At 44.3% G+C, this 288,358-nt stretch overlaps 2 protein-coding genes and 1 long non-coding RNA gene across 6 annotated transcripts; 2 read left to right on the top strand and 1 right to left on the bottom strand.

The window, feature by feature from the left end:
• Nucleotides 1-63,796: 63,796 nt before the first annotated feature.
• Nucleotides 63,797-183,441, bottom strand: SEL1L3 (SEL1L family member 3). 2 transcript variants are annotated; one of them, XM_064366169.1, is made up of 24 exons: nt 183,128-183,441; nt 169,091-169,661; nt 155,747-155,873; nt 154,000-154,121; nt 153,543-153,658; nt 150,695-150,753; nt 142,119-142,251; nt 139,942-140,074; nt 138,267-138,407; nt 124,564-124,775; nt 122,608-122,787; nt 107,022-107,141; nt 104,961-105,101; nt 100,656-100,718; nt 98,019-98,195; nt 94,775-94,902; nt 92,004-92,087; nt 83,665-83,755; nt 83,450-83,534; nt 81,212-81,321; nt 76,307-76,434; nt 74,734-74,836; nt 74,579-74,651; nt 63,797-64,945 (listed from the first exon to the last, which is right to left on the bottom strand). In XM_064366169.1, exons 1-24 carry the CDS (start codon nt 183,290-183,292, stop codon nt 64,806-64,808), a joined length of 3,402 nt encoding a protein of 1,133 aa, XP_064222239.1. In that variant the 5' UTR covers nt 183,293-183,441; the 3' UTR covers nt 63,797-64,805. The 2 variants fall into 2 exon arrangements, with proteins under 2 accessions (XP_064222239.1, XP_064222243.1); XM_064366173.1 differs by lacking the exon at nt 183,128-183,441 and adding an exon at nt 180,946-181,033.
• Nucleotides 182,248-212,504, top strand: LOC105730913 (uncharacterized). 3 transcript variants are annotated; one of them, XR_010338720.1, is made up of 3 exons: nt 182,248-182,613; nt 207,212-207,305; nt 211,668-212,504. It is a non-coding gene; the product is annotated as an uncharacterized LOC105730913 (long non-coding RNA). The 3 variants fall into 3 exon arrangements; XR_001110598.2 differs by lacking the exon at nt 182,248-182,613 and adding an exon at nt 203,037-203,396; XR_010338719.1 differs by lacking the exons at nt 182,248-182,613; nt 211,668-212,504 and adding exons at nt 203,037-203,396; nt 210,130-210,226.
• A 23,129-nt stretch (nt 212,505-235,633) lies between these two features.
• On the top strand, nt 235,634-250,998 carry SMIM20 (small integral membrane protein 20). Its single transcript, XM_064366180.1, has 3 exons — nt 235,634-235,836; nt 249,514-249,570; nt 250,324-250,998. The coding sequence occupies exons 1-3, from the start codon at nt 235,728-235,730 to the stop codon at nt 250,359-250,361; spliced, it is 204 nt and encodes a 67-aa protein (XP_064222250.1). The 5' UTR covers nt 235,634-235,727; the 3' UTR covers nt 250,362-250,998.
• Nucleotides 250,999-288,358: the final 37,360 nt, after the last annotated feature.

Genomic DNA, 288,358 nt, shown 5'->3' on the forward strand with positions numbered 1-288,358 from the left:
CTCCAGTAGCTGATGAGGACATTTGTTGGCTTGCTTGCTATTTTTCTCAGTTATGTTAACTTTATTTAATAGGCTGGAACAGTCTCAAAAATCTTTCTCTTCATCATCAGATGCTTGCAAAAGTTATGGCCTTTGAGCAAAACTTATGGCCTTCCTGCCACGGTGCATTCTGAAGTTCTTCTGAAGAAAACTGAACCCAATCCAAACCTCTGTGAAAGCCAGTCTCCTTGAGACGCTGGGGTCCAAGGAATTTTTCCCACAAAAATATTTCTAGGCAGCGCATGGCACCTATCCCTGCTAAGGCTGCCATCTTTAGACTTTTTTTTTGAGACAGAGTCTTGCTCTGTCTCCCAGGCTGGAGTGCAGTGGCATGATTTCAGCTCACTGAGACCTCTGCCTCCCAGGTTCAAGTGATTCTCCTGCTTCAGCCTCCCGAGTAGCTGGGATTACAGGTGCCTGCCACCATGCCCAGCCAGCTAAATTTTTTTCTATTTTTGAACTCCTGGCCTCATATGATCCCCGCCTCCCCTGCCTTGGCCTCCCAATGTGCTGGAATTACAGGGGTTAGCCCCCAGGCCTGGCCACCAATGGAGAAATTTGGTTAGAAAATTGTGCCCACTTCTGGCCCTGTTTCTGCCCCTGGCCCCACCATTCTGTCTGAAAAGGATAAGAAAATCTTGTTCCTTCTGTTAAAATAATTAAATGAGAGTCCGTTAGCCTGAAGTGACGCTAACATCCTGGAATCCTACATAAGCAAACAGAAACGTAACTTAGAATTTAAAAGAAAAGGAATCTTAAGCTCAGCCCAGCACTGGAGTCTACATGGGCATTAGTTGTCTTCTCATTAACCTCCCACTGGGATAGGCCAAGTAAAGCAACGGCTCAAACTTCAACCAGTCACAGACTTTCTTTGCTCTGTTTCTTCATTCACCCTATAAAAACCTTGCCTTCCTGCCCCTGCCTGATTCATGAATTGTTGGCTGCTCAAATAAACTCTTTACTTTCCCATTTAGAGAACAAAAAGTGCAGCCCGCTGGCAGTGCTCATTTAATTTTACATAAACACACTTGTGGAGGCTGAAGCAAATCTGACTGATTTTCAATCTAATAATAAAATATAAAAACTGTTCCTGGAGTTCTTTCTAAATAGAGCTAGATCAGAATTGTCTGAATCATCAGAATCGTCTTTTTTGGAAAAATTGGATTCATCAAATGAATCCTTGGCCAACAAGCGTTCAAGAACAATGTTAAGATTATGCGTAGGAATGCTTTGTTTTCTAGGATTTGACACTTCCAGTGATGGAGAATGACTATATTTTGTCAATGGAAATACCATTACTAAAAACAGAATGCTGTGAGTAGAATGATGTCTTTTGTTTCCAAAGTCGATATACTAGAGCAATGTAAAAATAATAATAAAAGCTAGATCTTGGCCAGGTGCAGTGGCTGACGCCTGTAATCCTAGCTCTTTGGGAGGCTGAGGCAGGTGGATCACCTGAGGTCAGGAGGTGGAGACCAGCCTGGCCAACATGGTGAAACCCCATCTCTACTAAAAACCCAAAATTAGCCACGCGTGGTGGTGCAGGTCTCTAATCCCAGCTACTCAGGAGGCTGAGGCAGGAGAATTGCCTGAACCTGGGAGGTATAGGTTGCAGTGAGTGGAAATCATGCCATTTCACTCCAGCCTGGGCATTAAAACTCTGTCTAAAAAAAAAAGTGAGATCTTTTGTGGCAAAATTATATCAGGGTAAACCCTGTGGCTGCAAGTGCCACTGGCGAGTGTTTGGGGGGACAAACAGGAAACAGGTTAAAATTTTAACATGCCCAAGCTTACCTTATAACACTTCTTTGATCTTCCTATCACTCTCACTCTTACGCCCCAAGGAGAAAAGAAACCGAAATATTAAGAATCTGTATGTGGTGGATGGAAGACATTATCAAGAGATATTTTTAGATAGAGCAAGAAGTGTAGGCAGAAGCAGGCCTGGCTAAGATGAGAAGTGTTGGCTGTGATCACTAACCTCCTGCTCCCCAGCCCTCCATACGTTTTCATCTGAGGGCCAGTCCAAGATGGGTCCTATGACTGGAATATTTGCCCCTCCAATCTAATCCCCAGTGTGACAGTATTGGGAGGTGGGGCCTTTAGGAGGTGATTGGGGTCGGGGCAGTGGCTCACACCTGTAATCCCAGCACTTTGGGAGCCTGAGGCAGGTGGATCACAAGGTCAGGAGTTCAAGACCAGCCTTGCCAACATGGTAAAACCCCATCTCTACTAAAAATATAAAAATTAGCCAGCCATGGTGGCAGGTGCCTGTACTCCCAGCTACTCAGGAGACTGAGGCAGGAGAATTGCTTGAACCCCAGAGGTGGAGGTTGCAGTGAGCGAAGATTGCGCCACTGCATTCCAGCCTGGGCGACAGAGCAAGACTTCAACTCAAAAAAAAAAAAAAAAAAAAAAGAGGTGATTGGGGCATGAAGACTCTGAGCTCACAAATGGATTAATCCATACATGAATGAATGGATTAATGGGTTATCATGTGTGTAGAATTGGTGGCTTCATAAGAGCATAAGGAGACCTGAGCTATCATGCTCACCCCCCTTACCTTGTGATGACCTGTACCACCTTGGGACTCTACAGAGTCCTCAACAGCAAGAAGACCCTCACCAGACACACCCCCTCAACGTGGGACTTCCCAGCCTCCATGATTGTAAGAAATAAATTTATTTTGGTCTGGCGTGGTGGCTCATGCCTGTAATCACAACACTTTGGGAGGCCGAGGCAGGCGGATCACCTGAGGTCAGGAGTTTGAAACCAGCCTGGCCAACATGGCAAAACCCCGTCTCTACTAAAAATGCAAAAATTAGCTGGGCGTGGTGGCGGGCACCTGTAATTCCAGCTCCTCAGGAAGCTGAGGCAGGAGAATGGCCTGAACCTGGGAGGCCATTTTATACCTTGCTTTTTATTCGTGATTCTTTTTTATACCTTGCTTAAGAAAGGGGAGTGGGAGCCTAGCTGAAGCAGAATTTACAGAAGCAGAACAAGCAAGTCAGATAAGGAGGCAGGTAACCAGGAAGCAGGAGGTTCCCATGATTGTTGATTACTAAGGAGGGTATACACCAGCGGTTCCCGTGATTGCTGGTTACCAAGCGGGGTATTCGATACTTGTCATACAATCAGTCAAGGGGGTGTTCACAATAGCAAGTGGGCTTGCCAAGCAGGATATGTTTACAATGATTATATGCCTCTATAGTTCTAAGCACAGCATGACCCCGCACAGTAGCATGACCCAGGTATGCACTTAAGGGAGAAATGGCAGGAGGGGTGAGGCTGAGGTTAAGATGGAGTCTGTCTGGCTCTCAGCAAGGTGGGATCTGTCAGGCTAACACAGGGTAGGTTAGCACAAAGTAATCTTATATACAAGCTTTGATTAAAACTTGAAGTGAAAAAAATAAATTTATTTTCTTATATGTTACCCAGTTTCAGGTATTCTATTAAAACGCGACAGAAAATGAATTAAGACAATGGGCATGCTTCCCCGCCCTGAAAGCCTAGTGAGATGGCTTTAGTGGAACTCTTAGAGAGCTAGGTAGGAGTTCTCTGCAACTAGGAGCATGAAGGACTGCTAACTGACTTATGTCCAAGAAGAAAAGGTTGTATTTAAGAAATAACCAGGCTGAGCGCAGTGGCTGACACCTGTAATCCCAGCACTTTGGGAGGCTGACGTGGGTGGATCACCTGAGGTCAGAAATTCGAGACCAGCTTGACCAACTAGGAGAAACCCAGTCTCTGCTGAAAATACAAAAAAAATGAGCTGGGTGTGGTGGCACATGCCTGTAATCCTAGCTGCTTGAGAGGCTGAGGCAGGAAATCACTTGAACCCAGGAGGCAAAGGTTGTAGTGAGCCAAGATCATGCCACTGCACTCCAGCCTGGTGACAGAGAGAGACTCCATCCTCAAAAAAAAAAAAAAAAAAAATTAAATCAATATCTGTTCCCTTGAAAGATTTTGTCATTTGATGAGTTTAAATATCCATTCCTAATTTGATATTTTAAAAGCATTTAAAAGATTTTATTCTTTTTTTTTCTTTGTTTAGTCAGAGATGGCTATGAAAAAAGATTTTATTCTTTAGAGCAGTTTTACATTCACAGCAAAATTGAGTGGAAGGCACCAATTGCCCATATGCCCCCTGCCCCCACAGGCACAGCACCCCCGTCCTCCATTATCCTCATCACCGTCCAGAGGGGTACACGTGTTGCTATCCACGAGCCTACCTGACACATCATTATCACCCAAAGACCACAGTTGACATCAGGTTCACTCTTGGTGTTGTACATTCTATGGATTTGAACTTATAATGATGTGAACCCACCATTATATACCGTGCAAAGTATTTTCACTGCCATGAAAATCCTCTGTGCTCCACCCATTTATCTCTCCCTCCCTTCAACATCTGGCAATCACTTATCTTTCTTCTTTTTTTTTTTTTGAGGCAGAGTCTTGCTCTGTCACCCAGGCTAGAGTGCAGTGGCATAGTCTTTGCTCACTGCAACCTCCGCCTCCCAGGTTCAAACTATTCTCATGCCCCAGCCTCCCGAGTAGCTGGGATTACAGGTGTGTGCCACCACACCCAGTGGATTTTTGTATTTTCAGTAGAGATGGGGGTTTTACCATGTTGGCCAGGCTGGTCTCAAACTCCTGGCTTCAAGCAATTCACCCACCTCAGCCTCCCAAAGTGCTGGGACTACAGGCGTGAGCCACCGTGCCCGGCATCTATTTTTTTTTTTTTAGGACTGAGTCTCGCTCTGTCTCCCAGTTTGGAATGCAGTGGTGCAATCACGGCTCACTGTAGTCTCAACCTCCTCTGCTCAAGCGATCTTTCTTCCTCAGCCTCCCAAGTAGCTGGGACTGTGCACACCACACCTGGCTAATTTTTGTATTTTTTGCAGAGACAGGATCTCACCATGTTGCTCAGGGTGGTCTCAAACTCCTAGGCTCAAGCAATCCTCTTGCCTTGGCCTCCCAAAGTGATGGGATTACAGGCATGAGACACCAGCTCTGGCCTAAACTTTCAATGTAGCATGAGCATAAATTTTGTGATCAGATAAAGATAAAGAGCAGCAAGGGGAAAATACATCCTTAGGAGTCAGAGTAGAAAATATGAGTTTTCATGTGAGGAGAGAGAAGGAAGTTGGCAAAGAAATTCCCTTGGAACTGTGGTACACATCCCTTTTCTCTTAAGAAGTCCCAGTGACTTCTTAGCAGATCCTGATTTCTGAAAATTCATCCAGAGTTGAATATGATCATCTCTTCTCAGAGCATTGGAGTTCTTTTCCTCAGTAAGTCAAGCTGAAGCTTTCTGGGAACTGGATGGCTGAGAAAGACCCTGAAGGGCAAGCATGCTATGTCTCAAGTTTTTCCACTGGTTAAAGTCCTCAATCCCGGCTAGTATGCCCAATGCGGTTCTGGAGGACTAGACTTCCTCATGGCCCAACTCTCCCCTGTGAGCGCATGATCCATACAATCCTGGCTCCAGGCAAGAATGAGTCTTTTCTGGCCAACTTTAGTTTTTATTTTCACTTTTCCAGGTACAACCCATGTTCTAAAAATTCAGAAAACCTGGAGGGAGGAAGAGAGAGCCAACGGTGTGTGTAGTCGTATAAAGGTGTGTGATTGTGTATTGTGTGTATGGCTGGGTGTATGAGTGTGTGACTGTGTATATGTCTGTGGGGCTATGCATATGTGTGTGGCTGTATATGTATGTGTGACTGGCTGTATAAGTGTGTGTGTGACTGTGCATATGTGTGTGTGGCTGTGTATATAAGTGTGTGTGTGACTGTGTATATGTGTGTGTAGCTGTTTATGTGTGTGCAACTGTGTGTGTGGCTGTGTATATGCATGTGTGTATATGTGTGTGGTTGTGTGTGTATGTATGTGACTGCATATGTGTGTGATTGTGTATAAGTGTGTGTGACTGTGTATGTGTGTGTGGCTGTGTATATGTATGTGTAACTGTGTATGTGTGGTTGTGTATATGTGTGTGATTGTGTATGTGTGTGTGACTGTGTATGTATGTGAGACTGTGTATGTGTGTGTGCCTGTGTATATGTATGTGTGTGACTGTGTATATGGCTGTGTATACATGTGTGATTGTGTATATGTGTGTGTGACTGTATATGTCTGCGTGTGACTGTGTGTATGTGTGTGTGGTCATGTATATGTCCGCGTGTGGCTGTGTATGTGTGTGTGGTTGTGTATATGTGTGTGTGACTGTGTGTATATGTGTGTGTGACTGTGTATATGTGTATGGTTGTGTATAAGTGTGTGTGACTGTGTATGTGTGTGTGGCTGTGTATATGTGTTTGACTGTGTATATATGTGTGTGACTGTGTACATGTCTGCGTGTGACTGTGTATATATGTGTGTGTCTGTGTATATGTATGTGACTGTGTATATGTGTGTGTGACTGTGTATATGTCTGCGTGTGACTTTGTGTGTATGTAGTTGTGTGTATATGTGTGTCACTGTATATGTGGCTGTATATACGTGTGTGGCTGTGTGTATGTGTGTGTGACTGTGTATATGTGTGTAACTGTGTATATGTGTGTTTGGCTGTGTACACATATGTATGGCCGTGTATATAAGTGTGTGTATATCCAAGGGTGCCTGTATTTTCCAGTCGTTTTCTTTGAAACTCGCCCTCTGTTTTGGGTAACAGAATTCTGGCTCTCTCCTGTTACCTTCTGAGGATTTCTAGAAGTGCTTGTGACTTGGTCAGTTGTGGCTCCCAATCGGGGTTTCTGCCTCCTGCCCGCAGCTCCTGGCCATCCCATTACCACTTACATATTTGGTGCCACTTTACTCCTTCCTTCAAGCCCTTAAAGCACCAAGACTGAGCTAATTAAAGTCACAACCTTTCCTATACACTTGGAAATATCATAGGGCAGACAGCACAAGAAGAAGAGCTTAAATCTCAGCTCTGTGGCTGGCCGCGTGGGTCACCTGGGGTCGCTTCCTGGCCAGCACGTCCTTGGCCTGCCTCCGCGCTCGGCAGGCGCCTTCCTCTCAGGACTCAGCCTTGTTCCAATCTTGCCTCCCCAAAGGCCCAGGGACCTCCAAACTCCTCGCATCCTGGAAGTCCATAAAAAAGTCCCAAATCAGTTAACACTGTCGATGGTCAAGCAGGCATGCTTCCCCTGAGCAGAGTGGCTGAGTTCTGTTCTCAGAACTGAAGTTGTGCTTGCCAGGCATGGGTAAAAGCATTGAAGTTGCTTTTTCCCCCCATCCACAAAAAGCCGTCCTCCACCCTCAGGATGATTTCTGTGGGCCATGTGATCCAGTAATATTCTCAGCTTTGAGGAACCTCAGGCCCCATCCCAGACGCTGTAATTCAGTAGCTTGAGGGCCGGGAATCTGCATTTTTAGAAAATGTCCCAGGTTTCTCAGGTTCTCAGGATTTGGAAAATAAAAATAAAAGTAAATTAAGGCTGGGTGCAGTGGCTCACACCTGTAATCCTAGCACTTTGGGAGGCTGAGGCGGGTGGATCACCTGAGGTCAAGAGTTCAGGACCAGCCTGGCCAACATTGTGAAACTAAAAATACTAAAAAATACCGTCTCTACTAAAAATGCAAAAAACATTAGCCAGGAGAGGCAGAAGAATCGCTTGAACCCAGGGAACAGAGATTGCAGTGAGCCGAGATCACGCCACTTCACTCCAGCCTGGGCAAAAGAGTGAAACTCCATCTCAAAAAAAAAAAAATTAAAATTAAAAAAAAAGAAAAAAGAAAATGCCCCCACGTAATTCTAATGCAGGTGATTCTCTAACCATACTTTCAAAAACTCTGACTACAACAAAGGGCAAAAACCAAGACCATTTTAAAAACACAATTTACCAGGACTTCTCTTTCTCCTTTCTTACTGTTCCCTTTTTTCCTCCCTCCCTGTCTACCTCATCTTTCTCTTCTTTTTCTCCTTCTACTTTTTATTTCCTCTTTCTCCTCTTCTTCTCCCCTCTCTTCCTCTCTTCCTCCTTCTCTTCTACTTTTTTTTTTTTTTTTGAGACTGAGTCTCGCTCTGTTGCCCAGGCTGGAGTGCAGTGGCCTGATCTTAGCTCACTGCAACCTCTGCTTCCCAAGTTCAAGAGAGTCTGCCTCCCAAGTTCAAGTGATTCTCTTGTCTCAGCCTCCCGAGTAGCTAGGACTACAGGTACACACTACCATACCCAGCTAATTTTTGTATTTTTAGTAGAGATGGGGTTTCGCCATGTTGGCCAGCCTGGTCTGGAACTCCTGACCTCAGGTGATCCACCTGCCTCGGCCTCTCAAAGTGCTGGGTTTACAGGCATGAGCCCTGTGCCCAGCTTGTTATAGGTCATTTTAATTTTTGTATTTAATTTTTCTGCCCTCCTCTAATTTTTTTTTCACCATGAACTTATATTATTTTGTCATTATCATGACAACATAATGAAGCATAAAAAACTTAAATGGATACTGGATTAGGTAGGCACTAAATTTTTTTTTAAAAGATGAAAAAGAGAAGAAAAAGAAAACCTTAACTGGACTTGGTGGCTTGTGCCTGTAATCCCAGCACTTTGGGATGCCAAGGCAGGCAGATCACCTGAGGTCAGGAGTTCGAGACCAGCTTGGCTAACATGGTGAAACCCCATCTCTACTAAAAATACAAAAATTAGCCAGGCGTGGTGGCACACAACTGTAATCCCAGCTACTCAGGAGACTGAGACACAAAAATTGTTTCAACCTGGGAGCCAGAGGTTACAGTGAGCTAGGATTGTGCCACTGCACTCCAGCCAGGGCAACAGAGCAAGACTCTTGTCTAAAAAAAAAAAAAAAAGCCAGATGTGGTGGCTGGTGCCTGTAATTCCAGCTACTCAGGAGGCTGAAGAACAAGAACTGCTTGAACCCTGGAGGTGGAGGTTGCAGTGAGCCAAGACTGTGCCACTGCACTCCAGCCTGGACAACAGAAGGAGACCGTTTCAAGAAAAAAAGGCTGGGTGTGTTGGCTCATGCCTGTAATCCAAGCACTTTGGAGGCCAAGGCGGGCGGATCCTGAGGTCGGGAGTTCAAGACCAGCCTGACCAACATGGTGAAACCACGTCTTAAAAAAAAAAAAGAAGAAAGAGAAAGAGAGAAAGAAAAAGAAAGCCTACATGACTTCCAGGAAGCATGTCAACTGGGAAGCTGGATTTTGTTCAGGAGTCTCCTCTGTTCAGGGGAAATACATCATCTCCTTATGTCTTACCTCAGTAATCAGGGGCTTGTTTCTAGGAATCCAAAGAAATATCCCAAGTGACAGTGTGTACTCAAGACAGAAAGTTTCTGTGGTTTGGGGCGGCGGAGGTCAGAGCCTAGAAAGGGAAAGGGTGCTGGAGGTTAAAGACGATCCGCCTCCCAGGCCTGCAGAGCAGATCATTTTCTTATCATTCTGTCCTTCCCTCCCTCCAACACATCTCTGGGGCTTTTCTGGCCTCCTGGCAGTTTGATCCTACACCACTTTTCTCTTAGCATGAAGGTAAGACTCATATCAGTGCTCTCTCCTGTGAAATGGAGAGGAGACATAATTGTATCTTCTACAGAAGGGTGTTGGAAGAATTAAATAGAAATGGGAGTGGCGGCTTACGCCTGTAAGCCCAGCACTTTGGGAGGCCAAAGTGGGAGGATTGCTTGAGCTCAGGAGTTCGAGACTAGCCTGGATAACACAAGGAGACACTGTCTCTACAAAAAATTAAAAAAAAAATCAACTGGGTGTGTGGCACATACTTGCAGTCCTAGCTACTGGGGAGCTCAGGCGGGAAGATCACTTGAGCCCGGGTGGTCTAAGGCTACAGTGAGCTGTGTTCGCACTACTGCACTCCAACCAGGGTGACAGAGCAAAACCCTGACTTAAAGGGAAAAAAAAAGAAAGAAAGAAAAGGCCGGGCATGGGGCATGGTGACTCATGCCTGTAATCCTAGCCCTTTGGGAGGCTGAGACGGGCGGATCACCTGAGGTAGGAGTTTGAGACCAGCCTGGGCAACATGGTAAAACCCCATATCCACTAAAAATACAAAAATTAATCAGGCCTGATGCCGCAATCCTGTAGTCCCAGCTACTCAGGGAGGCTAAGGCAGGAAAATCACTTGAACCTGGGAGGCCGAGGTTGCAGTGAGCTGAGATCGCGCCACTGCACTCCAGCCTGGGCAAGAGAGCAAGACTCTGCTTCAAAAAAAAAAAAAAAAAAAAAAAAGAAAGAAAAGAAATGCTTGTGGAAGTGTTTTATAAATTGTGTATAGACAAGCCACTGGTGCATCTACCTTGTCATTCATTCTTTCCACAGAACCCTAGTAAGTGTGACTGTGTGTGCCAGCAAGGACTCTAAGCACTCAGAATCCCATGAGGCATGAGATATACTGACAATTAAGGCACATGAGGAAGACAGAGAGGTAGACAGCGCCCAGGGCGTGAGTTTTGCTAAGAGGGTGGGCAGAAGTCAGCCCAACTGCAGATTTTTTCTTTATTTATTTATTTACTTTTTTTTTTTTTTTTTTGAGACAGAACTTCACTCTTGTTACCCAGGCTGGAGTGCAATGGCTTCTATTTACACCCACCACTTAATGGTTCTGCACGTTTTGGCAAGTGATTTCACTTTTCTGACCCTTGGGTTTCTAGCTTAATCATGTGAGTGAGATCTCTATTTCACAAGGTGTTGTAAGGATTAAAGGAGATTTCCCCAAATCTGAGGGATTAGCATCTCTCCCTTAGAATGCTTGCCCTATCTCCCTGGGGCCTCTGCAATTTATTAACATTGCCACACCCGCTTTTGCTTCATCCTAAGCAATCATCTTTGTGAATCATGGAGTTAGTGTTCAAGTCCCTTTGTTTTTCTAACAAACAGGAAAGCAAATGCTTAGCTGTTAGCATTGTAACAGTTCGGTAGGGTCCCACCTAGAAATAGCTCATGTGCCCCAAGGGTGTAAGTACTGAGATCCATAATTAAAGCAAGATCCCTTTGTACTGCTTAGTGTTGGTTAGGCTTAAATACACACAATTTTATTGATTCTAAGAAGTAAGAATGGAGGAGGTGAGAGGACCCAACGCATGGAAGGAGGGATGAGGGAAGGGAAGAAAGAAAGACTTCCGTCGGGGGTCAGGGCGGGGAGTGGCATCCAAGCACAGCCCTGGAGCCTGCACTGCAGATCACCTGGCAGGTAGAAAAAGGTTGAGGACAGAAATGGGGGAAAGGGAAGTGCTTTTTAAGAAAAGAACAAAGATCAACGGGCACTGTGGCTCACACCTGTAATCCCCGCACGTTAGGAGGCTGAGGCGGGTAGATCACCTGAGGTCAGGAGTTTGAGACCAGCCTGGCCAACATGATGAAACTCCCATCTTTACTAAATATACAAAAATTAGCTAGTCGTGGTGGCGGCTGCCTGTAATCCCAGCTACTCAGGAGGCTGAGGCATGAGAATCGCTTGAACCCGGGAGGCAGAGGTTGAAGTAAGCCGAGATTGCGCCGTTGTACTCCAGGCTGGGTGACAGAGTGAGGCTGTGTCTCAAAAAAAAGATAAGAAAAGAAAAGAAAAGAACAAAGATCAGAAGATGAAGAAGAGCAGGACCTCAGATCATTCAAGGAATTGCCTCCTGGGCCGCTCTAGGAGGGGAAGTGGGTGAAGGATGAGCCTGGGCTGTATATTTATAGGAGAAGCTGAGTTCAGATAAAGAAGGGCTTGCATGCCATCTGGGGAGTTTGGACTTGATCCTGATGGATATGGTGAAATTCAGGTGTCTGAGGCCTGGATACCACGTGTTCCAATTACAGCCTAAGAAGATCTCAGGAAAATTATTTAGAGTGGCTCAGAACAACAGGTACATTCACAAGGATGGGTACCAAGATTTCGAGCCTGATACATTTGTAAAAACAGCTCTCATGCTTCTGGTTCTCACTTTTTTTCTGTTTTCCCTCCTTGTTCTTTAACAGGGGCTTCCAAATAAATCAGTCCATACGGAAGTATATGTTTATTTCACAGAAATGAGCGCCGTATTTCTGATATAGGCTCCTACTGTCTCACACAGCCACAGCTCTTTGAGAAATCAGGGGCTAACGAAAGTCAGAAACCCGGGATCTGACTTCAGTTCCTTCCGATGCCCCACCTTCCTGGGGAAGACCAGCATCAGCAGGTCTATCAACTGCCCCTCTCTTTTTTTCTTTTTTGAGACAGAGTCTCACTCTGTCAACCAGCTGGAGTGCCGCGGTGCCAACTTGGTTCACTGCAATCTCTGCGTCCCGAGTTTAAGCGATTCTCCTGCCTCAGCCCCCTGAGTAGATGAGATTAGAGGCGCACACTGCCACACGGGGGTTTCACCATGTTGGCCGGGCTGGTCTCAAACTCCTGACCTCAAATGATCCTCCGGCCTCAGCCTCCCAAAGTGCTGAGATTACAGGCGTGAGCCACCATGCCTGGCTAAGCTCTGATTTTTTTATCTTGCCCATATTCCTACCTAAGGGGTCTAGGAAGTCATGCCTTACAAACCATAAGTTCTCATCAGAGGGGTTATTTGACTGTATATATTATGACTTAGTTTTCAATCTGACTCTGGCATAACATTATGAGACAAGGAAAAAATATTTAGCCCCAAAATACATTTCCTTGCCATATCTTGAAATTGCCCTGCAAAGCCTCTTATGGGAAAAATTCACATGCTATAGAGAATCACCTTTCCTCTTTGTTTTCCTTCCTTTCTTTCCAGATCCAGGAGATAACTAACTAAGCCAGGCACTCTTTTAGGCTCCATAAGAGGTATTTTACAGCTGGATGCAGTGGCTCAGGCCTGTAATCCCAGCACTTTGGGAGACTGAGGCGGGTGAATCACAAAGTCAGGAGTTTAAGACTAGGCTGGCCAACATGGTGAAACCCTGTCTCTACTAAAAACACAGAAATTAGCCAGGCATGGTGGTGTATGCCTATAATCCCAGCTACTAGGGAGGCTGAGGCACGAGAATCACTTGAACCCGGGAGGCGGAGGTTACAGTGAACCGAGATCGCGCCACTGCACTCCAGTCTGGTGACAGAGCAAGACTTCGTCTTTGGAGAAAAAAAAAAAGCGAAGAAAAGAAACATTTTACAACCCACTTTCTCTCTGAAGTCTGCTATCTGAGAGATTCCTCTGCACAATAATACTTGGTCTCCACAATCCTTTATCTTAACCTAAACATTCCTTTCCATTGATCCCAGGTCTTCAGATAAACTCAACCAATTGTCAACCAGAAAATGTTTAAATTTACCTATAGCCCGGAAGCTCCCGCGTTGAGTTGTCCCACCTTTCTGAACCAACCAGAGTATTTCTTAAATGTATTTGATTGATATCTCACACCTTCCTAAAATATATAAAACCAAGCTGTACCCCGACCACCGTGCGCACATATTCTCAGGCTGGAGTGTAGTGATGTGGTCTCGGCTCACTGCAACCTCCATCTCCCGGGTTCACGAGATTCTTGTGCCTCAGCTGGGACTATAGGCTACGTCCAGCTAATTTTTGTATATTCAGTAGAGACAGGGTTTCACCGTGTTGGCCAGGCTGGTCATGAACTCCTGACTTCAGGTGGTCTGCCCACCTCAGCCTCCCAAAGTGTTGGGATTATAGGTGTGAGCCACCATGCCCGGTTTTCTCTTTTCATTCCCAAAGTGGTAGGATTGCTTGAGCCCAAAAGTTCGAGATCAGCCTAGGCAACATAGTGAGACCTTGCCTCCTCAAAAAAAAAAAAGTATAAATGAATAAAACAATAAAAAAAAAAAACAGATTTCTTTCTTTTTTTTTTTTTTTTTTTTTTAGAGAAAGAGAGAGAGAGAATAGGGAGGAGAAAAAAGGAAGAGAAAGAGAGAGAGAGAATGGGGAGGAGGGAGAAGGAAAAGAAAGAGGGAGAGAGAATGGGAGTATTGCTTTCTTGCCCAGGCTAGAATGCAATTTAGTAATGGGTATTGAAAACCTCTTTTATACTGATAATTATACTTAATGATGTAGTCAGGAAGGAATAAGGGAAGAAGATAACAAACAAACAGCCAACCAATATTTAATTTAAACCTATGAAATGCTATGCGATTACTGAGGAGTGATTTACTTCCAATTATATAGTCACCTTTGGAATAGGTGTGAGGTGGTAATGTATGTTTTGTGTATTTGAAGTGGAGAGTTCTATAAATGTTTATTAAGTTTACTTGTTCCGGGTCTGAGTTCAAGTTCTGAATATCCTTGTTAATTTTCTATCTCGTTGATCTATAGAATCGTTAGCTCTTCTTGTTGCATTGATCCTTTTGCCATTATGTAATGTCATTCCTCGCCTCTTTTGATCTTTGTTGCTTTAAAGTCTACTTTATCAGAGGTGAGAATTGCATCTCCTGCTTTTTGTTTATTAGTTTATTTTTACTCTCTGTTCAATTGGTAAATCTTCCTCCTTCTCTCTGAGTCTTTGTGTATTGTTTCATGTAAGATGGGCCCGGATGCAGCATACCGATGGGTTTTGGCTTTTTATCCAATTAAAATATATGTAAGTTTAATACCAGCATTTGATGCTAGCTGGCTGTTTTGCCCATTAGTTGATGTGAATTTTTTATTGTGTTAAAGTTCTTTGCTTTTTGATATATTTTTGGAAAGGCTGATATTGGTTGTTCCTTTATATGTATAGTGCTTCTTTCAGAAGCTCTTGTAAAGCAGGCCTGGTGGTGGTGAACTCTCTAAGTACTTGTTTGTTCGCAAAAGATTTAATTTTTCCTTCGCACATAAAGCTTAGTTTGGCTGGATAGGAAATTCTGGGTTGAAAGTTCTTTTCTTTAAGGATGTTAAATATTGGTCCCCACTCTTTTCTGGCTTGTAGGGTTTCTGCTGAGAGATCTGCTGTAAGTCTGATAGGTTTCCCTTTATGGGTAACCTGAACTTTCTCTCTAGCTGCCCTTAGTATTTTCTCCTTCATTTCAACCCTAATAAATCTGGCAATTATGTGCCTTGGGGTTGGTCTTCTTGAAGAATATCTTTGTGGTGTTCTCTGTATTACCTGGAGTTGAATATTACCCTGCCTTGCCAGGTTGGGAAAATTTTCCTGAATGATATCCAGAAGAGTATTTTCCAACTTGGATTCATTCTCTTCATCACATTCAGGTACACCTATCAAACGTAAATTAGGTCTTTTCACATAGTCCCATATTTCCTGGAGACTTTGCTCATTCCTTTTCATCCTTTTTTCTGCATTCTTGTCTTCTCGTTTCATTTCACTGAGCTGGTCCTCGACTTCTGATATCCTTCCTTCCGCTTGATCAATTCGACTGTTTAAACTTGTGCATGCTTCGCGAAGTTCTCGTGTTGTGTTTTTCAGCTCCATCAATTCACTTATATTCTTCTCTAAATTGTCCATTCTCATTAACATTTCGTCAAACCTTTTTTTAAGGTTCTTAGTTTCTTTGCATTGGGTTAGAATAAGTTCTTTTAATTCACAGAAGTTTCTTATCACCCACGTTTGGAAACCTGCTTCTGTTATTGGAACACCCGTGTAATCTATTAAGCCTTGTTCCGTTACTGATGAGGAATTGCAATCCCCTGTAGAGGGAGAGGCACTCTGATTTTGAGTATTCTCTACCTTTTTACGCTGGTTTCTTCCCTTCATTATATATTTGTCCGTCTGTCGTCTTTATAATTACCGACTTTCTAACTGGGTCTCTGACGTCCAACTTGTTGATTCCCTGCGCCGAAATCTGAGCAATCCACTGAGCCGGCCAAAACAGCGGTGTTAAGATTGATGGTGCTTTTCTGCCCGGGAATCTCCGGACTCTGCACCAAGAACTGGCGTGCTAAGGCACCAGCAAAACCGCCACGCCGGCCGCAAGAGTCGCCCTGGCGACCCGTGGAGCTCCTCCACTGGGAATCTCCTGGTCCGTGAGCAACTAATATTCGTCTGAAAGTGTGGCGTCCTCTCGTTCTTTGCGCTTTCACTGGGAGGTACGTGCCCGAGCTGCTAATCATCAGCCATCTTGGATCTCTCTCTCTTTCTTTTTTTTTGAGATGGAGTTTTGCTCTTGTTGCCGAGGCTGGGGTGCAATGGTGCGATCTCAGCTCACTGTAACCTCTGTTTCCCAAGTTCAAGGGATTCTCCTGCCTCAGCCTCCCAAGTAGCTGGGATTAAAGGCATGCACCACCATGCCCAGCTAATTTTGTATTTTTAGTAGGGACTGGGTTTCTCCATGTTGATCAGGCTAGTCTCGAACTACCGACCTCAGGTGATCTGCCTGCCTCGGCCTCCCAGAGTGCTGGGATTACAGGTGTGAGCCACTGTACTTGGCCCAAACTTTTTCTTTTCATAAGGACACCAGTCATATTGAATTAGAGCCCAGCCTAATGACCTCATTTCAACTTGATTGCTTTTATAAGGACATTATTATTTCCAAATGATGTTACATTCTAAGATACTGGGGGTTTGAAGTTCAACATACCTATTTTTTTGGTCGGGGGGTGAGGGGGTGAGGTGGATAAAGTTCAACCCATGACAGCTACGCTCAGTTGTGCGATTCTCACTCAGCATCACTGTCAGATGCTGGCTTCAGCTGGCATCATCTCCAAGGCTTGCTTGCGCACATGGTTAGTGACTGGTTCTGGCTGTTGGCTGGGATCTTAGCTGGGCTTTCAACCGGAATTCTTACATGTGATCTCTCCACACGGTCTGGGCTTTTTCAGAGCAAGGCAGCCAGTGGCAAAAAAAAAAAAAAAAAAAAAAAAAAAATCAGACTCTGCCCCTTGAGGGGAGAAGTGTCAATAAATTTGCAGACAGATTTTAAAATCACCACATCCTCCATCCTCTAATCCTTTCACAATGCTGCTGACAGCAAGAGCGGGATTTTCTGAAATGCAAATCTGACCACACTATTTTCTTGCTTATAACTCTTTAATAGTGCCTCCTTCCTTTCTCTCTTTCTTTCCCTCTTTCTTCTTTCTCTCTCTCTTTCTCTCTCCTTCCTTTCTTTCTCTTTCTTTCTTTTCTTTTTCTTTCTTTCTTTCTTTCTTTTCTTTTCTTTCTTTCCTTTCTTCCTTTCTTTTTTTTTGAGATAGAATCTCACTCTGTCGCCGAGGTTGGAGTGCAGTGGCAAATCTTGGCTCACTTCAACCTCCGCCTCCCGGGTTCAAGTGATTCTCATGCCTCAGCCTCCCGAGTAGCTGGGATTACAGGCATGCACCACCATGCCCAGCTAATTTTTGTATTTCTATAAGAGACAAGGTTTCACCATGTTGGCCAGGCTGGTCTCCATCTCCTGGCCTTAAGTGATCTGCCTGCCTTGGCCTCCCAAAGTGATTGGATTACAGGCATGAACCACCGCACCCAGCCTTATTTCTAATGAGATAGAGGCCAAATCCCTCAGCATGACCTTTAGGGCCAAAATTTCTGACGTCCTCTCTACCAAGAACCACATCGATACCTGGGAGCCTGTCAATATGAGGCCTCCTCTCAGTGCATTGGAAGTCATGGAATATGATTGCTATTCAAGAAAGGTAAATTTGCAGATAAATACAAAATGAAATTGAAGCAGAGATACGCAGTCACTCAAAAGAGACGGAATGGCTTTCAGGCCACAATACTTTGCTGTAAAACCAACTGAAAGGGTTGCCGTGTCCAAATTGGGATAGTGCTTATCAGAAGTGGAGCTGGGCAGCCACAGAGCCTGGCACCATCCACTCCAGCTTTGTCAGAGGACAGGGAGCCCTGGCCCAAGGGCCTGGCCTGATGATTCTGAAATGTCTACTGTAGAAATAAACTATTTGAATACCCTAACTCACTGGGACTAACGTCTTTGTTCCAAAGATACATCTAGCTACTCTGATTATGATCTGGCTTCCCATACAGCTTATTATGGGAGAGAATTAGACTGCTATGATGGCTCACATGCCTCTATAAATGAATAAACTAGCCTTCTGGGGTTAGTCATCAGCTTCCCAGATTGCATTAATGGGAGTCTGTCAAATCTGCTCTGTGTGCTCAACTGATTTCTGAGCTTATGTGGCTAAGGATGAACAAGGTGAAAGTAGAGTGGGGTGAAAGAGGCACCTTGGACACAAAATTTCAGGAGGTACTCACTCTCAGGGACTGGCAAGTGTGTCTCACTCTGTTTTCTGTTGCTGTAACAGAATACCTGAAACTGGATAATTTATAAAGAAAAGAGTTTTTTGTTTTGTTTTGGTTTTTTTTTTTTTTTGAGATGGAGTCTCACTCTGTCGCCCAGGCTGGAGTGCAGTGGTGGGATCTCGGTTCACAGCAACTTCTACCTCCCGGGTTCAAGCAATTCTCTTGCCTCAGCCTCCCAAGTAGCTGGGATTATAGGTGCCTGCCACCACATCTGGCTAATTTTTATTTTTGGTAGAGACAGGGTTTCACCATGTCAGCCAGGCTGGTCTTGATCTCTTTACTTCAAGTGATCCTCCGGCCTCAGCTTCCCAGTGTGCTGGGATTACAGGCGTGAGCCACTGCCCTTGGCCAAGAAAGAGATTTTTTCATCTCATGGTTCTGGAGGCTGGGAAGTCCAAGATCAGGCATCCACATCTGGTGAGGGCCTCATGTGGCTTCATAGCATGGTAAAAAGCAGAAGGGGAGAGAGGGAACGTGCAAGGGAAAACAGGGCTGAACTCCCTGTAACTAAACCCATTTCCTTGAGAAAGGCATTAATTCCTCTTAATTGCCTAATTACCGCTTAAAGACCCCACCTTCCAGCACCGCCACAGTGGCAATCAAATTTTTACATGAGTTTCAGAGGTGACAAACCATATTTAAACCACAGCAAATTGCTTCCTTTTTTTTTCTTTTTCCAAGACAGCGTCTTGCTCTGTCACCCAGGCTGGAGTGCAGTGGCCTGATCTCGGCTCAGTGCAACCTCTGCCTCCCAGGTTCAGTAATTCTCTTGCCTCAGCCTCCCGAGTAGCTAGAATTACAGGTGTGTGCCACTACACCCAGCTATTTTTTTTTCTATTTTTGGTAGAGATGGGGTTTCATCATGTCGGTCAGGCTGGTCTCAAACTTCTGACCTCGTGATCTGCCTGCCTCAGGCTCCCAAAGTGCTGGGATTACAGGGCAAATTGCTTTCTTAAACTTTATGCCCTAGGTGCCTCTCTTGCCTCACCCTAGTCTCAGCCTGATACATTCAGCAAAGCAGGTGCCATGTTAGGGAATCACCTTTATCTGATTAGAACCTAAGCTCCTAGTTCCAAAGGTGAGATTCTAATCTGCTAGCTTTTCCTCTAGGTGGGTGATCTTTTCTTTTCTTTTCTTTCTTTCTTTTTTTTTTTTTTTGAGACAGAGTCTCTCTGTGACCCAAGCTGGAGTGCACTGGCACAGTGTCGACTCACTGTAACCTCCACCTCCTGGATTCAAGTGATTCCCATGCCTCAGCCTCCCAAGTAGCTGGGATTACAGATGCACACCACCACGCCCAACTAATTTTTATATTTTTAATAGAGAGGGGGTTTCACCATGTTGGCCAGGCTGGTCTCGAACTCCTGACTTTAAGTCAGGCATAAGCCACTGCGCCCAGCTAGGTGGTTCTTTCAATAGAGAACCAGACTTTCCAGCTGTGAATAAAAAGCGAGCAAGGGATTGGAGGAAGAGGCATAAGCGTAGGCGAGGTTTAGGGTAAGAGTAACACTACTTTAGGGGGAGTAGGGTTTATGCTGATTGGGGAAGAGATTAGTATCAATGTCCTGGGCATCCTAGGACAGTGTCCCTGTGGACACTGTCCAAGGATATGGATTTGCCCTCAATCCCATAGACACAGGCTGGCTAATATACTGGTAACTTTCAGTATCAAAATATGTATCAGACACTCTTTTTTTTTTTTTTTTTGAGACTGAGTGTCGCTCTGTTGGCCAGGCTGGAGTGCAGTGGCACAATCTCAGCTCACAGCAATTTCCGCCTCCTGGGTTCAAGCAATTCTGCCTCAGCCTCCCAAGTAGCTGGGATTACAGGCATGCAACCACAACGCCTGGCTAATTTTTTTTTTTTTTTTTTTGTATTTTTAGTAGAGATGAGGTTTCACCATGTTGGTCAGGCTGGTCTCGAACTCCTGACCTCATGATCCACCCACCTCGGCCTTCCAAAGTGCTGGGATTACAGGCTTCAGCCACCGCACCTGGCTCCCTAAATATGTATTATACTTTCTTCCATCTCCAGCTCAACCTTCTATTAATAGCAAAGAAGTAACATCTCCCTCTCACTCCTTGGTTAGCTTTGGCCCTAAGCAACTAAAGCATATGCTGATTAGCTAAGGTCATTTCTTCTGTCCCGCGGCCAGCTTTATGTTGCTGATTACACGGGTAACTCCAGATCCCACTGGGTGAGACATTGGGATTTGCGGGGGTGGCAGAGAGCAGAGACAAGGCATCATCCTATCAGGGTTACAACAGCCACCTCTATCTTGAACCGCTCACACCCAGCATATGTAGCATCCTGTCTTGCAGCGCTGGAGATATCCCGAGCATGTGTTAGGAGTGAGATGAAAGTAAAGGACAGAAAGATGTCTCAGATTTCCCGGGCATCTGTGCTGGCCAATATTTTAGAACTCCTTTCAAATCAGTGGGTTAATGTAGCGAGGCGAGACCACATCAGGCTGGTCCCAGTCTGGTACTTGGGATTAATGGATCATGAAAGGAATAAGGAATGTGGCTGTGCGCAATTAGAAAGCCAGTAGCATTGGGAACACTAGCCGGCAGAGTTCGCACTCCCAGGGAGCCGGGCAGTTTTTCTTTCTGTCTGCACCTTTTACCCTTGGCTCCCTCCGATGGGCTTGGCCTAAAAAGTTCCTTTGTGCAGAGAAAGCAATGCAGTGGAGAGAGAAGCTCTTCCATTTTGGCAAAAGCCAGACCTAGCTTTGAATTCTCAATCTGCCACTGACCATCTGTGAGGTATTGATCAAGTTAGTTAACCTCTTCGAGCCTCAGTTTCCCCAGCTGCAAAATGAGGACTGTATACCTACCCATAAGTGTGGTAGTGTTTGCAAAGTACCTGACAGGTAGTAGCGTCCAGGGATACTAGTTATACTCAGGTTAGTTTGCTCCCATCTTTTTTTCCAAATGAAAAAATCATTTGAAAAAAAGATTTGATGTTTTTGATTGATTTTTACAATCTTAATAGGATTGAAGGAGAAAGTGATTGCATTAGAATTTTTTGAGAAAGCTTTTAGTGGGTTCTTTGGGCGAGAATTAATAACAATGATGATAGGTGATATATATGGAGTATTCCCCACATATATGGCCCTCTTCTAAGTACATTGAATGGGCCTGGCGCAGTGGTTCACACCTGTAATCCCAGTGCTTTGGGAGGCCAAGGCGAGCTGATCACTGGAGGTCAGGAGTTTGAGACCAGCCTGGCCAACATAGTGAAACCCCATTTCTATTAAAAATACAAAAATTAGCCGGGTATGATGGCAGGAGTCTGTAATCCCAGCTACTCAGGAGCCTGAAGCAGGAGAATCACTTGAACCTGGGAGGCGGAGGTTGCAGTGAGCCGAGATTGTACCACTGCACTCCAGCCTGGGTGACAGAGTGAGACTCTGTCTCAAAAAATAATAATAATGATAATGTAATAAAAATAAACTAAGTACCTTGCATGAACTAAGTCATTTATTACTCTACCAGATCTGTGAAGCGACACTACAGTCATCTCTACTTTACAGATAAAAGGAAATACCAATTTCTCCTAGACAGCGTGTTTACCTCTTTACTTTTCTGTATTGTTTGTTTGCTAAAGAATAGCATATTCTGCTGCCTCAAGCAGCTGGCATTACAGGCGTGTGCCACCACGCCTGGCTAATTTTTGTATTTTTTGTAAATATGGGGTTTCACCATGTTGACCAGGCTGGTCTCAAACTCCTGATCTCAAGTAATCTGCCTGCCTCTGCCTCCCAAAGTGCTGGGATTACAGGTGTGAGCCACTGTGCCTGGCCATCTCATATATATATATATGAGATATCTATATATATACATACATATATATATATACACACATGCACATCCCAAATATATATATGTGTGTGTGTGTATATATATCCCAAATATATATATAAAAACAAATATATATATGTGTGTATATATATATGTGTCTGTGTGTGTATATATATACATATACACACACATATATACACATATTTGTTTGTTTGTTTGTTTTGAGATGGAGTCTCACTCTGTCTCCCAAGCTGAAGTGCAGCGGCGTGATCTCAGCTCACTGCAACCTCTGCCTCCTGGGTTCAAGCAATTCTCCTGCCTCAGCCTCCCCAGTAGCTGGGATTGCAGGCACCCACCAGCACACCCAGCTAATTTTTTTGTGTTTTTAGTAGACATAGGGTTTCACCATGTTGACCAGGCTGGTCTCGAACTCCTCACCCCAGGTGATCAGCCCGCCTCAGCCTCCCAAAGTGCTGGGGTAACAGGCATGAGCCACCGCTCCCAGCCAACATATATATTTTTAAATCGGGAAAGGGACAAAGCTATATTGCATGTAAATGAGTCAAATAGTATATGACTTTTTGTGTCTGTCTTTTTTCACTTAGTATGATGTGTTTGTGTTTTCTTGTTTTTTGGGTTTTTTTTAAACGGAGTCTCATTCTCTCGCCCAGGATGGAGTGCAGTGGTACGACCTTGGCTCACTGCAAACTCTGCCTCCTGGTTCAAGTAATTCTCCTGCCTCAGCCTCTGAAGTACCTGGGATTATAGGCACCTGTCACTACACCCAACTAACTTAGTGCAATGTTTTTATCCACATTTGGATAAAAATATTATCTTAAGTGAAAAAAGTTTAATGTTCACTGAGTATAATGTGTTTCTCCTCATTGCAGCGTGTGTCAGTACCTTTTTCTGGCTGAACCATGTCCCATTGTATGCATATACCAAAATTTGTTGAGCCATTCATGGGTTGAGGAACATTTGGGCTCTTCACACCTTTGGATTATTGTGAGTCATGCTGCTGTGAATATCATGTGCATGTACTCGTTTGAGTTCCTGTTTTCAATTATTTGGGATATAGATCTAAAAGTGGAATGTGAGGGTCAGGCATGGTAGCTCATGCTTATAATTCCAGCACTTTGGGAGGCCAAGGCAGGCAGATCACCTGAGGTCAGGAGTCTGAGACCAGCCCGGCCAACAAGGTGAAATCCGTGTCTCTACTAAAAAAATAAAATAAAATAAAATACAAAAATTAGCCAGGCATAGTGGCAGGCACCTGTAATCCCAGCTACTTGGGAGGCTGAGGCAGGAGAACCACTTGAACCTGGGAGGCAGTGTTTACAGTGAGTCAAGATCGTCCCACTGTACTCCAGCCTGGGCGATAGAGTGTGAGACTCTGTCTCAAATAAATAAATAAATAAATAAATAAATGTGGAATCGTGGTGTCCTGTGAATTCTATGTCTAAATTTTTGAGGAACCACCAAACTGATTTCCATGGTGGCTGAGCCACTTTACATTCTCACAGCATTGTATGGGGGTTCCAGTTTCTCCTCAACACTTGGGATTCTCCTGTCGTCTTTGACATCATCCTAGTGGTGTGAAGCGGTAACTCTTTGTGGTTTCTATTTGCACTTTTCTTATAATGAATGATGTTGAGCTTCTTTTCATGTGCTTCTTGGCCGTTTGCATATATTCTTCAGGGAAGTTATCTATTCAAGTTCTTTGCCTAGTTTTAAAGTTGGATTGTTTGTCTTTTCAAGTTGTAAGAGTTCTTTATATAGTCTGGATGCTAAACTCTTATCACATATACAATTTGCAAATATTTTATCCCACTCATAGATTATCTTTTCACTTTCTTGATAATGTCCTTTACTTTTTTTTTTTTTTTTTGAGACAGGGTCTTGCTCTGTCTCCCAGGTTGGAATGCAGTGGGACAATCTCAACTCACTGCAGCCTCAGCCTTCCAGGTTCAACTGATTCTCCTGCCTCAGCCTCCCAACTAGCTGGGATTACAGACACAGGTCACCACATCTGGCCGGTTTTTGTATTTTTAGTAGAGATGAGGTTTCACCATCTCAAACTCCTGGCCTCAAGTGATCCAACTGCCTTGGCCTCCCAAATTACTAGGATTACAGGCATGAGCCACTGTGCCCAGCCATTTTTTTTTTTTTTAATTTTAAAAATTTTGTTTCTTTTTTGAGGCAAGGTCTCACTCCATCACTCAGGTTAGAGTGCAGTGACATGATCCCGGTTCACTCACTGCAGCCTCAACTTCCAGGGCTCAGGTGATCCTCCCACTTCAGCCTCTGGGGTAGCTGGGACCACAGGCATGCACCACCATCCTCAGCTACATTTTTGTATTCTTTAAGAGACAGGGTCTTGCCACATTGCCCAGGCCGGTCTCAAACTCCCTGGCTCAAGTCATTGCCCACTTCGGCCTCCCAAAGTGTGGGGATTACAAGCATGAGCCACCACACCTGGCAATTTTTATTATTTGTAGTGATGAGGTACAGCTATGTTCCCCAGACTGTTCTTAAACTCTTGAGTTCAAGCCATCCTCCTAACTTGGCCTGCCAAAGTGTTGGTGAGGCTGGAGAATAGAGTCTGGAGGCAGGGAACTTCAGGCCAATTTGTGCTGACTTCCTAAAGCTGAATCAAGGGAAAACACCGAGGTCTGGGGGCAAAGAATCTAAGGCCAATTCATGAAGATTTCCTAAGGTTAAATCAGAGGGAAAACACCTGGGTCTGGGAGCAGGCACCCTAAGGCCAATTGGCGGGAACTTCCTAAAGTTAAACCAAAAGGAAAAGCTCAATCTCCCCACGCCCAAGTAACAAAGGGTCAAAGGCTACTTACTCTCCCTTCAGCCTTCCCCCTTCCCCAGGATAGAGAGGGAGGGTGCTCTGGAGTGGCCGAGGGCTGAGCAAGGGCTGCCTCTGCATCTGCAGAGGGCGTCAATCTGCTTCAGCCTTGGGTTAGCCACCGGCCAGTTCACCTCAGCCTTTAATTAGCCATGAGCCAAATCTTTCCTCCAGATAAGAGGTAGCTGATAGGGACCTCAAAAGGACTACTTAAACCCTGAAAAACTTTGTAAACGGGCCTTTGAGCCTCCTGCTTCATTGCACTCCCACCCTATGGAATGCTTTCTTGCTTTAATAATCCCTGCTTTTGTTGGGTGCGGTGGCTCATGCCTGTAATCCCAGCACTTTGGGACGCTGAGGCAAGTGGATCACTTGAGGTCAGGAGTTCGAGACCAGCCTGGCCAATATGGTGAAACCCCGTGTCTACTAAAAATACAAAAATTAGCTGGGTGTGGCAGTGCATGCCTGTAGTCCCAGGTACTCTGGAGGCTGAAGCAGGAGACACCACTGCACTACAGCCTGGGTGACAGAGCGAGACTCCATCTCAAAATCAATCAATCAATCAATCAATCCCTGCTTTCTCTGTTTCACTCATTTGTTACTTTGTGCACTTTGTTCAACATGCCAATAACCTGGACATCTCACACTGAAGGGCTGCCTTCCGGTAACACTGGGATACATACGTGGACCACCATGACCAGCTGATAATATTGTTTGATACACAAAAGGATTTTAACTTACATGAAATCCAGTTAATCAACTTTTTCTTTTGTTGCCCATGCTTTGGTGTCCTATCTAAAAATCCTTTGCCAGTTGGGTTTGCGGTGGCACACACCTATGGTCCTAGCTAACCAGGAGGCTGAGGTGGGAGGATGGCTTGGCCCGGCTGCAGTGAGTCATGATCACCCATGGTACTCCAGCCTGGGCAACAGAGGGAGATACTGTCTCCAACAAAACAAAATAAAACCATTGCCAAATCCAAAGTCAGGAAGATTTACTCCAGTTTTCTGCTAAGAGGACTATGGCTGCTATATTTAGGTTTTGAACCATTCTGAGATAATTTTTTTTTTTTGGATACAAAATCTTGCTCTATCACCCAGGCTGGAGTGCAGTGGTGTGATCTCGGCTCACTGCAATGTCTGCCTCCTGGGTTCGAGAGATTCTTTTGCCTCAGCCTCACGAGTAGAGTAGCTGGGATGACAGGTGCATGACACCACGCCTGGCTAATTTTTGTATTTTTAGTAGAGATGGGGTTTCACCATGTTGGCCAGTCTGGTCTCAAACTCCTGAACTCAAGTGATCTGCCCACCTCGGCCTCCCAAAGTGCTGGGATTACAGGTGTGAGCCACCGCGCCCGGGCCTGAGATAATTTTTGTATGTGATGTGAGGAAGGGGCTGAACGTATTACTTTTGCACGTGGGAATTTAGTTGTCCCAGAATCAGTTGTGGAAGAGTCTATTCTTTCCCTCCTGGTGGAGAGAGATCCTTACATGATTTTGATCTCTGTGGAATATGCATGGAGGCAGGTAAAGAACAAGGCAGGTTCTAGAAACAGCAGGGAAGCCAAGTCAAGTTGATTAGCATTTCCAACAAGGGGCAAGGAGGACGAAAATTTCTAGTCACAGCCCTGTGTGTAAGTGGGGATGTGTTCTCTGTTCATGATTTTATCCAACATAAGATGAGTGGCACTTTCAAACTGATTTAATTTCTAAAATGCAATCGATAGAATGAATGTTGCAAACCATTGTGGTAACATTCAAATCCCACAGCTGGAGCTCAGTGCATGCGACATACCCGCACACAAGGCTAACCTTTGTACAGGGGAGCTGAAAATATTTCTATCGTTTAGGTAATTTACTTCCTCTGATTGCTTTCTTTCTTTCTTTCTTTTCTTTTTCTTTTTTTTTTTTTTGAGACAGTCTCATTCTGTCACCTGGTCTGGACTGCAGTGGTGTGAGCTCAGTTCACTGCAACCTCCGCCTCCTGGGTTCAAGTCATTCTTGTGCTTCAGCTTCCCGAGTAGCTGGAATTACATGTTACCATGCCTGGCCAATTTTTGTATTTTTAGTAGAGACAGGGTTTTGCCATGTTGGCCAGGCTGGTCTCCAACTCCTAACCTCAAGTGATACGACCTCTTTGGCCTCCCAAACCGCTGGGATTACAGGCATGAGCCACTGGACAAGGCAATTTAGTAGGGTTTTTTTTTGTTGTTTTTTTTTTTTTTTTTAATAATTTTGAGCTTTAGGATGTGGACTTAGTAGGGTTTTTATAGAGATAAATCAATTAAAATATATGAAGTCCTTAGAATAGTGCTTGGCGATATCAGTGGTAGCTATTTGCCATGATGCTGATGATGACAATGATGAATGATGATGAGGATGATTATTATTATTTGATGATCTTCATCATTATGTCTTCTCACTCTTTAAGCAAGGGAGAAGAAAGCATAGTTTAAAATATCCACAAAACAGCAATATATCAAAGAACATATATTTTTTGGGGGGGGCGGGAGATGAAGTCTTGCTCTGGTCCCCAGGCTAGAGTGCAGTGGCTTGATCTCAGCTCACTGCAACTTCCGCCTCCCAGGTTCAAGCAATTCTCCTGCTTCAGCCTCCGAGTAGCTGTGACTACAGGAACCTGTCACCACACTCAGCTAATTTTTTGTATTTTAGTAGAGATGGGATTTCACCATGTTGCCCCAGGCTGGTCTTAAACTCCTGACCTCAGGTTATCCACCTGCCTCGGCCTCCCAAAGTGTTAGTATTAGAGGCGGGAGCCACTGAACACAGCCAAAGAATAGATTCAACAAAGTATTTGTTAAACCTTTAGGATAAAAATTATAAAATTTCATTAAGAGCCTTAGAAGATGATGATGTAATTTATCTATTCATTTATTTTCCCTTCACCCCAGCCACCCATGATGATGCAATTTAAATGATTTGCCTGATAAGGCGAGTCACTCCTCTTTGTCTTTTTCCAAAGTTGTCTTAAGTGCTTTTTGTCCCTTTGCTCTTCCAAAAAACTTTTAAAATCAGGTGAATTCACAGATGAATTTTGGGGGGCTTGAAATCTTTATGAGGTTGAGTTCTTGCTCCTGGATGAGAAGACTCGGTGTCATAAAGTGAGGGGCCTTGGAGTAACTGAAGTCCCATGGGACCATCAGCCTTTTCCATATACTCCAAAGAATCTTCCAAAGATGATCATTTTCTATGTGAATATGACATACAAAGGTTACTAACTTAAGCACTGGAATAGACCAGAGGGCTAGAACAGGGAACTCAGAAATAGAGCCTCATATACGTGGAAATTTCATCATCTCCAAAAGTGCCATTACCAATCTGTTGGGATGAAAAGGATTATTCAATAAATGGTACAGCTACTAATGTATATGGACAATAAAATTTCTTCCTTTCTTTCTTTCCCCTCCCCTCCCCTCCCCTCCCCTTCCCTTCCCTTCCCTTCCATTCCTTCCTTTTTTTTTTTGACAGAGTCTCTCACTCTGTCACCCAGGCTGGAGTGCAGTGGCTCAGTCTTGGCTCACTGAAACCTCTGTCTTCTGGGTTCAAGCAACTCTCTGCCTCAACCTCCCGAGTAGCTGGGACTACAGGCATGCACCACCATGCCTGGCTAATTTTTGTATTTTTTAGTAGAGACGGGGTTTCTCCATTTTGCCCAGGCTGGTCTCGAACTCCTGACCTTAAGTGATCTGCCTGCCTCGGCCTCCCAAATTGCGAAGATTATAGGTGTGAGCCACTGCATCTGGCCAAGAATGCCAAATATTACAAACTTTTTTGTAATGTAGGAGAATATTTTGATGACATCAGATCAGGAAAAAACCTAACAAAAGTAGAGAAAGTGCAAATCATAGAACAAAAACAAGTAAGTTGAACCAGATGCATGGGAAAAACCATTACGCCTTATATCACAGACAAAGAGCTAATTTCTACAAGAAAGAACTTTTTCAAATTGATAAAGTAGCAATAATTTGATATCAACAGATGGATCACAGAAAAGTATACATAAGTGGTCTTAAGAATCTAAAAATACTGAATTTTTGCACTCTAAGTTCATCTTCATTAATAATAATAGACATGCAAATCAGTGGCCAGGCGTGGTGGCTCATACCTGCAATCTCAGCACTGTGGGAGGTCAGGCGGGACCATCACTTGGGCCCAGGAGTTCGAGACCAGCGTGGGCAATATAGCAACACACCTCTCAATTGTTAAAAATTAATTATTTTTTCAAAAAAGAAAGAAGGACAAATAAAAGCGACATTGAGATCCCATTTTTTCACCTATCAGGTTGGCAAAAATCCAGAAGTGTGACTTATGGTCTTGTCCATGGTAGAGGAAATAGACCCTTTTACAATCCTGTGGGGAGCAAATTTTTACAACTCCTATGGTGGAAATTTGGGAATATCTATTAAAATCACAGTTGTACCTACTCTTTGGCCATTTCTGTGTCTAGGAATATTTTCCTTAGACTTCTACACACGTGTGCCATGATAAAAGAACAAGGCCACTCATTGCACAGCTGTTTGTAACAACAAAATATAGGGGCAAAAAAGCCACTAAATATTAATCTGGTTAAATACAAATTATAGTACATTCACATTATGGAATATTATAGAGCTATAAAACAACAAATTCTTTTTTTGTTTTATTTATTTATTTATTTATTTATTTATTTATTTATTTATGTTTGGAGATTCGGTCTCACTCTGTCATCCAGGCTGGAGTGCAGTGGCACCATCTTGGCTCAGTGCAACTTCCACCTCCCAGGTTCAAGTGATTCTCCTGCCTCAGTCTCATGAGTAGCTGAGATTACAGGTGCACACCACCTCGCCCAGCTAAGAAACTCTTTTAAATATATTACTCATGTGGAATAATCTCCAGAATATATAGTAAAGGAAGAAAAAAAAAACCCAAGATGCATAACAGTGTACATTAATATTTGGATTTAAAAAGTGAAAATATGGCCGGAAGTGGTGGCTCACGCCTGTAATCCCAGAACTTTGGGAGGTCGAGGTGGGCAGATCACCATGTCAAGAGATGGAGACCATCCTGGCCAACATGGTGAAACCTCATCTCTACTAAAAACACAAAAGTTAGCCGGACACAGTGGCATGTGCCTGTAGTCCCACCTACTCCAGAGGCTGAGGCAGGAGAATTGCTTGAACCCGGGAGGGGGATGCTGCAGTGAGCTGAGATCACACCATTGCAGTGCAGCCTGGGCAACAAGAGCAAAACTCCATCTCAAAAAAAAAAAAAAAAAAAAAAAAAAAAGGAAAAGGTAGCAGCTGATTCGTGGGTACACTAGTATTATTTTCTACCTTTTTTTTTTTTTTTTTTTGAGATGGAGTCTCACTCTGTCGCCCAGACTGGAGTACAGTGAAGCCATCTTGGCTCACTGCAACCTCTGTCTCCTGGGTTCAAGCTATTCTCTTGCCTCAGCCTCCCAAGTAGCTGGGATTACAGACATGCACCACTACACCTGGCTAATTTTGTTGTATTTTCAGTAGAGACAGGGTTTTACCATGTTGGCCAGGCTGGTCTCAAACTCCCAGCTTCAGGTGATCCTCCTGCCTCGGCCTCCCAAAGTTCTGGTATTATAGGCATGAGCTACTGCACCCGGCCTTTTGCCATACTTTTTGATGTTTGAAATAGTTCACTAAAATGAACAGAGGAGGAATTAAGCATAGAATACTAAAGAGCACAGATGTTTTTGCCAGGGTTTATTTTCACTTCTACCATTTGTGGGCATTGTGACCCTGGGCAAGTCACATAATCTCATTAAGCCTCATTTTCCTCAGCTGCAAGATGGGGATAATTAAAGTCACTAGATGATTAAGTAAAATAAAGGTTTAACAATTTTATAAATGCATGATCCTTGAAGATAGTAAATGAGAAGTGTTCATTAGCGTTAGTATAATCTCCATTTGACCAGGGAAATAACATTTTTGAATCACTTTGACTCTCTTCTATTGAATGTCTTTAGTAGGTGAGATTTTGGTCTCAGATTTCATGAGAAGCAACTGAAAATAAGGACATAAGATTGGAACTTTTTTTTAATGTCTGGTATTAAGCTGAGTTCTGATAAGGAGCTGCTAATTAGGTCTGCAAGGATATGGTGCTGATTAATCCAGCTGTACCTGCTGGTAGAAAGCCTCTGAAATAATGAAGAGCTGTCAAATTCTTCTAGCAATGTGGGGGCCACAGGTACAAGCTCAGCTCTTTTGCACTTATTTTCGTGTAATCTGCCAGGATACCCACAGCGGCACTTACCGCAGGCTGCTCGGTAGAAAGAAAAAAATACACCTGACCAGTCCTTCCACAATGACTTACTGTGTACTTTCTCTGTGCCAGCATTGCATGAATGCTGGGGGTGTCTCAGACGTGCCCTTGCCTTAATAACGCAAAAATAAATTCTATTGGGGAGACAAAGCAAATACCAAAGAACTAAGACTTGGACAAGATGACAAAAGTAATAACTGTTTCATGGAGTAGTCAAGTCAGTGAGCCAGGGAAATTTACAGGAGGAAGTCTTCAGTGAAGGCTGCAGGATGGCAGCTCCAGCTTTGGTGTGCACAAATGGAGGCTGAAAACAAACCGCCTCCCACTTCCATGAGAGGCCTACGCTTCTCTGCCCCTTGACTTCGACTTAGCCGTGTGACTTGCTTTAGCCAATGGGACATCAATGGAAGTGACGTGACTGAAGTCTTCAAATGTGTTTGCACAGTTGTGCTTTCGAGTCTTTTTGCCATGAGATTGCCGGAGAGGACACACTTTTACTCTACCTTGTTATATCTTGTTCCTGGGGTTCTGCAAATTAAAATAACAAAGGACAGGCTAATGGGAGAAAAGGCATACACTTTTTATTAATGTTTATACGCATATGAGTTTACAGAAAAAAAGTAAAACTCAAGTGGTTAGATTCGGGGCCTTATATACCATTTTAACAAAGGAAAGGGGCTTTGGGCTTTGAGGAATGATGAATCATGGGGAAAAGAGTGAAGGAAATATACGGGAAAGTAATGGAAGATGAGTTATTTTAGCAAAGTTTGTTTATGCAGACTCATTTAGGTGCTATTTCTGATGGTAAGAATCTCTCTCTTCCTCTTAGGTACAAAAGAGGAGGTCAGTTTCATAAGAGAAATTTATATCCTGCTTTTAGGCAGAAAAGGGGAGAGTAAGAATTCTTTAGCAACTACTGACTCTTAATCATCCTTATGCCCAGCTGGGCACAGTGGCTCATGCCTGTAAGCCCAGCACTTTGGGAGGCCAAGGCAGGCAGATCACGTGAGGTCAGGAGTTCGAGACCAGCCTGACCAACATGGTGAAACTCTGTCTCTACTAAAAATACAAATTTAGCTTGGGCGTGATGGCGCGTGCCTATAATCCCAGTTACTCAGGAGGCTGAGGCAGGATAATTGCTTGAACCCAGGAGGTGGAGGTCACAGTGAGCCGAGATCACACCATTGCACCCCAGCCTGGGCAACAAGAGTGAAACTGCATCTCGAACAACAACAACGACAAAAATCATCCTATGCCAAGGTGCATTTTTTTGGTGTGGCGTATTCTGATCCCACTTAAGATGAACATGCCTCAATTGCCCACTGATTCCAGAAGAATAAAATACATGGAGCAAGTGTGAATGTTGTGAGTTGTGCAATGTCAGACACAACCAGGTCCACATACGTCTGTAACCTTCCACAAGGTAAGACTTTTACTGATGCCATTTTGATCATAAAACATAAAAGCCACAAGATATATGCAGTTCCAAAGGAGACTTTTTTTTTCTTTTTCTTTTTCTTTTTTTTTTTTTAGAGATAGGAGCTATGTTACTCAGGCTGGTCTCCAACTCCTGGACACAAGCAATCCTCCTGCCTCAGCGTCCCAAAATGCTGAGACTGCAGACATGAGCCACCATGCCTGGCCAGCAATTCTGTTTAGTATTATCTGTTTACTGAGTAGTCAGAGCCATGAGCACACAGGTTCAAGCTACTCCACAAGTCAGTCAATATTGCAAACCATAAATAATAATAAATAAGAGTATGCTTAATCAATATATAAACATTATAGATTAATATTTCACACCAAGCATAGTAACATTTAACATGAAGAGAAAAAGAAACAGGAGAAGGGGTTACTGAGCCAGTCCAAGGAGAGTTACGTGGACAAGGAGAATGTCCTGGCCTGATCCCGACAGTTGTCAATGTCTTGCAAAGAACAGTCCTCACTTTGGGCAGAGCCTTCAGCAGCAGATGCCAGGTGCTGATAATGAGTGACAGCAAGACAGAATTCGTCAAGACGGGTGTTCCTAGCTGGTGATGTTCTGCTAATGTTATAGCTCTGGAGTCCTCTGCTGAGGATTGATAGTAAAGGGTTACGCTCTTATCTTGTTGGGTGTTATCTCTGTTGATTCGGAGAACATCTGAGCCCAGCTGGCTTGAAGACTTTTGAAATGTAAGTTGAAGTATTTTTCTAACACGGAGTTACTTATGTCAAGGGTGCTGTATACACTGGACCTGCTGCAGAGCCTGGAACCCAGCCTAGCTGAATCCAGCTTAGATTAGCTAAATCACGGCCAATCTACAGGTGCCTGAGTGAAAGATAAATGTCTGTGACTCAGATTTTGTGGTTGCTTGTTCCACAGTATTATTGTAACAGTAGTTTATTCATCCATAAAAAGGGGAAGTGTGTACCTCCACTTGCAGTGGTATTATAAGAATTAAGGGAAATAGAAGCTTAAGTCCTCAGATTTCAATACCCTGAGAATACAATTGTGGTCATGTTAATATTGCTACCTGATTTGCAATGGTTCCTGTGTTCATGAGGAAATTCTCTTCCCAGAAGAGGGTTTATAAATCATCCTGATGTTGGCCTGGCGCGGTGGCTCACACCTGTAATCTTAGCACTTTGTGAGGCCAAGGCAGGTGGGTTACCTGAGGTCCAAAGTTCAAGATCAGCCTGGCCAACATGATAAAACCCTGTACCTACTAAAAATACAAAAAAATTAGGTGGGCATTGTGGTGCGTGCCTGTAATCCCAGCTACCCAGGAGGCTGAGGCAGGATAATCACTTGAACCCAGGAGGCTAAGGTTGCGGTGAGCCAAGATCACGCCACTGCACTCCAGCCTGGGAAACAAGAGCAAAACTCCATCTCAAAAGAAAAATATATCCTGATGTTGCTGTGTTATGGCACGCTCCTCATCACACCACCAGCTGCTGGTCCTCAAAGCTCTGCCAGGGCATCACTTTAAGTTCAGGCTCAGCACCTACTGATGGACTCAGGCTGGTCATCTGGGGAACAGCAGAGGAGATTCACCAATAAATAGCAGTGGTCTTGAACTTCATGATGTGGGACAGCTTGACTCATTTATTTACATAGCAAGTATTTATCATGTTCCTATTACTCGCCTAGCAGTGTATTTAGTGTACTAAGCCAGGTTCGAGACTTATAGCAGTTGCTTTGAGAAGGGGAATGAGGATAGAAAACATTCTCTCCTTCATTTACACTCAATTACTGAACTCCACAGTCCGGTAGGGCCCCAGAGAGTCATAATTTAGTGAAACAGTTCTTTCAATTTTGAAATGTTTCTAGAATGGCAGGCTCAAGAAAAGATCTTCTGGACTGGGCGCAGTGGCTCACACCTCTTATCCCAGCACTTTGGGAGGCCAGGGAGGGTGGATCACTTGAGGTCAGGAGTTCAAGACCAGCCTGGGCAACATGGTGAGACCCCCCCATCTCTACAAAAAATACAGAAATTAGCCAGGCATGGTGGAGCACGCCTGTAGTCCCAGTTAATTGGGAGGCTGAGGTGGGAGGATCGCTTGAGCCTGGGAGGTTGAGGCTGCAGTGAGCTGTGACTGTGTCACTGCACTCCAGCCTGGGTGACAGAGTGAGACCTTGTTGAAAAAAAAGAAAAGAAGGGAAAGGAAAGGAAAGGAAAGGAAAGGGAAAGGAAAGGAAAGGAAAGGGAAAGGAAAGGGAAAGGAAAGGAAAGGAAAGGAAAAGAAAGAAAAGAAAGAAAAAAGAAAAGAAAAAAAGATCCTCTGATAGTTACAACAGTAAACCCAACAAGTTCTCCCCTGCAGCCCTCAGGCCTGGTGGTTCAGCCAGGGTCACAGCTTCTTAGGGTCAATATCCTCCCCAGCCCCTGTAAATACTTTCCCACTAGTGGCCCTCAAATCTGTCAGGCGTGTCTGTGTGAGTCCCACTGCATAGCAGTCAAGATATCTTCCCAAAGGACATTCTAGCCTCTGTGCACGTTAGTCTGCAACTGGCTTCCTAGGAAGTGGAGTATTCTCCCACTATTCCCAGTGCGTAGATGGGGCTTGCTAGGATCCCTGCTTACAGAAATAACAAGGAAAGTTACCAGAAAGGAGTCCCAATCCAGAACCCAAGACAGGATTCTTGGATCTCGCACAAGAAAGAATGCAGAGCGAGTCCACAGATTAAAGTGAAAGAAGTTTGTTAAGAAAGTAAAGAAATAAAAGAATGGCTACTCCGTAGGCAGAGCAGCCCCAAGGACTGCTGGTTGACTATTTTTTTTTTTTTGAGACAAAGTCTCATTCTGTTGCCCAGGCTGGAGTGCAGTGGCGCAATCTCAGCTTACTGCAATCTCGTCCTCCCCGGGTGAAATGATTCTCCTGCCTTAGTTTCCCAAGTATTTGGGATTACAAGCTTGCTCCGGCCTGCCGGGCTAATTTTTGTATTTTTAGTAGAGATGAGGTTTCACTATATTGGCCAGGCTGTTCTTGAACTCCCGGCCTCAAATGATCCACCAGCCTTGGCCTCACAAAGTGTGGGATTACAGGCGTAAGCCACTGCGCCTGGCCCAGGTTGGCTATTTTTATGGTTATTTCTTGATTATATGCTAAATAAGGAGTGGATTATTCATGAGTTTTTTGTGAAAGGGGCTGGGAATTCCTGAAACTGAGGATATCTCTTCCTTTTAGACTCTCTTAGGTCTCTCTTCCTTTTGGATCCATGTAGGGTAACTTGGGGAGTTTCCATGGCATTTGTAAATTGTCATGGCACTGGTGGGAGTGTCTTTTAGCATGCTAATGTATTATAATGAGCATATAATGCTCTGTGAAGACCACCAGAGGTCACTTTCGTTGCTGTCTTAGATTTGGCAGATTCTGACCTGCTTTTTTACTACATCCTGTTTTATCAGCGGGGTCTTTGTGACCTGTACCTGGTGATCTCCTATCTCATCCTGTGACTAAGAATGCCTCATCTCCTAGGGATGCAGCCCGACAGGTCTCAGCCTCATTTTACCCAGCAATTCAAGATGGAGTCCCTCTGGCTTGAATGCCTCTAATAAAAGTCCCAGGTTGGAGAGCATCAGTTCTCTTCCACTTCCTGAAGGAGAGGAAACCTGAGCTGCATTTTGGAGCATTTGGAATGAAAAGGGAAGGAGCAGAACTCTCTGTGCCCGCCTTGGATTTTAAAAAAAATGTTGTACTTTAGACTCTGAAGACAGCTCTGAGATGAGAGTTAGGCCAGTGAAGTGAGTCTAGCTTTTGAGAGTTACACAAGGCGCGGAACGGGCCAGGTTTCCCTGCTCTGGGGACTTTCAAACTTGGAAGTCCCAGATACCCTTTAGAGGGTGAAATTATTACAACAAGCCTTCACGGAAGTCCTATACACATTTCCTAAGTCCTAATAAATACTATCTTTCCCCCTACATTGTGACTCTGTTATTCATTTGTTATGCTTGCTGTAACAAAACACCATAAACTGGGTGGCTTTACCATGACAACGGAAATTGATTTCCTCACTGTTCAGGCGGCTGGAATCCAAGCTCACGGTGTTGGCCCGTTTGGTTTCTTCTGCAGCCTCTCTCCTTGGCTTGCAGATAGATTTTTTCCTCTGTGTTTTCATGTGGTCGATCCCTGTGCCCTGAGTATCTCTCTGTGTGTGTCCACATTTCCTCTTCTTATAGGGCCAAACTGTTGGAACAGGACTCACCCTAAAAGCCTCATTTTATAATAACTTAAACACATCTTCGAAGGCGTAGTCTTCAATGTCGCCCATCATACTCGTCAAATGTTAATTGATATTATTCATCTAAAATGGTTACTGATCTCTTACTAGCTTTTTGTCATTGCCTTTTTATTTGGGGGTGAAGGCAGGACCCTCATATATAACCAGTGTGGGAACCCCCTTGCGGCTCCTGGGCTTGTCCCAGCTGCCTGTGTCTGTGATTCTGCCCAAACTCTCCTCTTCCTGCTCTTGAAAGCTGCGAGTCTTGCATCCACAATCTCTGTGCAATGTGGGGGAAGAATTGGACAGGGGCTTCACAAACCAGCATTCCGCTGAGGCACGCCGGCACTGCAGGTGCAGACAGGACCCCTGGGGTGCATCTCAGGATGGGAGGCCAGAGTCAGAGGGGAGAGATTGGGTGCCTGTCATGGCTAATTAATTAAAAACAGCATTGAGTGGGGGAAGCAGGCTGTGCCACGCATCAGAGCCCACTAATTAATACACTTCCTGATTCTGTGGCCTCTTGGCAAGATGTTCTGCCTGGATGAGCAGCTTGGCCACAGGAAGTGACATGAGACATGACTCAGGCCAGTTCTCAGAGCTCAAGCCAGTACGTAGTCTTCATGGAAGGAACAGATGCTAGAAAGTAAGAGCTCTCCTTACAGGGTGCTAGCCAGCTTTTGTTTGAAGTCCCCAGTTTTCTTATCTTGACCACAACAGGAATGGCCATTAGTGTTTCTAAGGCCCCAGGCTTACCTCCTAAAGGATAATCTGGGTTTCCCTAAGTGACACTAGAGCTGTTTACTGCTCTGCAGCTATCAGATGGCCACTTTCAGTTTCTTGACCCATGGAGAGACCAACTGACTTTCGTCTGAGGTCACATTCTCTGGCTTTCTGTTTGCAGAGTTTTCAGAAGGCAAGTCCAGGCCTGTAGAGAGGCTGCCTTTTCTAAGCTCATTCACAGATGAGTTCCCGGGTCATGCTAACCTCTGGTGCAGCGCGGGCCGTTCTCGTCCACAGCTGCCCTCTGCTCCTTGCTGTCTCCCACCGTTCCCTGAAACACCAAAGGCACATCCTTATCCCCATCCCCTTGCTCAGGCAGTTCTCCCAACCTGACATGGCCTTTCCTACCTACCTGTCCAAAATCCCACCCATCCGTCAAGGCTCAGCCCCCACACCTGTGGTTATCTTGCACTTAATACTACTAGTCATCGCCATTGTGAAATAAAAGTAAGATCCGGCCAGGCACCGTGGCTCGTGCCTGTAATCCCTGCACTTTGGGAGGCTGAGGTGGGAGAATCACTTGAGGTTAGGAGTTCGAGACCACCCTGGGCAATATGGCGAAACCCTGTGTCTATTTGGAAGGCTGGGGCAAAAGAATTGCTTAAGCCCAGCAGGCAGAGGCTGCAGTGAACGCGCCACTGCTTTCCAGTCTAGGAGACAGAGACTTGTCTCAAAGAAAAAAAAAAAAAAGAAAAAAAAGTAAAATCCTAAGCCCCCTGATCAACTGAACAGATTCTTCTTGGACAAGGACTTTTGAAAAACTTTTTACAAAATCTAAGTTTCCAGCCATGAAAGATGGAAGGTCAGTCACACCTCAGTGCGCCCCCTTCCTCACTGTCACCAGACATTTTTTTTCCCCAAGCGTGAAACAGAAACAAGCCTTGGAAATCAAAAGAATAAAAGATTCCTCCACCGACTTCAATCAACCTCTTGATGACAAGGCTGGACCCCCCTCCCGTATTGAGATTTTGACATGGCAGCTGACTGGTTTACAAAGCATTCTTTCCGGATAAATCACCACCAACCATGCACTGGATCTGGCGGGTCTATGGAGCCTGAGCACAGCGCGTCTTTGTTTCACCTTTTGACATATAGACCTAATTTTACTGCATTCTAATGCTAAGTCTCCACCCCAAAGTGAACATGAGATGTATATTGTAAGGTTTGTTCTCGCCGAGTTTAAAGCGAAGAAACTGAGGCCAGTACGAAAAGATCCAATACGAAGGAATTTATTCAGGCTCCCAGGTGAGGTTCTGCGGTCCGACAGGAGTGGCTGGAGAAGTCGCACAGACTCCTCTTTGACATGGGTTTTTATAGGGAGTGAAACAGCTCGATTGGTTGTGGGAGAGCATGACTGCTATTGGGTAAGTTACAAGCCTTTACCTAGGACTTGGCTTGTTGTTGGTTGGAATTACTCGGCTGCTATTGGTTGTTAAGACTCGGCTGCTATTGGTTGTTAAGGCTTGACTGCTATTGGTTGTTAAGAGGCTAAGGTTACAAGACCTCATTTGCATACTGGGCTCTTTAAGGGAAGGCCAGGCTGTGTGAGCATGGGAGAAGGGAACATGCCTGAGCATGTCTGAGCTTGCCTGAGCTCATCCAGGCTTGTCCAGGCTTGTCCGGGCTTTTGAAAAAGAATGGGGAGGGGTGTGCGTCCAAGCTCCCGATGAGGCAACTGGCCTTACATATATAGCACGTTTGCTTATCGCACATGCTCATGATCCCCCTTCATGAGTATTTTGTAGCTTCTCCTATAACCTGTTAAATATGTATATTTAGGCTGGGCACAGGGGCTCACGCCTGTAATCTCAGCAGTTTGGGAGGCTGAGGCAAGTGGATCACCTGAGGTCAAGAGTTCAAGACCAGCCTGGCCAATATGATGGAGCCCCTTCTCTACTAAAAATACAAAAATTAGCCCAGCGTGGTGGCACATGCCTGTAATTCCAGCTACCCGGGAAGCTGAGGCAGGAGAATTGCTGGAACCTGGGAGGTGGAGGCTGCTGTGAGCTGAGATTGTGCCATTGTACATCAGCCTGGGCAATAGAGCAAGACTCTGTCTCAACAACAGCAAAAAAAAACAAGATTCCTCTAGCTGCAGGCCCTGTTAAAATCTTGACAGCCAGCACCCTCAGCGACTTTCCACATCTTTCCTTCGGGACACATGCAAAATGTCTGGAAAACTTCAAACCATGCAGAAAGCCAAGAAGAACCAGAGAAGCCAAACTGAGGCCCTTTCTTTCAGCTACAGCAGAGGCACCTGTTTGTGGTTGAGGGAGGGAGTCAGCAAGGCTGCAGGACAGGTGTCTCCCTGTGTTTACACTCGGGTCAGTCTTCCTGGGGACTGCGAGTAGGAGAAGTTGAGAGGATGTACAAAAGGAGAAACTTTGCACCTGCTTTCCTCCTCCACACTGCTTTTCTCTTTCTCTCCCCACCATCCTTCAGGCTGGAAAAAGTGGGTTTTTCCCTTACTTACCAGGTTATTTTCTTTCTCTCTTTCTCTCCCTCTCTCTCTTCCCTTCTTTCCTTCCTTCCTTCCTTCCTTCCTTCCTTCCTTCTTCTTGTTCTTTCTTTCTTTCTCTCTCTCTCTTTCTCTCTTTCTTTTGATGGAGTTTGGTTCTTGTTGCCCAGGCTGGAGTGCAACGGCACGATCTTGACTCACTGCAACCTCTGCCTCCCAGGTTCAAGCGATTCTCCTGCCTCAGCTTCCCAAGTAGCTGGGATTACAGGCATGCGCCACCACGCCCAGCTAATTTTGTATTTTTAGTAGAGACAGGGTTTCACCATATTGTCCAGGCTGGTCTCAAACTCCTGACCTCGGGTGATCCACCTGCCTCGGCCTCGAAAAGTGCTGGGATTACAGGTGTGAGCCACCACACCCGGCTTCCTGGTTATTTCTTTTAACTGTAGGACCAGTTGCCACAAGTAGAAGGGGGTGCTGTCTTTACACCATTGGTAGAAAAATCTATGCCCTGATCCTCCAGATCTATCCTTCGATATTCTAAAGAAATGTAGAAAATTCACTCTCTCTCCACCAGGATTAGTTTGTAAACTAATCATTCTGTAAATACAGTCAAATAAGGCCAAGCACAGTGGCTTATGCCTATAATCCCAGCACTTTGGGAGGCCCAGGAGAATCACCTGAGGTGAGGAGTTTGAGACCAGCCTGGCCAATATGGCAAAACCCCATCTCTCCTAAAAATACAGAAATTAGCTGGGGGTGGTGGTGGATGCCTGTAATCTCAGCTATTCAAGAGACTGAGGCAGGAGAATAGCTTGAACCCAGGAGGCTGAAGTTGCAGTGAGGAAAGATCACTCCACTGTACTCTAGCCTGGACAACAGACCGAGATTCTGTCTTCGAAAATAAAATAAAATAAAATAAAAGTCAGATAACAGCTCTTTTCAGCTCTCTGGTTATAAGCGTTAGGGCTCTCTCCACGAAAGCTGCAAAGGAGCATGAGTTCAAAGGGAAATCGAAACACACCGCTCTAATATTTACAAATGTTATCTCCCATTTCCTCTTGTTTAACACTCGTGCTTTTGTTTAGGTTTTGTGTTTGTTGGTCCTATCTCTCTAAGTGAGTAAAATATTTGTTTTGTTGGCCATGGAGCTTCACAAACTGTTGTATACAGAGTAAACTCGTACAAGAACATTACAAACAAAATCGCACAGCTACATTAAGGTATAATTGACCCATCATAAACTGCACCTATTTGAAAAATATGATTGGATGAGTTTTGGCATAGGTCTACACCTGGAAAATCATCACCGCAATCATGATAATAAGTATATAAATCACGCTTAGAAGCTGAAAAAGCATCCTTTCCTCCCTGCCTTCTACCCCACACTTGGCCCAGGCAATCCTTGGTCAGCTTTCTGTCACTATAGATCAATTTGCATTTTCTAGAATTTTATTTATTTATTTTACTATTATTATTATTATTATTTTGAGATTGAGTCTTGCTCTGTCGCCAGGCTGGAGTGCAGTGGCTCGATCTTGGCTCACTGAAACCTCTGTCTCCCAGGTTCGAGCGATTCTCCTGCCCCAGTCTCTCAAGTTGGAATTACAGGCACCCACCACCATGCCCAGCTAATTTTTGTATTTTTAGTAGAGACAGGGTTTCACCATGTTGGCCAGGATGGTCTTGATCTCTTGATCTTGTGATCTGCCCGCCTCGGACTCCTAAAGTGCTGGGATTACAGGCGTGAGCCACCGCGCCCGGACTAGAATTATATTTAAATGGAATCATTTGATAACTACTCTTTTTGGTTTGGCTTCTTTCACTCAGCATAATTATTCATCCATGTTTTGTGTGTATTAATATTTCATTTCTTATTGCTGAGTAGTATGCCATTGTATGGATATACCTTAATTTGTTTATCCAGACTTCTTGTTCTTGGGCATTTGGGTTGTTTCCAGTTTGGGACCTATTACACAGAGAGCTGCTATGGGCTGAGTGCAGTGACTCACGTGTGTAATCTCAGCACTTTGGGAGACTGAGACGGGTGGATCACCTGAGGTCAGGGGTTCGAGGCCAGCCTGCCCAACATGGTGAAACGCATCTCTACTAAAAATGCAAAAAGTTAGCCGGGCATCGTGGTGCGCACGTGTAATCCCAGCTACTTGGGAGGCTGAGGCATGAGAATCACTTGAACTTGGGAAGATGGAGTGAGAGTCCATCAGAAAGAAAGAAAAAGAAAGAAAGAGAAAGAGAAAGAAAGGAAGAAAGCGAGCAAAAGAGAAAGAAAAGAAAGAAAGAAAAGCAAGCGAGCTGCGGTGAACATTGGTGGACACGTGGAGATACTCTTCTCTTGGGTAATTACATGGAGGTGAAATAGCTGGGGTGTATGGGAAGTAGATTTGCCAGATTTAGTAAATAAAAATATAAGGCATCCATTTAAACTGGAATTTCAGATAAATAAGAAGTAATGTTTTAGGATACATATATCCCATGCAATATTTAGAGCCTATACTGAAAAATTATTCACTATTTGTCTAAAATGTAAATTTCACTGGGTGTCCATTATCTGACAGTACTAACTTGAGAAGTGTATACTTTTTAAGAAACTGCCAAACTGTTTTCCAAAGTAGTTGTGCCATTTTACATTTCCACCAACAGTAAATGAGAGTTCCAGTTGTTTTAAGTCGCTGCCAATGCTAGTCTCTTCAACTTTAGCTATGATAATGGATATGCAGTGGTATCTCAATGTGGTTTTAATTTTCACTGAATAATGGTCAGCATACTTTCAATGTACTGTTTTTGCCATCCTTATAACTAGTTTGGTAAGAGGCTGTTCAGTTTATTTGCATGCCCCAACCCCCCACTTTTTTTTTGTATTGGATTGAGTTTTTGGACTTCTATTATTGAGCTTTAAGTGCTTTTTTTTGTTTGTTTGTTTTTCTGGGGAAAGAGAGTCTTGCTCTGTTGCCCAGGCTGGAGTGCAGTGGCACCACCTTGGCTCACAGCAGTAGCGCCATCTTGGCTCACTGGGAGACTCACCTCTGCCTCCCAGGTTCAAGAAATTATCAGCTTCCAGAGTAGCTGGGATTACAGGCAGGTACCACTATGCCCAGCTAATTTTTTTTCTTTTTCTTTTTTTTTTTTTTGCATTTTTAGTAGAGACCAGGTTTCATTGTATTAGCCAGGCTGGTCTCGAACTCCTGACCTCAGGTGATCTGCCTGCCTCAGCCTCCCAAAGTACTGGGATTACAGCCGTGAGCCACCGTGCCCAGCCTGCTGTGTGTTTTTAACATAAAGGAACATTGGATTTTTTGGAGGGGGAGAAATTCAAGCAAAAAAAAAAAAAAAAAAAAAAGAAAAAAAAGGAACATTGGATTTTGTCAAATGCTTTATCTGCATCTATTGACATGAGGTTTTATCCTTTTTCAGTCTGTTAATACAATTAATTACAAAGATTGGTTATAAATGTTAAATGACCTTTATTCCTGAGATAAACTACACTAGATTACAATGTATTCTCCTTTTTATTAATTGCTTGTTTCAATTTGCTAATATGCGGTTAAGAATTTTTGTTATCTTTTTTTTTTTTTTTGAGACAGAGTTTTGCTCTGTCTCCCAGGCCGGAATGGAGTGGCCCCATCTCAGCTCATTGACAGCAACCTCCGCCTCCTGGGTTCAAGTGATTCTCCTGCCTCAACCTCCCCAGTAGCTTGGATTACAGGTGCCTGCCACCTTGCCTGGCTAATTTTTGTGTTTTTAGTAGAGATGGGGTTTCTCCATGCTGGCCAGGCTGGTCTTGAACTCCTGACCTCAGGTGATCCACCCACGTAGGCCTCCCAAAGTGCTGGGATTACAAGCGTGAGCCACCATGCCCAGCCTTTTGTAACTATGTTTATGAGAAATATTGATCTGAGTTTTGTTTACTACTTTTGTAATATTTCATCTGACTTTGACATTAAGGTAGCATTGGCCTATAAAATAAGTACAGAAGTATTTTTCTCTATTTTTCTGAAAGAGTTTGTATACAGTTGGTATATTTTCCTGACATATTTGATAATTCAGTTTGTGTACAATTAGTACTATATTTTCCTGAAATGTTTGATAGATTCACTGCCATAGCCATCTGGGCTTAGAATTCTCTTTTTAGGAAAAGATTTTCATAGGTGTTAACTACGAATTCAATTTCCTTAAGAAGCATAGGCTAGTCAAGCTATCTATTCTTTTTCCCCCACCTGTGGAAACAGGGTCTCCCTATGTTGTCCAGGCTATCCCTGGACTCCTGGGTTCAAGCAATGTTCCCGCCCCAGCCTGCCAAAGTGCTGGGATTAAAGGTGTGAGCCACCACACCTGGCCAAAGCCGTCTATTCTTAACTATGTATTTCAATAAATTTTCCATTTTACCTAAATTGTCAAAATTATTGGCATAACGTTTTCATAATTTTTTTTTTCTTTTCTTTCTTGTTTTTTTTTTTTTTTTTTTTTTTTTTTCTGTTTCCAGTCTTTCTAAGGTTCAATTCAGGTATATATATATATATATATATATATATATATTTTTTTTTTTTTTTTTTTTTTTTTTTTTAAACAGAGTCTTGGTCTGTTGCCAGACTGGAGTGCAGTGGCATGACTTCAGCTCACTGCAACCTCTGCATCACAGGTTGAAGCAATTCTCCTGCCTCAGCCTCCGGAGTAACTGGGACTACAGGCGAGTGGCACCACGCCCAGCTAATTTTTGTATTTTTAGTAGAGACGGGGTTTCACCATATTGTCCAGGATGGTCTGGATCTCTTTACCTCATAATCCACCCACCTTGGCCTTCCAAAATGCTGGGATTACAGGTGTGAGCCACCGTGCCCGGCCCTCTTATTACTCTTTTAATGTCTGTGGGATCTGAAGTGATGGCTCTTTTTTTATTCTTGATATTGGGAATTTTGTGTCTTTTCTCTAGAGCTTTTAAAATCAATATTATTAATTTTTTTCACAAATAACCAGTTCTTGATTTTCTTTATTTTTTCTTGTTCCAATTTCACAAACTTCTTCTCTTTTCTTTATTATATTTTCCTTCTGCTTTCTTCAAGTTTAGCTTAATTTTTTTTATGGTGGACGTTATATCATTGATTTGAGATCGAACTTATTTTCTTATAAACATTTAATGTTACAAAATCTTACAAATAATAGGTTGTTTTTATTATCTTTCAGTTCAAAATATTTTTTTCGTTTTATTATTTTTCTTTTTAAACCCAGAGACAGTTCAAAATATTTTTTTTTTTTTTTTTTATTGCATTTTAGGTTTTGGGGTACATGTGAAAAACATGCAAGGTTGTTGCTTAGGTGCATACGTGGCAGTGTGATTTGCTGCCTTCCTCCCCTTCACCCATATCTGGCATTTCTCCCCATGCTATCCCTCCCCAATTCCCCACCCCCCCGCTGTCCCCCCCACTCCCCCACAACAGACCCCCATGTATAGTGCTCCCCTCCCTGTGTCCATGTGTTCTCCTTGTTCAACACCCGCCTATGAGTGAGAACATGTGGTGTTTGATTTTGTGTTCTTGTGTCAGTTTGCTGAGAATGATGGTTTCCAGGTTCATCCATGTCCCTACAAAGGACGCGAACTCCTCGTTTTTAATGGCTGCATAATATTCCATGGTGTATATGTGCCACATTTTTCCTGTCCAGTCTATCATCGATGGGCATTTGGGTTGGTTCCAGGTCTTTGCTATTGTAAACTGTGCTGCTATGAACATTCGTGTGCATGTGTCCTTATAGTAGAACAATTTATAATCCTTTGGATATATGCCCAGTAATGGGATTGCTGGGTCAAATGGAATTTCTATTTCTAGGTCCTTGAGGAATCGCCACACTGTTTTCCACAATGGTTGAACTAATTTACACTCCCACCAACAGTGTAAAAGTGTTCCTATTTCTCCACATCCTCTCCAGCATCTGTTGTCTCCAGATTTTTTAATGATTGCCATTCTAACTGGTGTGAGATGGTATCTCAATGTAGTTTTGATTTGCATTTCTCTAATGGCCAGTGATGATGAGCATTTTTTCATATGCTTGTTGGCCTCATGTATGTCTTCTTTTGTAAAGTATCTGTTCATGTCCTTCGCCCACTTTTGAATGGGCTTGTTTGTTTTTTTCTTGTAAATCTTTTTTAGCTCGTTGTAAATTCTGGATATCAGTCCTTTGTCAGATGGGTAGGCTGCAAACATTTTTTCCCATTCTGTTGGTTGCCGATTCACTCTATTGACTGTTTCTTTTGCTGTGCAGAAGCTGTGGAGTTTGATTAGGTCCCATTTGTCTATTTTGGCTTTTGTTGCCAATGCTTTTGGTGTTTTGGTCATGAAGTCCTTGCCTACGCCTATGTCCTGAATGGTTTTGCCTAGGTTTCCTTCTAGTGTTTTTATGGTGTTAGGTCTTATGTTTAAGTCTTTAATCCATCTGGAGTCAATTTTAGTGTAAGGTGTCAGGAAGGGGTCCAGTTTCTGCTTTCTGCATATGGTTAGCCAGTTTTCCCAACACCACTTATTGAACAGGGAATCCTTTCCCCATTGCTTGTTTTTATCAGGTTTGTCAAAGATCAGGTGGTTGTAGATATGTTGTGTTGCCTCCGACGCCTCTGTTCTGTTCCATTGGTCTATATCTCTGTTTTGGTACCAGTACCATGCTGTTTTGATTACTGTAGCCTTGTAGTAGAGTTTGATGTCTGGTAGTGTGATGCCTCCCGCTTTGTTCTTTTTGCTTAGAATTGACTTGGTTATGCGGGCTCTCTTTTGGTTCCATATGAAGTTTAAGGTGGTTTTTTCCAGTTCTGTGAAGAAGGTCATTGGTAGCTTGATGGGGATAGCATTGAATCTGTATATTACTTTGGGCAGTATGGCCATTTTCACGATATTAATTCTTCCTAACCATGAACATGGAATGTTTCTCCATCTGTTTGTGTCCTCTCTTATTTCGTTGAGCAGTGATTTGTAGTTCTCCTTGAAGAGGTCCTTTACATTCCTTGTTAGTTGTATTCCTAGGTATTTTATTCTCTTTGTAGCAATTGTGAATGGCAGTTTGTTCTTGATTTGGCTCTCTTTAAGTCTGTTATTGGTGTATAGGAACGCTTGTGATTTTTGCACATTGATTTTGTATCCTGAGACTTTGCTGAAGTTGCTTATCAGTTTCAGGAGCTTTTGGGCTGAGATGAGGGGGTCTTCTAGATATACAATCATGTCGTCTGCAAATAGAGACAATTTGACTTCCTCCTTTCCTAATTGAATACCCTTTATTTCTTTTTCTTGCCTGATTGCTCTGGCTAGAACTTCCAGTACTATATTGAATAGGAGTGGTGAGAGAGGGCATCCTTGTCTAGTGCCAGATTTCAAAGGGAATGCTTCCAGTTTTTGCCCGTTCAGTATGATATTGGCTGTCGGTTTGTCGTAAATAGCTTTTATTATTTTGAGATACGTTCCATCGATACCTAGTTTATTGAGGGTTTTTAGCATAAAGGGCTGTTGAATTTTGTCGAAGGCCTTCTCTGCATCAATTGAGATAATCATGTGGTTTTTGTCTTTGGTTCTGTTTATGTGGTGAATTACATTTATAGACTTGCGTATATTGAACCAGCCTTGCATCCCCGGGATGAATCCTACTTGATCATGGTGGATAAGCTTTTTGATGTGCTGTTGTAATCGGCTTGCCATTATTTTATTGAAGATTTTTGCATCTATGTTCATCATGGATATTGGCCTGTAGTTTTCTTTTCTTGTTGAGTCTCTGCCAGGTTTTGGTATTAGGATGATGTTGGTCTCATAAAATGATTTGGGAAGGATTCCCTCTTTTTGGATTATTTGGAATAGTTTCAGTATGAATGGTATCAGTTCCTCTTTGTATGTCTGGTAGAATTCGGCTGTGAACCCATCTGGACCTGGGCTTTTTTTGGGTGGTAGGCTCTTAATTGCTGCCTCGACTTCAGACCTTGTTATTGGTCTATTCAGGGTTTCGACTTCTTCCTGGTTTAGGCTTGGCAGGAGGCAGCTGTCCAGGAATTTATCCATTTCCTCCAGGTTTTCTAATTTATGTGCATAGAGTTGTTTGTAATAATCTCTGATGATGGTTTGAATTTCTGTGGAATCTGTGGTGATATCCCCTTTGTCATTTTTTATTGCATCTATTTGATTATTCTCTCTTTTCTTTTTTATTAGTCTGGCTAGTGGTCTGTCTATTTTGTTGATCTTTTCAAAAAACCAGCTCCTGGATTTATTGATTTTTTGAAGGGTTTTTCGTGTCTCTATCTCCTTCAATTCTGCTCTGATCTTAGTTATTTCTTGTCTTCTGCTAGGTTTTGAGTTTTTTTGATCTTGCTCCTCTAGCTCTTTCAATTTTGACGATAGGGTGTCAATTTTAGATCTCTCCTTTCTTCTCATGTGGGCACTTATTGCTATATATTTTCCTCTAGAGACTGCTTTAAATGTGTCCCAGAGATTCTGGTATGTGGTGTCTTCATTCTCGTTGGTTTCGAAGAACGTCTTTATTTCTGCCTTCATTTCATTGTTTATCCAGTCAACATTCAGGAGAAAGTTGTTCATTTTCCATGAGGCTGTGCGGTTCTGGGTTGGTTTCTGAATTCTGAGTTCTAACTTGATTGCACTGTGGTCTGAGAGACTGTTTGTTATGGTTTCCGTTCTTTTGCATTTGCTGAGGAGTGATTTACTTCCAATTATGTGGTCAATTTTAGAGTAGGTGTGATGTGGTGCTGAGAAGAATGTATATTCTGTGGATTTGGGGTGGAGAGTTCTGTAAATGTCTATTAGGTTTGCTTGTTCCAGGTCTGAGTTCAAGTCCTGGATATCCTTGTTAATTTTCTGTCTCGTTGATCTGTCTAATATTGACAATGGTGTGTTGAAGTCTCCCACTATTATTGTGTGGGAGTCTAAGTCTCTTTGTAAGTCTTTAAGAACTTGCCTTATGTATCTGGGTGCTCCTGTATTAGGTGCATATATATTTAGGATCGTTAGCTCTTCTTGCTGCATTGATCCTTTTACCATTATGTAATGTCCTTCTTTGTCTCTTTTGATCTTTGTTGCTTTAAAGTCTATTTTATCAGAGATGAGAATTGCAACTCCTGCTTTTTTTTGCTCTCCATTTGCTTGGTAAATCTTCCTCCATCCCTTTATTTTGAGCCTTTGTGTATCCTTGCATGCGAGATGGGTTTCCTGGATACAGCACACTGATGGGTTTTGGCTTTTTATCCAATTTGCCAGTCTGTGTCTTTTGATTGGGGCATTTAGTCCGTTTACATTTAGGGTTAATATTGTTATGTGTGAATTCAATCCTGTCATTTTGGTGCTAGGTGGCTGTTTTGCCCTTTGGTTGATGCAGATTCTTCATTGTGTTGATGCTCTTTACCTTTTCGTGTGTTTTTGGAGTGGCTGGTACTGGTTGTTCTTTTCTATGTGTAGTGCCTCCTTCAGGAGCTCTTGTAGAGCTGGTCTGGTGGTGATGAACTCTCTGAGTTCTTGCTTGTTCACAAAGGATTTTATTTTTCCTTCACTTATGAAGCTTAGTTTGGCTGGATACGAAATTCTGGGTTGAAAGTTCTTTTCCTTAAGGATGTTGAATATCGGCCCCCACTCTCTTCTGGCCTGTAGGGTTTCTGCTGAGAGATCTGCAGTGAGTCTGATGGGCTTCCCTTTGTAGGTAACCCGACCTTTCTCTCTGGCTGCCCTTAGTATTTTCTCCTTCATTTCAACCCTGGTGAATCTGATGATTATGTGTCTTGGGGTTGCTCTTCTAGAGGAGTATCTTTGTGGTGTTCTCTGTATTTCCTGGACTTGAATCTCAGCCTGCCTTGTTAGGTTGGGGAAGTTTTCCTGGATAATATCCTGAAGAGTATTTTCCAGCTTGGATGCATTCTCTTCGTCACATTCAGGTACACCTATCAAACGTAGATTAGGTCTTTTCACATAGTCCCATATTTCTTGTTGACTTTGTTCATTCCTTTTTACCCTGTTTTCTCTAATCTTGCCTTCTCGTTTTATTTCATTGAGTTGATCTTCGACCTCTGATATCCTTTCTTCTGCTTGGTCAATTCGGCTGTTGAAACTTGTGCATGCTTCACGAAGTTCTCGTGTTGTGTTTTTCAGCTCCATCAATTCGCTCATATTCCTCTCTAAGTTGTCCATTCTTGTTAGCATTTCGTCAAGTCTTTTTTCAAGGTTCTTAGTTTCTTTGCATTGGGTTAGAACATGTTCTTTTAGCTCACGGAAGTTTCTTATTATCCACTTTCTGAAAGCTGATTCTGTCATTTCATCACACTCATTCTCCATCCAGTCTTGTTCCCTTGCTGGTGAGGAGTTGTGATCCCTTGTAGGAGGAGAAGTGTTCTGGTTTTGGGTGTTTTCATCCTTTTTGCGCTGGTTTCTTCCCATCTTTGTGGATTTATCCACTTGTTGACTTTGTAGTTGTTGTCTTTCTGATTTTGGTAATTTTAAGTCTGCTGTGGCAGAACTCATAAACCCCCTGCTCTTCCCCCCAGGTGTTCTGTCCCAGGGAGTTACGGTTTTATGATGTTCCCCTGTGCGGTTGCTGTTTTCCCTGCCCACAAGGTGGCAGCCTAGTCACACTCAGGTTGCAGAGGCTTCGCTAAGCTGCTGTGGGCTCCACCCAGCTTCCGCGTGAACTTCTGGGTGTAGTTAGAACTGCTTCCGATATGTTGGCCCGCCCCTGTAGTGACGGAGTCTCTGTAGTGGCGGATTGCCTTGGTAGAGAACAGCAGGGTGCCTATGGAGAACGCCCCTCCTCCACAGAGCTGGACCGTCCTGGTTTCAGTTGTGTTTCAGGTCTTCTTGCTGGGTAAGAGGGGACACCGTCTCATCTGATCTGCCTCCGGAGCCGCTGCGTTGGCTAAAGCCGCGGCTCTGAGATTCGTGGCGCTGGCCTGGCTCCCCGTTTCAGCTCCCCTTGCTGGCTTATAGGGGACTCAGACTCTCTCACTTTGTACAGTGAGCCGTTGCCTCAGGGTGCCGGCCCAGCGGCTGCGCCGTTCAAGCCAGCGGCGCCAGCGGCGCTGGCGACCCGTGTGGCTTCTCAGCGTGTGAATCTCCTGGTCTGTGGGCAGTAAAAATCAGTCTGGAAATACGGCGTCCACTCACCCTCTGTGCTTTCTCTCGGAGCTGCATTCCCGAGTTCCTCCTAAGCGGCCATCTTGGATCTCCAACCTCAAAATATTTTCTAATTTCCTTTGTGATTTATAATTTTGACCAGTGCATTGTTTAGCAGCAAGTTATTTTTTAAGTATTCTGGCTGTTTTATTTTTGTTGAATTTCAGTTTATTTCCATTGTGGTCAGATAATATATGCTGTAAGAGTTCGTGTGTGTGTGTGTGTGTGTGTGTGTGTGTGTGTGTTTGTGTGTGTCCGACATTTGCTCTTGTTGCCCAGGCTAGAGTGCAGTGGCGAGATCTCAGCTCACTGCAACCTCCGCCTCCCAGGTTCAAACGATTCTCCTGCCTCAGCCTCCCGAGTAGTTGGGCTTATAGGTGTGTACCTCCATGCCTGGCTAATTTTTGTATTTTTAGTAGAGATAGGACTTCATCATGTTGGTCAGGCTGATCTTGAGCTCCTGACCTCAGGTTATCACCCGTCTCAGCCTCCCAAAGTGCTGGGATTACAGGCGTGATCCACTGCACCCGGCCAGATTTCTATATTTTGAAATTGAATGAAACTTGTTTTATGGTTCAAGATATTGTCCATCTTGGCGAGCATTCTATGTGACCTTGAAAAGAAGAAAGTATATTTTGCAATTGTTGAGCATGATATTTTATAAGTGTTAATTAGGTTAAGGACGTTGGTAGCATCTTTCAGATTTTCTGTAAACTTACCAATTTTTATTTTTTATTTTTTTTTGAGATGGAGTCTCACTCTGTCACCCAGGCTGGAGTGCAGTGGCACAATCTCGGCTCACTGCAACCTCTGGCTCCCAAGTTCAAGCGATTTTCCTGCCTTGGCCTCCTGAGTAGCTGGGATTACAGGCATATGCCAACATACCTGGCGAATTTTTTGTATTTTTAGTAGAGATAAGGTTTCACTGTTAGCCAGGATGGTCTCGAACTCCTGACCTAGTGATCTGCCCACCTTGGCCTCCCAAAGAGCTGAGATTACAGGCGTGAGCCACCATGCCTGGCCAATAATATGCTACAATTGTATTCATTGGCTTAGACTACCACAACAAAATATTGCAGACTAGGTTTAAACAACAGGACTTTATTTGTTACACTTCTAGAGAATGAGAAGTCCAAAATCAAAGTGCTAGCACGGTAAATTTTATCCTGAAGCGTTTTTTCTTGGTTTCTAGGTGGCTGCCATCTTGTGTGCTTGCATGGCTTCTTCTTTATGTATATGTGGGAGACAGAGCAAGCTCTCCAGCATCTCTCTTTTTTTTTTTTTTTTTTTTTTTGAGATAGAGTTTCATTCTTGTTGCCCAGTCTGGAGTGCAATACCACCATCTTGGCTCATTGTAGCCTCCACCTCCCAGGTTCAAGTGATTCTCCTGCCTCAGCCTCCTGAATAGCTGGGATTATAGGCACATGCCACCACACCTGGCTAATTTTGTATTTTTAGTAGAGACAGAGTTTCACCATGTTGGCCAGGTTGGTCTTGAATTCCGGATCTCAAGGAATCCACCCACTTCAGCCTCCCAAACTGCTGAGATTACAGATATGAGCCACTGCACCTGGTTTGCAATTTTTAAAAATAATATTTCTGACCCAAGGCTGGTTGAGTCCACAGATGAGGAACCCATGGATGTGGAAGGGATGACTGTACCGTTTATTTTCAAAGGCTTCTTTCTGGCTGTTTCTAATTGCAAAATCCAGGTAAGTCCATCGGGGCTGATCTTGTTTTCCAGCCGTTTGCTGTCTGCTTTGTTCAACACTGCGGTATAGGTGTTGTCTGTCTGTTGGTTAATCCAACACAGTCTTTCTGACACTAGAGCTTTTGCACCCTTCAGAAATTGCTTTAGTTTCATTGAAGAAACACCAAGGCTTCTTCACTCTGTCTAAAGTCACAATGAAAACCAAAGTGCAAAAGATTATATTGTGCACTAAATTTCTTTGCCTTTAAAGATACTCAGGTTGTGGCTGACTGAATACCAATAAACATACACCAATTCATAGGACTAGGGCCAATTTTAGTTTTTTTGTTTTTTTTTTTATTTCTTGTATTTAGACCTCAGCTACCCATATCGGAGGAGAATGAGGAGCTCATTCTCCTCAGTTCATGGCACATCATAACCATTGTGTGCAAGATTCTGCTCTTGTTTTATGTTAGTATTTTTCCTTCCTCACACAGTACGTCTCACAACCCCTGCCTCTGAGAACCTAAGTGGTCACGCTAATGCGTTTGACATATGGTTTAGATGAGTGGTGCTTAACCAGGGCAGTTTGGCTCCCAGGAGACATTTGACAATGTCTGCAGCCACTTTTGGTTGTCACAACTGAGTGGGTGCTACTGGCATCAGGTAGAGAGAGGCCATAGATGTTGCTAAACATCCTGCAATGTACACACAGCTTCTCACAAAAAAGAACTATCTGGTCCAAAATGTGAATAGCACCAAAATGGAGAAATGATTATTTGAAACCATGTGTGTATTCTGGTCCAGCTTAGTGGCTCACGTCTGTAATCCCAGCACTTTGGGGGGCCAAAGCAGGCTGATCACGAGGTCAAGAGATCGAGACCATCCTGACCAACATGGTGAAACCCTGTCTCTACTAAAAATACAAAAATTAACTGGGTGTGGTGGCACATGCCTGTAGTCCCAGCTACTTGGGAGGCTGAGGCAGGAGAATCGATTGAACCTGGGAGGTGGAGGTTGCAGTGAGCCAAGAGCTTGCCACTGAACTCCAGCCTGATGACAGCGAGACTCCGTCTCAAAAACAAACAAACAAACAAACAAAGTGTATATTCTGAAAGAAAAAAGAATGTCTTTGTGTGTGTATATACACACAAATCTGTATATATACATATATGTGTACATTCACACATGTACATATATAGTATTAGGGTCTTTTTTTTTTTTTTGAGATGGAGTTTCACTCTGACACCCAGGCTGGAGTGCAATGGCACGTCACCATGCCCAGCTAAGTTTTTGTATTTTTAGGAGAGATGGGGTTTCACCATGTTGGCCAGGCTGGTCTTGAACTCCTGACCTCAGGAGATCCACTCGCCTCGACCTCCCAAAATACTGGGATTACAGGCCTGAGTCACCGTGCCTAGCCAAGGAGGTTGGTTTTTAACTTATATAACTAGTATTGAGGTATAGCTCCCATTCAGTTTCTTATTTTTTCCATTCATCAATATATTTTTAACCTATTTATTTATTTCATAGAGACGAGGTCTCACTATGTTGTACAGGCTGGTCTCAAACTCCTGAGCTCAAGTGTTCCTCCCACCTCAGCCTCCCACTAAGTGCTAGAATTACAGGCATGAGCCAACAAGTCTGGCTATTTCTAACCTTTTCAACATATCTGTTGCTGTGCATAAATCTAGTTCCTACTGGCCAGGCGCAGTGGCTCACGCTTGTAACCTCCACACTTTGGGAGGCTGAGGTGGGCAGATTACCTTCAGGAGCTCAAGACCAGCCTGGCCAACATGATGAAACCCCATCTTTACTAAAAATAAAAAAATTAGCCGGGTGTGGTGGTGCACACCTGTAATCTCAGCTACTTGGGAGGCTGAGACAGGAGAATAGCTTGAACCCAGGAGGTGGAGGTTGCAGTGAGCTGAGATGGTGCCATTGCACTCCAGCCTGGGCAACAGAGGGAGACTTCATCTCAAAAAAAAAAAAAAAAAAAAATCTAGTCCCTAGCTTTCTGACTGGTGCATGGTTTTCTATGACATCCATCAAGCACATCTGTCCTCTGACTGACGGACACATCCAGGATCCAGGCTGCTCCAGCTTGCTTTCTCAAACAGTGCTGTGAGCATCACCCTCCTTTATACATAGCCCCTATTGGACCTGCGCAGAGCTCGGGAAGCTCATACCTGGGATGGGCTTGCTGAGCCCTAAATGCTTAATCTCACTAAGTACTTTACTGTCATATTATTCACCGGTTTTCTCTGCCACCTGTGTGCAGTGAGACTAGAGAATTTGTTTCCCCACATACTCAGAGTATTATCTGCATTTCTTTTCTTTTCTTTTTTTCTCCTGAGACAGTCTTGTTCTGTTGCCAAGGCTGGAGTGCAGTGGTGTAATCTCAGCTTTCTGTAACCTCTGCCTCCTGGTTTCAAGTGATTCTCTTGCCTCAGCCTCCCAAGTAGCTGAATTACAGTTGTGCTCCACCACTCCCGGTTAATTTTTGTATTATTAGTGGAGCCAGGGTTTCACCATGTTGGCCGGGCTGGTCTCAAATTCCTGATCTCAAGTGATCCGCCCACCTCAGTCTTCCAAAGTACTGGGACTACAGGTGTGAGCACTGCACCTGGCCTGGTATTACATATATATATATGTATAATGTAATACAATATATATAATATATGTAATATAATATATATTACATATAATATATATTTTTGTTTTTATAATATATTATGTAATATAATATATATAATATATATTATTTGTATATTATATATTATATATTATTTATATAATATATAATATAACCTTTTCAACATATCTGTTGCCGTGCATAAATCTAGTTCTTAGTGGCTGGGCGCAGTGGCTCACACTTGTAATTAATATATATAATAATTATATATGTATTATATATTATATCTATTATATAATAGATATAATAGATAATATATGATATATATTATATATAACAGATATACATTATATAATATATATTATATAACAGATATGCATTATATAATATATATTATATATAACAGATATGTGTATTTTTTTTTATGGAGTTTCACTCTTGTCACCCAGGGTGGCATGCAATGGCACGATCTCAGCCCACTGCAACCTCTGCCTCTCGGGTTCAAGCGATTCTTCTGTCTCAGCCTCCTGAGTACCTGGGATTACAGGCACCTGTCACCACACCCAGCTAATTTTTGTATTTTTAGTAGAGACAGGGTTTCAGAACCACGTTGGCCAGGCTTGTCTTGAACTCCTGACCTCCAGTGATCTGCCCACTTCAGCCTCCCAAAGTGCCGGGATTATAGACATGAGCCACCTCGCTTGGCCATATTAACTATATTTCTAACATTTAGGATGGGTGCGAAGTGGTATCTTTGTATTTTAATTTGTATTCCTTGGACTTCGAGTCAGGCTGAGCAGCTCTTCATCTACTTTAAGTCATTAGGGTTTCTCCTTCCATGAATTGCCTGTTCTGTGCTTTGAAGATTTTTTCTAGGAGGTTCTGCCCGTTGTCGTGGTTGATTGACATACATTCTTTGCACATTCTAGACATTGATGCTTTAGGTGTGGGACGTTGCAAATCTCACACTAAATGCACCAGCTTTGTCTGTGGTGTTCTTTCTTGAACAGAAATCTGTCATTTTTGAAGAAGAGAAATTTCTATTTTCGTATACTTTTAAGAAACCTTTTGTTATTCAAAATGTGTAAACTCTTCTTATGTTTTCTATTACCAGCTTTGTAGTTCTGCCTTTCACAGGTAGGTCCAATTCACTTGACATTATTATTTATTTATTTGTTTACTTATTTATTTATTTATTTATTTATTTTGAGACAGTGTCTTGCTCTGTCACTCAGGCTGGAGATTAGTGGCAGATCTTGGCTCGTTGCAGCCTCAATCTCCTGGGCTCAAGCGATCCTTCCACCTCAGCCTCCCGAGTAGCTAGGACCACAGAAGCGCACCACCACACCCGGCTAATTTTTATATTTTTTGTAAAGATGGGATTTCACCATGTTGCCCGGGTTGGGCTCCCCCTCCTGCACTTAAGCCATCTGCCCTCCTTGACCTCCCAAAGTGCTAGGATTGCAGGCATGAGTCACTGCCTGGCCTAAATCCTGCATTCTTCAGCTCAACTGGTTTGTTGTGCTTCTTTATCAGAGATTAAGTTTCCATACAGACCTGGTTTGCTCCTGGCTTTCTCAACTTTTGCGTTAAACTCTGTGTCTATTCCTGCGTTACCACCTGACTGTTTGTTTCTGGCTTTGTAGTATAACAACATTTGGTAGGTCAATTCTCCTTTTTCTTCTTTTCTCAAACTTTCCTTAGCTGTGCATGGACTTCTATTCTTCCACAGAACATTAAACTCAGTGTGTCAGTTCCTCACAGACTCACAAAATTACCACTTTGATTGTAATACCATTGAATTTATGTATTAATTCTGAGGAAAATTAATAGTTTGTATATTATTATTCTATCGAAGAACATGGCTAACTGCTTTATTTATGTCTTCTTTTAGTACTTTAGCATAATTTTTATTATTTTATTTCTTTAAGGATCTTAACTTCAAGAAGTAAACTTTTTTTTTTTTTTTTTTTTTAGACGAAATCTTCCTTTATCGCCCAGGCTGGAATGCAGTGGTGCAATCTTGGCTCACTTCAACCTCCATCTCCGGGATTCAAACAATTCTTCTGCCTCAGCCTCCCAAGGAGCTGGGACTACCGGCGTGTGCCACCACTCCTGGATAATTTTTGTATTTTTAGTAGAGATGGGGTTTCACCATGTTGGACAGGCTGGTCTCAAACTCCTGACCTCATGATCCGCCTGCCTCAGCCTCCCAAAGTGCTGGGATTATAGGCGTGAGCCACTGCACCTGGACAAGAAGTAGACTTTTAAAATTTCTTTAAAAACATCTAATGAGTTCATAGTTTGGTTAATTTCTAGACACTTTACAACTGTGCTGTTATTGTAAATGAAATCTTATTTACATTTAATATTACTATTTAATTTTCTAGTTAGTTATTGCTGGTGTAGGAAAATACTAATAATTTTTTTAATTGGCATTTTGTCTTGTGGCTTTGTTGGACACTTCATTGGGACTCCATATGATCTACAGCTTGACATCTCCCTCTACCAGGGAGCAGAAAGAAGGAAAGAAAGAAAGCCTACCAGAGTACCAGTTCCCCAGATCCCAGAAGCTTGGAAATGATTAAGCAGTAAATGAATTTGGGGATCTCTCTCAGACTTGTCACAGTGAAGTCATTAAGAATGAGGAGAAGGAGGTTCAAACCATGAGTTATGAACCTGAATGCCTGCACAGAGGAATAACTGGACTAGGTGTAAATCAGCAGGGGGTGGGGACTGTGGCAAATTGGAAAGGACTGACTCTAACTAAAAGGGGCAGACCTAGTCAGCCTCAGCTAATTCTTGCCGTGCAGCAATGAAAGCCCAATTTTTTCACATCATTAGAGGTTTTAGGAGATGCCCCAAATCCTTGATTTTACAGTGTTAGCAATTAATTGAATTTTTTTTTTTCTTGAGATGGAGTCTTGCTCTGTCACCCACGCTGGAGTTCAGTGGCATGATCTTAGCTCACTGCAACCTCCGCCTACTGGGTTCAAGTGATTCTTTTGCCTCAGCCTCCTGAGTAGATGGGATTACAGGTACCTGTCACCATGCTCCGCTTTTTTTTTTTTTTTTTTTTTATTAGAGATGGGGTTTTGCCATGTTAACCAGGCTGTTCTCGAACTCCTGACCTCAGGTGATCTGTCCACCTTGGCCTCCCAAAGTGCTAAGATTACAGGCATGAGCCACTGTGCCCAGCCAAAAAATTTAAAAATATTGAATGGGCCTAAAAAATTATATCTTTGGGTTGGATTTGTTTCAACCTACTGGTCTGCAACCTATGGTCTAAGAATGTCCCAAGTGGAGGGGACAATAGGGAAGTAACTGAATATCACCTCTGTACCTACACTCTGTTAACCCAAAATATCTGAGGCAGGTCTCCATCCATTTAGGAAGTTTATTTTGCCAAAGTCAAGGAGGCGCGCCCATGACCCAGTCTCAGAAGGTCATGATAACATGCGCCCAATCATTTTAGGGCGACATGAGACATCAATCCATATATGTAAGACGAACACTGGTTCAGTCGGAAAGGCAGGACAACTCGAAGCAGGAGGGGTCTTCCAGGTCATAGACAGGCGAAAGACAAACTGTTGCATGGTTTCGTTTTTCTGGTTTTTTTTTTTTTTTTTTTTTTTTTTTGAGATGGAGTCTCACACTGTTGCCCGGGCTGAGGTGCGATCTCTGCTCACTGCAACCACCACCTCCCAGGTTAGCGCGATTGTCCTGCCGCAGCCTCCTGAGTAGCTGGGATTACAGGTGGACACCACCACGCCCAGCTAATTTTTTTGTATTTTTAGTAGAGACAGGGTTTCACTGTGTTGGCCAGACTGGTCTCGAACTCCTGACCTCCTGATTCACCCGCCGCAGCCTCCCAAAGTGCTGGGATTACAGACATGAGCCACCGCGCCGGGCCAACTGTTGTGTTCTTTTGAGTTTCTGATTAGCTTTTCCAAAAGAGGAGATCAGATATGCATTTATCTCAGTGAGCAGAGGGGTGACTTTGAATAAAAAGGGAGGCAGGTTTGCTCAAAGCAGTTCCCAGCTTGACTTTTCCTTTTAGCTTAGTGATTTTGGGGGTCCCAAGATTTACTTTTGTTTCATAGCTCCTATTTCCTTTTTCCCTCCCTCCTTCCCCATGTTGCCTTTATTTTGCAGGGTTCTATTCCAGCCAGCTTGGACACTAGGCTTATGGAAATTGTATATAAAATTTAAGGAAAGAAGAGGAAGTTTGGGGTTTGAGAAGGTGTGTGCTGGACCCAGATCATACATTCTTGAGAAATCCCCAGAGAACAGAAGTGTAAGGTGGGACGTGAATTGACAATGAGCTTACCAGCTTCACCTGAACCCAGGTTTGATCCCAGAACTGTGCCAGCATTTCCCAGCCTCACTTGGAGCTGAGCAGACCAAGATGGCTCCCATGAATGAGTCCATATTCTGGAAGGGAAGCAGCCTCCCATGGTGTGAGGTCTGTTGGTGGTAGGGGCTGACTTGTGTCCTGCCACTAAATTCACATGTTAAAGTTCCAACCCCGAGCACCTCAGAATGTGGCAGTATTTGAAGACAGGGCCTTTTTAGAGTTGAGTCAATTGGCCGGGCATAGTGGCTCACACCTGTAATCCCAGCACTTTGGAAGGTAGAGGTGGGTGGATCACCTGAGGTCAGGAGTTCAAGACCAGCCTGGCTAACATGACAAAACTCCGTCTCTACTAAAAATACAAAAATTAGCTGGGTGTGGTGGTGCGTGCCTATAATCCTAGCTACTTGGGAGGCTGAGGTAGGAGAACAGCTTGAACCCAGGAGTGGGAGACTGCAGTGAACTGAGATCTTGCCACCACACTCCAGCCTGGGAGACAGTGTAAGACTCCATCTAAAAAAAAGAAAAAAGTTAATTAAGATAAAATTTGCTCATATGTGTGGGTCTTTTTTTTTTTTTTTTTTTTTTGAGATAGTCTCGCTCTGTCACCCAGGCTGGAGTGCAGTGGTGCGATCTCAGCTCACTGCAACCTCCACCTCCCAGGTTCAAGCGATTCTTGTGCCTCAGCCTCCCAAGTTGCTGGGATTACTCGCATGTGTCACCACACCTGGCTAATTTTTGTATTTTTAGTAGAGACAGTGTTTCACCATGTTGGCCAGGCTAGTCTTGAACTCCTGACCTCAAGTGATCCACCTGTGTCGGCCTCCCAGAGTGCTGGGATTACAGGCATTAGCCACTGTGCCGGGCTTATATGTGTGGGTCTTAATCCAGTATGGCTGCTGTCCTTATGAGAAGGGATTAGGACACAGACACACACACAGGAGAGACCACGTGAAGACACCGAAAGATGACAGCCATCTAAAAGCCAAGGAGAGAGGACTTAGAGGAATCAATCCTGCTGAAGCCTTGATCTTGGACAAACTGTGAGAACATAAATTTCTGTTGTTTAAGCTACCCAGTATGTGGTACTTGGTTATGGCAGCCCCAGCAAACTAATACCTTAGGGATTTTTTTAGAAATTGAGGCACAGAGTTGGATGTGAAGATTTCTGGGGATCAGTGCTGGAAAATCCTATAAGAACATGAGGAAAGGCCAGGCACAATGGCTCATGCCTGTAATCCCAGCATTTTGGGAGGCCGGGGCTGGTAGATCACTTGAGGTCAGGAGTTTAAGACCAGCTTAGCCAACATGGCAAAAAACCCACCTCTACAAAAAACACAAAAATTAACTGGGCATAGTGGGACATGCCTGTAATGCCCGCTATTGGGGAGGCTGGGGCAGGAAAATCTGTTGAGCCCAGGAGGCAGAGGTTGTAGTGAGCCAGGATCAAGATCATGCCACTGTCCTCCAGCTTGGGTGACAGAGCAAGACTCGTTTTCAAAAAAAAAAAAAAAAAAAAAAGGAACATGAGGAAGGCAGAATTGGGAACTGGGCAGGGAACTGGGCAGAGTGGGAGGTTGCAACCAAGGTGGAGTTTTGGAGCTGGGATGCCCTGGCCTTCAGCACTGTTCCAAACAGAGGCAAGGACCTTTGTTTTCCTACATTAGTCATTCTCCAGGAAAGAGATGGTGAATTTGCTCCCAAGGATGTGTTTGGCAATGTCTGGAGGCATTTTTGGCTGTCACACTGGGAGGCAGGGGTGGCGAGTGCCCTCTGCAAGCATTCATCCATTCGAGGCCAGGGGTGCTGTTTAACATTCTGTAGTGCACAAGACAACCCTGTCCCGCAGTGAAGAACTGTCCTGCTCAAATGTCAACAGTGGTGAGATTGAGAAACTGCCTACATCAAGGAACAACTGGCCATAGGCTGCTCTTGCAAGGGTTTGCCCTTGGCCAGATCCCTACAGCTTAGGGTGATTCCCAGTGTGGTGTGTAGCTGTGAGCAGTCAGCAACTCATGCTCCCAGCAGACTGGAAATGGGTATGTCTGCCGTAAAGAGAGGATCTCGGCAGAGCAGAGTCACTCTCTGGCCCCTCAGCCTGCTCTTTCTTTCTTTCTTTCTTTTTTTTGAAGCAGAGGCCCCCTCTGTTGCCCAGGCTGAAGTGCAGTGGCATGATTTTGGCTCACCACAACCTCCGCCTCTGGGCTTCAAGCGATTTTCCTGCCTCAGCCTCTGGAGTAGCTGGGATTACAGGTGCCTGCTACAACACCTGGCTAAATTTTTATATTTTTAGTAGAGACGGGGTTTTACCATGTTGGCCAGGCTGGTCTCAAATTCCCACCCTCAAGTTATCTGCCTGTCTCGGTCTCTTAGGGTGCTGGTATTATAGGTGTGAGCCACTGTGCCCAGCGAAGATTGCTCTTTCTTATGTTATAAAAATAATAACTGACCATATTTAGGACCTGATATAGTTTGGATATTTGCTCTGCTCAAATCTCAGTGTTGAGCTGATTGGATAATGGTGTTGAGGTGATTGGATAATGGGGATGGATTTCTCACGAATGGTTTAGCATCATCCCCTTGATGCTGTCCTCATGATAGTGAGTTCTTGTGACAGCAGGTTGTTTAAAATCATGTGGCAAAAAATTTAAAATATATATATATATGTATATACATACACATATGTAATAGGCCGGGTGCAGTGGCTCATGCCTGTAATCCCAACATTTAGGGAGGCTGAGGCAGGTGGATTGCCTGAGCTCAGGAGTTCGAGACCAGCCTGGGCAACATGGCAAAACCCTGTTTCTACTAAAAATACAAAAAATTCACTGGGCGTGGTGGCACATGCTTGCAGTCCCAGCTACTTGGAGGCTGAGGCACCAGATCCTAGGAGGTGGAGGTTGCAGTGAACTGAGATTGTGCCACTGCACTCCAGCCTGAGACAGAGCAAGACTGTCTCAATATATATATGTGTGTGTGTGTGTGTATTTCATATATATTAAAAATATGTCTTTATATACTATATATTTCTCTCATATATCATATATATGACATATATATATATATATATATATATAGAGAGAGAGAGAGAGAGAGAGAGAGAGAGAGAGAGAGAGAGAAATAAAATCAATAACCGTCTGTGGCACCTGCCCGGCTCTCTCTTGCTCCTGCTCTGGCCATGTGAGACAGGCCTGCTCCCACTTCCCCTTCTGTCATGAAGCTTCCTGAGGCCTCCCTGGAAGTCAAATGGCTGTCAGCACTATGTTTCCTGTAAGGTCTGCAGGACTCTGAGCCAACTAAACCTCTTTTCTTTATAAACTACCCTGTCTCTAGTATTTCGTTACAGCAATGCAAGAACGGCCTAATACAAGACCCTATCTTGTAGGCTTTACATGTATTATCTCACTTAAGCCTCATGAAAAGCCCAAGAGGTGGTTTTTATCACCCCATTTTATAGCACAGGAAATCTGAGACTCCGAGAAGGTTAATCACTCACCTAAGGTTACTGAGCTTGTCAGTTACAGGACCAGAATTTGAATCCAGGACTGTCAGCCCCCAACGTCTGGCTTTTGTGCAAATGGGGGGCCAACATTTGCTAAAACAAGAGCAGCACTCATAGGAGGAGGAGGACGAACTGCAAGCTCAGTCTGAAATTAACATAAAGCCCAGCCTCAGAGCAGCACGAAGCCCTGAAACAATGTCTGATACCCTGCAAACATTCCGGGGCCAGCCTGAGCGCAGGATTCCTGGAGAGAAGCCTCCTGCCACCCTTCTATATGCAAATGTTAATGGGTTATGAAAAATAAGCCCTCTAATCAGGAGGACTTTTCTTTTTTGCCTCCTCAAGAAGAATGCGTGGACCTGTAGACTTTGTATGGTAAGAGTAATTATAAAAAAGAAAAACAAAACACTTTCTGGTAGTCAATTGTATAAAAATAATTTTATTTACTACTGTAAATAAAGTAGTGCAAAGAGTAGTGTGGACCCACAATATTGCATTACTGATTTATTTACTACCTTAGCAGCATGTAGTATATGGGCATTCTGCTCTTCCTCTTCCTCTCCCTAACACACACACACACACACACACACACACACAAACACACACCCCTGTGCAGACTCAGGCAGGCGTAAGGGGTAGGAATGAAACTATAAGCTAAAGGCTTCCTTTCTGCATATTCCGTTGCTGCCAGTCTATTCTAATGGGTAATTCATGGAGAAGACTACACTTAAATACTAATAATCTTCTAAATGTAATTTCATGGATTGCAATTGAAATGTAAAAGATATCCAACAATGTCATTAAATGATTCGGAAGCGCTACGACCCTAGAAAAATTCAAGGAGAAAAATGTAAACCAATTTACAAAGCCATTACCCTCCCTGCATTTCCAGGCATAAACAATTTATTTCAAGGTGCCTTATAACTGCTGGATCTTGGAAGTCAAAGAGAAATCTATCAATTCGGCTTTGAGGAACAGGGCTGTGGCAAACAAACACAGGCACCAAAATCTTATCTACCCTGTAGAGAAGTCATAATCTTCTGTTCTTCGATAAAGGAATGAACCACCCACTGTGATTCTTAAGACACCTCTTAGTGTCTAAGAATCCAGATCGGCCACAGGGCAAGCTATGACTCCTAATACATTCAATCACTAGGAACAAAAGTCTGTGATGACCCAGTAAACCTCCACATATGCCCTGTGATCAAGATGTTCCCTGCATGTGTTTGATGACCTTTGGTATTACCACTGCCTGATCTGGGTACTTCCTTGTAATTTGACTTAAAAAAAGAATGACACCAAGTGCAAGATTTGCATCCAGTTGACAAGACATTTAAGGTGTTTATCAGGATCACGCCCTGGCCCCAGCTTCCCAATACCAGCTGTTGAAAGGCTTCTGTCTCATCTGGAGACAACTGAGCACACAGTTCACCCACGTGGCTCCAGGTTATTAGTGACTGTGGGCTGCTCCTGGTCAGAGGCATCTGCAGCCGGAGTCACAGCTGGACTTGAAGTGGATGTGGCAGTGTCTGGGGAGGCCCGGGATGGTCTTGGAGGGGGATCGCTCGCTGCAGAGACACATGCACAACAGGTACTGAAAACTCAAAACAGTGCATTCAGGACATACAACCACACCTAGACTCTGGCAAGCCAGGAGAGATGCATCCAGTCTAATGACCCTGACACTAACCAGCCAGGCAACTTTGACTCCTTATCTAAGTTTAGCAAGATGCCACCACATGCTGACAATCTGATATCTAGATAAAAACCCTTCAAGTGTTTCACCTCCAAGTGCCAATGGTCTTCCCCAAGGGGACATTCTAGGAAGTTCAAGAATGGGTCCCCAAATTTCTGGCTTTTCTGGATATATGCAGAAATTCTCCTCCGGGCCCCTTCCAGTACCTACAGAAGAGGTCGTGGATTCCAAGACTATTCTGAAAGAATAGGAAAGTGGTGGGAAGGGGCAGGATGCTGTAGAATGATGTGCCCTTTCTAAGGTCACTAAAGCCATCACTCAGCCAGGTGCGCTGGCACGGCGGCCCACGCCTGCAATCCCAGCACTTTGGGAGGTTGAGGCAGCCAGATCATCTGAGGTCAAGAGTTTGAGACCAGCCTGGCCAGCATGGTGAAACCCTGTCTCTAATAAAAATACAAAAAAATTAGCCAGGTGTGGTGGTGGGTGCCCGTCATCTCAGCTACTGGGGAGGCTGAGGCTGAAGAATAGCTTGAACCTGAGAGGAGGAAGTTGCAGTGAGCCAAGAACGCGCCATTGCACTCTCTCCCGGGCAGCAAGAGTGGAACTCCATCTCAAAATAAATAAATAAATAAATAAATAAATAGAATCATTACTCTGGCAGGTGATCTAGTGATCAAAGCCCCAGTGATGAGGCACAAAGACCATTTTGCTACAGTCGGGAGAACTGGTTTGGGCAAGTCTCATTTATCTGCTGCTAACAAGTGACCTTGGGATGGATACAGAACGGCAGACATCTTGGTGGTAAAATGTTTAAATCTCTCGGGCCTCGGTTTCCTCACTTGTGAATTGAGAGTCTTGGAGTAGATGACGTTGAAACCCACTCTGATCCTAAGATTTACCTTCCTGATGATCTCTGAGGAAGTTTATGAAGTACGAAGGCATGTATTTTCCAGCTCAGGGAAATGTTTAAATCACCATGGTAACAAGATAAATTAGCAATCAGTTTTCTGATTTAAAAAAGAAAGTGCCAATGTGTAAATGTAGAAAGAATGCATAATTAGCATTGCTACCATTTAAATCTTTGGTAAGAGCGTATTAAAATGCTTGCTGTTTCTACAGGAAGTTAGTCATTATCTGTGGGAGGACCCCCCTCTTCCACTGGGGGTTTGCAATCACTGCACAAGCCCCCCACAGCCTGGCCTAGCTTTAAAGCGGCCTCTTTGTCTCTGCTCCCCTGGAATGTGTGCTAATTTTATTACTGGACTAGAAAGAATCAAGGTAACCAGGATAATAAGCATGCTGTTTAAAAAATTACAGATTAGAAGTGATTTGTGAATTATTTGCTGCCTGGGGGACCATTTTCTGTCCATTAGTGAGAATGATCAAGAACTGGCCCAAACTTCGGCCCATGGGCCAAATGTAGCCACCGCTTGTTTTTGTATGGCTCATGGTCTAAAAACAGTTTTTACATTTTCACACAGTTGAACGGAAGAGTAATATTTTTTGACATGTGAAAAACATATGAAATTCAAATTTTGCAGCCATAGTAAAGGTTTATTAGAAACCCAGCCACAGGCCAAGTGGCATGGCTCATGCCTCTAACCCCAGCACTGTGGGAGGTCCAGGTGGGTGGATCACCTGAGGTCAGGAGTTCGAGACCATCCTGGCCAACATGGTGAAACCCTGTCTCTACTAAAAATACAAAAATTAGCTGGGCGTGATGGCGCGTGCCTGTAATCCCAGCTACTCGGGAGGCTGAAACGTGAGCATCGCTTGAACCTGGGAGGCTGGAGGTTTCAGTGTGCTGAGATCACGCCACCACATTCCAGCCTGGTTGACAGACCAAGACTCTGTCTCAAAAAAAAGAAAGAAATTAAAAAAAGAAACCCACAATGGCTGCTTTTCAGCTAAGACAGCAGAGTGGAGTAGTTGTGACCAAGACAGCCCTGAGGGCCCAAAATGTTTATTATCTGGTCCTTTACAGAAAAGGTTTGCTGATCTCTGCTGTTGTTAGGAAGAACATCTGCTTGCCAACTGACCAGATGGAAGCAAAAAGAAAGAAGAATACGTGGGACTATATTGGATTCATCCTGAAATGAGAGAATGTTTGCAAAAATGAGGTATAAAGGGAAAGCCTTAGAAATTGTGTGCTACGAGTAAGATCTTGCCTACTTTATCTGGGCCTCTGAGCCTAGCAGGGCCCAGTGCAGGTGTAAGATTCATGTCACTGAGACACTTTTCAGGAGTGGAGGTCCTGGTAAGACGTCAAGCTAATGAGATAGGATGGGAGGACAACTTCCCCATGAAATCTCTCTGACTATAAGGCTACTGCTCCCTTCATGAGCACTACTTTGTGACATTTTACTATAATTTTAGTAGAAACCTCATTAGCTGGAAATGTAGATGACAGGAAACAGTAGGAAAAGGTTTAATTCCTCTTGTACATATCACCTTACTCTTTTAAAAGGCACATTAGCCTAACCACTTAGCCGGAAGGGATGAGTAGTTTTAAATTATAAATGTACTGATGTTGGTTTGAAAGGTTACCTAGTTGTACCGAGGAGCTAGTAGTTCTACAAATCTTGCTCTATAGGGTGTATTCTACTGAGACATAAGTTGACACGGTATTAGTCAGGCAGGGCCCTTTCTTTGAAATGGCGACTTCTACTTTCTCCTTCTGTTCTTCCCTTTAGCTTCCTTCAGGCAGCTGGCCAGGCTCCATGATTTTTTGGTCCTAGGAGGTTTGTGGCAGGGCAGAAGTGGAGATGGCTCCAGATGTACTTTACCTTGGGATTTTTTGTTTTTCAAAAGCCTGATCCATTAAGGCAATTATGCTTGGTGTACTCTCCCTGAGAGGGGACAAGGAGAGTGCTTTTGAGATGCAACAGGTGAGGAAAGGAGCTTTTTGGAGTCCTTGGGTTGTACCCACAGCAAGGCCTCTACTTGCCCCCATCAGCAATCAGAAATGAAGACTTGAGAGAAGCTTGACTTTGGCAAAGATGATGGAGCGCCCAGGAGACCCAGAAACTGCAAAGCCAGTGGACCTGGGGGGACATTGCAGGCCCAGGATGATGTGTGTTCTGCTATCAGACTGGTGACTATCTGAGTGACTGTAGGGCCACCCAAACCCAGGGACCTTTCCACCACCATGGGAGGCATAAGCCGCAAGAAAGACTGAGCTGCCTGGTGGGATGTGAGCCAGGAGTCAAACACAAGTTCCCTTGAAGGAAAGAATATAAATATATGTTCTTTATATATATATGTATATATTATTTATATGAATATATATTCTTTATATATGAACATATTTTTTATATATGAATATGTATACTGTCTACAAAAGTATATATTCTTTTTATATATATTCTTTATAAATATATTCTTTATATATAAATATATATATTCTTTATATATCAATATAAATATATGTTCTTTATATACATGTATATATTCTTTATATGAATATATATTCTTTATACATGAACATATATATATGAATATATACTGTCTAAAAAAGTATATATTCTTTATATACAAATATATATATTCTTTATATATATTTAAATATATGATGAAGATCAAGACGTTGACTAATATATCAAAAGTACCAATTGCACTGTCTTGGGTACTTTTGGTAGATTAATCAATGTCTTTGTTGAAATGCTCTAAAAAATAGTTGAATGGGCTGGGTGTGGTGGCTCATGCCTGTAATCCCAGTACTTTGGGAGGCTAAGTTGGGCAGATCACTTGAGATCAGGAGTTTAAGACCAGCCCAGCCAACATGGTGAAACCTCATCTCAACTAAAAATACAAAAATTGGCCAGGTATGGTGGTGTACACCTGTAATCCCAGCTGCTCAGGAGGCTGAGGCAGGAGAATTGCTTGAACTAGGGAGGTGGAGGTTGCAATGAGCTGAGATCGCATCACTGCACTCCAGCCTGGGCAACAGAGTGAGATTCTATCCCCCCCACAAAAAAGTTAATGTTTTAGAAAGAGTCTACCAACAAAGAAAAGCATACTAGGCTTTGGTCATTATGTCTGTTACTGAGGTAAATCAAGCTATTTATGTGCAGGCGCTACCTAGTGTCAGCATGCTTTAATTGCAGGTAAAGTGCCCCAGAGGACATACTCCTTGAGAGCTACCAGCTAAAATTTGTGGGTTTTTGTTTTGTTTTGTTTTGTTTTTGAGATGGAGTTTTGCTCTTGTTGCCCAAGCTGGAGTGCAATGGCATGATCTTGGCTCACTTCAGCCTCCACCTCCCAGCTTCAGGTGATTCTCCTGCCTCAGCCTCCCAAGGAGCTGGAATTACAGGCATGTGCCACCATGCCCGGCTAATTTTTGTATTTTTAGTAGAGACGGGGTTTCACCATGTTGGTAAGGTTGATCTCAAACTCCTGACCTCAGGTGATCTACCTGCCTTAGCCTCCCAAAGTGCTAAGATTACTGGTGTGAGCCACTGCGCCCAGCCCATTTGTGGAGTTTTAAACACTTTACATTGTATTACCTCATTTGGTTCTCTCAACTACAACAAGCAGTGGATGTACTACTATTTCTATTTGCAGAAGAGGGAAGTGAGGCACAGATAGGCTCCTTCCTTTGCCCATGGTTACATAGATAGCTAGTGGCCTGAGCAGCATCTTAGCAGCACGACTCCCACGCCGATGCTGTTAACTACCATCCTGCATGGCTAGCCCTCTGGATGTGGGACAATTTAGTGTGGCAAATGCCATGACGGGTCCACTATATATCACAGAGCATAGAAACTCAGGAGAAATATGAAGGTAGTTGGAGCTGAACATAAAATGGATGAACTGCTCAACTGCAAGTCTTGACTATAAATCATTACTTTTTAAAAACAACTACCTAGAAAAAAGTGCAAATCACAAAATGACAAAGCTCCCTAACTTATAGCAACAGTCCTCACCCAAAGCTGCTGACGGGAGGCTCCTAACTCTTGAATCTGTTTTCTCTTTTTCACACTGTCAGTCAGCACCCAGAGTTCATTATTAAGTTTGTTTCACAACACCACACTGCTACAGGCACCCATCCCTGTCTTCCCCCAGCTGTGGGGCAGGTCTCAGGACCTTGTGCACCAGCTTACTGGGGAGACATCAAGGGGCAGGAACCTGGTCTCTGAGCAGCATCTCCTTTGCGGCAGTCTCTCCTCACCTCTTCCATGCCTTGATGACCCTGCTCCATCATCCCATCAGCTCCATTGTGCTGCTGGAGTACCTTCTTACTTAAAAGTATTGACAGGCTAGGCATGGTGGATCTCAGCACTTTGGGAGTCCTAGGTGGGCAGATCACTTGAAGTCAGGCGTTCGAGACCAGCCTGGCCAACCCCGTCTCTACTAACAACCCAAAAATTAGCTGGGGGTGGTGGCACATGCCTGTAATTTCAGCTACTCAGGAGGCTGAGGCAGGAGAATCACTTGAATACAGGAGGTGGAGGTTCAGTGAGCCGAGATCATACCACTGTACTCCAGCCTGGGCAACAGAGTGAGACTCCATCTCAACATAAATAAATAAAAAAAAATTGACAAATTTGCACTTTGATGAGGACTTTTTAAAAATGCAAAAATAATTTGCTACATATTTCAACTCCTCTCTTTTTTTTATTTTGAGACAGGTTCTTGCTCTGTGGCCCAGGCTAGAGTGCAGTGGCACATTCTCGGCTCACTACAACCTCCGTCTCCGGAGTTCAAGTGATTCTCATGCCTTGACTTTCCAAGTGGCTGTGATTACAGGCACTTGCCATGATGCCCAGAGGATTTTTGCATTTTTAGCAGAGATGGGGTTTTTGCCATGTTAGCCAGGCTCATCTCGAACTCTTGACCTCAGGTGATCCACCCACCTCAGACTCTCAAAGTGCTGGGATGACAGGCGTGAGCCCCCGTGCCCGGCCCATATTTCAACCGTTAACATCAGTTCTAATAGGACTGGCAGGTACCACTGTGGGGGCACATTTTGGAAATGTGTGTTTGTTTTTTTTTTTTCTTCACTTCTAGGCCCTTACTACTCAAACCATGATCTTACTAAACAGCAGTGTGGGCATATCTAGGAGTTTGCTAGAAATGCCAAGTCTCAGGGCCTAGCTACTGAACCAAAATCCACTGAGCCAGACCTCCTGAACCAGATTCTGCATTTAATAAGAACGCTGGATGATTCATATGAACATTAAAATTAAGAAGCACTGGGCAAGAATTTACTTATTGAACTTAAAGTTATTTTATCATAATTACTTTCTTTTTATTTTATTTCTTTATATTGCTGTTGGGGCCCTATATTGACTTTTTAAATTGTGCATAGATCAGTTAATTATCATGAATTTCATTTCAAAGTACTAAAAAATATGCTACAAAATATTTCCTATGTGAGGGGCAGTGGGTTTGAGACAGGTGACAATCACTGCTTTAAAGTATTGTGATTCTGGGCTGAGCGTGGTGGCTCACACCTGTAATCCCAGCACTTTGGGAGGCTGAGGTGGGCGGATCACCTGTGGTCAGGAGTTCGAGACCAGCCTGCCCAACATGGAGAAACTCTGCCTCTACTAAAAATACAAAAATTAGCTGGGTGTGGTGGTTCGTACCTGTAATCCCAGCTACTCTGGAGGCTGAGGCAAGAGAATCTCTTGAGCCCAGAGGGGTGGAGGTTGCAGTGAGCCAAGATTATACCACTGCACTCCAGTCTGGGTGACAGAGTGAGACTCTGTCTCAAAGAAAAAAAAAGTGTTGTGATTCTGAAAAATAAGTTTGAAATTCTGCTGCCCTACATCCATTTTTAATCTTTTTTTTTCCTTCTACTTTTTTAGAGACTGGGTCTCATTCTGTTGCCCAGGCTGGAGTGCCATGGTATGATCATAGCTCACTGCAGCCTTGAACTCCTGGGTGCAAAGGACTCTCCTGCCTCAGCTTCCCCACCAGCTGGGACTCCAGGTATGTGCAACCACACCAGGGGTAATTTTATTTTATTTTATTTTAGAGATGTGGGTCTCGCTATGCTGCCCAGGCAGGTCTCAAACTCCTGAGCTCAAATGATCCTCCCTCCTGGGTCTGTCAAGAGTGTTGGGATTATAGGAGTGAGCCACTGCACCTGGTTTCCTGGTCTTTTTTGGGCAAGCTACTTTGCCTCTCTGCCTCAGTTTTCTCATCTGTAAAATAAAGGGCATAGAATTAAATAATTTTTTTTTTTTTGAGACGGAGTCTCACTCTGTCCTCTGTTGCCAGGCTGGAGTGCAGTGTGGCACGATCTTGGCTCACTGCAACCTCTGCCTCCTGAGTTCAAGCAATACTCCTGCCTCAGCCTCCTGAGTAGCTGGAATTACAGGCACACACCACCTCGCCCGGCAAGTTTTTTGTATTTTAGTAGAGATGGGGTTTCACCATATTGGCCAGGATGGTCTCAATCTCCTAACCTTGTGATCCACCCGCCTTGGTCTCCCAAAGTGCTGGGATTACAAGCATGAGCCACCATGCCTGGCTAATTAAATGATTTTTATGATCCTATCCAGACAAAGCCTTCTTTAGGCTGATCAAGAAGGAAGTAGGTATGTGCTGGAGAAAGCAATGGAAAAAGTTTGAGAGACACGAAGAAAATGTATGAAAGAATGGTGGGGATACAGGAAGAGCAAAACATCACAGGACAGGAGAGACATGGAGACAAGAATGTGGAGAGACTGATAATGAAGGCATGGAGACAGAGACGAGAGATGTCTTCTGATCAAAGCAATTCCACCCGCCCATGAATTTTCATGGCTACCAGCTGGCATAAAATCATAAAGACAAATGTCAGCTCCTCTAACAGAATTGCATTTGTAATAATCATCACAATATTTCTACAGAGTAAAAATGACAAAGATAATTTGAAATGGAAAATACTGACAAGATGCAAAATAAATGACGATACCTGGCCACAAATTTAGGGACGGGACAGAATTTGCATGAGTGAAGTTTATTAACCGGCAGGCTACGGGGCATCAAGCCTGAAAGGTTTTGATGGTTCCCTGTGAACCTCCTCAGGTAAATCAGAGAGAAATGATTCTGCATTAGCTTCTCGCGACAGTGACTTCCTTCTCACCATGCAAGAGAAGGTGACGTGCACCTGTCACTTTTCATTATCTGCTACACAAATAACAGCTATGGAAGTGCTCCAATGCCATGTCTGGTCCTAATCTATCCGTTTGTAAATGTCTCTATTTGCCTTCACGAGTTATTATATCCTTTTGTAGCCGTCCGAGATGGTGAAAAATCAGTTTTCTTGTCTCTCGAGAGACCAGAGACATTTGTGGGCGTGAGTACCTACTATGCATGAGTTATCACAAATGACGTGACTGGGGCGTTCCTCTTACTCAGCTTATGGTCTAATAGAGGAGATAAACGTAAGAGCTAACATTCACTGGGAAGGTTTCATATGCCAAATAAATATAATAGTTAACGTTTAACTACAGTCGTCATTTTCATAAGTGTCTTATGTGCATTTTTTTCATTTAATATTTTTTTCATTTCATGTTCCTAAGAAGTAGCTACTCTCATAAGCTCATTGTACTGATGAGAAATTCGGGGATCAGGAAGGTTAAGTAACTTGCCATAAGTCGTAAGCTAATGAGTAACCAAGCCTGGACTCTAAGCCCAAATAGAAGCAACTAGGACTCCCTGGTCCTTAACTACTATTCTATACTAGCTCAGAAAAATAACAGTGATCAGTGGAAACCATGCGAAGCTAAATGTCCACTTTAAAATTCCTGCTCCATCCCTCCCTCTGAGTCCGTGTGGCTGAGGATTCTTATTCATTACGAGTGTTTGTTTATCCTCTTCCACATTTGATTGTTTGACTGAAATGAACGGGAAGACTTCATGCTGCCAGGGGCTTTGGAGCTGTGTTTTCAGACACTCAGAGCTAGAATTCTAATAGATATATTTTCAATGGGAGAAGTTGTATTTGTTCAGTTTCTTAAGCTTTTTAAAGAAAATCCTTATTTTGAGGCTGGGTGGCTCAGGCCTGTAATCCCGGCACTTTGGGAGGTCAAGGCGGGTGGATCACCTGAGGTCAGGAATTCGAGACCAGCCTGGCCAACATGGTGAAACCCCATCTCTACTAAAAAAAAAACAAAAATTAACCAGGTGTGGTGGCATGCACCTGTAGTCCCAGCTACTCAGGAGGCTGAGGCAGGAGAACTGCTTAAACCCGGGAGGCGGAGGTTGCAGTGAGCTGAGATTGCACCACTGCACTCCAGCCTGGGTGACAGAGTAAGACTCCATCTCAAAAAGAAAGGAAGAAAGAAAAAATCCTTATTTTGAAAAAATACAATAGTAACTTTGTGGCCTCCCGCCAGCCAGGAGTTTCATACACCTCTAGAAGGACTCCCACCCCATGAAGACCACCCTAGGGATAGGAGATAGCATGACCAATAGCATCGGGAGGGAAAACACAATTTTCCTGGTAGACAGAAAAAAAAAAAAAATTCCCTGCTTTTTTATACTGCTTTGGCTTTTTATAAATCGTTACCTGAGACAGACTGGAAATACTGCACAGTCCAGGCGATCAATACGGACAGGAGAAAGGTTCCCAGAAAATAGATCTGCAAACGTCAGAAGCTCGAATTAGTGACTGACAATGAGCAGGGACCATAAGGGCGGGGCCGGCTGGGAGATGAAACCTACCAGGGCTGAGTGCAGGATGGCGCCCCAGAGAAGCCTCAAGTGCAGGTAAAGCCAGGCCAAGGAACAGGGGCTGAAGGACTCCTCGTTACTGTGGCTCCAGCACCTGCAGACAAAGCCCAGGGCATCTTGACATGTCCGCCAACTTTAGTGGCACAACTCACGACTGGCATTTTCAGATCCACAAACCTACATTCTTCTGCTTTTGGACAAATGTGTGCACACTCAACTGACAAAGATGAGAGACAAAGAAATAAAGCCAGTGACCAAATAAGTGGTTTGGCCTGATCTGAAATTCTAGAATTCCAGTAGAAATCTTAGAAGAAGGTCAGTTTTGTCCTTAATTAAGAGTCAAGTCTGTTCTGCTGTGGTGACAACAAAATTTTAAAAATAAATAAAATAAAAGTTAAGCAGGATGCTGAAGCACAGGACCTGCCTGAACAGTATTTCTGTTTAAAGTGGAGATGTAGGAATGCCTCCTTATCTTTCAAAAAGGCATCGGCTAATTAGGCTGGGCGTGGTGGCTCACACCTGTAATCCCAGCACTTTGGGAGGCCGAGGCAGGTGGATCACTTAAGGCCAGGAGTTCGAGACCAGCCTGGCCAACATGGCAAAACCCTGTCTCTAAAACACAAAAATTAGCCTGGTGTGATGGTGCATGCCTGTAATCCCAGCTACTCAGGTGGCTGAGGCATGAGAATCACTTGAACCCAAGAAGTAGAGGTTGCAGTAAACCAAGATCACACCACTGCACTCCAGCCTGGATGACAGAGCAAGGTCCTGTCTCAAAACAAACAACAGAAAAGCATGGGCTAATCAGATGCGTTATTCTTTCCATTCTCGTGGAAAGTTTTGGTCAGTCCCTGACCTTCAGATCAAGTATATTGTATATCTTAAACTTCAGGTACTAGAGAAGAGAAATACAAGATCTGGCTGAATGTTTTCCAATACAGGCAAATCCTGGGCTCACCCTTCCCTCCCTCCCTCTCTCCCTCTCTCTTCTCGCTCTCTCTTTTACTTTCTTTCTTCTTTTAGTAGAGCTGAGATTCCGCCATGTTGGCCAGGCTGGTCTCGAACTCTTGACCTCAAGTGATTTGCTCACCTTGGCCTACCAAAGTGCTGGTATTACAGGAATGAGCCACGGTGCCCTGCCTTTTTTTTTCTTCTTCAATGGAGTTTTGCTCTTGTTGCCCAGGCTGGGGTGCAGTAGTGTGATCTCAGCTCACCACAACCTCCACCTCCCAGGTTCAAACGATTCTCCTGCCTCAGCCACCTGAGTAGCTGGGATTACAGGTGCCTGCCACCACACTCAGCTAATTTTTTGCATTTTTAGTAGAGATGCGGTTTCTCCATATTGGTCAGGCTGGCCTTGAACTCCCAACCTCAGGTGATCCATCCACCTTGGCCTCCCAAAGTGCTGGGATTGCAGGTGTGAGCCACCATGCCTGGCCTTGCTTTTTTCCTTTTAAATAACAGTTTACATTACAAAATAAGGGTAAAACTAACTTTAACCAAGAAGCAAACATCATCTACTTGGGTTCCCCAGATTCCACAGTTCTAGAGGCTCTGAGCTCACCTTTCGTACAGTTCCTGGAGAATAGAGATGTTATTAGAATGGAGAGTTGAGTCAATTTCCAAGAAATCCAAGATATGGTGTGGGATTATAGTACCTTCCTCAATTAGCAGGGCCAGGTTAAAAAATCCCTAAAAACAAGCCATAAACCAAACTCATCAACTCCTTGAAATAAAACCTAGACACACACTCTTCATCAGAATGTAAACGTTTACAACCTCTAAAAATTTTTTTCAGTCTCTACAGCCAGATGGTTTTGTCATCTTCATTGATGAATTGTTTCCCTAAATATATGCATCTGAGAAATTTATTTGCAGGAGAACCAGGAGGCTTTCAGAAGCTGCTGCGTCCCATCTGCTCCGAAGCCAGTCAACCGGGAGATCTGTCCTTTCTAGCTTACTCTCTCAAAACAGAACTTACTGGAAAAGGCGCCCTTGTATCATAAACAAAACCAGAGTCAAACAGAGTTGAACGCCATGTCCATCACTTACAGACTATGCCCCAGGTTGCCACAGCCCTGCTGGAAATCTGACAAAATATTTCTGTGGCTAGGGCTGCTTCCCATGACTGACATCCCAACATGGCTCCCTTAAGGACACTATCTCAGCTTTCCTAGGTTGGTGCAGAAACCTCTTCTCATGACTCCTCTGGGCACAGATCTCCACTGTGGCATATTTTCCCACCTCTCCCTCTGACACTGTCCTTGATCCTTAGAGGCAGGACCTGCCTTATTGGGCTGTTCGGATCCAATAAAATAAACACAGTTACAGGGCCTGACTGTAGACATGCTTCATAAAGGATGTGTACTATGACATGGCCTGGAGAATGTGCACCCTCCGTCATGAGCCTAGCATGTGGCTAGATCAAGAAACAAGCAGAAAGCAATGGGGTACTTACCATTAGGGTTTGACCAATTAAACTGGATTGTTGCCCTTGAAAGAACTCAGGATCACATTTTTTGTGTTTCATTTTTAACTTCTATTTTAACTTTAGGGGTACATGTACAGTTTCATCATATATTTTGTTACGTGTTATGGGGGTTTGTTGTACGTATTATTTTGTCACCCAGGTACTAAACCTAGTACCTGTTTGTTATTTTTCCTGATCCTCTACCTCTTTCCAACCGCCACCCTTAGTGTCTGTTATTCCCCTCTCTGTGCCTATGTGTGCTCATCAGTTAGCTCCCACTAAGTGAAAACATGTGGTATTTAGTTTTTTGTTCCTGCGTAGTTTGCTAAGGATAATGGCCTCCAGCTCCATCCATGTTCCTGCAAGGGACAGGATCTCATTCTTTTTTATGGCTGCATAGCATTCCACAGTGTAATCTACTACATCTTCTTTATCCAGTCTACTGTGGATGGGCATTTAGGTTGATTCTATGTCTTTGCTACTGTGAATAGTGCTGCAATGAACATACATGTGCATGTGTCTTCATAACGGGACGGTTTATATATCCATTATGGGATATTATCCCATAATGGGATTGCTGAGCCAAATGGGAGTTCTGTTTTTAGGTCTTTGAGGAATTGCTACACTACTTTCCACAATGGTGGAAGTCATTTACACACGCACCAACAGTGCATAAGTGTTTTTCTCTTTGCAACCTCACCGGCACCCATTATTTTCTGACTTTGTAATAATAAGGATTCTGACTGGTGTGAGATGGTGTCTCATTGTAGTTTTGACTTGTGCTTCTCTAACAACAAGATCACATCTAATGGCTTTTATCTTCCCTCTGACCTTGCTTCTTAGTTGCCTCTGACAACAGTCTAAATGAAAATCATCACTACCAGGTTGCATAATCCATGACTTTCACAACCATCATATGTAGCAATCATGATAAAAAATACCAGCAGCTCACATTTTGAATGCTTGCCATAAGCGAGGCGTTGTTTTTTTTATATTTATTCATTTAACCCTTATAACAACACATTGATATAGGTAGTATTATCCTCTCTATTTTATAGATGAGGAAACCGAGGCACAGAGTGGTTAAACAACTTGCCCAAAGTAACACAGTTGGAAAGTGGCAGAGCTGGGGAGTCAAACACAAGCAGAAAGAGTGCAGAGTCTCAAATCTTAGACTCCATCAGGTGCCAAGAATAACCTCTAAATAGATGAAGCATTAAGTATTATTAAGATACACTCACACAGACACTCACACTCACACTCACACACACACACAACAGAAGAATATAGACTACTTCACTCTTTGAAAGGAAGGCACTCCTAAAACTTGAGGTATTACAAGAAAAGAAAAAGATGGCTTTATAAAATTTTAAAGTCTCTAATCAATGGAATAATGGGGAAATAGAGTAGGAGAATAGTGCATGCAATGTAAAAGCTTAAAGTTCTTCATCTATTAGATAAATATATAAATAACTAATTATGGTTTAAATTTTTAAAAGTGCTAAAATTCCAATAGATAAACAGGCAAAGAATAAGAATAGAGAATTTACAGAAAAGAAAATGTGAAAAGTAAATTATCATAAACAAGTATATATAAAAGTGCCCATTGTCACTAGTAATTAAATAAATGCAAGTTAAAAACAGTAAGAAAGTTATCAACACATCATTATTCAATTAGCAAAATTAAATCATGAAAGCATCCAGTTGATGGTAAGATTTCAGTCATCCTTCTTTACTTAACCACTGATCAGTGAGGTATTAAATGAAAAGCCCTTTCAGAGAGCAAAATGGCAGTGTGTTATCATGTAGTCATAAAACCATTTATTTATTTATTTATTTATTTATTTATTTATTTATTTTTATTTTTTGAGATGGAGTTGCACTGTGTTGCCCAGGCTGGAGTGCAGTGGTGCAATCTCAGTTCACTGCAACCTCCGCCTCCCAGGTTCAAGAGATTCTCCTGCCTCAGCTTCCCAAGTGGCTGGGACTACTGGCGTGTACCACCACGCCTGGCTAATTTTTGTATTTTTAGTAGAGATGGGGTTTCGCCATGTTGGCCAGGCTGGTCTTGAACTCCTGACCTCAGGTGATCCACCCACCTCAGCTTCCCAAAGTGCTGGGATTATGGGTGTGAGCCACCGTGCCCAGCCTCATAAAACCATTTAGACTGTCTGACTCAATAATGCTATTTCTCAGATTATAAGGGAATCTTTTCTTTTACTCAAACTAAAAGAAAAGACGGAAATATGAAAATATTCATTGTAGCACTAGCTATAATTCCAATACAAGAGGAAACCACCTCCAAGTCTTCCTAGGTAGACTATCAATCCCATGTAGGTAAGAGTATAATCTATCTTTCTATCGTATGTCCCCACCACTAATCATGGTCTAAGCCGTGGTAGGACTAGAGCTTTACACCAAATCTCATTTAATCCTCACAATCTAGGAGGCAGATGCTCTTACTGTCCCCATTTACACATGAGCAGATAGAGATTCAGAGATTCAGGGACTTGCTGGAGTGAGAGAGATGTGGGATTTTAACCCAGGTACACAACCACTATGATGTTGTACCACCATTAAAAAAAAAAAAAAAAGATTGGCCAGGCATAGTGGCTCATGCCTATAATCCCAGCACCTTGGGAGGCCAAGGCAGGCAGATCACTTGAGCCCAGGAGTTCAAGCCCAGCCTGGACAACATGGCTACTAAACATCTCTACTAAAAATACAAAAATTAGCTGGGTGTGGTGGTGGGCACCTTTAGTTCCATCTCCTTGGGAGGCTGAGGCAGGAGAATCGCTTGAACCCAGGAGGTGGAGGTTGCAGTGAGCCAAGATCGTGCCACTGCACTCCAACTTGGGCAACAGAGGGAGACTCCATCTCAAAAAAAAAGTTTCCACAAAAATCATTGAAAGAAAAACTGTCACTGAAGCATGACCCAACAGTACAAGCAAACCACTTCCTATTTCAGGGCACTTCTAATTTCTCGAGTTTCTACCTGGTGAGTTTGATGCAACTTGGCAGAAACACCCTTCTGTTTGGAGCTAAAGACCCAGGTTTAGTCTCTGGCCACTTTGCTTACCATCTGATTATTTGGCCTTGAATAATTCATTACCTTTGACTATGAATCAGGTATAACAATCCCCACCCCCACAGGATTGTGTGGGAATGGTGTAGGGGACATAGCAGGTGTTTAATAAAGGCTCACCTTTATAGCTAGTGTTCTCATAGAGTTGTCGTGAGGGGCATGTGAAAAATGGATGAACAACGCCTTTGTAAACTGTGCAGTGTATAGAGACAGAAAGGACTGTTAGGAAGAATTCTGATTTTGCAAGTTCACAAATGGATGTCACCAAGAGCTGTTTTTTTTGTTGTTGTTGTTTGTTTGTTTGTTTGTTTTTAAGATGGAGTCTCACACTATCATCCAGGCTGGAGTGCAGTGGCTCAATCTCGGCTCACTGCAATCTCCGTCTCCTGGGTTCAAGCAATTCTCCTGCCTCAGCCTCCCGAGTAGCTGGGACTACAGGCGCACACCACCAAGCCCGGCTAATTTTTTTTTGTACTTTTAGTAGAGACGGGGTTTCACCATGTTGGCTAGGATGGTCTCGATATCCTGACCTCGTGATCTGCCCACATTGGCCTCCCAAAGTGTTGGGATTACAGGCGTGAGCCACCACACCCGGCAGAGCTGGGGTTTTTTATGAGACAGGGTCTTGCTCCGTCACCCAGGCTGCAATGGTGCGATCACGGCTTGCTGCAGCCTCCACTTGACAGCCTCAAGCAATCCTCTGGTCTCAGCCTCCCACGTAGCTGGCACTACAGGCAAGCACCACCACACCCAGCTAATTTTTGTAGAGATGGGGTTTCACCATGTTGCTCAGGCTGGTCTCGAATTCCTGGCCTCAAGCAATCCACCCACCTCGGCCTCCCAAAGTGCTGGGATTACAGGTATAAGCCACCGTGTCCGACCAAGAGCTGGTTCTTGTTGTGTTTGCTGTTTACCTGGGAGTCTCCATCCAGGGCAGCTTGGGCGTACATCTGCACAGACAACTCCAGGTCTTGTGACTGGTTTTGGTGGCCATAGTAGTAAAGGTCCCCCATCTTCAAATATGCTGCAGGACATAAAGCACAGATCCATTTGTCGAGTAGTTTTTTTCACACCAACATTTTAAATTATTGGCCCAGTCACATGAATGAGTTTTTTGTGCTAGTATCTGAATAGGGCACATTTTTATGTTTCCCTGATGTGTCAAGAGAGAAACAAGAAAAGGGCTTTTTACCCAGAGAATCCCTATTTCTAGACATATTTTCTAATTTTTTCTTTCTTTCTTTTCTTTTTTCTTTTTTTCTTTTTCTTTTTGCAACACTGTCTCTGTTGCCCAGACTGGAGTATAGTGGTGAGATCAGGGCTCACTGCAGCCTCGACCTCCTGGGCTCAAGTGATCCTTCCACCTCAGCTTCCCAAGTAGCTGGGATTACAGGTGTGTCCTATTATGTCTGGCTAATCTTTGTATTTTTTGTAGAGACGGCATTTCGCCATGTTGTCCAGGCTGGTCTCAAACTCCTGGGCTCAAGCAGTTCTCCTATCTCAGCCTCCCAAGGTGCTGGGATTACAGGTGTGAGCCACTGCGTCTGGCTGCTAGACACAGTTTCTTATTTGGCCAGGTAGCTCTCCTGAATAGCTCTGTTTGTGCAAATCTGTCTACAACCTTGCAGTCCAATCGGCCAAAGTTGTTTTGGGTGCTTTACTTCACTTCTGAAATTTTGCTGTTCATCTTTGATGTCTGTTGTTGGTAACTCTTTGCTTTAGCCATGTATTTCATTTTTCCTCTGGGGAAAACTTGTGTTTAAGCATGTATGTATCAGCCAGGCATGGTAGCTCATGCTTGTAATATCACCACTTTTGGAGGCTGAGGCAGGTGGATCACTGGCAGTCAGGAGTTCGAGACCAGACTGGCCAACATGAGGAAACCCCATCTATATTTAAAAAAAATACAAAAATTAGCCAGGTGTGGTGGTGCGTGCCTATAATCCCAGCTACTCTGGAGGCTGAGGCAGGAGAATTACTTGAACCTGAGAGGTGGAGGTTGCAGTGAGCTGAGATCGTGCCTTTGCACTTCGGCCTGGTCAACAGAGCAAGACTCCATCTCAAAAAAAAAAAAAAAGTGCATGTATTAGTCAATGTCCAGTCAGGAAAACAGAATCCATTTCAGGTAGTTCAAAAGAGGAATTTCATCATGGGAAAGTAGTTACTAGGTTGTTGGGAGAGCTGAAAAGGCAAATGGAAAATAATGGGCAGCCCAGAGATGAGCAGTGAGAAGGCTACTATCATCCCCAGGACTTGAGGCCACAAGGCACCTGCAATGTTATTAGAGACTCTGAGCCTGGTGACAGCGGAGACCAAAGAGGGTGGAGCTGCCAGGCAGGGGCTGGAACCATGGAAATGCAGCCACTGCCAGAGACACAGTCCAAAGCAGAGAAAGAAGGGGAGAAGTACTTGGGCTTCTCCCATCCTGTAATCTTCTGCCAGTGCCTCCTATTGCCTGAAAGGAATCAGAAGCCCCGTAGGTAGATGAATCTGGGAATTGTAGTTCCAGGAGGCCAGCCACCTACCATGCAGAGCAGGGCAGTGGAATCTGGACAAATGACTGGCCCAGAGAATTACTCCATAATAGCATTCTCTTTTACATTTTCATTGACTCAGAAGAAATGCTGGGGCCCAGGTGCGACGATTCACGCCTATAATCCCAGCACTTTGGGAGGCTGAGGTGGGCAGATCACCTGAGGTCAGGAGTTTGAGACCAGCCTGGTCAATATGGTGAAACCCTATCTCTATTAAAAATATAAAAACTAGCTGGGCGTGGTGGTAGGTGCCTGAAATCCCAGCTACTCGGGAGGCTGAGACAGGAGAATCACTTGAACCTGGGAGGCGGAGATTGCAGTGAGCCGAGATCACGTCACTGTACTCCTGCATGGGCAACAGAGTGAGACTGTCTCAAAAACATAAAAATAAAAAATAAGAAATGTTGGGTCCAAGCACTCCATGGAACAATGGGCAAGGAGCAGTGCATCACGTGAGGCTGAGAGCAGAGTTTAGCAACCTTAATGGCAGAGATTTTTCACTTTCTTTTCTAATCATTTAGAAATACCTCACTTCACACAAAGCCGTTAGATATTCCCTGTTCCTAAAGATTAAAAACCTCTAATGGTTCAATTTTGCACCTGTTTTTCTATACATACCAAAGGAAGGAGCATCGATTTGAAAAACAGAGAAATTATAGTATCTCCAAACACAATTAACACCCAAGTATCTCCTGGCCAGGTCCTAAGGGGTAAAGGAAAGAAGAAGTTAATTCATTAATATTTCGGCCAAGTGACCAGCATTGCCTCCTTAAAACCCAATTCATTATCCTTAACCTCAGAGCTTCCACTCCGAGAAGAATACATTTACTTACTGGCCTCTCCTCACAGATGTGTGCTAAATTTGTCTGTGACACTTCAATTCCAGTTTCTGCTGCTAAAACATAATACAGCAAAGCTTCATGCCTAAAAATAGATGATTAATAATAAATTTCATACAGTGGCTCTTACTAATATTCACAGAGAGCTTTATATTCAAACGTAAGAGGGCACAAAATAAGCAGTTTTTTTAAAAAACCACAAAATCATGAGTTTTTTTTTTAAGAAATAAATATTGTTAAAAATACTGCATGCACTGATTTATTTTCTGTCTTAAAGGCTGAACTCACAGATAAGGCTGGAGAGCTAGTTGATGCAACAGCTACCTCTACTGGCTGAAGGGTATGTCGGATATTGGCTGGGGAGCTGTCTACTAGCCTTCAGTCCTTGAATCCTTCCATCCTCGCTTAGAGGGGATAAGTGGTATTAAGAAAAAACCCTGTGCTTTGGAGTCTTCTGTTTCGTGAAGGCTTTATAGGACTTAGGATTCTGAACGAGCTTAATTAAAGCTGAGCTTTTGTTGTGCATTAGAAGTTTGGCAAAGGAGAGGCAGTTTGCAAGGGACTTGATATCAATGGCCAAAACATGTACGAGAAAAACGTTCGATGCCACTAGGAATCGAATAATAAAAGAACGAGTGACCCCTTTTCATCTGTTGAAAAATTGGTACAAGATTCATAAACAGAATAATGGCAAGGGCTTGGGGAAATGGACATACTCTACAACTACTGCCAGCTTGAGGGCCAATTAATTCCACAGTTCTGGAAGGACAGGCAGGAGGAGACTTAAGAACATGTGTACCATTTGGCCCTACAGTTCTCCCTCGTGGGGGTTTATTCTAAAGAAACAATCAGAGATATGTACAAAGATTCTGTTGCCACGGAGTTCATAGTAGAGCTATTTATATGAGCAACAACAAAAAAACTGAAAACGATTTAAACGTTTGAAAATCAGAGACTAGTGAAGTTAACCCACAGTGCAGCCACTTTCAGACGTGGCCAGTAAAATGATGTGTGGAAGGGTATTGAAAAACATAGCAAAATATTCATGCAAAATTTTCCATTCAGTGAAAAAAAAAGCAGGGTATAAAAACAATGCATCCTATTTTTGCAAAACAAAAATAAAACTGAACACACACATGCACACACATACACATGCAGCTACAAACAGGCAGAGGAAAAAACCCTAAAAATTAACACCAAAATACTAACAATACTTATTTCTGGATGGTGAGAATGAAGGTAATTTTTATTCTATTCTTTTTACTTATCTGATTCCCTCAATTTTTTTTTTTATACATTACCCAGCTTAAGAGTAAAACTCTATTTTAACTATAAGTAGTTTCTTAAAGCTTATTTTTCATTTTAAGGAGTTGATATTAATAACCCTTTCGTAATTTTAGCTCCACCTAGGAACTGGTTTAGGAAACAGTGGGGAAAGGCTGGGTGAGGGGGAGTAAGGGAAGCAGATTCTGAAATCATCTTTTCGAAACTGCCGAAAGCAGCTTCCAGCAGGCAATCCCTTGGAGGCCGAGAGGTGCTGGGGATCAAATTAGGATCGTTAGACCTTCAGTCGGACATGGTGCAGGCCACAGGTCACAGGCCACGTGGCTGCTGAGTGAGCCAATTCGCAGCCTCTGAGATACCTAAGGCAGCTGACCAATTAGCCATGACTCAGGCTAAAGAGGGACAAGGTCAGCTAAGCAGTGTCCCTTGCAGAGGCAAGCCAGATAACAAGCCCCAAGGTGCAGCTGCTACAACATCCCAAAGAAATCTTGGGGATTTGCTAACATAGCCTGCAAAATCTGTTTGGCTACAAGAACCCTCAGAGCAGACGTAAGACCCCAGAGAGAAGGCAGGCAAGGGAGGCCCAGCAGAAAGTCCCCCTCATTCTGACACGAGGTCCTGTTCCTAAGGTCTTAGAATTCTCAAGTTTCTTCAGAGACACTCCGGCCTGCACTAGTATCTCAGTTTCCACCAGGGATTGATGAGGAAAGGAGATGGCATAGACCTGCATGCCAAGGTCACACATTGGGCCCATGCCCTCTGTGACCATAACTAGCTGGCATGTGGCTCGTGTTTAAAATGTAACAAAATGAGTTGTTTTTCTGGCCAGGCACACGGTGGCTCACAACTGTAATCCCAGAACTTTTGGAGGCCGAGGCGGGAGGATCGCTTGAGCTTTGGAGTTCAAGACTAGTCTGGGTAACACGGTGAAACCTCGTCTTTACTAAAATACAAAAAAATTGGCTGGGCATGGTGGCATGTAATCCCAGCTACTCGAGAGGCTGAAGCAAGAGAATCACTCAAACTCGAAAGGGGGAGGTTGCAGTGAGCCGAGATCTTGCCACTGCACTGCAGCCTGGGCGATACAGCCAGACTGCCTCCAAAAAAAAAAAAAAAAGAATTTTTTCTCAACAGCAAAAACCAGTAGGCTGGTTGTCAGAATGGGTGGGGGAAATGGCGGTTGACACCCCTGCAAGAACATTTACAATGATAAGCTTCATAAAGATAATATCTTGTGTCTAAAGTGATCTTCATGGTGGAGAAGGAAGGGAGGAACAAGTTTTATTGAAGACTTCTATCATCCAATCATTGTGTAAACCAGGAGGAAATGGCATAGAATTCTCAAGCATTTCCATTGAGGAAGCACTGAAATCCACCAGAGAGAGATGCCTAAAAAGTTACGTGATATCCACAGAAGCACTGAACAGAAATCCACCTCTGGGCTGGGCACGGTGGCTCATGCCTTTAATCCCAGCACTCTGGGAGGCCAAGGCAGGCAGATGACCTGAGGCCAGGAATTTGATACCAGCCTGGCCAACATGGTGAAACCCCATCTCTACTAAAAATACAAAAATTAGCCAGGCGTGGTGGTGGGTGCCTGGAATCCCAGCTACTTGGGAGGCTGAGGCAGCAGAATCACTTGAACACAGGAGGCAGAGGTTGCAGTGAGCCAAGATCGCTCCACTGTATTCCAGCCTGGGCGACTGAGTGAGACTCTTGTCTCAAGAAAAAAAAAAAAAAGAAAGAAAAAAAAGAAATCCACTTCTGTCTTTCATCTTGGACAATCAATCACCTGCTGCCTGTACCACCACCATCCATTTTCACATTTACTGCGCAGTGAGCTCTAGGTGGGGGCTGACCACTCAAGACCAGATTTCCTCAGCTTATTGAAACTTCTGAGACAATGTCTCTGCAGAAACCCTGTTATCCACATTCAGCCTTCTAGCACTTGGCTCTTACTTGTGTTTCAATAGACATTATCTGAAAATATTAATTACAGATATTCCTACGCTTATATTCATTGAACAAACATTTACTTGGCACTTTTTAGTTGCAGGAAACCCAAAGACAAGCTACAAAACTGTTGTCCTTCCTTGAATTTCTTCAAGCTTTAGGAAGTCAATCAGAGCTGCAAGCTTTATTTCCAATGCACTAAAGTAAAACTGTCCCCTAGACAGTCATTTTGACAGGGAGAGGGGAATGGGTGCAGAGAGGAAGGGACTGAGAGAAAGAATTTAAGACACATTCGCTATCCTCCTTTCAGACCCAGCGCATGCATTTCTGGAATTTTTATAATGATACATCTTAATAATCAATCCTTTGGCTGCTTGCTGTGAATTAAAATTTGAGTACCCCTGAGCAGTTTCTCCACAATTATATTATTTTCCGTGTGTTCTTTTCTGCCCGTGCCTGAAGCAGCTCAGACTATAAGGATGAAAAAAAAAATCCTGGGGTCTCAGTGGAATTCAGGACCTCAGCTCTACTGCAAAAAGGTGAATTCCTTTCACCTGGACCTAACGTATCTTACTTGCCTTGCCTCAAGCCCTCTATAATCTGGCTAACCTCCTGGGTTAAGTATTTTTGGTATATTTAAGACAAAGGACAATAAAACATGTAGCTTGCAGATAAAACACATGTAGGGGTAAGGCAGAGAGAAATGAAACATGACAGCTGGTCTTTCCTTGGCTAACTCCTTCTAGTGTCCGAGGACAGCCTCAGGCGTGACAACATTATCTTCTGTATAATGCTGATACAGCAAAAAGCCCTTTTCTTAATCATGCTCCTCTTTTAAACTGTCCCATAGAAATCTTGGAACAACACAGAAAAGCACAAGCTCATCAAACTGACACATGTAATTTGAAAATAACTTATAGAAGAAATTCACTCACACAAAAATAAAAAAAGGGGATGGACTGGGGACATTGATGGATGATTTAGTTCTATTACAGCAGAATAGATGGTACCAAAGAAATACCATGTTGGGCTGTGAAGAGGCCAACTCACATCTATCCCCTATTTAACCCCTGGGGAGGGCTTGAAGGCTTGGAGAGCAGGAATGGACAGAAGCACTTTGCCCCAAATATATTTTGACAAAGATCTCCCCGTTGAAATAGATACAAAATGTTTCTTCCTGCTGATACTAAGAGGTCTCAAATCCAGATTGAGACATAGCTTTAAAAATAATTAGCTTCCATATTAAGACTGGCAAAGATATGGAGAAATTCAAATTTATATATGATAGGCAAGAGACTAAATTGGTGAAACCACTTAGGAAAACAACTGACATTGTCTTGCAAGGTTGAATGTGTTCCCTTATGACCCAGTCACCACTCCGAAGTTTATATTCTGGAGTGACTCTTTTTATGTGTCCCAGGAGATACACAAAAAATACCCATGGCTGAATTGCTCTTTAAAAATGAAAGGAAAGAAAGGAAAGAGGAGGGGAGGGGAGGGGAGGGAAAGGAAAGGAAAGAAAAAAGAAAGGAAGAAAAAGAAGAAAAAAATAAAAGAAAGAGAACACAAAAATAATTAACAAGAGAATTGGGAAATAAATTGTGATCTATTACAGCAGTGAATATGAATGACCTACAGGTACATGCATCAAAATGTGTGAATCTTATTTTTATTTTTTGAGAGGGAGTCTTGCTCTGTTGCCAAGGCTGGAGTGCAGTGGGTCGATCTCGGCTCACTGCAACCTCCACCTCCTGGGTTCAAGTGATTCTCCTGCCTCAGTCTCCAAGTAGCTGAAATTACAGGTGTGCACCGTCATGCCCGACTAATTTTTGTATTTTAGTAGAGACAGGGTTTCACCATGTTGGTCAGGCTGGTCTCAAACTCCTGACCTCAAGTGATCTGTCCACCTCGGCCTCCCAAAGTGCTGGGATTACAGGCATGTGCCACTGTGCCCAGCCAAAATGTGTGAATCTTAGGAACATAATGTTAAGTAAAAAAAAGCAGTTGAAGAATTATATATTATATAAAACAATTTTAATCATATAAGACAAACTAAATCCTTTGCTTAGGAATATATCCACGTGTAGCAAAAATATAAAGAGAGCAAGGGGCAGATCAACAAGAAGCTAGGAGGATGGTTACTTCTGGGAACTGGGGGTAGGATGGGATTTAATCTGGGAGGGACAGCAGGGGCTTCACCAGCACTGGCCATGTAATTTTTTTTAAGTAGGGTAGTAGGCTTACAGCTGTTCATTTTATTGTCATGCTTTGGAACTTATGTATATATCGTATATACCTCATAGGTATTAATAACTACATGATAAAAGAATAGAAAAGTCACTCTACTGACTCATGCCACATCTTCTGTTCAAATGTTCAGCTCCTTTTGCCTGGATTTGAACTAACTCACCTTTCAGGCTTTCCCTTCTGTTCACCATACACAGCTGTTTGATTAAGCATCTTAGAAACAGCCTCTGTCATGTCACTATGCTCTCCAAACTGATCAATGACTCCCTACTGGTCTGTAAATTAAATAAAAAAACTATTGATGGCTTCCCACTGCTTCACAAATGCATAATCTGCCATTCAAAATTGGATAAAGTAGCTAGCACCTCTGGTTTCATTATATATCCTGCTCAAGTTTTACCCACATGGCATAATATTTTATAGACTCACTTAGATTTTTCCTTTCTCTTTGCTTTTGTTCCTGCAATTCCCTACACCATAAATGCTGTTCCCTGAATGGCTAAGTGGAAATTCCATGCATCCCTCAAAACCACATCATCCATTACTTCTATCGTGAAGGCTGTCCCAAGCTTCCCAAACCAGGCATCTTCTCCTCCTTAGTATCCCCAATGATCTTTACATACTGCTCATATAATCATTCCCTCTTTTTGCCTTAGTTCACTCAATCAGTAGTTTCTGAACACTTATCGTGGTACCCCTGTGTGCAGGGAACTGGGATACAAGTCATCGGGCAATCAACAAAAGGAAGTAAAGAGTTAGGTAAGATTCCTGGGCAGAGGGAAAATTCAGCCCAAGGTTCAAAGATCAGATAGAATAGGGGCCACATGAGAACCTGCCTGCAGAAGAGATGAGGCAGCAAATTTCCCTAAGCCCTACTTGAGGCATCTCTTTAAGCTTGTGGTCAGGTATCCTTCATTTAAAGGTACTCAGTAAAATCTGCTGAACTGAATCCAAACTCACAAAGGGTGCAGGACACACTTCAGGTCTCCTTTCTCCTTCCCCCCGACCACCCAACCAACAAAGCAACCAAACAGAAAACCACGTTGAAGCTGAGTATTCCCAGAGAGCAAACCACAGAAATCTTAATACATCTAGCCCTTCCCAGCAGCTTTTAAGATGTGCTAAAGTGCTTTGTGACATTAAATTCAAAAGTAGGGCCTGGGCATGGTGGCTGATGCCTGTAATCCCAGCACTTTGGGAGGCCGAGGCAGGTGAATCACCTGAGGTCAGGAGTTTGAGACCAGCCTGACCAACATGGAGAAACCCCATCTCTACTAAAAATACAAAAAGTATCCAGGCATGGTGGTGGGCACCTGTATTCCCAGCTACTCGGCAGGAGAATCACTTGAACCTGGGAGGCAGAGGTTGTAGTGAGCCAAGATTGTGCCGCTGCACCACAATCTGGGTGACAGAGAGAGACTTCACTTCAAAAAAGCCTCAAAACAACAAAAGTAGGCAAGAAAGCTAAGGTACTAACAAAGACGCTGAGAAAAACGGTGTCAGACATCATGGGGGCGGGAGTGTGTAGGGGAGGAGTGTTTACAGCAATGCTTGTCCTTTGGGAAGACCCCACATATAAACACTCTGATACCTGAACATTTAGTTCATCCTAAGAAGTTTGTAGGGAGTAGAGGGTGGGAGGTTGGGAGAGCGAGAAGCAGAGAATGAATGAAGGTCAAATTTGGGAGTTGATTTTCACTTGGGAAACAAGATAAACCACCACAAAAATTGTAAAGTACACTTACAATGGGGAAACAGTAACTTTTTGAAAAAAATTTCTTTTTGATTGTGCAAAGTGAGGCCACAGGTAATAAACTTTCACAGGATGATGATAATAAAAATTTGCATCTGGTGCTTTCTTCTTTGGCCTCATTTCTCCTACATTCTCTAATTTAAGATTCTCACTCATTGAGATGCTATCTGTTGGTTGTATGTGCAGCCATGGACTACAAGGGAAAATGTCATTCTTTTGAACTTATACTTGAATTTTCAATTATGGTTCAAATCAGAGTATGATCAGTGCTAGGTCTTATCTAATGTCTTTGAGGAAGTGGACCAAGGGCTTTTTTTAGTTATTACTGAAATACCCAGATCATTTAGGCAAAAAAACAGCCAAGAAAATGTGACTCAAGTTAAAACAAAGATGGAATGCTAGAACTGACAGAAAAAATAAAAGAAAGAAGACTAGTCAAGTTAAGAGAAGGGTCCCTGATTTGTAAAATCTATGAGTAACAGCAAACAGGGAGCATTTGTGGGTCCTCATGTGCCATGTCTCATCCCATAAAGAACAAGATGAGATTTGCTAACTCTACCAGAAGGTTGGGAAGGAAGGCATCTGTTTGGTTGTGCCACTGGATACTGGTGAGTGACTTCCAGCAATCCCAGGCTCCTAGTCATGGCAGATGCAGTAAGATATCTATGGAAGAGGTAGCCTGAGCCTTAAACATTGAACTGTCTTCTTGCGAGAAACAAGGTAGAAATTCTGGACTTTCTGGGCCTGGAAATAAAAAGCAGAGAGTCTCACCTAAGATCCCCTTTGCTGTCTCTAGACTCTAAAACCAAGAGGGGCAAGCTTAAAGGAAAGAGAAATCAATGTATTTGTGTATCTCTCTCAACTTGATGAGTGTGAACAATTCCCCTAGAGAACAAATTTTTGAGTATAATTAAACACGGAAACGCTATGTTTTCTAATCAACAGCCAATCAGTCCATGATACTCTGAATATCATTACTGGGAGCCTGTGATTTCCTTGCAAATTGCTTTCTCAGTTGCATTTTAAGATTCCATTTCCTAAGACTATACTGACTGACAGAGAAAAACGTTTGCTTTAATGTGGGTCCCAAGCTTACCATGAGCCTTCCAGGTAGGCATTGAGGCCTTTGCGAATGACATGACCCAAATAGCCATTTTTCTCAGCTACATGTTTTGCCCATCTGAAAAAAAAAAAAGGGAAGAGAAAATATGCAAACCGTGGCAAAATTTAATAAAACATTTTTCTTCATATGATCTCAATAAATCCCACTTGGGGAATATTTTGCTAGTTAGAATTTTTATAGAGCAACAAACCAGAACTGAATGTTAAGAAGGTAAAGAAAATGCATTCTGAGAGCTTTTCATTTAGTGCCCTTTCTTATGATGCTTAGGAGTTGTATTTATGGAAACGAAGACAAGCAAGATACAAAATGAAATATATCCACCAATACGAAAAAATATAATCTCTACCAAGAGTTCTAGTGCTCTACTAAGTCATGTTTACTGACTTCTTATTAGTTTTCCCTATTTTGCTTTGTCCCCTAATTTATTAGGAGTTTACTAACAATGACCTAATCTGTTATGATCTTTGGACTTATAACTTATAAAATAATAGTGTAGGAATACATAACTAATAAGCTAATAGAAGGAGAAATGTAATAATTTTTAAAAATACTCGATTAATACAAAGGAAGAGTAAGAAAAGAGATTTTAAAAAGGCACAAAAACCCTTCCACAGATGTGACAAATAGAAAATAGACAGGAAAATGGTCTATTTAAAACCAAACATATCCATAATTACATTAAATGTAAATGGACTAAATATACCAATTAAAAATGAAAATTAACAAATGCAAAAAAATTTTTAAAAATTTTTAATTAAAAGATACAAACATCCAATTATATGCTGCTCACAAGAGACATACATTGAAATAAAAGAATGAAGAAAAATTAAAGTAAAAAAAAGGAAAAAGATAAATCATATAAACTTTAACATTAAAACTAGGTATAACTGTATGATGATCTGAAAAAATAGACTTTAAGGCAAGAACCACCAACAGAGATAAAGAAGATGTTGTAAAATGATAAAGGGATCAACTACAAAGACAAAACAATTCTAAATCTATGTGATCCAATAACATAGATTCAAGATATATAATGCAAAATTGACAGAACTAAAAGGAGAGGTAGATAAATCTACAAACATAGTTGGAGATTTTGACAGACTTCTTTCAGTAACTGATGTAACAAGCAGAAAAAGAAACATCAGAAAGGGTGAGGAGGCTCTGAATTATATAATTAACAGACTTGATGTAACTGATATATGTAGACGTTGTACCCAACAAGTTCAGAAAGTACACTCTTTTCAAGAAGCCACAAAACATATACCAAAATTGACCATATACTAGTCATAAAGCACAGTTTGACAAATTTAAAGGATTGGAATCATTCAGAATATATTCTCTGATCACAGTGAAATTAAGCTAGAAATCAATAACAAGAGGATTAACGGAAAATCCACGAAACATGAATATTCATGTCAAATATACTAAATAACAAAAAACTTCAAGTCAGTGTAAGTCAAGTTTAGTCAAGGTCAGATCAGGTTGGATTTGATCCCAAATGTGTTATGAAGAACAGTCTTTTGGAGAGCCAGGTTATCAGTGTGAGGGTGGCCTAAAACAGAGATCAACAAACTCTTTTTCTGTTAAGGGCAAGATAGTAAATGTCTTAAGCTTTGTGGGCCACATATGATCTCTGTTACATACCCTTCTTTATTTGTTTTGTAACTCCTCAAGAATATAAAAAGCATTCTCAGCTCTTGGAGGCATACAAAACAGGAACCAGGCTATCTTTCATCTATGGATCATAGTTTGACAACTGTAAAACATTTTCAGATATGCAAGACCTCAAAAATGTGTTTCCCATTGACCATGCTTCAGGAACCTGCTAAAGGATGTGCTCTACCAAAATGCAGGTGCAGACCAAGAAGGAGAAAGAAAGGGATCCCGCAAAGAAGAGAACCAAAAAAGACAGAGATGGAGGGAAAGTAAATACCCATAATGATGACAGTTAATCTCAGCATGACAGCATTGTCCTGAACAAAGACTCCAGGACAGATGTCACCAAGAAAATTAAATTAATATAATATGTAGATAGGTCTGGACATACTGAGAGGAAATTCAGGCACCTGGAAGAGAATTTGGACATCAAGTACATAGAAAATGATAAGTATGCAGAGAGCTAAGCAAATAAACAATAAAAGGTAAGTAGCAACTCATAGAAAAGAAAAGGTTGTGCAAGAAAGGAAAAGTACTAATAGCACACTACATGGCTCAGCTAGAAATAGCATTTACATGGTCATAAAAATGTAAACCCTGATACTCATTGAACCAAAATGATATACTTATTGGGAAGATGAAAGATGGCAGGAAGTGTAAATGAGCTGCATAGTGGGAGGTGGCAGGGTGAAAGAAAACTACATCTTTATGGTTCACAGTGGGACATCATTAGACAATGCCTAGGATGAAAATACCAAGAAATAGTGGTATAAGCATGTTATTTAGAAATAGGGACAAATGTAAAAGAAATATTAAAAGATTGAAAGTAATTCATTTTAGGGAGCAGAAAATAGAGTCTGGGAGGGGGATGAAGTGGGGTAACCAAGGGTTTCTCGTTTTGTCTTTGTCAAATTATTTTTAAATTTTTGATTACAATTTTTAATTTTGTCTTGTCAAATGATGTGGCTTTATAAAACTACATGCATGTCTAACTGGTAAAAATAAAACACTCAATTTAAAAAATGCTGAGGCACAGTGAATATAGGATATGGCTTTCCCTTCAAATGCAACGTTTGGCAGATTCTTACACAACGGCTTTCTCAGGATCTCTAGGGAATGTCTCCAGGTTGCCTGTGATATAGTAGAGAGAACACCACAAGGTCCCTTCCATGTGTCCGCCTTGCGCAGCCTTATGGAAATATTCACCAGCTAAAGTCTGTAATGAGAGATGAACAAATGTCGAGTCATCCTAGCTGGGCTGGTTTCACTGGAGACAAGATGGCGAGATGCTTTAAGCCTGATATGATCACAGGCTTATAACTTCTGATAGCTTTAAAACCAGGGCAAGCAACAATTCCAGGAAGACATCCAATCACAGAAGCCAGCCTCTGGGATGTATGACCTTGTCTCAGCTATGCTGTTGATTAAGTTTACCCAATAAATAAGACAACATGTAATTACGAATACTATTGCCATCTCATTTGATCCTCACATAACCCACTGCAAGCAAGATAGAAGACTACCAGAAGTCACACCAGGTGAAAATCCAGGCATTTGCTTTCCTAACCTTGCTTAATATTTTTCTTCAAATTCAGGTGCAAAAACTGCATTTCAACTAGGAAGGTGAAAATTAGAATGTGACAATAAGAAATCTTCACTCACAAATGTCTTGGGAGGGTTAGCACACATTTGCTACGCACAAAAATATACAGTCTCTTACGTCATGGAGACAGGTAGAGGGAAAAATAAGACAAACGTGTAGATGGGGATACTTCCACTGGTTACTATTATTTTTCTGAGGTGGTTAACTATTGTTTTTGAAGGCATGGGTGTTGAAGTTAGGCAGGCTTGGTTCAAATCCCAGTTCTACTTTTTACTAGCTGTGTGGACTTGGGCATGTGGGTTAATCTCTCCAAACCTAAATTTCCTTCCACTGAAAAATGTGCCTTCAGATAGCACCTAGAGTGAAGGGTTGTTGCAAGGATTAAATGAGATAACACATTCTCAAGGTTTAGCATAGTGCGTCAAAAAGAATAATCTTCCTATTCTTCCCCTCCTACCCTCAAACCTGCTGCTGCCACAATCTTGTCCCTCCCAATAAACGCCACTTCCGTTCTTCCAAACCAACAAATGCCCAACACCTTGGAGGCATCCTTGACTCTTCTCCACCCTTCACACCCCACATTCAGTCCATCAGCAAATCCTGCTGCCTCATTTCCAAATACCTGTAGAACCCAATCTCTGCCACTCCACTAACAATGCCCTGGTCTCACCCACTGCCCCTTCCCATGTGGATCCAACACATGAAACCCCTGCTCCTGTCCATGTCTCTTGTAGGCAGGGTCCAGGAGGAACCTTTAAAAATACAGCCCATCATTGCCCCATTCAACACTGCTCAGTGGTTTCCCATCTCGCTCAGAGCAGAAACTGAGCCTCACATTGACCTGGTTGGCTTCCTTCCCGGCCCTATGCACCCCACTCCATCTCTCCTTCTTTCCACTCCACTCCCCTGGCCACCCTGCTGCTACTCTAGCACACCAAGCCTGCTTCCTTCTCAGGGCCTTTGCACTGCCTGTTCCTTCCTTCTGGAATGTTCTTCTCCCAGATACCCATAAGACTCCTTTAGGAGTCTATACAGTATCACCTTATGAGAGAGGCCTTCCCTGGTCTCCCTTATAAAGCAGCATTTCCCAACCTCCACCCCCTTATTCTACTTATATATTTTTTTGTTGTTTATTTTGTTTTTAATTTTTATTTATTACTATTATTATTTGAGATGGAGTCTTGCTCTGTCGCCCAGGCTGAAGGGTAGTGGCGCAATCTTGGCTCACTGCAACCTCCACCTCCCGGGTTCCAGTGATTCTCCTGCCTCCCGAGTGGCTGGGATTACAAGCATGCACCGCCACACCTGGCTAATTTTTATATTTTTAGTCATGAAGTCTTGTATTTTTAGAGATGGATTATAAGCATGTACTGCCACACCTGGCGAATTTTTATGTTTTTAGTGATGAGGTCTTGTATTTTTAGAGACGGAGTTTTACCACGTTGGTCAGGCTGGTCTTGAACTCCTGAGCTCAAGTGATCTGCCCGCCTCGGCCTGCTGAAGTGATGGGATTACAGGTGTGAACCACCGCTCTCAGCTTTATTCCTCTGCAAAGCACTGATCTTCACCTCCCCTTCTATTACATATTTATTTGTTCATTGTCTTTTCCGTCTAGTGGAATGAAAGCTTCATAAGGGCAGGCACTGTTTTGCCTGCTACTATGTCCTTGGTGTTCAGAAGGGTGCCTGGCACTGGGTGGGTGTTCTCCACATTTTGTTAAATGTAGTGGAGATCAGGGTCGGGCACAGTGGCTCACGTCTGTAATCCCAGCACTTTGAGTGGCCAAGGTGGGTGGTCACTTGAGGCCAGGAGTTCAAGACCAGCCTGAACAACATGGCAAAACCTCATCTCTACTAAAAATACAAAAATTAACCAGGCATGGTGGCACATGCTTGTAATCCCAGCTACTCCGGAGGCTGAGGCATGAGAATCATTTGAACCCAGGAGGTGGAGGCTGTAGTGAGCTGAGATTGTGCCACTGTACTCCAGCCTGGGTGACAGGGCAGGACTCTGTCTCAAAAAAAAAAAAGTAATGGAGCTCAGGTTATTCTTACCAACATCAGCACTATTATTAATAGAGTGGGCTTCTACTGTGCACTAGGGCCCAGGTCCTCGCTCCACTGAGAGTGTGACCCTATGTTACTTCACTTCCCAGAACCTCAGTCACTTATCTGAAAAATGGACATAACCAGAGTATTAATCACAATTTCAAAGGAGAATTAGGATTACATAATTGGGCACATGGTAGGGTGTTTTGCACGGTGCTTGGCACAGAGGAAATGCCTAGTCAACACTAAAGATTGCCATTGTGTTTTCATTATTATTAAAACTGGTGTCACACCAGGTCATCCTATCTGGATTAGCTCTCTTTGCTTCTAGCAAAACCAGTCTCTGCTCCATCTCATGCTTATTCCTGCCCTGTGTCAACTCCCATTCCTCCCTCTAGCTCAAGCCTCCCTCCTCCATGAAGCCTGCCTGGCCTTCACTGTTTCCAGGCTCCAGACCCTGGGTCACGCTGTTTGCCACATACTTGGCACTTGGCTAGATGCCATCTTTTCCTTTTCACTATCTTGTATTCCTAGGAGACGCCCTGAGCTCCTCAAGGACAGGGACTGTGTCCAGGGTTGTGTCTTTACCCCCTACCAGGCCGGGCACACAGTAAACCTTCAGCAAATGCTTCAAGATCAAGTGACCGACCAGTTGCAGAGTGGGTCTTAAGTCTTACTCACTTGATTCCTTCCAGGAACTCCAGGGAAGATGCCATCCAAATGCAGGACTCCAAGATTGTATGATGCATCTGGGTTCCCCATTTCTTCTGCTTTTAACCAGTACTTTGCTGCTTTGGTGTAATTTTTCTTGAATTTGTGGTAATACCATCCCAGGCCATTGACTGCCTGATGCAATCCCTGAATTTCGGAACAAGAAAGAAATTAACTTTAGAAAAATGAAATCTAAAGAGCTCTGGAAGCAATTATTGTGGAAGCATTCTAAGTCTGAACAAAACCTTCCCTTTCTCTATTTTGGAGCAGATGGCATTAAAGACAAGCTAAGTGCTAGAAAACACAAGCCTGCCTCAGAGTCTTCCCAGGTGGGTTTCACCCGACTGCTGCTGGGATTCTGCCTTCCAGCTCTGCAGCAATGTTGGCCCCCAAATCATTGTTCTGCTCCTGTGGGCTCTTACACAACACGCTTGTCTACAAAAGGCCTCTGATTGCCCTGACCCATCAATAGTGCCCTTGAAATTCCTGAGCGCTCAACTGAGGCCTGAAACCTGCACTGACTGGGATGGTTTCTAGGTGACCCGCCTGCCCATCTGCTGACTCCTCTGCCCTGAACACCAACATGCACTCGGCGGGAAGCAGCAGCAACAGCCTACTTGCACAGCACAGGTGCTCTGTCTTTGCGTGGTACCCTCAGTTCTGACAGGGGGTTCAGGGTCGGGGGGGCAGAAGCAGAAGGGGACGGCAGTGAAGAATGAGAGTCATATAACACTTTTAAGGCCAAGACTATTCCAAGTGAATAAAACTGTATTTCTGGCAGGGAGCGGTGGCTCACGTCTATAATCATAGCACTTTGGGAGGACGAGGTGCACAGATCACGGGTTCAGGAGTTAGAGACCAGCCTGGCCAACATGGTGAAACCCTGTCTCTACTAAAAATGCAAAAATTAGCCAGGTGCGGTGGCTGGTGCCTGTAATCCCAGCCACAAAGGAGGCTGAGGCAAGAGAATCACTTGAACCTGGGAGGCAGAGGTTGCAGTGAACCAAGATTGCACCACTGCACTCCAGCCTGGGCAACAGAGCGAGACTCCATCTCAAAAACAAAACAAAACAAAAAACCCACTGTATTTCCTCATTACTTACCTAAGCTCTGTTAAAATTCATTCAGCATAAAGCCCAGTAGACATCAATACACCACTAGGAAGGCTATAGAGACACAAATTTCATACCTACTAGGAAACCCCCTCGTGGCCCCAGGCCCCATTTTAGGGTGCTCTGGAACCAATGACTTCCATGACTACCATGAAGTTACTTTTCTACTTCTGCCCTAGAGTTTGTGTTGGGGTCAGGAGTTGGGGTGCATATCAGGGGGTTCCCTCTTCCTGGGTCATCTGTTCTCTTGACAACACACAGATGCAGGAACAATCTTTTAGCTCTCTCATTCCATGCTCCAACTTCCTGCTGTATGCAACCTTTTTTATTATTAAATATTTTTTATTTTTTTGAGACGAAGTTTCTCTGTTACCCAGGCTGGAGTGCAGTAGCACGATCTCAGCTCTCAGCTCACTGCAACCTCCGTCTGCTGGGTTCAAGCGATTCTCCTGCCTCAGCTTCCTGAGTAGCTGGGATTACAGGTGAGCGCCATGATGCCTGGCTAATTTTTTTTGTATTTTTAGTAGAGACAGGGTTTCACCATGTTGGCCAGGCTGGTCTCTAACTCCTGATCTTGTGATCTGTGCGCCTCGGCCTCCCAAAGTGCTGGGATTACAGGTATGAGCCCCTGGGTCCAACCTGTATGCAACTTTGAACTCAAGAGCCAAGAATGAGGAAGAAAAATCATCATGGTCATTTTAGGAGTCTTCATCGTTAAGGCAAATATTGGCAGCCTTGGGAGGCACATTGAGGTGCCAAAAGGGATATAAGGTGCCTTATCAAGGTGTAGATTTATAGTAGTTTCTACAGATCTATTTATTTGCCTATCTGTATGTGTGCACATATGAGTGTACACATGTGGCTGTACATGCATTGGGCATGTGTGTGTATATGTGTGCATGTGTGTGCATGTGTGGGTGGGGCCCCTCAAAAGCAACATTATAACCTCCATTCTGAAGAGCTGTATAGAAACTAGCCGACTTGAAGATACCACTTAAGTGTTAATAACGACAAAAGCAAAATAATTCCCAAACCAGGCAATAAGCTTGATAAACAGCCCCGTTATCAATGCACAGGAAACAAACGGGAAACAGACACCACAGAGTTAACCTTCAAAGGAGTTAGGCTTCTGGTTTCCTGAATTCAATGGCATTTATATCCATTCAATTTCCAGGGATCCCGCTGCTTGTTATCAGGGCAGCTCCTGATTATAATTTTAGCCTTCAAACAAAATCAGCCTGAATGGTATTGACTGGAAGGTGAATTCAGCTTTTGAATTTTGCTGCCCCCATTGTGGCAAGTTTCTGTGTGTATTGTAACTCAAAAGTGACTAATCACCGCAGTGCGGGTGCCAGGCCAGCGACCCACCGCTCCCCACCCCATTTCCACCTTAGGGCTTTGCAGGAGGAGGCTGGCCATTTCCTCTTTTAGACGTGTGAGAGCGTGTGGGTGTGTGTGGTGGCACTGCTTCCCTCTGACAACGTGCATGTGTTACCTTGGAAGCTGCTTTCTTCATCAGCTCTAAGGCAAGCCGTCTGTTCTTTTTCACTCCTTGACCCTAAACATTGATAAACAGCCATGATTATAAAGAAAATAAAACCAGACTGCAAACACATAGACACATTCGTGTTGGAGATAAAATAGTTAAAAATAAAACTCTTAACTTTCTTCATGTAAACCCAATCTTACGGATTTCTATAGGCAGTGGTGTTTCATCATCATCATCATTTTGTTCATATTTGTGGGGCAGAGACAACAAACGTCAACTTCGCAGCTTAGCAGTAATCACTGCGTCAGGTGCAACCCTGTTAATCCACAGGTACTGCTGGGGGAAGCCATGAATCAGGTTAAATGAGTTTGGTCATCCTGGATGCTTTCCTCTGGGGATCACCTAATTTGCCAGCCAGATAAAGCACCTTATCTGTGTTGGACAGTCAAGAATTATAAGCCTGTCTCTTGCAGCCTTCATCATCCTGGCTGGGGTCTCCAGGGTAGAACACTGTGGCTTCAGAATCAGTTCAAGAACCAGCTGCATAGGAGACAGGACGCAGCAGAATCAGCTGTTTCAGATGCAACTAACAGAAACTAACAAGGTTCTTCTAGCAAAATCAAGATTTTCCAGATGAGGTGGTTTGTCCACCATAGAGAGACACAGGCTTTGGAGTTCTTGTCACAAGAGAGAAACTCTGTAGAACACACTGAGCTGTATGGAGGACCACTGGGGAGATGGTGGGCCCAAGGGTAGAGTGGAAAGAGGTCCCTGAGTCTCTCTTGCCATAGATCTGAAAGCAAAGATGCCAGGCAAGGGGACGGAGGTGGCTGTAAACCACTGCTGTTTCCAAACTCACTTAAAATTACTGATACCCCCAATCCCCATGTGCCACGTGGAGTCCTTCTAAACTCAGACAACAGTTGACAGGATTGTATGTGATCTGAACGTGAGAGGGTTTCGCAACAAACACACCTATAAACTCTATCTAAATGCTTAGCTCTATAGTGAGTGGAAACAGTGCTAGTTAACATTCCTGCGTTAATTAACGTTGGCCGAGCACTGTCTCAGTGCTTCATCAACTCTACCTGAGGTGCTGCTGTTATTCTGATCTGAGAAATATGCCCCTAGTCACACAATGGGAAATGGAGGCAGAATTTGAATCCAGCCAGGTGGACTCCAGAAGCCAAACTCAAAACCGCCATGCTGTATTTTCTCCTGCCCGTTTCAGCTCATAACCTCCTTGAAGGATCCAGGAACCATGCAGGATACACTTGACTCTCTATCTTCCAGGACCCAAACAAAACTGTGAATCCAACTAAAGGTTAAATTACATATGCCAAGTTTCTACTCGACTTTAACTTGCTTGTTTAATGAAACTGATGAACTGAAGCAAAGTGGAAGATGAAAATATTTTTCAGAATGGCGTCACTGCTTGATTTAATGAGGGAGGAAGGGGAGAGGGAAAAGGACATCGAAGGACACTTGGAGTAATGGGATGGGTTAGGATAGCAGCTTTTTGGACTTCTGGAAAAGCATCAGAAAGACCAGAATCAGAGAAGGTTAGCGCCTGATTAAAGTATAATAAAAGTTTATCTTCTCCCAACTCTTTTTTAGTTTTGAAGAAATACAACGGGGGCCCAGAGCGGTTGACTTAGCCAAAGCCTCACAGTTAGAGCTGCAACGACAACCCACATGGTCTGATTTCTAGAGTAGGGATGTTACACTATTGAATCAAAAGTGGGATGACTTTTTTTTTTTTTTTTTTGAGACGGAGTCTCACTTTGTCACCCAGGCTGGAGTGCGGTGGTGTGATTTCTGTTCACTGCAACCTCCACCTCACGGGCTCAAGCGATTCTCCTGTCTCAGCCTCCCGAGTATCCCGGATTACAGGCGCCCACCACCACACCCAGCTAATTTTTTTGTTTTTTTGTATTTTTAGTAGAGGTGGGGTTTCACTATGTTGGCCAGGCTGGTCTCAAACTCCTGACCTAAGGTGATCCACCCACCTCTGCCTCTCAAAGTGCTGGGATTACAGCTGTGAGCCATCACACCCGGCTAAAAGTAGGATGACTTTTCTTGCACAAAGACGACGTACGTACTCTACAGGAGTCTGAGTAGTATTGGAAGTTGTTCAATGAGAGAAATGTGGAGTCCTGGTACATTGTAAGTACTCAGTAACTGTCCACTGAGTGAATGGATGGAGGACAGTAGCTGCTGTCAAAGTCAAAGCTTTATCTTCACGTGGATGCAAGATGGACTCGACTACCCGGAAGGAATCACAGCCACCATCCTGGTATCATCTTTGCATACAAGCTGGATCCCCTCACACAGTCAAATGAATTTACTGTTCTTTGTATATGGAAAGCCCATTTTCAGCAGGGGGTTCTTTCACGCAGAATACACTTGAAAAGACCTTCTAGCCAGAGGCGGAAATCTTCCCTCAGATGCTAATAAAGGGCTTCCTTCCTCCTACCCAGAGAAAACTTAGCAAGAATGCAGAACACCTCTCTCTGCAAAAAAGCTTTAAAGTGTGAGAAAGCAAACCCAGAGAAGGCATTATGTCACTCCCAGAGTCATTTATTTCTGGATTTGCCTCTCACTGTAGATTGCGTGATCTTGGTGGACAGAGCTACTGTCTGTTTTGTGCCTTTGTCTTTAGCGACCTGCCTCCACTCTGGTGGTCAGATGCTGCTCCTCTGTGCTTATTGAAGTCAGTCCTCTGCCTTCTCCCCTGTGTATGAGCTCCCTGAGGTCAGGGATGTGACTCCCGCATCCATATGCCCCTCCATCTAGCCCAGAGCCTGGCATTGGGTCAGCCCTGAATGGAACGATATTTACTGAATGAATACATGAATGCATTGGCATATGGCTCAGATTCAAACCATTTCTATGTTGATTTGACAACTGGAAAGAGAAGGTCTGGGACCTCCATTTGGAAACCACAACAACCAGTAGGTTTTCAGGCTTTGATAGGTAGGGAGGGTTAGCAATGCAGCCACAGTCACGGTTGTTAATTACGGAGTGGCCACAGCTGTATTCTGGAGCTGGGCCCGGGCTTGCTTGAAGATACTTGCTTTCTGGGGGCAGCTGCTTTCTTTGGGTGTGGATATAAGTCCAAGAATTTCCTTACCAAAGCTAAAGCTTTTTACTTTTTTAATATTGGTGAACTGATATCTCTCTTTGGGGATGATGACTGTGAAGCCAAACTGCCTGGATCCCAGTCCGAGGTCAGAAATGTACCAGTTGGGTGACCGTGGGTAAGTTACAAAACCTTTCTGTGCCTTTGTTTCCATATAAACGAACAGCTATCATAATATACCAAGGTACCAATCTTGTAAGTTGGTTGTGAGGATTCAATGCATTTGTACGTCCAAAGCAGGTAACAAGCGTTCAGTTAATCAGTGTAAACTATTACTAATTTTTTTGTTTTTTGAGATGGAGTCTTGCCCAGGCTGGACTGCAGTGGCACAATCTTGGGTCACTGCAACCTCTACCTCCCAGGTTCAAGTGATTCTCCTGCCTCAGCCTCCTGAGTAGCTGGGATTACAGGCACAGCCACCATGCCTGGCTAATTTTTGTAACTTTAGTAGAGATGGGGTTTCACCGTATTGGTCCAGCTTGTCTTGAACTCCTGACCTCAGGTGATCTTCCCGCCTTGGCCTCCCAAAGTACTGGGATTACAGGCATGAGCCACCGCACCAGGCCATACTATTTCATATAAGGAACACGGCACATTTTACGGTCCCCCAAGTCCATTGGTCCTATTATCTCATTCAATCTGTGGTCATTGCCACCGTCCCATGAGATCAGACTCCAAGGACATACCTGATGGCTGCAGAGTTGGGACTTTAATGACTGTCTCCTAGGCTCTTCCCACCCCTCTCCTGTTGGCTTAAAACCAATATCTTTATTTTCATCAGCAGGACTGTTGGGATCCAGCCCAATTACACACTGTGTTTAAGCTGTAATTAAAAGAGAACTCTGCCTGGTGGCAAACTTGCAGTGTCTGTGGGGGCTGGCGGCTGGGTGCCAATCCATAAAATATGGGTGTCTCCTCCAGAATGCCACGGTTCTTGAGGAAGCACACAGAATCCAGGTGCCAAACTTAAGACTAATGATTAAAAATGAGAACAGGGAACTGCTTCTGACTCTGCCTTTTTAACCAATATCCCTTTCCATTAAGAGTGACAGAAGCATATACTAAGTTTCTTCAATTATCGACTCCCTGTTTGCCTGCACGCCCACAGGAAACTGCTCAGGAGGCTGATAAGAATTGCGCAATTTCAGCATGAATGAAGTGATTCTTACCTTGAACAGCACAATGGCATAGTCATAGATTAATGCGGGATCCTCCGTCTCCAGGGCGCCCTTGGCATACCACTCGATTGCTGCTTCGGGATTCTTGGCCACACCTTGCTGCCCCCAGAACAGCATCTGGGCCAATCGTTGCTTGAAGACAATAGCAATTTAGAACAATGACTTTTCCTGTGCAATGTTTAACACAAGACTTTGAAAGGTGGGAGGGCAAGCCTAGTTTACAATGCTTTATACTGAGAACCAAGGATTAGCCAGATACACTTTATCTTCCAACTGGAGGACAGAGCCTTGAATATGAACTTGTGTAAATATAAGCCCTTAACACAAGCCAGAAATGGTTCGTGTGTGTGTGTGTGTGTGTGTACCAACTGCACCCAGGACCAGAGCTAAATGGAACTTTGTCAATAATCAGAACTACTCAAATGCCACTCCTTTGAGAGGTATTGTTCTTTCTTTTGGCCCAATGATTGGCATGGAGGTCTCTGTACATCTCTATCATTACAGATTATGAAGGATGTATCTGCATCCTTCTATAGAATCGATATCTCATCTCATCTCATCTCCTCTCATCTCATCTCATCGTCTACTTGGCTGGCTCCACCCTCAGACTGGAGGCTGGAAGCTCTCGGAGGGGAGGAAGCTCAAGCAGGAGGATTACTAGAAGCAAGGAGTTCAAGACCAGTCTGGGCAACATAGCAAGAAGACCTCATCTTCACAGAAAATTTAAAAATTAGTAGGGCATGGCATGGTGGCACATGCCTAGGTCCCAGCTACTAGGGAGGCTGAGGTAAGAGGATCGCTTGAGCCCAGAACTTTGAGGCTGTAGTGAGCTATGATCACGCCACTGCACTCCAGGCTGGCCAACAGAGTAAGACTTTGACTCTTAAAAAAAAAAAAAAAGCCGGACACGGTGGCTCATGCCTGTAATCCTAGCATTTTGGGAGGCAGAGGTGGGCGGATCACGAGGTCAAGAGATCGAAACTATCCTGGCCAACATGGTGAAACACCATCTCTACTAAAAATACAAAAATTAGCTGAGCATGGTGGTAGGCGCCTATAGTCCCAGCTACTCGGGAGGCTGAGGCAGGAGAATTGCCTGAACCAGGGAGGCAGAGGTTGCAGTGAGCCGAGACCGTGCCATTGCACGCCAGCCTGGTGACAGAGCAAGACTCTGTCTCCAAAAAAAAAAAAAGCCCCTGAACTGTCCACTTTGTCAATGCCTGTGACTCCTGTCTTTTTCTTTTCCTTTCCCATCTCTGGGCTTCAGCCTCCTTAGCAGCCCCAGAGGCTCTTCCCGCTGCTGCTGCACTCACAGGGAGCACTAGGCAGAAGCGAAATCCTTCCTGTGAGAAGGAGGCTTCCTCCTGGTGCGATCGGCCTTCATAGGCTCCCACGAAGGCTCCTCTTCATAGTGAACTCAGAGCAGGGAAGCAGAGAGGGTGTTTCCCCAGCTGTCTGCCCTTCCTCGTACCTCTCAAGTCCATCCAAAGACGAGATGTTCAAGAGACAAGCTTAATCCTTTTGGTCCAACAAGCCATAAATAACTTTCTATTGCTCTCCTAGCTGAGTTCATGATCTTCTCGACGCCTGTCTAATTTCTCCTGCACCTCAAGATGCGTCTTGTTTTTCTATCTGATGGATGCATCAGCGTACCTGATGGTAGTCTTTAGAGCTGCACGTCAATATTGTGGCTCTCTCTCCTTCTGGGCGAGTGGCAGAACCATACTCTGGCCCACTTGAAGTCAAGAGAGGCTGCATGATTTGCTTTGGCCAATGAAATATGCCACTTCTGGGCAGAAGTGTTAACCAGCTAGTAAGGTTCTACAGCCACAGCCCGAATGCAATGGTTCTGGAAGCCTCTGTCAGCTTGGGCTCTTAAGGGATTGTGACAACTATGGCCTGTCCCTGACAACCCTCACTGGACATGCAGTTTGAGTGAGAAATAAACTGGCACTGTTTTAAGCCACTGAGGGTTGAGATGTTTTGCTACCACAGCATAATCCAGTCTATCACGGCTGACAGAATCACCAAGTTGGTAGCCTGCATGTTTACCTGAGCAGCTGCATTGCCTCGGGAAGCTTCATGCTTCAACCACATAAAGACATCTCCATCTTCTCTGGTTTGTACCTTGAGTATTTCATCATCTTTTAGTCTAATTGTTTCAACATATGCCTGATAAGGATGAAAGGAAGGAAGGAAAGGAGGAAAGAAGGAAGGAAGGGAGAGAGGGAGAGAGGGAGGGAGGGAGGAAGGAAGGGAGGAAGGGAGGAAGGAAGGGAGGGAGGGAGGGAGGAAGGAAGGGAGGAAAGAAGGAAGGAAGAGAAGGTGGGAGAGAGGAAAGAAGGAAGAGAAGGAGGAAGGAAAGAAGGAAGGAAGAGAAGTGGGGAGAGGAAGGGAGGGAGAGATGGAGGGAGGGAGGGAGGAAAAATCCAAATGATATGAGCATTCAAAAGACATGACATTACTCTTAAATCAGCAACTGTTCAAGCAAAAACTATATGAATAATTGAAATATGAGTGTGCTTACAATGACATAAGGTCAGAATCTTTTTAAAGGAGTGTATCACATCTTTTATATCTAAACAGTTGTTTGTTCCTATCAAAGAATTTGCCTTGGGAAGCCAGACTTACTTCCACATCTACTTCTATTGCTCAAGCTTGTCTGGAAGTCCACTTTGTGCCCCTGATTTCAGAGCCAGATTATACACATGCAGCATCAAAAAGGCAAATCAATATTTTCTAAATATAACCTTATTTTTTATTCTAACATATTACTATCCTGCATGACTAACCTCTTTTATTTTGCAGGTTCTGCTTCAAATATCTTTTGGCTATTTCCAAAAATTAAATCTACCCTGAAAGGAAGAGGGCATGTTAACTCTGAGGATGCGAGAAAGAATGTGCTAGAGGCTTTAAACAGGAACCAAAGGGAAAGTTCACAAAATGTTTAGAATTTGCACACAGCCTCCCAGGTATCTGACTCCTTTGAAGAAAATAAAATTCATTTTTATGTATAAACTTTCACTGTTTATTAAGGATCCGGTCCTGTCGTTCCACGGTCTCTCTTTATACATAATGAAGTCGCTCTAACGGTGTCATGAGGGGATACTAGAGAGGGCTCCCCACGCCCATAGCATGCCACAGGCAGATAGTAAAAAATTAAATCTGCACTAGTTTGGAAACGAAGCCTCAGAGAAGAAGGAGACAGGCCTGATTTTCTTTGTCAGTTAATTAAGAAGAGTATTGAGCACTTTGGGAGGCTGAGGCGGGAGGATCACTTGAGGTCAGGAGTTCGAGACCAGCCTGGTCAACGTGGCAAAACCCCATCTCTATTAAAAATACAAAAATTAACGGGTGTAGTGGTGCACACCTTCAATCCCATTTACTCAGGAGGCTGAGGCATGATAATTGCTTGAACTCAGAGGCAGAGTTTGCAGTGAGCCAAGATCACACCATTGCACTCCAGCCTAGGGGACAGAGCGAGACTGTCTCATAAACAAACAGCAAGAAAAGAGAGCACTGAGAGTCACAAACTCGAGTCTGCAGCCCTGTTCCTCCGAATGTCTCTCAGCTTTCTCCTCTACTGCTTCGTGAAGCCAGGGGTCCCTTCCAGGGGGACTCGGAGGCTGAGACTTGGGGACCGTGCTAGGCTCAAAATCTAGCCGGTAGCCATTCCTGCTGGATAGCTAACCTGACGAGGCCACCAAGTTAATAGTAACACTTAGAATAATGACAGCCACTACTTTCTATTGAAACCAACTATGTGCTTAAGATGTGGTTTTTTTTTTTTTTTTTTTTTTTCACTTAATTCTCATAACAAAGCTGTGATCCAGGTATCACTGCCCCCAGTTTACAGGCCAAGAAACAGGCTCGGAGGGTGAAACCATGAACTCAAGGTGACACTATAGAGCTAGCCTTAGAAGCCAGGGTGGCTTGACTCCAAAGACACAGCTCACTGGCGCCCCCACAGGATGTCGCCCTCTAGTGAGCAGGTCCTGAAATCTAGTCTGGGCAGAGGCCACTCTAGCTGGTCTATGCTTGGCCAAGCTTACGGCCAGTGTGTATGGAGGGCACCCCATGAGTGGGTGCTTCCGCTGAAACTCCAGGGACACTGTCCCGAGAGGTGAGCCTGGAATTGTGCTGAAGCCTGAGCTGCCCTGATAAAGAGTGCTTAGTTGGAGGCTTTTTGTTCATCTGTTAGCAAATGAGTAGAAGAGTCTAGATTTGAACCTAGGTCTTTCTAGCGTATTGCACTGTAAGTAAGAATGGCTAAAAGGCTGAGTGCCTTTGCTGTAGCAGAGGCCATGCTAAACTCCACTTAGGGATGCAGAAACTGAATCTCGGATAAAGTAGCTGGCTCAAGGCCCACAGGTAGTTAGTGGTAAGTTAGAATTCAGATCCCGAGTCTGATATGAAAAGTTGTGCTCTTAGTGGTTTTTATAAAAAATTTTTGGGGTCCAAGATGGCTGATCACTAGCAGCTCAGGCTTGTAGCTCCCAGTGAAAGCACAGAGAACGAGAGGACGCCACACTTTCAGACGAATATTTGTTGCTCACGGACCAAGAGATTCCCAGCGGAGGAGCCCCACAGGTCGCCAGAGCAACTCTTGTGGCCGGCACGGCAGTTTTGCTGGCGCTGAGATCTTGGTGTAGAGTCCGGAGATTCCCGGGCAGAAAAGCACCATCAATCTTAACACCGCTGTTTTGGCCGGCGCAGTGGATTGCTCATATTTAGGCGCTGGGAATAACAAGTCAGACGTCCGCTCAGAGACCTAGTTAGAAATTCGGTAATTACAAAGACAACAGACGGATAAATATATAATGAAGGGAAGAAACCAGCCTAAAAAGGCAGAGAATACTCAAAATCAGAATGCCTCTCCCTCTACAGGGGATCGCAATTCCTCATCAGTAACGGAACAAGGCTTAATGGAGAACGAGTGTGTTCCAATAACAGAAGCAGGTTTCAAAAGGTGGGTGATAAGAAACTTCTGTGAATTAAAAGAACTTGTTCTAACCCAATGCAAAGAAACTAAGAACCTTGAAAAAAGGTTTGACGAATTGTTAACGAGAATGGAAAATTTAGAGAGGAATATAAGTGAATTGATGGAGCTGAAAAACACAACACGAGAACTTCACGAAGTATGCACAAGTTTAAACAGTCGAATTGATCAAGCAGAAGAAAGGATATCAGAAGTCGAGGACCAGCTCAGTGAAATGAAACGAGAAGACGAGATTGGAGAAAAAAGGATAAAAAGGAATGAGCAAAGTCTCCAGGAAATATGGGACTATGTGAAAAGACCTAATTTATGTTTGATAGGTGTACCTGAATGTGACGAAGAGAATGAATCCAAGTTGGAAAATACTCTTCAGGATATCATTCAAGAAAACTTTCCCAACCTAGCAAGGCAGGGTAATATTCAACACCAGGTAATACAGAGAACACCACAAAGATATTCTTCAAGAAGACCAACCCCAAGACACATAATTGCCAGATTTATTAGGGTTGAAATGAAGGAGAAAATACTAAGGGCAGCCAGAGAGAAAGGTCAGGTTACCCATAAAGGAAAACCTATCAGACTTACAGCAGATCTCTCAGCAGAAACCCTACAAGCCAGAAAAGAGTGGGGACCAATATTTAACATCCTTAAAGAAAAGAACTTTCAACCCAGAATTTCATATCCAGCCAAACTAAGCTTTATAAGCGAAGGAAAAATTAAATATTTCGCTAACAAACAAGTACTTAGAGACTTCACCACCACCAGGCCTGCTTTACAAGAGCTTCTGAAAGAAGCACTATACATATAAAGGAACAACCAATATCAGCCTTTCCAAAAATATATCAAAAAGCAAAGAGCATTAACACAATGAAAAATTTACACCAACTAATGGGCAAAACAGCCAGCTAGCATCAAATGCCAGTATTAAACTGATATATATTCTAATTGGATAAAAAGCCAAAACCCATCGGTATGCTGCATCCAGACCCATCTCACATGCAACGATACACAAAGACTCAAAACAAAGAGAAGGAGGAAGATTTACCAACCAAACATAGAGTAAAAACAAACAAATAAACAAAAAGCAGGAGATGCAATTCTCGCCTCTGATAAAGTAGACTTTAAAGCAACAAAGAACAAAAGAGGCAAAGAAGGACATTACATAATGGCAAAAGGATCAATGTAACAAGAAGAGCTAACAATTCTATAGATTAACCAGACAGAAAATTAACAAGGACATCCAGGACTTGAACTCAGACCCAGAACAAGTAAACTTAATAAACATTTATAGAACTCTCCACTTTAAATACACAAAACATACATTACCACCTCACACCTATTCCAAAAGTGACTACATAATTGGAAGTAAATCACTCCTCAGTAATCACATAGCATTTCATAGGTTTAAATGAAATATTGGTTGGCTGCTTGTTTGTTATTTTCTTCCCTTATTCCTTCCTGTCTACATCATTAAGTATAATTATTGGTATAAAAGAGGTTTTCAATATCCATTACTAAACTGCATTCTAGCCTGGGCAAGAAAGCAATACTCCCATTCTCTCTCTTTCTCTTCATTTTTCTTCCTCTTCTTCATTCTTTTTTTTCTTTCTTTAAAAAAAAAAATTTTTTTTGGTTGTTTTTCTTTTTCTCCTTGTTTTGTTTCCTCCTTGAATAAAAGACATAACTCATGATGACACAGTTTTACCTTGCAGTGATTGATATTCTTAGGTCTTTCTGGCAGTGATAATACATCATAAGAACCATCATGTATGATGTGCCAAGCACTGTTCTAATTGTTTTGCCCAGATTGATTCATCAAATCTTTGCAACCTGATAAGACACCCACCATTAATATCCTCATTTCATGTGAGTGGAAACTGAGGCCCAGAGAGGCAAAGTAACAAGCCCAACATCAGAGAGTTAGTTCTTCAAATTGAGGAGTCAAATCCAAGCAAGCTGGTGGTGGGGCCCACACCCTTTACCTGGCCTTACCATAGTGAAAAGTACTCATATATCTCAGGGGGAAGTAAACGGTGACTGTGAAAAAGAAACACGTTTGTCCTTTTTTTTTGAGACAGGATCTCAGTCTGTTGCCCAGGCTGGATTGCAGTGTCAGGATCACAGCTCACTGCAGCTTTGACCTCCCTGAATTCAAGTGATCCTTCCACTTCAGCCTCCCGAGTAGCTGAGACCAGCATGTGCCACCAAGCTCAGCTATTTTTTTGTATTTTTTGTAGAGATGGGGTTTCGCCATGTTGACCAGGCTGGTCTTGAACTCCTGGGCTCAAATGTTTGCCTTCTGTTTCTGTGTCCAAACCTAGCCCTGCCCCACCACCCTGCTGTAGTCACTGAGCTTTGCAGCAGGGTGGGACCATTAAGAGCAGAATCTTTCATATCAGATGGAGGGGATCTGAATTCTAACTCACCACTGCCTACCTTAGGCCTTGGGCCAGTTACTTTATCTGAGACTCAGTTTCTGCATTCACAAAATGGAGTTTAGCATGTCATCTGCTACATCAAAGTCACTCAACCTATTAGCCATTATTTTTTACTGTGCAAAGAGCTAGAATAACCTAGGTTCAATCCAGGCACCACTACTCATTTTCTATGTGACTTTGGGCAATTTCTTTAGCTTCTCTGAGTCTCAGCTGACTCAGCTGTAAAATGGAGTAATACTGACCTCATAAGGTTGCATGAGGATTAAATGAGATTGTTTGTCTGACAAAAAGAAGCAATGGAGAAAGGATTCCCTATTTAATAAATGCTGCTGGAAGAACTGGCTAGCCATATGCAGAAAATTGAAATTGGACCCCTTCCTTATATGTTATACAAAAATTAATGTAAGATGGATTAAATAATTAAATGTAAAACCCAAAACTACAAAAACCCTAGAAGAAAATCTAGGCAATACCATTCAGGACATAGGCATAGGCAAAGATTTCAAGACGAGAATATCAAAAGCAATTGCAACAAAAGCAAACATTAACAAATGGGATGAATTAAACTAAAGAGCTTCTGCACAGCAAAAGAAACTATCAACAGAGTGAACAACCAAACTATAGAATGGAAAAACATTTTTGCAACTTATCCATCTGACAAAGGTTTAATATCCAGAGTCTACAAGGAAATTAAACACATTTACAAGAAAAACAAGCAAACAAGCAACTCCATTTAAAAGTAGGCAAAGGATATGAACAGATACTTCTCAAAAAAGACATTTATGCAGCCAACAAACATAGGAAAAAAAGTTCAACATCACTGATCACTAGAGAAATGCAAATCAAAACCACAATGAGATACCATCTCACACCAGGTAGATAGTGGTGAGTTAGAATTCAGATCATGCCAGCCAGAATGGCGATTATTAAAAAGTCAAGAAACAACAGATGCTGGTGAGGCTGTGGAGAGATAGGAATGCTTTTACACCGTTGGTGGGAATGGAAATTAGTTCAACCATTGTGGAAGACAGTGTGATGATTCCTCAAAGACCTAGAACCAGAAATACCATTTGACCCAGCAACCCCATTACTGGGTATACATCCAAAGGAATAGAAATCATTCTGTTACAAAGATACATGTGTGCATATGTTCACTGCAGCACTATTCACAATAGTAAAGACATGGAATCAACCCAAATGCCCATCAATGATACACTGGATAAAGAAAATGTGGTACATATACACCATGGAATACTATGCAGCCACAAAAAGGAAAGAGATCAAGTCCTTTGAAGGGACATGGATGGAGTTGGAAGCTATAATCCTCAGCTAACTAACGCTGGAACAGAAAACCAAACACTGTGTGTTCTCACTTATAAGTGGAAGCTGAACAAGGAGAACACATGGATATAGGGAGGGGAACATCACACACTGGGGCCTCTTGTGGAGTTGGGGCAGGGAGAGCATCAGGAAAAGTAGTGAATGCATGCTGGGCTTAATACCTAGATGATGGGTTGACAGGTGCAGCAAACCACCATGGCACTCGTTTACCTATGTAACAACCTGCACATCCTGCACAGGTACCCCGGAAGTTAAAATAGATTTTTTTTTCGAGACAGAGTCTTGCTTTGTCACCACGCTAGAGTGCAGTGGCGCAATCTCGGCTCATTGCAACGTCCGCCTCCTGGGTTCAAACAATTCTCCTGCCTCAGCCTCCCGAGTAGCTGGGACTACAGACGCACGCCACCACACTCGGCTAATTTTTGTATTTTTAGGAGAGACGGGGTTTCACCATGTTGGCCAGGATGATCTCCATCTCCTGACCTCGTGATCCACCCACCTTGGCCTCCCAAAGTGCTGGGAATACAGGCATAAGTCATCATGCCCAGCCAATAAAATATTTTTTTTTTTAAAGAAGATTGTTTGTGAAAGAGCTTAGCAGAGTGCCTGGGTCATGGCACAACTCATCATTTTTTAGGGTCTTAACTCATACTAAAGTCTAAAAGGCTAATTGCTGTTTAGAACATTAACTCTGTTGGTATTTGCAGTTTAGTACAACTCAAAGCCTTAGGTTGTGGGGATGAAGATCTAAGAGAATTTTATGCTTTAGAAAACAGAAGGACTAGAATTGGGGGAGGGTATGTTGGGGTCAGAAACAATTTAGGGAGCTCATCCTATTTGCCTGGCTGTGCTGGATTGACTCACAGCACTGTAACAACCACAGCAGGTGCAGACCTTCATGGAGCCCATGTTACGGGTGAGAAACAGACACAGAGGTGAGCAGAATGATCCAATAGTTCACACCCAGGGAGCAGCAGATCCAGGACTTGAACCCAGGCAAATCCGGCCCTGAAGCCACAACACACGGCCTGCCACACCCAGACCGGGGTTTTCCTTCTCCATAGTTCTGGGGTCACTACAATAGCAACCAGCATCACATCACGATCACATTCCTGAGACCTTCTGTGAAAGCAGACCGCCTATTAATACAAAGACTTCTAGGGTAGGAATGATCTTTAAAAGGAAAGCGTTGGGCTGTCCATTCATTCAATCAGTTTTGTGGCCAGGAAAAGCCGGGAAGGAGCTGTGGAATGGGGAATAAACAGCAGGCGGGTGTGTGGGGTGGGGACAGAGCTGTGGATGATGGCAGGGACCGAGTGTCCCACCTGACCAGTTCTGGGATCCTCTGTGGCTTCTGGATTTTCAGTGTTGTTGCTGCCGTTTTATGAAATCAACATGTCTGGAATGAGCAGCATGGAAGTTTGTATCTTAATACAGCTGACCAAGTTACAGGAGGCCCAGTGTCTGGAGTCAAGCAATCCTCAGACCACCAGGACCAAGCCCCAGAGGCGGCTTCACACTGTCCCCGGGGATGCTGACACCCCTTTCATTCCCGTCAGTCAGCCCGCAGGCCACAGGTGGCAGTGTTCACATCGTCTCCTGACTCCATGTCATCAACTTCAGAAAAGGAGAAGGCCAGAACACAGTGGCTCACGCCTGCAATCCTAGCACTTTGGGAGGTTGAGGGAGCCATATCTTTTGAGCCTAGAAGTTTGAGACCAGCCTGGGCAACATGGCAAAACCCTGTCTCAAATTAAAGAAAAAAAATCATATGTATATTTATATGTGTGTATATGTGTAAAATTTTTAAAAATAGAATAAAGAAAACCTTAATCAATACAGTAAGTGTGGCTGGGTGCTCACACCTATAATCCCAGCACTTTGGGAGGCTGAGGCGGGTGGATCGCTTGAGGTCAGGAGTTTAAGACCATCCTGGCCAACATAGTGAAACCCGGTCTCTACTAAAAATGCCAAAAATTAGCTGGGCGTGGTGGTGCTCACCTGTAGTCCCAGCTACTCGGGAGGCTGAGCCACGAACCCTGGAGGGGCAGGTTGCAGTGAGCCAAGATCACACCACTGCACTCCAGAGGGACTCTGTCTCAAAAAAAAAAAAAAAAAAAAATACAGTAAGGGCTGTGTTTGTTGGACAATGCTTCTTTTCAAGTCCAACAGAGTACAAAGACAAAAAAAAGAAGAAGATGAAGAAGGGTAAGATCCAGAAGGGTGACGTGAGGAGACAGGGAAAGGAAGAAAGGCGACGAGAGAAAGAAGAGAGAGGGAGACAGAAGAGGGGAAGAAGGAGGAAAGAGAGAGGAAGAGGGGAAGGAGAGAGGAAAAGAGCGGGGGATAGACAGCGAGCGGAGAGAGAAAGAGGAGAGGGAGGAGAAAGAGAAAGAAAAAGAAAGAAAAAAGGTGGAACATATAGAGAGAAAGAAAGAGAGGGAGAGAAGGGAGGGCAGGTGAGGCGGGGAGAGGGAGAGTCAGAAAGGAAGGAAGAAAGGAAGACGGAAAAAAGCCTCTAGTTTTTGCAGCTGCGGAGCTAAGCCTCTCCACAGCCCAGCGTTTTCCAGAAGCTTCTGCCTTCCCTGAAGTTGTGGGATAGAAGAGTTCGGCCAGCACTCCCGGGAACTCAGGAGCAGCTCCCCCAGGAGCAGGCAGCCGCGCAGCCTGCTTCCACCGCCCACCTCCAGAACTTCCTTCAGGGCCTGGCAGAACCGCCATGAGGAACTTGCCTCAGAGTGTGTCTCAAATCAGCTGTAATGCTCGGCTCCCAATAGGAGTGCGTGTGTTTTCTTAGCAAAAATGTGACACTTTAGGGATTTTTAAGTCAGAAAGGGGAAATATCAGGTTGTAAAGGTGGAGAGACAGGGAAGCAAACCGCCAAGATTCCCCAAATGTGGTTGTCACATACAACGGGGGTGCCACATGCAAGAGTGGCAGGGGCTCATGGCGAAGGCTCTGGGTACCTGCTCTCAACAACGCAACACGGGTCCTCTCGAAAAGCACCAGCATCAAGACACTGCGGTGACTTCCTGTTCGTCACTGGGTGATCTCCGCACGAACTTCTAGCATCTTTCTAGCAGTAAACACCGAGCGCCAACCACGTGTCAGGCACAGTGCGCACAACATCCAGTGCAGGAGCAGTGGGAGAGATGTGCCTAGGTGTGACAGTAGCGCAGCAAGGAGAGACCCAGGAAGGCTTCCGGAGGAGGCGACATCTGAGCAAGAGTCCAAGTGGGAGGAGTCAGGGGAAACGGGGAGGGGCATGGAGAAAGCAAACCAGCCAGCATACAAGCAAGGTCAGAAGGCGAGAACAGGCCTGGCCAAAAGTTCGGGGTTGCGAGTTTGGCTGGGGTGGTGGCAAGAAGCCAGATCAAGGAACGTCTCACATGGCATCCGATGAGCTAGGCTTATTCTTCTGCGTGAGTACTTCTCAACCCTGGCTGCAGGGTCCAATCCGATGAGGATTGTATTTTGTTGTTGTTGCCATTTTTTTTTTTTTTTTTTTTTTGAGATGGAGTCTCCCTCTGTCGCCCAGGCTGGAATGCAGTGGCGGGATCTCAGCTCACCGCAACCTCCGCCTCCTGGGTTCAAGCGATTCTCCTGCCTCAGCTGGTACTACAGGCATGCACCACCACGCCCAGCTAATTTTTGTATTTTTAGTAGAGACGGGGTTTCACCATGTTGACCAGGCTGGTCTCGAATTCCTGGCCTCAGGCAATCCATCTGCCTCAGCCTCCCAAAGTGCTGGGATTGCAGGCGTGAGCCATCTCGCCGGGCTGTTGTTGCCATTTTCCAAAATCAACATCTCTAGAATGAGCAGTTCAGAAGTTCATCTCTGATACTGCAGTTAAAGCCTGCTGACCAGTAGGCTTATTTTAAAATATACACATACATGTATACACATATCCACATACCACATGTATATGCCTAGGCCACACCCCATGTCACTTTCACGAGATCCTCCGTGGTGGATTCTGTGCAGAGATGCTCTGCAAGCCCCCAGGTGATTCCAGTGTGCCATGGTGCACTTGGCCTGGGGGAGAGGATGGGAAGGCATAAGACTGGTGACAGAAACACCAGGACGCCTGCATGAGCTGGCCCATGCCTGTAGTCCTAACATTTTGGGAGGCCAAGGCAGACAGATCACCTAACCTCACGAGTTCAAGACCAGCCTGGCCAACGAAACCCCATCTTCACTAAAAATACAAAGATTAGCCTGGCGTGGTGGCATGTGCCTGTAGTCCCAGCTCCTCAGAAGGCTGAGGCAGGAGGATCGCTTGAACTCAGGAGGCGAAGGTTGCACTGAGCCAAGATTGCGCCATTGCACTCTAGCCTGGGTGTTAGAATGAGACTCTGAAAAAGAAAGAGAGATAGACAGATGAAAGAAAGGGAGGAAGAAAGGAAGAAAGGGAGGGAGGGAGGGAGGGAGGGAGAGAAAAGACCAGGGAGGAGGAGTCTTAGATTGAGACTAGAGAAAGAAAGAAAGAGAGAGAGAGAAAGAAAGGAAAGAAAGAAGAGAAAGAAAGAGAAAGAGAGAGAAAGACCAAGGAGGAGGGGTCTTCATCTGCTAGGGCTGCCATAACAAAGGCCCATGGCCTGGGTGACTTAGAAAATTTCTCATAGTCCCAGAGGCTGGAAGTTCCTGATGAAGGTGTCAGAAGGCTTGGTTTCTTCTGAGACCCCCACCTCCTTGGCTTGCAGATGGCCGTCATCTTTCTGCATCCTCACATGGTCATCTCTCTGTATTGCCTGTGTCCTAATTTCTTTTTTGCTGTTGTTTTTTGTTTTTTTGTTGTTTGAGACAGAGTCTTGTTCTGTAGCCCAGGCTGGAGTGCAGTGGTGTGATCTCAGCTCACTACAGCCTCTGCCTCCTGAGTTCAAGTGACTCTCATGCTTCAGCCTCCCAAGTAGCTGGGATTATAGATGTGCACCACCATGCTTGGCTAGCTTTTGTATTTTTAGTAGAGATGGGGGTCTCACTATGTTGCCCAGACTGGTCTTGAACTCCTGACCTCAAGTGATCCCCCTGCCTCGTCCTCCCAAAGTGCTGGGATTTCAGGGGTGACCCACAGCACCTGGCCTCTAATCTCTTTTCATGGGGCCACCAGTCCTACTGGATTAGAGGTCCACCCTAACAGCCTCATTTTAACTTAATCACCTCTTTAGAGATCTAATTTCCAAGTATGGTTCCATTCTGAGGTACTGGGTATTGGAACCTCAACATGCGGATTTTGGCAGGACACAATTCAGCCCATTGGCTGCTGTAGGAGCTCAGAGGGGAGATGACAAGCCACAAATTCAGGCAGCAGGGGTGCAGATAGGAGGAGAGAGAAACTGGCGTGGAAAGCTGCTGGGGGGATCCGAGATGACTCCCAGTTTTTAGCATGGACGGTGGTGCCATCTGCAGGGGTGCTGGCAGGGAACGGAGATGAGGACGGATGTGTTTCTTCTGCAGTATGTGACAACGACTGCAGGCAGGGATTTGTAAGAAAACAGCTGGAGCCTGAGGTCTGAGTATTATCCTATGTGGAGGGCAGCTGAAACCAGATGTGAAGATGAGATCTCTGCCCAGAAAATGTAGACCGGCAACCAAACCTTGAGGAAGAGAAGCTTCTGAGGAGTGGGCAGACTGCGGAGATTAATCATGTGTAATTAAGACTCAGAAACAAACAGAAGCACTAGCCATCTTCCTTCTGTTTAGCCGGAAGCAGAGTCCTACTAAACCATAAAGAAGTGATGGGAATCGAGAGCACTAATAAAGATGAAATGATGTGAACCACGAGTTCCATAAAAAGAGAATGCAACGCGACTCAAGGAAGGAGTTATTGATGGGTCCTTGGTTTGCTAATTAGAGGTCTGGCTTTCTCTGTCTTCTCATTTACTACATTATGCTGGTGAATTAATAGATTTCTCAACAAAAGGACATTTAAATCAATGTATGACACCTGTTTAAATTCTTAAGCAGCCATTAATTACACATTCTTAAGAAAATGAGCTATGACACAACTCTCCTAACTGCATAATTCCTATCTGTGATTCTTAATCAGACGACTTTTCAGCTGCAAGACAGATCTTTTCTATTCATCTCCTCTGGTTCTGACCAATTAAACGTTTTCTTTCGTAATCATAACATGTCATGTGCCAAATCTTCAAAAGAAAAGGAGCTTGTTAGCAACATGCCATTTCCTGTTGCTAATTTATGCTGAATTTGAATTCTTAAAAGTATAACATATACATGTAGAACATTATTAACACATCCAGGCTTAGTAAAAAAAAAAAAAAAGCAATATTTTCTTTGGCTTGATTTTATGCAAAGTTTTTAAGAACAATTTTTTAAAAAAACTTTATCAATTAATAATTGTATTCCTATAAATTGAGGTTAAATTTTTTGCACTTAATTTGTACAGACAGAAAGTACAAGTACAAATTATAAGGGTGTGTAAGTTTGTTCAGAAGGAATCATTATTTTCTAAAGGAATTAGAATGCCCATGTAGACAGCTCTTTGGTGTTTTATAGCTTGACTCATGTTTAACTCTTACTGACAGCACGGATCTTCAAGTCATTTGCTTCATAACCATCCAGTAGCCAGTATAGATTTCTTTTCCAGAAACCAATCACTTCCAGACATCAAAGCTTGAATTTGCTACACTGAGGATTTCTAACCCAATCCAGGGGCAGAGCTGGGGAGCAGTGGTCTGGTTCCTAGTCAGCCACTCAGCCTCAAATTCAACCCTGACCTGGCTAGGCCTAGCTCTCAGAGCTGCTTACTAAGCAGGGGTAAATCAAGAGTTTATGGCATTGGCTGGGTGCGGTGGCTCATGCTTGTAATCCCAGCACTTTGGGAGGCCCAGGCGGGCAGATCACCTGAGGTCAAGAGTTCAAGACCAGCCTGGCCAACATGGTAAAACCCCGTCTCTACTGAAAACACAAAAATTAGCTGGGTATGATGGAACATGCTCGTAATCCTAGCTATTTGGGAGGCTGAGGCAGGAGAACTGCTTGAACCCAGGTTTGAGAGTTGCAATGAGCCGACATTAAACCACTGCACTTTAGCCTGGGTGACAGAGCAAGACTCCATCTAAAAAAAAAAAGAGTTTATGGCATAGACCAGGGCCACATCTGGCCACACAGGTACAGTTACCTACTGTCTATGGCTAGACAAACTCAGCTACCCCATTTATGTACATATTGCCTATGGCAGAGTTGAGTAATGAAACAGAGACTGCATAAGCAAAGTCTACAATATTTACCATCTGGCCCTTTTCCAAAAAAAAAAAAAAATAGCTGACTTCCAGTATAGACTTTTCAATTCAAACACCTCAAAGTACTTTGACCATGAAAACATATTCAGTCCTCCCTGAAGAAAGAGGATATATAAAGATACATTCCAGCGGGGCATGGTGGCTCATGCATGCAATGCCAGCACTTTGGGAGACTGAGATGGGTGGATCGCTTGAGGCCAGGACTTTGAGACCAGCCTGGGCAACATAGTCAGACTCTGTCTCTCCAAAAACTAATAAAAAAAAAATTAGCCAGGCATGGTGGTGTGTGCCTATAACTCCAGCTCTTCAGGAGGCTGAGGCAGAATGACTGCTTGAGCCCAGGAGTTCGAGGCTACAGTGAACTATAATCCCACCACTGCACTCCAACCTGGGTGACCAAGCAAGACCCTGTCTTAAAAAAAAAAAATTCTGGCCAGGCGAAGTGGCTCACGCCTATCATCCCAGCAATTTAAGAGGCTGAGATGGGTGGATCACCTGAGATCAGGAGTTTGAGACCAGCCTGGTCAACACGGTGAAACCCTGTCTCTACTAAAAATACAAAAATTAGCCAGGTGTGGTGGCATGCACCTGTAATCCCAGCTACTTGGGAGACTGAGGCATAAGAAGCGCTTGAACCCGGGAGGCAGAGGTTGCAGTAAGCCGAGATTGCACCACTGCATTCCAGCCTGGGGGATAGACCAAGACTCTGTCTCAAAAGAAAAAAAAATTTTAAAACCAACAACCACCATCACCAACAAAAAACATTCTAAGAAGCAACCACTTCGTTGTCTACCACCATTCGATGCGGATCTGTATCAAGGAGCAGCTTTCTTTTATTCTTACACTATCCCCTTTTAGTTGGACCCTGTTATTCCCTGTCCTCTAAAAGAAGTCTGGAAGCAAACCATCATTTGGTTTAATGTAACATATTATGGTCTTTTGGTAGATGTGAGTCACTGATTTTTTTGCCCATTGAGTCAATAATATTTGGGAGCCTGCAAACTTGGGGGCTGGAGTTACTGCCCCTCATCTAGTCCTTCATCTGGGATACTGTGGAGTCTTCAATCATCACACTCTGTTGTCAGTCATCTGGGAGCACTGGGCTAGCAAGGCTCACGGGACATTTCTCAAGTGTCCGGCAGGGGGAACATAGCTGGGTAGGAAGCTTGCCTGTCTCCATTTGCTTGCTCATCACACATTGAAAGCCCTTACAGCTTCCTGCCTCCAATTTGACCAGTCCCATCTAACACCTCCAGACCTCACCATCTCACAGAGTACTGACACAAAGACAAGATGCCTGTGTTTCTGGTACACGCTTTTTTGCAAAATCAAAATCTGCCCAGGGCCAAATCGACTCTTCACATACCAGTCCTCTCACTAACGAAAAGCTATTCATGCATAAATGTGGGGCTGCCGCCACGTTCAGCCTGAGAACACAGCCAGGAAAAGGAATTGGAGAGCACAAGAAAGCTCCTCCCTCCATTCGATTATGTTCATCCTCTGAAGGCCACCGATGAAAGCAGCCACAGGTGCAGACACTTCATGAAAGCGGGTAAACGGGGACATAACCATTCCCAACCGTTTCTCTCTGTCATACCTGATCCCCTTGCAGCGTGTGCTGGTCAAGGGGTGTCTTGGTGGCGATGTTGCTGTAATAGGCATATGACAGTTCCCAGTCCAGGGGGTAACTGTCAATACCCTGGTAGTGCTTGTACCCAAGATTCATTGAAGACAGTCTCTCACTCCCTTGGCCTCCAACCAAACTATACAACATGCCCTGTTAGGAAGAAATGGACAAAGTGCTAATGAGATTGTAGATAGGGTCATAAAATCCTGACACTGAAAGGTCATCAGACCCAGTTCCTAAATATAATCCTAGCCCTTCCAGAAATATGTTAACTTGCCTTTTTAAAAATATAATAAAATGAAATAAATCTTTAGGGAAAAAAAGCCAACCCAGCTTCCTATTGGTTTAAAAATTTGCAGCTAGCTGCCCTTCCTAATGTCAAATAGCTTAAAATGCCCTGACTTTTGCCTCTTCCTGGTACAAATGGGGATCTTTCGTGACTTCTCCTGCAGCACCTTTTTGGGCGCCAGCCAACCATCCAAAGTCCCTTGTTCTGCTTCAGCGACATCATCGATGGACACAGGGTCTGGATGGCAGGTCCCATCCTCATACTCTCAGAACGTTAGTGCTGGAAGGGTCTTTGGAGATTGACTGGTCTGACCACCTCATTTCACAGTTGGGAAAAGAGGGGCCCAGGAAGGGGAAGTCAATTGTCCATGGTCAACCAGCCACTTTGTGGCAAACTATTCTCATTATTCCACCCTTGTGGGGACTGCTTTGGGGACTCAGGAAAACACGCTGTCATTCAGGAGCATCTGTAAGCCAGAGGCATCACGAGCACATCACTGGACGGGAACAGGGACCCACTTGGGCACATCTCAACAGTCTGAGCCTCCCCAAACCACGAATGCACAATCACCTATGCAAATCTGAAAACGAAAAGCAGTCAGGGAATATTTCGCAGTACTTATTGTGATGGTTCATTTTGTGTGTCAACGTGACTGTGCCATTGGGTCCCCAGATGAAACATCCTTTCTGGATGTATCTGTGAAAGCGTTTCGGATGAGATGAACATTTGAACTGGTGAGGTGAGCTGTGCACATGGCCCTCTTCACTACGGGTGAGCATCATCCAATCTCTTGAGGGCCTCAATCGGACAAAAAGGCAGAGGAAGGAGGAATTGGTCCCTTTTTGCTTCCTGCCTGCCAGCTTGAGGCACAAAGACATCAGGTTTTTTTTTTTTTTTTTTTTTTTCTTTTCCCTGCCCTTGGACTGGAATTTATGGCATCATCTCTCCTGATTCTCAGGCCTTCAGGCTTAGACTGGAATTACATTCCTGGCTTTCCTGGCCCTCAGCTTGCAGACGGCAGACCGTGGGACTTCTCAGCCTCCATAATTGCATGAGCCAATTCTTCATAAGAAACCTCTTCCTATATATATCTAATCCCATTGGTTCTGTTTCACTGGAGAACCCTGACTAATGCACTTATGAAAATGTAATTCTAAATGTTAGGCAAGTTGCATAATAAATTTGGATTCAAAACCAGAAATGAAGCCGTCTGGTATGGTGTGTATTTTGATGACAGACTGCTGGATGCAGCAATACTTTGCGCTTCAAGGTCCAAGTGACTTCACTTAGCTAAAAAGTGATGGGGATAACAGTCTCAGAGCGGAGTAATTACAAGAATTTGATAAGAAGCACCTGTTCTTGAAGAACTAGGGTTCTGGAAAGCCCTGGCACTGTTCCTTAGCTGGTACACCAATCGGACTCCCAAGGCCTTGTCTAGAAATAGATGAAGTGCCCTTTTTCACTGAAAGCAAAGGATCCTGTATTTAACACAGCCCCAGGACATTTATCTTGAGCGTAAAGATTTTTAAAGGACTCCAAGGAGCTGCAACACGTCCAGTCCTACCAGGGGCATGAGAGCACTGCTCTGCAAATATAACATAAGTGACTGATGGTAATGGAACCATGAAATACTCTACCTGCAGCTGATCCCGAGGAACATTTAGTCCAGTCTCATAAAAGACTGCGAGGTAGTAGGATGCTTTATGGTATCCACAGCAGCTGGAATCCATCAGAAAGGGGACGATAGAGCTAATTTGGTGAAGACCATCAACGCTAGAGAGTCTCTTTACAGCCTTTTCAAATATCTTCCCCCCAATTTCTGATATAGATTCATTTTGGTTCCTTGGCACTGTAAATTACACAATTCAGAGCACACACAATTAATTACCATGGGATCGACATGACTTTAGAAAGAAGAGGAAAAGCCAATTAAAGCACCTGAGTTATTGATATGGTCTGTCCTGCAGTGCCTCAAAATTTAACACCTTCCAGGGAGGTAAATTAAACCCTTTGGGAATGCCATGGTGTCATTCTGTAAATAGCTTTTTCTTTGGCACTAAATGACAGCCTAGTATCCTGGGGGAAAGATGTGCTGTATGTAGCTCAGAAAGTGCCCCAAGAGAATAATTTACTCAGTGTAACTCACCACCAAATCAGGACCACTGAAACTTCCAGAGAAACTTTTTCCCCTCTAAGTTTCCCTAAAGAAGACTGTGTTTATCTCAGTAACAGTTCCTAGGTGCTGCTCTAAAAAGTTGAGCAAAATAATCTTATTTTTAGATGCTTTTTTCTTTTTTTTTGAGAAGGAGTCTTGCTCTGCCACCCAGGCTGGAGTGCAGTGGCGCGATCTTGGCTCACTGCAACCTCCGCCGCCTGGGTTCAAGTGATTCTCCTGCCTCAGCCTTAGGAGTAGCTGGGATTACAGGCACACACCATCACGCCCAGCTAATTTTTTTTTTTTTTTTGTATTTTTAGTAGAGACATGGTTTCACCATGTTGGCCAGAATGATCCCAATCTCCTGACCTCATGATCAGCCTGTCTCAGCCTCCCAAAGTTCTGGGATTACAAGCACTTTGTAATCCCACCGTGTAAGCCACCGTGCCCAGCCTTTAGATGCTTTCTAAACATCTTTTGTCCCCAGTTTTTCTCATGGATCTCCAAATATAATAAAAAGAATGAGTTAACTTGTATTGAGAGCTTACAACATGCCGAGTACTGGGTTACGTGTCTTATGTAAGTTACGTCATTTAATTGGTATGCCTTTATAAGGTCGGTACTATTTTCAGCATCCCCATTTTTCACACAGAGACTGAGGCCTGGAGAAGAATAACTTGTCTAAAGTTACAAAGGCTGGCAAGAGGCAGAGCCAAGCATGGAGCCCAGCTTTGAAGGTCACTAAAGCCAGAGTTCACAGTCACCCTGCTGCACGTACCCCAATGAACAGTCAATCAGTTGTCTTAATAGACTTGTTTATGTGACTGCTTTAAGCTATATGATGCTTCTTTTTACATAATTCTTCCATGAATCTATAAGCTGCTCATCACTTAAGCCCAAACAAGCGAGTTTTATGGCCCTAGATGTATCTGTTAGAGTCTTCTAAAGTCTATCTTCATTATTCATATCATCAATTCAGCCAATGAATGTTTACTTTCTATTACGTGCAAGGCACTGTGCTAGATGCTATGTTACAAAAGACCACATAGGATTGCAAAATACTATTTACATTTAACTTAAGACTTAACTTTTAACTTAAGACTTACATTTAACTTAGACTTGAATTAAATGTAAATGTACATGTAAATAATGTTGATTTAAATGTTAAGTTAAATGTTGACTAAAATTTCACCTGCCTAAAAACTATGTCCAACATTTTTTTTCTTCATTCCATCCAAAACTAATTTTTTTCTTTTTGTTAAAGCTCAAGAGGTACCAAGAGACTCACTCTTTCTTATCAGCCCTTCATCAAGATCGAACAGAGTAGAATCTGCAATGTGGGAAGGTTAGGGATGGGTTTACTTAAGGGCAATTCCCTTGCAGAAGTCCATGCTAAAAAAAGGAAGTTGGGATCAGAAGGACCCACAGATGAAACTGTGAATGCTGACACGTTGTCAGTGAGTGGGTGCTGGTCCCTGGGGGCACACGGGCGTGTTGGGTGTTCCCGAGAAGGGGACACTGTGCCTGCGCTTGCAGACCCTGGGCTGTGGGGAAGGAGGCAGCCGCCACCTCCACCAGCTCTAAGGCGTCCTCTAGCTACCGGCTCCTGGAACTCCTCCCTGCCCACCCGCCGGCTCTGCCTTTGCTTCTTTGATCGCAAGTACCTGGCACAGTAGGTGCTGAAAAAATTCACTTTACTGAACGAATGGAGTTTGTTCCTTTCTCTGTATTTTTTAAAAACTCCCCAGAGAAATAACAACTTGTTGTAAAAAAAAAATGCAGATTTGTATAAAATAAAAACAGAAATCCCCTCTCCTTCAATCGACAAAAACTGTTAAAAGCTTGGTATGTAGGCTTTGAGACTTCTCCTTTGTATATACAATAATTCATATCCACATCTATTTGTATATCTACATACACATTTGCTTAACCAAAATGGCGTATTATGCCATTGTAGATTCTGACTCTCGACTTCCTTTTTTAAATTAACTACACATTAGAAAAACTCTCTGGGGCTGTCAGAAGCTCATTCTTTCTAATGCTTCAATAGCACTGCATTCCATAGCTGTACTATTTTCTCTACCAGGCCTCTATTTTTAGACTCCTGGGTTGTTTCCAGTGGTTTTACTATAACCAACAATGTGGCAATGAATATTCTCGAATATGTCCGTTTCCCTCTGCTAATCTGTTAGGATGATATCTACATGGTAACACCCTTTTTCAGCAGCAGCCTGGGGAATCTCATCTTGGATTTTCCCTTTGCATAGTTGAGAGAAGTCCGTTCTACCCAATCTTTAGCCGTGATAAGAACGTGGAATACACTGAATTCAGTAGGCACTGCAGCACCCAGAGTTGCAAAATAAATTCCACTGCCACTTATTCATGTGTTTACTTTTAAAGATGTGCTCATCTCGGATGCCTCTGCACATTTCCAGCAAAGCAACATTAACATTTGTTAACGATTCATCCCTGCCTCACCTACTCTGCCAAATGAATAACTAAGATGATGAGTTTTGCCAGAGTACCCGTGGACCTGAGCTTTGTGGACTCAGAGGAGGGAAGAGACTCCAAAGCAAATGAAGCTTCAAATGAAACGCCTGCCCTGTCGACCCCTGGCACAGCACCCCAGAAATCATTAGCAGGAGCGCCCAGGTAGCTGAGATTGCTGGAGAATAAGGAGCAAAAAGGGAATCCTTCACAAAGCTCAAATCTTAGCACAAAAACACTTTGCAGATTGAAACACAGGCAGTTTGAAAGGGCTGCGTTTTTTCTTTTGTACATGAAATTCAAAACCTTCCCCCAAAATACAACCAAACAATATTTTCCCTGAAAAGGAATCTAAATAATTTTCTGCACTAGTAAATACAATAAAAAATAATAATTATAAGGCAAAGCTGCTCATTTTGCACATTTGGTAAACTTTGAATTCCAACTGTTGCTCAAAAGCAAAGGCATAATATCTTGAGTGATATTGTGAAACTGGCGATTTTAAAGTCAGTTTAATGAAACTGTTAATTTCACCCATCTGGCTTAGCATATGCATTTTTTTCTAGTCAATCTGTAACTAAAAACAGGCCTTGTTTATGGAGATTAATGGTTTAATGAAGAAACAAACAAACAAAATAGAAGAAGCTATTTTCTTTCTTTCAGCACCCAAAGCAAAGGACCAAAAGCCACAACCACCGTGATTACCCCTTACTATTTCCCATGTAGCACCAAATCGTTTATTTTGCTCCTTTTCTCTCTTTTTTTTTAACAGTCATACCACAAGGTCACTGTTTGTGTGCTCATCATTAGAAGAGGCAAAAAGGAAGAATATGAGAAGGTAGCCACTTGCTGAAAGCCCCGGGGCTGGGACCAGTGTCTGTTTGAGAATTCAGGAGGAGAAAGGCACCTCATTCCTTGTGAGAGGAATGGAGACATCAATAGGAAAGTCATTTTTAGTTTCAAGCTTCTGAAAGGTGTAATGCATCCAAAGTAGAAGTTTGAAAGGGGAAAAAAGGAAAGGAGAAAATATCACTTAACCATAACCATTAAAAGGAGTGATCTTCACCAAGTTGACTAGTTGATAGAAACACAGGGCATTCCTCATTTGCACTCTGACCTGGAGACCTTCATCAGGTTTAAAGGCTGCTTTCTTTTTCTCTTTCAAAAAAAAACCTATTGGTACCTTTCTGTACTGTGTAAATTTTATTTTCTTTCTTCTTTTTTTAATTTTACTTTATTTTTTTGAGACAGTCTTGCTCTGTCGCCCAGACTGGAGTGCAGTGGCATGATCTTGGCTCAATGCAACCTCCACCTCCTGGGTTCAAGCAATTCTCCTGCCTCAGCCTCCTGAGTAGCTGGGATTATAGGCATGTACACCACGCCCGGCTAATTTTTTTTTTTTTTTAGTAGAGATACGGTTTTGCCGTGTTGGCCAGGCTGGTCTTAAAACTCCTGGCCTCAAGCAATCCAGCCACCTCTGCCTGCCAAAGTGCTGGGATGACAGGCATGAGCCACTGCACTGGGCATAATTTTTTTTTTAATAGAGATAGGGCTTTGATATGTTACTTAGGCTGGTCTTGAACTCCTGGTCTCAAGTGATCCTCCTGCCTTGGCCTCCCAAAGGGCTGGAATCACAGGTGTGAGTCTCCACTCTCGACCCTGTGTAAATTTTCTGATTTTACACATGTCATTTTCCTCCCTACCTTCTTCCTTTCCTTCCCTCCGTCTCTCTCTCTCTCTCTCTCTCTCTCTCTCTCTCTCTCTCTCTCCGTTCAGGGCTGTTATTCTCTGAGCAAGAAAAGCATAGTCCATTGTTTGTTTTCTTGATGTCTCTGTGTATTTTTTTTTAAACTAAAATGTATGCTTTATCAAAAAAAGATAGTAAAGATGATGGTTCTTCAACAAACAACAGGGAACACAGCTCTTAAAAGGAAGCAGTGTTCCCGATGTTATTATGCAACATAATTGTATTTCTAACGTCTCCATTCTTTGCATTTTAAGGTCTCCAAATAAACATCGAAATTGTTGGCAAGAATAAAGTCAAAAGCAAAGTAGAGCTTCGCTAGTGCAGCCAGTCACTCCTTGGCATATCCTGTGGGGACACCACTGCCCCCGCACTCAGCACTCCAGAGCCTGCAGGCAAGAGGCAGGCAGGGGCCCTGAAGGGATGCAGATGGTGTCAGCCCAGGGAGGCGAGCCCAACCTTGGAGCTGGCCCCATCCCAGAGAACCATTTGTTGGCAGACCTGGGACTTCCTTTAGCCACAGACACCAGCTCCCTTGGTCAGAGATGCCTAGTGCAGGATGAAAGGCAGGAAAGCAGTAAATAGGTCTGGCCTTGGGGCAGATGTCCCTGGGGGCACACTGCCCACCCCCCCCCACTGCCTTCCTGTCACCACTGCCTTCCTGTCACCTGTTCAGTGCCTTTGTGCCCTTCCTCACTGCTCCATGCCACAACCAAGAGCCCAGCCTGCCGCTGCCATCCCTGCAGCCTCTCCCCAGCCTGGTCCTCATTGCCTCTCTTCTCGGGATGCCAGAGCCCCATTCAAAGAGTTTTTTAATTCAAACAGCTCAGTTTTGACAGGCAAGGTGTGACAGGAAAGTAAAAGAAAGAAATGGCCAGCACAACTCTTAAATAATGAAAAAACATGCATATTAAAACACCACCATAGTAGCATTAGAAAAAGCCCAAATGCTAATAGGGCCATTTCTATGCTCTGTCAGGAGCCATTTTCCTAGAGAATCGGAGGTTCCCCAGGAAACAACACAGAGGTTGACCAATCAGAGTCCCCCTTCCGAAGTCCTAAGCCTGGGGTCTCGTGTTGGATGCCACCCCAGAGTCTGGAGGGTGGTGAGTTACGGGCCACAGCACAGGAGAATCGCCATGCCCAGCAAGAAAATCAGGATGCAGAGCGGAGGCCCTGGAATGCCCGAGGCAGGAAGGGGACTCGGCCACATCTATATGCACTGCAGTTGGGTGCCCCGAGTAGCCCTGCCATGTTTAATTCAAAGGCGTGCCCGCTCTGGGCAGCGAGGAACCTGTCCTGTTAGACATCACAGTGGAAAGCACCAGTGGGAACAGGTGCATTTTTTACCAGGTTAGCGCATCAGCTGTCAACGTTCAACAAGCCTCCCTCCTCTGCACCCCCTGGCACTTGGCACAGAGTTGTGTGTGGGCTGGTCCACGATTTTCATTGTGGTCACCCCGGGGCCTGGCACTGGGCTGGGATGCCCCCGGTACACGGGTCCTGAATTGGTTTTGTGGGTACCTCGGGGCTGCTTTACATCTTGGAACCTGTATATCTCAGCAACTAGATTACAGATGGTATGAAAGCAAGAAGGAAGACGGCTACATTTCTGGAGTTCTTTTGTAAATGAGTGTGCACAGACCTCAGCACACACACAGATTCTGGTCTACTGCTGCTGACAGTGGAGAGCTGGCAAACAGGGTCCTGGTAGACCTGAGAAACCAGAATGATGTTTATAGAAGTGTCTACTGAGAAAGAGCAGCTGCTCCTCAGAGGAAACGGGCTGAGGGAGAGTGGGAGGAATGAGGGCAATGTAGAAAGAAGCAGAATAAGCCTACGGAACTCTTACCAGCCCACAGAACTGGATTGGAGCTATGGCTTGGCTCGCGCAGACCTTGAACTTGGGTCTCCTGGAAGTCAAATTCCTCATTCCCTCAGTGATTCATTGACCCAACAAAGATGTTTTGAGTACTAACAGTGAGATCACTTATTCATTTGGGCTGCATTTAGTCATTTACTCAACAAATACTTACTGAGGCAAGGGTCTTAAAGAGGAAACAAACCCAGAGACTGCCTTTGAGGTTTTTTCCTTGTTTTTTTTTTTTGTTTGTTTTGTTTTATTTTATTTTGATAGTAGCCATCCTCATGGCTGCAATTTATTTATTTATTTATTTATTTATTATTTTATTTTATTTTATTTTGAGACAGAGTCTTGCCCTGTCGCCCAAGCTGGAGTGCAGTGGTGCTATCTCGGCTCACTACAACATCCTGCCTCTTGGGTTCAAGTGATTCTCCTGGCTCAGCCTCCTGAGTAGCTGGGACCACAAGTGTGTGCCACCATGCCCGGCTAATTTTTGTATTTTTAGTAGAGACAATGTTGGCCAGGATGGTCTCGATCTCTTGACCTCGTTATCCACCCGCCTTGGCCTCCCAGAGCACTGGGATTACATGTGTGAGCCACCGTGCCCAGCCAGTGTAATGTATTTTTGTGCAGTAATTTATATATTGGGGAAAGTCTGGTTTAACCAGAATTTAAAATGCAAAGCTTTTATAAAGTGACATAATGTCTACGAAAGAACTTCATAGACAGAAAGATAGCATACGGACCTGGGAGATAGGGTCGCCTGAACAGAGTTCATCTTATCCTGCCTTGAGTTACACCACTCGATCCTACATGTGTCTCTGTCGCTCACTCGGTGGCAAGCCTGTTAAAGATGGTGCAAGGAGTGGAAGTACCCAACTTAGACTTTCAATTCTCGACAGTGCCTGCCATGGTGCTAGGCATATGTTAGCTGCCTGTGCCATATGTTAATGAACTGATGCTTCTTCCATATGACCGAACATAGCGTGTTTGTGCCCCATACTCACCAAGGAACATACCTCATCCACCCACACTCCTCAGTTTGCCTGCCTGGCAAACAGCTGTTATGTTCCCACTCAGATGCGTCTCCTCACATCATCTCTCGTGTCCTCCCAGGCAGACGGTTCTTCTCTGATGCCCCCCTTGCCATTGTGTAGGTATCCCCTTTACCAGAACTATCATCCTGCATAGTGACTGTCGACTTTCCCGATTTCACAGTAGAGCTTAGATGTCCTCAAAGACAGGGCCAGGCACGATGGCGCACACCTGAAATCCTAGCACTTTGGGAGGCCTAGGCGGGCAGATCAGCTGAGGTCTGGAGTTCTAGATCAGCCTGGCCAATGTGGCGAAACCCCATCTCTACTAAAAACACAAAAAATTAGCCAGGTGTGGTGGCGGGCAGGTTGAGGCATGAGAATCACTTGAACTTAGGAAGCAGAGGGTGCAGTGAGCCGAGATTGCACCATTGCACTCCAGCTTTGGCAACAAGAGGGAAACTCTGTCTTAAAAAAAAAAAAAAGGCAGGGTGCAGTGGCTCATGCCTGTAATCCCAGCACTTTGGAAGGCTGAGGCAGATAGATCACTTGAGGTCAGGAGTTTAAGACTAGCCTGGCCAACATAGCAAAACGCCATCTCTACTAAAAATACAAAAATTAGCTGGGCATGGTGGTGCATGCCTGTAGTCCCAGCTACTCAGGAGGCTGAGGCAGGAGAATCACTTGAACCCAGGAGGCAGAAGTTGTGGTGAGCCGAGATCCGCCTCTGCACTCCAGCCCAGGCGACAGAGCAAGACTGTGTCAAAAAAAAGCGTCTGTGAGGATGTGGAGAAATTGGAACCCTTGTGCGCTGTTGGAGGGAATGAGGGAATATAAAATGGTGCAACTGCCAGGGAAGACAGCATGGAGGTTTCTCAAAAAATTAAACATAGAATTACTATATGACCCAGAAATTCTGCTTCTGGATACAGTATATATCCAACAAAAAATGAAAGCATGGCTCTAAAGCGATATTTGTAGGCCCATATTCATAGCAAAGTTATTCACAGTAGTCAAGCGGTGGAAGCAGCTCAAGTGGCCATCGATGGATGAATGGAAAAATAACGTGTGCCACAAGCATGTCATGAAATACCATTCTGCCCGTAAATGAAAGGCAGTTCTAACACACACTGCCGCAGAGATGATCCTTGAGGACATTATGCTAAGTGAAATAAGCCAGTCACCAAAGACAAATATGGTGTAAGATACCACTTATATGACGTATCTAAAGCGGTCAAACTCACAGAAATAAAAAGCAGAATGATGGCTGCCAGGGTCTGGGGATGGGGGCAATGGGGAGCTGTTGACTGAGTATGGAGTTTCAGTTTTGCAAGAAAGAAGTCGTGGAGCTCTATGGCACAAGAAGGTGAATATCCTTAGCGCTGCTGAACCGTACACTTAAAACTGGTTCAGATGGCAAATTTTGTTATGTGTATTTTAGCAAGAATAAGAATTTTAAAAGATAAATCACAGCCCTTAAAGAGGAAAAGTGTAAATATTTGGTGACTCTCCCATGCTGTAGAAAAATACAGTTATTCTGGGAGCAACTCAAAGGTCGGACCTCACAGGACGGGAATGTGGAGGCCACTCTTCTCCACTTCCCGCTGGTTGTTAATGAAGCCGAAGCCTCCCCACTCTCTACTCCCTGCAATGTTCTCATCTCTGCTCTGAAGTGTGTTGTTGGCTGAGATAGTGAGCAGATGATCCATCTAAAATCACACAGTGTGGGGGGAAGAAACACTTTCAGGTCTGAAACGTGCATATGGAGCGGCCTGGAAGTGGAGTGCTGGCTGCATCTATGAAGAAAAGCTGCTGGCAGGGAAGAAGATGACTCTCTCAGACAGAATCAGAAATTACAGCCCATTTTCCCTTGCGCCATGATGTCATCTTATTTGTTAACAATTCCAGAAAAAATAATTCCACAAATGAATGCCCCTTGGAGAAACTATGGGAGCTGATGTTTTCTTTTACATTCACCTAAATGACTCTCATTCAGAACACAGCTTCATTTTGATTCTATCCTGGCTCGTAGGGGGCACTCAGTAAATGCTTGTTCAGTAAATGAATGAATGAAAGGTTGTGAGTAACTTCAGAACACACCCACTCAGTTAAATTCCTTATCTTTGTTACTGTGCTTATTCAGTTCCTACAGTAAGGATTCCAAGCATCAAACATCTCATGCTTGAATTCTCATAGCTTATCTCAGATATGAAAAATGTAATACGATGAGGATATTCTAATAAAGTCTATTAATCAACAGGACAGGACAGGTCAGGACAGCAGCAGAAAATAGAATGCAAACACAGTTCCTATGAACTCGAGTCATCTGAAGCACGCCGGAGCCAGCTGGGGCCAGACGCTGTGGGCAGGCCGGATTGGAACGAAGGGTATTTGAGAATCAGGGAACGGCTATCGCGTCACAGTCGTCTTACTATGGTTCTTTTTATAGAAGATCAGTGTAAAGACGTGTTGGAAATATCAACTCATTTTTTTTTACCCTCATTTTACAAAATCAAGTTTTCTGCATGTTTTTTTTCTCAGCCTTGTTAGGAAGCTGGATGCAACATAAGACACCAATCTTTCTCCGGGGTTTGCGGGAAGATGCTATGATAGCCCCAAGCAAAGGCTCTGTGCCAGGTACAGAGATGACCTCAAGGGAGTGTACGCCCCACCTCTGCGGAAGGCTCCCCAGTCCTTCCAACGTGACCTGGAAAAAGAGGCACTGAAGGTGACTGGGGCCTGGGGGTTGGTTCTAGAAATTCACCTAAACTTCTGCTCTCCCTCCCTGCCAGCTCCTAGGCCTGGGAAAGGCAGGGAGAGGAGGAAGGCAGCTGGCCACATGTCTCTGGAAGCAGAGGCTGTGGTGGCAGGGGAGGCTGGCAGGTATGGCCCCTCAGGGGAAGCCCCTTGGTGCTGTTCTAATTTGGCACCAGAAGCCCCCAATGGTAAGTTAGGCATGAAGGGTGGGTCCTAAAGTGGCAAATCCAGCTTTGGGTCTCCCTCTCTCCCCACTGATGGGGGCCCCAGAAGCCTAACAGAGGTCAGGGGAATAGGCTCACTGAGCGGGAATCTAATGATTCTGCAGCACCAGTGCCCGGGAAGTCTTAGGGCGAGGGGATTTATGATTTGGGATTTTAATTAGATTTCATTTCCAGGCCTCTGTGGAAAACAAAATCATTCTTAATTCTTATAAATGAAATTTTGAGCTGCAACAATAACATGAAAACATTCTCATAGACAGTATTTACTTTAAAAAGAATGTTTTGTGAAAACAATGCACTCCTATTCTCAATCAGCAAAACGATTTTTAAGTATGATCGGAACTCTCATAAAAACAATTTTGGCATGGTGTGGTCTTAGCGCATTTAGCCTAAACTGTCCAATAGGCATCTGCCTCTCCTGCTTGCCGGTCTTGGGGCAGGGGACTCCAGCACCTCCAGACAACCAACCAACGGAAAGCTGGAATCATCCCTGCCCGGGAATAACAGCAAGAACACTGACATAGCAGTGGCTCTCAACTGGGGGTGATCTGGCCTCTTTGGGGACTTGGGAGCATTTGGCAATATCTGGAGATATTTTTGGAGAGGCGGGATGTGGGGAGGGTGCCATTGGTATCTAGTGGTAGAGGCCAAATGCAGTTAAACATTGCATAACACACAGGATGGCCCCCAACAACAAAAATTCTACAGTCCGAAATGTCAATATTGCGAGACTGAGAACCCTGATTACGTAGGGCTTACTACGTGCTGATACTGTTCTAAGTATTTTATATCTATATATAGAGAGATAGATATACACATATACGCACATATATACACACACATATATACGTATATATACATATACATATATATATATATCCATTTATTGAACCCAACACTTGAAGATAGATACTATTATCATCCCCAGTTTGCAGATGAAGAAACTGAGGCTCGGAGAAATTAAGTAACTTGCCCAAATCACACAGCTAGCGAGTGTTAAGTTAAAATTGGACCCAGGCCAGCTGCTCCCAAGGCTACACCATTCATTACACAACATGACGCAGCCTCCTGCCTGCATTCGTCCTTCGTGCCCACATCCAAGCAGCCACGGAGCCCCTCAGAGCCAATCTCTACATGCTTCCGCTCTGTCCCTGTCACCATGTCCTCTCAGGCCTGCCTCCTCTCCTCAAGGGACCATGGCAATACACTTCCTTCTTCCAGCTCCACACCTTCTAGTTCACCTCCCCGGCATTCGCTGCCACCAGAGTGACCTCAAAATCCCAGATCTGACCATGCTTCTACCTCTTGCTTGAAACCCTTCAACAGGTCCCTGCCACCTGCAAGGTAAAGCCCAAACTTCAGGATGGTGTCTGAGCGCTCGTCGGAATAACCACTTTGCAAGCCTTCTCCTGCTTCCCCGTCATCTCCGCACCAACCATCATGTGACATGCTGTGCTGTTACAACCTCTCAGGGCCTGCTCTGTCTGCGATTCCCACCCCCAACTCTCTTATCTGGCAAACACCTGCTGGCCCTTCAAGAATCAGTCCCAGTCCCATGTCTCCTCTTCCAGGAAGCCTTCCCAGAACAACTCAGTCCTCCAGGTAGAACTGACCACTCCCTTTTTTGTTTTTCCACCATTTGCTTCTATGCCTTTAATAAAATGCTGGGTGCGGTGGCTCACGCCTGTAATCCTAGCACTTTGGGAGGCCGAGGCAGGCGGATCACAAGGTCAGGAGACCGAGACCATCCTGGCCAAGATGGTGAAACCCTGTCTCTATTAAAAATACAAAAATTAGCTGGATGTGGTGGCACATGCTTATAATTCCAGCCACTTGGGAGGGAGGCTGAGACAGGAGAACTGCTTGAACCCAGGAGGCGAAGATTGCAATGAGCTGAGATCCAGCCACTGCACTCTAGCCTGGCAACAGAGCAAGACTTCATCTCAAAAAAAATAAAATAAAATACATTACTATTTTTCTTTGCTTTCAAATCTATTCCTCAAAGGTAAGAGCATTGTGTTATTTCACATATCTCTGAAGTCTAGCCAAGTAACTGAGTAGTCACTCAGTAAGTATCAGAAGAATGAATAATAAAATATCCTCTATGGCCTGAATTCTCTGCAGGACGGTCACTACCTGCAAAGGAAATCTATGCTGTTAGACACTGCCATTCTCAGGCAGTGGGTGCAATGTAAGACACCCATCTTACATGAGGCAGAAGTCAGTTTCTGCATTGCCTCAACTCAAGGTCTGGTTCTATGCCTGGGACTACCTGGAGTTGCCTCTCACCACTAAGACAGGTGGCACCTCCCTGTTAGGATCCTCTTCACCAGGCTGCACATCTCCAGCTGCCTCTCCTCTTCCCAACAGGCATGGTTTCAAGATCCCTCGTGGCCCTAGAGTATGCACTGAATTACTAAGCAAACCCAAATTGCAGTGGGCCTTCAGAGAAGCTGGTGGCGTCGGGGAAGTTTATGCAGATTCCTGATATGATGCTTAAAGTGTACTTCAAATCAGAGGTCCCAAGTTCAAGTGCCTGTGGGCTCAGACGGGTCAGATCCACGAATGAAGTAAGCAGGAGGTGATGAAATAGACAGGAGGGGCTGTGGGTGACAAAGTGTGCCTGGCCTCACCTCCACAATTGCTGCCACATAGGAGAAAGGCCCAGTCTTGCCAGATCTTTTTTAAAAAAAAAAAAAACTAGAAATTCACATTTTCATACAAGTTTTTTAGATACACGTAACTAATTTTTTTTTTAACATACACAACAAGGTATTTTCCAAATCAACTGCATCTGGGGGCTGGCTCCGGCTGCAGACTGTCCGTTTGTGGCCTTCGCTTTAAATAAAGAATTGCTTGAGCGATTCCTAAGTTTTTGCATTTAGTGTTGGAAGTGTGCACAGATATATCGAGAGTTGTGGACATACAAGGGCAGAATTTAAATTTGAAATTAAACTAGAACACTACGGTTAAAAATAACTTTGAGGCATAAATCACCAAACAGCGTGAGTGAATCAGAGGAAAACATGGAGCCGTTCTAACCAGGGCCCAAAGCCGAGGCAAAGACTCAATTACCGGTCAGCAAATCCATCTCCAGCAATGCCTGGAACAAGGTGGGGTGTTTGTCTTTCAGCTCTTTCTCCCAGGGGAAGGCTCTGCACATCGAGGGCCTCCCATACCTGCGCTTGAGGTCCAGGTAAGAGTTGTGCAGGTGGCCTACACAGAAGAGGAAGCACAAGATAGCACACCGTTTAGCAGAAGGAAAGACTCGCTTCCCTAAAGCCCTTCTTCCTAAGCGGAACTAAAAACAAGAGGCCAGACTCGTCGTTACTGGATGGTAGTTTGGGCCTTTTTGGGATTTGAAATTGGCTATGATGCTTTTGCTTCCAGGTCACAAATTCAGAGCCAAGTCCAGGAGCAATGTGCCAAAGTTGCTGATGGCTGTTGACTAATTCTACAGAATGAGCAGCTGGCCTCTGACTGGTCCCCAAGAGGCCAATATCTAGGCCATTTTCTTGGCGTGTGAGTTGAGGAGCAAAGCACAAAGACCCCCAGGGAGGCGAGGCAGTCGAAGATGACAGAAAAATCTTCCTAACGCCACCAAACAGATGGGTGTCCATGCCTGGCCTTCCAACTCAGGGTATCTCTCCTGATAGTACATCCGTTACCAAAGTCAGTTTCTTTCCTGTTTGGGTTATTACTATTCCTATATATCTTCCCCATCCTCTGACAACACATTTTCTGGATGATTCAGCAGTGAGAGCGGCAGCTGGGGACCAGTATAGCCTATTCTTAAATTGAATTGCAGCAGCGCTGTCTCTCCACACTCACCTGTCACCATCTCTAATCACTACCTGGGACCATTTCATGTGAACCCTATTAGACCGGGGCATGTTTGAGATGCATCCCTCCCTCCATAACCTGGAGTGAGAAGTTCCGCTCTGGAGATGGAGAGACATATGGGCAGGACTGAAATACTCAACTCGCTTTTGCTGATGGCAAAGGCCCCACAGGAATTTCTCTTCCAGAAGGAACATATGTGAGTAACTCTAGTGCCACCATATCAAACAGCAGGATCCATTGCACAGAGAAATGTGTAAGTGCTAGATCCAAGCTGGAACGCTGGAGGACCAGACAGGACCAAGTTTTGTAACTGATAAACACCCTGTGTGAGTAAAAGGATGTCTGTGCAAATATGAGCATGCACGAAAGCAGTCTATTTGAAATTCATTCCTTCTGTTGAAGATTACTGATGTTTTCAAGAATGAGTCAGTTTCAAGGATTTAAAAAATAAAATCGAGCTCCAAACAACAAAGTCGCCGTTCAACATTTCTGAAAGCTAATATTCAGATATTAATGGCCCAAAACAAAAGTGCACCGATGGGGAAACATTTCTAATGATTAATTTATTTTCCAATTCTTTTTTATTTTCTTAGGCTGGTCTTACGGGTGGGAAGAACGCCATGCGAGGCACAAAACACTCGCTGTCATTTGTACTTGTAAGCTCGATTTTCATGGTTGGAGCTATGAGGTGTTTTGGTTTTTCTGGTCTGTTGTTGGTCTTGGTAGAATCCAGGTGGAATGCACAATTTCACCTGTGTCCACCAGTGGAGGGCTCGAGGTCACACTTCTCCCCACCGGTATCTGAGCCAAGTCATATGTGTTCAATTCTGATCCCGTTATGGAGAAGCCAAACGTGTTAATGCAAATGTACAGCGCTTAAAACAGCTCCCCTGAACTCAACACTTACACGCTTCTTGTCTCTCGCCCCCATGCTGTGCTGCGGATGCATACACAGAGACTATTTCTTGAACCTCAGCACACCTTTCATAATATAACTTGATTCGTTCAGCAAGTTGCTTCTCAAGGAGGGGATTAACAATCTACAAAAAGGGAAGAAAGTCAAATGAACAACAGTGGTCATCAAATACCCACCCACCTCTAGGAAGTTGCGTTCGGGTTGACTTTGTTCTCCCATTGACATCTACAGGTGGTTTTTTTGTACACATATCATCCACTCTGGATTTGCAAAGCAAAGTCACTGGTATGAATTCAAGGACATGCCAGCTCTGATGCTTCCCTCCAGCTTCTCTTTGTGCTCAGCTTCTTAAATGTCAGAATTTCCCAGAGACTGGGACTCTGCCCCTTCTTTTCTCTGGCTGCACTCTGTCACTGGAAAATCACACTCACCTCCCCCTTCAATTCTCACGAAAAGATGCAAGGGTACCCGCAATGTGCCTGCTGCATTAAAGAGCCCTCCTCCCCTCTTCCGCAATCTCCAAGAGATGGGTGCAAAACCGTGGCTTCAGGACAGGCCCCCCAGCGGCTCACCCCATCTCAGTTGCAGGCCGATGTACCCATTCCTGCCTCAGCACTCCCAAACACATCTGAATTAAAGCATGTATCATATTCTCTCACAAATTCCCTGTTTAACATCCCAAAAGGGAGCTCCTCAGGAACAAGGGACTTAACTCAGTGTGCTTCAAAATATAGGCTGGGACCCATTAGAGGGTCACACAGTTATTTTGGTGGGTGGTAACCTACAGCGTTTTGGTGGTGTTTTTTTGTTTTTATAAAGTAGAACACAAAATATCAGCGTGCACTGAATATAGCAAGGGTATGTATTCTTAGAATAATTTTGTTTCCATTTTGTGTGTGAATATATGTATGCATATGTATGTACTGTTCATGATATAAAGCACATTTCTTGCTTTTTTTTTTTTTTTTGAGACAGAGTCTTGCTCTTGTCACCCAGGCTGGAGTGGAGTGGCACAATTTTGGCTCACTGCAACCTCCACCTCCTGGGTTCAAGTGAGCCCATCCGGCTAATTTTTGTATTTTTAGTGGAGGCGGGGTTTCACCATGTTGGCCAGGCTGGTCTCAAACTCCCGACAAGTGATCCGCTGCCTCGGCCTCCCAAAGTGCTGGGATTACAGGCGTGAGCCACCGCGCCCAGCCAGTATTAAGTAGATTTCTTATTGTGGACAACCTGCAAAACACTTTTAAAGCTACCCATCTTGCTTGTCTCGGCACCTGGCTCAAAGCCTGGCATACAGTAGGATCTCAATAAGCATTTGTTGCACAAATGACTAAACGAATTTCATTTTTTCCCCTTTTCACAAAGGTCTCTCACAGAGGCTCTAAGATATCAATCACCCATGGGCTGTAGGGCTCCCCATTTTTCCTGATTATGACTTTGCCTAGTGACCCCTGTTTTTCTCAGAATAAACCCCACAGGGTGAAGGGAATGAAAGAATGTTTCTCTTTCAGGTGTCAGGTGGGGTTCTTGATCTCCTTCACACAGCCCAGAAAACAAGTGCCCTGAAGGCTCCCTCCTGGGCAAACAGTCCTCTGCCCGCACAGTCCAGCTGCGTTGGCCTGGAGCGCTGGCCGTTCCATTCGGGGGTGGGTTTTGGATGTGGAAGGCAGAGGATTCAGCCTGAACACAATGCCCTTTCCCATCCATACAACTGCTGCCAACTGACCCCAGCGTGAGCAGAAGGCCCGTGTTTCTGAAGAGAGCAGCCAACGGAACCGAGATTTTAATTTGCTACAGCATCTCTTCTGATACTTTAAATAATAGCAGAGAAAAGAAGCTTTACCAAATAACTAAGATTCTCTCCTTTCATTAGCTTAATCGCTGGATAGGCAACAGCCTGATGAAAATCTACTCTATAATTAAACTAGTAGTTATTAAAACAGAGGAAGTAAATGGGTTCCATTTTATGAGTACTAAATGAACCAAATGTTAACAGAAATCTATTATTGCTTTCGCTGGGGGAAAAGTCTCAATAGTAATCATATTTGATGACAGAGGTGAGGCATGGTCCCACCTGGGGAATCTTTTATTTACACTGGCTTGCACACCCCCGAGGCCCACACCCGTCACCCAGGAGTGCTGCAATCTTCCTGATGCCCTGGACTCACCTGGGTGGGGTGCAGACTGCGAAGGCGATAGTACTTCAGGGGTCCAAAAAACCCTTCAATGCCAGCCACATACCTGCTCCCTCCGATAATGAAGTATCCAGCTGTGTCATTATAATGGAAATCCTCCCGGAAGCTAGAGAAGAGAAGGAAGGATGAAGGGAGCTGGAACTAGATGATTTAAAAAGAGTCTCTTTCCTTGACCCTCCTTGACTTAACCCAAATGGCCCCAAGCCTTCCACTCTGAGTTTTAGCAGCCGAGACCAGTGTGGGGCCAAGTGGACTTGGGCTAGGATCCCAATTCTGTTATTTACCAGCTATGAGACCTCAGTCCAGTCACTTAACCTCCTCTCCAGCGCTGTCTGCTCCTGTGTAAAATAAGTTCTTCACTTATTGGGTGGTTAAGAGGATGAAGTGAAGTGTGAAGATGAGGCATCTAGCAGAGTGCTTGGCCCACAGTGGATACTCCATCTATGCTGACTATTGATGGTGGTGGTATTGTTTGGAATCAATGGAATTGTCTGGAATTGTTGGTTTTCATGGGAAAGACTGTGCTCTAAAAGAAAAACAACCTTGTTGAATGAATAGAAGGTGGCTGTGGGGGAAAACTCAAAGTGCAGACTATTAGATAAGGACTGAGGCAAAATTCAGTCAGGAGGAGGGGGCCACCGCAAGGTCAGAGGGTTTGGCCGGAGGTGAGAGGTCAGCACAGATGATATGTCAGAAAACCACCCTGAAGGGCTTGAAGCATCATCAGGAAGGAAAAGGAGGACAAAATGGGTTGGCATTTGTAACATGCATGAAGGTGTTCCTCACAGCGTTGCTTATAATCGCCAAAGATGGGAGAACCCCAGTGTCCATCAGCGGGGACTGGCCCATCCATGCAGTGTGCCTTGGACTTGAGCTTTTTCACTAGGCAGCTTAAAAGAGGGACAAAGGAACCTGGACAGATATACAAAATATAGTGATAAGTGAAAAAAAATAAAAGTACAGGACACAGAGCAGACCTTTTATCTAAGAAAGAAGAGAACAGATATTTTTTCATATTTGCATAAAAAAACTCTGGGTGGAAGTCTATGCAAGAAACCAATAGAATTATCTCCCCATGGAGTGGGGGTTGGGGTGGAGTGCATGAGGGTAGGGTTGGGAGCAAGACATTTAACTGTATTTTTACAAAGTTTTGATTTTTTTTTAAACCATGTACATCTATTACCTATTAAGAATTTAAAATAAGGCTGGGCATGGTGGCTTACACCTATAGTCCCAGCACTTTGAGAGGCCAAGGTGGATGAATCACCTGAGATCAGGAGTTCAAGACTAGCCTGGCCAACATGGTGAAACTCCATCTCTACTAAAAATATAAAAATTAGCAGGGCATAGTGGCTCACACCTGTAATCTGAGTATTTTGGGAGGTTGACGTGGGTGGATCACCTGAGGTCAGGAGTTCAAGACCAGCCTGGCCAACATGGTGAAACCCCATATCTACTAAAAATATAAAAATTAGCCAGGCATGGTGGTGCATGCCTGTAATCCCAGTTAGTTGGGGTGCTAATGCAAGAGAACAACTGGAACCCGGGAGGCAGAGGTTGCAGAGAGCTGAGATCGTGCCACTGCACTACAGCCTGGGCAACAAGAGCAAGACTCCATCTCAAAATAATAATAATAATTAATAAATAAAATAAAAATAGCAAGAATTTAAAATAAGAATGGGAAGACAAGGTGTTATCAGAGCATATGTGAGCAGTGAGAGGAGTGGGGCGCCAAGACAGGCATCAGGTGAGAAGTCAGGCAACGAGATGGAGTGAGGAAGCACAGGGGTGGAGGGCGGGGGCAGATGGAAGCAGAAGGAAAGGAAACTAAGTGTCAGGCAGGCTGCCAGGAGCCTGGGGAGCAGAAGGAGCGAAGGGCCAGAGCGACGTGGAAGGGGACAGAGCAAGCTACCCATGGTTGGATCAGGGAAACCAGGCAACCCAGGGTTACTCCAGACCAGGAGATGGACTATGTGTTAGCAAAGAACCCAATCCCTAGTAGGTGCACCTGGCCAGGGAGGAAGCATGAGATGGTGAAGCAAGGCGCACAGCCTGATGGCATCAGCTGACAGCAGCAACCGCGAACGCCTAGAGATCAGCCTCATCTAAACGCAACCAAAATGGAAAAGAAGTGCTTCAGCTCCTGAGAGTTTTCTTTTCGATCTCAGCCTTGTAGGACTGAGAAGATGATGGTCTCTCCTGCCTATTTAAGGAGAGACCATAAAGTTATTATCTCTGAGAGGTGTGAATTGATTCTGTTTTCCAATACCTTGAAAAGACATGAACATTCCAACAACCCTCATGAGACAGCACAAGGTACTCAATGGATACCAAGCAACGCTTCTAGTAGGAAGCTCTCAACAGATCTGCAACTGAACCAACTCCCCAGCTTACCTGACTGTCCTCATGCCTCTGCAAAACCAACTGACTGATGCCTACAGCATCCCGGATGCTCACTGCCTCACTGCCTGGAGCTTACTGTTTGGAGCCTTAGTCTCCCCATTTAAAAAATGGAAATAGTGGCTGGGTGCAGTGTCTCATGCTTGTAATCCCAGCACTTTGGGAGGCTGAGGCAGGCGGATTGCCTGAGGTCAGGAGTTCGAGACCAGCTTGGCCAACATGGTGAAATCCCGTCTCTACTAAAAATACAAAAATTAGCCAGTCATGGTGGCATGTGCCTGTAATCCCAGCTACTCGGGAAGCTGAGGCAGGAGAATCACTTGAACCAGGGTGGTGGAGGCTGCAGTGAGCCGAGATTGCAAAACTGCACTCCAGCTTGGGTGGCAGAGCAAGACTCCATCAAAAAACAAAAAAAGGAAATGGCGATAGTACCTGCCTGTATGATTGTTGTGAGGATTAAATAAACTAATATGTAAACAAAGCATTTAAAACAGTGTCAGGTGCATAGCAGACACCATAACTGATAGCAACACTGATTATTATTCTTAACCTAGTCCTCTGTTGGACTTTGACTCCCATATTTTCAGTTGCACGCTTAGTAAGGATAAGATGTGTGTACTCTTAAAACTCTTAATGTTGGCCTGGCACAGTGCACAGTGGCTCATGCCTGAAATCTTAGCACTTTGGAAGACCGAGGCGGGAGGATCTCTTGAGTCCAAACCAGCAAATACCAATAGTATGTTTATTGTAATCCTGTCGTTTACTTAAATATGTAATCCAGTAAAACATGAGTGGGGAAGAAAAAGAGCTGTTCTTTCTATAAAAACTAAGTTGATTATTTTGAGTCTACCCAAAATAATCAACTGGTTTTCACAGAAAGAATAAACTATTGTGAAAAAAAAGTCGAGAAAAATCTAGATGGCTTTTGGGCTCTGATTATTTCTACGAGTGTCTTTGTTTTCTTTTCATTTGGAAGAAACAGAAATTGGGTGTTGTTTACAAGTTAGAAAAAAGACCACAGAGAACTTCAGTCTGTAGATTTGTACTCAAAAGAAGGCACTATCTAGAAAGACTGGCAAATGTGAATATATATATGTACACACACACACACACACACACACACACACATATATACACACACATATATACACACACACATATATACACACACATATACACACACACATATATACACACACACATATATACACACATATATACACACACACACACATATATATATGGGTTTTTTTTTTTTTTTTGAGATGAAGTCTTGCTTGGTCGCCTAGGCTGGAGTGCAATAGTGCAATCTCAGCTCACTGCAACCTCCGCCTCCCGGGTTCAAGTGATTCTCCTGCCTCAGCCTCCGACTAGCTGGGACTACAGGCATGTGCCATCACATCCAGCTAATTTTTGTATTTTTAGTAGAGATGGGGTTTCACCTTTTTAGCCAGTGTGGTCTCAAACACCTGACCTCAGGTGCTTCACCCAAAGTGCTGGGATTACAGGTGTGAGCCACCACACCTGGCCATATATATGTTTTAATTGAAATAAAAATCTTTAAGGGAGTTATCTTTTATTAATGGATCCTTGCATTAACTGAGTTTTTCAACAAATAACAAATTACTTGGTCCCTAGGGCACTGAACTGTAATTTTTAAATTGTCATTATTGTCAAGCAATAGGGTATCTGTCCAGCTTGGCCTCCATCTACATAGATGTCTTCACATTTTTTTCCTGCAAAATTCTCAGTGTCTGAACAAGATTGCCAGAGATTCTTTGTACTGCACACTGTTTGATGGTCATCAATTTTACTGACATAAAAGCTGAGCTAGACTCTTCCAAAGCCTAAGCCAGCCCCTTTCGAAAATGTGGGATATGCTGGCAAACCATCTTTACTCTTATCTGGACATAGGAGAGTGCCCTGGTTTATTACCGCAGAGCGCTAATAACCTGAAAGAATCACTGACGTTGTGAAACAGGCCTCGCTTAGAGTTAGGAAATAGCTCCAGCTTGAAGTTTCCTTGGTAGGAACACACCACCACACCCAGTTAATTTTTGTATTTTTAGTAGATACGGGGTTTCACCATGTTGGCCAGGATGATCTCAATCTCTTGACCTTGTGATCGGCCTACCTTGGCCTCCCAAAGTGCTGAGATTACAGGCGTGAGCCACCACACCCGGCCCTAAATTTGTTTCTATTTGTCTCTCCAGATTGATACTTTACCTCCATGAAGGCAGGGTCTGTATTCTTTGTGTTCATCATTTTATTCCCAGAGTTGAGTGCTGTGTCTGACATGTGACAGAAGTTCAGTAAATAGATGTTGAATGAATGAATGAATTTAACACTATAGAGGCCTAAAGCTGTTACCTGTCACTGGGAATTATTGGCAGCCTCTCATTTATGTGTTGCTCTGCAATCCCCAGCACTTAATTCCTGATCTTCCCACACTATCCTTGCAGGACAACAACTGTCATTATGTTTACATTACAGGGACAAACATAAAGGAAGGGTAAGGGTCTTGCCTGGGAACACCAATAACCAGGAAACCGAAAATATCTGATGCTTCATTCACTGGTTTGACCCACGACCCACTCTAAAAGTGGGGTACCTAACAGGGATGAGATTGCAAATACCTGATTACAGGAACCCTGGGGGATTCTGGACAGCTCCCTTGGGCCTAGCTTTACCTCTGTTTATTTCTCTGATGGGGAAGTCTCAGGAATACAGAAAGGGCAGCTGGGGTGGTGGGGAGGGGCACTCCTGGGTCTGAGTACCGCTAATTTTGTTAATTTGTTCTGTGGCAAAGTCTCATTCTGTCACCCAGGCTGGAGTGCAGTGGCACGATCTTGGCTCACTGCAACCTTTACCTCAGCCTCCCGAGTAGCTGGAATTACAGGCACCCGCCACCACATCCAGATAATTTTTGTATTTTTAGTAGAGACAGGGTTTTACCACATTGCCCAGGCTGGTCTTTAACTCCTGGACTCAGGTGATCCACCTGCCTCGGCCTCCCAAAGTGCTGGGATTACAGGCAAGAGCCACAGTGCCCAGCTGGAGTACTGCCAGTTTTACTAATAAATTGTTTCAATGCTTCAACTGGGATGTTAGGTTGGTGTGTACCCCAAAATCAGTCTTGATCCCCTGATCCTTCTATGTTTATGCTGATTATGTCTTTACTTAAAATTTTAATATTTTGTTCATCATAGATTCTCTGCATTCATTTTGATTTTTAAAAATATCATATTAATAGGTTATTTATCATGATTACTGTTGAGTTAAATTGTGTGCCCCCTCCTCCCACCGAATTCATATGCTGAGGTCCAAGTCTCCAGCACCTCAGATTGTGACCTTATTTGGAAATAAGATCATAGCACACACAAGTAGTTACATTGAGGTGATACCGGAGTGGGGTGGGCCCCTAACCCAATATGACTGGTATCTTTCTAAGAAAGGGAAATTTGGACACAGACACATCCGTGGGGAGAATGCCATGTGAAGACTGAAGTTACACTGCCATGAGCCAAGGAGCTACCAGAAGCTAGGAGAGACCTGGAGCAAATCTGTCCCTTGCACCGTCACAGGGAGCACGGCCCTTCCAGCCCTGTGACCCTGGACCTCAGCCCTCTAAAACTCAGATGATAAACTTTTGTGGTTAAAGCCACTTACTTTGGCACTTGGTTCTAGCAGCCTCAACAAATGAAGGCAATCCCTGAGCTTTCAAGCACCCCCTGAAGTTTCAGTCTCGCTTGCCTCACTCCAGCCCCAGCCCGGGATCATTCTGTGACCACTCTGTCTCCCATTCACTCATAGCAGCCTCTAGATCTCTGGGGTTGAAGAGGAAAGGAAACCCTTACAAAGAAAATGAAAAGGAGCCTATGAAATTCAATCAGTTGTCAACAATGTCCTGGAGCCGGGCATGGGTGTCAGGGGACAGAAGGGAAGCTGTTTTAAACTTCATGTCCTGAAACAAAAAACTTTAATTTCTGGAGCCCACTTCACAGAACACAGAGATCTCATCTCCAAAGAAGCCTCAGATCAGCTGTTTCTCCAAAGACCGCTCCCAGGCTTCGCTTGCCCTTGAACTTTTCAGAGAAGATCCCCCAGCCACCTGTTATATAACAACACTCTTATGCGTTGAGCGCCTTCTGGCTGATCCGAATCTACCTTGGTGCACTTGAAGACGTGTGTTCTGTCCTTAGGCCTCAGCCGCTTTGTTTCAATACAGCTATTAAGCCACCTGCACCCTCTCTTGGCAGGCTAATAACACTTCTTTAGCCTTTCTATGAAACTCTAATCCTTTAATCCAGCCATGAAAATATGAATTGTTCTATGTGCCCAGAGCTTAAAAGAAAACAGTTGGACTTAAATGAAAATAGAAACTTAAAAATTTTTTCTTTTTAATTTTTAAATGCAGATTCTGATTTAGAAACTCTGGAGCAAAGCCCAATTTCTGCATTTATCTCTTTTTTTTTTTTTTTTCTTTAGACAGAATATCACTCTGTCACCCAGGCTGGAGTGCTGTGGCAGGATCTCGGCTCACTGCAACCTCTACCTCTTAGGTTCAAGGGATTCTTATGCCTCAGCCTTAGGTAGCTGGGATTACAGGTGCGCATCACCATGCTCGGCTAATTTCTGTATTTTTAGTAGAGATGGGGGTTTCACTGTGTTGGCCAGGCTGGTCCTTGCCTCGTGTGATTCACCCACCTCGGCCTCCCGAATTGCTGGGATTACAGGTGTGAACCACCATGCCCAGCAGGAATTTTTTTTTTAAAGTAGCATATATGGCCCTCTGTTTCTGTCTCTGTCCCTCTTTGCTTCTCTTTCTTTAGTAATCAGCATCCAAGGAAATCTGGGCTGTGCAGGACTCTGCATACCCCCCACCTGTTTGGAGAGGCAGCATTCTGCTTGCTGCAGTGAGATAACAGACTTGAGGAATAAGCCACTCCTTGTCCCAGACAAAGTGCCTGGAAGTCCTGATACATTTTCTAAAATTACACATGCAAAATTGGTAATTTTTATTTCTGATCTTTACATTTTTTTTTTTTTTTAAAGATGGAGTCTTGTTCTGTCACTAGGCTGGAGTGCAGTGGTGCCATTTCAACTCACTGCAACCTCTGCCTCCCAGGTTCATGCCTCAGCCACCCAAGTAGCTGGGGTTACAGGCATATGCCACCACGCCAGGCTAATTTTTGTATTTTTAGTAGAGCTGGAGTTTCACCATGTTGCCCAGTCTGGTCTCAAACTCATAGCCTCAAGGGATCCACCCACCTTGGTCTCCCAAAGTGCTAGGATTACAGGCATGAGCCAACACCCCTGGCCTATGGTTGATCTTAAGCCTTCAATTTCAGATGTTCTTTGACTTATGATGGGGCTACATCCAAATAAACCCATTGTAAGTTGAAAGTATCATTAGTACAAAATGCATTTACTACCCCGATAAACCCATTGTAAAGTCAAAAAATTGCAAATCAAATCATCTTTGGGTGAGGGACCACCTATATGCATATATTATCTAGCTATGGCAAGGCATTCTGAATTCCTAATGAAGTTTGCCCCATGGTTCTGCCACTGTGAAACCCTCTATTATACGTGGAAGTAGACGCAAATTAAAAAATTATGAAACACAGGCAAGAAACTCAACTTTTAGCTTCTGTAACTCTTGTAGAGAATGGTCATGTAAAGACAAAAAGTGACACCAATATCAATAGTTGCATGCATTTCAAATCCAGATTATAAACATAAATATGAAGACTGTCAGCTTTTATGTTTTATATGAGGCCAAAGTTACCAACCATTCTCAATAAGCAACATTAATACTTTGATTTATTTTTCAGAATCCTTCATAGAAGATAATTTTCAAAGAAAATGAATTATGAAGTGCCATGAAAGGAAGAATTTACAATGAGATCTGGAGACAGAACTAGCTTCTCTTACTTAGATAAAAAGGTTGTTGGGGAAACAGAAAGAGTTTGTGCATGGTAGGGAAAAAAAAAAGTACAAAGACTAGCTACAGGGCAGAGAACAATCCATGCTTAGAAAAGCTGAATGAGGAGATGTGGAATAACATTCAGGCTGATGGCTAAACTGTGAAGATTTCTTAACCCTCGTGCAGGCAAATTTTGAATAAAAAGAAAAACCACACTTACCTAATGGTCTGATTATGGTGGCTTTTCAAATCCTGTCCGATGCTAGTGGTTACTACTATCTATGACGGGAGAAATACACAAGAATCAGTATGCCTCATCACCCCACGTTACCTATACAGTCCTTGGTATAAATTACTCATCATATGTGCTGGAGAGTCTTTTACCTGATCAGTCTCTGCCAAAATAAAATTAATAATTTACTAGCAGTGTGTATATTTAAAGATGTCATAAATTTAACTTCCCCAAATGTGACTTGATGTGGTGAAAAATATCTACAATGCAGTTCCCACCAGTCGGTTTCAGATAATTCCAAAGTCCAAGCCAAAGGCTCATTTGATGTTATTTGTCCTTAAAAGCTTGTTGTGTAGAAAGATAAGGAAATGTGTATGACACTACAAGGAGTGTTTAAAATCTTACTGATTCCATGAGAGCCTTAGGGGGAAAACAAGATTGGTGGTGTATGTTCTTCACACACTGCTGTTCCCACCTCCCTTTCCCTAAGCACTGGGAATCATCATTCTCATTTGAACAGGGACACAATTTTTTGTGATGAATGCTGTTAGCTGTCTCATATGGGCTCTTCTCATGTCTTGGACTCCAACATAAGCCTCTGGACTTAAGGGGCCATTTACATTTGTTAGTGCCACCACTGAGCAAGTGGTAGGGCAAGTCTCAAAGATGTGGCTACAACACTTGATCTGTGAAAGATCAGAAACCAACCCAATTCAGCCATACAACATATTGGTTATAAAAGGAAAATGACTCACATCAGTTAAACCAACTTAAACCAACCATTTAAGTCACTTATCCATTCAGTCAAAGCAGACTATGGTAGTCCCACCACAGAGGTGGATTTTGGGTGGGAAGCCTTATGTGTTGTTTGGGACCTAGTATATTAGACCAGATAGAACAGAAAGAAGAAGGACAAACAGGCTAAACTCTACATACATCAAACAAAATATTGTTTTCCCCACTTACCTGGTCTTTCTAATTCTTCTCTCCTGCTTTACTCGACTATGTAACCTGCCACTAAATTCATCTCCTTCATTAAAAGACTACTTTTAATTTTCTGTTCAAAAATCTTCTATGATGTCTTGGAAATTGACGTCTAAATTCCCTAATATCCAAGATTCTCCACTTTCTAGCCCTAAAGACATAATTTTTCCCTTCTACTAGTTTCCTGTAGTCTGCAAATTTCTACTCCAGTCAAATGGTTTGTCCAGTAACCCCCAATTATATGTTGAAATGCCTCCTCCTCCCTTCTCCATCTAAATCTTGCCTAACCAGAGAAGCCTTCTCGTGACTCCTTCAAGCATCCCAGCATAAAATGCTATCTCCCTTCTAGGAACCAATATAAATAATCTGGCAATTAATTATTTTAAATTTATTATTATTATTATTGAGACAGAGTCTTGCTCTGTTGCCCAGGCTGGAGTGCAGCGGTGACATCTCAGCTCACTGCAACTTCCACTTCCCAGGTTCAAGCGAGTCTCCTACCTCAGCCTCCCAAGTAGCTGGGATTATAGACACGCACACCACGCTCAACTAATTTTTGTATTTTTACTAGAGATGGGGTTTCACCATATTGGCCAGGCTGGTCTCCTGACCTCAGGTGACCCACCTGCCTTGGCCTCCCAAAGTGCTGGTATTACAGGCGTGAGCCACCGCTACCCAGCTGTCATCTGGCAATTAAGCTTGCCTTATGACAGCCCTTTACCTGCTTAATGTTACTGCCATAAATAGTCTACAAGCAACTCAAGCATAGTGCCTTGCATACAGCAGGTGCAAAATAAGATCTGTGAATTCGCTCTGATGATTTGATACTTGTCTCAGGGACAATAGCACTGAGCTGACCTTCTCTGTAGGCGAAAGCAGCAACCAAGCGATTACGGCCATCATAATTCTCACACAGATAGGAAGCTAAAACATGGACCACTGCTATGCCACCGAACATTTTTAAGTAAACAAATACACATACCAAAAATCCCAGCTAACATTTTACAGACTCTTCTCAGGAAAGCAGCAAGGACTGACCTGATTTCTTTTCTCTTACAGTAAAAGGAAATGTGATCAACTTAAACACCAAGGGAGGACTGCATCATCTCATGCACAAGACAAACAAAACGCCTCTTCCAGTTTTGTTACAGGAAAATCACAGATCAATAAGAAAAGCTGATGAGAAAACAAAGCAACCAGAAAAAAGTAGCAAACCGGCACTGTGTATATCAAGAAATAGAACTGTCTCCAATTAGAACAGATTTGGCGTAATCCATAAAACCCATGTTATGAGAGTTTGAAACAGTTATGTACAATGTTTCATACTGCAAAGTAGATAAAGACCCTCCATCCCACCTGAATTATCATGTCTGTTGGTTATTATGATCTGTTTAGTGCCAAACATAAGCAATTGCTTCATTTGCCAAAAGCAGTCAAACCATTTCTTGGCTGAACTAACCAATCCATTTCCTTTAAAAAAAAGGTTGTAGATCTGATAACACTATATAAACATGGCCAATGCTGTTTTAACATTTATCTCCACAAAGCCTATCTCCCCAGGGGAAAAGGACTGAATTGCTGAGATCGCTGCAGCTACAGAGCTGCCTGCATGCTCTACTCATTCACCCGACAGTCAAAAGCAGTGCTTTAAAAGTTAATTAAATGGGATGGGATTCTTATGATTTAAACTTCCATCTATAAAAGTTTGATTTAGCAAGCGTGTAGTTGTAACGAGTCTATCATTTACCACAAATTTGCTTTTGCAGATTTTGTTGCTCCCCGGCTTTATAGCAATGCTTAACTTTAAGCGAAAATGCTCATATGGCGTGTGATGGAGCGTGCATGCAGATACCTGGCCTCCGTTAAAAGAGATATCCAGTCGAAACCACTCCTTCAAAGGTATGATGAACTTAGTTTTTACAGCAAGGTCTTCTCCTTTGACGAGATGCATCTGAATATGCAAATAGCCTAAAAGGAAAATTCGAGCACATGAAAATGACAAAAAATATCTAAGAGTGAATGAAGTAGCGAGGTCTTTTCAACAATTGTCCTAAGAAGCTACAAGACTCGATAAAAACAAAGCAAAACCAAAACGCACATTTATAAATACATTTCTTTGTAAATAAGACATTGGATTTAAGCTTCTAGAAACTGGGTTAAATTTGAAGCCCACGTTTGGAGGGCGTTGCTCTTGCTGGGCTGCCACGTTGACAGGCTCTTCCTTATTCTAGGCAGACATATTTGTCACTAGGCAGAGCATTAAAAAATCACGAGATCATTTTAAAGGTTCTGTTCTGTTTTATACTCACCCTCTTCCGTAAGAAATACAGAAGGTGTGCCGTACATCTCATTAGAGTCAACAAAGTACAGAATCCCACAGAGGTTGGCCTTGCAATAATGGAGTAAATAAAGCCACAATGAAACAGTAAACCTGTAAGAGTGAGGGGGAAAAAAATTCTGCAGATTGATATCATCCAAGAACAGGTAATTATGGTTAACAATGACCAAGTAAATTGCTTTCTTTCCAATGAAGGGATGAATTTGCCTTCGTGTTCATCATGGGAGATCAGCTTGCAAAGCTTGAGTTTTGAAACAAAGGAGGTAGTTATAGTAACTGCAAAAGACAGGAGTTAAGTTTCATTGTACAAAACTAGCAGACTTTCTACCTTGCACCAAAAACTGTTTCTGTGCCTCTTTGAGACTCTCACATGCCTGCTATCTGAATTCTTGATTAAGGCTTACAAAGTCAGCCATAGATTAAAAAAAAATGTGGATTTTAATAAGAGGTGATTTGATAAGAAGCTATTGTAATTTCTATGATTAAAAGGAAAAACATAATTAGGGCCTTTTGAGCAATTTTGTTTCTTTCACAGATAAAAGCCATAAGGTAGAAAAATGTAATCATCTACAAATGGCATCACTATGTGATAACAGGGACACATATATGCTATTTTCATGCTCAGATTAGGTTATTCAGTATCACGATCCTGGCTGACCAATACAGAACAATTAATCTAATTATCCCATTCCTGGACTGGGGCTATTTTAGTCGAAAAAAATATTGTACATCTGTAACTTGTGGAGTGAGGATAAAATAACGGTAGCCAACTTTAACTAGGACACATTTAGCCAAGATACGTGAACCATCAATCATTCAGAAAAGACTTGCTGAACACACCCCTTGAAGCCACACGTTGTGCTACTGACCAGTAGTTCAACGATGAGGAAGTGGGAATAATTTCATATTGTATGTGAAGCATGGATCAAGGTCAAAATGAATGCACTGATTTCTCTTCATTTACTCCAGTAACCAATTCAGTTTGGGTTAAAATGGCAGTGGCCGCATGTTCTTTGCAGACACACACAAAGAAGTTCTTTCTGGTCTTTATAATCTGGCCTCAAAATCAGTGGTATGATATGCAAACAGATGGTGCCACACAGCTCCCTCCTGACCCACCCAGCTGAGCAAGCTCATGAAGATAAGTTATTACAAGGAAGCTTAGCAAGAACATACGCTCTGTAAAGTGACTCAAGATCTTTCTACAGCCAGCAGCATGGGAAGAATTAAATCACTCTGCTAAATCCATCTGGTCTGAGGTGAACCAGGAACCATTTTCAGCATCTTCAATTCACCAGAAGGAAAAATAATACATATATCTGGGTCTTGCTGAAATCAATGGAGGAGATCAGAAGTTGTGAGATTTCAAACAGCTCATCCAATCTTCCACGACAGAAAACTGAAGCCAAGGCTGCAATCTGTGCTGGCTCTGGCTGGCTGCACCTGAGACCTTGCAGGGCTTCCGGCTTCAGCACTTTGCTGCCTACTTGTGTCATGTAAAGAGGCTAAGGCAAACTGAGATTGTTAAATGCAAGAATAATTCAAGACATTTGAGGTTTTCAGGTCCACCAATTCTGTCTAAGCCACAGATATCTCAACATTTTTGCAAAGCGCCTTACCAAGGTGTATCCTCCTAAGGAGTTCTTCCATTAGCCTGCCCTGGTCCTCAAATAAAACAAGCACTGCCCGACCAGCTCCCTTCTGCTACCCATCCTTACACTGGGTAATCCATCCGCTGGCGTCGAGTGGCTTCCAGCTCTCGATTTCGAAACCTCGGGAACTTCTTGACAATGCCCGTGTTTTCTCCACTGGAGGCATAAGGAAAGCCAAGCAGGGCAACCACGTCTGCAAACAGCAAAACAGCTCCCTTTCAATTATATCCAGAAAATCATTTCTTCGCAAATCACATTCATCCTGAAAGCCTCTGCCGAGCTCCGATCAAACATTTAAGTGAGATGCCCTAAAAATATTAGCAAACATCTGTTGAATATATGCCAAGCACCGTGATAAGCACTTTACAGAGACCATGTCAATTACTTTTCATAACAACTCTGTGAAGTGAATTCTATTCTTAGTTCCATTCTACAGATGAAAAGCCCTAGGCTAAATTCACAAAGTTAGTGATAGAACCACAGGTTCTGAACTCAGGCTTCTGTGTTCATAATCAGTTCACATACTGAATGCTAAGAAAAGCATCCGAATTTGTGTCATCAGTAGTTAACACTTCTGTAGTTCTCACTCTGGTCCAGACATTGCTATAAACATGCTACACAAATTTGTTCATTTAATTTTCATTATTATCCTCAATCTACAGATGAGAAAACAGAGGGACGATGGCCAAAATAGTAACTAGCGTGTCAGGATGGCCGAGTGGTCTAAGGCGCCAACTCAAGTTACCGTTTCCCAAAATAGTAACTAAGATTTAGTGTACACCCAGCAATATCGTAAGTACAATTCAGGGATAATCTCACTCCATTTCACAACACACTATGAAATAGGTTCTTTTATTATTCCCATTTAACAGATTGAAAACTGAGCATCAGAGAGAGTTAAATAAGAGGTGGAGCTGGGGTTGAAACTCGAGCTCTTTGGCTGCAGAATCCATACTCTTAAAATTGCAGATTTTTTTCTTCTGTGCAAACTTTCCACAGTAAACTCAACATACTACCCTACATAAAAATTACTAACCATATATCTTAAAATTGAAAAGTCTTACATTTTATTTCACAAACATGAAAGAATTCTTCTCTGTAGCTCTAAAAATCACAGGGATGTTCATAATAAATCTTAAAGGGAGAACTGAGTTATTTCATCTCTACTTAATAACTACTGCTTTCAACAAGCCTAAGTATGAATTTTTGGTTTTCCATATTCTCCCCCACTAAAGAAAAGATAATCCACTTAACTCAACCTAGGAATAAGAATACCTTTCTTGGCAGGGCACGGAGGCTCACGCCTGTACTCCCAGCACTTTGGGAGGCAGAGGCGGGCAGATCACAAAGTCAGGAGTTGGAGACCAGCCTGGCCTTTAGTAGAGAAACCCCTTCTCTAATAAAAATACAAAAAAATTAGCTTGGCATGGTGGTGCGTGCCTGTAATCCCAGCTACTCCGGAGGCTGAAGCAGGAGAACTACTTGAACCCGAGAGGCGAAGGTTGCAGTGAGCCGAGATTGCACCACTGCACTCCAGCCTGGGTGACAGAGCAAGACTCCATCTCAAAAACAAACAAACAAACTTTTCTTCTGTTTAAAATGCTCCTTGGATTAAATGGTGGAAACCGTCTATTTTTCTGGGCTTCTTGTAGACAGAAGAGTTGATTTATGTGCAATTCACCAAATATCAATATTGGCACAAATTATGGGGGCTTCAGCCTATGATGCTGGACATCTCAGCTCTCACTTCCCAAAGGAAATAAGAAGTTTTATAATATAGAGACATATCTTTGGTTTACCACAATTTGGAAATCATAAGAGCCGTTTTTAGAATCTCAGGCCCTTATGGATATATTTAATAGGATTAAATAAGCCAATATCTCTCCAATATCCACAAATCTATGTGCTTTTTTACAGGTAGAGATGCATTTGGAAATCAAAAAGAGCGGAGTGACCAATTTCAATTGAAGCACTTAAAACTCTTTTTTTTTTTTTTTTTTTTTTTCCATTTGAGCTCAATTTGGGCCCACTGGGTTTGCTGGTCTGTTATAGGGGTGGTGAGAGGGGTGAGAAATGGAGGTACTGCAAAGGTACCAAATTCACCAAGAAGGCTGACATCAGCTCAACTTTGGTTTGGCTTCCACTATGTTGAGTGGAGCAGAAGAGACCAGATGGCCACGTTAGACCCCTAGGAAGCCTTGTGCTGGTGATGGCTGTTGAGTGATCTAGTGTGCAGTGGAAACATTTGTCAAAACAAACGATATTCAGTTCTGCCCAACCTGACTCCAATAAAAAGAAGCTTCATAAAGGAGGTTTCTAAAGTGGAAAGAGTTAAAAGTGAATGACAATGAGCTCTCCTCTATCCAAAGACCAAAATAAAGGAGATCACACGGGAGAATTGGCCGCAAAAGATTACGAAGGAAAAAGCTCAGTCCCAGAGATTTAAAAAAATTTTACAAGAACGCATACTGTTTGTACCCAACAAAACCAAAGTAATGGTAGTTTTTGTTTTTGTTTGTTTGTTTGTTTTGAGACAGAGTTTCCCTCTTGTTGCTTAGGCTGGAGTGCAATTGCGCAATCTCGGCTCACTGCAACACCACCTCCTGGGTTCAAGCAATTCTCCTGCCTCAGCCTCCCAAGTAGCTGGGATTACAGGCATATTCCACCACATCTGGCTATTTTTTTTTTTTTTTTTTTTTTTTTGTATTTTTAGTAGAGATGGAGTTTCTTCATGTTGGTCAAGCTGGTCCTGAACTCCCGACTTTGGGTGATCCGTCCATCTCGGCTTCCCAAATTGGTGGGATTACAGGCATGAGCCACCACACAGCCCAGTAATGCTAGTTTTCTTGTAAATCTGTAGCTTCACTACTTGTATAATTTGCAGTCGTAGTGCAGTTTGCCCTCAGTATAATACTGTCTTTCCATTATAATTAGAAGTAATGAAAAAAATGAATTTTGGAGCAGGAGAAGACTTTAAAATTCATCTGAATAACATATAGGATATGTTATGTATCCCAGGATAACATATAGGTCTATTGTCTAATAACTGATTATAGCTGCGTGCATTGCTGTAATTGACTAGTGATGTCTTGTCATGGGCAGTGGAGTGGGGAGTGACAGTACCAGTGCCATCCACCATTAAATAATTTACAGGTAGAAACTTAGGTCCAGAGAGGTTTACTGCCTTGCTTCTAGAATGTACTCATGAAAGCAGGGGCCTTACTTATTCACTACTCCATCCCCAGAGCCTAGAACAGTGCCTAGTACTTGATAAAGACTCCATAAATATTTGATGAATGAATGAATGAATATAGGTGTGACCGAGTCAGGATTTGAACCTGTCTCCCTTCCTCCTAAGCACTTTCCACAATTCTGTAATGTGCACCACACTACAGAAGCCAAATAATGACCTTTCTTCTTTCAAATCCTTTCCCCAAATTCATTTCTTTAGTTTATCTTGCATAAAGAGCTTAGGTTAAAAAAAAAAAAAAAAAAAGACATCATTAAGGCATAAACATAGAATGCCAGGAAAACAGTTGATGTTAGGAACCCCTTGCGGTTTTGCTTGTAGTATTTCCTCAAATTTTAGAGCAAGAAGAGGCAACAGATATTACATGGTGCAAACTCCTTCATTTGGAGGTGAGAAAAGTGTGAGTGTCTTATTGAAGATTTCATAGCTAATAAGAAGCCCCACGGCCAGGTGTGGTGGTTCACACCTATAATCCCAGCACTTTGGGAGGCGGAGGCGGGCAGATCACGAGGTCAAGATATTGAGACTGTCCTGGCCAACATGGTGAAACCCTATCTCTACTACAAATACAAAAGTTAGCTGGGCATGGTGGCACGCGCCTGTAGTCCCAGCTACTGTGGAGGCTAAGGCAGGAGAATTGCTTGAACCCAGGAGGCAGAAGTTGCAGTGAGCAGAGAGGGCGCCACTGCACTTCAGCCTGATGACAGATTAGGACTCCGTCTCAAAAAAAAAAGTCCCACTATGACTCAAACCCGGCCTCCCCATTGCAAACCAATGGGCTTTTTTTCTCAGTCCTCCCAGAGAGAACCTTGGCTGATATTCAGCAGGCCTGCTGCCCCTGTGCAGATATACTGGTTGCTAAAACACTGAAATATTTCTTTTTTTGGTTTGATAGTTCATGCTACTTCAAACCTCCAAGGCCCCACCACCCACCCCAGCCCCTCTTTCAGGTTAGAGCCTGGCCCAGCAGTGGCTTCCAGGGCCGGCTTCAGCACTGAGGCTAGCGCCCACTGAGGTTCACCGAGGCCCCCACCTCTCCCTGGTTGTTAAATATTTTAAATCTCATCCCTGTGTTGGGTGGGGTTAAGAGACAATTATGTAGCCCATGCCTCTGTTTCGGCTGAGTGATCAGAACCCTGATACGGATGCCTTGCTCTGGAGAAGGTAACGCTTCCATAAACAAAACCCCACTCCAGATGTGCTTCAAACACACAGCAATGAAGCCACTGAGATCCTCAGCCCACCCTCGGAGAAGCTGAAGATGGTCTCGATGCAAGGAATCACAATGACTACAAGTCTGTAAGCAGAATCGATGGGGAAGGAAGCAAAGATTTCTCAACCTGGAGAAATAAAGCCAGAACGCAGGCAGCTCAATAATGCTTTCCAAACACAGGACATTAAAAAGCCAGTGACCAACCAGGTGTTTAATTTTCTTTAAAGCCAAAGACTAAGAATAAAAACTCGATTTTCTAGCAGATATGATTTAGGTCAGAACTTCCTCCAGAAAGGATACTAGGCAGTGAAGCAGGTTACTAAAGAAGTCTGTGGAACATTCGATGACAGGAGTCTTAAGAATAAAACCAGTTCTACTCCTAGTAATTGATCCTTCAAACATGCCTATGAGTGTGCGCAAAGATACATGTACAAGGATGTTCAGTGAAGCCTTGAGGTTAAAAGCAACAGCATGACCATCAACAAAAGATAGGTTAAATAAATTATGGTCTGTCAGGCCACGCAACGCTAAGGAGCTGAAGAACGAGGTCGGCGGCATGTCCCGGTACAGAAAAATCTACCGTATCGTTAATGAGTGCAGGGCCGTTTCTAGAATCCCCTCATTTGTGCAGGAAGAGAAGAGGATACAACTTAACGCTTACATGTGCAGAGAACATTTCTAGAAGGAGACACAAGAAACTGTTGCTAATGAATTTACTTCTGGGAAAAAGACCAGAAGATTTGAGGGGGAGGGGTGTGGAAACTTACTCGTTCCCCTAAACCTTTTCGCACTATTTGAATTTTTTCTTTATTGCTACTGTGTAAATGTATTACTCTTTCTTCTATGAAAGAAGACAATAAAAGCTCTGAGCACTTCCGGGCAGGCAGATAGAAGCAGCCAGCTACATCCAGGGCCTCCCCACCCTCGGCCTCCGACGCTGCCCAATCCGCTTCAAAGACACAAAGTCCAGTGGGTGAAGAAAACAGGATGATTCACATCGATAAAAATTCAACTTTAAAAAAAGTATTCTTTCTAATTTAGAACCTGGGTTAGGACTGTATTAGCATATTTCAGAGAGGCGGCATAGCAAAGTCAAAAGAATCAGGAAGTCTGGACTCCAGTTAAACAAACTCCCTGAGCCTCGGTTTTCCTCTTTGTCAAAGAAAGTTTGAGAATAACACTATCTTTCCCATGGAACTATTAGGAGGATTAAATGAGACAATGTACATGAAAAAAAGTGTTTTGAAAATCATAAAGGAGAATGCAGATGCTAGGTAGGCATTAATTAGCATTATTACTGAAAAATTCAGACTACCATGATTAACTGGAAAAAAAGGAACTAGGTCTTTTTTTGTTTTGAATGACGAACATATAATTTATAACTACTAAAAGTACTATCATGTCATTGACTTGAATTGTCCTGCTACATAAACTATTTTTTTTTTCCCACAAAGACAAGTCAAGGCTGGTTCCAACACTTGACTTAACTTTCAATCATTTTGTTGTAATGAAATTTCATTATAAAAAATCATTTTCAGTCCATTGGATCTGAAGATGAGAATGCATTTTTAGTGAAAGGAAAACAGAGTGGAGAAGGAAACTGCCATGTTGCCCCAGTTTCTTATTTAAGAGGGAAGATCAGATAAATGTTCAAACAATCTCAGCTCACTGCAACCTCCCCCTCCCAGTTTCAAGCGATTCTCCTGCCTCAGCCTCCCAAGTAGCTGAGACTACAGGTGCGCACCACCATGCCCGGCTAATTTTTGCATTTTCAGTAGAGACGAGGTTTCACCATGTTGGCCAGGATGGTCTCGATCTCTTGACCTCATGATCCACTGGCCTCAGCCTCCCAAAGTGCTGGGATTACAGGCGAGAGCCACCGTGTCTGGGCTATCTCATCTTATTTCTTGAATTGCCCATCTCACACCTGAGATCATATCTTGGAAAATAAACCACAGCAAGTGTGCTGCTAGACCACATTTTCACTCCATGGCAGACAGTAACTGATGGACATGGCATTCTTTCTCAGTGAGTGCAGACTCATCCTCGGAATCCTACTCAACACCATGCTCTAGGCAGCCACTCCCAATCAACACAAGCTAGCATGTGAGATGAAGCCTCGTTGCCATATTTCCCGTCAAGGAACAAAGGCTTGTCAACATTTCCCCATCAGGAATTTTCTCCTCCGTTACCACGGCTTATGCCTTCCCCTCTGTCTGAATGCTGAATATCCTTCCCCTCATTCCTTTTTTTGTTTCTTCTTATTTTTTGAGATGGAGTCTTGTTGTGTCTCCCAGGCTGAAGTGCAGTGGTGCCATCTTGGCTCACTGCAGCCTCTGCCTCCTGAATTCGAGCAATTCTCCCACCTCAGTCTCCTGGGTAGCTGGGACTACAGGTGTGTGCAACCACACCTGGCTAGTTTTTTGTATTTTTAGTAGAGACAGGATTCCACCACGTTGGTTAGGCTGGTCTCTAACTCCTAGCCTCAAGCGATCTGCCTCCCTTGGCCTCCCAGCTGGGATTACAGGTGTGAGCCACTACACTCGGCCCCTCCTTTTTGATCTATGAAAACTCTACTCATCCTTCAAATCTCTGTCAAAATGTCACCTCCTCAGTGAAGAAGCCACACAAACTGCTTAACACACACAGATTGCTCAGGAACTTTATAAATGAACGAATGACTTAAAATAAATGAATAGTTTCATGACATCACCTGGTAGTGTAGCCTAATGCTTAAGTGTGGGGTTTAGAAACCAAACTACCCAGGTTCAAACTCCAGCATCTTCATTAATAGCTGTGCAGACTTAGACAAGCTACTCTATCTCTCTGAGTCAGTTTTCTCCTCGGTAAATATCACAGTTGAGTATTGGGTAAATTAAATTAAATAACCACGGGTCAGGTGCTGTGCTTCACCCAGCACTTTGTAATCCCAGCACTTTGGGAGGCCAATGCAGGTGGATCACTTGAAGCCAGGAGTTAGAGACCAGCCTGGCCAACATAGTAAAACACTGTCTCTACTGAAAATACAAAAATTAGACAGGGTTGGTGGCACACGCCTGTAGCCCCAGCTACTCAGGAGGCTGAGGCAAGAGAATTACATGAACCCGGGAGGCAGAGGTTGCAGTGAGCTGAGACTGTGCCACTGCATTCCAGCCTGGGTGACAGAGCAATACCCTGTCTCAAAAAAAAAAAAGTTAGATAACCATGTAAGCCATGTAAAGCACTTTTACAGTGCCTGGCACATAGCAAACACTCAGTAGCAGTAAGTGACTGTAACCATTGGTAGCCACGTTAAAGAGAGTGGCTTTGTCCTCATCTTTGAGCCTCCACACTCAGTAAAGAAATTGATACATAGTAGGTGCTCAGTTAATCTTTGTTTAATTGAATAGATCATGATACCTGTCCTAGGAATGGTACAACAGAGCACTGGATGGACAGCAGTTAGGAAGTTAATTTCTGGTTGTGGAAGTTTAAAAAAACAAAACAAACAAACAAAAGAAAAACTCAACAAAACGTCAGGGTGGGGGCTGGAGAAGTGCTGGAAATTTGAGCTGGCTGTTGAAATAGAGGCATGATTGGCTGGGCACGGTGGCTCACGTCTATAATGCCAGCACTTAGGGAAGCCAAGGCGGGCAGATCACAAGGTCAGGAAATCAAGACCATCCTGGCTAACATGGTGAAACCCTGTCTCTACTAAAAATACAAAAAATTATCCGGGTGTGGTGGCAGGCGCCTGTAGTCCCAGCTGCTCAGGAGTCTGAGGCAGGAGAATCGCTTGAACCCAGGAGGCCGAGGTCACAGTGAGCTAAGATCATGCCACTGAAAGAAAGAGAGAAAGAGAAAGAGAAAGGGAAGAAAGAAAGAAAAAGAAAGAAGGAAGGAAGGAAGGAAGGAAGGAAGGAAGGAAATAAAGAAAGAAAGAAAGAAAGAAAGAAAGAAAGAAAGAAAGAAAGAAAAGAAAAGAAAAGAAAAGAAAAGAAATGGGGGCATGATTTTGCCAAGCAGACATGGAAAGTGGTAGTAGGGGGAGGTGTTGCTTCGTGGGCTAGGGTAGTCGGGGTGGAACAGGAGCTATTCTAGGGAAAAGAAGCTGTAACTTTAGCAAAGACATAGGGATGGGGAATCAAAGACTTAAACCATAAAGGGGAAGCTGAGCTTACCTGTGGCTGCAAAGGACAATCCCTAAACAGGAGCCTGCAGCCTTAACCAGCACAGCCCCAGTGCGTTAGCCTGGGAAGCTGCAGAGCGTGTGCGGTGGCCCTAGGAAAGATGCACCGCCACCCCCACCCCCACACACTCCCTAATGTGGCAACACAGCCTTGCAAGGGTATCAGTGTGTGACGTTCACAAACTCTCCCTCCTCCTTGGCTAAGAGCATTCATTCAATCAACGAATAGTCACCGAGTGCAGGGGCCTATGCTCAGCATCAGAACAGAGCAAACAAGGCCCCTGGCCTTGTGGAGCTTGTGTTCCAGTGTGAGCCAGGCAATAGGCACGCAGGCAACTAAAGATATTTACTGAAACTGTCCAGTGGTGATCAGGCCAGGAAATGGAAGATGAAGGTGGACGATGACAGGCAGGGGCGGCAGGGGTGGGCCTGCTGTCTTAGATAAGGCGGTTGGGGGAGCCGTCCTGAGGAGATGGCATTGGAGCAGAGGGTGCGGGGTGGGGGTAAGAGAGTGGCCATGTGGTGATCTGGGAGAAGAGCATCTTAGGCGGAGGGAGCAGTCACACACATGTCCCAAAGTGAGAATGAACTCGGTATGCCCCAGGAGAAGCAAGTGGGTCCATGTGACCGGAAGCAGTCCAGAAGGGCGTGCTTGGTGGGACACGAGGCTGAAAGGGGGCAGGGACAGATTTCCACAGAGCAAGGGGCATGGGTTGATCTTAACTGGGATCAGTGGGCAATGGGGGCAAGTAGGGGCTTTAGTCAGGGAGTGATGTGATCAGCTTGCCCTGGCTGCTGGTGATGGGTCAGGAAGGTACGATGGGCAAAACTGGGGGCCACTTGAAGGCAGTGCCAGGAGTCCAGACAGGGGGATGGCGGCTTAGACCAGGATGTCGGCACTCCGTGTGGTGAGACATGCCAGAAGGGACTGAATATGTGATACATACAGTCAGCACTAGGTGACTCTCAAAATAGAGTATGACAGGAAGAGAAGTCCAGGTGGGCCCCGAGGTCTGGGGCCCGAGTCACCAGCCTACGTGGCTGATTCTTTTTCTTTCAGTGACTCCAGCATGAGTCAGGCACACATGTGATTTGGGAGGGACAACAGAAATGCCCAGTCCCCTCCCTCAAGGAAATAAACCACACTAGGTAGATCCACAGGTGTGTCTGCCTATGGCTACATATGCCCCCCACACCCAGGATGCAGGAGCAACAGATGCACCAGGGGCATGTGGCCGAGCCGTGGCACACACGTGTTCTCAATGGCTGCCCACTTCTCATCCGGGTTAGGTTTCCCCTGCAGGGCTGGGTAAATGTCTGCTGCATCTCCACCAAAAATTGGACTCATGGCCTAGCCAGGTCTGGCCTGACAAAGGAGATAAGCTGCTGAGAGCTGTGTCTGGGCACACACAGCCCTCGCCTGGGGAACCTCGGCTAAGCCGGTGGTGGAGGCCCTCCAAGCGCACTTCCAGAATGCCCGGGCACAGGGACTTTGACTCTTTATACATGAAAAGGAAAATGAAAGCAAGTCAGGGAGTACTTCAGTTCAGAGGCAGGGCCATCGCTGGACACCAGGCACTTGACACAGAAAACCTTCCCTGAAACCCCACGTCAGTGCTGGCTGAGACTGGGGCCAGACGTGACAGGCGCCCCGCGGCTCAGCTCGGAGCCTGGCCAATGCCATCTTGTTCTGACTTGACTCTTGTTCATCAAGAAGCCCCTGCTAAGAACAAACCAGAGGCCTGGCCCTCTTCCATCCTTACAGCCCAGATCCGGAACAGAGGTCATGGATGTTTTCCATGGGGCTGCCGCAGGTGCTCTTGTGATCTGGCTTTTGGAAAAGGAAGAATGTGTGCCCCTTTTTCGGTAAACAAATCACAGCCTTGTGATCAGGGCTTATTTTGAGGGTGCATGAAGTTCCCCACTATTTTCAGTGACTTTAACTCTTGGGAAAGGATTTTCTCTGCGTTAGGGTTTAATTCTTACTCCTAAAGTAATGCTCTGAAGCAGATGGGGAGAAAAATCCCACTGTGCTGTTCCTAAGCCTTGTGAATATGAGAAGAAACGACAAAAGAAGGAAAAGACGTTTCACATTTTAAGGGCATGTTCAGGCGCCCTAAGAACTGAGCCAGTTCGTTAAATGATTTCATCTGGAAACTTCCAGCTTGCAATTCAGTCATTCTTCAATGAGAAATACATGATTTGTGAAATATGAAATGGAATCATTAATCTCTGACAAAGTTGGAGGTAGAGCAAACCATGGCTGTGTGCACCCCATGCTCTCTTCCCGTTAACAAATTAGGTAGCCCTGTGGAAGGTATTCCAGACAGAGGCTAGCATGGGGCTCTGCCTGGAAGAGGGAGGCGCACTGATCATCAAAATGATTGACTTGACTGCTTTCAGACATTTAACTACCCATCCCACCCTCCCTGCCATGTGCACACCACAGAAAGGGAATTTGCTTTCATCTTCTAGATATCTTTTCATTTAAAGCACCGCACAAATACAGAATAAGCCAGACAGACAGGGCTATTAAGACATAGGTTAAAATTATATAGAGCTACACAAACACAGGAGTCCCTGTAAAAACTGGTAAAATCTGAATAAGGTCTGAAGTCCAATTAACAGTATTAGATCAGCATTACTTCCCTGGTTTTGACTTTGCACTGTAGTTATAGAAAACAAGGAAGCTGGAGTGAGGATACACAGGGACTCTGTACCTTTTGCAACTTTCTGTGAATCTATAATTATTTCAAAATAGTTTTAATCCAGCATTTTTGAAGGCCAAGGTGGGAGGATTGCTTGAGATTAGGAGTTCAAGACCAGCTTGGGCCATATAGGGAGAACCCATCCCTACGGAAAAATAAAAAAGTAAGTTGGGTATGGTGGTGCATGCCTATGCTCATAGCTACTTGGGAGGCTGAGGTGGGAGGATGGCTTGAGCCCGGGATGTTGAGGCTACAGTGAGTTATGATCGTGCCATACAATGAGTTAATGATCGATCCAGCCTGGATGACAGAGTGAAACCCTGTCTCAAAAAAAAAAAGAAAGTTTTGAAAAATGTCAACTGTGCCAGTTCTAGGGTAAGTGGCCGCTGACAAGCTATCATGTATGGTGACACAGGTCCTTTCCGTTTTCCTTATATGCAGCGCTATCTTGGGGCAGTACCAAGAAATGGCCATGGCCATTATTTCCCCAAAGATAGCCCGACAGAAATCACATCCCAGAGATGACAAGTTGATGACTAGAGGAAAAACTTAGAGTGCATGTCCTTAAGTCATCTCGTCCCAAACTCTTCCTGTTGAAGATGTCAGGCACAGGCCATGGAAGGGTCTGTTGCCACAAGCCCGTTGATTTCCTCTGCCTGCCAAGCCTGACTGGGGTCCAGTCACAGGAACCTTACCAATCCTAAGTCCAACCAGCTCTGTCCCTGGCCCACAGGTTCTCAGATTTTAGGGTACATCAGAGTCATGGGGAATGTTTTTAAAATGCCGATTCCAGGCCTTCTCCCACCCCCGCAGATCCTGACTAAGCAGATGAAAGATGGGGCCTAGGAATGTGCATTTGCAACAAGCATTTGCGATTCTGTCTCAGGTGGTCTTCAGGCCACAGTTGAGGAAACACTGCCTGGGAGCATGCGCGGGGAGGGCTCCCCACAGAGAGGGCAGAAGAAGAGCTGGCAGGCACTTGGCATCCAGAGAACAAGGAACTCCTTGCACCAATGTAGAGAACCGCCTCTCAGCACGGGCCGAGCTCTCCAGCCCCAGCGCTTAAGGGAGGCTGCAGAAGGGCCTGGGAGCCTCCAGGATTGGTCCTGCTGAGGCTGTGACCATGTGGCATTTAGGATAAAATGGAGAGTGTGGACTCTGTCATCATCACAGCTTCTCACTGAGTGCTGATGATGTGTAAGCAATCACATCTCATTTAGACCTCACAGGACTGCTCTGAAGGAACTGTTTATTATCCCCATTTTACAGATAGGAAAACTGAGGCGAAAGTGGCGGGGCAGGAGTCTAGCCCAGCCAGAGGTAACCATTCTGTGATACAGCGTCCCTTTCTGTCAGAAGGGTTCCTTTAGGTTCTCATCTCTTCCAGGATAAAACATTGTCCTTAAAAATAATAGAGGACGGGTGCGGTGGTTCACGCCTGTAATCCCAGTACTTTGGGAGGTTGAGGTGGGCTGATCACCTGAGGTCAGGAGTTTGAGACCAGCCTGGCCAACATGGTGAAACCCACCCTGTCTCTACTAAAAATACAAAAATTAGTGGGGTGTGGTGGCGGGCGCCTGTAATCTCAACTAAGGAGGTTGAGGCAGGAGAATCACTTGAACCTGGGAGGTGAACGTTGCAGTGAGCCGAGATCACGCCATCGCACTCCAGCCTGGGTGACGGAGCAAAACTCAGTCTCAAAAAAAGAAAGGAAACTTTAGCAAGTTTGCGGGGAGGGGAGGGAGAAGAATTTCCCAGAGCTTGTTTCGGTGGCATGAATACTCCCTCCCCACTGAAAGCAGATCTAACCCTCTCAAAGTCTACCTTCCTCGGCTCCTCTGTTCTGCTCTCTCTTTCATCTTTGATCCTGCTGTCTCCTAATCTTTCTCCTCTTTTCCCCTTTTAATTTTTCTCCTTTTGTCTTCCCACTCCAAAGTTACAGACTCAATGCCTCCCTCCATTTTTCCTGTATCCCCCATTACCAATAGAAGAATTTTCTCCTGCCATTTGGCCACGATACAGGCTAGCTGAAAAAATGAGAATGAGGTTCCTAGCAAGACAGATGACCTACCATTTTCCAGAGGACACTGTGGAATCCTGTTTGCCTGAAGGTTCCAAATATAACCCATGTTCCACTCAAGGCACACTTGATGATCTTTGAAAGGGCGTTCAAAAGGTGGGCTGGTCTGCAGCAGGGTGTAGTTCTTTGCTACGGCATGGAGCAAGTGTTCCTCCCATTTAGCATTCCAGTCTCCGCCACTGTATTTGTGAGTAATCCAGGCGCGTACTATCACTGCAGATACAGAGATGGAGTGCCTGATGAAATAATCATCTCTGTAAACCATAATGCTGGGAAATTTCACGTGTACTATTTGTGTCCTGCTGGTGTGAAGATGTTTCTCATTCTTCCACCTTTTTTTGTACACGGGAATGCTACTTCTGAACTCAGATGAAACAACTGCTTCCAAATTGACAACACAAGGCTGAGAGCATAAATACTCAACCGAGACTTCAGAAACGTTGCGAACATTTCCTTCAAAGACAGTAAAATAAATAAAGTCTTTGTAAGCCACGCTCTGCTCAGCTTTGGGTATCACTGATGTCGTCAGGGAAGTCTGCCTACCCAAAGACGGTACAACATTCTGAAAAAAAGAAAAAGAAAGAAAGAAATACAGAAAGTTTATAAATCCTCTTCATAGCAGATATGTGAATCATTATTTTCCTGGGATAAAAAAATGTCAATCTACATAAAGCGATGAATGAATGTGGGAGATAAAAGATGTAGAAACCTACTAAAGATTGAGGAAAAACCAACACGCAAATACAAAGGAAGATTAGGCCACATTAAACTCCTTCCTCAGACCCAGAACATCTGCTGATCAGAATGTGACTGTCAAATCTACATGCCAGTAATTCCAGAGTTGGTTTTCAAATGCAGAAGCTGGTTCACAACAAATCCAGTGGCAATGGAATCTGCCTTCGAATGAAACAGACAACCCAGCTTCAGACATTTTCAAACCATTGTCCTGACTTCAAATGGTGGGTCAGACACTACCAAGTCAAAGGGTGGCAGAAAAGTGCAAAGTGCACCCTCGAGGGAACAGAACAGAGATGCCAACCTGGTGCCTTCTTCTCCTGTAAGTTTGAAGCCAGGGCAAGCCTGCATGATATATGGACAAGCGAGAGGCTTCTATTGCTCCCAGTCACACACAAGCAAGCTCAGACGACGGGCTGTGTTGTCTGATTCTTTCGCCATAGATGATGCTACATGCATCAGGAAAGATCTTAGTGGAATGTTTATTTATCTGGTCATGAAATCAAGGCAAGGTTTTGAGCATGAGGTGCTGATATATGAATGCTAAGAGCTCTCCTAAATATGACTTGATTCAGGTATCGAAAACACAATAGAAAAAGGTCAGTTTGGCCCACTGCATATCCATGAAGGTGGCTATTATAAAAAAAAAAACAACAGAAAGTAACAAGTGTTAGTGAAGATGCAGAGAAACTGGAACCCTTATGCACTCTTAGTGAGAACGTAAAATGGTGCAGCTGCTATGGAAAACAGTACGGCAGTTCCTCAGATAAATTAAACAGAATTATCATATGATCAGGCCAGGCGTGGTGGCTCATGCCTGTAATCCCAGCACTTTAGGAGGCCAAGGTGGGTGGATCACCTGAGGTCAGGAGTTCGAGACTAGATTGGCCAACATGGTGAAACCCCGTCTCTATTAAAAAAAAAAAATACAAAAATTAGCCAGGCATGGTGGCAGGTGCTTGTAATTCCAGCTACTTGGTAGGTTGAGGCAGGAGAATCTCTTGAACCTGGAAGGTGGATGTTGCAGTGAGCCAAGACTCTGTCACTGCACTCCAGCCCAGGTGATAGAGGGAGCATCCATCTCAGAAAAAAAAAAAAGAGAATTATGATATGATCAGATCCAGCAATTCCACTTCTTGACATACACCCAAAAAAATTTGAAGCAAGGACTTGAAGAGATATCTGTACGCCCATGCTCATAACAGCATTACCCACACTAGCCAAAGGCAACCCAAGAATCCATCCATGAATGAGAGGATAGAAAAAATGTGGTATATACATGGGATGGAATATCATTCAGCCCTAAAAGGGAATGAAATTCTAATATATGCTGTAAAAATGGATGAACTTTGGCCACATGATGTTAAGTAAAACAAGTTAGACACAAAAGAACAGATATTATATCATCCACCTACATGAAGTACCTAGACTAGTCAAACTCACAGAGACAGATGGTAGAATAGAGGTGACCAGCGCCTAAGGGGAGAGGGGATTGAGGAGTTAGTATTTGATGGGTCCAGAGTTTGAGCCTGGGACAATGAAACAGTGTGAAGATAGAAAGTGGTGATGATTGCACAGCAGCGTGAATGTCCTTAACACGACTGAACTGTACGCTTAAAAATCATTCAAATGCTACATTTTAATTTATTCATGTTTATGCCACAATTTAAAAGAAAAAAGTCACTTTGGTCTCCTTCCAGGAAAGAAATAAGGACTCCTTTTTCAATTCTTGCTTAGAGCTGTGGCAAAGGGAAAGATGGGACAAGACATAAAACTCGGTATCAGGGACTCATGTCTATAAATAATGACAACACAGGCGAAGCGTGGTCAGTGTTCCGACCAAACTGAACAAGCCCAGGGCTGCGTAGCACTGGGAGGGAATAATTCTAACTGGGGGATCTGGGATAGGCTTTAGGGAAGAAATGGTATCTCAGTTGGGCTTTGAGGGATGAAGAGAAGTTCTTCAGGTGGAGAGGCAAGGGAAAGGCACTGCAAGTGGTGTGAAGAGCAAAAGCCAGGCGAGAGGCAGAGGAACGCAGGTGACGTAGGGAATAGAAAGCAGCGATGTGGACACACGGACATGAGGTTGAAAAGAAAGGTAGGGTTCGGCCTTGGAGAGCATTGAGCCCCAGCCCCAAGGAATGTGAACTTTTATTCTACTGACAGCAAAGAATCAACAAAGGGACAAAGGGTGGTGTCTCCCTTTTAAAGCAACTGACAGTCAATGTCAATTAGAAACCAGGCTAACAATGCATACAAAGATGAGCAAATAACACGGCTAATCAATAAGTAAATGCTCATTCATAGTAAGATAAATGCAAACGAAACTGCACTGAGATGCCATTTTTAACCTACTAGATGTGCAAAGATCAGAAAGTCAGATAACACATTGTATTGACCGGAGTGTAGGAAGCATGCCCTCTTATGTATTGCTGGTGGCAGTAATCTTTAATCTCCATGAGGGCAATCAAGTAATATCTACCAAAAGTATAAATGCACTCACCCTCTGGCCCAATAACTTCACTTTTAGGAGTTTATCCTATAAATATACTCAAAGTTGTGCAATATGATGTTTTATAGATTTTCACTCCAGCACAGTTTGTAATTGCAGGAGATGGGGAGCCTACATGCCCATCAAGAGGGAGCTGGTTAAATAGAAATAGCATATCCACTCGTGGAGTACTATACAGCTATTAAAAGGAGGCTCTTCACGTATGTATAATGGAATGATCTCAAAGTGTTTTGTGTCTGGTTTTTGTTTGTTTTTGATTTTTCAGAGTTTTTTTTTTTGAGATGGAGTCTTGCTCTGTCACCCAGGCTGGAGTGCAGTGGCATGATCTTGGACCACTGCAAACCACCCCCTAGGTTCAAGTGATTCTCTGGCTTCAGCCTCCCAAGTAGCTGGGATTACAGGCACCTGCCACCACACCCGGTTGATTTTTGTATTTTTAGTAGAGACAGGGTTTTATCATGTTGGCCAGGCTGGTCTCAAATTTCTGACCTTGTGATCTGCCCACCTCAGCCTCCTAAAGTGCTGGGATTAGAGGCATGAGTGGCCACATCTGGCCCAGGTTTGGAAATTCCAGGTTTGTTGGAATATAATTCACACCACAAAAGTCACACACTGAAAGTGTAAGTTGCAATGTTTCCTGGTAGATTTATAGAGTTAGTCAACAATCGATCATCACCACAATCAATTTTCAAACATTTCATCACCCCAAAATGAAACCCAGTACCCAATGGCAGTCACTTCTCAATGTTTTGCTTGCTTTTTAAAAACAGATTCGGAAATACAATTTGGGTTAAACACACACACACACACACACACACACACACACACACACCCTACACGTATATATGTACATGTGCATATTCACTTGAATACAGAGAAGACAGAATAAGAGAGATGCACTGTATATCCTTCCCTAACTTTTGAATTTTGTACCACATAAATTTCTTTTTAAGTAGGTGAGGAGAAAGCAGCTGTCCTGAAAGGTCAACGTGGAAACTGTGGCTTCTGCAAACGGCAGAGAGAACAGGAGAAGGGCTGCGATTCCTTCTGACCAGTCATGGGAAAACTGTGGGAAGAGCTATGCAAAGAAGGTGGTAGAGCGTAAACTGTCCGCCCCCACCCCCCGGAGAGGTTTAATTGTTTTATGTTCTCATTTATACTACCAGATTACAGGGAGGAAACACATATAAAAATCATCTCCTAATTAGAAGCAGAGAACATTACAATGGATGAGCCTGGTGACAAGCCAGTCTACTCTCTCTTATTCTGCAGACGAGAAAATGACAATCAAGAGGTGACATTCTCCAACACCACCCAGCTAGTGGGTTAGCAGAGGCAAGCCCAGAAACCTGGTTCCTTTTCTAGCCGCCCACCCACTCCCACCTTCCCCCACGCCATAGCAAATGATATCAATAGTGACTAATGGTCACCATTTCATGGCTGCCTGAAAACTTTAGGCTAAATTCTGCTTCCATGTGAATAGGGACGCACCCAGCATTTGTCCATAAGCACTGATTTATTCATTCAGCCAGATGTGCCAAAATGTCGCCCCCATTCTCAAGATGCAAATGACAGTGCTAAGCCCACATCAGAGTTTCACTCGAGGCCAGGGGTCTCTGGTGCTGGTGGAAGCCGAACAAGCTGAACCAGCCAATGAGTGGCCAACATGCCTTATTCCAAAGCAATGCCCCGAATGCCTCCCTCACTAAATCCCACAAATAAGTCAAATGTCAAATACGACATTTGATTCTTTTGTGAGACAAAGGCAGCCCAGTGCCCAGGACATGCAGAGGTGTATTAAATATCACATTGTGTTCTTTCTCAAAGAATGACTTAAAACCTCTTCCTCATTCCTTCCATGTATACCTTAAAAATTCACCCAGGCTCAGCTCTCCCACTTAGATTTTTTTTTTTTTTTTTTGAGTGGGGATGGAAGAATGTCAGATTTTTAATGCTGATGCTAGCATCTCCAGTGAAAACCTCTTTTAAACAGAATGCTGGGGGAATGACCATTTGATTTTACTAGAAAAGTGCAGTTCCTAATAATCATTTCATTATTTTACATCTTACTGCTAAAAACGCACCAGTCCACTTTTCTTCATTAATTAGCGCAGTGCCTTGAGTATGGTTTCAGTTTGGTTTGATGGTCCACGCTTATAACCTTGTAGAGAATGGAAGTATATGCAAGCTGGTACTGTGGCTCACGCTGGTAATCCCAGTGCTTTGGGAGGCCAAGGCAGGAGGATCACCTGAGCCCCAGAATTCATGGTTAATATGAGCTACGATAGAGCCAATGCCCTCCAGCCTGGGCAACAGAGTAAGGCACTGTCCCCAAAAAATTAAAAATAAAAAAAAAAGAAGGCATATATACACTTCACCATGTACTCTCCACAGAGCCTTCCTTCAAATTCTGTTTAAAAAAAGTATTTCCATATACTCATATGAAGATTATTTCATTTTCACCTGTTTCAAAGTCTCAGGTGCAGTAAAAGTTACCCCAAGGTGTATAGGTGCTAGACATATATTATCCAGCATGGTAGTCACGAGTCATATTAAGCACTTGTAATTGGCTGGTCTGATTTGAGATGTGTGCTAAGTGTAAAATATACATTAAATTTCAAAGCCTTCATATAAAAACATGGCTGTAAAATAGCTCATTAATAATTTTTACATAAATCGTATGTTAACATGACAATATTTAGACACACTGAATTAAATAAAATATCTTAATATTCATTATGCCTGCTCTCTTTACTTTTTTTGGTTCTGTTTTGTTTTTGAGATGGAGTCTCGTTCTATCACCCAGACTAGAGTGCAATGGGTGATCTTGGCTCACCGCAACCTCCGCCTCCCGGGTTCTAGCGATTCTCCTGCCTCAGCCTCCTGAGAAGCTGCGATCACAGGCATGCACCACCACGCCCAGCTAATTTTTGTATTTTTAATAGAGATGGGGTTTCACCCTGTTGGCCAGGCTCTTCTCAAACTCCTGACCTCAGGTGATCCAGCCTCCAGGGCCTCCCAAAGTGCTGGGATTACAGGCGTGGGCCACAGTACCCAGCCAGTTATCAAGCTATTATCCCAGAGAGAGTTTTGAAGAACAAAAGGTGAAGGAGTTATCATATAGAAGACATGGTGTGAATAGCCCAACTCGGCATTATTTCATATGTGCGTAGTTGATGGGGCTTGATTCCGTATTTTTCTGAGGTTCTCTGGTGGAGAGTGTTGACATCTTGCTATTGTTTCTTTCAGAAAAGATCTAAGTCAGAGGATAACATGAAGCTAAGCTAGGCAAAGATCAGATTTCAAGGACTGAGATGGAATGTTTGACAAGTAGGAGAAGCTTGAATGACAGCTGGAGAATAAGAGAGGAGAAGCTTCGGGGTGGGGCAGTGTTTCCTTAAGTTCCTGCGGGTGTGTCGGCCCCAAAGAGGGCCTCAAAATCACCCTACGTGGCTTGTGCAGAACATGGTCTAAACCCTTCCAGAAAGTTCTATGGGGCAACTATGGGATGAAGGAAGCTGGCATCCGGTGGTTTGGAGCAGACCCAGTGGGCAGCTGATTCACCACGACTCGTGGCTACCTCTGCTATGCACAAAACCAACACCGATTAGCAAGACATCACACTCTAAATATTGATTAAGCTGAAGCTGACTTCCTGGCTCAAGTCATGTGTGTGGTTATAAGCTGTTTCCTGCCAGGAAAATAAGGCAATTAACTTGAAGAGTTCCAGCTACAGGCATGACACGTGTCCAGCCTTCATAGGTATTTTCACATGTCAGGTCGCATTAACACAAGCTAAAAATTTATCTGCATGTTCCTCTGTTTAGAAATTATGAGTTCAGAGTCCATGTCATTGTTATATTTCCAGCTTCTAAGAGAGAGATACACAGTAAGAATTTAGTAAGTGTTTCTTGCTGAAGTAAAGCACTGGGGCTGGGCGCGGTGGCTCACGCCTGTAATCCCAGCACTCTGGGAGGCCGAGGTGGGCAGGTCACTTGAGGTCGGGAGTTCGAGACGAGCATGGCCAACATGGTAAAACCCTGTCTCTGCTAAAAATACAAAAAAATTAGCCAGGCGTGGTGGTGGGCACCTGTAATCCCAGCTACTTGGAAGGCTGAGGCGGGATAATTGCTTGAACTCGGGAGGCAAAGGTTGCAGTGAGCCAAGATCACACCACTGCACTCCAGCCTGGGTGACAGAACGAAACTCCATCTCAGAACAACAACAACAAAAGCACTGGGCATGGGTATTTCTGCCAGGTGCCTCAGTGGCCCAGGGGACACTGCATATAAACAAAACAACTTGATCAATTTTGAGTCCCCACTGCTCTCTTCTCACACTCATAAGTCCTCTGGTAAAGAGGCCCCATCACTTCTCTATTTTTCTCCCAGCCTCGTTAATTCCTTCCAAAGAGCCCTTACACTTTGGCATCTCAGTGGTCCCTGGGGGGTCAGAGCTGAGCTGGGGGACTGTGAGATCAGGGAAGGTGGCACCTTGGCACCCACCTTATCCATTTGGGGCAAACTTCTCCCAGCTATTTTGTCCCTCCAGACCTTTCAGACAGCTGCCCTACATTCTAGAACGTTTCCATTTCTCCACACCAAAAATACAAATTAAGTTTTTAAGATTTCTCATCCCTCGACCTTCTGCTGAATTCCTGTTCATCTGGCAAGTTCATCCTCGTTACTGTGATAATGAAAAAATACTGAGGTAATGTCACGTATCTGTATTTCTATGCCAGCTTGGTGGAGATAATGCCTTAAAAGCACAGCCTAAATGCACCGCAACTCTAAGCAAGATATCTGGGGTGAAAAGAGGCATCTGTGCCCCTCAAATTATGCTGTTTAGGCAGCTACATAGATGTTCCACTTTGAAAGCAACATACTGATCTGTTTTGCACGCAACAGAGCTTGGCCCTGAAAGATGCTTGAGCCCTCAAATATGTTTATACCAGATGTGAGCCCTCATCAAAGTCAAATTTGACAATGTCATGCACAGTCACAAAACATAGATTTTCTTGCTTTTTTGTAAATGTGCATGTATTGTAAGTTTTTTTTTAAAAAAGAAAGAAATGGGCCAGTTAATGTGTGTTCACAATAGAAGACCCCAAATACGAGATCTAACTGCACTGAATTCAGCCTGGGAATCATGAAACAGATGAATTTATGTATCTTCTGGATGGAAAAATAAAACTATCAATATGACCTAAACTTCTTTTAGGATGACTGCCTTTGATTCCTTTAAACAAAATCAATAAGAAGAGATGCTATTCAAATAACCCTTCCTTGTTTCAAAGAGCCGAGAAAACTGGGCTTTGTTCTCTATCTGGTCTCTACTTGGTATTTAAAGAAGGGACAGAGAGTTTGGGAAGCTTTAAATCATTCACATCTTGTTATGAGATGTTCATTTACACATACATGTGTCTGTGGGTGGGTCTGATATGAAAACAGTAACTGTTTTTCTCATTCCTGACCATTCTGCCCCATCCTTCTCCTAAGAAAACTGTGGCTCGTGAGGGCTTTCTCTTCAAACTGGCTGGATCACATTTCCCCTAGTTCAAAAAGGTAAGTGTCTTGCCTTAAAGAGCCCATTTTTCTAATTTCTGCCTACTAGATAATAAGCAAAAATTCTGTCTGAGTCAACAAAGCATGCAATTAAGCAAAATGGACAAAGATGTCAGTACAGACTTTAAAATCAGCATGTGCCTGGGGAAGCATTTCCCGGTTCAGTATTTTGCCTTCCTAAACCTGAGAGCTGGCCAGAGCCACACCATCCCAGTCATGATCAACATTCCTAGTTGTGGAAGATTCTCCCCCATTCTATTTAGTATGCTGTTTCTTCCCAACTCACATCACACAAAGCTACCTAAGGTTGGTTTGCTCTTATTTCACTGAGTACCTACTGTGTACTGAGCACTGGGTATGTTAAACTCTTTTTTCTCTCTGACTTCTAACCTCATCCTCTCACATGGGACCTCACAGAACTTCTCACTTCTAACCCAATCCTCACAGCAACCCACAGAGGGAGACAGAGCCCCACTGTTACGGTCGAGGCGACAGAATGGCTTCAGAGAGGGTAAGTAACATGCCCAAGGTCAACCAGCTACCAAAAGCAGAACCAAAATTCAAATCCGCGTTGGCCGACTCCAAAGTCAGCGAGGGTGTGCCTCTTGTCTTCCAACAACATCCAGAGATGATGCCCTCGATATACGCCCTGCCTTTGACACCCGCCACCGCTTTCTGGCTGCAGGGTGGGGGAATCTTATAACTTCCCGCATTCTCATCTTGAAAGGGTCAGGGGCTAAAATACCATCACGCCCTCAGGTCTTGAGTTTGAAGGAGATAGATATTGCCTTAACCACAAACACACAAACACCAGAGTCGGCCAGCTCCCCGGTATCACCAAGCCCTTCTCCAGGTAGAGACAGGAAACAAGACCTGCCTCAGCCATTCCTCACGTGCTGCAGATGCCTCCTGCCCCTCTCGGCTCCTTTCTCAAGGGAATGGCATGAGCCAATAAACAGGGTAACTGAATTCACTTTAGGCAATTTACGGTCTACTCCAGTCTACCCATCCTCCCTCCTACCTGTCCTCTGGCTCCGACGCTTCTGCCAATAAGCAGCCAGAAGACATAGAAGGCAAGAGGCCGATACCATGGCTTGGGAGATTTTAGGAGCTCTGGTCAGGATGAATACGGCAGCTACTGGTTGATATGAGGTTTGGGGATGATCTCTGTTTTCAAATATTCATAATCCTCCCCCTCAAGCTGGATAATTGCAGTTCTGTAGTTCTGTTTACTTCATTTTGATCTTCCCATGCCCTGCACTGCATACCTAGTGAGGGGTTAATGAATACTCTTAGATGGATGACTAAGGGTATGTGGCCACTTACAGAGAACTCTGTCCAAGGCTCTGTCACAGCCGCTGTCTGCTAACTGTCCCACATGTATCTGCGCTGTTACTGTCCTATTCTTTGTCCTCAATCTGACTGTCTAGCAAGTGCAGCTATCCACTCTGATCATTTCAACTTGACTGCTGACATCAATACTGGCCATCCTGAGATACAGTGTATATAACATTTTCATATAGGAAAATATTATACATTAGAGACCAGAGCTTAGGATGGACAGAATTGCCTTCTACAAGTGACACCGTCACAGATAGAGAGCTGGGGCAGCCTCAGGCCGGTTCTAGCCAAGCTGGAGGAAGGTAAGAGTTAATGGTGTCAGGAAATAGCAAGGGTCCCGCTGGGCAGGGAAAGTTGTGCGTGGAGCGCAGTACTCAGCACCCGCGACCTCAGTGGAAGCAATTTCATTATCCTTTGCTTTCGACGCCCTCTCTCTCTCTGAGGAGGCTCTCTGTATCTTGACCTTTGGTGACCTCAGAATTTTCTGGCAGCCACTGGAACCAGGGATCATCTTTTCAGAAATCTGTTTGGCATCGTTCCGTGACTTATCTTTCAGCCCTCATCACAATTATTCATGCTTTGGCAGTATCCTAGCTACAGACACAGTACTCTTCTTGAGCTGATACTGAAGGTTACTCTGTCCCAGCCCATAGAGAAGGCAGGCGCCCACTCCTCAGGACCCTGACTCCAGGAACCATGCTTCCCATGAGGGCAGGGGCTTACAGGCATCTATTCAGAAGCCACTCTCCACCTCCAGCTCTTGTGAACAGGCAAATAGGTAAAGATAACACAAAACAGGAACTGGTCCCCAAATCAGAGGCAATTTGGCTTTGGAATGCATTCCAAGGCACATTTGCTGTACACTTGTACACACATTCATAGGAACTCAAATGCTATACTCCATCAGCTGCCTCTGGACTACATAAAAATCCCAAACCTTTACCTCCTCATTAACGATGGCAAATATTTTCTAGCTTTACCTTTCTTCCCCACTTGAACATCCTGCTTCTATTCTGTGGCCTGCGTTTCCTGCTTTGTATATTTTAGATTACTTTAGACATGACCTCACATCCTGGCCAATTGCACAGTAGCTGCTAATTGCTAGAGCTTTGCTAATGACCCGTACATCGATGAAAAATGAGTTACAAGCTGCAAAATCCAGAAGACAATAAGCTAGCAGGGATTAGAGCTGGGGCTCTGGAGGGAGACTCTGGTTTTTTTAGATTCTGGTTTTTTAGACAAGACTTGGGTTTCAATCTCAGACTGTGTGGCCTGGGGCAACTAACTTAACCTCTCTGTGTCTCTGTTATCTCATCTAAATGGAGATCATAATAGCTCCTATTTCACAGGGTTGTTGCTGAGATTAATACTGGATAATGCCTATAAACGACTCAGCCCAATGCAAGCTATTGATGTAGGCTTTCACATTATGAAAGAGCTTTCTTCCTGGAGAGTCTACATACTCCTGAGATCCTGCCTAGCTATCCTGATCCATCTCTACCCTGCTCCTGCCCAGCCCCAACCCCCTGACCAACCACTTCCTCCAGGTAGCATTCCTTGATTGAGCAGAATGCACACGCAATTATGCATTTGCATTTTCTCTCTATTGCTCTACGTATTTCAAGTGTTTCATACGGATATTTACATTTCCCCCAGTTCACACACCAAGCTTCCCCAAGATCAAGAAGGCTTACCTTCAGTACTATCTCAGGTAGCACAAACCCAAGAGCAACATCGCTAATCAACAGCTAGACCTTCAGAACAAACTGCAGAAACCACCTTTTAAGTCGACTTTTGTGTCCTTGGGTTTGCATTCATTCATTCAGTTGCAAAAGGGCTCTCTGGTTTATCAAAGTCTCTCTTGTACAGTAAGCGTATCAGAAATTCATCTGGAGGAAGCGTACAGAGGCAGGAAGCACTGACATTTCCCCCTCCATGAGGTCCCCAAATCCGCTCTTTCCCCATCTGCCAAGACATTCATCCACGCTCTGGTTATTTTCCACATTACAGTATTTTCTAAAATCCCTCTTTCCGGAGCCTTTCCTCACCCCTTCGCTTTCTCACTCGAGTCTATCCATGGCACCATTTTCCCCTCTGTTCTCTTAATCCCCTTTGGTCTACACAGAGCTTTAACATGAATGATACTTGCTCCATCATGTGTCTCTGTTCCCAGAGCCCATTTAGGCCCTTAGACTTTGCTCTCCTGACTCTGACTTCCTGAACTGTCGGGAAGGAGTCCCCCTCCTTGCCAGGTCTTGAGATGTCCCCGTGGAACTTTCTGGCCCAGCCTATCTGTACATGAATGTTTCACACACCCCTCTACTACATTACTTCTGCCTCTGTGGACAGCCAGCAGTGCCTTGTGTACAGGGATCATCTGTTTAAACTGAAATCTTGTCATTTGTTATGGCAGTTTTATTTATGAGCCTGTGTGTTGTAACCTTGTGGCATAAATATCAAATAATAATATCTCTTGGGCAAAAAAAAATCATTCATGTGAACTGACAACTTCTTACGAAAATATGAAGTAAGACCAACCACACGATTTGGTACTGGCTAATTTTGAAAGATGAGTAAAAGTACGGATGGCTCAACAGGTAGATGCACAGGCAGAATCATAATTTGCATTTTTACACCTTCTTGCTTCAAGAAATGAAACATTCAAGAAGTAAAAGGCGTTAAAAGAAACTTGGGTTGGGTGGCAAATTTCTTCGGAATCAAATTCTAATTCCTACCAGTATCTCCTAAGCAGTTTTTGGCTTCCAAAAAGGAAGACTCCAAATAATGACAATGCCACATAAGTGAAATGAATTGCGGACAATGACACTGCTCATTTTTTTTTTTTTTTTTTTTTTGGCATTCTGTGAATTTCCTATTACATCAGTTTCATGATTCAGCATTTTCCATTTCATTTATTTACAGTAATATATGGCGAGATAACCCAAGGTTTCTGCAGGATTTTGGAACGTAAGGTAGGTTGGGCAGGAAGGGTGTCGCCTTCTGTAAATGTACTATTGTTTAGGAGAACTCAGAACATAAGCAAGCAAGCCATCACAGAAATTGAGAAAATTTCCCCCCACCTTGTTCTGAGGGTCTCCAATACTCTGGTATTTAAAATAAATTGGTTTTGAAAAATAGGTTACTGCCCTTTAGTCGATGACTAAAACAGAAGCCAAGAAGTGTGCAAATTGCGAACTGCCATGCATGAGCCAAACACATTCTCTGATATGACAATGGGTTCAAGGCGCAGCTAAAGTCACCACTCTGGCGGTAAGCGTGTTACAGAGAACTAGATTTCTTTCCGGCATCCGCAACTTGGCTGGAGTGACCAAGGAGGAGTTGAAGAGCGCTGGAGATGCGAGGTGCGTTGGCGGAAAACCGTCCGGGCCGGGAGGACCTGGTGAAAACTGAAAGGGGGGCCGAGGCGGGTGGCAGGCTCCTAGAGAAAGAGGCGAAGTTGGGCACGGGAAGGAAAGGAGCAGCGGGAAGATAGAGAGGGAAGCCCAAGAGGGGTCGGGAGGGGGCTGGAGACCGCGCGCGGCGGGGCGGGGAGCGAACTCCGGGCGGCGAGGCTCCCGGGTGGAGTCGGGGACGAGAAGGGGTCTCGAGGGGAACCGACCTGGGTCTAGAGCGAATACAGGAGGGAGAGGAATGGGCACGAGCGAGAGAGCAGCGCGGCAAGTCCGGTCCACGCGCCCCTCTCCACGCCCGGGGTACCCATCCCAGGTGCCGGGAGCGCCCCAGGCGCAGCGGCGAGGAAGAGAGAAAACTAGCGGCAGCGTCCCCGCCCGGCGTGGCGGGTGTCCCTGGCCGCCCCCACCCGCGTCCCCGGGGCCCCGCGCGGAGGGGAGGACCCGGGCAGAGTCCGGCGCTCACCAGGTAGCAGAGCAGGAGCAGCGCGCAGGCAGGGCTGCCGCCGAGGCCCGGGGGGACGCCGCCACCTGGGGGGGCCATGGCTGCGGCCCGGGGGCCGACCGCGGGCGGCGGGGGTTGCTGCTGCTGCTGCCGCGGCCACCCGAGCCCCGCACCGCGCCGCTGCATGGCGAGGCCGCCCGGATCCGGGCCGGAACAGGTCACCTGGTGCAGGGACCGGCCCCCGCCCGAGGCACCACCTTCCCGCCCGCCCCCGGCCGGGCCGGCCGCCGCGCGCGGGGCCACCTGCCGCCACCTCCGGACCCGCCGCCGCCGCCGCCACTGCCGCTCCCGCCGTCGCCGCCCCCGCAGCCCCAACCGAGCGCCGGCTCCTCCCCGCCTCCCCGTCCCCGTCCCCTCCCTCCCCTCTGCTTCCCTGCCCAGCCCGCCTCCCGGCCGCTCCCTCCAGCCCCCGGGCTTCCACCCCTCCGGGCAGCAGGCGCCCACGCAGGTGGGCACGGAGCCGGGTCCCGCCCCCTGGCCGCCACCACCCCCCGCCCGAGTCGCTTGGCCCCGGCGCACCCCCCTTTCCCTTTCTCCCCGCTCCTCCCCCGCCCCTGCTCTCCGCGATCCCCCTCCTCTCCCTCCGGCTCCCTCTTCCCTCTCCCCTCCCGCTCGCAAACCCCCTCGCTTTTTCACTTTCTCCTGTTCCTCCCTTTCCTCTTTCTCCCTTCCCATTCTCTTCCTCGCTCCCGCATTTTCCCCTCCCACCCACCCCTTTTGCCGGTCGCACAGCCAGTTCCCGCCCGTGCAATGGGTTTTTGTCTGGTTGCTTTTTTGGCCGGGGCGCCATTCCCGCAGGGCGCAGGGCGAGTGTGCCCCCTGGAGTTGTGCGGCGCAGCTGCCCGGCTCCCAGGCCTGCGAGATGGATTTTGACCCCTGCCAACCTCCACCTGTCCACCTGCCGGGCTGGGACCGCCTCCCTGCTGGCACGTTTGCAGCCGGGCTGCGCCCCACCCTGCCGGCTGGTTCGCCGCACGTTCTGGATGTTTCCCGAGGGTTTTGTGTGGTGCCGCCGCCACCGCCGCCGCTGCGCTCTTTGTTTTAATTGTCCGGAGTATTGGCACCCAGAACGGGTTTGTATTTGATTTGCATCCCTGTGCTCCGGCTTCCACTTTGGACAGAGGAGAAAATGAATTAATTAGGTCAACAGAGTGATACTGGAGCCCCAAATAAAAGGGGTGAGCGCCTAGAAGTGCACAGCTTTTTAAAAAACCAGGACACATCCTCGGCCTTGGGGACGCAGGTTGAGACAGGCTGCTCTCCGACCCGGGTTCTGCGACCTGGCGGAGAGGGGGACCACCAGCTCGCCGCCAGCCCTGGCGCTCGTGAGAGCGCTCTGCTGCGTCTAGAGTCTCCGACCACTGTCTGGGCCCGCAGCTGCTGCTCTGAAACAGTTAACCCGCCTTCCAAAGTTCGAAGAAGCTTCCCTTGGCACTGGTGGACTTGTGCGGATTGGAACTAATAATAGCCTGAGAGGCCACAGCCCTTTCCCAGTGCCACGAGCATAGGTCAAGTCACAACAGGAGTCGGGGAGAGGCTGGTGGTGAGACGGGGTGCCCACGGTGGTTTGACGGGCGTGGGCATCCCCTGTGCCTGGACGGGCGCCCTCAGCCGCTTCAGTACAGGCCTGGCCACAACTGGGCATGGTGGCTACTCAGCTGTCATCCACTTCTTTTAGGTCACCTAAGAGCTGTGGCCCTGTGTGAGGCCCCTGGTCTTATTTCACTGGTTCTCAAACTTCAGAATTACCTGGGGGGATTGTGAAAACACAGATTCCTGGACTCCAGCCCTAGAATTTCTGACTCAGTTGGTCCTGGGAGGGGCCTGAGAATGTACTTTTCTACCAAGCGCCCGGGTTACGCTAGCTACCGTGCTGGTTCAAACAAGCCTCCTCCATTTCCAGAACTATTGGCTTTTAAGAACCCCGGGCTCTGCTCCTCCCAGCCAGCCACCACCACATTAAAGCATTTTGGGGGTTTTGACTGATGCTCCACTATCTCTGTTCCACTTCTGCAGAAACAAAGCACTTGAAATTCTCCTGTGTGACGTGGAAAACCATTTATTCTATCGAGTGTCCAAGGGAACAAAAGATTTGGTGGCTTTGTCCCAGATCCTGTCTACATTTTTTTCCATCAAGTCAAAATACAGACTATACTTTTAATGTATGTGGAAGGAAAATTGTTGGCCAGTTCAGGGGAAGGAGGCTTCAACAGGCATTGCAGCATGTCTAGGGTTTCCACCTGTCTTCCTGGGCCGTGCACGCTCCGGAGTTTCTCTCTTCTTACATTGCACACAGACTCTGTTAGTCTTCAGGGAGCTAAATGGTTCCTTTGGGTTGTTTGTAATCAGGATTCATGGAATCGGGAGTTTTCAGTCTTTGTGAGCTTTGAGGTTTTGGATTTACCTAAGTGTAGGTAAGCAGAGTGCCCCACTGGGGGCTGGGCTGTTTCTAACCTGCCATATCCAACCGCTCACTTCTCCCTCACTCACTCATATCCTATTGTGCTCCTACTGTGGATTGGGCACCACCCGAAGCCCCAGGATTCCAGAGGTAGGCAGGACAGATCTGTTCCTGCAAGGAGCATCAGGCATGCAGAAAACTGGCCAGAGTTTGGTCTTCTAAGAGGGATGTGTGGGCCAGGCATGGTGGCTCACGCCTGTAATCCCAGCACCTTAGGAGGCCGAGGCTGGTGAATCACGAGGTCAGGTGTTCGAGACCAGCCTGGCTAACATGGTGAAACCCCATCTCTACTAAAAATACAAAAAATTTGCTGGGAGTGGTGGTGGGCACCTGTAATCTCAGCTATTCAGGAGGCTGAGGCAGGAGAATCACTTGAACCCAGGAGGTAGAGGTTGAAGTGAACCAAGATCGTGCCACTGCACTCCAGCCTGGGTGACAGTGAGAGACTCCAACTCAAAAAAAGAAAGAGAGAGGGATATGTGAGTTGCTCTTTCATCCAGGGCTAGAGGTGGTGGGATTGACTGCTTCATCCTGTATTGTAGAGGGGCAGAGAAAAAGTCAGGATTTCTTTTCACTGGGGAGTGGGACATTTTGATCTAGAAGACAGAATCAGCTATTACTCTTGCGTCTCTCCAGCAGTCTGTGTCAGTCATTGAAAGGATGTGGTCTGATTTCAGAAGAAAGCCCTTTATTTAAAAAGAAATATATTTTCCCCATCATTCCATGGAAGGATGGGATGATTACAATTCATCAGTTTAAATTAAATTTTAATACTCCACTAAAAGTCAAAGACCCCAGGAAGAGATTGGCCTCCCTCATTACTGCTTTGGTGTGAGTCAGTTTATCACTTGCCCTGGAAAGTGACCAATTCCACACCTCAACACAGGAGAGGACAAAGGCACAGAGTCCTGGGCTCATCACCGCCCACCTGTAGGAGGAGACTCCCAAGGCCTGGAGGGAGGAACTGGAAAAAGGGCTGAATCTGCAGGCCCAGGCGGCACCTTGTGGATTCCAGGCCAGGTGCTCTCAGACTCCGAAATGGTTTAAGATCAGTCACGTCTCAGAGACCAATGCATTTGGTCAACTATTAACTTACCAAGCAAAACTAGTTTTTATAATCCAACCTAGTATACTATCATCTATCAGTATCATTTTATTAAAAAGACAAGGCCTTTTACCATCAAAAAATCAGGAAGGACCTCACATCCTAAGAAAAGACAGGGTTGGGTACCGTGGCTCAAACCTGTCATCTCAGCACTTTGGGAGGCCGAGGCGGGCGGATCACTTGAGACCAGGAGTTCGAGACCAGCTTGGGCAACTGTCTCTACTAAAAATACAAAAATCAGCCAGGTGTGGTGGTGTGTGCCTGCAGTCCTAGCTACTCAGGAAGCTGAGGTGGAAGGACTGCTTGAGCTCAGGAGGTCAAGGCTGTAGTGAGCTCTAATCACACCACTGCACTCCAGCCCTAGTGACAGAGTGAGACCTTATCTCGAAAAAAAAAAAAAGGCTGTTCTTTAATCTGAATATTTTACTTCTGTTTTGTCTTTATGTGTTGCGTTTTGCTGTGGATCAGTAAAAACTTACCTTTGGAAAAGGTAGCCTTGCCCATGTCGGCACTTGGAAATCGTATTTCTATGTACTAAGGATGTCTGGGGCAGAGAGATCGGCCGCTGCAGAGATAAATGACCTCTGGATGACAGGAGGTGGGTAGGAAGGCATTCTGCAGGAGTAGAGAGTGTTCCTTCCATCCGCTTATCCTCCCACATAAATCTCTGAGGCCCAGGCAAATGCTGCCAGTTTTAGGGAATCTTCCCTCATGGCCTCAGGTCAAAACACAGTGGCTCGGTTCTCTGTGCCCCCGCCAGGCATCACCTGTAACCCTAAGTGGCCATTGGCTAACTCTGCCAAAACTCTGGGTTTGTTAGTTGTCCTGTTCTCTTCAAGTAGACCTGAAAGCGGGTTGTTTCAAGTAGACTCTTCAACCCCTGAAAGCGGGGTTGTTTCTTAACCATTTCTGTGTAGCCCCATGCCTTATACATAGAAAATTCTTGAACATATTCACTGAATAAAGTTGAATCCAACATGTTCCTTTTTTTATGTGTTCCTCTTCCTACATGTTTCTTTCCCTGTCTTCCTCCCTCCCTTCCTTCTTTTCTTTCTGTATTCATTGTTGTCTCCCGTCTCTTCCTGTTAGAACCTGGCTATTTCCACAGTCAGGTTCTCTGGAATTCTGCAGTCTTCTCCTTTCTTCCCCCTCCCTCCTTCTTGTAATTTCAGTTATTCAGAATGAAGATGAATGAACCATGACGTTTGCCTTTTATATCAACATAAAAGAGAAGAAAACAAAAGTAGAAGAGAGAAAAGCAAAAATAGAAGATTGCTATTAAGCAACAGACTCCCCATCCCGATAGGAAAACCATGGCCTTTCTTTCTGCCAAAGGTGACCTCTGGGATCTAGAGAAATCCTGCATGCCATTGTTTCACGGGCAGTGTTTCCATTTTTCCTGTGACCCCAGTAGCGATTACCTTCCCGATATCCATTTCCTGTCTATTTCTCCATGTTTCAAATCCCGCATGTTTCACAGTTACTTCTTGTTTTTCCTTCCGAAGAACATTCCACCAGATAACATCCTCATCTCCTCATCCTCTGACCCCATCCTTGGAGCCTCAAATCCCTGACTCTGCAGACTCTCTTCCTATGGGCCACAGGGCCCTCACCTTGGGAAGTTGTGGTAAAGGAGGAAAAGGAAGTATTTGTGTGAACTGAAACCTTTTCCATGTATTTTCATGGGAAGCTGAAGGTCTTGGAAGCACTCGGTCTGTAGCCATGGCATGCTCTAAAATGAGCTCTATTTCTGGGCCTGTCAGATGAAATGCTGTTGCTCCTAGTTATTTTTGGCTCTTTGCCCTTCTGAATAGGTGCATATTCAGCTCAATTCTTTCCCCCACCCTGAGCTGGGGGGAAAAGCAGGCAGCTTCCCTTAGCTAAGCCTTCCCCTGCATCGGGAGCACTTTCCCCCTTAAGCAGCAGCTACTGACATAAGCTCTCGGGGCAGCCCATGGCTTGTTTGTGCACTGTCTGGGTGGGCAGCAGGGGAATCCATTCTCTGGCCCTCTTGGCCATGGAGGAAAAGCTTTGTGAGCTGAACATTTCCAGGCAGGTGCAACCAGGTGTCCAGGGCCGCCTCATTCATACCTAGCTCTGCATCCTGCCCCGCCACCACAGTTGCAGAAACTTCTGCCATCCACGGGGGTATTGGGATAAGAAGCGGGAATTTCAGGCTCAGCGAGCACAGAAGTCCCTGTATACTGGGTGTTTGGGGGAGGAAAGTGCACAGGATGTAGAAGGTCAAGGGCATGTGTTCACAGATGCAAGGATATATTTGAGTGAGTGTGTTGAGAAGAACATGTGTTTGAAAAAGAAATAGAGAGAAGTTAGAGGTGAATGTGCAGCTCCAGTTGGGACAATGAGTGAGAGGAGAGTGAATGGGCGCTGAGGGAGATAATGTCACTAGAAAAAATTGAAAAGAGAGTGAGTGCACATGAGAGCGTGGGGAAAGGCAGGTTGTGCCTATAAGTCATGGGCATATTTTGTAACTGCATCCTGCAGCTCAAATCGCAATACTCAAGCAGGCATTAACATCGATTTAGGGCTTTTAGTCCACCTGATAATATGTAATATCAAGCAAAATGAAATGTCATCATCAGCTGGGATGCTTAGTAAAGTCCATATAAAAGCAAGAAGCACACAGAGAAGAGGCAGCTAGAACAGGGTTCTCTTAATAGCCACTTATCTGTACAGCTTTTCACGGAGAGGTTTCTTTTTCAGTTCTTATCAAGTATTACTTTGAGGCCTTCATTCATGTAATTCTCTTGGCAACCCGGAGAGGCAGACACTGTTACTATCATCAGCCTCATTTGACAAATGAAGAAACAGAGACAAAGGAAAGATCCCAGGTCCACAGTCAGGAGGTGGCAGAGCCCGTTTGGATTCTAGTAATTTTGCTCAATGACTAGTGCCCATGTCACTACACCGAACTTTCGCTGTGAACGGCCAGTGGAGAGGCAACCAGGTGCATGCTGCAGGGGTGACTTCCGGGTTTTAGGCTTAAATCTCTGCTAGCACTTCACCAGGTGCTTGAGAACATAGATTTCTATGTCGGACACATTTGTCCAGAGCAACTCACCTCATCATAGCTGGGCTAGCTTGGGAAGATCACTAATCTTCAGCCCTCAGTCTCTGTGTCTGTAAAAATGGGACAAAGTTAATCTACCAGTGTACACAGTGTTGTGAAGGCCAGGTAAGGTAGTATAGTGAGGGGCGTGGTAAATCGTTGAGCCCTAGACAAGAGTAAAGCATTGCTTGTGTATTAGCCATACTTTCTAACTTTCGATAAAGGCTCACAAAGAAAGATGTAGCTCTTATAAGACCATGATAAATTTTAAGGGATAAATGCCTGTAGTAGTATGTCTCTAATGATGACCCCATTCACGAACGACATCTCCCAGTATGACCCTAAGAGAAGTGTTCTCCCAGTATTCCCCCCTCCGAAGTCAGCCACCATACAGCTACCAGCATGTTGTGAGAGGGCCAAGCTAGCCACATGGATGGAGAGAGAGGCATTCAGCCAGCCTCGAACCATCCGGGCCAGCCCAGCCCAGGTGCCAGACGTGAATGAGCAAATCATCTTGAACATCCGTCCTGGTTGAGTCTTCAGATGACTCCAACCCTAGCCCCCATTCCACTGAAACTGCATGAGAATTTGCAAGCAAGAAGTGCCCAGCTGAGTCCTGTCAGCTCACTGAACTATGAAAGATAAAAATAAATTGTTGTTTTGAACCACTAAGTTTAAGGGTAGTTTGTTTATAGCAATAGATAACTGAAACAGTGCCCTGAGCTGAACCTGACCAATGGGACAGTATAATTAGCTCTGAGCTTCTTACCATTCAAAGCAAAAAGGGGAGCAGAATGGATTATAGATATTTATTATCTGAGATTCTGTGATTTACCTTAATGCAGAGTTCATCCAACTATCTCTCTGCAGTCAAGTCAGAATGAAAATTAAACCATCTTCCTTACGTGAGAATCTCTCCTGTCTTCACTAAAACTATTTGTGCAAATTCCATAATCTGCCTTGCCAGAGCGAAACAAAGAATTACAGCTATCACTAACAAGAAAATGTCCCTTGTATCTGGCCCAAAGCTTTCAAAACTCCAGGTCAAACCCATTTTCTCCTGTTTGGTTCTCAGCACATCCTCTGCCTCCTGTCTCGTTCCCATCCCAAATTAAGTCGCAAACGGGCTCGGTGACTCCGGGGTCCTTAGCAGTCAGAATTAATGATTAAAATAGAAATGCTGAAAATAGTTGAAACCGAAGCAGATTGGATGATTTATTCAAACCTTCAGGAAAAATTACTATTCAGGCCAGAATTGAAATTTAGACCTGTGGTTCATAATCAATTTGAATGCAACTCTTCCCTGATGCTACCCACTCCTCACCAGAAAAGGAAAAAAATATATACAATTTACACATATCTGTCTGGCTGTCCTTTAGAACCCACACTCCGGGAGGTCAGGAACCACGTCTGTCTTCTGCTTAGTGTGGTGTTTGTGCATTACTGATGCTTATCAAAGCTCTTCTTCATTAGCAGCACTTTCCCAGTCTGTGATAATAAAAGACATAAAAATGAGTGAATCAGTGATTTCCATTCTCTCCAGTGTGGCATCAGTAAACAGGCAAGACTGGTCTCATTCTAGGAAGTCTAAGTTGTCGCGTGGGGTATTTGCGGTCACCTCCCTCACTTGGGAGCCACAGTGGGCCCTGGCAACTCTTTGAAGGTGATGAAATTTGTCTTTCATGCCTTGACCTCATTTTCTACACTTTTTCTCCCTCATTAGTCTTCACACCCCTAAATTGGGCTTTGGAAGCTTCTATGCTGACAGTCTGCGTTAGCCTGATCCTTGGGAGACAGGGCCAGACTCAAATCCCCACTGAGTTCTGTCTCCTACATTTGCATAAACACTTTCCAGTCATCAAGACATTTCACATTTCGGTTCATTCTTGCAAGAGTTCTGGGAAGTAGGCTGGTAGGGGTTGAACTGTGTTCCCTAAAAAGGTATGTCAGAGACCTAATCCTCAATACTTGTGAATGTGACTTTATTTGGAAATAGGGTTTATACGGGTGTCATCAAGTTAAGATAAAGTCATGAGGTGGGCCGGGCACAGAAGCTCACATCTGTAATCCCAGCACTTCGGGAGGCCGAGGTAGGTGGATCACTTGAGGTCAGGAGTTCAAAACCAGCCTGACCAACATGGGGAAACCCCTCTCTACTAAAAATACAAATATTAGCTGAGCGTGGTGACACACACCTGAGGCTGAGGCAGAAGAAGCGCTTAAACCTGGAAGGCTGAGGTTGCAGTGAGCTGAGATCATGCCACTGCACTCCAGCCTGGATGACAGAGCGAGACTGTCTCAGGAAAAAAAAAAAAAAAAAAAAAAAAGTCATAAGGTGAACCCTCATCCAATATGACTGGTGTCTTTGTAAGAAGATGGAAATTTGGGGCCGGGTGCAGTGGCTCACGCCTGTAATCCCAACACTTTGGAAGGCTGAGGCGAGTGAATCACTTGAGGTCAGGAGCCTGGCTAATATGGCAAAACCCTGTCTCTATTAAAAATACAAAAATTAGCCAGGCTTGGTGGCATGTAACTGTAATCCCAGCTACTCAGGAGGCTGAGGCAAGAGAATAGCTTAAATCCAGGAGGCAGAGCCATGTGCAATGAGCCATAATTGCACCAGTGCAGTCTAGCCTAAGTAACAAAGTGAGACTTTTTCTCAAAAAAAAAAAAAAAAAAAAAAGAAGATGGAAATACGGACACAGACACGTACAGAGGGATGACAGTGTGAAGACCCAGAGAAAAGACGGCCATGGGAGGCAGACTGGAGATAGGATGCCACAAGTCAAGGTGTGTTTGGGGCAACCAGAAGCTATGCTCGTCTCGAGGTTTTAGAGGGAGCACCGCTTTGCCAGTATTTCGGGATGGGTCTCCTGCCTTCCAGAACTGTGAGACAATAAATTTCCTCTGTTTCCAACCACATAGTGTACGGTCATTTGTCCCAGCAGCCGCAGGAACTGAATATCTAGATAGGTGTTATTTTTCCATCCTTTTCCGTCTAACGTTATTGGGTACCTACTGTATTCCAGGCTCTGTGCCGAGCTCTGGAGCCCAGACCCAAGGCTGCGGGCTGATAGAAAGCAACTCGGAGTTCCCGAGCCTTCTCATGAATTTCCAAGCTCATTCTCTTATGTCTCAGGCTCCCACCATCGTCCTCACATCCAGATGCCCCCCGACCCATCACCACAGTTGGGTCTGTACCCCTTCCCACAGCTATCAGAGATACACAGTTCTGAGATTGACAGTGACACTGGACATCTGCTGATCTAATACCCTGGTTTCCGAGTGTGCATGCTGAGGTTCAGAGGAGGGGGGCAGCCGGTACAAAGGCAGCTTTGGACTCAGGCGCATCTTCCCACTCCCTGCCTCTGATCAATGCATGGTATAAGTCAATCCAACAAACAACAAATGTTTGTGAAATGAATACTAAATTATTAATGACTGGTAAAGACAATGTATTATACCCCTCAGAGGTATCTGAATGTGGAACAACGGCTTAACTCCAAGAACTGAATGTCTAATAGCGGAATGTGGCGCTGCAGGTGGGTTGGGCAGGGCAGGGAGATTTAAAAGCAAGTGTAGGGTCTTTAGCTGACCGTTTATCTCATGTCCCTAGAGCGACTTCCGTGTCTGCTAAGTATAGGACTGGCTACCCTGGAGAATTGTGGAAGTGGGCCAAGGAGGGGCTTGCCCCTTCTCCACTTTGAGAGACCATGTAGGCTGTGACCAATGGCCTCCTGGATGCAGAAGGAAACACTGGCCTCATTACATGCAGGTACCATGACTGCTGTTTTAAACTCCAATACTGCTGAACCATTCAGAAATAGATCCATTATAGGTCTGCTCTAGCCCCAGGGCTTTAACACAGGTCACTAGAAAATCCAAGATTGCACAGTAATTCAGACTCTTAGGAGGGAAAGAAAAAAACTCTCTTCAGCACTTCCTCCCTCCCCTCCCCGCTCCTGGCCTAAAAGGAAGCACCTCTTCATTTCTGTAGTGCTTTGGAATAAGTAGCTCTTACGTTGAACTTGAAACCTAAATTTTTCTTCAGCTATTAATTGATAAGAGCAGCTCATTTTACTTCTCATGCTCTGAAGTAAGATTACAGTGTAAATAAACTGGGTCAGGTTTAGCAGGATGGACGTGAACTGTTCTCCAATTCCCCTTAATCTCCGGTAAAGGAGTAACTAGGATTTGGACATCAACATTCAATAAGCAATTATGTCCGCTCCTTCATACTCAATCTAAATTAGTCCACTGTTGCCTTAAAGAGAATCCAACAAACCTCCAAACCGGGCTCTTACATTGCAGTCTCTTTGTATTGTTCTGGCTGATGAGAGATGAGTCGACGTTGTGGGAGGGGTTTGATTTGATTTATATTAATTTTTAAACTATCTGGGATCTCTTGTTTTACTTGAAACAGATCAGGAAAAAGGGGTCAGTAAACAAGGGTTTCCTCCACTGCTGGTAACCACACCATGCTCAGCATTTCATGAGCCTGGCTTCTCATTTTCATAGCATATTAGAATCATTATCTAATTATTAACCTCACCCTAGAGTTCTTAGGAGCTTATGACGCCTGTTGAAGTTAATGAAGGCTTTTACCTATAGATCTGGCGTTAAATCATTGTGACTGCCTGAGTGCCCACAATATGGTGGGCGCTGACAGAGCTGACAGAAAGGAAAGAGAATTAAGCAGAAGGAAATTAAGCAGAGGAAGAAGGAGAAGGCACGGGGAAGAAGGAGGAGAGAGACACCAAATCTAGATAGTAACTTCAAAACACTCATTAGGAAAATGGGGCAGTTAAGGAAGAACTCACCAAGCAATCTGCCTAAACTTTAATTAATAATTCATTTATATATATTTATGTGGCATGCTTTCTCTAGGGAACCCAATGTGCTTAGCAAACATACTAAATAATTAACTCTATCGTATCTGAGTGAAGTTGAGAGGCAGCAAAGTTACTCCATAACTGGTTGAATAGATTGGCAGGTAACAACTAGATGTCTTGCTTGGGAGAGGAGAGCCCGTGCGTCACTTACCAGATGCCACACAGCAAATGATCTCTCTGGGGGTCTAGTATTGTAAGGCTCTGTCTTAGCACCTTCCCAGAATACACAGTTTTTGTTTCGATAGATAGATAATGAGGCTACACAGACAGACCTAAATAGGTACGAATTACCTTAGCAATCAAGAATATTTTGAGGGAGGGTGCTATGAGAAGGAAGTCAAATAGGGTACATTTAAAAAAATATTGCCATCAAGACAAAGAATAAAAGGAAGTATTTCAAATCAAGAATATTGATTATGGCATTAAATAAAATGAAATTGCAGAGGCCAAATGCCAAATGATGAGACAGAACATTTGCTAAGTTGTGTTTAAACACATTTGAGTTCCTAAATTGTATCCTCAATGTACTGTTGACAGGACACCATTAAAAAAAATACCTGAGGTCGGGAGTTCAAGACCAGCCTGACCAACATGGCGAAACCCCATCTCTACTAAAAATATAAAAATTAACTGGGCGTGGTGGTGCATGCCTGTAATCCCAGCTACTCAGGAGGCTGAGGCAGGGGAATCCCTTGAACCCAGGAGGTGAAGGTTGCGGTGAGCTGAGGCCACGCTATTGTACTCCAGCCTGGGCAACAAGAGCGAAACTCCATCACACACACACACACACACACACACACACACACCCCCCACACAAATGGTTTAAACATCTCTCCGAAAAGTACAAATGCATCTGCCAAACCAGGAAACCAGGGGAAGGTAAAAACCAAACAAAACTTAGGAAATTTAAAAATAAAGATAAAAAACAAGAAGCGAAAGTGGCACCTGCTCAGAGGCAGTCAGCATGGCTTCAGCGTGAGTTAGGTGGCCACGTACTTCAGATTCATGCCTTCAAGGCCTACATCGCCTTGGTCAATTAGGAGAACAGACTTTTATTCATCACATCTTAAAACTAGTAAATTGGAATCTCCATACATGGAGGACAGACACAATCCTTGAAGACATCATGGTAATTAAAACCACAACCTGCATTTGTTCCAGTATACATTGCTTGGACACACATAACCTGGGAGCTAATGTTGAGATTTGGTCAACTAGCCTGCAGGAAGTTTCAATGCTGGGGAGAGGTTTTTTAATATTTTTTTTCCCCTTATGAGACTGTCACCCTGGCTGGAATGCAGTAGTTTAATTTTTTTTTTTCCCCCTTATGAGACTGTCACCCTGGCTGGAATGCAGACTGTCACCCAGGCTGGAATTCCACCCTGGCTGGAATGTGATCACAGCTCACTGCAGCCTCGAACTCCTGGGCTCAGGTGATCCTCCCATCTCAGCCTCCTGAGTAGCTAGGACTACAAGCACAGCCACCATACCTGGCTACTTTTTTTAAAAAAGAAAAGATGTGAAGACAGAATCTCACTATGTTGCTCAGGCTGGTCTCAAACTCCTGGGCTCAAGTGATCCTCCCACCTCAGCCTCCTGAGTAGCTAGGGCGACAGGCACAGCCACCATGCCAGGCTTCTTATTCTTCTAAAATGAAATATGACCTCACATCAAGACCACGGAAGTACAGAGGGAAGGGTGGTGAGGTGGAAGGAAAGAAACTTTTTTAAAAGCAAACAAAACTACTCTATTGATTCTTAACTCTCCACCTAGATTCCTGACTGCTTTCCGTTTTTATTTTAGTCTACCTTTTCTGGGGAAATTTTTTCCTTTTTTTTTTTTTAAAGAAGGAACTTGGCATGTGGGATAGATTGGTTCTAGCCGAGACTCCACAAATTGTCAACCAAAGGCTCTTGAGTAAGTTTCTTGACTCTTCTGGGCTGGCTTTATCCATTGAAAATAATGGTAGCAACTTTCAGGATTGTCCTGAGGATTATATAGAATGGTGGCTGAGAAAGAGCTCTGTAAACTATACAGATGTGTGGGGTTATTGGTATCCGTTTTGGACAGGGATGAAAGTCTTACAGCTCATTGCACACACATTTCTGAAAGTCAGGTCTTCATTCCCCTGCCCTCTTCTATGAGAGACACCCCATGTTACTGCCTCTGGAAAGCTCCCAAATCACCCTCCAGTTTAAAAGATGTTGGTCTTATTTGATCACTTGCTTTACCCTTTGGACTAACCCAAGTTTAGCTGGCTAATTTCAACATTAGTCAGGGATCAGTCTTTAGCCTTAATATAAACCAACCAACATTTTCCTACTTAATCCTCCTGCTTTAAGTAGCACAGAGCCACAAAGATGAAACAAGCTCTCTGTGTGTTCCTTCAGGGGCTGTGGGTAAATTCTCCTTCCCAAGATATACATGCAGGCTGCCTGGGGGGACTTTTCTCTAGAGCTTTCTGATATTCAGACCAGCTAAGGTCTTCTAACTCCATTCACACTTTTAGTATAGGCTATGGTCTGAATGTTTTAGTCCCTTCTCTGCAAAATTCATTTGTGAAAATTCAATCCCCAAAGCAATGGTGTTGGGAGGTGGGGCCTTCCGGAGGTGATGAGGTCGCAAAGGCTCTGCCCTCATGAACGGAATTAGAACCCTTCTAAAAAGTCTCCAGAGAACTCCCTCTGTCCCTTCCACCACAAGAGGACACAGTGAGAAGGCATCATCAGTGAACCAGGAAGTGGGCCCTCACCAGATACCAAATTTACTGGCACCTTCATGTTGGACTTTCCAGCCTCTAGAATCGGGAAATAAATTTCTGTTGCTTATAAGCCACCCAGTCTATGGTATTTCATTAGGGCAGCCCAAGCGAAGACAGAAGATACAGTTTATACTTTCTAATCTAAAATATCAAAAGCTTTTTCAAATCATGTAAGCCATGGTATTATTGATATTTTTAGGTAATATTTTCTTATTCTCATCATGAATCTATTCAAAGATTCATATCCTTATCTACCTAAGGATATCTATTACATGTTATCTATAGCCCTATGAACTATATCTCTACATCTATCTATATAATAGGTTCAAATGCATCTATACCTAATCTCAACTCACCAGATTTAAATTTATGATATTTAGTGTTTCTGTGAAGCATCCTGCTTCTCCAATTATATAAAAGAAACATCTACCAACCTAACCAATTTAGCAAAAGTAATAGGTCAAATACTGGGAAAGACCTCATGGCCTCCAGGTGAAGCCACACTCTTCAAACTATAACTCGGACCCCCAGTTGCAATCTCATTAAGCCTCACCACAGTCTGGTGAGGGATTCAGCTACTGCTTTTAGTTTTATTTTCAGAAAAAAAAAGACCATAAAGATCCAAGGAGATTTGCCCATTTTTCAAGGTCACACACATATAGCATGGCAAAAAGGCAGGAAGCTGAGTATCCTCAGTCCACACGGTTGCAGCAGCCCCAGCTGGACGGTGATTTCTGTCCGAGCAGAGGACGCCGGGCAGTCGACCCTGTCAGAGAGCTCCACTCTCTTGGGAAATTTTGCAAAGCTTTTCCAATTCCTCCAGACTACAGTTAAGCATCCAAATGATTCTATTCTAGCTTTTAATACCTTCCCATCTCCCACCAAAACTGAGGTAGGAGAAATATTTAAAGTCTCAAGAGCGCAGGGAGCAAACAACCGTTTCCTTTTTTGTTCCTCTGCAGATGAAGAAACAGCAAAGCTGTTTTTGCATTTCAAACTTGAAATTAAAAAGTTGACTTGCAGAATCCGAAGCTCCTCTTTCCTCAATGAATGGAATGAGGTCTGCCCCTCAGCTAGGAGTTTCTAGAAAGGCTGGAGCAGAGGCGTTTTCAGGTACCTGTTAGGTGTTTCAATAGTTTGGAAAGCTAAACTGATCTTAGGTTGAAAACCTCTAACCACATTGTATAGAACTTTTTTTTATTTCAAACAATCTTCAAATTACTTGCAATGCTTGTTAATGCTTGTTTTTGTTTCACAAAACATTCTATATCAAGTGTACTAATTATGCATCATCTACACAGTGTTCAAAAGTAGGGGGGGATTTTGTCCCCCAGGAGACACACGGCAATGTCTGGGGATATGTTTGCTTGTCACAACTGGAGATGGGGAGGTGTGTGCTAGTGGCACCTGGTGGGTAAAGGTCAGAGATGTTGTTCAACCTCATACAAGCCACAGAACAACCCCCACAACCAAGAATGACATGGCCAAAATGTCACGAGTGCCAAGGTTGAAACTCAGCTCTATGACAATCACAGTGAATTTCCAGGACAGTTTCCTTCCCTCTTCCTGCCCGTGGCCCCCAGTTCTGCCCCTGCAAGATTGATTGGCATCTTACCACGCTATGAATTACAATAGCTTGACCCCAAAACATTTTTTCAGACCTTTTAAATCTCTAAATGTTGAATATCTGGAGAATGAAAATGCTATTATCGTGTATTTTATTATTAGAATTATAAATGGAGTCAAGAGCATTTACATTTTGAATTTATCTTTATTTAACCCTGGTTGTAAATTGAAGGCTCAGCACACAAAGGGCCACACATCACCTTTCAAGAGACAGATTATGCCAACTTGGTTGGGTGCCTTGTGTTCTATTAAAGTTGAAACCAGGCTTCCCTGTCAGAGTGTTACAGCTAAACACATTCGGATCTGCGAGCAGTAAGCGCAGGCTGTTCACTGTGTGCAGAGGGAGTGGAGCTGGACTACTGAAGCGTGTCCCTCCGCCACCCCAGCATCCTCCCCACTATCCACTCAGACCTGGGAGGCCAGCCTGCCCAGCAGCTAACAGCTGTCCGGGGATACCTGTAATTGAGTCAAGATGCCAGCAAGGGACTGTGTTGAGGCAAGAACAAGAAATTCTAAAACACGCAGGGTGCAGTGGCTCATGCATGTAATCCCAGCACTGCGGGAGGATCACCTGAGGTCGGGAGTTCGAGACCAGCCTGACCAACATGGAAAAATCTGATCTCTACTAAAAATACAAAATTAGCCAGGCGTGGTGGTGCATGCCTGTAATCCCAGCTACTCGAGAGGCTGAGGCAGGAGAATTGTTTGAACCCAGGAGGCAGAGGTTGCAGTGAGCTGAGATCATGCCATTGAACTACAGCCTGGGCAACAAGAGCGAAACTCTGTCTCAAAAAAAAAAAAAAAAAGTAATTCTAAAACACTTTCCATTACGCTTCCACAATGCACACTGGAAAACTGGGTCCTTCCCAGTCCTCCACCGATTCTCCCACACTTTGCTGTGAGGATAAGGACAACGCTCTGTAAGGACCCACAAGGTCTTGTCCACTCCCTTTGTTCTCCCTGTCCTCCCACACTGACTTTCATGCTGGTCCTCGTGTGCATTATGCTTTCCCACCACAGGGCCTTTGCATGAGCTGTTTTCATTTCTTTGCACTGCTGCTACCCACTTCACTTAGGTAGTGCACTGGCGAGTTACAGATCATCACTTCTTCAGCCCTCATTCCTCAAGGACACTTCCCAGACCTCCCTGACTAAGGCAAATCTTTCTAATACACATTTCCACTGCCCTAAGTTGTTTCTTCAGAGCACTCTCACTGATGCACTTTTACAACTGTTTGTGTATTTAGTTAAATAATGTCTGGTTATGAGCGCACTTGGCTTATAGTAGGTGCTGGGTACTTTTTTATGTATATTTTTTGAGACGGAGTCTCACTCTTGTTGCCCAGGCTGGAGTGCAATGGCACGATCTCGGCTCACCGCAACCTCCACTTCCCAGGTTTAAATGATTCTCCTGACTCAACCTCCTGAGTAGCTGGGATTACAGGCATGCGTCATGACACCCAGCTAATTTTGTATTTTTAGTAGAAACGGGGTTTCTCCATGTTGGTCAGGTTGGCCTCAAACTCCTGACCTCAGGTGATCCACCTGCCTTGCCCTCCCAAAGTGTTGGGATTACAGGCGTGAGCCACTGCATCCGGCCAATGCTGGGTAAGTATTTGTTGTCTGGCCATTTAATTTTTAAAAATGAACAAATGAATGAAAGAATGAAACTATTCTAAGATCTAAAATCTGGAACAAAGTCACAGGTATGAAACTGTGCGTGTGCTTGGGTCTGGCTAACCATTTGGGTTGTCAGTTTAGATTATTGAATGGAACAGAAGAGAAATCTTGCCTATAAAACACGGAACTGAGAAAAAAGTGTATACCTCACTTAGAGCATCGTTAAGTTAGAGAACAACTCCCACACTCTGCTCTAAGATGAAGCCAACATCCAGATTCTCGTTGCAAACTTGGCTCCCCTAGAATTCTCTGTTCTTCTTTCCCCTGTTCCCGCTGCTTTCTAAACGTGAAATATCCACAGCTGCGCCATTTCTTTACTTTTTTTTTTTTTCTGGAGAGGTTAACCTTCTTTCTTCAGTTGTATGTTGTGCAATACCCAAGAGGCCAACTCTACCGTTTGAGATATTTAAATATGACTTTGAGAAATGAGTCTGTCTTAGATATAAAAGCCCACAGTCACCATGATGAACATGACTGCAATGTTTAAAATTCCTAAATAAAGAGATGCAGCACTTTCTGCATATTCATTGCTGAAATGAATATTATATATGATGCCTGTTTTTGTAAGCATTCAAATAAAGCAGTAGGAGAGAATGTGGATTTACTTATTTTTATCAATGAAAACAACTCCCCTTGACCAAAGGAAGAATTGTTTCCTCTCGTATAAAGAGAAATATGTACACGGAAGGCAGTTCTGTGTATTACTCTCTGAGCAAAGCTTTAGTTTTATATTATTGTGTCATTTCATGCACAGTCCCCAAGTGCCTTGTCAGTGACAGCCACTCATTAAATCATTTAAACTATCATATAAAAATAAAGATGGATTTTAAGCTACACTGAGCCAGGCAGTCAGTTAGCAAACACTGATTGCTCCCTATGGGGTCCCAAGTATTCCTTCAGGTGTTGGAAGTATATATGAAAGAAGTGCATGGCCTGTTACCTTGAAAGGACTTAGGGACTAATCAAAGCCACAATCAGATGAACCTCTAATCAAAGTAAGATTGTTCAAGTACGTACTGTATTTTCAAAATGGATTGAAGGTCAGCAGTGAATCAGTCTTCAGACTCAGCCAATATGGTGGCAGGCGCCATGCTGGACAGAGGAGGTATGCTGTTCCATAAATGGTAAACAGTTTGGCAAAAGGTTAGAAAGTCATGAAACTGAAAGAAGAACCTTCAAGAGGTCAATGTGGTTGACAGACAACTGAACTCCTCCAATTTGGGGCAGCTGAAGGCACAGGAATAAACTTGGTACATCTTCCACAAGATTCATTTCCCCTTTTTGGAAAAAAAATTCTATAAATTTTCAACATGGAAATGAACATGACTGCCTTGTGGAGAAGAATAAAAAAAAATTCTGAAAATGTGGAACAACAAATAATTACCATAGAGTGGAGATGGAAGTGCAGGTTGGTTCAACCACTCTGGGAAAGTCTCTGAACTATCAAAGACTTGAAATATGTTGAAATACGTAAAAACCATCATCCAGTGATTCACTTCTAGGTATATGTGGCCCCAAATTCATGCTCACCTGCACCAACAGATATTTGTTAAGACTGTTCATGGCGGGATTATTTATAATAACCAACAACTGGATACAACTTAAATGCCCATCAACAATGATATGTATAAATAAATGTTGGTGTACTCATAAAATGGCATATTATATATCATGAGAATGAGTGACCTAGGACCATACATGGCACCACAGATGAATCTCACAAACATTACGTTGAATGAAAGAAACCATATACGAAAGAGTTTGTAGTGTTTGAATATATTTACATAAAATTTGAAAACTGGCAAAATCAAACAATAGTATTAGCAGTCAGAAGAGTGGTTGGATTCCTTTGGGGAGAAGATAGTGAAGCATTTGTTTACCTGGAAGTTGTACATTTTGTGATAACTTGTTAAGCTGTACGTTTATTTTCTGTGTATTTTTTGGAAGGTACATTACACATAAACAATATTTCAATGATTAAAACATTTTCTCTAAAGCACGTGACATTTTGAAAATAAAAACACTACAATTCAAAGAAATACACTGCTTGTAGGTGGGACTACCCCCGATTCCTGCTGCCCCAGGTTTGCTAAAATATTCACCCTTTGTGCTTAAAAGTTCAACGGCCACTGGCATGGGTGTTGGGAGTGGGAGGAAGCAGTTTTCATCTCAGATGCTGGTCAGGGATTATCATATAAGATCCAGGAGCTGGAAGGCAGGTGGCAGTTGACCAGATTGTTTTTCCAAGCCCAGGGGTGACTCCATCAGGGACGTGATTTTCTGGGGATTGTGCCAAATATAAGCACGAGACCAGGGGTTGCTGGAAGAAGCTGGAAACAAGTTAATCAGAGGTAGAAGCAGGAATTGGAGTTACAGAGAGAAGCCGGAGAGCAGAGCCAAACAAGTGGCCCCAAATGACAGCTATCACTGGTGTGCCGTAAAGAGGAAGCAACCGACACGGTGCGGAGGACTCCAGCAGTAGGCTAGAAAATAGAAGCGTTGGAAGTTGGGGGTGGGACAGGACAAGGGGCTGCTCTCCCATGCTGCCATGTTACCGCATCAAGACTCTTAGGAGTCAGAGAACTCTGAATTTGAACTTGAACTTCCAGGTGGTGAAGAAGGTCTATTTGTCAAGGTAGGAGGATAAGACACATTTTATTTAGCTTGTTGTCTTGATTTATAACTTCCAACTATTTAGATGTATGGCAGGCTGGTCTCCATTTGTACTCTTGCCCTAGGATCTGAAAATATCAGATATTCTGCTAGATCCCTACATTCTTCATTTAGGAGAGACTGCTTCTGCGGCAGAGAGTACATTCTGGCCATTACTCTAGTTGATCAAGATTTCTTTGGAACACGGATTCTGACATATCAATGCCACTCTTAGCCATCGAGAAACATGGTTTTATTTATGCCAGTAAAAATGCTGAACAGGACAGGAGTAAGTTTGCAGTCTTTTTTTTTTTTTTTTTTTGAGACGGAGTTTCGCTCTTGTTACCCAGGCTGGAGTGCAATGGAGCGATCTCAGCTCACCGCAACCTCCGCCTCCTGGGTTCAAGCAATTCTCCTGCCTCAGCCTCCCAAGTAGCTGGGATTACAGGCATGCGCCACCATTCCCAGCTAATTTTTTTGTATTTTTAGTAGAGACGGGGTTTCACCATGTTGACCAGTATGGTCTTGATTTCTTGACCTCGTGATCCACCCGCCTCGGCCTCCCAAAGTGCTGGGATTATAGGCGTGAGCCACCGCGCTCGGCCATTTTTTTTTTTTTTAATGTGATCCTCTACCCTATGCTACTAGTGACTTGATGAGAGCAGCTGAATTTGGCCACTTGATTAAGGCAGAGGAGAGCAGTACAGAAGTCAATGAGGCAAACCTTCCAGATTATCTTCCAAGTTTCTGGTCCGATGGGAAAGATGGCAAGGACTTTGGAGAACCAAAAGGCAAGGGTCAGCAAACCTTTTCTGTGAAGAACTGCGTCGTAAATATTTTACATCTTGTGCATCAGTCTCTGTTGCGGCTATTCAACTCTGCTGTGAAATCAGTCCTAGTGCAGTGATCAGCCACAGACAACACTAAATGAATGAATGGTCATGGCTGTGGTCCAATAAAACTTTATTGACAAAAATAGGTGGTGGGCCAAATTGGACATGGCTATAGTTTGCCAACCTCTGTTTTAAAATATAATCACTCCCTGAGACTAAGCAAAGGACACTAGGAAATAGGCTAATCTTCTGAGTTAGTAAATAAAACAATGACAACACCATACATCATATAAAAGGTGGGCCTCACTGAGCAGCCCTGCTCAGCAGCTCAGAGGCCATCAGAAGAATCCATGTAAAACACCAATCTCCTTGCACCTTTCCTAACCTGAGAATCTTCTGGGCTGCTATTCACATAGGCTCTGCACAGTCCTGCTTTCTTTCCCAGCCTCACCCCTTGTCCCTGTCACATACACCATTCTGTCCAGCCATACAAAGCTCTTCTCCGATCCCCCATTAGCTGTGCAGAGTCATGCCTTCAAACCTTATAAAACAGCTCCCTTGCTGCTTTCAAACTCTTACTCATCCTTCAAGAGACCATTCAAATGTCTCTGCCTTCAAGTTTGCCAGCTACCCTTAGGTTGGGTTAATTTCCCTTCTTCCATGTTCTCAAAGCACTTTGTACAGAACCATGCTTCATCAATGCGACTTCAGAGTGACCTCTTCTAATTTATCTCTAATGGTTTAACCTTCTTGTGTATAGTATTTTTTAAATCGGTTTGCTCCTTCCTCACTGGGATGTGAACTCTTTTCAGACATAGGCTACGCCTTATTAATCTTCGTCACCCAAGGGTTAGCACTGAATCTGGCATGGAAAGGCTATGGAGCACATGTTTGCACAATTGTTTAACTCATGGCAGAATCTGCCTGTGCTCACACCACTGGGGCTCCATGGAATGATTCACAGTTTAGATTGTCTGCTATTTTTATAAGACACTTTCAGTGACTTAATAACTGGCTCTTCCTGACAAGGCATTTGGGAACTGTGCATAAGTGACAGAATAATATTAAAATCAAACCCAGTTCAGAGATAAATATACAAATCTCTGCTCCACCTACATGATATGCCCCCTACAAATCACAAAAGATCATTGTCTTAGTTGATACAGCTGTTGTGTATTTTGTACAAACATTTTCTCTTTCAATGACATCTCAGGAAAATCTCATTTTCTTATGAGATATGAGACCACGTTGCACCTTTTCCCTTTTTAAACAGATTTCCCAGATATTGTTGATTTGCTCCCCAGTTCCATTTAGAACACTGAAGGGGTAATCTATGCAGTGGGACCCGAGTGGCTTCCAAGTGTGGCTGCAGTTTTTCAAAGTGCCTCCTCGAAGGCCACTCATAGAATTAAATCTGGGCAAGAATCAGGTTCATGAAATGACACATGTCCCTGGGCCTACTTCTACAATGTTTATCTAAGGAAAAGGTCAAATGTATGTTTGAGATGGACACCCTGTAGCCTGCCACATCCTCAGGTTTCCCGCAGCACCCACTTTCCAGATACTGCTCTTCCTGCAAACGAGTGAGTAAGACAACAGGGCACGCAGAACTAGGGCAGGGGTGGGAGCAGATGTGCAGCTATGAGGCCCTCACTCCCTCTAAAGTATGTGAGTGGTGAACCCTCACTCCCTCTAAAACTTCAGGCAGCATCATATATTTTTCCTTATTTACTCCAAGAATTCTTGGGGAAACATTAGGCTTATAAGAATTTTCTCAGGCCAGGCGCAATGACTCACACCTGTAATCTCGACATTGTGGGAGGCCAAGGTGAGAGGACCACTTGAGCCCAGGAATTCAAGACTAGCTTGGGCAATATAGCAAGATGTAATCTCTTTAAAAAAAAAAATAGCCGGGCACAGTGGTTCACGCCTGTAATCCCAGCACTTTGGGAGGCTGAGGGGGGCAGATCACGAGGTCAGGAGATCAAGACCATCCTGGCTAACATGGTGAAACCCTGTCTCTACTAAAAATACAAAAAAATTAGCTGGGCGTGGTGGCAGGCACCTGTAATCTCAGCTACTTGGGAGGCTGAGGCAGGAGAATTGCTTGAACCCAGGAGGTGGAGGTTGCCGTGAGCCGAGATTGTGCTGCTACACTCCAGCCTGAGCAACAGAGTGAGGCTACGTCTCAAAAAAAAAAAAAAAAATTAGCCAGGCACGATGGTGTGTGCTTGTAGTCTCAGCCACTCTGGAGGCTGAGGTGGGAGGACTGCCTAGTCCAGGAGGTCAAGGCTACAGCAAGCCATGATTGCACCACCACATTCCAGCCTGGGTGATGGAGCAAGACTGTCTCAAAAAAAAAAAACCCATAAAAAACAAAAAGAATCTTCTCGGCTGGCAATCCCCCGGCTGGGCAGTGGCATCTCTGTTTCTTTCCCTGCATCTCAGTTCCTTCCTCTGTGGTCTCGCCTGCTCCTCCAAAATCTGCCTACGTGGACTCCCACATTAGCCTGAAGCACTCCTCAAGGTTAAGGAGGCCACGAAACAAGAGAGCGGAAAGGAGAAGTGGTCAAAATCAGTTTCCTGGACTGATTTCCGCTGGGCTCTGGAATTGGCAGGACATAAATAGATAATCAAAGATTTTCACTTGCCCAGGTAGGAATTATATAACCAGAGGCTGCTGCTTTCTTCAGTTTTCTGAAACTTCACTGGAAGGAAATTCTCCCTGCGTTCTCAATGACATCGAGCATTCTTCCTCTGGTTTTACTTGGAAATCTTCATTCTCTTTAAGCCTACGCCCTTCAAAGCTAATCAGATTATTCTGTGCAAGTTAATATACACACTGGGGCTTAAAAAATACATCTTTTATGATCTTTGGTGTGTGTGTGTCTTATATGTGTGACAAGAGAGATCATACAATGACACAGATAACCTATTTCAAAAATAACCTTGTTTCCTTCTTCAGGTTCCACTGAATCCAGGAACATGAATCCCCATCCCTGTCCACTGCAGAGTTCAAAGATGAGAAAGCGCTCTGCCCCTGCGTCCGTTCTGAGCAGGTGAACCTTTCAACTCCTGTTAACAGAGGGAATGATTTCTTTCCTTAGCGTATTAATTCCAGTCTCCCCTGTTTCAGCCCCATTGCAATGACTCCCAACTCTACACCTGGCTCCAGAGCCCAGACTCTTTTCTCCACTCTCCTTCACACACTTATGCCTCAGGCATCTCCAGCTCAGCCTGTCCAAGCTGAACACTCCTTCTGTCCTATCCGCAGTCTGCCAGAGCCGCCCTTCCTCCAGCATTTCCTGCAGCACTGTAAATATTTCCAATCGTCCACGTGAGAAATCTGCTGCCCACAGCAGCCAGGAATTCTTTTCTGCCAGGGGAAACAAGTCTTTTGTGCCCACGACCTCTAGCTTAGACCTGTGACACATTGGATCAGCCAGAGAAGCCTGGCACGGCAGGACGCCTCCTTCGTGCTTGTCTCTACATCCAGGCACTTTTGTCTGCTCCATTCCCTCCCCTCTTGACCTAGTTTGGTCCTTAGTTTTTTCCTTGGACTTCTGTAAACACCGGGTGGAAGTGGGCTCAGAGCATCGCGCCCCAGTCCAGACAGCCTGCGTTCAGGTCCTGCTTCCACCTGGTCTTAGCTCTGTGATCTGAGTGACACCACTTCATCCCCCTCAGTTCCATTATCCTTAAATAAGAACGATGCCTGGCTGGGCATGGTGGCTCACGCCTGTAATCCCAGCACTTTGGGAGGCCGAAGTGGGCAGATCACTTGAGGTCAAGAGTTCAAGATCAGCCTGGCCAACATAGTGAAACCCCATCTCTACCAAAAATATAAAAATTAGCTGGGCGTGGTGTCGGGTGCCTGTAACCCCAGCTACTCATGAGGCTGAGGCAGGAGAATAGCTTGAACCCAGGAGGCAGAGAGTGCCATGAGTCAAGACTGTGCCACTGCACTTCAGCCTGGGCAACAGAGTGAGACGCCACCTCAAAAAGAAAAAAAAAAAAAAGAAAAGAACAAGGGTTGGCAAGCTTTTGCTACAAACGGCTAGACAGTAAATATTTCTGGTGTTGCAAGTCAAGAAGCAAAATTGAGGCTACTATATAGGTATTTATAAAACTAGAGAGAAAATAAAGATCCACAGTGTTTTTACTGGTAAAATTTAAAATAGAATAATAATTGGAACTCATAGAAAGAGAGAGTAGAAGGGTGATTGCCACAGGCTGGGAGTGGGGGTTGCTGAGATGTTGGTCAAAAGGTAGAAACTTTCACTTATAATATGAATAAGTTCTGGGGTTCTAGAGTACAGGATGATGACTACAGTGAATAGCACTGTATTTACAAACCTGGAATTTGCTGAGAATAGATCTCTAGTGTCACACACATACAGAATGGTTACTATGTGAGGTGATGGACATGTTAATTCGATTGTGGTAATCATTTCACAATGCATACCAAATCGTCATGTTGTATATCTTGAATATATACAATTTTCATTTACAAATTGCACCTCAATAAAGCCAGAAAAAAGTATTATTAATTGAAGACAATTTTATTTATTTATTTATTTATAAAATAGAGGTGAGGTCTCGCTATGTTGCCCAGGCTGGTCTCAAACTCCTGGGATCAAATGATCCTCCTACCTTGGTCTCCCAAAGTTCCTGGATTACAGGGGCAAGCCACTGTACCTGACCAAGGACAATTATTTATTTATTTTAAATATTTTATTGTGCTTTAGGTTTTGGGGTACATGTGAAGAACATGCAGGATTGTTGCATAGGTACATACATGGCAATGTGATTTGCTGTATTTATTTATTTTTTAAATTCAGGCCTACTGATGAGAATAACAGAATTCTTTTTGTGGGGAGGATAACACTTTGTTTAGTTAGGGTTTGAAGTTAGTGTTCCCTATCATCACAATCAATTGCAAGTGTTACATCTGTAAAAATCATTCCTAGTTTACCTGCCAAGCAAAACCAGGTGGTGGGCTCGATTTGGCCCGTAGGCCATGGTTTGCCCACTCCAGGGCAAGAATAAAAGAGATCGTGCTAATGCTTAACACATCGTGACACTCAAAGGGTGCTGGTCACTGTAATGATCTCTCACCATCCTACGCACCTCCACCCATGGCTTCAGATGCTTACAAACTCAGAGTTTCCTTAGGCTGTCTCATACCTGAGCCTTTGCCCAGGCCATACTCTCAAGATCCCACCTCCTTAGAAAGTCTTTCCTGCTCCCCTCCCTTCTTCCACATTTTTCCATCCCTAAGGGACACACTTAATCCCTCTTCAAGCTCCTGATCCTTCCAGAGTGCACCTCCCTGCTCCTCTCCTATTTGATTAATTTACTCTTCTTCCTCTTCCAACTTCAAGGTGACGCCATGCATCACTCATGATGTCTCCAGCTCTGTGCTTAATCGTACCATGTGCTCGATAAATACTGGCTGTTATGAATGAACCTCCTACCTGCAAATGGAAGACTCAGCAGAAACCCTCCTTCATTGCTCCACTTCCCAATTAGCTCTTTGTTCTCAAAGTATCTGAACCATTTGGCCGTCATTGGTTTTCTTATAAATGACAAGTTATAGAATAACAGCTAAGTGCCTTGGCCGTGGTTACAAATCCCATCTCCATCACTTCCTAGCTTTCGGTTTTATACAAGTCACTTCACTTGTCTGAGCCTCCATTTGTTGGTAAAATGGTGATAATGATGGTACCCACTTCATATGTTGCTTGCAAATTAGATTGGATAAAGCATACAAACAACTTAGCACAGTAAATACTCTATAAGTGTCTGTGGGCTTTGTTCACAATTATTCAGCAATGACCATGTTTTAAGCTTTTTCATTATTTTTTTTTTCTTTTGAGACAGGGTCTCACTCTGTCGCCCAGGCTATAGTACAATGGTGCAATCACAGCTCACTGAAGCCTCGAGCTCCCAGGCTCAAGCGATCCTCCCTCCTCAGCCTCCTGAGTAGCTGAGACTGCAGGTGCACTTTGCCATGCTCAGCTAATTTTATATATATATTTTGTATAGACAGGGTCTCAGTATGTGGCGCAGGCTGGTTTCAAACTCCTCGCCCCTAGCGAGTCTCCTGCCTCAGCCTCCCAAGGTGCTAAGATTACAGGTGTGAGCCCCCATGCCTGGCCATTAATTTGTTAATTTCTCACATATACGCTGTGAGACAGGTATTACTGTCATACCCATTTTACAGATGAGAAAACTGAGGCACAGAGACATTGTATAAGTTGACACAGCCAGTGTGGAAGAGCCAGGATTCAAACCCAGGCCATCTGGTCTAAAGCTGTGTTGCTAAGCCCTGCTAACCCCTGTTGGTGGATATCTTATAGAGACATGACTCTTCAGCAAGATTTTAGGCTCTTTGAGGGTTAGGAATGTGTCGGAGAATTCTTCATACCCTTCCTAACGGCCAGCACAGCACCCTGCACATGGTGCTTCTTGACACAGATCTGCTAATTCACGTAATCATCCCTCTATCACCCTAACCCAGAGGAGGGGTCAAAGAGTGTTCTACAGAGATTTCCTCCCACCAGGCCTGACCGCCCATCAGCACCTTTGTGTCTTATAGAAGGGGACACAGAGGGAAGCAGAAGAGGAGGAAAATATAAGAAAAGAGTGCGGGAGGAGCATCTGGGGAGAATTCTGCCTGCTCAGAAGGCGACAATGGAATTAGAGTCGACCTCAACAAACTCCTAGTTCTTGCTGTTTCGTAGAGCACCAGCCCCATCATCAGTGAGCGGCTCTGAGGACACTGACCGGCACAGGCTGACTCTACTGATTGTCTGTAATGTGATTGTCCCTCTTAATCAAAGTGATGTCATCCTCTGATATCAGAAAGTGAAGAATAGCAAAATTAATGTTGGCTCAAGTGGGCTTCTAATGCTGCAGGCCACCGAGGGGCTGCAGGGCTGCTGCATTTCAATGATGTGCACTGGGATTTCTTTGTGAACAAGGGTGCCATAAGTCTTAATTACCCAGAACCAAGCCCTCACCTTGCTGGGTGTCCCCCGGGAGCTCCCTGTGAAGTCAGTGGGAGCTTTGCCTGTGGTTCAGCCCGGTGAAAACTTGCTTGCAAATGTTTGCAAATTACCTCATGCACCTCTGAAGGAAACAGGAGGGAATTATTTATTTTTAGAAGGTTGGCGCAGCCTGGCCCCTGCCTCGCCTGTCGCGTACCTCTGTGTTACTCAAGTCCCACTCCCTTCCCTCTGATTAATTCTGAACCGTGGGTCTCTTTTCTTCATGGTTGATGGATACACCTCTTAGGTCTTGCCCTCAGCCAAACTGCTGGTAATGTCCTGTTGCTCTTTCTCCTTCCTTAGGGGGCTCTCTCAAGAAAGCCTAATGCATTTTCCATTAGAGGAACTGATTTGTCCTTTCCTTTCCAGTGATAGAAAGCAATCTCCCCCATGTGGAGGATGTCAAGAGCCCTTTAAATGGTTCTTCCTTCTCTCTTCGGCTCTTCCTGCCTGGACTGAGGCACCCACACCCCCGCTGCTGTGAATACTGCCCATTAACAAGACAGCTGTTCCCTTCTCCTGAGACTCGCCCTGGAGAAAAGCACCACTCACCTGGAAAAGCCCAGGAGGTCTGCCTTCCAGCTGGGGCCAGCCCACAGCCACATCTGCCTGATAAGTGGACACAAAGGCTGGTCCTCTTGCCTCGCTCAAGAGGGCAATCTGTGTCCCCACACATGTCCGACTTCCCACAGGATCAGTCTGAGGCCAGACCTCCTCTGAGCCTGTCCTATTTGCGTTTCCCTCACATCCTTACAGGTTTCACTTGAAAGCACTCCCTCAAGAAATTGCTTGCCCAAGAAGCCCGTTTCTGGCTCAGCGTCTTGGCAACGCAATCTAAGCCGCCTCGTTAAGCCATCCTCCCCACTGCAAGCAGAATAGTCTGTTCAAACTGCAGCCTGATCATGCCACTTCCTTTCTTAAGCTTTCAATGCCTTCCATTGTCCCAACTCCAGAGCCTGGGTCTTAATCCCGCAAGACCTGGCTCTCCTTCCACCTACACCGGCACCTCCCAGAGAGGTCACTTCCTCCAGGGTCACCTATCCAGACCCCCTATCATACATACTATCGCACTGAGACAGCCAGCTTGCTTTTCTTTCTTCTCCTCTAGACTGCAAACTCCTCTGGAATTCCAGAAACCTATCATGCATCTGGCACATATGAGACCTTCAGTAATTATTTGTGGATTGACAAAATTGAACTGATGAATGATTGAATTAGATACTTCATACATGTTTAATAATAACGGCCAAATGCCAACTTCAAGTTAATGTTATATCAATATTTGCCTCCTTGTGATTTATCTAAAGTTCTCCTAAGTAGCAGAATTCACTGGGAATGTATTAAAATAATTACGTGTTTTAACATATACAAATATGCAGGTTGGTTAGGGTGTCCAGTGTAATCGATGTACAGATCGTTTCTGATGTTTCAGGTTCTCATTTCTTTCTTTTTTTTTTTTTTTTTGAGACAGAGTCTTGCTCTGTCGCCAGGCTGGACTTGGCGGCTCACTGCAACCTCCGCCTGGCTCAATCTCGGCTCACTGCGACCTCCGCCTCCTGGGTTCAACGTGATTCTCCTGCCTCAGCCTCCCGAGTAGCTAGGACTACAGGCTTGTACCTAATTTTTGTATTTTTAATAGAGACAGGGTTTCACCGTGTTGGCCAGGATGGTCTACGATCTCTTGACCTCCTGATCTGCCCACCTTTGCCTCCCAAAGTGCTGGGATTACAAGCATGAGCCACCGCCCCCGGCCTGTTCTCTTTTCTTTTAGACACTTAGTTTGGCAATCAAAGCCTTCCCAGCCCCCACTGACCTACCTCTGACTTTCAGCAATTCTCTGTCGAATGTTAAATACCCTTGCCTTCTCTCTGCCTGTTCCCAGTAACGACAACAAAACAAACAAACAAACAAACTCGGCAATTTCAAGTGCCAGAATAGCTCTTATAGGAGAAAGAAAGACTTGAACGTCAGTGAACCATGCTTGAAATCTGCCATTTCACTGCTGACTTTTCAGAAAAGCATCACCCTGCAAAGAAGTTGCTCTTGAACGCAAGCCTCATGATTGCCGGAATCATGGAACGTTCGGACTTGCCTAGTTCTCGCTTTGGCACTGGGCGTATCAGCCAGCAGAGTGCATTAATTCTCGGCATGACCACAGACAAACATAAGCAGCATTAACGAATTACCAGTGATAGATATGCAAATGGACCAAGGACAAATATTAAAACAGCCCTATCTCACGTTGCCGCTACCTCGGCCTGTCCAAAATTCGTAGAATTATTAATCCTCCTGGAACGCTTAGTAATGAATATAGGGTAATATTCGCTAATAATTATCTCTTGTTAGCAAGACCAGCTTACTACAGTCTTTCACCGCAGGGACAGAAAAATATTGTGACTTTGTTATGCTAAACGAAGTATAGTGGCAGGATAAATTAGGACATTTAACTAACAGTATAACATCACACAGGTATAGTTCCCCTGTACATATAATTGATAAAATTAACAGAAAACAGGCACGGTGACAACAGAAGAATATGCATTGTGAATGGCTGATTGAGACACAGAGGGGCAAACTTTCTTCTGTTGCTTGTGTTGTTATAGCTAATATTTATTAGGCACCTGCTGTGCAAGGCATAACTCTTATCAAGGACAAAGATAATAATAAATTACTCCTGTCAACCACGTGCATAGTAACTTCATTATGTAACTAGGCAGCACTCTTATGAAGGCTTTGGAATCTGTTAAAAGTTTCATTCTGAAACAATGAACCAAGAGGAACAAATTTATGAATTGTGGATCTGCGATATTAACCCAAAGACTGAGCCTTGGAGAGAAAAAAAATTCTAAAGAAAAAAATTAATTTCTGCCAAAGAAAATCTAAGAACATAAGTTAGCCGGCCCTACCAGATGCCTCCGGCTGTGCTGTAGCAGAACTGAAGCAAATATCTAATTCGCAGGAAAAAATTTATAGACTAGACTTCGAATCAGGCAGAGTCCAACAAGCCTTCCCTGCCCAGTTCTCAGTCAAATGGTATAATAAACAACAATGTCCTCACACGTCCCCTCTGACCTCTGGATCTCATCACGATTGTGTTCATCACCTTCCCTGATATAGCCAGACATAAGTCACCCACTCCATCTGCCAGTTTCATTTGCTTAGTGGACGTGGTAGACTGCTTACAAAGTTGGATATAGTAAATCCTTGCCTCAGGTATCAATGTCTCTTTGCAACAGGACTTTGTACTGCTTCCCATCAAGTGATGGAATCTGTTTCTCCTTGCTTTGAATTTAGGAAGGTTTTGCAACTTGCTCTAAGCAAAAGAATACAACGGAAGTGGTATTTTGGCAACTTTCCAAGCCTAGTCCTTAAGGTACCTTGCAGCTTTCACTCCTGTTATCTCAGAACAAGGGGCCACCAGGTAAGGAAGCCAGGGTTTCTCATCTGGAAGATGAAAACTTGCATGGAGACAGGTGCCCAGCCAATAGCCAGTACCAACTGCCAGACACATTGGCCATCCTGAGCCATGGTTCCAGTTACACTACTAGGTGACAGTAGCTGCAAAAGCGACTCCAAAAAAGACCAAGCAGAAGAACCACCCTGTGGAGCCCAATATAAATTGCTGATCTTCAGAATCGTGAACAAATAAAATAATTACAATTTAAAGTCACTCAATTTTGGAGCGGTTCGTTACACAGCAATTGGTAACCACACATGAACAATGTGATAGACACTTTAGAATTCTGTGCAGTACTTTAGAGGAATGACTCCTCTAACTCCTACGCAACACCAGCCTCCAGGACTGTGGTAACTTGTGAAGCTAAGGAATTCTCATTTATTCCCCGATCATCTCTCAAAGCAATTCACACTGAGACTGAACTTTGCCAAGGGACTAATAAAAAATTGAAGGCTCAGAAATGCTTCTTCAGTGGTTGACTGATAGTTTGTTTACAGTGAGGTGGGTGGAAAGGCAGCCCCAGGTATTCTCTGTCTAGGTGAGAAATTACCACAGCTCTGGCACCACCGCCAAGACCCTGAGGCCTAAGGGCGGGTGGTGACTGGGACCAATGAATGGTGTATTATAATGCCAGCATGGCAGGGCGGTGAATCAGGCCTGTAATTCCAGCACTTTGGGAGACTGAGGCATGTAGATCACCTGAGGTCAGGAGTTTGAGACCCAGCTTGGCCAACAAGGTGAAACCTAGTCTCTACTAAAAATCCAAAAATTAGCCAGGGACCTGGTGGCGGGTGCCTGTAATCTCAGCTACTTGGAGGCTGAGACAGGAGAATTGCCTGAACCCAGGAGGTGGAGGTTGCAGTGAGCCGAGATCGCGCCATTGCATTCCAGCCTGGGTGACAAAAGCAAGACTCTGTCTTAAAAATAATTACAATTCCAGGGCTCTCTAGAGGAACAGCACTAACAGGATGTGTATATGTAATCTGTAGGGTAGGTTGGCAGGCTAGAGACCCAGTGAACGGTTCAGTTTGAGTTCAAAGGCAGTAAGTTTATTGGCAGAATTTCCTCTCCTTCTGGGAGATTAGTCTTTTACCATTAAAGCCTTCAACTGAGTGGAGGAAGCCCACCTACATTTTAGAGGATAATCTGCTTTACTCCAACTTTACTGTTAATCTTATCTAAAAAATATCTTCACAAAAACACCTAGAACAATGTTTGATTAAATTTCTGGGTAGTATGGCCCGGCTAAATTGACATCCTTTTTTTTTTTGTTTTTTTGGAGACAAGGTCTCGATCCATCACCCAGGCTAGATAGAGTACAGTGGCACCATCTCTGCTCACTGCAGCCTCATCCTCCAGGGCTCAAGCAATCCTCTCCCCTCAGCCTCCCAGGTAGCTGGGATTACAGGACTGGCTAATTTTTTAACTTTTGTAGAGATAGTGTCTTGCTATGTTGCCCAGGCTGGTCTCAAACTCCTGGAATCAAGCAATTCTCTATCCTCGACCCCCCAAAAGTTCCGAGATTATAGATGTAATTACTGCGCCCAAACTGACACATAAATTAACGATCACAGATGGTTTTATGAATTGAATTGTGTCTCCACAAAGAAAGCTATGCTGAAGTCCTAACCCCTGGTACTTCAGAATGTGACCCTATTTGGAGATAGGGTTTTTACAAAAGTAATCAAGTTAAAATGAGATTGCTAGGATCCCCTAATCCAATATAATTGATATCCTTATCAAAAAAGGGAAATTTGACTGATTTGACGGAAGACGATAAAGACGCACAGGGAGAAGGCGACCATGTGACTGACGTAATGTGCCCACAAGCCGAGGAAACCCAGGGGTCGTCAGCAGAGACTAGGAGCTAGAAGAAGCAAGGAAGGAGGCTCCCGTGAACCAGTTCAGGGATAGTGTGGCCCTGCTGACACCTTGCTTTTGGACTTCCAGACTCCAGAACTGTAACGCAATAGATTTCTGTTTCAAGCCATCCAGTTTTGGGTCTATTGTTATGACAGTTCTGGGAAATGAAGAGAAGTGGAGAGCTCAGACCCTTGTTTCCAGGTCTGAGAGGAGACCACAGGCACCTGCCCCTCCAGGGGGAGATGAGAGGGAGCTGAAGAAACCTTAAGTGGGTCTTTCCTCCTCGAGCTCCTGACCTTACAACATGGACCTTTGACCAGCCCCAGGAGACAGGTCTGAAGGGAGCTGGGAAAGCATCTACCTCCTCCAAGTAGGATCACCAAAAAGGGTGGGAGGATGGAGGTTCTTGGCTGTGAATTCATGGGTGGAAGGGCCTCACAGCCCAGGTATTTGGCTGCTGGCTCCATGTCCCATTACAACAGCTCAGTCCATGGAGGAGGAGAGCCCTGAAAAGCAGTCCAGTGGAAGTCACACTGAGCTCCTCAAATGAGCTCTGGAGCCAGAGAAACCTGGGTTGGTTCTGGCTCTGCCAGTCCCCAGCTCATAATAATGGCTGGCTTTTATGGAATGCTAAACACTTTAGGCACGTGGTCTCACTGACTCATTTAAACACCTCATTTTACAGAAGAGAGACTAAAACTCAGAGAGGTTAAATGAGCTCCCCCAAATCACACAGCCAACACACATCTAATCTAGGTAGTCTGACCACCAACTACCCATGCCCAAATTCTTAACCACCATACCTGCTAAAAGCATGCAAGGGACACCCTGGCCTGCAGTAAACCCCTAGATTTAATCAAAGCAGCTAGCAGGCCAGAAGCACCCTCTCTGTTAGATGCTATTACAGGTGGCCAGGCGTGGTGGCTCACACCTGTAATCCCAGCCCTTTGGGAGGCTGAGGCAGGAGAATTGCTTGAACCCAAGAGACAAAGGTTGTAGTGAGCTGAGATCATGCCATTGCACTCTAGCCTGGGTGACAGAGAGCGACTCCATGTCAAAAAAAAAAAAAAAAAAAAAAAAAGATGTTATTAAAGGTACCAGGAAAAGCTAGACTGGGGCCTTGCCCTGGAGGTATTGATGGTCAAGTTGACAGGACACCCACTTGAGGATAATTATTATTGGCATCACCTCCTTCTTTGGGAATATGGAAAGTTTAGGTTTATCCACAGGGAGAGCTTTAGCTACTGGGGACCTCACTATTTTTAATGAGCTGGCATTTTGCTCTCCAAATACATCAGCAGGTGAATGCATTTTATCAGAAGACTTCTACTGGCATAGCAACAGAGCTGAAAACTAAAGGAAGTTGGGCCCTGCTCAAAATGCTAGGCAGCAGGCCCAGATTGTAGCTAATCAGTACCCTAGGCAAATCGCTGATTAATCCACTTTCTTTCCCTCATTGTGTGTCTTCTTCTGCATCTGTGCTACCTGCCTGACTCGGAGGAATGGGCAGGGTGAGGGCGGGTAGGTGAAAGTGCTGTGATGGTCAGCACAACCAAAGACCGTGTGATATTAAGACAGTACATCAAGAAATGGCTTCAACATTAATCACAAAGGAGAAATCATGAGACTTGTATCCTGGAAACAGAACGGCCTTGGAATGAATACTAAGAAAGGGCAACACCCTGGTATTAGCTGCCCACTGTCTCTGGGTACTTGCCTGTCCAAAGCACACAGTGGCGCAAACACGGGTAGCCACTGGGGCCAGAGTGTGTTTGGAAGACAGTGTTGTCACATAGGGTGGGTCCTGGTGTCGGCTATGCCGAGAACCGGCTGCGTCACCCGGCTGTGGGGTTAGAGAGTGAGGAGCTGCGTCCAAAAGGATTCCCCTCTGCCGTGTGGCATAGGTGGGGAGGGCAGGGCACTCTGGCTGCAGAGGCTTGTCCAGGGGGTAGCTGCGATTGTAGGCAAGATTTAAACTTACATAGGTTCCCGGAAGCATTACCCAGGATGACTGTATTGGTTTTCTAGGGCTGCCATAACACAGCACTGAAAACTAGGTTGCTCAGACCAACAGAAATGTGTTAACTCACAGCTCTGGAGGGTCGAGGTCTGAAATCAAGATAGCGGCCGGGTTGGTTCCTTCCAAGGGCTCTTAGGGAGTGTTGTTCTGTGCCTCTCTCCTAGCTTCTGGTGAAGGCTGGCAATCCTTGCGTTCCTTGGTTTGTAGATGCATCACTCCAATCTCTGCCTCTGTCTTCATATGGCATTCCAACGTGTGCCTTTGTGTTTAAATTTCCCTCTTCTTACAAGGATGCTAATTATATTAGATTGGGGCCTGCCCTAATGACCTCATCTCAAATTGGTTACATCTGCATAGACCCTATTACCAAATAAGGCCACAATCACAGGCACTGAGGATTAGGGCTTCAATATATCTTTTGGGGAGGACACAATTCAATCCATAATGATGACCCTGATGCAGCCATTAGACCCCACTGGATTGAAGGCATCTGAAAAATTGGCACTATTTTATTCATTTCACATCCTCATTGCCTAGCACCATGCCAGGCAAATAGCTAGTGCCCAGTAAGTGCTGACTGAGTGAATAAGCAATAATCTCATCCAGATCTGTATAATGTGGGTTATTTGGCCAAAACTTTCAATGCAAAATCTTGGCTTTATAATTCTTACCTGGGCGTTCTTTGGCAAGTCTCTTAGCAACTCCGAGCCTCAATTTCCTCCTTTCTAAAATGGGTGTAATGCAACATGCAGGTTGGTGGTGAGGTGTCAGGAAGACAGTGCACATAAAATGCCTGGCACACAGCAGGTGCTGAGCAAATGAATTTTTTTTTTTTTAAGATGGAGCCTTGTTCTGTTGCCCAGGCTGGAGTGCAGTGGTGCAATCTCTACTCACTGCAACCTCCACCTCCTGGGTTCAAGTGATTCTCGTGCCTCGGCCTCCTGAGTAGCTAGGATTACAGGAGCCCTCCACCACGCCCAGCTAATTTTTGTATTTTCAGTAGAGACGGGGTTTCACCATGTTGGCCAGGCTGGTCTCAAACTCCTGACCTCAAGTGATCTGCCCACCTCGGCCTCCCAAAGTGCTGGGATTACAGGCGTGAGCCGCCATGCCTGGCCAGAAATTGTTATTTTAAAAGATGACACAGTTTGGCTCTCTGTCCCCCGCAAATCTCATCTCCAACTGTAATCCCCAGAATCTCCACAGGTCAAAGGAGGGTCCTGCTGGGAGGTGACTGGATCACGGGGGCAGTTCCCCCATGCTGTTCTTGTGATAATGAGTGGGTTCTCATGAGAGGTGATGGTTTTGTAAGTGTTTGACAGTTCCTCCTTCACATGCACGCTTTCTAGCCTGCTGCCATGTAAGATGTGCCTGCTTCCCCTTCTGCCATGTACGTTTCCTGAGGCTTCCCAGTCATGTGGCACTGAGTCAACTAAACCTCTTTTCTTTACAAATTATCCAGTCTCAGGCAATTCTTTACAGCAGTGTGAAAACGGACTATAATGTCCATTTTCAAAAGGACATTTCAAACTTAACTCTACATGCTACCCTCTAGTTTATATTTCTTTATACCACATTTATTTCATCATATCAATTCTTTAAGAACTTTTTTAAAAAAACTTTAATACATATTAGGCTAATCTAACAAAATTAATCAGAAATGCATTCAGTTCACAGTAACATAATCCTCATTTAACATCGTTCAAAAATAGCAGGGCGGAGGGCATTTATTAGTTCACATAATGCCCTGCTGTTCTGGCTTCAGGCAGGGCTTGATCCAGCATTCAGACAATGCTACTCAAGTTTGTCTCTTGGACAGGTCTTCATCACACGGCTACTGGTGGCCTCATTGAATCTCACCAATCTAACAACCCTAGGGGGTAGAGTTTTCTGATTGCAACCTCAGAAGAGTTCCAAGGAAGATACCGACTTGCTTGACTTGGATCATGTGCCTATCCTGGGAACAAGCCACTATGAGCAAGAGCATAGGATAGGTGGATTGGCCAGTTCTGGATCTTGTGAATGAGGAAGGGCAGAGTCAGGCTCCTGGGGAATGGGTTCCCTACAGAAAAGAAGAGCTCTATTTCAGAAAGACAGGCTGGAGAGGTTTAATAAGAAATGCCTCTGGCCCTTGAAATGGCCCACAGGACAGAAGATAATAAGGCTTTAAATAAATCACGTTTCTAGAAAAGAACTCTGTGTAATTTCTGCAAAAATAAAAATGGAATCTATATCTTATAGAAAGAACCTACTGCTTCAATTTTTAAAAATGCCTCACTGCCTTAGTGGTCCTTATACCTACATCAGTTATTACTAGAGATAGGAAGGCAGGCGGGAGTCACATGGACTGAGAGGGCCTATCATTACATCAGCTGATAACACGGGGATGTCCCTGAAAGGGAGACTGGAACATGGCCAAGTGAGGTCACTCTTTATGGATATACCTAGGTCCCACTACGTAAAAGTGGGGTAAAGTGGGAGTGAAAGAGAGTTTAGCGGCAGGAATGCTGATGCTCGAGGGGCCCTTCCATTGAGAAGAAGAACCCTGTTCAAACCCACTTAGGTTCATGTCACAATAGTTTTTTTTTTTTTCACTGTTAGTTTTATACTCTGATTTTATGAAAAATACCCCATAACTCAGGTTTAATTTCCCTGGGGGAGATAGCTTTGAAATAACTATTAAATCTCTTTTTCCCTTTTTTGCTACACTAAGCAAACTGGGAAATATTTTCCCTCAGGACAACAGCCCGGTCATTCATGCAATAATTATTTTAATGCTATTTGCTTCTTCCTTTTTTAAAAAACCTTTCCAACAGTGTTTGCAAACAGCCTTCCCAATTTTATATTTCTACATTTTCTTTTTTATGAGTAAGACAGATGACACGTCCATATTTAGGATTTTGTGAGAAATTCAACTTAACTTCATGCCCAGGGGTAAATGTCAATGAATCATTGAGGAAATTAGTGAGCCTTTGCACAGCACTTGAAAATTTATCTATCTGGCACATTCATTTCATTGTCACACAGCCACAAGAGGCATTATCCTCAATTTACAGACGAGGAAACTGAGTCTCAGAGAGATGAAATCTTGTTAAGGTACCACAATTAACCCAATAACCTGACCCAAACAAATACAATCGATATTTCCTGTTTGAACCCCAGGTGTGCAGTGCGCTATTTAATCTCAAAAAAATCTGTGAGCTAGGTCCTGATTATCATCTTTATTTTACAGATAAAATTGAGGTTTTGAGGATTAAATACATTGATAAGATTCAAACCCAGATCTGCCTTATTGCAAAGCTTTGTCCAAACACAGAACTTTTCCCAAAGCCACAGTTAGCTCTGAAAACCCCAAATCTGGTGGAGGTAAGAAGTGAAGGCTGCACCTGGGGCCGCTGAAAGGAGAGCAGTGAGATCTAGCCCCCTGCTCGGTGGGGCTGAGAAGCCTTCGCCTGCCAAGCCAGCTCTGTGGATGAACTATTCGCAGGCCGTGTTCATCATTCAGAAGCGCTGAGGCAGCCTGGATAGAAGCCCGAATGCCAAGATGAAGGTGCCTGACTGACAAAAATGCCAGTGTGAGCTGTTGCCTGCTGGCTTCACCCGCTGAAAACTTGGGGACCCCCATGTTCACAAAGGCACAGCAGACAGAAAGAAATGTCTGGTAAGCAGAGGTCTCAGCAAATCCAATTATCCACTGCAGCCAATAACCGTGATTGTGGTGCATACCCATCCCTGCCACGTGGGGGGTGGCCCGCTGCGGACATGGAGGTGCCAGCTGGTGCACCGCCAATTCTTCATCAGCGACGAAGGGCAGACCTGACATCTCTCATCTACGCCAAGCACCCTCCTTCAACCTCTTTGACAGGACAAGATTTCCACTTACAAGTTAATCAAAACCCTGACCATGAATGAGAAAGGAAAAAAAAATACTCCGTTAATTAAAAATCTCAAAAGATGCCAATGGTAATAGTCTGCAGATGCCTTCTTCCTCTGCTAATCCTACAGGAAAACCAGACGTCAGTGATCAGTTTAAGAATCACAGGTGCTGTGATTAGGCCTGCGAGCATTTAGCTGTGACAACTGGAATAAGAAAGATTGCTAATCTGCCTGAAATCCCACACTTCGAAGTAATTAAATAACTAATGAGAGGCAGGGCTTTCCCATCCTTCTCAAGAGAGGTTAAGTCCCCAAGTTTCTCCCCTGTGCAATACTGTCTCTTAAATGCATAAACAAAGTAGCTCCAGTCATTCAACAAATATTTATTGAGCACCTACTTTGCGTCAAGTACTCTGGAAGGTGGTGGAGACATAGCAGGGAAGTTCACAAAGTTCCTCCACTTACCTTCTAGAATGAAGGCCAACAATTAACATGTAAATGGGTAATTTGAGGGTATTGGAATAAAAAGCACGATGCATATAGTATGAAAAGGAGGAGGAGCCCTTTAGACCGTGTGGTCAGGTACAGCCCTACGAGGTAGTATCACTTGAACAGATACTTAAATGACAAGTATCTGTCTTCTCTTGCTAATAACTGAATACTCGAAACTGGGAAATCTGTAAAGAAAAATATTTCTTCTAGTTATGGAGGCTGAGAATTCCAAGGTCAAGGGGCTGCACCTAGGGTCTCTGCAGTTTCAAGGCGGCTCAGGGTATCGCGTGGCAAGGTTGCCACGTGTGCTAGCTCAGCTGTCTTCCTCTTCTTGCAAAGCCCCCAGGCCTGTTCCCAAGGTAATGCATTAATTCATGAATGGATTAATCCACGCATGAGGGCAGAGCCCTCGTGATCCAAACGCCTCTGAAAAGTCCCACCTCTCCATACTGCAACATTGGGGATTAGGTTTCAATGTGAGTTTTGGAGAGGACAAATATTTAAGCCATAGCAACAAGTAAAGCCAGGCCAAGAGCACAGAGCATTTCAGGCAGAGGAAGCCGCAAGTACAAAGTCCCATAGGCAAGACCAGACTCAGACGTGCTCAAGAACAAGCGGGAAACTTGTGTGAGGTAGAAGAGGTAGGCAGCGACAAATCCCCTAGAACCTTCTAGAACATAGGAAAATGTCTGGATGTTGTTCTAAGTGATTGGGGAGGCTTTATTATTATTATTTTTCTTTATTTTTCTTTTGCAACTAGGTCTTGTTCTGTCACCCAGGCTGGAGTGCAGTGGAGGGACCACAGCTCACAGCAATCTCGATCTCCCAAGTTTAAGCGATCCTCCCACCCTCCCACCTCAGCTTCCTGAGTAGTCATGGTGGTACAGGCACTGTGCCACCACACGTGGATTTTTTTTTTTGTTTTTTGGTAGCAATGGGGGTCTCAATTTGTTGCTCAGGCTAGTCTCAAACTTCTGGGCTCAAGCAATTCACCTGCCTCAGCCTCCCAAATTGCTAGGATTACAGGCATGAGCCACCAACCCAACCTGAAAAGCCTTTTATCGGGGTGTCTTAACAAGGGATCATAAATCAGATTTCAATTTCTAAATGTTTGCCCTGGCTGCAATGTGGGTAATGTTTATGGGGGTGGATGGTGGACAAGGAAGAGGACAAAAATATTCAGTAGGACCAAGAGTCCATATAAGATAATACTGCCTTTGATAAAGTCCAGTGACTTTACACACACAAGCACCCTCCTGTGTCACTTAACAGGGACACATTCTGAGAAATACATCCTTAGGTGATTTCATTGTTTTCTTTTTTTTTCTGAGATGGAGTCTCATTCTGTTGCCCAGGCTGGAGTACAGTGGCACGATCTTGGCTCATTGCAACCTCCACTTCCTGGGTTCAAGCGATTCTCCTGCCTCAGCCTTCTGAGTAGCTGGGATTACAGGTGTGCGCCACCATGCCTGGCTAATTTTTGTATTTTTAGTATATATGGGGTTTCACCATGTTGGTCGGGCTGGTCTCAAACTCCTGACCTCATGATCCACCTGCCTCAGCCTCCCAAAGTGCTGGGATTACAGGTGTGAGCCACTGCGCCCAGCCAATTTCACCATTTTCCGAACATCGAAGTGTACTTACCAAACCTACGTGTTATAGCCTACTACATACTTATGCTATATGGTGTGGCCTCTTGCTCCTAGGCTGCAAACCTGTATAGCCTGTCCAGCATGTGATCGAACTGAAAAGTGTAGGCGATCGTAACACAAGGGGAAGTATGTGTACGTAAACATATCTAAACATTAAAAAGGAAATATAGGGTAATCTTATGGGACCATTGTCATATATGGGGTTCGTTGTTAACTGAAACATTGTTATGTAATACATGACTGTAGTTGGTATTTTCAGAATGGATTTACAGTTTTTCAGAGAGACAAAACATGGATAGATGAATGGATGGAGGGATAGGGATGAGGGGATTGATTAGGGGAATCAGCTCACACAATTCGAAAACTGAGAAGTCCCATGACAGGCATCTGCAAGCCGGAGACCCAGGGAAGCTGGCAGTGTGGTTCCATCCCAGCTAAAGGTCTCAGAATTAGGGAAGCTGATGGTATTATTCTCAGCCCAAGACAGCAGGTCTGAGAACCCAGGGAACCACCGGGTCAGGTCCTGGAGTTCAAAAGCTGAAGAACTTGGAATTCTGCTTCCAAAAGCAGAAGGGTGTGCCAGCTCCAGAAGAGAGAGAAAGAATTTGTCTCTCCTCTGCCTTTTTGTTCCATCTGGGCCATCAGCCAATTAGATGGTGCCACCCACACTGTATGAGAGCAGATCTTCCTTACTCAGTCCATTGCTTCAAATGCCAGTCTCTTCTAGAAACACCCTCACAGACACCCAGAAATCATGCGCTACCAGCTATCTGTGTGTCCCTTGATCCAGTCAAGTTGACACCTAAAATCAACTATCACAGGATTTCTCGATTGCTTGGCAGGGTTCCATCATTTCAGACTTTCTAGTGTCTTAAAGTCATACTTCTAATAAATGAATGTACCATCTTACTCTTCTAGGAGCTAAGAAATGGCTCAATTGACTATGAAGAATTGAGAGTGTCAGCTGGCCAGACAACTGGGGAGACACTTTGCTGACTTCCACTGTGCATACAGGCTGCATAATTATGTCTGTGAAATACTGAAGAACGTGCTTGCTCTGTAACATCCAAACATGTGGCCACCATTCACAGATAATGTCCTTTGGGAATGGTGTGGGTATGGATGGAGAATGGTCAGCCCTAAGAATATGGGGCTATAAGAGAGCAAGGCTAGAAAGTATCTGTACTTTCATTCTTTAATTTAATTAATTTATTTTTTGCACCAATGGTTTGCACTCACATTGAGGAACTGAGACTGTTTTTCAGACTTTTGGCCTACTGATGACCTTCTGTTCATAAAAGGATAGAAGCATAAGAAGCTGTTTAATATAAAACATACCGAAATTTTATTTTCTGTCTCCTTGGATATAAAGTTTCCACTTATCTTAGGTTTAAGTACCTACTCCTCCACAGAGAGGGACCTTGTGCGCGTAGATTGATATTCCAGGATGAAAGCAGAACCTTCTAAAACTAGGAACTCACGGAGCAGGAAGATGGTGCTTGTTCCTGATGGCATGTAAATCTAGATTTACTTCTAGCTGGAAGGAGGCAGGCCAGAAATTCAGAGTTGTAGGTCCTTGGCCTGGGTGGATGTGCTACAATGTGAACCATAAACCTCCATCACTTATCTTGGCAGATAGAAAATTGGAATTTTGGAGGAAAGTTTCGCATCAGGCACTCAGACCCAATAAATACTCCCTCTCCTCGCAGAGCTATCGAACACTCTGCACTCCATTTATCAGGCTACCCAAGGATGCTTGGAATGTGTTGACCGGAGCCACCACCAGCACTTGCTGATGGCCGTTTGTGGTACCACCGCTCACTTTCTCTACTGAGTTCTTTCTTCTTCCTTCCCTTTTGTTCTTGACTTCCCCAGGTTCTCGACACCTGTGCAGATTGACTTGGTGCCTTGGTGCCTGCTAAGAAAGCTCATGCCCTCCCACATTCATATGTCAAAGCACAGTCCCCAATACGATGGTATTTGGAGACAGGGCCTCTGGGAGGTGAACAGGTTTAGCTGTTGTAAAGGTGAGCCCCCCTGTGACTGGATTAGTGCCCTTATAAAAAGAGACACAAGCGAGCTTTCTCACCTTCCTTCCACCATGTGAAGATACAATGAGAAGATGGCCATCTGCAAAGTAGGAAGCAGCCCCTAACATGCTGTAGACAATCATAACACAATGAGAAGTATTGTGTTGGCACTATCTGGTCCAGGAGCAGCTGGACCTCCCAGAAAGACATGGGGTTGGCCTGCACCTGGATCCTGAACTTCCCAGCTTCCATAAGTGTGAGAAATAAGTGTCTGTGTTTAAGCCACACAGTTTATGGTAACTTTTTATAGCAGCCTTAAACTACTAAGATGCTGCCAAGACTGTGAGATGGTACTAGAAGAGAGAGAAGAAAAACACAGGCTCTTAAGCGGTTCAAATCCTTGCTCTTCCACTTGTCGACCATGTGGTTTGGGGCAAAGCTGAATCTCTCTGTGACTCAGTTCCCAATCTGGAAAATGAGACATCTATTCTATCAAGGTAGAGATGAGATGAGATCACGTGTTCAATTAGATGGGATCAAACACAAGGTAGAGGAACTTAATAAATGTTGATTGTTATTAAAGCTATTGCACTAGAAGAATTGGGCTAAATAAAATGCAATCTCTCACCAGAAGTTGAAAATCTAGCCTGTGAGATAAAGAGACACTTAATTGTAATACGCGGCACTTGGCAAAAGGTGACAAATACTGTTATATAATCAGTATATGGAAAAAACACCATGAAAGCTGCAGTAGATTAAGAAGAGCTGCAAATTCCTTATCACTGCTTTCATCAAGAGCTGGAGTCTAGTTCTCCTCCCCTTGAAACTGTGACCTATGGACAAACAGAATGAGGCTGAAACCACTCTGGGTGACTTGTAAGGCGAAACCATGAGAAACTTTGCAGCCGCTTCCTGATGCTCATGGGCCACTCCTTCTTGGAACTGAGCCGCCATGCTGGGAGATGACACCTATGGGGGCTCCAGTTGATCAGCCCCAGTTGAGCACTCACTGTCAGCTGTAGGAGTGAGCCATCCCGGAGAGGCCAACCCAGCCAGCTCCCAGGTGACTTCAGCTGTTCTAGTGCCCACCCACACCTTGTGATGCCGAAGAATGCCCAGTCAACCCACAGAATTGCAAGAGATAATACCATTGTTGTTTTCATCATTAAGCCCTAAGTTTTGGGTAGTTCGTTATGCAGCCACAGATAAACCAAATGGCTTAGGAGAGAAGAGTTCATTTCAAGTCAAGTGATCATGGAAGGTTCCTAGAAGAAGTGGGATTTAAGAATGTCCTTGGAGGGAAGGTCTGTGACAAGAGGCTCACAGGAGAAGGTCATTCTAAAGAGGAAGGAGTTAGAGCAGAACCCAGAGGGGGGCAAAGGCAGGCTGCAGGTGGCACCTGGTAAAGGGACCTGAGCTGCCTGAGCAGGAGCTGGGAGAAATGGGCTAAGGCCAAGAGAGCCAAACTGAGACAGTTGCTCATTCCAAATCATGGCAGCTTTGGGGACGGGCTCCTTTAATTGCCAGGAAGGAAAACTCATTCCTGCTTTTCCAGGTAAAAGGGGTTTATGGGAAACAGTGGGATTTTATGAGTTAGGGAGACAAGAATCTGTGGAAAGAATAAAAACTAAAGAGCAGCTGGACCTCCCAGAAAGACACTGGAACTGTAAGTTGCTCCAGATCCCCCAGTGGCTTCCCATCATAGGTACAGCACAATCCTACGCCCTTCCCATTGTCTGTGAGGCCCACGGCATGGTGCCCTTTCCCTGGCTACTTCCATGATCTGATTGCCTTTCACTGCCTCCTTCATTCACTCTGCTGCAGTCATACTGGATTCCTTGCTGATCTTTGAACAGCACATTCTAGGATCAGCACTTGTGCACTCAGGTCCTGCCACCGGGATGGTTCTTCCAGATATTTACAAGCCTCCCTCCTCTTCACTCAGGCCTCTGTGGCCTCCTCAAGAGTGACTGCTTCTTCCCGCCACAGTGCTCTTGCCTGCTCTATTTTTCTTCCCAGCACGGTATTACTGCCTTTAAAAAACATCTGGCCAGGTGCGGTGGCTCACACCTGTCATCCCAGCACTTTGGGAGGCCAAGGTGGGCAGATTGCTTAAGCCCAGGTATTCAAGACCAGCCTGGGCAACATGGCAAAAACACATCTCTTAAAAAAATCCAAAAAAATTAGCCGAGTGTGATAGCATGCACCTATGATTCCAGCTCAGAGGCAGAGGTGGGAGGATGGTTTGAGCCCAAGAGTTAGAGACTGCAGTGAGCCATGATCACACCACTGCCCTCCAGCCTGGGCGACAGAGTGAGTGAGACCGTGTTTCAAAATATATACATACCTAGGCCAGGTGTGGGGGCTCACACCTGTAATCCTACCACTTTGGAAGGCTGAGGTGGGTGGATTGCCTGAGCTCAGGAGTTTGAGACCACCCTGGGAAACATGGTGAAATCTTGTCTCTGCTAAAATACAAAAAAATTAGCTGGATGTGGTGGCAGGTGCCTGTAGTCCCAGCTACTTGGGAGGCTGAGGCACAAGAATTGCTTGAGCTTGGGAGGTGGAGGCTGCAGTGAGCCGAGATCTTGCCACTGCACTCTAGCCTGGGCAACAAAGTGAGTTTAAAAAAAAAAAAAATACATATATATATATATATAATTATCATTTGCCTCCCCAACTAGAATATATGATCCATGATAGCAAAGACTTTGTAAAATGCTTAGAAGAGCTCCTGGCATATAGTGGGGACCCCACAAAAATAGTAGAAAATAGTGAATGAATAAATGAATCCCCAGCAGTCATAGGGCTTGAGGTATCTTGTTACTTCTCAGCAGGAGGAGTTTGCGGATCTTCATTTTAATTCTCCCCCAGTGTTCTCTGCTTCCTGTATTCCCAGGCAATTCCCACCCCATCTACTCGCTAAGAGTTTTCCTCTCACAGCTCCTGCTGACTCATAACCAGGGCTTACTCACAGCTCCCCTCGAGCTGCTACTGCGTTTCTTTGTGCATCTGTCCACCGTCTGTTCCTTCGGCTGACCTCCGGATTCTCCCTGATTTTCCAGTTGAAGTTCCAGAAACAGAGAATCTGATTAGGTCATCCCATTTTCCATTTAGGCAGAGGTTTTGACCTTTAACTGTGGTCTGGGTCAGACATGCACATGGCTCCATCTGCTGTGACCACATGCACAGAACACAAACACCTACACAGAGAGAACTATTGTTTCACTCAGCAGAGGCGCGTGGCTGCAGTGGGTACCTTTAATGACCTGTTGACTTGAGGCTTGAGGCTTCTGGTCAGGGCAGTGATGGACCAGGTCTATGTCTTCAGAAGGTAGTTTTAATTACCCTAAGTATTAGTCTGTTTTCACGCTGCTGATAAAGACATACCTGAGACCCGGCAATTACAAAAGAAAGAGGTTTAATGAACTTACAGTTTCACGTGGCTGGGGAGGCCTCACAATCAGGGCGGAAGGTGAAAGGCACATCTCACATGGCAGAAGACAAGAGAAGAGAACTTGTGCAGGGAAACTCCCCTTGATAAAACCATCAGATCTCATGAGACTTACTCACTATCACAAGAACAGCACAGGAAAGACCTGCCCCCAATTACCTCCCACCAGGTCTCTCCCACAACACATGGGAATTATGGGAGCTACAATTCAAGATGAGATTTGGGTGAGGACACAGCCAAACCATTTCACTCTATGAATAAGACAGTTTACTGATGGAAGAGGACACACAAGACCAGTTAGGAAGCCATAGCAAGAGAGAGCTGATGAGGACTCAAATCAAGCCAAGCTCAGTGACAGTGAGGAGGAGTAGGAGCAAGTGGGCCTTGAACCTGAAGCTGCCTATCAGGCAAGTGATGCTGCTGGAGTTCAGCAAAGCAAACAATCTGGAAGTTATAAAGACATGAGTTAAAATTATGGGGTACAGAGCATAACAAGAGATTAGCCAAGATGGACATTTGGGGGAAATCTCTTACATGGAAAGAGCTGAACAAAGAAGAAAATCCTAAATATACTTATACAGATGGGTAGAGACTCAGCAAATCACAGAACCCCATAAAAACAGAGAAGCATTTTCCCCACTTACTCTTATTCTCAGCAGCACCAACCCAGAGGTTCTGCATGAGATCCCACTCTGTTTCAAGCCCCAAGCTTTGAGTCTGTTTTTCTACAGCCAGTAATGTTACTTCTTGGGAATCCACAACATTCTAAAAATACATTCGTCGGGCTGCAGTGCCACAATTAGTAAAGCTGCTGTCCCAGGAAACCCTCATCATCATTTTGCTTAGATCAGAGAGCGGATTAACTTTGATGTCTGTCTGAACCCTGTGTGATACACCACTGGCGGTCTGCTCCCTGCAAGCACTCAATCTTCACATCCAAGGGAAGAAGGAGAAAGTGCCAGAGAGAGGCCCAACCCAATTTTTTTCCCCAGTGACTGAGATGAAAATATGCACACTAGGACTGCCGACATATCTGACTTGCATTCTGTCTCCTTACATCCCTGGATCTCTCTCTCCCTTTGTACAAGTACGTTCCCCCAAACTCAAACTTCCTTTAGCTTTCCCAAACATTAGCACAGTGATGACGCCCCAAGTGCTTTCATCCATGCCATGTGTAGGAGGTAATTGTGTTAATTTCTGTATCTGTTAGCACTCCTGGTGGCATGCCACTGAAACTGACTCTAACTTAAGTCCAAAGGGAGTTTGTTGGAAGCATATGGGGTGGCCTGTGGAATATAATGAACACTCAAGAATCAGACTGCAAGGGGAAACAACCAGGGAAGCTCCAGGGTTACAGGCAAGTGGGAGGTACACAATAATCACATCAGAACATTAGCAATGGAAGACAGCGACTGCAACAATGCTGTCTGTCTTTGCGTCACTATCTTCATGGTCCTTATTTCTGAGAGAAAAAGAACAACTGGACCAAAATGATCCTGTTGGATCACCCCCACACCCAGGCAACACAAGCTCCATGACATTGCAAAGCACTGTAGATTGGTAGTTAAGAGCAGTATCTGGAACTAGCCAGGCTGGGATTGAATCCTGGCTCTGCCATTTACCAGCCACGTGACCAAGTCATTCTCAGTAGCCCCAGCTTCCCTCTCTGAACATGGGAATACCTATCCACAGGTGCTGAGCACTAAATGAGCAAACCTGTGATACTGACTACAGATGGCAAATGTTCTACAAATTTTGATGTTAGTATTGATTAGGAATACACAGGGCCCCTGAAATTGCAGTCCATCCAAAAATGCCAAGATGAGAGGTCATTCTCCAAAAGACATCGGGAGCTTTTATTAAGGGAAACTGGGTGGCCAAAAACCAATTACTATCCTCTGCTACGTCTTTTCCCTCTGCCAGACTGTGGACACCATGAGGACAATAGATTCTGCTGTTTTCCTCACCGCTGTGTTCACCAGCACCTAAAAGTGTCTGGCATGTTGTGCCTGGCTCAATGAGCCATTACTGAATTCACGAATACTGAATGATTCCTTCTGTGTTCCCAATCAACTGTACAATGTTTTTCATGGGAGCAGGCACACAATAAGTATTTGCTACTTTAATTGATAAGTCAGTGGGAAAAGAAAGACTGGAAGAGTGTGGTTTTCTCAGAAATAGGGAAAACACTGGAATCAAGGAGATGAGCTTGCATTTGGCAGGACTCGGTGGCCAGTCAGATAGGTAACTGTGTTTCTGGGGTGTTGATGTCAGTTATCTATACAAATGATCTAGACAGGCTAATCATTTCTGCTGGTCAACTAATGCCTTTAGATCAGCATGAAGGGGACAAGAGAAACCATGAGTCACTTGGCACATCATCTTGGAGAGGGAGTGGCTCATCTGCCACAATGGACCTGTCCCTGCCTTACAGGCACTCCTGGTACCTCACCAGGATGCCCTATTCTCCTGGCAACCCTCCTTACCAGTTTGCAGGTGCCCATGGGCAGGGCTTGGCTGGCCATCCTGCAAAGCTTGCTCATGGAGACAGCAAGATCTCATGGAGGAGCATTTCGGGTCAGACATCACAAGAGCCAAGACCTCGGCTAATGCTGTGTGACCTCAAGAGAGTTTGCTAATGCTGTGTGACCTCAAGAGAGTTCTGGTCTCTGGTTGTCAGTGACCAGATCTATAAAATAGAGTAATCCTTGGCCGGGTGCAGTGGCTCACATCTATAATCCCAGAACTTTGGGAGGCCAAGATGGGCAGATCATGAGGTCAGGGGATGGAGACCATCCTGGCCAACATGGTGAAACCCCGTCTCTACTAAAAATACAAAAGATTAGCTGGGCGTGGTAGCACATGCCTGTAATCCCAGTTACTTGGCAGACTGAGGCAGGAGAATCGCTTGAACCAGAGAGTCGGAAGCTGCAGTGAGCCAAGATGGCACCACTGCACTCCAGCTTGGGTGACAGAGAGAGACACTATCTCAAAAAAATTAATTTAAATTAAATTAAATTAAAATAAAATAAAATAGTATAATCCTTGCCTTGCAGCTCAGGGAGGTGTTAATACAAGTGGAATCACATCCTCAGAGATTTCATCTGGAACTCCTGCTGTAAAAGACAGAACCCAACTCAAACTGGCTTCAGAGAAAGGGGCACTCTATTGGCTGATGTTAGTGAGCAGTCTAGGTAGGGGTAGACTTCCTTTGAGATACAGCTGGCGCAAATGCAACATTAGCATCTGGTTTCTCCCCATCTCTCAGCCCTCCTGCTGCTGTATTGACTTCCTTCTCAGTCCCTAAATGATGGTCCCCAGTAGCTGGAGCCTCATTTGCTCAAGTTCAAATCCAGCTTTCCAGTAGCTGGGATAGACAATGGTTGGCTGAGCTTGGGTCATATGGCCAGGAGGATGCAACTACATTGGCTGCTCAGGACTGATTCCTAATCAGTACTAACCTCAAGACTGAGTCCTGGGTACCAACCATCCCTGTGATGAGGAAGCTTGGTCAGGCCCTTATGCTTAACTTTCAGAGCTGGGAAGAAGGAGAATGAGGATGGGGAGCTCTAGTTTCTCTCATTGGCCAAGAGTGAGAAAGGAGTGAGTCTCAGAAAGATATTTGGGGTACTATTCACAGTAAAAAGGGAAGTGGCTGCTGGGCTGCTAAAATGACAGATGCCCTTTACACCTGACCTGGGTATTTTCTTTTCTTTTCTTTTGGGACAGAGTCTCACTCTGTCACCCAGGCTGGAGTGCAGTGGCGTGACCTCCACCTCCCGGGTTCCAGGTATTCTCCTGCCTCAGCCTCCTGAGTAGCTGGGACTAAAGTAGCATGCCAGCACGCCTGGCTAATTTTTTTGTATTTTTAGTACAGATGGGATTTCACCACATTGGCCAGGCTGGTCTCAAACTCCTGAACTCAGGATCCACCCGCCTCAGCCTCCCAAAGTGCTGGGATTACAGGCGTGAGCCACTGCGCCTGGTCCTCACCTGGGTATTTACCATCGTGTGATATAAAGCCGGTGTCACAGGTTCCCTCTGTGCTATGAAGTCTTCTGTCCTCACCCTAACAAGCTGCTGTAAGTGCCCGAGGAGCAGCTGCCACACTGCACAGTTATCTGTCTTCCTCTTCTGAACTTCTGTAGCCCGCAGGACCAAAACACCTGTCAGCAGCAGGCCATGTCGGGCATTAGTTATCTTTTTATGGATATGTTCTATCTCTTCGTCTATGTAACAGGATCCTGGAGAGCAGGGGTCACATCTTATTTATCTTTGTGTCCCCTTAGCACTCTGCCTGGTGTTTGGGGCATGGCAGATAGTCTATGAATCTGGGGAGAGATTGAATAACTGATTTACATGCTTGTGGAGCCACAGAGGTAGACGGTAGCTTGATGCAACTACAAGATTACAAAGAAAGAGGAAACCTGTGCTCTTCAAACTATTTTGAAATGCTTGTAAATCTATGTGGACTAAATAATGCTGCTGAGGTCAAGAGAGATTTCTTCTTTGCTCCCCAGGCCCAGCTGCCGGCATAATTCCTATTTATAAAGGCGTGGAGGCCCAAGGAATGTGTCTCAGCTGCCCAGTCTCCCTGGGAGGGTCACATTCAGGCACAGTCCCTCTGTAAGGCAGTGAGGTGCAGAGGGCAGAGGATGGCAATCTGATAAAGAGTTAACAGGTATCTGTCCTCAGTGGCCTCCACCCAGACACGACAGCAGAGCGCGTGGCCCCATGGAAGGGACTGGACGCTGGCTTTCTGCCTTGGCTTGATCCCTGTCTAATCATTCATAACCCCGACATCCCAGCACAGGGAACAGGGAGGGAGGATGGATGCAAAAAGAGTCAGGAAAGATACACTCTCCGATGCTGAAACAACGTTCTTCTTGGGCTAGTTTTGGTGCAGAAGCCCCGCGGCTCCGGTTTTAGAATCACCCAGCAGACCCTCTTGGGCCAGAGATGTGCCCCTTTGTCTCTCATATACACAAACCTCCCTCAAGAAGGACAAGTGACTAGTCCAAAGCCGCGGTTCCCTCTCCGGTAAAAGAAGCCAACTGATAGAAGGCTTAATGCGCGAGCCACAGAGGGCATCCGGCGCATGGCGGGCAGTCGCTACATCAGAAATTAACGTGGGAAGGACGAGAAAGCCGGCTGGTGAAGAAAGGGATGATAAAGGAGGTCTGGAGGGTGCTGGGTGGAGGTGCTGAGGGAGGAGCCGGGTCGAAGGAAGGGAAGCAGACAGAACGGGGCCCGCGGGAATCGAGCGCAGCAAAACAGCTCTAACCTCACTTCACATCCTGCGTCCGGCCCGCGCAGCCCCGGAGCGCGGGGAAGGCGGAGGGCGGGGTCCGGGTCCCTATCTGCGACCCCACCCCTCCCCTGGCCCCGCCCAGCCCAGCACTGAGGTCCCGCCTCTGACTCCACCCCTGCCTCTCGCCCCGCCCCTCCTCCTCGTCCCTCCCCCAAGGCCCGGAAGCGAAAGCCGCTCCGCCTCTTCCGAGTGAGGTCACGGTCCGAGTGTTGGTAGCCAGGTTTCCGAGAGTGCGGGGCGGTCGGCGGGTCAGGGCAGCCCCAGGCCCGGCGCCATGTCCCGGAACCTGCGCACCGCGCTCATTTTCGGCGGCTTCATCTCCCTGATCGGCGCCGCCTTCTATCCCATCTACTTCCGGCCCCTAATGAGATTGGAGGAGTACAGTGAGTGACCTCTGACCCCGCGCGGTACCTGACCCCCCAACACACATCCCTGTCCGTGAGTTCCACGTGGTGCCGTGGAAAGAACCTGGACGAGGGTCAGGGAGAGCATGGGTTCGAATCCCGCCGTGTGCAGCTTTGTGACCGTGGACAAGTTGCTCAACCTCTGGGACCCTCAGCATCCTCATCTATTAATATTCATAACTACATCATTTCTACTAAAATGCCGAGCCTCCTGTGAGACTCAGGTGGTCATGTATATGAAAGCAGTCCACACATAAGTCGACGCTAAGTACTAGTTCATAGTTACAGTTAAAATTCACTGAATGCCTATCATACATCAGGTTAGGCATACTTTGGGTTGTTTGATTTGCACAAGCTCACCTTGACGTGTATATACCCATTTTACAAACGAGGGCACTGAGGCTCAGAGGTTTTATAACGTGCCCAAGGTCACACAGCAAGTAAGTGGCAAGGCAAATATGTACCACCCCAGGCCTCTGTCCAGAGTCTCCTGTGAGCACGCAGGCTGGGAATGGTGACTGGGGAGGCAGATGGAACCCTGATTATCGTGAGTGGAAAGGTGCTTTTATTGCACTTCATTTCCACTCCCAAAGATGTTTTTTGAGCGGGACCTTTTCAAACCCAAACTGTTAACCTGGGATTTTTAGTTTTTTTCTCTCCTTTTCCCTCAAATCGTGTTTCCGATTCTGCTGGCTTCCTTCGTTTTAAGCCAGTTGCTCACATGGTAATGGTGAATCTCCTGGGAGTAATTTTCCTTCTTAATCATTCCAGTCGTATCATTATAAAAGCCAAACTCTCCTTCCTTGAGACCTATACCTCAGCAAGGATTGGCAGTTTGATACATCTGAAACCATCTGTCAGGGAGAAAATATTAGGCATTAGAGGCTCATTTTGTTCACCAGGAAGCCTGAATCATCTTGAAGATGGAAGAGGGCCAACCCTGCCCCTTGGGAATATTAACGGACATTGAACGCTTGGCGAATTGAAGGCGAAGTCCCGTGTAAACGATCTGCCCATTACAAATGTTACAGCAGTTGGTTTCTGGAGGCAGAGCCTTTTAAGTACACACTCGGATTTCCCTGTAGCTTCTTTTTATCAGGCAAGACTGAAATGGCCTCTGTGTATTCTGCCTTCCAGCTTATCTGCATGCACCATGCATGGGAGTAAGGTGGGCTGTGTGGAGCCCTATGGGATCTATTTTCCTCATCCTTCACTGGACGCCTGCCCCAGGCGATCATATTAAGGCCACTAGAACTTGGGACAGAGGGTCTATTTTGCATCCCATTGGAAAAGTCAGTTCTGAAAACTAGAGCTGTGGTTCTCATCTAGGGGTGATTTTGTCCCTCAAGATATTTGGCTCAATGTGAGACGTTTTTGCTTGTCACAACTTGAGATGGCGGGGAGTTGAGTGTTGCTGCTGGTATCTTGTGGATAGATGCCAGGGATACTACTAAACTTTTTACAGTGCATACAAGACAGACCCCGTGACAAAGAATTCCCCAGTTTAAAATTCAAGTGGTGCCTTGGTTGAGAAACCCTGCTTGAGATGAGATGGTCAAGATATGGGCCAGTAACAGGCTTCTAGAGATACTCCAGAATCTGTGGCTGTCTGAATGCCTTGAGACAGACAAATCAGGAGATGTTCATCTGTAGGTGAACATTTAGTGAATGTAACTATAATATCTGCATTTTTAACTGGAAGACAGTCTGTTGTGCCTTCCCACTTTCCTGTCCTTCTTTTTGGAAAAAAAGAGACTCGCTGTCAAGCTGGAGTGCAGTGGGCTGATCTTGGCGCACCGCAGTCTCTGCCTCCCAGGTTCAAGCGATTCTCCTGCTTCAGCCTCCCAAGTAGCTGGGATTACTGGCTCCCACCACCACACCAGCTAATTTTTGTATTTTTTGGTAGAGATGGGTTTTCGCCATGTTGGCTAGGTTAGCCTCAAACTGCTGACCTCAGGTGATCTGCCCGCCTTGGCCTCCCGAAGTGCTGGGAGTACAGGTGTGAGTCACCGCGCCTGGCCTCTGGTTGCTCACTGCAAACTTTGCCTCCCAGGTTCAAGCAATTCTTCTGCCTCAGCCTCCTGAGTAGCTGGGACTCCAGGCTTGTACCACCAGTCCTGCCTAATTTTTACATTTTTAGTAGAGACAGGGTTTTGACATGTTGGCCAGGCTGGTCTTGAACTCCTCACCTAAAGCCATCCACCTGCCTCGGTCTCCCAAAGTGCTAGGATTACAGGCGTGAGCTACCACGCCCAGCAACTGATTCTTTAAACGTGTAAATATTGCTGAACAGGTAATATTTATGGGACATTTACTTATGTCTGGCTCTCTTCTAAGCACTTCCTATATATATTAACCCATTTAGTGTTTCTAACAGCCCTTTGTGGCAGCTGCTATATGATCATCATCCCCCATTTTATATGTGGACAAACTGAGGTGTGGAAGAGTTGAATTATTTGCACAAGGACTCACAGCTGATGAGTCACAGATCTGGGACTTAAATTCGTATCCTCAATTCCTAAACCAAGACAGCATACTGCTTCTCTAAGGGGGCAAGAAAAGGCATTGAGGGATATGAGCATCTACATAGCCTACAAGATGAATGACCTTCATGTAAGTTACTTCACCTCTCAGCCCTGCCTGTTTCCTTGTCTGTAGCAGTGTAGTTCACTGGAGTGAATTTACAGGGTTTGGGGTGAATTAAATGAGGTAACAGGTATGAAACCTATTATAGTCTTATATTAGATATTTTATTAAAATGTTTACAAAATAATGAGCCACAAGAGCAGGAATGTGAGATGTGTAGATTTTAGCAGGTGGATAGTCCTGGAGCTGACTGACCTGGCAGTAAACTGGGGTGAGGTTTTCATCATCAGGTCATGGGAACCCACTGTGTGGTCAGAGCTTCAACTCATTCCAACACATTCAACTAGCATTTATTTAGCATCTCGCTCTCTTTTTTAAAAGAAACCTGGGCCAGGTGCGGTGGCTCATGCCTGTAATCTTAGCACTTTTGAAGGCCGAAGTGGGCAGATCACCTGAGGTCAGGAGTTTGCGACTAGCCTGGCCAACATGGTGAAACCCTTTCTCTACTGAAAATACCAAAAATTGGGCAAGCATAGTGGCGGGTGCCTGTAATCCCAGCTACTCAGGAGGCTGAAACTGGAGAATTGATTGAACCTGGGAGGCGGAAGTTGCAGTGAGCCAAGATAGCATCATTGCACTCCAGCCTGGGCAAAAAGAGTGAAACTCCATCCCCCCACAAAAAAAAGAAACCTAGCAATCTCTAGGTCCCTGGCACTGTGCTGGGTGCTGGCTTCACCTGACCAAACTACCTGGTCAGTCACTTTCTCCCATCACGCTCTTCTCACCCTCATCAAACAGCCTGGTCAGTCACTTTCTCCCATCATGCTCTTCTCACCCTCATCAAACAACCTGGTCATCACTTCCTTCCATAATGCTCTTCTCACCCTTGTCCTGTCCATCTCCCTCCACCCATTCCTGGGACTGAGCTGCTTCCATTGTGCCCTGCCTACTACCCATTCTCTACCCAGCAGCCACAGTGGTCTTCTCTGGTGACTTTTGGTTGCTGGTTTCTATTTTATTTGCATTTGTGGTCATAGAATATGGACTATATGATTTCGATCTCTGACACTGGTCCAGATTTGCTTTGTGACCTGGTACAGGTCGATTTTTGTAAATATTCCCTGTGTGCTTGGAATGGTGGCTATTCTTTTGTTGGGTACAGAGTTCTGTATCTGTGTATGTTAATTACAGATCAACCTTCCTAATTCTGTTTGTATTTGGACATCCTGCGGCCATGTTATTAGGTGCATATATTCTAAAATATTCTGGATAATTTTTTCTAATTATCATTATATAAGAATTCTCTTTATCTCCACTGTTCTTCCCCATCTATATTTTATCTGATTTTATTGTGCTCCAAGATTTCTTTTTTTTTTTTGAGATGGAGTTTCACTGTTGATGCCCAGGCTGAAGTGCACTGGCACGATCTCAGCTCACTGCAACCTCTGCTTCCCAGGTTCAAGTGATTCTCCTCAGCCTCCCAAGTAGCTGGAATTACAGGTCCTCGCCACCACACCCGGCTATTTTTTTGTATTTTTTAGTAGAGATGGGATTTCTCCATGTTGGCAAGGCTGGCCACCTCAGTCTTCTGAAGTGCTGGGATTACAGGTGTGAGCCACCACGCCCAGCCCAGATTTCTTTTCATATTTTCCTAGCTTACCTGTTTCTCTCCTCATACATGCAGCCTTTGTCCTCAGGTGAGTATTTTAGAACCAGCATAAACTAGATTTTTTTAAATCCGACCTGATAATCTCTTGTAACTATTGGATTGGATTCGTTTTCATTTATTATGTTGACTGATATATTTGCATTTATTTTTCTCACCTTATTTTGTGTTTTCTATTTCTATGCTTCCTTTTTTCTTCTTTCTGCCTCAAGCCTTCTTTATTCTTCTCCTCCCTCTACTAGTTTGAAAGTTTTAAATTCTGTTTTTCTTCTTTTGTAATTAAAGTTTAGGGTTAGCCAATATCTTTACCTTCGAACAATGCAGGGTCCTTATAATGCCTTACCCTCGGCCCATGCATCTGACATAGTATTTTAGTCCTGCCTGCTGCCTGTTACTCAGCAAATCAGTTAACACCATCACTATTTTATATGGTCACTGATAGTTTATCTTCACCTGAGTTCGTTACTCACCAACACTTCTTACATCTCACTCCTTTCCAGTTTCAGTTTTCTTCCTTCTTACCTACATCTGTTACTATTTCTTTGGTAAGAATTCGTAACTGGGAAACTCTGTTTTTGTTTGTTGGAAAGTCTATAGAACTCCAGGTCTTCTGCTGTGGTTTTTGAAAAGTTTGTTGAACCATTCTCCAAATTTGATCATCCCACTTGCTGAATTACAGTGCTCCAATAACCCTTTGGTGTCCAGCCATGGAGAGTTATTAAAGTATAGTCATGTGCTGCATCATATTTTGGCCCGCGATAGACCACGTGTATGACAGTGGTCCCATAAGATTATCATGGTGGTGAAAACGTCCTCTCACCTAGTGATGTCCTGATGATCCCGACCCTGTGTGGGCCTAGGCTAATATATGTGTTGTATCTTAGTTTTTCAAACAACAGTTTAAAAAGGAAAAAATAATTTGAAAATAGATGCCTATACAATAAAGACACAAAGAAAATATTTTTGTACAGCTGTACATGTTTGTGTTTTAAGCTAAATGTTATTATAGGAGTCAAAAAGTTTTAAAAATTAAAAAGTTTATAAAGCAAAAAAGTTAGCTGAGGTTAATTTATTACTGAAGAAAGGAATTTTTAAAAATAAATATAGTGTAGACTGCCTGTAATCCCAGCACTTTGGGAGGCTGAGGTGGGAGGATCACGAGGTCAGGAGATCGAGATCATCCTGGCTAACATGGTGAAACCCCATCTCTACTAAAAATACAAAAAATTAGCTGGGCATGGTGGCATGTGCCTGTAGTCTCAGCTACTTGGGAGTCCAAGGCAGAAGAATTGGTTGAACCCGGGAGGTGGAGGTTGCAGTGAGCTGAGATTGCACTGCTGCACTCCAGCCTGGGCGACAGAGGGAGACTCTGTCTCAAAAAAAAAATAAATAAATAAATGTAGGTTAGCCTAAGTGTGCAGTGTGTATTTAGTCTGCAGCAGTGTACAGTAATATCCTAGGCCTTCACATTCACTCACCACTCACTCACCTAGAGCAATGCCCAGTCCTGCAGCCTTCATCCATGGTAAATATCCTATATGGGTGTACCATTTTGAAAACCTTTTAAGCAGTGTTTTTACCATACCTTTTCTAGTTTAACTATGTTTAGATGCACAAATCCTTACCACGTGTTACAGTTGCCTGCAGTATTCAGTACAATACCATGCTGTACAGGTTTGTAGCCTCGGAACAATAGGCTGTATCACATAGCCTGGGTGTGTAGTAGGCTACGACGTCTAGGTTTGTGCAAGTACACTCTGTGATGGTCACACAACAATGAAATCACCTAAGGACACATTGCTCAGAATGTGCTCCCACAGTTGAGCGACACAGGACTGTTAAGAGCAGTGATCACATTCACTGTTTACAAGCACCACTCTGATTGATTGTATGTGAACTAGAAGCTGGGTCGGTCAAATCTGGGGACAGGAAGGCTAGGTACAGGAAGGCTCTATTTCCTGTGACCTCAGGGAGAGGTGACTGTAGCCTAAACCAGAGTTGTGGCTATGGGAGTGGGGAGAAATGATTGCATTTGGGAGCCATATTTAAGCAGACTGGTGGCTCACACCTGTAATCCCAGCACTTTGGGAGGCCAAGGCAGGAGGATGGCTTGAGCCCAGGAATTTAAATCAGCCTGGACAACACAGCAAGACCCTGTCTCATTTAAAAAAAGCAAAGAAGTAAACTTTGCAGGGGTTTATGGTTGATTATTCAGAGGGCAAAGAAGGAGAATGGCACCCAGTGTTCTGGCTTCAGCAGCTGAGGTGATGGAGTTGCGGGTCATTAGCAAGAAAACACAAGAAGGAATTGTTTTTAGGGGCGAAAAGACAAGTTAGTTCATTTTTGGGCATTTAGGTAGCTTTTGAGATTGAGGTAGCTCATGTGCTCTTGGAGATTTCCCATAGACAATGGGATATACCGATCTGGGGCTGCGACGCTGGATGTGAACTGTAGCTGGAGGTGGGGCATCATCTGCACGTGGCTGGGAACCAGGTCACTGCAGTAGGTAAGGAGTCCCAGGCAGCATTCAGAGATTGTCAGGGATAAGCTGGTCCAGGACAGTGTGCTGGAGAACACCAGTGTCAGAAGAACTGAAGAATAGGCAGTCAGAGGAAGAGAAATGCCCTCCAAGGAGACTGAGGAGGAGTGGCTAGACAGGATTAAAACCTGGAGAGGCTGCAGCCACAAGCCCCATAAAGACAGCTTTTTGTGAAAAGGGAGTGTGGTCAGCAGGGTTAGGCTGCTTACAGACAGTAAAATCGATAATTGAAAAGATCTCTTCTATTTAACAGAAAGAGGTTAAAGTGATTGGTTATATTGTTAAACATGCTTTCAGTGGTTTGGAAGTAGGCAGAAGGCAGGTTGTGGTGGATTGAAGAGTAAATAGTGTGTTAAGCTTGACTATTTAAAGATGTTTGGCTGCATGCAGAGGAGAATGGCAAAGTCATATATCCAGTAGGTCACAGGGTCTGAGAAGAGTTTTGTTTTAGTTTTGGCTGGGCGAGATGGAAGGCCAAGAAAGTCTTGGACAGAGAATGCTGCTGAAAAGAGAAGACAATCTAGCATGGGAGGTAGCATGGGATCCTGAGCTCAGGCAGAGAAAGAGCCTTGGACTAAAGGCAGGGCACCTCTTCCACCAGCTCGGGTGGAAGGATAGCGTGGATGCTGCCTTATCTAGGTTTGATGTGGGCAAGTTCTGGGTACTTCCAGGTGACGGTGTCTATTCTCTGTGATACAGGAAGTCAGGTCATTTATGAGTAAGAGGCACCAACTCTGGGCCAGCCTCTCCCTCCTTGGAACACTGTCTTCCCTGGGCCTCTCCACCATGGAAAGTCCTCCTGGGTTTGCTCTTTTGCTCCTGCCTTTCAGCTACTCCTGTTAGCGTTGCTTGTTAGGTCTTCCCTTCTGACCGTCCTTCATACATTTCATTCCCCAGGATTCTGAGACTACGGGGCAGAAGCCCATCATTCTCGGATGGACAGGGCAGAAGCCTAGTCCCTGAGAACTGGGTTACTAGTAAAAGCAAGACTTAGGGCCAGCAACTGGTAAGGCAGACCATGTGCAGCCAAGTGTCAGATCAGTTCAGGCCCTTCAGCTGTGTCAGCATGGGTAGAGGACAGGTAGTTTCCAGGGTCTCTGCTGAAACAAGCATACAGGCAGCAGAAAAGAAGGGGAAGCCTGCCTAGGTAAAACAAAGCCAAGGAGATCTTCCATGGTTGCAAAGCAGGCAGCCACTGTCACCATACTGCCTTACTGGATTTCATTTTGGCATTCAGTGTGATCTTCAGCTCTTTCGTTAACTCAGCAAGGCTCTCCTAAGTGTTATGTGGAGTACAAGGTCAGTTCTGTACGTGATAACTCAAGTACTGAAATGAGTGCTGGGCAGATGATGGCATTAGTGGGTCAGTGACCCAAAACCAGAAGTCTCGGTACAGTTCTGCTGTACTTCTGGAGGGAGTCCCAGACGCTTTTTAGCTTTTACCCTGTTGGCATAGCCTGTTTTGTCTCAAAAGGCCACAGTTAGGGAAGAGCACAGTTAGGCTCATCTGTCTTTGTTTCCTGGAACTAAACAGTGACCCTGAATATGGCCTTTTATAAATAACATGCATTTGAGGCCAGCTTGTGAAATTAGACAGAATAAGATCATTTTCTGTTATCGTCTTCATTTTAAATTTTAGTTGGATGTTCAGAAGCATAAAATCATAGGGTTTTAGCAGAAGGGGCTTGAGCTCATTTTTGTCCCCTCATTTAGTGACTTGTCCAAGGTTACTCAGCACGTTAGTTGCTGCATGGACACTAGACCGTAACTCCCCTGACCTTGCCTGTACTTAATGCCCTGTCTCACGATGCGTTGAGACAGTAAAGAATGTTCAACAGCCAGCCAAGTGCAAGGCCACGGGGGAGGGCTGTGAGGCCTCAGTTCTGCTCCTTCTCAGCCCTGTTCCATTTCTGCTGTGCCTCGCTGGCCCTCCCCAAAAGGGTGCCACGTCCAGGCAGGACAGGGTCCTGGAAATCATCTGATGCAGAAGGAATCCTTACCTTGTAAGAGCATTTTCCTTATTACATGCCAGGCACTTAGAATATGCTTTTCATTCCTTTCACCATGTAATCAAATGAAATGCACAGGCAGACTGGGTCTTGTTTTCCAACGCATTTCACAGTTCCCTGGATTCAAACAGGCTCTGGTGAGGAAACAGACATGTTTACACTGTTGGGAGGAGCGCAGTGCTTCAGGGGTCACGTGTTCCCCTTCAGCCAACTGGGTCCTATGGTCATGTGGCTTCCCCTCAGCCCCTGGTTCTCTCTTGTCACCATGTCCATTTGGTCCCCTTCAGCCGACTGGGTCACACTTGCTCCTGTGGTCATGTGGCTTCCCCTCAGCCCCTGGTTCTCTCTTGTCACCATGTCCATTTGGTCCCCTTCAGCCGACTGGGTCACACTTGCTCCTGTGGTCATGTGGCTTCCCCTCAGCCTCTGGTTCTCTCTTGTCACCATGTCCATTTGGTCCCCTTCAGCCAGCTGGGTCACACTTGCTCCTGTGGTCATGTGGCTTCCCCTCAGCCTCTGGTTCTCTCTTGTCACCATGTCCATTTGGTCCCCTTCAGCCAGCTGGGTCACACTTGCTCCTGTGGCCATGTGGCTTCCCCTCAGCCTCTGGTTCTCTCTTGTCACCATGTCCATTTGGTCCCCTTCAGCCAACTGGGTCACACTTGCTCCTGTGGTCATAGGCTTCCCCTTGGCCCCTGGTTCACACTCGCCACCAGTGAACCTCCAGTTCCGGAATACCCCAGAGGCAGGTGGGACGTGTGTCTAGGTAACAGCAGCAACATGGGTGCACTGAAAAGCTTTTTTTAAAAAATAATTTTATATTTGCTCCTTTTAAAAAGATAGCTACTTTGAAATAACCACCATGGAGTAGTCAGAATGGTGTTGGACTTTCTTATGGGTGTTTTACAGTTATGTAAAAAGAAAATCAAGCTTGGGGAGCCTGAGGCAGCAGAATCGCTTGGACCTGGGAGACAGAGGTTACAGTGAGCCGAGATCATGCCGCATTGCCCTCCAGACTGGGTGACAGAGCAAGACTCAATTTCAAAAATAAATAAATTTAAAAAAAGAAACTCAAACTGACCAAAGATCCAAGAACAGTGCAGTAAATTTCTATATTATCCTTCACCTTGATGCACCAGTTGTTAACATTTTCCCACGTTTGCTTTCTCCCCCTATATATCACATATGTAGATATATACAGACAGTTGTATGTACCATATATTGTAATTATTACTGTTATTTTGCTGAACTATTTAAGAGTAAGTTGAAGACATCGTGAGCTTTCATTTCCTAAACACTTCAGCCTGTATTTCCAAAGAACAAGGACGTTCTCTTACGTAATCACAATACAGTTTTCCAATTTAGGAAATTTAATATTGATACAGTGCCATTACAGGTTGAGCATTTCTCATCTGAAAATGGAAAATACTTCGAAGTCTGAAATTCTTTGAGCTCCACAATGACAGCATAAGTGGAAAATTCCAGACATAAGTACTTAATATAAATTTTGTTTCATGCACAAAATTGTTAAAAACATTGTATAAAATTATCTTCAGTCTATGTATATAAGATGTATAAAAACAAATGGATTTTATGTTTAGACTTGGATCCCATCCCATCTTGTTATATACATATGCAAATATCCCAAAATCTGAAAAAAATCCTAAATCCAAACCAATTCTGTTCCCAAGCAGTTTTGGATAAAGGATATTCAACTTGTGTGGAATATACAGCACACATTCCAATGTTGCCATTTGTCACAACTCAAGATGTCAGTTGCTTTTATTTTATTTATTGTTCTTTTTTGAGATGGAGTTTTGCTCTTTCGCCAAGGCTGGAATGCAGTGGTATGATCTCGGCTCACTGCAACCTCCACCTGGCCAGGTTCAAGCAATTCTGCCTCGGTCTCCCAAGTAGCTGGAATTATAGGCACCTGCCACCATGCCCCTCTAATTTTTGTGTTTTTAGTAGAGACAGGGTTTTGCCACATTGTCCAGGCTGGTTGAACTCCTGACCTCAAGTGATCCGCCAGCCTCAGCCTCCCAAAGTGCTAGAATTACAGGTATGAGCCACTGTGCCCGGCCGAGTTGCTTTTATTTTAACTGTTTATTGGCAAGAGGAAGTGGGGAGGTAGGTTCCCGAGGTCATACCCTGCACCAGCTTTCGTTTGCTTTTTTATTTTAGGTTTCTATGTGCTGGTCCTCCACTAGAGCACCCTCAGCGAGTAATCTGAAGACTGCTGAGGGAGCTGGGGCTTGAGTATCCTGCATTGTGTGCATGCTTATAAATGTTCAAGTAACAAGTCACACAGTCGATTTATTTCCCGGTGTGGACATTTAATACAAGGATATGTTTTTGTCTTCAAAGACTTAAACATTATTAGGTAGATTATTTTACTACCATACTAAATTCAGCCAGTCGGCATGTATTACTAGTTTTAATAATTACCAGTTTTAATAATACTTTGGTCCCTTGACTAGAGATAACAATCCTCAATTAAAACTCCAAATCACACCACTGCCTTAGCACCAGGGGGCAGAGTCGGGCTTGCTGAGACACTGGAGTGGGGAGTTTTTTTAACCCGGTGTTCCATAGTTGGGTTTAAGTCATTTCACTCGTGATAGAAATGTGCTCACTGCTGAAGCTGGTAATAAGCTTATCCTGACTTGTTTACGTAGTTAAACCCCTGACTTCTGCCATTACCCTATTCCTGAGGTTTATATACATTTGCTGTTTTCCAAAGATAGGGAAATAGAAACTTACTGTCAACCTCAATCAGGATGCACTGCTAAATCGTGAGGGACTAGTTTCTGTTTTCCCTTCGGCGTATTCTGCATTCACAAATAAAGTGTCTTTGTGTTATAGCATGAATTTACATAAGACTGCTTTGACCTTAGAGTATTTATAAAACATCAATGGATTAAGGAACCAGGGGATGTAGATAGGATGCTAATACCTGGTTATCATCTGGTAGGACCTGGCCCAGCAAAGTGGTTTAAATTTCCTGACCAAGGCAAACTGCAGAGGTGGTTGCATTAGGACAAGGATTATAAAGAGATTATGGGCTATTTAAAATAAATCTTCAGCTTCTCTTCAACCTCATTAGCAATTAGCAAGAAAGTGTGAAGACAGGGATTCCTTTCTCTTCACTTGGTTCTCCATTGCATCATAAGAGGCTGGAACACAATTAGGCATTCTGTCCTTGCCACCAGAAGTCAGCGTCCTTTGATGCTTGGCAGCTTGCCAGCTTATTTTGCTTTGCAGTACCTGCCTCTTGGAGAACATGTTTGGTACACCAGGATGTCTGATTTTATTAAATCTCTATGTCGAGAACGCTTTCTGATAATTATTTTTAAAAATTCAAATCTCCCCTCCGTAGTATCAGAAAATGGACCTTTTAGTTAGATATAGAAAATTATTTCTGTTTTCACTCCTGACTGATGACTGTGGGCTTTTACATGTTGGCATCTTCCAAGAGCATGTTCGAGATGTCCATAGTTTGAGACTTACATGTTGATAGGGTGGTGGGGCTCAGTTCAACCATGGTTTAATATCTTAAGAAATGAGAACACCTCTTGTGTTGAGTTATTTCAGAAAGTCCAACACTTTAGAGGCTCCATAGTATCTACTCTAGATGGAAGAAATCTTTTGGTTTCTCTTGAGAGAGTCTTGGTTGCCATTCACCTGCTACTTTTCAGAGAGGAACAGTGAAACCATTGGGTAATTGGCCTCAGTATCCTGTCTTCTCTCTGTCCCTCTTCGACTTGGATATCAGGACTCCCATAATCCCCATTGCCTAGTGTTTTATTTGCCACAGCAAAACTTAGTATTGATAAAACTGTCAGGTCCGTCATTTAGGATTGACTTTCTGTCACATGACTAGAGAGGCAAGTTCAATGAATATTAGATTTGGCCAAACCCTGTTTCTTGTACCTTTATGTCTGTGTAACTTTATGGGAATCCAGAGGCCAAAATAAAGAAAATTCCCAAAACTAAATAAGAGCTAAATGTGGATTTAAAGAAACACTGTCAGCCTGATTGAAACAAAGGTCCGATTACAACATTTAATTACTATAATTTAGTGGTAAACATCCTTTGGCTCTAAGGCTTTTTCCTGAAAAGCTGCCATTTGTTTGTCAAGATACTTAAAATAATAACTCTTTGTTTTCACAGACCTTGGGTTTATTCTAAACCACTTAGATGTGTCAGAGTGCTTTAAGCCCGCAGATACCAAATGCCCAGTTTCTCTTGGCCCTTGCCTGTTGGACATCTCCAAAGAGACTGGCTTAGTTGCTGTCACTACAATGTGCTTACTAATTGGCACAGCACCTGCAATCAATTAGGGAAGCTTCGATTATCCAAACCAAAGCCACCCACCCAAAGATTAATTTTCTGCTCTATTTCCTATCAAAAACATAGCATATTTAGCACCGAGTCTAGTCCTTCAGTGGAGCGCACTTTAGACATAAACTACACGGTTGTCTTAATTGTACTTGCTCCTTCGATTCAGCAGCTTTCCCCTCGTGATACCACGCCCACCAGTTCTTTCAAAATTGTTCTTTTTGCTGTTGTTTTCTTGTCTTTCCAAAATGCTGAGATCATAGAGAAAAGATGTTAGTTGGGGAGCTTTTCTTTTGAAGTATGGATTTCTTTATTCTTTTGAAAATACCCAATCTCTCTTGCATTATAGGAGCTAACTTCCACAACCTAAAAGCTTTGCATAATAGCATATCTGAATTTAACAGCAGTCATAAATACTGTTTTCTAATTGTCCCGTGTCATTGGCCCATGTAAATACAAAGATTTCTCCCTCCCCGCCCCTTTCTAATGAATGATTTTTCTCTTGTGTTTCTCAGAGAAGGAACAAGCCATAAATCGGGCTGGAATTGTTCAGGAGGATGTGCAGCCACCAGGTAAACTGAAAAAAAAAAAAAATCAAAACCAAATCTCATTTGTACGACTGTGTTGTGTGGTTTGTGTGTGTTTGCCTTGGCATGGAGAGTGGGAAAATGCCTTTTAGCTTAGAAACAAGATTGCGATTGCTATTTATTTCTCAACAGTTGCCATTCATAGATGCCACCCAAGACTTCCTTCTAATATTTCACTCCAGAATACTTTTTTCTCATTTGCCAGGCTCCTCTTTTCCATTTGATAAGAGGGCATAAAAATGTTAACAAATGTGCGATTAGATATGAGACGTGAATAGCTGTTTGGCAGACTTATTTACCAAGCACCTATTTAAACACTACCCTCATGGGAAAGGAGTGTTTACTTGTCAGCTATTTGAATTGATGTGGGGTTCTGCTTTGCACAAGGGCTAAAAAGCTCCCTTTATGGCTGAATGGTTAGTTCCTTTAAGAGGATCCAAGTTAGCCAAGAATAAGAGGTTTCTCGTTTATTCACCAAAGCTCTTGTAATCTGTGGCAACGTTCTTTTTTATTTATTTATTTTTTAACTAGGCCAGATGTTATGGGGCAAGTCCCTTATGGCTGCCATGGCTTCCCGGCCATTTAGTGCCAGGGTTCCAGCAGCCTGCTCGCACCATCTTAAACTACACTGTAAATTGCACAACTCAATTCTGATGTCATTTTGTTTGTTTGGGGTGGAGGAAAGTGATAGGACATTTAAAAATGAATCCTGTGTTTTGTTCCTGTTTCTTTCCATAGGGTTGAAAGTGTGGTCTGATCCATTTGGCAGGAAATGAGAGGGCTGTCACCAGCCCTGATTTAGAAAGGAGATTTCTTCATACTTTCTATCCTGCATGGAATACAGTCACCTCACCAGAGAATGGCGGCTGGAGGAGAAAACTCTGTAATGCCATAAATAAGAGTGCTTATAATAAAAGACTGTGCACAAGGATTAATATGTCCCTTCTTAAGTATCAAAAGAACTCTGGAACAAATTATACCATTAGGAAGGTTTTCATGATTCAGTTGATTTTCCAAAAATGAAGCTGTCTCACCCAGCTGGATTTGGAGCAATCTGCTTATTATTCTGTCGTTACCACTTACCCAAGCGAGCTGTGATATGAATACAAGCAACCAGTGGGCTCGGGGAGGTCCGTGTCTATTTTGCCATCTTCCAGACAAGAGATTTCAGTCAAAAACTGCCATGCTGAGCTGCCTTATAGCGCTCTTTGAAAATGTTCAAGTTGATAAAGCTCTTTGAGGACAAGGTACTTTTTGCTGTTTAAGATTAAACAGCTTCACCACCTCATGCTGAAGATTGCGCCATGTTGGAAAATAAATATGAAGCAAGTCAAACTGGATGCAGACACTTGTGTAGAAATCAATTATCAATTAACAGAAGTGAAAAATACATATTAAAATGATTTATTTCTACTTTGCAATGGTGTCTTTTTGTAAATCATCTTTTGTAAAGCAGTTAAATTACAGTGCCAAGAAGTACAATTTGACTAGATTATATTTGACTAGATATCTGTGTGTGGTTCATCTGTTTGTACTCAGGTAAACATTTTAGAGGTAAATAACACATTTGTTGAGACAGATATTGAATGTTGATTCTCTACCAGGTACCTCACTTGGTACTGCAAAGATGAAAGTGAGAAGACAGGTTGAGTATCCCTTATTCGGAAAAGCTTGGGACCAGAAGTGTTTTGGACTTCAGATTTTTTTGGATTTAGGAATATTTGCATATACATGATGAGACATTTTGAGGATGGGACCCAAGTCTAAGCATGAAATTTATTTGTTTCATATACCTCATACACATAGCCTGGAGACAGTTGGATACAATATTTTAAAATAAGTTTGTGCATGAAACAAACTTTTGACTACAACCATCACATGAGGTCAGGTGTGGAATTTTCCACTTGTGTCATGTTGGTGCTCAAAAAGTTTCAGATTTTGGAGCATTTCAGATTTCAGATTTGGGATACTCAACCTGTTTTCCTTCTTTCGCTCCCTCCCTCCCTCCCTTTTTTTTCCTTCCTTCCCTCCCTCGCTTTCCTTCCTTCCTTCCTTCTTCCTTTGCTCTGTCTAGCCTCTTACTAGATGATATGCTTCTGAAGTGGCACAACTTTTTCGTTTTTATATCAGAGTGTCTTGCATGTTACTGTAGGCTAAGAGCTGCCTCATGACATAGTTTTATTATTGTGAACCTGGAGTTTCCTTAACAGACAGCTGGCCCAATTATGTAATTGTTATCAAGAAGACATAAGGTTGATAGTTGTAAAACCAAAGTCAACATTTTTGGTAGGCATTCCCTAACATTTAATTGGCTTACAGGTCACAATCCAGTAAAAGAAGTTGACTCATTAGGGGTACATTTGACCACTTTTTTTTTTGGAAAGGGCACCAGGAAGTTATGTAAGTTCAAGTCAAACATTCTGTGGGAGCATGATTGAGATTTCTTGATGACTGAGGCGAGCGTGTGGTACCATCTGCTTTGGATGATGTCCAGGCTAAAATGACTGTGTCTGAGTTCTGCAGAGAAGAACTATGGGGACTCGATTGACTGTCTTGGATGGAACAGACCCAGATTTGTCTCCACAAAGTGGAGTCTTTGTCCTGGGCCTGTTCCTGCCCTCAGTTCACCTCTTTGCAGAGATAAAGGGGCTGTCTGTCCCGCTTAGTTGCCTTGACGTTTGTAAAAGGATCGCTCTTCATGTTGCCAGAGGTGTAACTTTAGACTCTCTGCTGTCCACACGTGACAGAGGCCAAGTTGTAAGAGATGCTATTCATGAGGACTGACAAAGGGCCTTGGAATTTATCCACGAGTTTCCCAGGTGTGCCCCCAAGATGATGACAGAAGCACTTGAAAGAGGGGGTCCTTAGTCAAATCCATTTAGGAAACAGAGTTAAGGTGGATTATGTTTATTTGCTTCAACTTATTCTGATTTCCAAGAGAGGCATAACATTTCCCAAATGCATTTGATCACAGGGCAGTTCTTATAGATGATCTCCTGGGAGTCGGGAACAAGCAGCGTCTTTCGGGGGAAGTCTTCCTTTATGTCAGAGATTCTTAAGCTTGTTGATTTCAGGACACCTTTATTAGAAATCCAGAAGTCCAAAGTGATTATGTGGGTTACATCTTTAGATATTTACTGTATCAGAAATAAAAACAAATTGGAAAAATGTTTATTAACTCATTTCAAAATATTAATAACAAACACATATAGGTTAATCTGACATTTTTGTGTGAAAAATTGATTTTCCAAGATAAAAAACAATTTGCAAATCTCGTTAATGTCTGGCTTAACAGCAAACAGCTGGATTCTCACATCAAATGCTTCTGCATTCTACTTAGATGAAGAATAAAAACAGACAAAATTAAACCCTACAGATAGAAGTCAGCATTGTGGGGAGGGACAGGGAAGGGGCACAGGCAGGGGTTCAGGGTGTTGTGGGGTTCTACTTTTTGATCTAGGTGCAGGTTACCTGGGTGTGTGGAGTTTCTGAATATTCATTGAGCTTTACAAATATGTTTACTTTTCTAAATGTATGTTGCACTTCAATTTTTAAAAATTGTTTTTTTGTTTTTGTTTTTCAGTGCAGAGGCTGGGCACAGTGGCTCATGCCTGTAATCCCAGCACTTTGGGAGATCGAAGTGGGCAGACGGCTAGAACTCAGGAGTTTGAGATCAGCCTAAGCAAATGGCAAAACCCCATCTCTATGAAAAATAGAAAAAAAAAAAAAAAAAAAATTAGCCAAGCTTGTTGGTGTGGGCCTGTAGTCCCACCTACCTGGGAGGCTGAGTTGGGAGGATGGCTTGGGCCTGGGAGACGGAGGTGGCAGTGAGCTGAGATCACGCTACTGCACTCCAGCCTGGGCGACAGAGCAAGACCCTGTCTCAAAGAAAAAGAAAAAAAGTGCAGAGATACATTTTAGAAGAAAAAGAGGTTGTATCTAATTGTAAAATCAGGGAAGGTTCTGGAGAACCATGTTGTTCAGTGGCAGGAGGGATGGTAAGATCCTGTAGAGTTTTGGGGATAATTAGGGATCCTGTATGTAAGGTGCCTATTATAATATCTGGAACACGGCAGGGGCCAGATGACTGACAGCTGATCAGAGATGGAGTAGCTGAAGCTTGAACAGAGCCATGGAAATGAGATTCAGACATGCAGTGGGTGACAAAGGTGCAGAGTTTGAGAGCCGGCTTGGTTTGGGTGCAGGTGTGTATGGAGAGATCACTCTAGCATGGACTTTACCTGCCCTGTGCACCACCATATCCTCCCACCTGCTGTGGGCTTGGAGTGGAGTGGGCGCTTGGTCAGTATTTGGAGGGATGGAATGATTACATGATCAACCGAAATAATGAGTGAATGGAGGAAGGGAATGTAGTTTAGGACTACCTGGTGGACTCCCTTAAATGTCAAGCTGATACTTACTTAACTTAGGAGACATGAAGCATTTTAAGTAGCAAGTGTTTTTGAAAACTTGAAAACAGCCAGTGTGCTTTTCCCAGAGCCATTCTAATGACAGCGGTAGCCGCAGCAGTTCAAGGCTGTGTGTGAACCGTCCAAAAGAGCTAAATACAGAAGTGAAGAATAAGCATTTAGACACTTTTGAATCTGATAGAGCAAAACTCAGGCTTGCATTTTGTATTTTTTTGTATTGTCAGATTTCTAATAACATTACTTTTTAGTATATTTTACAACATTCCATTATGGATTGATAGCGAGAAACAAACACAGAACTGCTTGGCCGCAGGTAGTTTGAGAAGCGCTAACCTCAAGGATGGATCCCAGACGGTGTTTCCAGGTCCACACCAGTCCCAGGCTCACAAGTCCTGTGTGCCCAGCCCACTGAAAGAGTTCCAGCTCTCCTCCCTGGAGCCAGGATCCCAGCCAGGGGATGGCAACCAAGTCATTCTTCCTGGGATTGCCAGCTGATGGTAGTAGGTGGGTGACCCTCACTCTTAAACCCTTAAGCTCTGCTTAGCGGTCTTCCTCCAGCTGTGATCACCTGAGCAGCTGAGCAGAATCGAGGAGTCACTGCTGCCCAGGAGACCTGGAAACCTGGATATTGTTAAAACGCGTGATCTGAATGAAGAGACCCCCTAAACAGGCATGTGTGAGCAACATGGCTGTTTATTCACCCAGGTGCGGCAGGCTGAGTCCGAAAAGAGAGTCCGCAAAGAGCGGTGGGATAGGAGTTGGTTTTATAGGTTTGGGGTAGGCAGTGGAAACAGAAGTTACAGTTTATGGCAGTTTTTTGTAAGCTGGGAGGGGGGTCATAGGGTGTGGAGTCACAAGGTTGACCAAGGACGGTTACAAAGTCCAATGGCCTTCTCAACTGGGATGGGAATAAGGAACAGTAGAGAATGTCTCAAAGTTAAGTAGGCACCCAGGGGTTGATCATTTCTTCCCTTTTTTATGGTCTTCCAGTTACATCAGATTTTCCAGGAACTCATCTGGAGTGTCTGTGCAGGTCACAGAGGTTAACATGGCATCCATGGGGCCGTCAGTCAGCCTAAAACACCTTACAAATATAGAGACTCCAAAGTCTTCTCCCCCTGGGAGTCTCTCTGTCACCACGTATGACTCCAATAAGATACCAATCAATGAGGCAAGTTTTCCAGACTCCTGGTTGCAAGTTACAGAAAATGTAACCCCAAATGGTGCAAAAAATGGCATTCACTCATATGATTAGAAACTCCAGAGTCACAATCATTTTTTTATTGTCACAATCAAACATGAAATGAAAAAAGTAATTATATCCTTGTCAGTGGTCTTAAAATGTGCACTTTTTTTTCACTTCTGAGACTGTTTCATAAATTGATAATCTTAGTTTTTTTTTAAAAAAGCTTTGTGGCCAGGAGGTTGAGGCAGGTAGATCACGAGGTCAGGAGTTGAGACCAGCCTGATCAACACAGTGAAACCTTGACTCTACTAAAAAAATACAAAAATTAGCTGGGTGTGGTGGCACGCACCTGTAATCCCACCTACTCAGGAGGCTGAGGCAGGAAAATCACTTGAACCTTGGAGGTGGAGGTTGCAGTGACAGTGAGCTGGGATCGTGCCATTGCACTCCAGCCTGGGTCAGAGAGTGAGACTCTGTCTCAAAAAAAAAAAAGAGCTTTGTGTACAAAGATGTTCATCACAGGATCTAACAATTTGGAAACAATTTAAGTCTAGAACTATGGTAAATGCGTTTGATGGTCTATGAGATAGTCATTTAAAATGATGTTTAAATTTTATTTGTGCAGATTTTCTTTTAAAATATTTTTAAATAAGTCTGTATTATTTATAATAATATACACATATATATCCTAACTATTCCTAAAAGTATGTTTACATGCGCATGTGTGTGTGTTGTACAGTGTTAGGGATTGCAAAACATTATCAAATAATTGTTCATTCATTAACTTTCTTTTATTTTGACACAGTCTCGCTCTATTGCCCAGGCTGGAGTGCAGTGGCATGATCTCGGCTCACTGCAGCCTCCGCCTCCTGGGTTCAAGCGATTCTTCTGCCTCAGTCTCCCGAGTAGCTGGGATTACAGGCACGTGTCACTATCTCTGGCTAATTTTTGTATTATTAGTAGAGATTGGGTTTCACCATGTTGGCTAGGCTGGTCTTGAACTCCTGACCTCATGATCCACTTGCCTCAGCCTCCCAAAGTGCTGAGATTACAGTCATGAGCCACCACGCCTAGCCTCATTAACTTATCTGCTTATTAAACATTTACTGTGTTTAATCAATCTCAAAATAGATTAATGAAAATCAACCTAAAAAAAAATCAGTAAAACTCATTATACCTAGAGCCTTCAAGAAAGAGTCATGCTGGGTTTCCTAGATAGTCACAGGCTTGACCTGTCCTGGTGGACATTTTTCCTGGTGGAAAAAGATGCCCAATATCTTTTTCTCTCTCCCATGGTCACATCTACTTCTACCCTCCACTCTCACGTTTGCTCATCCCTCGCCCACTCTATCTCCCTGCTTCGGTGAAGCTGACTTCATCCCATGCTCCAGGAGTAAGCATGTGGTCCAAGTTTGGCAAATCAGAATACTGTGCAGACTCCTGGCCACAGGATTGGCTCCAGGATGAGCATGTGACCCAAACCAAGGTAATCAGGTCTAGTTAGAGTTAGTGTTGCTTGTTGGCTTTGTGGTTGGACTAGAGAAGCTCTGGTTCACCAAAATTTGGAACTGTTGGCAGCCATCTTGCCACCATGAGGGCAGAACTGTTTGCGACTAACCTCAAAATAGAAGGGAGATAGAAACTGGGTCCTGATGTTTTTCAGGCTTACTGGATTCACTTGTGTCTGAAGCAAAGATATCCCTGAATTTAAAAATAAAGTTAATAAAGCAGAGTTTGTTTGAGACTAACATCAAAGTAGAAGAGAGACAGAAGCCAGGTCCTGATGTTATTCAGGCCTCCTGGATTCACTTGTGTCTGAAGCAAAGATATCTCTGAATTTAAAAATAAAGTTAATAAAGTCCCTTTTTGTTCCAATTTAGACTTTTTGTCACTTGTAATAAAAAAAATTCTTGACAAGTATCTTAGTTCATTTTGTGCTGCTATAACAGAATGCCTGAGACTGGGTAATTTATAATGAACAGAAATTAATTAGGCTCACAGTTCTGGAGGCTGTGAAATCCATTACTGAGGGGCCAGCATCTGGTGAAAGCCTCCCTGCTGCCTCATCCCACAGTGAAGGCCAAAGGGCAAGAGAATTTGGGTGGGGGCAGGGAAAGGGGCTGAACTCATCATTTTATGAGGAACCCACTCCCATGATAATAACATTAATCCATTCATGAGGGCTCTGCCCTCATGACCTAATCACCTCTTAAAAAGTCTTACCTCAAGCCAGGCACCGTGGCTCACACCTGTTATCCCAGCACTTTGGGAGGCCAAGGAGGGCAGATCACCTGAGATCAGGAGTTCAAGACCAGCCTGACCAACATGGAGAAACCCTGTCTCTACTAAAAATACAAAAAATTAGCCGAATGTGGTGACACATGCCTGTAATCCCAGGTACTCGTACTCGGGAGGCTGAGGCAGGAGAATCACTTGAACCTGGGAGGCGGAGGTTTCAATGAGCTGAGATTGCGCCATTGCACTTCAGCCTGGGTAACAAGAGAAAAACTCCGTCTCAAGGAAAAAAAAAAAAAAAAAAGGCGGGGAGAGGGATTGAGTGTCCAATACATGACCCTTGGGAGGCACATTCAATACATAGCAACAAGGCATCTCCATTTTGTATTTCATTTTAACTATTTTTCTGAAATGTATTCCACATGGCATGTCTACCTTAAATAAAAGATGTTAAATATAATTTAGCCTTTTCTTTATGACTTGGGTTTATTGTTATTGTACAGTTGTGCCTAAGGGCCATTGGGGTTGGTCAGACAGTTACCCCTTCATTCTGTGAGGGGCCACATTGCTGTGCTTGTGAGATTTTTGGCTTTTCTGGTTTTCTTATGTCTGCCCTGTCTCACAGCTGTAGGGAGCAGATGCTGGCTTCCTCTGATTTGCTCCTTCTAGTCTGCAGTGAGATTGGAAAGCAGTTAGCCAAAATGCTGGAATCTGACATCAAATGAAAGCAAATGCTTTTAATGCGGGTTGAGAGGCTCTGGTGTGGGTAAATTACAATGTCTTTGTGATGTTTTGGCTGCCTTGAGGTTTTTTGGTATTTGCTTTCTGTTTCTGCATTGTTCTGGATAGATGAGCTTTCCTGATGTTTCTGTTGGTTGAGTTTTTGTTTTTGTTTTTTACTGTAATAAGATTTTTACACTAATGGATTAGGGAGTGTGAAACAAAACAGCTAGGGTTGAAATGTTTTATAACTTGGCCAAGTTATTCTGTTTTCTTCAGAGAAGGAACAGCAACCCACAGCAGCTCTCTGAACATCAGGCTGATCTTTCACTTGTTTTTCTTCTTTCCTAGAGCGTCTCCTTTATTTTTCAACCTCCAATATAGCAGACACTGTCTTGCAAAGGGAGAGAGAGCACCGTTGTTATCAGAGGGAGCAGTCCACTTAAGGCAGATGTGGAATCCATTTGCGCAAATGTGAGTTGCCAGCTTCTGTACTTTTCTGCAGGTATCTGTGCCCTGGAAAACATCGGAGCCACTTAGGCCTCATAAACGCGATGCTGGTAAACACGTATGAGGGGCACGCAGCTTGCCGCCTTTGTTGGGTTGAGTGAAAACCCAAAGGGGCACACTCCCTCTGAGCAGTTCAGATGAAGACAACTGTGCTTAGAAAAAAATAATAACCGACGTCTGGTTTTGAAATTACTAGGAAAATGGCAGCTCTGGTGATTTATCTTGTGAAATAAGCAAAATCTGCTTTCTAAGATGGCTATATTTTTATTTTTCCTCTCCCTCAATATGGGCTTACATTACAGACATAAAATGCCCAAGCACAAAACCATTCTTTGGTGTTTATAATCAAGAGAGCAGCACTGGATTTTGAGGGTCTCTGCCCTTTGAAAGTCAGTTCTGCGTCATTGTGGAACAAGTTAGGCAGTGGACTGAGAATCCCAGAGGGTTGTTTCTGTTTCTTCACTAAATGTGTGATTCCTCGTTCAGTTTCAGCTCCGCATTAACTCTGCACCAGCTCTTGCCAGACACCGTGGTTTTCAGGGACGATGTGAGTAATTGCAGGGAGTGAGTGTCAGAGGCCTTGCTACAGCTGGTCCCCAAGGCCCTGGCCTCCTGGATGTGGTTCAGTAAAGGAACAGGAAGACAAATGACAGCAGTTACTTCTCTAGTCTCTAGAAAACCTACCACAATCACACAAATAGGGTAGGTGTTAGGGGCTGAATTGTGTCCCCTCAAAATCCCTATGAATGTGACCATATTTGGAGATAGGATCTTTAGAGAGGTAATTAAGAAAAGAAAAAAACAAGGCCATTAGGGTGGGCACAAACCCAATGCCTGGTGTCCTTATAAGAAAAGAAAGGACATAAACACACAGAGGAATGACTGTGTGAAGACATAGAGAGAAAACAGCCATCTGCAAGCCAAGGAGAAAGACCTTAGAAGAAACCAACCCTGCCAACACTGATTTTAGACTTCCAGCCTCCAGAATTGTGAGAAAATACATTTCCATTGTTGAAGGCATCCCTGTGGTGGTTCTTGGTCATGGCAGCCCTAGCAAAGGAATACAGTAGGTGCATGGCAATGTCTGTTGGTAACACAATCACAACACAAGGTAGCCATGCCCTTTCATGGGAAATGAGCACTATACGCTTATAAAAAGCCAAAGGGGGAAGTGATCCCCCAAAGCTAGTAAGATCAGCAGAAGCCTTTTGTAGAGGACAAATTCAAAATTGGTCTGGAGGCCAGGTGCAGTGACTCATGCCAATAGTCCCAGCACTTTGGGACGCTAAGGTGGGAGGATTGCTTGAGCCCAGGAATTGAAGACCAGCCTGGGCAACACGGCAAGACCTCTCTTTACAAAAAATTTAAAAATTAGCAGGTGTGGTGGTGCATGCCTGTAGTCCCAGCTACGTGGGAGGCTGAGGTGATTACTTAAGCTCAACAGGTCAAGGCCGCAGTGAGCCATGGTCATGCCACTGCACTCCAGCCTCAGTGACAGGGTGAGACTCTGTCTAAAAAATAAAAGGCCTGGAAATAATTGTAGTGTTTAGCTAGGTGAAGAGGAAAGGGTGCCCTGCAAGGATTGAAGGTGGACAGAAGGATGGAGAGGGACAGGAAGGCGCTAATGGTGTTCTGAGGGCCATGCATAGATACGCTGGGCTGACATTTCCTCCACAGGTTTATCTCTGCCCACCTTCCCACAGGGGTAAACCTGAGGAAGAGGTTCAGCTTCTAGCTAAGGCCATGGTCCTATGAGACAAAGATATTTCGTTTTAGAGAAACATTCACAGAAGGCGATAGAACAATTGTTAAGAACTCCGGCCAGGCGCAGTGACTCGCACCTGTAATCCCAGCACTTTGAGAGGCCAAGGTGGGCGGATCACCTGAGTTCAGGGGTTCAAGACCAGCCTGGCCAACAAAGCGAAACCCTGTCTTTACTAGAAATACAAAAATTAGTCGTGTATGGTGCCGGGTGCCTGTAATCCCAGTGACTTGGGTGGCTGAGGCAGGAGAATTGCCTGAACCCGGGAGGTGGAGGTTGTGAGCCAGGATCTCACCACTGCACTCTAGCCAGGGCAACAGAGTGAGACTCCATCTCAAAAAAAAAAAAAAAAAGATAGGGACTCTGAAATTAAGACCACCCAAGCACAGATCCTGGCTCTACTACCAACTTTATGACATCAAGGGACCTCCTTAATCTCTTTCTAATTCAATTTTCTTTTTATTTATTTATTTTATATAAAGACAGGGTTTCACCATGTTGGTCAGGCTGGTCTTGAACTCCCAACCTCAGGTGATCCACCCACCTCAGCCTCCCAGAGTGCTGGGATTACAGGCGTGAGCCACTGCGCCCGGCCTCTACTTCAATTTTCTAATCTCTAAAATGAGGAAGCCCCTTTCCTCCCCTTCCTTCCTTTACTCAAAAGAAAATAAAATGAGAATGATAATGCCTCCCCCCAACACCTCTCTTCGAAGAGTCCATGAGCAATAGGGGAGGAGCACCTGGTGCCCAGTGTTATACGGGTGTGAGGGACATTGGCTACACCCAGTGGTGACTCCCTCCTACCTTCAGCTCGGGCTAGAATGCTTGCATCATCCTCTCTATGCTTTTCTTCAAACCTAAGGGCCAATCTGGCAGGAATCCAGTGGCAGTGGCCTCTACCATCCGAATCCACACACCAAAGCCTTCTCATCATCTCCACTGCTACCCTCATCACAGCCCCTGGCTGCCCTCACCTGGACTTCGATGACAACCTCCCAACAGAACGGTGCTTCTACTTTGTCTGTCCCTGTAACAGACAGAGTTCTATGCTGGCCCTATGTCTTGCCCTCCCCTGAGTGTGGGTGGAACTTTTCAATCCCATGGATGTTGCATCCGTACTAAGTTACTAATCAGCTGACTTTGAGGAGTATCTTGGTTGGTCTCTACCTAGTCAGCTGAGTCCTTCAAAGGACTGGGTCCTTTCTGAAGGAAGAGATTTGAGCTATAGGAGGAATTCTGTTAGCCTTGTTAACTGTCTGTGGAGGGGACCACATGGCAAGGACCTGAAAGTGGCCTCTAGAATCTTAGAGCTGTCCTCAGACAACAGCTGGCAAGAAAATGGGATCTCAGTCCTACAGCCGTAAGGGATTGGATTCTGCCAACAGCCAGTGAGCTTGGGAAAGGATCTTGAGCCTTAATTTCAGTCTGGAGAGACCTTGAGCGAGGAGGGATGAGCTAACCCATGCCTGGACTTCAGATGCAGGAAACTGAGACCATGAGTTTAGCGTGCTGCTAACCCTGTGGTAATGTGTTATGCCGTGTGGATTACTCACACACCCCACGTCAGCCTATTCCGCACACAATAGTAAGAGAGACCTGTTAGAATGCAAGCCAGATCCTGTCTCTCTTCCTCCCAGAAGCCTTCAATGTCTCCCATTGCCCTTGCAAGAAAAGCCAAAGGCTCAGAACATCTTCTGTGATCTGAGCTCTACCACCTCTGACTTCAGAGCCTGTTACTGTCTCTTCTCCCTGCTCGGACACAATGGCCTCTGGACTACTCCAGAAATGCATCCAGCATGCACATGTTTCCCTCAAGGAGTTCGTTCTCTGCATCTGGAGTTCTCTCCTGCCAGATTTCTCCATGGCTCATTCCATTACCTCCTTCAAATCTGTTCTCCAAGAGGTTCCTTAATCACCATATTTACATTGGTATTTAAATTTAAATCACCATATTTAAATGCTCTCAACCCGGAAACTGCCACCCCTGATTCTCTCATCCTCTTATAGTACTGTATGGTTTACATATTTAATGTGAGCATTATTCTGTAACACTGTATAATTTACTTATTTATTGTCTATATTGCTGTTTCTTTCTTTGCCTGTTAGAATGTACATTCCACAAGTTCAGGAATCCATGTCTCTTCTGTTCATTGATGTATCCAAGTACCTAGGACAGAGCTTGGTAATCAATACTTGTTGAACGAATGGATAGATACTTATCATACATTTTAACAGTGAGATGCTTTCTGTGTAGTCTCTCTGGAAGATGCTGTTGATGTCCCTCCCACCCACACCCCCTCCACCTACCCTGGAGGTCACCTAGGGGTAGGCAGAGGGGATGTGGGTGGGACATCACCCAACAGGAAGATGCATCCTGGGTCTCTCACCATGTACTCATGGGGCAGGTCAGAATTGCTGGGGAGTTAACTCCAAGTGACAACCTTCAACCAGCTGGGATGGAATTTGATGGAAAAACACCGCAGCTTCCTTGCCTCTTGTGGGACTGAGCCCCAGTTGTGCACAGTGGCAGTCCACTGACTTAACTGGCTTTCATCTCTTTACTGTCCCTCCTTAGTCTTCATGCATCACCTCCCAAATAAACAACATGGACCTCCAGCCTCATTGCAGGCTCTGCCTTCAGCCCAAAGGAGCCCAGACTAAGCCAGTCTCCTGGTTTGAAGGATGAAGATTGCAAGCCACATTTTTATTTTTGAGACAGAGTCTCACTCTGTTGCCCAGGCTGGAGTGCAGTGGAGCAATCTCGGCTCAGTGCAACCTCTGCCTCCCAGGTTCTAGTGATTCTCCTACCTCAGCCTCCCGAGTATCTGGGATTACAGGTGCCTGCCACCACGCCTGGCTAATTTTTGTATTTTTAGTAAAGACAGGCTCTCACCATGTTGGCCAAGCTGGTCTCAAACCCCTGACCTAAAATGATCCACCCGTCTCAGCCTCCCAAAGTTCTGGGATTATAGGTGTGAGCCACTGCACCCGGCCACAAGCCACATTCTTAGAACTAGGCTTTAAGATTGACTAATAGGTGAAACCACAACTATTTACCTTGAGGAAGCTTGCAGGATTCACTAACTTAAGAATTTTAGAACCAGAGGGACTGTAGAACTCTCTTCACCCAGTAGATCTCAAGACTTCTTGGGGTGGGTTATGGATGGTGTTCCTTCAAGGTAGTAAGGGAGATCTATGAACTGTTCTCAATATCCTGAAAGGCTGAGAGAAATCATCCATTTGCATGTGACAAAACCATGTGGGCTAAATGTTAACATTCACTGTTGGGGGTTGGAGGCATATCACCTTCTTGTAGTGTATTATTCTGATCAAAAGCTATTACAGTGGTGGATGTGTGATTAATTTTTACGAAGAAGCAAGACATCGTATTAATTAATCAAAGGCACTGGTGTTTGAAGGAATCTATAAGCAGAAACTTTCTGTGTAAGCACATTTAGAAACCGGCTAAACTAATCCAACCCCCTCATTCTACACAGGAGGCATCCGAGGCTGGGAAAGGCCAAGGGGCTTGGCCAAGGCCGATGGGCTGCGATGAAGGGCAGGGCTACAACTTGGGCCTCAAGACCCCTGGTTTCATGTTCTCACTTTACACTGGGATGGAATGACATCCTTTGGGGAATCTGGGATTGTTGTTTCATCTGGAGAATATTTTGATAGAGCCAAAATTTTCCTTAAAAAGCACAGTGAATAGAATTTTACCCATTAAGAGATAAATAAGCTGCAATGAAAAAATGCTGAATATTTACAATGCCAAAAGAATTTCTCTGTGGGAAACAGCTGCGTGGTATATGAATTATAGTACGAAAGACATATTCACTCATTCCGGAAGCAGTGTGATGTAATTACATGCCATGCAGGGGCCTGGCATGTAGTAGGTTCTTAGTGCCTAACTCTTCCATCATGGACCAAATCATGGACCAATCCCTTCTGGACCTCTTTCTCCTCATGTGTAAAGAGTGAGGCAGGGAGGTCTTGATCTACTGGGAAGACACCATGTCAAGTCTCAACTTTGCCATGAGATCTTGGGTAAGTCCCTCCATCACCCTGAGCCTCAGTTTCCACATCTGTGAATAGAGGATTGATTATAAGCTCGCTCAAATCCCTTTTAGCTAACAATTCCAAGTCTCATGGCCTAGATGGTCCCACAGATCCCTTCCAACTCTCACAACCTCTGATTTTATTGCATTTGGAATTGATTTTTGAGATTGATTTTTTTTTAACCTAAGTAAAATAAAATGACATCTTCCTTTCAGTCTAGCTAATCCTAAGCAAGCAGCTCAGAGAAGAGCAAGGAAGTGCCAACTAGACAAATAGAAGTGAGGGCAGCCTCAGCAAGAGATGTTCTAAAACCTGTTTCCTGTCAGCCAAAGCTGATCCCTGGGCAATTAAGCTCATCCGTGTGACAGCAGGTAGGAAAGAAAGACCAGGGCCTTGCCCTGACAAATCCAGGAAAGCTTACAAGCAAGAGGAATGTTCAAATGTGGACTCCCTCAAAACCGAGTTCTTAGCTTCCTTTTAGAAGGGAGAGATTGTTACAGGGGGTGTACCATTCTGACCATGGTCTTTCCAGAACGCTTAGCAGGACCGCATGTCACCACAGCCACCTGGTCTGTCTCCTGGTGGGTGTTCCAGGGGCAGGAACCAGGAACATAAGCTTTTGAAAGCATGTCACCTACAGTAAACCCTGCATTAAATCAAGATTAAATTTTTGATCTGTTTTGCAACATATGTGTGCATATATATATATATATATATATAAAGATATGGTGATAAAATAATGCAATTGATTTCTGTTTTAAGCAGAACTTTTAAAAGTTATTCATCCGCATGATCAGGCACCCCAGACAGGCAGGTACATACACTGGCAATGCCACCTCTGGTGTGATCCTTTTTACAATTCCTCTCTCAGACTTGCTTTCAGAGTTGGAGGCACAGTGTTTGGAATGTCCCCAATGACAGAGAATCAAGGTTTTTGAGGAGTGAATTTGAGTTTTGGAAATAGCTTTAAGTCATTTAGAGCAAAGATTTGTGGATAAGGTGGGCTCTCTGGCTGTTTAAAAACAGGCAGAAGAATTCTGCCTGATACATGTGGAAGGAATGAGAAAATTAGAACATCACTGTTGTGCAATCCTAAAGAAATAATTGATCCAAACGGTGATCATCAATGAACAGGTTAGACGAAAATTAATGAGAAACTTGACCTCAGAGGGATCAAGCTGTCACTACCTGAACCAACGATCAATCTTAGCATCATCACTGAAAACAGGACATTGCATGTCTCCTGCTGTAATGCGATATGTAGCGCAGAGTCCCTCTAGGAGGCGTTTCTGCCAAAAATGCCAATTGTGCTTCTAGAGCTGGCTTCCATTTACAGAGAATATGGAGAAAAGGGGGAGCAGTAAAATGACTTAAATGCCACATCAAAGAGGTAAAAACACAAATCCAGAGTGTGGGAAACTTTCCAGGACAACAGATCCAATTTCTGTAAGTCAGTGGTGTGAAATAAAGATGGCAGCGGGGCTATTCGAGATTAAAAGAATGAAGAGTCATAATGACCAAATGAAAGATATGGGTGTTTTTTTTAAACAAAGCAGCTATAAAATTTTTTTGCTTTTTTTTTTTGTTTGTTTTAGAGGAGTCTCATTCTGTTGCTTAGGCTGGAGTGCACTGGTGTGATCTCTCCTCACTGCAACCTCTACCTCCTGGGTTCAAGCAATTCTCCTGCATCAGCCTCCTGAGTAGCTGGGACTATAGGCATGCACCCCCATGCCTGGCTAATTTTTTTATTTTTAGTAGAGACAGGGTTACACCATGTTGACCAGGCTGGTCTTGAACTCCTGACCTCAGGTGATCCACCCACCTCAGCTTCCCAAAGTGCTGGGATTATGGGTGTGAGCCACTGCCCCCAACTTGGAATTTCTACTTTTGAGGCACTCGGGAAATTTGCTTATGAACCAGGCATAAGACAATATTGAAGAATTATTGTGAATGTTGTTAGGTGTAGTCATGACTTTGTGGTTTTGTGAAAACAATATTGACATGTTTTAGAGCTGCGTAGTGAAAAATGTAGGGATGAAATGACCTGATGCCTAGGATTTGCTTTTTTTTTTTTTTTTGAGATGGAGTTTTGTTCTTGTTGCCCAGGCTGGTGTGCAATGGCGCAATCTTGGCTCACCACAACCTCCACCTCCTGGATTCAAGTGATTCTCCTGTCTCAGCCACTCAAGTAGCTGGGATTACAGGCGCGTGCCACCATGCCCAGCTAATTTTTTGTATTTTTAGTAGAGACGGGGTTTCACCATGTTGGCCAGGATGGTCTCGATCTCTTGACCTCGTGATCCACCCGCCTCAGCCTCCCAAAGTGCTGGGATTACAGGTGTGAGCCACCGTACCCGGCCCGGGATTTGCTTTAAAATACAAGAGCCATGAAAAAACAAACAAACAAAAACTTTTAAATGGATAAAGATAAAGTAAATGTCACAGATTCTTGAGAGTTATTGCATCTGGGTGGTGAGTAGACAGGGTTCCACAGTACCAGTCTCCTCATTGTGGGTAGAATTTTTTAAAAATAAACAATAAAAGGGGAAGTAGGGGGGACTTAAAAGTTGGTCATTCTGAAGGTGGACATCAGAGCACAGGTCCATCGTGGTCCCTTGTCTTAGTCCATTCCTGCTGCTATCACAAAATAACTGAGGCTGGGTGATTTGTATGAACAGAAGTGTATTCCTTACAGTTTGGGAGGCTGGGAAGTCCAAAATCAAAGCACCAGCAGATTTGGTGTCTGCTGAGAGCTCTCTGCATTCAAGTTGGTGCCTTGTTACTGCACCCTCACATGGTAGAAGGCAGAAGGGCAAAAGGACATAAGCTAGTTCCCTCCAGCTCTTCTTAAGGTCACTAATCCCGTTAGATATCATACTGGGGTTTGAGTTCCAACATGAATTTTAAAGGGACACATACATTCAAACCATTGAACCCCCTCTACATGAATTAATAAATATATCTTTATGAGGAAAAGAGAAGGAGAGGAAGAAGAGATGGAGAAAGGAAAGGAAGGAGGCAGAGGAAGGGGAAGGGGAGGAAAAAGGAGAAGAATGAGACACATCTGTATATATGCTAGCATGTAATGATCTCTAGGAGATAGAATAACGGGCTTAGAATGCTACCATTTGGGTAAAAGAAAAAAAGTTAGTGAAGAGGGGGTAAATCTACCTTTCTCTGGAAAGATGCAAAAGAAATCAGCAGTTATCACAGAGGAGAGAAGGAGGGACGTTGACTTTTATGCCATATGCTCTTTCATACCTTATCCATTTTGCACAATATGTATGTATTACCTCTTTTTAAAATGCAGTGTTAAAGAAAAACAAAACAACAACTGAAAAGAACAGTGCATTCATTCCTCTCTTGGTAAGCAGGGCATTTTAGTCTAGATCAGGTCCCCAGCTTTGAAAGATTTTAGGTTTGTTGAGGGATGCTCACCTCCGCTCACCTTTATACCTCTCCTTTTCAGGAACCACCTCTCACAGGAAGTGTGTACTGAAGGGACTGGCCCAGGTGGCACCATTCTATGCCCAGACAGCGGCTTGGCGTACGGTTAATGGCCCAACCTATTCCAGCACGGCTTCACTAATTACATTTGTAACCACCCAGTTTCCAAATAGGGCACACTCTGAGGTACTCAGGGTTAGGACTTAAACATATCTGGGGGGAATACATTTCAATCCATCACAAACAGCAATACTTTGTTGAACTAGGGAACTAAAAACATGTATTATTTAACCATAATATAGCAGAAACTCACATTGGAGAAAGACTCGGCGATCATAAAGCTGCAGCCTCTCTAAGCCTGGAAGTTTAAGGGTCTAGGAGTCAGAAGGATCAATGCAACTAGGAGATGAAGGCCAAAGGAACGCTTGATGAGCCCACTGCGAGGCTGGTTAAGGCTGAGTGGAGGAGCAGTCTCCCGGAGGCCAGGAGCCACCAGGATTTTCATATTTTAATTCTTTCTTTCTCTCTCTCTCTCCACTCTCAGGCATGCATGCACACACACACATACACACATGCACATTGGTCTCATGTTTTTTCTATCTTTGAAAAAATTTTTAAATTGTTAAAATTGTGGTGAAATATGCATAATATAATGTTTAGTATATTACCAATTTTTAAGTGTGCTGTTCAATAGTGTTAAGTACATTCACATTGCTTTGCAACCAATCCCTGGATTTCTTTTCATCTTGCAAAACTTTGCCCCATTGAATGACTCCTTCCTCTCTCCCTTCAGCCCCTGGTGACTACCATTCTCTTTTCCTTATGAATTTGACATCTCTATGAATCTGACTATTCTAAGTACCTCATATAAGTGGAGTCGTGTCAAATGTGTCATTTTGTGACTAGCTTGTTTCATTTAGCGTAATATCCTCAACGTTCATCCCTCTTGTAGCATGAGTGAGAATTAACCTTCCTTTTTAGGCTATATCATATTCTAGCATATGTATACACCACATTTTAAAAATCCATTCATCCATTGAGGAACCCTTGGGTTACTTTTAGCTATTGTGAATAATTCTGCTACAGACATGGGTATGCAAACATCTCATTGAGATGCTGCTTTCAATTATTTTTGGCATAGCCATAGTGGAATTGCTCAGTTACATGATAATTCTATGTTTAATTTTTTGAGAAGCCACCATACCATTTTCCATAGCAGCGGCATCATTTTACATTCCTACCAACAGCACACAAGGGTTCCAATTCCTTCGTGTTCTAACCAACACTTGTTTTTTTTGATAGCAGCCATCCTAATGGGCATGAGGTGGTATCTCCTTGCGGTTTTGCATTTCTATGAGTCGTGTTTCTTCTTCTTGGCTTGATCCATTATCTGTAACCCTGTTCTCTTGCTACAGCCCTGAACAAGTCTGTCAGTTTCTTAAGGGCTTTACGTTTTTCAAGTGTACCAAGATATTCATTATTGGCTTCTCTTTACAAATTCTGGAGGCCAAGAGCTTTTCTGATAGACACATTGTAAAGTTTCCAATTCCAGACAGTCAGTTTCTGACACGAAGCAGTGCAGCAGATAATCAAAGAGTGAAGGTGGCAGGGCCAACTCAGCCTTGCTCTAGTGTGTATGCTCCTCGGTGATGTGCTTGCAAAAGGTTTGCCTTCTAGTGAGTATCTGTGGAGATTTTAGGTATCACTTTTTAATAGGGATTCCTTTTACATTGGGGAGAATTCAGTAATTTCCAAGAGGGACAGAGTCCCTGAAGGGTGAGTGTGTTCTTTAAAATGTCTCCCCACCCCCTTAAAAATGTATGATTAAGGAAAGGCCATGTGAACATACAGGAGAAGAGGGCAAAGCAAGTGCAAAGACCTTGATCTTGGAACTTGCTTGGAACTCCACCCGAACCCCAAGGTTAAGGAGGCCAGTGGGACTGCAGAGCTGCTGTGCGGGGTAGGAGGAGAGGGATAAGGAGAAGGAGAGAGAGGCCGTAACCATGGTGATGGAAGGTTTATTTGTTTGCTAGGGCTGCCAGAGCAAGGTACCACAAACAGGATGGCTTCAAATACATTTATCTCCTCGGAATTCTGGAGGCTGGATGTCTGAAATCAAGGCATTAGCAGGCTTGGAGGAGAATCTTTTCCACACCTCTCCCTAGCTTTTGGCAATCCTTGGTGTTTCTTGGTTTGTGGATGCATCAACTCAATGTCTGCCTCTGTCGTCCTGCGACGTTCTCTTTGTGCGCGTCTCTCTCTGTGTCCACATTTCCTTTCCCCCTTATGAGGACACCAGTCATATTGGATTAATGGCCACCCTACTCCAGTGTGTCTTCACTAATTACATCTGCAAACACCCTACTTTCAAGTAAAGGCACACTATGAGTACTCAAGTTTAGGACTTTAACATATTTTGGGGGGAATACATTTCAACCCATCACAAAGAGCAATACTTGGTTGGATTAAGGAACTAAAAACATGTATTATTTAACCATAATATAGCAGAAACTTATACTGGAGAAAGATCCAGTGATCATAAAGCTGCAGCCTCGCTAAGCCTGGAAGTTTAAGGGTCTAGGAGTCAGAAGGATCAGTGAAACTAGGAGAGGAACACCAAAGGATGCCTGATGAGTCCGCTGTGAGGCTGAGGCTCATGGTTCCAGTGTGTCTGAGGGTCTGTTCTCTGTCCAGTGGGTTGGAATGTGGCCTAAAAGGATGGATGGTAAGAACGAGGGCTCTGAGCTCTACCACCTGGGTTCAGATCCAAGTGCTCTCATTCACGGCTGTGTCATCTTAGGCAGGTTACCTACACTGTGTATTTCCTTGTTTCTTTATCTGAAAATTGGGGAAAATAATAGAATCTGTTACAAAGTGCAATGGTGAGAATTAAATTTGTCAATATGGGAAGAGCGCTTAGAATGGCACTTAACACCCAGTCACCGCCCTACAGATGTTAGTGGCCATTTCTTACTGGGGTAGGGCTGGGGAATAGTCCTGCTCCAATGATCCTTTCTAAGCACAAAGATGATTCATTCAAATGCAAATGGAAAAGAAGTTGATGATGAGGCTTGGGTGGAGTTCAGGAAACCAATAAAGGATGGTGAAGCAGGAGGGGACTAGTGAGAAGCCAGAAGGGGCATGGGGAGAAAATGGAGTTAGTCGGATCTGGTGAGAGCCTGGGAAATGATGTGCATTATAAGCACCGTAGCTGCAGCGAAAGGACGCAGCTGCAGCCAAACCCAGGCTTAGCAGGGAGGGAGTGGGAATCACGGAGCCTCTTTCCCGTTTTCCAACTTCCCATCCCAGCTGCTGATTTCCCAGTGTTCATTCTCCACTGACTGAACCCACCTGGAAATCAAAGGGCAAAGCAATCTAGCAGATTCTAAGTTCTAGAAGGACAGAGCGTGGATCTGAGGGGTAAGCAGAGAATGAACAGCATCCTCTTCCCCCAACACTGATTTTCCTGGGGAATCCAGGGCAACACCACGAAAGCGATGTCCGTTCCCTGAGTCACATCACCTGGGAAGGGGAGGTGCAGCAGACGGTGCGCAGCTGGAGTTCCAGTGGCTTCCTACAGTCACACGGGGGCCACGCTAGTACCAGCCAATGAACCATGAGCAGAAATGACAGGGTCACTTACTGGTCAAAGCAGTTAGGAGTCAGTGTGCCTCCTCTCCCGCTTTCTTCCTCTCACACAGTAACCTTGGAGGCTACCTTTTTTTTTTGTTTTTTTGAGATGGAGTCTCACTCTGTTGCCCAGGCTGGAGTGCAGTGGTGCAATCTTGGCTCACTGCAACCTCTACCTCTACCTCCTGGGTTCAAGCCATTCTCCTGCCTCAGCCTCCTGAGTAGCTGGGATTACAGGTGCATGGCACCACGCCCGGCTAATTTTTGTATTTTTAGTAGAGATGGGGTTTCACATTGTTGGTCAGGCTGGTCTCAAACTCCTGACCTCATGATCTGCCCACTTCGGCCTCACAAAATGCTGGGATAACAGACGTGAGCCATCGTGCCCATTGAGACTACCATTTAAAGGTAGCACAGGCCGGGCGTGGTGGCTCACGCCTATAATCCCAGCACTTTGGGAGGCCGAGGCGGGTGGATCACGAGGTCAAGAGATCGAGACCATCCTGGTCAACATGGTGAAACCCCGTCTCTACTAAAAATACAAAAAAAAAAAAAATTAGCTGGGCACGGTAGCGCGTGCCTGTAATCCCAGCTACTCAGGAGGCTGAGGCAGGAGAATGGCTTGAACCCAGGAGGTAGAGGTTGCGGTGAGCCGAGATCGCGCCATTGCACTCCAGCCTGGGTAACAAGAGCGAAACTCCATCTCAAAAAAAAATAAAAGGTAGCACACTTCAAGATGGATGAGGAATGGCCAGCTTGCATCAGACTTAACAGAAGTGGGAAGAAAACCTTGACTGGGTGATGGCTCTGAGATCTGGGGCTGTGTCTGTTATAGCAGCATGGCCTGTCACACCCTGACTAATGCAGGAGAGGACCTTGGCATGGAGATGTCCCAGGCAGTAGAGAAAATGTCCCTGCTTACACTTGGAAATATGTTTGAAATAATGTAAAAAGAAAAAACTGGGCTGGGTATGGTGGGCCACGCTTGTAATCCCAACACTTTGGGAGGCCAAGGTGGGTGGATCACCTGAGGTCAGGTATTCGAGACCGGCCCAGCTAACATGATGAAACCCCATTTCTACTAAAAATACAAAAAAATTAGCCAGGCATGGTGGCACTTACCTGTAATCCCAGATACTCGGGAGGCTGAGATGGGAGAATCTCTCGAACTCAGGAGGTGGAGGTTGCAGTGAGCCGAGATTGCGCCATTGCACTCCAGCTTGGGCTTTAAGAGCAAAACTCCATCTCAAAAAAAAACAAAAGGAAAAACAAATGTCCTCACCCACCTCCATGTCTGGGGGCAGCTGGAGGCTGACCCTGCTTGTTTCTGAAGGGTCCTAGCTGTGTCATCTGAGTGAGTGGGACTAGGGGAAGAAGCAGGTAAAGGGAATGAGTGGGGAAACTAGACTGAAGCCATGGGCGGGTGCAGGAGATCAGCCAGGGTCTGAGGCAGGGGAGGGCCAAGGGGTTGGGAAAGGAGATAGGGGCGGGGTACTTCCCACACTATCCCCAGCCTGGCAAAGGCTCTAATTAGAAATGACGCATTTCAGCAGTGGAGCATTTTTCATTTTAAGGAGCTGAGGTGCTAAGGTATTATACCCTTTGATGATCTGTTTGTGTTGTAGACATCAAAGAGGAAGGAGGCTTCCTTTCTGAAATTTAAATGTAAGCCTTCACCTTTCAGTGTCATGCTAGTGTTTTAAATTTATGCCTAGCACATCACAGGACTCACAGAGGGGCTGGGAAGAAGCAGAGGCCAGACTTGTGAGCCAGGCCTGGGGCAAGTCCAAGAGGCAGCCTAATGGTACCCGTGGGGACAGCTGGCACCAGGTGAGGGCACAGCCTGGAGTCCAGAGGGTCCAGCAGTCAGTGATGGGGTGCCTAACCCTTGAAGCCCAACACCGAGATTAGAACCTGGAAAGCCATCAGCGGAAAACCCACTGCGTCAGCCTTGGCCTGGACTTGGGGCTGAGCCTTTGGGTGGTGGAGTCATAGCACCCCAATATGGCCAGTAGGAAATGGCTGAGGTAGAGAAAGTAAGGTGAACTGGACAGAGGCACCCAGGAGAGGAAATTCTTGACGAAGCATGGCTGAGTGGGCGGGGCTCCGGATCTCATAATGGGGAAGTGGTGAGCACTGTCCATCACCCTACACGGCCATTAGAAGCTTGGTTCTCCACTGGCTGCGTGTGGGGAAACAGGAAGCTTTAGAGAATATCAATGCAGGGCGGGCACAGTGGCTCACGCCTGTAATCCCAGCACTCTGGGAGGCCAAGGCGGGTGGATCATCTGAGGCCAGGTGTTCAAGACCAGTCTAGCCAATGTGGTGAAACCCTGTCTCTACTAAAAACACACACACACACACACACACACACACACACAAAATTAGCTGGGCATGGTGGTGCATGCCTGTGATCCCAGCTACTTGGGAGGCTGAGGCAGGAGAATTGCTTGAACCCGGGAGGCAGAGGTTGCAGTGAGCTGAGATCATGCCACTGCACTCCAGCCTGAGTGATAGAGAAAAACTCCATCTCAAAAAAAAAAAAAATAAAAAATGAAAATGCCAGTGCATAACCCACACCCCAAAGTACTACAATTGGAATCTTTGGCGGGAGTTATAAGTGCTCCAGTGATTTTAAGTTGTAGCCAGGGCTGAACACTGTTGCTTGAGAACAGTGGTTCTCAAAGTGTGGTCCCCGCACTGGCAACATCAGTTATCTCCTGCCTGCTGCTGTGCTATGGATTGAATGTGTGTGTCCCTCAAAATCCATATGTTGAAGCTCTCATTCCCAATATAATGGTATTAGGAGGGGCCTTCAGGAGACGGTTAGGTCACAAGGGTACAGCCTGCAGGAAGGGGATGAGAGTCCTTATAAAAGACACTACAGAGAGCTCTTTCCCTCTTACCCACGGGGGATACCATGAGAAGACAGCTGGAACCAGGAAGCAGCCCTACCATACACCAAATCTGCCAGCACCTTGGTCTTGGACTTCTCAGCCTCCCACACTGTAAGAAGTAACAGTGTGTGGTTTAAGCCACCCAGTCTACGATATGTTTGTGATAACAGCTTGAACTGAGACACCTGGGAACTTGTTGGAAATACAGATTCTCAGGCCTCACCCCAAACCCAGTGCATCAGAAACTCTGGGGATTGGAGCCTGGCGATCTGTGTTTTAACAAGCCCCAGGGGATTACAGGCACAGTGAAGCAGGGGCACCACTGCCCCTCCCCCATGCCGACTGGCCATCTCTCAGAAGCAGCCATCCTAAGGGGCACAGCGCCCACTGATGTTTGCTGAGTGCCTGCCCTGAAGCCAACACTGTGCTGAGCACTTCCATGCTTTCTCTTGTCTAATCATCCTCCCAACATATCCAAAAGGGAGTTACTATGGTCCCCATTTTACAGAGAAGAAACTGAGGTTTCTAGACATTGCCCAAGGGTTTACCAGCTGATCAAACAGGGAGTCAGGGTTTTCTCGGTTTTCTACCAGGTCTGACTCCAGAGCCCCAATGGTCCTAGCTACTCTATGAAGCAGGCACTTCATTTTTCTCTGACAGTCTGAGCTGGTGATGGTGCAGAGAAAGGAGAGGATAGAACAGCTGGGCCGCTGTGGGCTCCTAGGATCTCCCTTCTCCTCAAGCCCCTGCTGTCTCTACAGAGAAATCATACTCTGTGAAGCTCTGGGCGGGTTGCTAAGAATGACTAAACCATTGTGCTTTTCCCCGATGACTGCGCCTTTGAAAGTGAGCCAGCTGTGTCTTTCATCTCAGCCAGTTTCCCTCCCAGGCTTGCTGCAACCCTGCACTATTTGGAGCAGGTGTTCTGGGATACAAGGAACTCTGCACACCCCTGCAGGGCTCCAGGCTCCTTTACCCTCTGAGTAACCTTAGCTTCGTGCCCTGAGAAGTGAAGAAGATGAAAGATGATGCCTTGAAGATGAAAGATGATGCCTCAGAGCATGGGGAAGACCTGGGAAAGATTCCTGTCACTTTCTCCACACACTGAATGCACAGGGAGGCAGCGTAAGGGCTGGTAAGGGGGTGGTAGGAATCCTCGTCCTCAAGGAACTCCTATCAGCACTGTGTTATTACTCGGGGTTCCCTAGAGAAACAGAACCAATAGGACAATATGTAATATATATAATCTTCTATTGGGAGATTTATGATAAGGAATTGGCTTATGTGATTATGAAGCCTGAAAAGTCCCAGGAGCTGCAGTCAGCAAGCTAGAGACCCAGGAGAGCCCATGCTGTAATTCCAGTCTGAGTCTCAAAACCTGAGAACCAGGAGAGCAAGGAGAGCCAATAGTATAATCCAGCAGGCTGGAGACCCAAGAAGAGCCGATCCTTCAGGCTGAGTCCAAAGACAGGAAAAGACAAGCTCAAGCAGTCAGGTCTACTAAGGTCTGCAACGGATGGGTTGAGGCCAACCCATATCAGACAGGGCAATCTGCTTTACCCAGTCTGCTGATTCAAATCTCATCCAGAAACATACTCACAGATGCACCCAGAATAATGCTTAGCCAAATGTCTGGGCACCCCACGGCTCAGTCAAGTTGACACTTAAATTCACCATCACATTGATCAAAGAAGTTTTCCTGTGGGGCCAGTTTTCTTGAACTCAGCACTGTTGACAATTGGGCGAGATGATGTTTTGGTGTGGGAAGCCGCCCTGTGCGCAGAAGGAGGTTCAGCAGCATCCCTGGCCTCCACCCACTGGATGCCAGCAGCCCCCTACTCCCCAAGTGTGACAACCTAAAAAATGTCTTCAGACATTGTCAAATGTCTCCTAGGAAGGGGGCTAGATTTAGTCCCCTGGTTGAAAGATATCCACGGCTGTAGAGCTAGAGGCTGAGAACCCACGCCTTTCTCTAAGTCACCTTTGTCTGTTCATTAGTGGCTCTCAGCCTGGCCAGAGGCTGTTCAGGACAAAGGCGGATGGTGCTCAAAAGATTGGTGGTACTTCACTAGCACCCGATGCAAGCTCCTAAGGGAATAGGGCGATGATATTACAAGTAGATCACAGGGACAGCTCAGTGGTCTGTGTTTGGGAGAAACTTGGTAAAAGTCAATTCTGGTGATCTTTTAGTCACAAGGATGTTAGATACAGTGAACGCCAAGTTTCTCATCAAAGAATCAGTATGTTAGTATGTTCAGCTCTCTTATTCTTTAATTCTCTATTTTAAAGTTTAACTTCTTTATAGTTTCAGTAAAACACCTTTCCCAGGAGTTCTAATCAGTCATTCACATCTGTTCCCCTGGTCCTCTGGTCCATCTTGACTCATCCCAGTCACCTGCTCCAGTCACCTGGCCTGGTCACCTGCTTTGACCTGAGGCATCCCTGGTCACCTGCTCTGACCTGTCCCTAACCTTCCTTCCTGCCAAACTACTCATCCCATTACTCTGGCTCATACCTCTGCTCTCTTTAAAATAGCCAATCGGAGTTAGCCTAGATTGTGCAGTCTAACCCTAGCCAATAGGGGAACGACACAGCAGTAGGGGCGACCTCCATCAGAAATAAAGAACCCCTTCCCCTCCCTTGTCCAGGTGTGTGCTTGCCATCATTTATCTGTAAGCTTCACCCTTCTATAGAAGTACATTACCTTGCTAAGGAAATTTATATTCGAATGCTACTTCTTTTGCCCCACCGAAAATTTACATACAACAAAGATTTCCTTGGAACCATGATCTATGCTACCTCCCCCTCCTTTCCTCTAGTAATGGACCCGGGACCCTGATTACACGAGGAGAAATGGGATCTAAGCTGAGCCAACCAGAGCACTTCCTGCCTCTGACCCCAGTGATTGGTCCTAGTGGTGGTCAGGCAACCCAAGCCAAGTCAGTTCAGGTCCTTCCCCAGATCTTTTGCATTGGAGCTTACAAAGAGAAGTGGCTTCACTTTCTGGTTGAGGCAATATTAGAATGTGAGTGCAAAGTTTATAGGCAAATTTGTCTACTATATAAAATAAGCTGGTCTGAGAGTGAGGAAAACGGAGACGAGAAGCAGAATGCTTTGATAATGTTAGAATTCCTGCTTCCAGGAGCTTCTCGGCCATTTTCCTGTCCTGCCCTTTCTGTGGTTTTATTATATGAGACAAAAATTCCAGCTTTTGCTTAGTAAGTTGTGCTCTTGTGATTCATAATAAGATACATTTCTACAGTTTTTGTCCAGGTTTCCTGGCATGTAGCTCCTAAAATCCTTGGAATCTCCAAGGTGATAATATGCTAATGAGATGACTGGTGGCTGGGATCCCCTAAGTAGCTTCAGGATGGGGATAGGTCACAGAAAAGACCAAGGCATATTAGAGGGTTGGAACTTTCAGCCCCACACCCTAACATCCAGGGAGGGGAGAGAGGCTGAAGGATAAGCTGATCATCAATGGCCAGTGATTTCATCAGTCATGCCTACGTAATGAAGCTTCTGTAAAAACCTGAAAGGACTGGGTTCAGGGATTCAGGGAGCTTCTGGCTAGCTGGACTCACGGAGGTTCATGGAGGATGGTGTGCCCTGAGAGGGTGTGGAAGTGCCATGCCTCTTCCCATGTGCCTTGCCCTGTGTATCTCTTCATCTGGCTGTTGGTTTCTCTACTTTAAAATATCCTGTGTAATAAATGGGTAAACATAAGTAAGGTGTTTCCCTGAGTTTAGCAAATTAATCAAACCAGAGAAGAAGTCATGGGCACTCTGATTTGTTGCTGCTTGTTCAGACGTTGCAGAGGCCTGGACTTCCTGGCATCTGCAGTGTGGGATATCTTTCAGGACTGAGCCCTCAGCCTGTGGTAACTGATGCTATCCCAGGTAGACAGTGTCAGAATTGAATTGAATTAATTAGAGGACACCCAGCTGGTGTCTGCCGGAGAATCTGCTGCGGAACTGCTTGCTGGCTTGTTGATGGAGAAAGCCCCCACGCATCTGGTCACAGAAGTCTCTGTGTTGTGTTGTGAGAGTATAGTAGGAGAAAAACTATTTTTTCCCCACACATAAGTATATGTTAGATTTCCTTTGCCTACATCAAGAGAGGCTTGAGTTATATAAGGAGGGAATGGGGACAAGCATGGGATTAGGGTGAGGCAAATGAGGTACTCAGGGCCCCAAATTTAAGGAGACTCTCACTCTCAGGCCTGGGCAAGTGCAGGGTTGGCATCCGAGGTGAACACCTTATAAATTTGTGTCCTTGTCACTTGTCTTGCCTCATACTTCCTGGCCCTGGGTGGTAATCATGGCATTTGGCCACAAATGGAAGTCTGGACTTTCTGTAAAGTGCTTTGGGGAACTCAAAACTAGAATTGTCCACTGGCTCCTTTGTTAATTTGTTAAAGAAACACTGAGTAGCTACTGGACACTCAATGCTGTGATAGGTGCTGGAAGGGGCAGGAGATGAGTTTCTGTGTCTAGGAGGTGGGCAGCCTGCAATAACTTGAGTGATGTCTCTTAGAGAAGGGGAAGTATGGTTTGCGCTGGGCATGTGTAACAGGAAGACCTGTGAGTGGATGCTTGAGCTCAGGGCTGGAGCAGAAATATGACTTGGATTGCTCTGTGTGTGTGTGTGTGTGTGTGTGTGTGTGTGTGTGTGCGCGCGCGCACAAGCACATGCGCTTGCGTGTATGTTGGAGACTGAAAAGATATCCCAGATAGAGGGCCAGCACATGCTGAAACATTCTCCATATTCACTCAGTAGACACTGTTTAAAGCCTATCAGGAACCAAGGATGGGTTAGCCTTTGTGGAAAATCACCACCTACCCTCAAGGAATTCACCCTAACAGTGAAGAAACCAGACAAGTTAGCCAACCTGGACCAGGCAGAGTAATGCATTCTATGGAAGTACAGAGCCAGGCATGCAGTTCAACCAGAGTGGGCAAAGGAAGGCTTCCAGAAGCGCTGATACTTGCTCGAACTGGGTCTTGAAGGCTGAGTTGGTATTAGAGCAGGTCAAAGAAGAGAAATCAAGGCAAGCTAAGAAGAGATCAGACAGCAAGAGGCACCTGGCCTAGAAAGTGAAAGAATGTAGTATGATGCTTTGACTGATGATTAGGTACCCAGGGTAGCCCATGTGATCCAATATGGACCTGAAGTACTATACATTTACAAATAAAAAAGTAGAAATAATAATAAGCGAAGTCACATCTACCTCGTCTTTCAGGAAGTCCTACGCACCAGCTTTTCTTCCAGCACTGGAACAGATAGCTGTTTTTTTAGTTGCGCGCAGGGTGAAGCAGTTGGCTTGCATTTAAGGATTTGTGCTGCATGAAAAAATACGGATCTTTAAACTAGAATGAAATTCAGTGCACCAAGATTTTGAACCATTAGAGTCTGAGAAACTAGAAGAAATTGAGACAGACCAAGGCAGCTCAGATATCACCTCCCTCTAGGGCATTGATAATTGAGGAGAATGGCAGACAACTGCCTACACTTTTAATCGTTTCTCTCCCTCTCTCTCTCTGATTACATAGATTGGAAAATTCACATATAACACAATGGTACTATTTGCAGGGAGCAAAGCCTTTTAGGAGAATAGACGCTGGAGCCAGAATGCCTGGGTTTGAATCACAGCTTCACTTTCTAACTGTGCAAATTACTTCTCTTTGCCTCAATCTCCTTATCCATAAAATAGGGATAATAATACTGTTAGGAGAAATAAATGAGTCGAAGTATTTAAAGGGCTGAAATGCTTTTTAAATAAGAGTTGCTTCATTGTTTTTATTGGCTAAATAGACTTAGAGCACCAGTCTCACCACCATTTCAGAGTAAGGCAGGAGGAAGCCAGTTTCCCACCCACAGGGCCGTTGCTGAAGGGCTGATGGGGTGTAGGGGAGACGTAGGAGACCAAGGCTGGGTGGGGAGAGTTGAGAGGTGGGCGGGGAGTATGAAGCTCAGGCTGAGAGCTCACCCCCACCCCACCCCTGCATCAGGCCTCCAGTACAGATCTCCAAGTGTGCACCATTCCTTGGTGCTAAGGAAAGCAAAGGGAGGGCTGAAGTGGGCAGGTGAGGCCAGACAACCTAAGGACCACCAGCCACTCTTCAACTGGCCCAGAGCTGGCTGGGGCAATTTTGCCCAGAAGAAAACACTGAACGCTTTGTCAGGGCTGGCCCAAGGTAACCGAGGTGAGGCAGATTTGTCTTTGATTGCCTCCCTGGCCCCCCAGACCCTCCGATGTTCTAATTTTCTTTCTGCCTGGTCTTAGCCCCACAAGCCCAGGATCTTTGTCCCATGAACTTGGGTCCTGCTGCCTCAGATATGTTCTTCCCCTTTCCCAGGCCATCATGACCTCAGATCAAATCCTTCTTTTGCTCTCAGACTTCTTCAGCCCACAGCTTTGCTACTCAGCAGGCTTGGCATCACCTGAGAGCCTGCCAGAAATGCAGAATCCAGTCAGGCACAGTGGCTCATGCCTTTAATTCCAGCACTTTGAGAGGCCGAGGTGGGTGGATCACCTGAGGTCAGGAGTCTGAGACCAGCCTGGCCAATGTGATGAAATCCTGTCTCTACTAAAAATACAAAAAAAGTTATCCAGGCATGGTGGCATGCACCTGTAGTCCCAGCTACTCAGTAGGCTGAGGCAGGGGAATTGCTTGACCTCAGGAGGCAGAGGTTGCAGTGAGCCGACTTTGCTCCATTGCACTCCAACCTGGGCAACAAAAGCAAGACTCTGTCTCAAAAAAGAAATGCAGAATACAGTCTGGCATGGTGGCTCACACCTGTAATTCCAGCACTGTGGGAGGCCAAGGCAGGTGGATCGTCTGAGCTCAGGAGTTTGAGGCCAGCTTGGGCAATATGATGAAACCCCATCTCAGTAAATATATATATACATACATACATACATGTACATACCTACCTACATACATACATAAATGCAGAATCCTATTGAATGGAATCTGCACTTTTCCAAAGTCTCTAGGTGACTTGTGTGCATGTGACAGTTTGAGGAACACTGGCCTAAGCCTATATGATGCTTTCTCTTCAGACTTCCCTCCCATGGCCCTTGTTAACCATCTGAGAGCTGACTTCATCAGCTGTGCAGAGAGAATGGTCCTCCTATGATTGTTCTGATGGGCTTTGGGATTGGAATTTACCATCATATGTTCAGTTCTCTGGCAGCCATTCCCTACCACTCTTAAAAACACTCTTCTTCTTTGAATGTCCCACAGCAGCATATACAAATTTTACTAAAGGCTTGGGCTGGCCAGGTGCTGTGGCTCACGCCTGTAATCCCAGCACTTTGGGAGACAGAGGTGGGAGGATCATGGGGTCAGGAGTTCAAGACTAGCCTGGTAGTCTCGAACATGGTAAAACACCATCTCTACTAAAAATACAAAAATTAGTAGGGCATGGTGGCGTGTGCCTGTAATTTCGGCTATTCAGGAGGCTGAGGCAGCAGAATCACTTGAATCTGGGAGTTGGAGGTTTCAGTAAGCTGAGATTGAGCCACTGCACTCCAGCCTAGGCAAAAGAGCAAGACTCCATTTTGTAAAAAAAAAAAAAAAAAAAAAGGTTTGGGCTAGTACATTACAGCACAGCCAAAACATTTTATATATATACAAAATGCCTATATATAATGCCTAATTATTTTTAAAAATCAAAGTATTATATCAGAGTTTGAAAAGTCAATAGAGGCTAAAAAGTACACCAATAGTCATGTGTCACCTTATGACAGGGATACATGCTAAGTGTGTCATGGGCAATTTTGTCATGTGACTGTCACAGTGTACTTACGCAAACCTAGGCTATATAGTATAACCTACTACCCCTAGGCTAAAAACCTGTGCAGCATGTTACTGCACTGAATACTGTGGGCAGTTATAATACAAAGGTAAGTATTTGTGTATCTAAACACATCTAAACAGAAGAGGTACAGTGAAAATATGGTATAAAAGATTTTTAATTGTGCACTTGTACAGGACACTTACCATGAATGGCGCTTGCAGGACTGGAAGTTGTCCTGGGAGGGTGGGTGAGTGAGTGAGTGAGTGAATGGGTGATAAGTGAATATGAAGGCACAGGATATTATTTTATAAACACTGTAGGCTTTATAAATACTGTACACTTAGGCTATACCTAATTTATAAATGTTTTTCTTTCTTTAATAATAAATTAGCTTACTGTAACTTTTTTACTTTATAAACTTTTTGATTGTTTTAACTTTTTGACTTGTAATAACACAGCTTAAAACTATACAAATTGTACACGTTATACACTGTGCAAAAGTATTTTCTTTCTTTATATCCTTATTCTAGGAGCTTTTTCCTATTTTTAACAAATTTTTCTTTTCAGAGACAAGGTCTCACTTTGTTGCCCAGGCTGGAGTGCGGTGATGCAGTCATATCTCACTGCAGCCTCAAACTCCTGGGCTCAAATGATCCTCTCACCTTAGCCACCCAGGTAACTAGGACTGCAGGTGCATGCCACCATGCCTAGCTAATTTATTTTTATTTTTAGAGACGAAGTCTCACTATGTTGACCAGGCTGGTCTCAAACTCCTGGCCTCAAGTAACCCTCCCACCTCAGCCTCCCATAAGTGCTAGGATTACAGGCCTGAGCCACCGTACTTGGCCAACATTCTTTTTTTCTTTCACAACTTGTTTCTTGTAAACCAAGACACAAACACACACATTAGCCTAGGACTACACAAGGTCAGGATCATCAGTATCACTGCCTTCTCCCTTCACATCTTGTCCCACTGGAAGGTCTTTAAGGCCAATAACACACACGAAACTGTCATCTCCTATGATAACAATACCTTCTTCTGGATACCTCCGGAAGGACCTGCCTGAGGCTGTTTCACAGTTAACTTTTTTTAATAAGTAGAAGGAGCATACACTAAAAGAGTGATAAAATATATAGTATAGTAAATACATAAACCAGTAACATAGTCATTTTTTATCAAATATTACGTACTGCAGCAGTCCCCAACCTTTTTGACACCAGGGACCAGTTTCATGGAAGACAATTGTTCCACTGGATGGACGGAGGAGGATGGTTTCAGAGGCATTAGATTCTCATAAGGGGTGTGCAACCTAGATCAATCCCATGAGCAGTTCACAATAGGGTTCTCACTCCTATGAGAATCTAATGCTGCTGCTGATCTGACAGGAGGCGGAGCTCAGCTTTGCTTGCTCTGTCCACTGCTCACCTCCTACTGTGTGGCCCAGTTCCTAACAGGCCACAGACTGGTACCAGTCCATAGCCCGGGGATTGGGGATCCCTGATGTACTGTACATCGTTTTATGAGCTTGACTTTTAAACAACTGGAAACACAGTAGTATCACCCATCAGCATCACCATGAGCACATGAGTAATGCATTGCACTGCCATACAAAGGCCATAACATCATTAGGCAATAGGAATTTTTCAGCTCCATTATGATTATGAAACCATCATCATATATGTGGTAAGTTATTGACTAAAATGTCATTATGCAGCTTATGACTGTACAAAAACAAAGAACAGTAATCCCTTCATCTCCATCTTCTAGGCAACCACTCTTTTAGGTTTTTCTTCTACTGTAAATACAGTGCCAATTCTTGATTCGATCAATTTTAGACTTTATCTCTTGGCTTTCTATTTTGGTACATGAAGATTTAGCTCTTTAAAAATGCTTTATGCCCCTTTGCCAAATCTCTAAATATAGTTTTATCAGAATTTCTTGGTCAAACCAGTATTTGATGTTTTCAATATTCAATGTATACCTAAAATCAAGAAACTCAAGCCTTTCAGTTTGAGCAGATTTTCTTACCTTCTTTCTTTTCCTTTTTTTTCTTTTTTTTGAGATGGAGTCTTGCTCAGTCACCCAGGCTGGAGTGCAATAGCGCAATCTCAGCTCACTGCAACCTCTGCCTTCCGGGTTCAAGTGATTGTCCTGCCTCAGCCTCCTGAGTAGTTGGGATTACAGGCATGCACCACCATGCCTGGCTAATTTTTGTACTTTTAGTACAGACAGGGTCTCACCATGTTGGTCAGGTTGGTCTCGAACTCCTGACCTCGTGATCTGACCACCTCAGCCTCCCAAAGTGTTGGGATTACAGGCGTGAGCCACTGCACCTGGCCTACCTTATTTCTTTAATATTTACTCCTCTGCACTGGATTCATTATGTGGGATGATAATTTATTCATCTTATTATATCATATAGTTTCACTCACTACAGAGACTTCCAGTGTCCCAGATAACATATTTACTTTTGTGCAACTCCTTACATTTCTGTAGTTAATAGCTGCATTATTCATTGACTTTTTTGACCCTATGACTAAGTTTCTCCTATCCCACTATGGTTCTGTACAATGTCTTTTTATAAAATTTTCCACTTGGTTACATCTGCCAGATAACTTATTTTTGTTATTTCTCACCTTTCTCCTCTCAGACAGCCTCCCATCTTCCTCATTCCTCAACCCACTGCCCAATTACAGCCCTGGGATGTTTCTTCGCCCTCCTTCCAGGAATTCCCTTTGCCTCTCTTTTGTAGCTCTCATTTTTCAGACCTTCCTCTTTTTGACTAAGAAAAGAATTAGCTATTGCTAATAGCTCCTTCATTTTGACTAAGAAATATCTTCCAGTAACTTCAAAGAATATAGAAATAACGATTTTGAGACTTTTAATATCTGAAAATATCTTACCATATGTATGCTCACAAGTATTGATAGTTTGGCTAGGTATAGAATTCTAGGTTGAAAATTATTCTTTTTCTTATAATTCTGAAGACATTGTTCTATTGTCTTTAAGTTCCTAGGGTTGCTGTTAAATGCCATCCTTAGTCCTTATCCTTTGTATATGACCCTTTTTTCTTCTCCATCTCTCTCTCAGAAAGCTTTCAGTGTTTAGCCATTTCGCAAAGAGGCATTTGTTTTCACTCATTGTGCTGGGCATTCAGTGGGTCCTTTTGATCTAGAAGCTTACAGTCAGGGAAATGAGCTTCAGTATGGGCTAAATTATCTATAGAAAAAATAAAATCACTGTCAATTTAGAACAGGTAAGTGCCATGTTTTGAGCTGAGACTTATGAGAATTAATTTAGAAAGAGTAACAGAAGGGATTAAAGGTAGATATACCATAGACAGGAAAATCAATTTGAAGCTCATTTTTCAATATCTGGTTTAATCAATAAATATTATGGCTTCTTTACAAAAAGTGCTATTTTATGTCTTTGGGGGGCATATGAAGAAGAATCAACAAGATATTTCCCTCAATGGAAAATTTATTAAAAAAAACATAAGAATAAAATATATTAATCAATTTACATGAACAAGTAAATATATATAATATATAATATTTACATTGTTATATATGATTAAATTATATTATTTCTTTAGTAATTTCTACTGTATCATAGTCACTATTTTCTCTTTCTCTGGAATTCATTGGAAGGTAATTCTGGGTTAACATTTCAATATTTTTTAACTTTCTGATAAATATATTTGACTTTCTCTTTCAATTAATTTTGAATTCTGGCTCTCATATTTTTAAATTCTGGCTCTCATAATTTCCTAGAACTCATTTTTACAAATCAAAATGTTCTAATGACCCCTGATGCCTGTTTTTACTTAATATAAAGGATCTCAAAAACTGATTGTAAGCTCAAAGACTATTAGAATGTCTGTGGTCAAGGTAGAATAGGATACTTGTCAACTAATGGGACTTATTCATGAGTGGTTAAGGGACAAACTGATTCTTTCAATAGAGAATAACTAATGTCAGTATCTGTAGGCCTTTTGTAAACAGCAGGCAATAGAAGGGGCCTGGGAATAACACCATTCAACAGATTTTTATTTTCTCCCTGTTTTTATTTCAGCTTCTCAGCCCCACTCTCCTCCATGCCTGGTGTCCTTGAGTCTAGGTCTTCTCTGATTCACTTTTTCTAGAATTTATATCTCATGTCTACACTGGGTGGGGTTGAGGGTTGTTGCCTAACTGGTAAAGCAGGAATGGGAAGATCTAACTGCTCCTTATTCATTTCTTCGAAGATGTGTCCTATTTTATTCAGAACCACATCTTCCGTTTTGCACTCAATGCCTTCCATTCCAGGGTGGACAAATGGACTTGATTCTCCTCAGTATCCCCTCAGGCAATAAAGTTTACCCTCCCTGGTTCTGCCAAGAGGTTGGTCATTCCTCCTTCAATTTCCTCCATCTATTTTCTATTTTCACAGATTGTAGTTCATGGTTACAGAGGGTCTCCTTGCTGCATCAAAGATGTATTTGTTTGATGGCTTTCATTTTGTCGTTTCAGGGTGATTTTTGCAAATGTCATTTACTCAGCCATCATAGAATTCAGCAAACAAGTTAAACATTGCTTTTCTTTCTTTCTTTCTATTTTTTTTTTTTTTTTTTTGAGACGGAGTTTCGCTCTTGTTACCCAGGCTGGAGTGCAATGGCGCAATCTCAGCTCACCGCAACCTCCGCCTCCTGGGTTCAGGCAATTTTCCTGCCTCAGCCTCCTGAGTAGCTGGGATTACAGGCATGCGCCACCATGCCCAGCTAATTTTTTGTATTTTTAGTAGAGACGGGGTTTCACCATGTTGACCAGGATGGTCTCGATCTCTTGACCTCGTGATCCACCCGCCTCGGCCTCCCAAAGTGCTGGGATTATTGGCGTGAGCCACCGCGCCCGGCTAAACATTGCTTTTCTTAAAGCCCCTCAGCAATCTGTGTTGGTGGGGATTCCAGCTTGGCTGTGTTTTCTCCTTAGATGCTGGCTTCTGGCGGTGGTGTTGATCCCTTTTTCCCCTTAACTCTTTACTATTCTGTCACCCCTCCACTTCCTCTGCTTCCCTTCATTTTCTCATGCAGGGAAGTGTGGACCTCCCTTTGTTCAGCCACTTTCAGATTTTGACCAGGGTCCTTTCTTTTCACTCAGATGGTGTATTAGTTTGCTAGGGCTGCTGTGACAAATTGAAACAGCCAGATGGGAAAAGGTCCCCAGAAAAACTCCAACCGGCCTGCACACTGGGGTGGAGCTGCAGACCTTCGCGGGGAGGGACCTGGCTCCTCCTCTTCCTGGGTGGTACCTGGGATTCAATCTGCGAGGTGGAAATCGTATGCTAGCAGGATTCTCACACTGGCTTTGTGGAGGGTGCCTGTTTCCCTTTTTGTTTTCCTTTTCACCCAATAAACTTTGCCCTTCTTACCCTTCAAATTGTCTGTGAGCCGAATTTTTCATGGCCATGTGACAAGGGCCCCCACATCTTTAAACTAGGAAAGAGTCCTACAACAAAATTACCACAAACTGGGTGGCTTAAAATGACAAATATTTATTCTGTCAGTCCTGGAAGCCAAAAGACTGAAATCGAGATGTCTGCAGGGCCATGTTCCCTTGGAAGAATCTAAGGAAACATCCTTTCCTGCCTCTTTCTAGCTTCTGGTGACTGCTGGCAATCCTTGTCATTCCTTGGCTTGCGGTTACATCGCTCCAATTCCACCTCTGTGGTCACAAGGCCTTCTTCCTGTAGGTGTGTCTGTGTGTCTCCAAATCTTCCTCTCCTTATTAGGATGCAAGTCTCATCAGATTTAGGGCCCATCCTAAGCCAGTATGATCTCACCTTCACTTGATTGCATCCACAAAGACTTTATTTCCAAATAAGCTCACATTCTGAGGTTCCAGAAAAATGTATATTTGAGGGAGACACGATTCAACTCATCATTCAACAAATGGTTTATACAATGTTCTGCTGAATAAAGAGTAGTTCTCTCTCTAAAAATGCCTAACTCTTAAGATAAATTATATATTGTTAAAATGTGCTCTCCGAACGAAGAGACTCCCTGAGCAGGCTTTGTGTGAGCAATATGGCTGTTTATTCACCTGGGTGCAG

This window comes from Aotus nancymaae, unplaced genomic scaffold (assembly GCF_030222135.1).
Source record: "Aotus nancymaae isolate 86718 unplaced genomic scaffold, 86718_ANA_hifiasm-v0.15.2.pri h1tg000006l, whole genome shotgun sequence".
Classification (NCBI taxonomy): domain Eukaryota; kingdom Metazoa; phylum Chordata; class Mammalia; order Primates; family Aotidae; genus Aotus; species Aotus nancymaae.

What these genes read in the sequence shown, in the direction of transcription:
- SEL1L3 (XM_064366169.1), bottom strand. Translation starts at nt 183,292, where the DNA reads ATGCAGCGGCGCGGTGCGGGGCTCGGGTGGCCGCGGCAGCAGCAGCAG. An exon ending in GAGGCAATGCAGCTGCTCAG is followed by an intron (nt 105,102 to 107,021) that starts GTAAACATGCAG and finishes ATTGTCTTCAAG; the next exon opens with CAACGATTGGCCCAGATGCT. An exon ending in GCCTACCTGGAAGGCTCATG is followed by an intron (nt 83,756 to 92,003) that starts GTAAGCTTGGGA and finishes ATCTATTTTTAG; the next exon opens with GCATGAAGCTTTGCTGTATT.
- SMIM20 (XM_064366180.1), top strand. Translation starts at nt 235,728, where the DNA reads ATGTCCCGGAACCTGCGCACCGCGCTCATTTTCGGCGGCTTCATCTCC. An exon ending in AATGAGATTGGAGGAGTACA is followed by an intron (nt 235,837 to 249,513) that starts GTGAGTGACCTC and finishes TGTGTTTCTCAG; the next exon opens with AGAAGGAACAAGCCATAAAT. An exon ending in GGAGGATGTGCAGCCACCAG is followed by an intron (nt 249,571 to 250,323) that starts GTAAACTGAAAA and finishes TTCTTTCCATAG; the next exon opens with GGTTGAAAGTGTGGTCTGAT.